Genomic DNA, 265,486 nt, shown 5'->3' with positions numbered 1-265,486 from the left:
ACAGGTATGGTCCATCATTCCCAGAAGACTTTCACCATCCCATGAGGCCAGATAGAGGGAAGACGATCCCCATGGAGCAGAGCCCAGATGTCAACCTTGAGGCATGATCTAAACCCTCCCTGGGGCAGATGTAGGGGATGCCACTCAGGCTGTGGTCACTAGGCAGGTCAGTGATGCTGCCAGTGCTGTTCATGCTCAGCACTTGCCCACTGTAGATGAAATTGAGGTTCCCCAAGTAGATGCAGTCAGTTATCTGAGTGATAACAGGTCCTGTGAAGGGGCAATGTGCAGGTTTCTGACCAGTGGACTCCTTGGGATATGGGTTTTTCTTCCAGCTCCCCCTGAGGGATTTCTTGGAGCTGGCATGTGGAAGGGGGCTGGAATCAGACTCAGAGCCCCACAGCAGTGGCAAGAGAGGGAGAAGTGACTGGAAAGCTTGGTCTTGAAGGGGAGTCTGCTGAACAAAGCAGGGGAGGAGCAGGGGTGGGATTGGATCTGTGGGCCTGCACCAGGGACCCCTCTGCTCTCAGTCTCTTCCACCTGTAAAAAAAAAATAAAGGAAAGGACTGATGATACTACGGAAACTCATCTCTCCAGCTGCACATGCAAGGAGACATGAGCTGGTAGCTGGCTTTGCCCAGAGCAGCACTTAGAGACACTAGAGGTCCTGGAGACCTTGCACATAACCAGCCATCCTCTTGCCCTGGGACAGGTACAGACATACCATAAAGGCTTGCCTGGACCTGCAGACTACTCTGCCAGCACTGGGGTGCTGGAGCAATTGTTCCCTCCTGCTGATGATGCTAAGCAGAGTGACTAGGGTATCCTGGCAAGTTGCAGGACTACAGACACCACATTGCCACCCTTCTCTCCATGCACTTCACTTTTATCATCACCAAGTTTGGACAAGGAACAGAATCACTCCATATGGACACCCATAAGTACTAACATAGGGATACTTTCAGCATAAGCACTGGCCTTGAAGAGAAACAAGGCATTTTAATGATCCCTTCCATTTCAGAGGGACACTCTTTGGTGCTGCTGGAAGTGTTTGCAACTCACTGCAAACTGGAGCCTGGAGGAAGGACAGCATTTCAAACTGAAAACACAAAGGGGGGAAGAGCAGCTTCAGGGAGAGGGCAAAAACCAGAAAATGCCTCGGGATGAAGCCCCTTCTGACCATAGTAGCACACAGGGGCTTCAGTCTCCAGCGATGGAGAGTTTGTGTTTGTAGCCAGGGTTAGGATCACTTGCATCCCAGCTCAGCCCTGGGCACACAGCTCACTCCTCTCAGAAGCTTTTCCCACTTCTGCCCAGGGCCAGAAGTTTTGGACTCTGCCACAGCGTGGCCCTTTCTCCATGACCCCAGGCTGAGTTGGCAGCTCTCTGGAAAGTGAACACGTCTGCCCAGTGCTGGTGCATGCTCAGGCTTTCAGCAGTTGATGTGTCCAGGAGGTGATCCCTGTGGAATTACCACCAAGCTTGCCCCTGGATAGCATTACCGAAGTGACCCGACACCTGATCACAATCCTTCATCTGTATGTGCATCCTCAAAGCCTGGTTAAGATTAGGACATGACCCAGAACATGTCTGGAGAACAAACTGAGACTTCTGTGTGCTCAAATGAGTATGGCTGAAACATGTCCCTGCTCTTGAAAGGTCTTTCAGGCTCTCTGTGCCAAAACAAAGCAGCAGCAAGAATATGGTATTAGTTAAAAAAAAAAAAAAAGTGGCCATAGAGCTCAAGAGAAACAGTAATAAATCACAAAGCTCTTCTCTCCCCAAGGTCAGAAATTACCCTACAAACCAGTAGCCATGCAAGGAACAATCCTCCGGAATTTATCTATTTCAACACACTGGCTTTTTGTAAATGCTGTGTGATCCCAGACACCTAATTTTTCAAAAAAGATGTCAGCTGCAAAGACCCTTGGCAGCCTCACCTACCTGGACAACACAGAGAGCCATGGGAGAAGACAGCTGCAAGAGGATGGGCCTCTGGAAGGTCTTCTGGAAGGTGCTTCTCAGTCAGGCTTGGGAAGGGAGGGGATGAGCTCAGAGTACAAGGGGGCTGAGCCAGGAAAACTCAACACCTAACCCCAATGAGCATCTTTCAAGAACACCCCTAGATGCTTAATTCAGGGGGTATCTGAGACATGAATTTTCCCCTATGCAGCCAGACCTGAGTTTAGCACATGTGCAAAAGTCAGGGGTGGTGTGGGATGAGTGCATCCAAAGCAGAGAATCCTTCAGTGGAGGCCTTTGTAGATGTGAACACACCCCTTGTCCCTTCCAGAGTAAACACCAAGGCCAAGTGTTTTAACTGGGCTGTCTTAAGTGACACCCTTCATGCCAAAATTCAGGCTTCTATGTCTAAACTGCTCTGTCTTTTATATAAGTTAAGAGGAAAATGCTCTCTATCTAGGGCCAAACCAGATGCCAGCTGGGCAGGTCTCCACCCTAGACGAACCTCTCCTTGTCTTCACAGGCAATGAGCTTCACCGGCTCTTCCAAGGGTACAATGTTTCTCTTCCTAAGGGAACGATGACTGATTCACAGCTCGAAGTGCCCATTTCCTACAGAGGGGCTTTTTGGGCTCAGACAGGGACATCTGCAATGTCTGGGTGATGTCAGGGTGATGAAACACTTGTTTGCAAACCTACCATCTTCCCAGATGCTGCTCACAGGACATAAGATATGGGTTGGGTTGTTTGCAGGCCAAGGCCTCTTTTCAAGCTCAGTTGAACTCCTCTTGCTAACATACTTCATTCTTGTTTCTGCTCAAATTGAATGGCAATAAGTGCCTGCAGGGGTTTCATCACCTCTGTGTGAAGTCAGCAGGGCTGGTCAAGAAACTCCCATCTTGTTGACATGCAACAAGTCATCACTGGTGGGTACCCACTCACCCATAATGCTGAATTTCTTTGGGGAGCACTTTTTGCCTGGCAGCATAAAAGCTATGAAATCCTTGTGCTGCTTCTCCCTGGGCTCCATCCTGCCTATGCTTGAAGTATGGAGAAATGGGAGGTCTGTTTTTACCAGGTCTGCCCATAAAGTTCAAATGGAACTTCGGGAAGCACCTCCACACATCCATTATCATTCCTGGTCCTCGGACTGGACTGTTTGGGGCAGGAAGCTTCTAACCCCATGAGGAAGACTCTCCTCCCTTCCTGCCCATGGCAGGGCAAGGTGCACTGAGATGTAAAGTGGTCCTAAAAATATCTTCATATACAGAAGTAAAACAAGCCCAACCTGGGGCAGGAACAGTCCTAGATATAACAGACCCAGAAGCAGTCAGGGCAGGGAAGAGGAGCTGGAAAAAGCAAGCAGGATAAAGGGAGAGGAAAGACTAGGAAAAAGGCAGTAAGGAAAGGGGACTAGGGATAAGGATAGGAATAGGGACAGGGCTCCTTGCATCTCTCTCAGAAACTGAGAGTAACATCCACAGCAGACTCGGATGGGGCAGAGGAGGAAGCAATCACCCAGAAAGGCAGCAGCACACCATCCCACAGCCTTCCTCCCGCTCTCCTTTCCCCCACCCTGCTCCTGGCTGCAGCACAAAGCCTCCACTCTCTCCCTCCCATGCGAGACCCTGGAGACCCCAGCACCCAGGCATGACCTCTCAATCTCCACCCCTTTGCCATCAATGCCAATCAGGGAGGGTTTCCCAGCACCCCTTCCCAGTGCCCTCTTTCCTACCACAGTTTCCCAGACACCCCTTGGCTGATGGCAGCTATCTCTCCTGCCCTGTGTTGTGCAGGACCCTTCACCGGTTTCCCCTCGCTGCTGCAGTGCTTTTCTGTAGGCAAGGGCAGGGGGCCGGGGGCCAGCAGCTGCCCCCTGACTGTACCACTGACTGTGCCAGCTGAGGGGTGCTGGCCTTCCCCCCATCCAGCTTGCAAACCTCCCCATCTCACATCACCAGCCTCCCACGGAAAACCTCGGGCTCATGGCATGGCCAGTGGCTGCCAGGGCCCCGCTCCTTTGCAAGGGCCTCAATCAAAAGCCAGCCACCCTCCCACTTCGCTTCTGGATATTGAGCTGAGAGGCTTCCTCATATATTTACACAAGCACACAAACAACCACAAACATGCTTTGAAAGAAAAAACCTGCAAACCTGCACAAGACCCCACAAATCCAGGAGCTAGAGCTTTTAAAAAATAAAACCCATGCAGGACAAAGCACCCATTTTGCCCACAAAATTGCAAGGTAGAAAGATGCTAGCTAAGGCATATTTGTAAAACAGGCATGCTTGCTCCTAGTGTGAAGAGCTTAGATACTCTCCAGCTCTAAAAACTCTAAGACTAGCCAAGAAATCTGAGGCTGGAGGACAGCCAGTCCATACCCAGGCCGAATGATGACAGCCTGTAATCATTTTTATCTCACGGCAGACGACTGGTTGCAAGCACATATGAGGCTCAGCCTTCTCCTTGTGCAGCTCTCCCATTTGATTTCTTAAAGTGCAGGGACAAATACCATAAAAATCACTGAATATGGGAATAATTCACTTTGGGAGCAACTTCTGGAGGTCAGAAGTCTTGGATCTAGATGTAAATAATTGAGATTATGAATCTTAATAGCAAACATCTCAATTTTCAGTACTTCTTGTCTCCTTTAATAGACCTCTGCTTGGCCCGAGCCCTGCTTTTCACTTTGACACCGACCTGCAAAGCTTCTAATTAAGTGCAGAGTGACAAAATCCACACCCACTACCTGGGCACCTTGCACCATGCAGACTGGCTTTGGATACCTGCTTTTGTCCCCCTTAACCCACCAGCAAAACCCTCTTTGCCCTTGAGGTGCAGGGTCAGCCAAAGGCTGGCTCCTGCCTCCTGGAAAAAGCCACTCAGACACCCCCAGCTTCCAGCCACCAGTTGGCTACCAGCTGGCTCTATGCCCGTGGTTTCTCTCTTGCTTCCTTCTCCCCTTCTTGCAAACACTCTCCATCTCCAGGAGAAGAAATCTGGGCTGGTGAGGCTCTAACAAGGGTCACAGACCAGAGACAGAGACACGCAGCTCAGAGCATGTACCTGCCCTGCCCCCTAGATGCAGACATGGGAATCCAGCACAGACACAAGCTGAGGAGGGGTTGGTTTCCCCCTCCTTTAACTTTTCTTTCTGTTGCATCTTCCACTCTCCAGGTGCACGAGCAGCATTGGTCAGGTAGAAGATAGTCAGACATCTGGCCTTGGTGAATGAGGGACAACCAGCCTTGCTGAGGCCACAGGGAGGTGAAAAGGAGACGGCTTGCAGACAAGACAGGGCTGTTTGCCTTCCTGTGAACAGGCTCCCAAGCAGGCTGTGTTCATTTTGGGTGAAATTAGCCATGAAATGAAGCCCAGATCCACCAGCCCTGCTTCAAACAGCTGCCAGCAGATACTAAGAGGATCCTGCCAGAGGATGAGAGTGCTCAAAGCCTTGCTGTAAACGCACAAGGCATATTGAGAAGGAAAAGCGATGACGGAGGGAAAAAGCAGCCTCGGCGGTGCATTAAAAACTGGAGCTAGGTGGAGAACATCCCCACATGCTCGCCTCTCCCTCCTGAACAAACAACTCAGATTGCTGAGTTTTACTGCACCAAGGCTCACTCCAGGCTGCCCGGAGCCAGTCCAGCTGGGTGCTCGCTTCCGGGTTCCCTGGCCTTCCCCCTAAAAGCACCACGGGCTTGCCTCACCAGCTCTGCTCACTCAGTTCAGGCACTGAGCAGGGCCAAAGCTGGAGAGAGAAGGGGCAGGCACTGGTACAGGGGGTAATGTTTCTCAAGGAGGTGATGTCCCTGTACATTCTTCAACTGCATCTGTTTTGGGAGTAAAATGCACATGCTTTTATGCCCAGCCCCATAAATTATGCAGTGAACCCCAAGGCTTTGACTTCAAAATAGGGGAACCAGAAAATACACACACACACATAAACACATGCACACACAAATGCCTGTTCCAAACACCTCCAAAAGCCTTTCTGGGTCCTGCATGGCTCTAAATCATCACATAGCATCACCAAAAACCAGCCTCGCAATAAATTTTGGACCCCAAACCCAATTCAGAGACGTTCCCTTCTGCACAGCCTGTTCTAGGCTGAGACTGAAGGCTGAGGCTTTAAAACATCCCTTTACAAGTCTTTCTCAGGAGACTGATTTCCTCCTCCATCTCATTAGCGGCTGCCAGCAGATGCTGTTTCCCCAGCAGAAGCCACACTTCACTTGTTAGTCATCTCAAAACCACCCTGCCATTTCTTCCCTCCTCACGGCCACAGTGAAGCCTGGAGAATATTTATCATGGAGCAGACACAGCAGGTTTTTATGGTTAAGATCAGGTCATTAATCTCTATCAAGAGTTTTCATAATCTTCTTCAGCTTCGTGTTTGTTTAACTCTTGGATAGTCGCTCCGTGGAGCTCTGGGTAATCGCAGATTAACCGCTCTTTAATATTAATGGCTTTTCATTAATGCACTGGGCTCTCTCCCCTCCACAGTCCATGCAATAGCTATTAGCACTGTGCCTGCAGCTCCCTGTGGTGAAAAGGACCTTTGTCTTTTGGGCCAAAATTCAGATCTTGTGTGTGCTGTGGCTGCTTTGTAGCAGAAGTATTTTAGAGCAAAAGCAATTCCCTCCTCCTCTAGCCCAATCCAAGGAGCTTCCTCCTGCAGATGGCTCAGAGGAGCTGCTCTTGAGCCACCCCTAACTGTAGTGTAATCAAGGGCATGTAGAGGCAAAGCTCTGATGCCCTCATCCTCCTAGGAGTGATCTTTACTTATGTAGCCCCCACCCTGCCCCCACAAAGCAGGGCAGGGCAGGAACGTGGCTACAAAAACCTTCCAGATCACACGAAACCTGCCCAGGAGTGACGCGAGGGCTGCAACCCAGACTTATTAGGGTAGTGTGATCACACTATGAAAGCAAGAGCCTCAGCCCCTCCACCCTGGCAGCACCTCCAGGTGCCAGAGGTGCAAACCTTGCTGTGCCACTACTGTAGGACTGTGTGGGGCGAATGGAGCTGACATTGTGCATCCTCATCTGTGTGGTCCATGAGGATGCTCACTGATGAGTCCCATAGCCTGACTGACATCTTAGAGTGCACAAATCATCATGGGCTGGGAATGAGCTAAGAGTGAAGCCACGTGGACAATCAGTGCGTGATTTTGCTGCCTCATTTAGCCTCTAGCCAGGACACAGAGGACGCTTAAAGCAGAGGCACTAAAGAGCTCTCTGCTGGAGACGTAGTCCTCTGTCTCCAACACCTTCCTCACCAACCTCTACTCTTTCTCTCCTCTCAAGCCTCTTAGGTGCTTCAACATCTTGGTCTTGTTTAAAAGCCTTCACAGGACACATAAAACCTTTCCAAGAACACACCTCTTGTCAAATTATTCACAACCAAAGAAATTTCCCACCCATGCCACCATAATGTTAATCCTCTGCTTTATAAATGTCAATGGACTCAGTGTTTTTGCATGAGCCTGAAGCTCTGTGTATTTTTTGCCCCCGGCCCATGAGCAGTTGAGGTGAGCTGGCTCCTGTGCCCATGCCATCTCCTCTAGCATCCTCTGCTCCATGTCCAGCATTGCCCTGGGATACCAAGCTGCCCCACCCCAGGCATTACACAGGGCATGAACTGCACCAGCAGCCAGATCATCTCTTAGCCAAAAGGAGTCCCAGTCCCCTCTTTGCTGACACTGAGCTGGGACCAAGATGTTGCCGAGCAGAAGCCCCTCTCTCCTCCACAAGCCCACCATCCTGCTCCATGGGTGGAGAAGGAGACCTCCACTATCTGGAGGCCAGGGGCAGCTTGAGGTGAGACTTCAGTCCCAGGGCTTTGTCAACCACATCGGGGGGCTGCAGGCTGTGCCACTGGGCGAGAGGCCGGCGTGGGTTGGACAGCATGTCAGACCAGTGCCGCAGCTGGTTGCCTGTGGCTCGACAGCCCAGGAAGAGTTTGCCGATGGGCTCATTCTTGGTCACTTTGTCGTGATCCCAGACGGAGATGACCACATCCACATTCTGGGGGGGACACAAAAAAGAGGGTCAGTGGGAGGGGTCTTGCTGCAGTGGGGACCTGCTCAGCCCTGGGCGCTGCAGGGAAACCCACCTGGATCTGATTGAAAGGCACCTCAAAAACAAACACCTCATTGAAGTAAGGGCTTAAGGTGTTTTTCTTCACACTTGTCTTCTTCTTCTTCCATTTCTTCCTGTTCAGGATGAGATGCACCTTGACAAAAGGATCTGAGGAGAGAGAGGACACAGCTGGCACAAGTGATAATTTTTGACTGAGGAGCTCAGCCACAAAACAGGTTCCCTGAGCCATTCCCAAGCAGAGCATGGCATCTACTTGTCACTCCTCATGGTGAGCCAGCCACCCCAGAGCTCACCTCCTCCTGCCACAAGCTTCCTGTACAATCCAGCCATAACATCTCCTGGAAGATATCTCCAGCTCTGCACAAAGCTAGAGTATCTGTGCTGGGAGGGCTGGGAGTCAGACAAAGTCTGGGTAGGGTGGTGGCAGCAGGAAGCAGGTCTTAACACCAAGAGCTTTCAAGGCTTTGCAGCTCTTGGTACCATCATTGAAGCCTGGGCAGGAGTAGGAAGATCTGAGCACAGCAGCCCCAGCTGACCTGAGAGTCCATGAGAGTCCATTCGCTTCAGCTTCCTGGCTTCCAGGATGAGCACCGTCAGCTTGCCAGTGTTGGGAACATAGCGCAGTGAGAAGCAGATCTCACCCAGCTGCTCTTCCTGATGGAGTGATGCCAGCAATTAGTAGCAGGCAGAGGACCCAGCTTGCCTGGGGTTATGACACCAGGCCCCAGGTTTCCCGAGTCTCCCCCACTCTTGTGCTTGCCCCTAAGGGCCTGCTTCTTGGGGTGGTGGCAAGTGAAGCAACAGTGCATCCCTCCTGGCAGAGTTTCCCACCCAACAGGACTGACCTCCACTTTACTGGCCGCCGCCAGTTCACTCCACTGCTCGATAACGTGCTGCAGGTTGACACTGGCCAGGGGCAGCCGGACCTCACCAATGATGTCATGCTTGGCAAAGCGGTTGAAGTCATAAATCTGCATCACCAGTGTGCATTCAGGCACCTCTGCCTGGGGTACCTACAGGGGAGGACCCAAAAGCCAGGATTTACTCCTCAGTGGCAGCCCTTCCCCATGGGATGTGGCAGTAACAATGCAATAACAGATATTTCTCTCTGACTCTTCCCCATCCTGCTTGCACAAGCATCTCCCTGCCTGGAGAGGTTTTTGCCCAGGGAGCAGTGCCTATGCAACAACACTCTTGATGGGACCCAAAAGCCATCATTGGCTGTAGTTTTCTACCTGGAAAGTAAAGCTCTCGTTGAAGACGGGGTTCAGGGTCTTGCGGTAAACCTTGGTCTCGTATCTCTTCTTCATATCAGATGTCAGGTAGACGATCACATATGGATCGGATGTGCCTCCACTGTCCATGGCCTTTAGCTCAACTGCCTGCTTCACACCGACTTTCAGCTTGAAAGGAGTGATGCACAAGGTCACCGGGTGGAGGAGGACAGGGTCAGACAATTGAGGGCTCAGTGGGAAGCGAGTGCAACAGTGAGGACGCCTTCACACCATGTGGGCATGAGAGCTGGCAGGCTGCAGCCAGGTGGAAACCTGGGCCCACCTCAGTGGACAGCAAAAAGGGATCATGCAAGAGCAAAGCTGTTTCCCTGCTGTGCCATGGCCACAAACATCCCCACCTCCTGTGTGCGGAAGTTGTACTCCAGGGAGTACTGCAGCTTTCCTCGACGCATCTGCTCCACTCCTCGCTCCAGGTCCTCCATCTCAGGCTGGACCTGTGGAAGAGAGCAACACTACCCTCAGGATGTGTTCAGCCATGTCCCCGCCATGCCGTGCTCCCACAATCCCTGGAACTGGGAAGTGCAGCAGCAAACCTCTCAGGGAGAAGGGAGGTGGGACTGAGGGGAAAGCAGGACGCACGAGGCTGGCTGTGGTTGAGTTGCTGACAGGGCACAAGCTGATTCTCTCCTTCTTCTTGGGCTTTTTCTTGCCACAGCAGCACCTGATGATGCAGATAAGGAAGAGGAGGAGGAGAATGGCCCCTGCCACAGCCACGGTGATGAGCGCCCATTTGGGTACTGGTGTGATGTTCAAGGAATGGAATTGGACAGAACAGTTAAAACCAAGCAATACATATGGAGTGCATTTAAACCCCTTCCTGATGCTTCAGCATTAAGGAGTTGTACTTTCAAAATTGCCCCTATATTCCTGGACAGTCCCCATTCAGGGAGGCTGCAGCTGGAGACCATTCCCCAAATGAGCAGCAAGGATGCCCTGCACTCCTGGAGCAGCGTGGTACCACTCTGCAGCATCCCCACCCTGAAGGACCCCACTAGGAAAAGGGATTTGGAGGGAGAGAGCCTCAGAGTCCTCAGAGCCTCATAGCCTCAGAGTCCAGGAGCCCCACCAGATAACGCTGCCTGAGAGTAGGGCAAGAGCTGCTGTACTCACATGGGATCCGGCTAAGCCAGCTGTCCAAGAAGCCTGGCCAAGCCGTGGTGGTAATGCTGGCATGTGGGGAGGTCGTAGTCCTGACTATCCTGGCTGCCACTGCCATGGCTGGTGTGACCTGGGGACACAGGCAAAATTAACAGGGTGGGGATTTCCTTTCCAGTAGCACCTGTGCTGCCCGTGGCCCAGGGCTCTAACGAGAGCAAACACAATTAAAATACAGAGCCCAGGGTAAGCGGTTAGGGCTTGGCCACATTGGCAATGAGCTGTGAAATGGAGCAGGAGGGAGCCGCGGGCAGGGAGGGCTCTGTGCCAGCCAGCCCTTCGCATACAGCCTTCTCGTTCATATCCCTGCAAGTCTGCCTTCTGAAAGGAGAGAGATCAAGGGGATGGATTAGGGAGTTTTCTGGTGTTTTTTTTGAGAAGAGGAGTCACCTGTCTGTAGGGGACAAAACCAAGACCTCTTTTGTGCTGACTCCTCCCTGGCCAGGCAGCATGAGCTGAAGGGTTTGCTCAGCTCCAGGAAAGCCTCATCACTAGCTAACACCTCTTTTTGGCTATTTTCCTCTCTCTCACAGGGCTGAGGGGCAGGATGGTTGGCTCCTGGGCTTGCAGCAGGGCTGCTGCCCTCGCTGCCAGTGGCAGTGGCACCACCATGCTGGGGTCACAGCGGTTTGGAAACTTGCTGTGATCCTGACCCATGCACATGGCAACGTTGACACGGCATAAGGAAAGGCTTCAAATTTAAAGCAGGGTGGTTTTACAGCACTGCTCTCCCCATGGCAAAGCTCTTATTCTAGCATTAGTGCTTCCTCATAGCGAAATTCCTTTTGCGTCAGCAGGAGAGATGTGCCAGGAGCCAGGCTGCCTGGTGAGAGCGTCTGCAGCCACCACGGCAAGGGTGGCACCCAGCCTCAGTGCCATGAGCAAGGCTGGCAGGTATGTGCCTGTTTGCCTTGGCAGCCCCAGCCTCCTGCCCTGTGTCCCCGTGGGTCCCTGCTCAAGCAGTCAACACCACCTCACCCTGCCTGCACTCTGCCCACGTTCTGCCCATTCCAAGGTGCTCCTTGCATGGGGTTCTCCTGGGGAGAAATCACATCTGCACTTCCCTCTGCTGAGCCTGCAAAGCCAGAAAGAGCCTTTTATTTTTCCAGCAGTGAGCTTTGCTGCATGTGGGCATAGGGTTGGAGAGACATGGGAATTGCTGTCATCCCTGTGGCATCATTGCTGGGACAATGAGGTGCAGGTTAAGTGACTTGTCCAGTACCACCTGGGACATCTGTGCCATTGGACACTTGAAGCTCTGCTCAGGTATTTAAGAGGTTTCAGCAGTTTCAGGTGCCTGCAGTTTCAGCCGAGCAGGCACCCACCCAGCTCAGAATTAGTTGTCTCAGTACTTCTTGCCTGCCACCAGACCCCCACATTAGTCTAACATTAGCCCTGTTTAAAAAAAACTCATCCCAGCCCTGCAGAATTATCTGAGCCACCATTTTGGGAATGATAGTTACAGCCTTGCTGCAGTCTGGGAGAGGCAGCATAGCTTCAGTGGGCAGTCTGCAGGGACTGTTGAGCATCCGTACTCCTGGAAAAGGGGCTGGGAGAATCCTGATTCTTGCTCCCACCCTGTCCTGACTGAGTTCCCAAATCCAGACTTACCAACAAGTGTCTTTCTCAGCTTCAGTCTCCCTTCCCTGCTGTGCAGGATCCAGGTCAAGCCACCATGCGTGGCAGGGACATGCTGTGGGGTGAGATGGGACCCCACTGGGCGTGGAGCCGAGGGTGCAGAAGGGATGGTGACTGCACTGCACAGCCAAAACAGGAAAGTCTGCTTTGCCAGCTCAGGAACCGGGTGGCCTCAGCAGCTCCGTCAGCCCCACCTCACCGCTGACCCAAGCAGTGTTCATGCAGGCGAAAAGCCAGTAGGGAACTCCCTGCTGGACCAGGAAGCAAAACCTGCCCTCCTACCTGTGAGAAGTTGATGGGCATCCTTGCCCAGCTCTGTGCACTGGGAAATTCACTTCTCCAAGTTATCCCTGCTGGGCTGGACTGTGTGGCTGCAGGCACTTAGCACAAGGGAATGGACACTTGCAATGGGATGGGTGCAGTACTGTATCCATTCCTGGTGAGCTCTGTACTTGGAGAGCCCAGCTCCCTGGCCCACAGGGCATGCACCACGTGAGGGCCTTGGAAATGTGTGCGGCAGTGGGGATGAACAGGAATGCTCTGCTCCAACACATCAGGGAGGACAGACAGGGTAAGGGAATACTGCTTGAGTGGCTTCATCCCCCAAGTGCCAACGAGTGCAGCACTAGGCACATAGCCAGGAGCAATTTCACGGGCATCCCTGTTGCATTAAATTTATGCTTGTAAAGTTCTTCCCTTGCTGCCAGTTCAGCAAAGTCTGCCCAAAACCTGCCTTATCACCACGTAAATTTGGTGTGGTGTCAGAAGCGGGAAGCAATACTGCCAGTGCCTGATGGCTGACGTAGTCGTGGGAGGAGATGTCCCGGAAACCAGACCTGTCCCAGCTCTGCCCCACAACCCTGGCTCACCGGTCCTGCCAGATTTTCACATGACCACCAAGGCATTGCCATAGCAGGTGCCTAGCCATGGGACAGGGGCTGGGGTTGCCCCTCAGCCATCCAAACCACAACCCTACTCACAAGTGCCCTGCACTCCTGCTGCTCAGAGAAGCATCACCTCCAGGAGCAGGAGATGCTGCAGGAATGATGCTGCAGCAAACGTCGGGGGGGACTTTTTGCTCTAAACTGGCAGGCCTAGAGGATGCACAGGGGAAATGCATTATGGGGATGGGGGAAAAGGGAATATGTCCAATAAAATCAGTCAGGGAAAGAGGGTCTGCATAAGCATGCTAAAAGCTGAGTATATCAGCAGTCTTTTCAACAGGCTGTTTGCTAAAGACAATTAAAAGATAAGAGATTTAGACCTTAGGAAGAAATTCTTTACTCAGAGGGTAGTGAGACACTGGAACAGGTTTTCCAGAGACCCATCCCCAGAAGAGTTCAAGGCCAGGTTGAATGAAGCCCTAAGCAACCTGATCTAGTATGTGGCATCAGTGCCCATGATGTAGGGGTTGGAACTTTAAGACTCCTTGCAACCCAAACCATTCTCTGATTCTATGATCTCAGTGAAGCCAAGTGCACAGGACCCCAGAGGCCTCCCACATTTTCAGAGGAGATTTGGTGATACTGGTGATAACCTGGTGCCATACAGGGAGACAGCTGCCTTAGTGCAGGTGGGTTTGGTCTCCTTTGGCAGGAGCCAGGCTGGGCAGGCTGCTGCACTGGGCCTTTTTCCAGCACTGGGGCAGGGACATGGCCTAGCTGGGCAAGGGAAAAGCTGCAGGATGGCAGCAGGTCATGTCAGCTCCTTTCCCCTTCTCCTTTCCACCCTGTCCCCCTACCTCCTTCTCCCCCCTCCCCATGGCCAATCACACTCTTGCAGAGAAAGGGGGTGTTGAAATAATCCAGCACCATGAGCCTCACAGGGCTGGGTACCACACAGCTACCCAGAAAAGCAAGATCCTAGCCCAAAAATCACCCCTGCTCAGGGCACTATCTGAGAGACAGCTTTCAGAAAAGAAGGGAAAAGGGATCCAAAAACATTACAGGAAAATTGTAAATATGGTAAGCTCCCTCTGCACCCTGCCACACTCTGCACAACCCTCTGCTCCCTGCATCCCTGCAACTGCTGCGAGCCACTCTGGTGCAGGTACCCCTATATTTTTGGTCAAAACTACAACCACTGTGTATTCAGAGACTGGGAAAGGAGAGGTCTAGAGGCATGCTATTAATACTCCGGCTACAGAAATAGATACCGCGGCAGCGCTTGTGGGCAGTGCGCGGCCACTGAGCACAAGCTCCGAGGGAGCTCCAGAAGCTGGAATAGGGCTGAGCCGCCTCCCCGGCTTGCCCGCGGCTGTGTCCCTGACCAGGCCCGGGTGACCACGATCCGCCCGTGCAACGCCAGCTGGGAAATGCAGTCTGGCCCGGGCACGACGCCAACCACCTGGCTGCCTACAAATCCCAGCACGCCGGGAAGCGGAGCTGCACCCCATCCTGGCTCCTGCCTGCTTCCTGCCAGCGCGGGGAGGGGGAAATATAAACAGCGGCGTCTTGGGCAGAGCTGGGATGCTGCCGCTGGACAGGCTGTGCTGCGGAGCAGAGGCAGCGCTCGGGGTGAGTTTGGGCTTTTCTCTCTGACAAAATCCTGTCTGTGTCTAGGGGGGGTAACATCTGCCCCCCGCTTCGCAGCTGCGGGGACCAGCAGCACCCGCCGGTGTGCGAACTGCACTTGTGGGCATTAGGGGCAGGGAGTGGAAAGGAGAAGTCAGGCTTGGTTTGCAGCGCTTGAAAGAACAGACATTAGAAGGTGGGTTCTCCCACCAGGAAGGGCTGCTCAGCTCCTTTGCCTCCTTGCATTAAATTTTGACTTTCAGAAAAGTACTTGGCTGAGATTCTGTCAGAGGAAAGCTTCTCCCTGCTCGTCTAGGGTGGTGGTTGCCACCCTCTGCCCTGGTCCCTGGGAGGAGACCCCTTCCCAGAATGGGGTATGGGATGGAGGAAGCAGAGAGATGCTCAATATCTCCTGGCTTTCCACGCACCCCTGGCTGGGGGAGCAGCCCTGCCGCAGGACTCTCCACCCCAGAGGCAGTCAGGGGGTGCACATGCAAGCCCGGAGCTCCCCATGGCAAGGCTCTGGCTCTCAGACAAGTGTATTGCCTACCAGCCCAGGCAACGCTTTGCAGTCCCTGAATAACAAAAATCAATTAAAGGACATTGGAACAAAAGAAAGGTCTCCCTGAAGACCCTGACTTGCACTTCACACTGCATGCTGGCTTTGGTCTATGCTTGCACAACCCCCAGCCCAGTAAGCAGGTAGGGCATGAACTGGTAAATGAAGTTTTAACCCCCTTGCCATTCCCAGCAATCCATGTAGAGCAGTCATTCTTCCTCTGCTCTCCAGAGAAACCCTGCAGTGTTTCCATCCGGAGCTACTGGATGGAAATAACCCCCATGGGATCCCCCTTGGTGGGAATGGGAACAGCTCCCATCCCACAGGCTGAATCCTAAAGGTCCACTTTTAGCACTGACTAGTGCATAGAAGTGGAGTGCACAGCATGGTGGTTACAGAAACCACAGGACCTGGGTGTACAAAAATAAATGGGATTATGATTCAGTTGCCCTCACAGGCAGACCCATGTACCTCCCCGAAGATTTTCATCTGCCAGACCTGGAGTAGCACTGAGACCTTCAGTGTACGGCCTGGCTGGCTCACAGGGCTGTGGAGGGGCAGACCAGCCCCAGTCCCAGCCTGCACTCAAGCCCTCACCACGCATCTCTACTTACTCTGGCCTTTTACAGCTGCAAATGATGTTCTCATGCAGTGAACTCATTCATTTGTAGATGCAAATTCACCATTCGAGCAAAAGTAGCAAAAAAGGCAATAAGGATGTGAACTAGAAACCTACCCATAAGATCTGATCTATTTTGTCTTTTAAAGACAGCCTTATTTTGCTGGGAAAATAGCTTCACAACAGCTTTCAGCAGTTCCACTCAAAGAAAAGTACTCTTTGAGATAAATAAAAATAAAGCAATGATCTGTGTTTGAAAAGCCACTTTTCCATCATATTTAATTGGAACTATTAGAACAGTTTTTCTGGGAGCAGAGCTGCTGCCAGCAGAAGCAAGTTCATTTGGGCTGCTCCACTTGGTGGGTAGGATGTCCCCTGTCTCCTTTCCACTCTTCCCCTTCTGTAGATTGGCTATATTATAACCTGTCAGTTTCATTTTATATTTTCTCTTAGAAGCTGAAAACTGAAGATGGCAGAGCCTGAAAGCACAGTCATAAACACCAATGTGAAACAGGTAAAAGGTTGTTCATTACAAAACACACATCCGGTATTTCTAAACCAAGTTTTGAAATGCCGCCACAGGAGAGGACACACTGCAACCCAGAGCTGTGGTGGCCTCAATTGCAACCCAGAGCTCTGGTGGCCTCAATTGCTTGTGCCTAGGTTTTATCAGAAGTGGCCTGTCTCAGGGCTGCTGAGCATCTGGTCCCAGGGAGGTCCATGTGATTTCCACATGGAAAGAAGTTGCAGGGCTGAACCTCCAGTTGTATGGAAAGGGCAGGTACCTTTGCTCACACTTAAATTTTGGAGTGGCCAGGGAGAAAGCAGCAGCTTCTGTACGTACACAGAAACTTTATTAGACTGTCCAGAACAGACACAAAGGGTAAAACCACCAGCATGTGCAGAGAAACCCAGCAGTGCCCAGCTCAGCACAAACCATGGCTGTACTGTGCCCACAAACTGCAAAATTATGAAGCAATCCCCTCTGTATGAGCTGTCCTTGGAGGATGTGGGACTTACCAGACAGGTTAGGGTTTCACAACTGCCAGCCCCATCCTTGGTGTCCTGAAGATGAAGATTGGGCTTCGTACCTCTGGCATCAGGAACTGTGACACATGGGTGGTACTTCCAACACCCAACCCCACCACTCTGGTCGGTGGAGCCCTGTTCCCCCTGCTCACCCCACCTCCATGAGTTCCTTCTTTGCTGTCCCCTGACTCCTCTTTCCTCCCTGTCCTGCAGAAAGATCCCAGCAAGGCACTGGTCATTGCTGTGACCACCAGAGCCATCTTCAACTTGGAGAAGGAGCACAAACTCTACCTGGAGAAGGGCAAGGAGGAGTACACAAGGCACCAGCAGGCCAACCAGGACAAGCCCCTCCCACCAGGCACAGCCTTTGCCTTCATCCAGGTGAGCCCCACACCTGGCTGGTGGCACATGCAGACACTTGCAGGATGGGGTGAAAGCTCAGCTTTCTCAGCTGTAAGTGTCAGCTCCCATCATCACAGGGTGCAGGCCCTGGCCTGGCCTCTTGGCCTCATGGCAGGGCATAAAGACCTGTGCTCCTCATCAGTCCATCTCTCCCATGGTGAGGTATCCTGCTCCCTGCTTCCCTAACGATGGGTTTTGCAGGATGGTTGCTCCGTCTGACTGTCCATAACATGTCAGCTTTGCCATAGCTGACACAGCACAAACCACTAAACTCAACTGCAGAAGAGCCCCCGCAAAGCCACTGCAGTCATGCCTCTCCAAAAGAGTCCCATCTCGTCCTCACAGGCAGTGCAGTATGTGAACAAGAAGATGCTGGAGAGCAACCCAGCAGAGAAGGACCTCTTTGACATCCTGGTGCTCTCCAACAACAGCCCAGAGAGCGGAGCGCGCATCATCAACAGCGCCAAGCACTACGGTAAGAGAGACCCATCCCCGGGGGTGCCTGCTTCCCCCGGGCGGCTGTGAAACAGATAAGGCACCACAGTGGATCATCAGTGGCAGATGGAGAGCCAGGGGAATCAAGGGGAAGGGGTTCTCTTGGAAACAAGCTCAATTCCTGCCAGCCCCATGCTGCTTGCCCAGGGTGCTGGAGCACACCCAGGGCGCAGGCTCCTTGGCAGAGCCCAGCTCCCTCCAGCCATATCCTTCGCACCACCAGGAGGTCTGGTAGCATTTTGCACAGCCTGGACATCCTCAGTCAGCTACTGATAAAACCCAGTTCTTTATAAAAGACCCCTAAATCCCAGAGTGCTGTCATGAGGAATGCTCATTTAAGGAGGGATGGAGGGAATATTTAACCGCACTCCACAGTTTTGTAGGAGCAATAGAACAAGAAGATGCAGCCAGAACATGGGCAGGTTCCCCACACAGCACTGGGAAATCCATTGCCCTGAGCTCCTGCAGCAAAGCATGCCAAACCCAGGGAGGGACTGGGGGGCTGTGAGGAGGATGTTGATCCATAACAGACTTTTCTCACATTCCCTGACCTGAAGGCCTGGAGATCTCCAAGTTCTGCTTTGTCAGCGATGAGGACTCCACACAGTACCTGAAGTCCCACGGGGTCAAGCTCTTCCTCTCAGCTGACAGGACAGATGTGTGCAATGCCCTCCAGAGAGGTGTGTTCTCCTCTCCATCCCACGTCCCCAAACACACCACACTTTTCCCAAGTAGCCCAATACCAAGAGGCAGCGCCAGACCCAAGGTTTCACAGGGACAAGGGGTGGATGGCATTGAATATCAGTACAGTCCTGAACATTTCAATCTCCTCTTCTGTCCTTTTACCAGTAGCCTGCAAACACACCAGGGTTGCTCAGATGCCTTCACAAGTCACTGAGTGCTTGATGCATCGTTCTTGCCATAGCTCTGCCATGGGCTGGTCATGCTCTGCCATGGGCTGGTCATACCCTGCCTGACATTTAAGCTTTTTTAACCAGAGATGCAATGCCATGGCTGCTCCCTGGATCAATGAGAGTGCATCAGTGATTTCCAGGGCTTTGTGAGGATGCCATAGAAATTTGCTGCCTTGGTACATACAGAGTTACTGTGTGCTCAGAGATAGATGAAAGCACGTTTGACCTAGATGGGAGGGAGTGCAGTCTCCCCACAGCTCTAATGGGGTTAATTGCCTTCTTATTAATTCACTTGGGTATGAGCACATCAGCTGGCCACGTTCTTCAAGGTCAGGAGCAAGACATCTGCAGCCTGGACTTTCCTTGTCTACACAGGACATTCCTGGAGCCTCCTTGAGAGCATCATTGCTCTGACAGGTGTCCCCCATCTGGAGACCTGGATCCATGGATGAGGGTGGGCAGGGTGCAGCTTGTAGGAATTAAGCCAAATTAAGCCAATTACCCCAATCAATGGAGATGCCAGTCTGTGTTATTCACAGCACAGAGCTAAATCTGAACATTAAAGCCAGGCTTGGCAGGGTGAGCGAGCATCAGGAGGAGGGCTGCTCATGCCTTGACAACCACACACCATCTCTTAGCAGAGATCCCTTGGTCTCTGATCAGCAGCACTTCCTTATCCATCCCCATGGAGGCATAACACAGCCCTGGAAAGGCTGGGCTGACTCCCACAGAAGGCTCCATGGCTTGGAGATCCTGACATGGTGGTGTGGGATGGGGCTGCAGCAGATGTGTGGGGAAGAGCTTGCCATGCACGAGCTGCCCCTGGGGGGCGTGTCCTTCCTGACCCCCACCTTGCTCTGTCTCACAGGGGTCTCAGCAGCGCTCATTTTCCAGCAAGAGGTGCAGGCCCCCAGCACCCCACTCCGCGTGGTGTTTGACGGGGATGCCGTGCTCTTCTCCGACGAGACAGACCAGATCTTCCAGGAGCACGGGCTGGAGGGGGCAGTGCGGTACGAGCAGGCGATGGAGGCCGTGCCCATGGGAGAGGTGAGCATGCCACCTCCCTTCCTTGGGCACCCACAGGCTCTGCCATCACTGCCACTTGGGCTTTGCCATGAGCAGCCAAAAAAGTGCAAATCCTTACAAATTCCCTAGGCATCCACCATTCAGTCCCTGGTGTGGGCCTGATTTGGAGTCCCCCTGGAAATGGATCTGGCCTGTTTTCTCCTATAAGTGAGCATCAGCTCCCAAATATCCAGGGTTGTGGTTATCCTCAACATCACCTTTTGTAGGATGTGACCACTTGCAGGACTCAGACCCAGAGGCACTGGTCACTGAGATGTACTTTCCTGGTCACTTTGGGATTAGGATGAGCACCACAAGGCTCACCTTCCTCCCAAGCACCCCAGTGCACCGCACCAGTCCCAGACTGCCCAGTCCTGCAGCCCACAGGCATTGCTGTGCTCTGCAGAGCCCTGAGGAACCCTGGAAGAGGAACAAGTAGCTTGTACAGGCAGAGTAGATGTCTCCTTATTTTTCACCCACTCCCAACTGTCTTGCTGTGCTTCCAGGGTCCCCTGAAGAGTTTTGCCGTGCACCTGGGGAAGATGCGCAGGAAGTTCAGCCAGGAAAAATCCCCCATCCGCACCTACCTGGTGACTGCGCGCAGCGGCCGGGACATGGGCATCCGAGCCATCAAGACGCTCCGGGAATGGGGCCTGGCCATCGATGAGGCTTTCTTCATGGATGGGGCTCCCAAGGGCCCCATCCTCGCCCAGATCCAGCCCCACATCTTCTTTGACGATGGGCTTCATAACATCCAAGGGGCTCAAAATGTCGGTGTGCCCTCTGCCTGGGTCCCCTCCTGCTACTGATGGGCTGCAGGCCTGCAGTCCTCCCCCCCAGCCACACAGGGGACTGGGTCAGTTGGAGGAAAACCTTCTGGTGGAGAAGGAGAGATTTCCTGACATGCAGCAAGTAAATCTCAGGAAAAGGGGACAAGAGCGTGGACTCCCATGCAAAACTTAATGCTCATTTCTGCTCCTGATATGAGGTCCTTTAGGTCTTAGGATAAAGCAAAAAGATGCAACTGCTCTAGGAGAGAAAGACACCTTTGCTGTGACACTGAGGACTACACCTACCTGCCCGGTAGGACCTGGGGACTTCTCTCAAAGAATTAAGTGAAGCTAATGCCACACACATGAGCTAAAGGAAGCATGAACTGAAAATGGTATCTTTGGCTGTTCTCAGACAGTCTCCAAGATGGAGCAGCACAGAAAGGACATCAGCCTGTTGAGGCGAGTCCAGAGAAGGGCCATCAAGATGAGTAGAGGGATGAAACAGCTCTCCTACGAGGAAAGGCTGAGAGAACTGGGTTTGTTCAGCCTGGAAAAGGCTTCAGGGTGACCTAACTGTGGCCTTCCGGTACCTGAAGGGGCCTACAAGAAAGATGGAGAGATTCTGTTTACAAGGGCCTGGAGGGACAGGACAAGGGGTAATGGTTTCAAACTGAGCATAGGTTTAGATTAGATATTAGGAAAAAATTCTTTACTATGTGGGCTGTGAGGCACTGGAACAGGTTGCCCAAGGAAGGTGTAGATGCCTCATCCCTGGCAGTGTTCAAGACCAGGTTGGGTGGAGCTCTGGGTCTGATCTAGTGAAAGGTGTCCCCCCCTACCCTCACAAGGGGATTTGGAACTGGATGATCTTTAAGGTCCTTTCCAACCCAGGCCATTCTATGATTCTATGGTTTATTCCCAGGTTCTCTGCCTAAAGGGAGCCCTCAAGACCCTGCCTCACAGACACACTCAGCTTGGTTTCCTGAGGACACTGATTTGCTAGCAAGTCCTTCAGGCAGCTCCATCCAAACTTAGAAGAGAAAGATTTCAAAACTGTAAAGGACCTACAAACCTTTTAGAAATGGGTGAACAGGTTGAAGAAAGAAAGCCCTTATTAAATTATTACCCCTTATAAAAGAGATTATAGCACAAGTCAGTTTTCCTTAGGCATGCAGGCTGCTCACAGAGTGCTCTTAGGAGACACAGACCTGTAGGACACTCAGCTCCAGGAGCTCCAGGACAGGGACAAGCTGCAACCCAGCACTGAGGTCCATCCAAGAGACAGAGCTGCCACATAGCTCCGATGTCCTACCAGGAGAGGGCAGTGGAGATGGGCTGCCTGCAGCACAAGCCATGCAGGAGCCAGGGCTGCAGACCAGCCACCGAAGGGGCCAGGGCAGGACTGGGTGCCGTGGCCAAGCTTAAGTGGGCCTCCAGAGCTGTGTATGGAGGGTGTGGGTGGAGGTCTCGGGAGCAACTGCTCCCTGCTGATGGGGTTCGTGGGTGTGCTCAGTTCTCTCTCTGGCATCATGGCACACCCCATGCAGGGGAGCCTCTCCTCTGGCAATTTGGACTCTGCTCCTAATTTTCCTTGGCAACAAGCAGCCCCCCAAGGTTCCGTTGCAGGTTTCTTACCCCAGGGCTGTATGTGAGTCGCCACTAGGGGCCACTGTGCTGCCTGGGGACATGGCACCTCACATCCCTGTCAGCTCTCCAGAACTGCCTCGTAAAAAAAACCAAACTGGCTGCTCAGGTGGCAGTGGGATTATGGACTGAGGAGATAAAGACAATACTGGCTTCGTTTTTTTAATCTCAGCATAATCAGTAATTTTTTTAAAGGCTTCAGAAGTGTTGCTCTCTTTTCAATGCTTTTCCCACCCAATAAATAAATAAACAAGCATCCCATTGTGAGTGCTTGTTCCTCGTGCCTGTGTTCAGCAGTGTGGGAGGAGGGGTGGGATAACTCAGTGCTCCTTAACAGACATTCAGTTATTTATTAGGTGTTACACATGTTCATCAAGATGGGTTAAATACAAAATAAACTTTCAATGGGCTTTGGATTAAGCTTCTGAATGTCGTCTTGCGTCTGTGTCCCCAGGCTCACTCCTGCTACCTTGGGCTTGGGGACTCTGCACACCTCGGCCCAGCAAAGAGTGCTGCTGGCCCCACCATGCTGCCAGCGCAGGTCCTGTCCCTACTGTTGTGGCTAAGGGAGGGCAGGGATGCCTGTGTGCAAGGTTTTAATAGGAAGCCACCTCCAAAGCAGCAAAGCCTGGCAGAGTCTTGGCACCAGGAGTCTGGCCCCCTGCCCTTTTGCTCAGTCTAGATGCTGAAATTAGATGTTTCAAGGTAGCAACATCAACAACATCAGCTACTCATCATCTGCTAATAATGCTAAGCAGCCGTCAGCTGAGCAAACATTAATTACAGGATGCTCAAAACACGACCGGTAAGCAGGTACAGATGTTCGTCCCACATTCATGCAGGTCAGACACCACCAGGCTCCATGCAGTGATCCAAGCGCCCACCTCCAGCCCCGCTCACCGTGCACAGCCGGCTGCTTCGGTGGCAACTGGTGGTGGGGGCACAGAGCCAGCGGTGGGGGTGACGGTGGTCCTCGACATCCTCCCCCACTCCAATCCATCACATTTGCCGAGGCCTGGACAGAGCCAGCAGGAGCTTGGTCAATGCCTTGGGCAAGAGGAAATCAGCTGAGTCAAGAGTGGTGGGAACAGGCCCACGTGAGCCATCGCAGTGCGTGGGATGCTGAGGCAGGGGGAAAGTGCCACATGCCTCCCTCCAGCACTGTCAGCACAGTGGGGAATGACAGGGCAAAACGTGCCCAAAATAGGAAAAAAAGGAAGGAAACTCAAGGCTTGTAGGGTTGCATCATATAGGGCCAAGTGCAGCTGCTTCAGGCCTTGGCTCAAATGTGTAGCATCAAAACTGCCCTTATTGCCCTGCTCTGAAGATGGAGCATCAGAAACACCCTCCAGAAAGGACTGATGCAGCTTCATGCCCCGCTGCACAGACAGACTTGCTGTTTCTGTCTTAGAGGTGTCTGTAATAAGTTCATTAATGCTTAGGATGCTCCTTAGGTTTTGGCTTTCTAAGGCATCTTGATCTCCCTCCTTCAAGGGGTTGCTGATGCCCAAGGGTCTCTTGCTACTGCAGCCCAAAGAGGGTTTAGGTGCTGGGGCTGGTTGTGACATATTTCTCTCATATCCATCTCATGTTTTGGCGGCTAGGGCAAGGCAGGAGCACCTGTGTCACCATCAGGTACAGGCTCCCTTTGAACCCTGCTGGGTTTCACACCTTCCCACTCCAGTAAAAGAAGTGCAAGGGAGTGAAAAGTGGACTCTGAGGACCTGGACTTGATTCTGACCATTGCTTTCCAACAAACCCCTTCAACCCCAGCCAAAGCTGCCTGGTGTCCAGGTGTACCCCTCTGGCACTGCTTGGGACACCCCCAAGACACCCTCCCAGTCCAGAGAGGTAAGCGGGCAATGTCCTCCTCTGCTCAGCCACAAGCAGACCAGCTGCCTCCTCTCCCAAGCCCAGTGCTGCCAGCGATGTCAAACAAGTGGCCCTTGTTTCGGGGTGGGGCATGTGACCCCAGGGATCAGAGACTGCAGCTGCCTGGCCCCGAGGAGTTCACAGGAGACCTTTGCCCAGGACCATGCCCTTAATCCCCCACTCACTTCACCAGTCAATTCAGAGTTGCAATGCTAAAAACAAAACAACCCAGCACTAAGGGAGAGAAAGGGTTTTATGAAATGGTGGTAGTGCAGGGAGGGAAGATTGGTGGGTATTTATCTGCTAACAGACATCTGCAGTGGCAGTGTCCGAACTGTTCAGCTTCATTGACTTCTGGCTGCAGCAGGAGAGGATGCTGGAGGCTGCAGACCTGGGCACAGCTGCAGTGTCTGTCAGGGATGTTCCCACACCTCCCTCCACCCATAACCAACAAGCATCTTTGGCCACAAGCACGGAGCAAAGCATCTTCACATTTTTGACCATAACCCTAACCCTAAGTCACCCTGGTGGCAGTGCTCCTTGGGAAACACTCAGGGGTTGTTAGCCAGAGAGGCTGAGATGCCACATCCCACACTGCAAAAAATTATTAACAGGGTGTTTTGTGTGCAGGAGGTCAGAGAGAGGGTGTGCAAAGCCACAGATTCTGTTTGCTGACGTGCTTAAACCTGGGTTCAAAATCTTAACCGCAGGCAGTCACACTGGATATAATGGCTGTGGTGGCATGTGAAGATGGAGCTTGGGAGAAAGGTGACAATCAATTAAATTCAGAGCTTATGTGGGCATATTGACCCAGCAGAAACTGCCCCAGGAGGTCCAGATTGATTCACCAAATTACCAGTGGAAGGTGATTGCTCCCAATCCAAGAAAACACATTGCAACTTTAAGCCGATCCTTGGGTTGCAATGGGGTGTTGACCCTCGTCTTCCTGAGCCCACACTCCTCCCAGGATCAGAAGTCTCAATTGCTTCAGTGTTTTGTCACTTTGAGGAGACATGATTGCACAAATGATGGCCTTCTTGAGGCAGCTTCTCCTGGAAATTAAAGAAAATAAATGACATCTAGTGCTGGCTAAGAAAATGAGATGGATGGTGTGCTTGGATGTGACTGGAGACAATTCTCTTCATCATGTGTGGAAACCCCACTAGCAAGCCAATACCCCCCCACCCCAAGCTGGGCTCACATGGGGACTGCAGCAGGGATTGCTCAAGGAGGTGACAAGGTGAGTTGGGTCCCTGTGCTCCCCATCACATCCTGGCGTGGGTGGGGATGAATCAATACCATCATTGCCACTTACCATCCCGTCAGCCGCCGGTCACGCTGCCTGCTGCCAGTGTCTACCAGGATTGTTGTTGCCTGTCTCTGGCAATTTCAGCCTGCTGCAAAATAACTCGGGTGAGGCAAACAACACGAGATCCCTGCCCCGAGGAGCAGACAGGGCTAGCAGCCAGGGAGAGGCAGGTCCCCTCCTCCCCAAGGTGGGTCCCAGGTGTGTCACCAGCCATGCAGAAGGATGGGCCAGGGGATGACGAAGGACATCTAATGCCGAGCAGGGTCAGGAGCGGGCAGGTGGTGCGGGGGTGGCAAGGATTTGGGCAGGGCCACAGAGTGCCTGGGACACAGGGACAGGCAATGCCGAGTTTGGCAGCAGCCCACTGAGGCAAGGTGGTGTGCAAGTAAACCTTAGTGAAAACACCAGGGCAGCTCACAGGCTTAAAGACCGTAAGTATTTTGCCACATAAATGCTTTCTGGTTTTTTTCAATAGCTAGATGGGAAAGGCTGGAAGAGCAGGATCTGATGGAGAAGTCCACTGGGGTGAAAGCACTTCGTGCTCAAAGGCTGCTGCAAATGGCCCTGATGGGGATGGAGCCATTCTCAGGATCCCTGCCTGTCGTGACACCCAGTTGTGTCACCCAGCCACCAGTGAGCCGTCCTCACCTGCCACCAGGACAAGGGTTTTTGCAGCATGAGAGAGACCAAGGGAACAATTACCACCCAGCCTAAGCCTTTTGCAACTCCACTTAGCATCTCCCCAAGGTCACTGCAGCCCATGCTGGCAGCCAAAACACATTTAAGCAGGCTGCTGGCCAGCTGCCTCCAAACCAGCCCTAGTCAGTCGGCACCAATGGATCGAGGATTGCCCCAACCCATGATGCCAAGGACATCTTCCCCAGCGCCTACACAGATGGGACACAACCATCAGGGCCTGCATGAGTCACTTCGTTGCGCTCAGTGCAAACCCTCCCCTGCTCCCAGGTTTCCCATCAGACGGAGCTACTACTAAACCACCTTCAGGTTTACTTTTGTGGGTGTCACCCAGAAAGAGGGTGTAATTTGGGATGTGCCAGTGCCACTGGAAAACGCACCCTCACCTTGTGAATTGTACATCAGTTTAGGAAATGGTGTTGGGAGTGGGCGAGGTCTTGGCACCGTGCCAGGAAAAAGTTACCACTAATACATTCAGAATCCCAGGGATGGTGAATCAGGCTCTGCTAATGAGCTGCATCCAGCACCTTCACACTGGCACCAGCACCTTGAGTCGGAGTCAGGCTGTTTGAAACCAGACTTGCCCAGGCTTGTGGCTCTGCTCAGCTCAGACAGAGGAGTAGTCTTCTCTTTTAGCAACAAGCTTCGAAATCAGAAATGCATTTTTTTGAACTTGAAGACATTTGTCCTCTAAACATCTCACCTGCAGCTTGGCAAAAAAAAAAAATAATCTGCATTTCTGAATGGAAGCTTCCTTGCCCTTTAGGTCACTGCAGCTCAGGGCATTGGCTACCATTACGATAAATAAATATAGAAAAAAATCATGGAGGAAAGGGTGAAGGCAAACACACAGCTATATGTAAGGACAAACAGGCCACCGTAGCATCCCTGACAAAATGTTGTCAGACTGCAAATGGAGCCCCCCAAAAATAAGGTGTTTGAAACTGAATATGAGCTGGCAGTGTGTCCAAGTGGCCAAGAAAACCAATGGCATCCTGGCCTGTATCAAAACTAGTGTGGCCAGCAGGGCTACGGCAGGGATATTCCCTCTGTACTCAGCACTGGTGAGGCCACACCTCGGGTCCTGTGTCCAGTTCTGAGCCCCTCACTGCAAGAAAGACATTGAGCTGCTGGAGCGTGTTCAGAGAAGGGCAGTGGAGCTGGTCTGGAGCACAAGTCCTACGAGGAGCAGCTGAGGGAGCTGGGGGTGTTCAGCAAAACGGAAGCTCAGGTGAGACGTCATTGCTCTTTACAACTACCTGAAAGGGGGTTGTGGGGGTTGTCCTCTTTTTCCAGGTAGCAGGTAACAGGATGAGAGGAAACAGACTCTAGATGTGGGGGGGGAGCTTTACACTGGATACTGGAAAAATTTCTGCCCTGAAAAGGTGTTCAGGTATTGGAACGGGAAGTGGTAGAACCACCATCCTTAGAGGGATTTAAAAGCAATGTAAATGTGGTGCTGAGGGTTTAGTGGTGGACTTGGCAGTGCTGGGTTAATGGTTGAACTCAATGATCTTGAGGGTCTTTTCCAGCCTAAAGGATTCTATGATTATAAACTAAGCTGCATCAGGTCCCTGCCCATGTGGCAAAGGGCAGGTGGGACACCCTGGTGTCACTTGACAAAGGAGACCCCAATCTCCCAGAGTTGGGGCTGGGGTTCTGTTCCCAGCTGGAGCCTCTGGAGCTGAGTCATTTGACCCCCCTCTCCCTGGGAATCCTCTCAAGCAGGGATCAAGGTTGCGAAAGCATGGCCAGCTCCCAGGGGCGCGTCGCCCCACACCCACAGCTGTGGCTGCAGGGGACAGTGCTCTGGTTCACCGCCTGGAGCCAGGGGGGGATGCAGGGGGCCAGGGAGACAGACGAGCAAGGAAAGGGGTTCATCCACTGTGACAAAAATAGGAGTGAGGAGGGATGGATCCCTCAGCTGTCTCTCACACATCTCTGCGTTCTTTAGACGCCTCAGCCATGGCACTCCATCTTGCTCCACGAATAAGGAAAAATGTGTAAAAAACCCTGATCCCAGGCTCGTGCCAGTTTATCTTGTTAAGATAAACTCTCACAGTCCCAGCCTATAAATACTCAGACGTGCTCCCAGCTCCTGTTTAAACATACCCACTGTACCTCTCAAGGCTTTGACATCAGGGCAAACATTCCACAGAGGTGCTGAGGGAGCCCAAATGCAGAAATCCTGACTCCTTGCTGGAGCCACCACTCCCCCAGCAAACAGGCACAGCAGTGTAAGCTCCAAAACCACTGGTGCCAAGAGCCAGAGCCAGATTAAACACTCTGGGGGATAAGCCCCCCAGTCCCTTCCCATCCTGCAAGCACCCAGGAGACAATTAGTATTGTAACACTCCCTGATACAGCCTCATCCTCACTTTTTCCCAATAAACCATTGGGAAGTGTCTGGCCTCACTGGTGCTATGGACACATAAGTCACTTGGAGCAGCCCATCTAAAAGCAGCAACCCTCTTGCACTGGTATGAGAGCAGCTCTGGATGAAGACACAAGCCCTGTTACCATGAAGCTCAAGCAAAGGCTCGTTCATAACAGCTTTGCTAACAGCAAAGCTTGCCTTTAAATCTCTTGGAATTAACAAAACAGACACAGATGGGTCCAGACTTCTTAACTCTGCTGAAAGACTTTGTTCTACAATATGTGATGGTACAGGGCATGCCATCCTCACCTGCATGCTGGAACCCAACTCCATAGCCACAGGATTCTGGCAGAGACTGGCCAAACTGGAAACCCTTGAGGAGGAGCTGCTGGAGGTGCTCCAGCCTGGGGCTCAGGCGGCGTTGCCTGGCCAGCTATGGTTTCCCAGCCACTTCAAAGAGCAGGGAGGAGGGCTCCACCATGAGCTCCACAAAAGCCTGTAAGGGGTGAAGGGGAGCCCTGGGCCTGGTGTCAGGACTATCCCTTTTGTCTGCAAAGCGCATTTGCAAAGGGGTCTAGAGCCCTTGAGGAGGGTGGATTTGTTTGGGTGGGACCACACTTGGGTTAGTTTATATCTGACCCACTCCTGCCTGCGGCCACTCAGCACAGGGCTGCCAGTACCCAGGGGGACAAGAGGAGACCCGCAAGCTGGAGCCCACAGCAGCAGCAACAATGCCTCTGCAGTCAGGCTCCAGATGCTGGGGACCCACTATGCCTTGGCCCCTTGCCCAAAAGAACCACACGGGGTTTTGCTGAGTCACACAGTGCTGTGGGGCCAAGAGGGCGCCGGGTTTTGCTGACTCATGGTCAGTGGCACTCGCCTTGACCACACGCCCGCAGGGGCAGGAGGGAAGCAGGTGCTGGCCGAAGTAACGGGACCCACCAGGTTCAACCAATGCCTTTGGCCATCATTCCAGAAAATCTCATCCCAATGGGGAACCATGTCCCCACGGGGAGGCAGCAGGATTCCTGATACCCACCAGCTTGGCTGCGGCATGGCAATTTGGAGAACTAGTGGGACAAGAGATAGCCCAGGGCAGAAATGTCCCCTCAAAACAACTGGCATGGACCTCACTTGGGGAGTGGCAGGCATGGACCCAGGGATGCAAGGATCCTTTGTGAGGCCATGGGTGGATGGAAAAAGCTCAGGGACAGCGTGTGGGAAGGAGATGGTGCAAGTGAGGTGCCGGCAACATGACCCAGCAATTTTCCAGAAGTTGCATGAACGTGAAGGTGACAGGAGAGGGACAGGGACCTCACCACGAAGCCAGGGGTCCCCCACTCCAGCAGTGCCCAGCTCATTCCACAGGCTGCTGCTCTCCTGTCCCCAAGACTGCACACAAGCAGAAGCAGAAAAAAAAAGCGCCCCTAGCCCTCAGGACTTGGAAGGAAAAATGTCTGTAAATCCGGTTTCATTTATATTGTTTTTCCGCTGGGTCTCGTGGTTCTGTAAAAGCTCGGTTGGGGCAAACTGGGCAGAGATGAGCTCTCCCAAGCCAGCACCGTGGCACCTGTAAGCCCTGCCGTGATACCCGGTGGGGGCAAAGAGCCCATCCCGGTGATCCCTGATGCTCAGCCCTGCAAATGGGGGAGGGGGGGATTGACCGCAGCGTGCTGGTGGTCAGTGCCCTCCCGGCACTGCCACAGTGCATTCTGAGGGGTGGCACATATGGCTTGCCACCCCTCCAGTGCCACCCCAAAAAAAAGCTGTGGCCAAGTTACATGCCCATCTTCCTCAGAAACCCCCAGCTTGGAGGGATGAGTCCCCCCAAACTGGAGGTGTCCTGTGGCCAGGGAGAAGCACGGGGCTTGGGGGGCTGCCACGGACCCCCGGGGTGGGAGGAGCAGAATGAAACCCCCCTGGTGAGTGACCGAGGTCCGAGAGCAGCCTAGGCCTCGCCATGCCCGGCTCGGGAGGGCCCTGCGCTCCGCGGGGCTTCGGGGGCCGCCGGCTGGGGAGTGCGTCCCCTCACACCACTCTGCGGGGGGGCGAAAAAAGGTCGGAAAACCTGGAAAGAACAAAAAACCACCCAAGAAAGGGAAGTTAAAGTCAGGGCAGAAGGAGCGCGCGGGGCCGGGCGGGCCCCTCGTGACTGATTTCATGCTGTTTATTCCCGTTTCGCGGGGGCTGAGTCACGGCCCGAGGCGCCGGGGGTCAGCCCGGGGGGGGCCGTGAGGCGGCGCCCCCGGTCCCGCTCCCCGCCCCGCCCCGGCCCGCCCTCACGTGACGCCTCCCGTTGCAATTTTAGACCGTCAGCTGACTCGAGAAATCCCTGGAGAGGGGCCACCGTGCCTACAAAAACAGGGACGGCAGCCCGGGAGCGGCGTCGCGGCCTCTCAGCGTCGGGACCCTCCAGCCTCTGACCGCCGTCACCGCCGCCGCCAGCGCCATTGCCGCCATGGGGCCCCGCGGCCTCCTCTTGCTGCTCGCCCTGGCCGGGTCCTCCGCCGCCCTCATCAGGTGAGGCATGGGCGTTCCTCGGGGGCTGCTGAGCCGCCCGGGTGGAGCGGGGGACATGAGACAGGCGCCCCCGGTGCTGCTGCAGCCTTGGCCTGCGGGCTTTTCTGGCAGCACTCCCACACGGTGCGGGGGAAGGTCTGGGACCCCCCCCCATGGGGGTTTAAGGGCTGAAGCTCTCCCTCCTCATGGAGGGGCCTCGCTCCAGCTTCCGCTACACCTGGTGACCTTTGGCAGTCACCCCCACCCCTCTCTTCTCTCTACTCCTCCTGGCTTTGGGAAAAGCACTCAGCACAGTGTGGGGGTCCAGCCCGGGATGCTGGCAGGAGCCCAAACCTCATCCACCTCGTGCTGGCCTGTCCCCTGTTTTCAGTGGAGCCCTGCTGCCCCCCCTCTACGGGCCCCCCTTCCTTTACACACACCTGTTTAACAGGTGGGTGTTTGCCTTCCCCACACAGGATCCCCCTGACCAAGTTCGCCTCCATGCGGCGGATTTTGAATGAGGTGGGCAGCGAGATCCCAGATGTGAATGCCCTCACCCAGGTCCTCAAGTTCAAGCTGGGCTTTGCCAATAAGGAGCCCACTCCAGAGATTTTGAAGAACTACATGGATGTGAGTAACAACCCCCTGCCAACCACCCCCTCACTGCAGTGGACCCCAGCACAGTGTCGGGCAGCAGCTACTTCTGGGGGTACCCATCCCAAGGGCGTGGTGGGACTTGCCAGCCTCACTGTCCCACCACAGCTGGGAAGGTAAAGGAGGGAGAGATGTTGGTCTTATAGGACAGATTCATGCACCTCCATGGCTTAGTGGGTGGGTGTCAAAAGGTGCTTCCCATCGTTACTAAACCAAAAATACTAATACTAATAATTATAATAATAATGACAACAGCAAACAACTCTCTGCCACCCAAGCAAGAGCATTTCAGTTTGTGACCTATTTCCTTTCCCCTTTGTCAGTAATTAAGGACTGTAAATAGGGGCCTGCTCACTTGCAGTCCTTCCTAGCCCATTTGGGTAATACTTTTGGCAAGACAGGGGCATAAAAATCATGCTCCACTCCTTGAGGTGTTGGGGCATAAAAGAGTGAGCACGGGGTAGAGGAAGAAGGCTCAGACTGGGAGCCAGCTTGTTACAGGACTGGGGATGCAGGACCCTTCCTCTCACTATTCTTCATATTCTGTACTGCCTTGGGAAAAGCCACCCTGCACCTCCAATTTTCTCTCAGCAACTTAGGGAGCAAGGGGACCTTCATGGTGGTGAAAAGAGAAGCGAGATAAAGGGCGTGAAGTTTGCCCTTGCCCAGCTGCCAGACACATGTGGGGTTTACTATTTCTGGGTGCCTCACTGGGTACCTTCACCACTCTTGGCAGAGTAAGATGTGAGCACTGGCTGTCAGAATAAAGCTAGCTCCAGATATCTGGGCATTAATTCAGGATATTTCCCCCTGCTTCCCTTCTCCAGGAGCTCTTGTCACCCAGTCAGCACCGTCCTGTGCTGGGAAGGGCCACCGCTGTTTCAGTTGGTGGTGTTGAAAGCCAGGGCACTAGCGGTTGTGTCACGGTGTTGTCTCTTGCAACCACAACTCAGACTGCTTTAGGGAAGGACTGTTCTCCCTTGTCATAGGGCCACCAGCACAACCTGTGGTGGGAGATAAGGAACCTTTGGGTCCCTCCCGGCCTGGCTGAAAAGGCTCCTGCCGCTGGAGGAACTCTTGGGTCAAAAGGCTCAACCTGCCCTTGACTGCCTCCTATGTTCCATGCTGGCCCTGGGACCCTTTGTGGGTCTGTGTATGTGAGGTACAGGGCCCCTGTACGGGGGGTTGATTTTCAAGCCCCAGCAATAATTACGGAAACACTGAAAAACAAGTGCTGCCTCCCCATTTTGGCTAATTGCAAAGGATTGTTAATTACTTGCAAACTAAGTGCACAGGAGGTAAACAGCTTTGATAATCCTGTTTTCTCCCTGCACCTTAATGAAGTGCATGGGGGGTTTGGAAAGGCTACTGGCTGACTTTCCTTACTAGCAGCCTTCTCTCCAGGACTCTGATCCAGCTGCTCACCAGGCATGACACAGCCCTCTGCCTGTTCGGTAGGACTGGGATAAAATAGGTCCATAAAAATAGGCCCCAAAAAGGGGACCTGCCTGTTATTCCCCGTTCATCCTGTCCTCCGCAGGTAGAGGGATGCCTTGCAAACAGCTCAGCCATTCAGGTTTTTTCCAGTCCCATCAGAGGTGCAGTCAAATACCTGTGCCAAAGGGACATCTCCCAGACTTTCACCCTGCAGGCCTAAATCCACCTCTGGTGGCGCTGTTGATGCCCTTTGCTCCCACCACTCCTCCAGTCTTGCAGGTCCCATGGCTGAGCAATTGTTTATTCCTCCCCACCCTGGGAACTCACCAGCAAGCGCCAAAAGCCCCGGCAGCTGTACCTCACCTGTGGTGGGCAGAGCTGCTGCTCGCTGCAACCCACAGCTCCTTTGTGAACCCACCAGCAAAGCTGCTTCCCAGCCAGTTTCAGCTTTTCAATAATGCAGGTGTTTTGCTTGGCTTCCTTCCATCTTTTTTCTCTTCCTTATAGTGAACTTCATGCTAGCCTGCAGACCTTCCCTCTTCTCTTCTTCCCTGTTTCCGTGTCCCAGATGCCCTCCCCCGCACACACCCATCCCAGTTGTCCCGGATTTATCCTTTTCACACCCACTGTAATGAGTTGTGAACACTGAAGGGGAGCCTCCCTTCCAAAGAACAAAGGCTGGGAGCCCATCAGTGCCAAAAACAAGAGGGGGGGAGTGTCTAGATAAGAAGCTGATCCCCTATTCAACCCTAAGAGATTTTTGGTCTTTAATCCCTGCTTTTAGCCAGCTCCCTCTGCTCATGGCTTCCTTCACCTCCTTTGCAGGCCCAGTATTTCGGCGAAATCGGCATCGGGACCCCCCCTCAGAATTTCACTGTGATCTTTGACACTGGCTCCTCCAACCTCTGGGTGCCATCTGTGCACTGTTCCATAATGGACATCGCCTGCAGTAAGTGTTTACAGGTGCCAAGAACTGCTCAACATCTTCCCTGCAAAATGCAGATCCTTGCTTTGCAAGAGGAGAAACTGAGGCAGCAACGTGAAAGGGCTTGCCAGAGGCTGATGGGCTCTTTAGGGTTAGAACTGGAAACACAATTCCAGCCTCCTGCACTCATCCTTCATTAGTCCCTTCCTGGGTTTTTTTTTCCCCTTCCAAGTCATCCACACACAGGCCAAATCTTCTCCAACAGCTTTGGCACTGCAGCAGAGGAGCAGCATCGTAGGTTGTGATGTTTCTCCCCAGATTATAGACCAATGCTGCTGTTACCCATTGCGCAAGGCTGACTTTTTTTAAGTCAGCCTCTTGCCAGATCTGATACAAACTGTCCTAGTTTCTGGTTTATTGCTGCACAGAGCATGTGCATGCATGTTTATGGAGTTATAATTAACAAGAGCCAGGTAGGCACAATGAGATGAGAACATCTTAGGGACTACAAGTTTTTTTTGCTCTGTGGCATTCCTATGCAATAAACCTCCGCAGCCGAAGGTGTCAAACCTGGCTATGGCAAAATGTCATTTAAAAGCCACCAGCTGTGCTGCTTAAGCAGAGTGGAGAAACCTGTGGAGTCAACAGATGCAACCATGAAAGGCATTCCACAGTGCTCATTGGGAGTAGGGTGGAAATTTTGACTTCTTCTATGGCCCTGTAGTGCCCAGAGAGGAGACAGATATCCTTTTTGCATGTGTGAAATGAGATTTAGGATACAGGTAGGGAGGTCCAGACCTGGTCTGTCTTGGGGGTTCCTGATGTGTAGCAGGGAGAAGGTTTCTCAAGGCAGTGGCTTGTGAGGTGCTCGGACCAAAGGGCTCATTTTATGAGTATACAAGGATTTTAACCTCCTGCCAGACTGGGAACCAAACTGGGACCCAGACAGCCTAGCCAGGGAAAGCCCCGTCTAGAATGTTGGTTTCTGTACGGCTCAGCTGGTCCTCAGCCAGCATCTGCTCTGCTCAGCAAGCAGTCATGGAGCTGCACTGGCCAACTCGTGACTTGGGAGGAGTCTGTGGAGGAGGAATCTGCCTGGCCGTAAAACCACAGACATCTTACAGCTCCCAATCCATCCAAGAGGAAAAGTAGCTTAGACTAGGGGAAAACCCTTCTCCTCTGCAAATAAAAGAATATTTTGAGCCCTCTCTCTACAAAAAAAAAAAAAAATTTCAAGTAGTCTTAGTAAAACAAACAGGTAAGTCCATGAGGAGAAAATGCTCATGCCCAGAGCAGGCTGCATTTGAAGCCACCCTAGTTCTCCAGGACATGGAGGGGTACATGTTTTGCTCTGCTAACGCACCCTGTCACACCAGCCAGATAACTGCTAGGCTTTTAATAACCAGTGGCCAAATCCGATTTAACAGCCTGAATTGGATCTGCCCACCTAATTCCCCAGACATTGGAAATGCTTTGTTAAGCAGTCTGGGCTTGGTAAATGCTGGGTTCAGGCCCACCTTCACATCACTGAGTGTCCATTTGTCCGGATAAGCTGGGTGGTGTAGGGTTAGGTATCGGGGAACTGTAGGTATCAAGGAGAACTAATGCTGTGTGTCCCCCTGTGTCCCCCTTCCTGACTGCAGTGCTGCACCACAAGTACGACTCCTCTAAATCCAGCACTTACGTGAAGAATGGCACCTCATTTTCCATCCACTATGGGACAGGGAGCCTTACTGGGTTCCTCAGCGAGGACGTAGTCACGGTGAGTTACAGCCACCCTTGCCCCGAGCTGCCCCAGACTCCGTTTGGTAGAGTACTTGAAGGTGTTTGACTTCAACAGGTCTCCCTCCTTGAGTGTCCTGCTCATATAGAGCATGCTTCAGTGCTGTGTTTCCAAGTGCTTTGAAATGATATGGTGATTATGACTGTGGAGGTGACAATGACCATGGCAGGCAGACAAGGGGGAAGGTATTAATCTGCAAGTCAGCAGGCTGGGAGCAGGGACTGCATGCATGGTGCCCTGCAAACATGGTTTCTGACCATCTCTTCAACCCTCTTCCTCATGACTGTAGAAACTTCTCAGCCCAAGCACGTGCCAGCACCACTGCACAGGCTGCTGGTGGTGCCCAGCTTGTTCCTGGACAGTATCCACACATTAGTGGATGTCCACATGGGCAGCTTCCCAAACACAGGCCAGAAGTTGTCTCTTGACTGCCCCATCCTGGTCTCGTGTCAAGAACCGGTGCTCATGTTTGCAAAGGCTGGGTAACACCCTGGGGGGAGGTTCCCCAGCTTGAATTAGCTGGGGTTTTGGTGGTTGCTTCTCAGAGTTTCCTTTTCAGTGAGCAAAGGCTGAGCTTTCTGTCTTGTGAAGGGCAGGTGCCTTTCATAGCTTTCTCCCTCCCAGGTCCAGATGCTTGTAAGAGTTTGCCAGCTGCTGAACCTCAATGGTGCATGTACTCTCAGATTACTCACTCTCCTGGCAGGGTTAAGAGCATATGTTTGCTTTGCAGGGGGGGAAAGACAAAGCAGAAGTTTTGAATTAAGTACATAAATCTAGGGATTTGGACATTTCTGTGTAGGTTCAGCTGAAAAGTATTGGCTTACCAATTTCATAAGAATCAAAAGAAAAATATCCAAGAGAAGCCTAAGGCATGTGACTCAGACAAGGTGCATTCTTTAGCTCATCCTTATTGCATGAAAATCTCAGTCTAGCCTGGAAGCACCAGCCTTTGGCTCTACAATGCATCCAAAGAGGCAACAAAGTTTGCAAACAGCAAACTATACTGTCCTTAGAAAGTGTGGGCTGATTTAGGCGCTTTCCAGCTTTAATGCAGGGGCTGAAGTGAATCAGAAGGAAAATTGCAGCATTTTATCTTTTTTTGGTTAGTAATTGTCACCCTAATGCCTGCTTGCTAATTAGCTCTCCACTTCCTGGCAGCTCAGAGTGAGGATTTTGTGCCTGAGTTTGTTTGGGAAGTGGGGATGGCTCTTGGCAAACAGCACAGCTTGTAGCACTTGGTTTCTGTCTGCGCAGAAACAAGAGAAACCTGCCGTGTGTAGCTGAGCAGTGTCAGGCTTGTAGTACGCAGGAGCAAGGGCAGCTCAGAGGGTTGGGGAACTTCAGCTTGGACACTAAGATGTGTCCTCTGATTCACAGCATGCCATAGGCAAACTCCCAGTCAGGTGCAGTCTGGCAATATAGGCATTGGAAATAGTGTTCAGTGTGACCTACTTGGCTCCAGATATCTCACCAAAAGGTGTTGATTGTCAGGTAGTCCAGAGTCCCTCAGTCCTGAATTTCTTTTTGAGAGGGTGATGAGCTCGCATGAAACGTCCTCTCTCCTTCTGTGGAGGAGCAATGCGCTGTAGCACCACACTGTCCAGAGCTGCTTGCTCTCCCAAGAGCAGCAGGTTCAGGCAGCCACCCTCTGCTGCTCAGGCATCTCATCCCTTTATTGCAGCCTGACCTTGGGATGTCCTTCAAGGACAGCAGAGGGAATTTGCTGGCCATGGGGCGTGAGGTCTCTCCCATGACTGCAGTGCAGATACACCACACAGGAGATGCCCTTCCTTGCCTCTCCCCTGTGCCTCTGCACCCTGAGCCCTGGTGCCAAGCTGTGCCACAGAGGCCCTCATCTCATAAGTCTGCCTTTGCCATCCAGCACTTGCCCACTACCTGAGGCCCCTAACAAGGAGGTCAGATGAGCTGTGGGGTGCCAACACCTGTCTGCAAAGTCCTGGAGGGCAGCCACTACACAGCCATCCACTGATCGTGATTTCCGATTGCTCTGTGTCTGGGCAAGAGCCAGGAGAGCGACAGAGACCAAGATCTGTCACCTGGCAGCAGTGCTCTGCTATAGATGGTCTTGGATTTCTGTCCTGCTGAGGACCAAGCGCAGGCAGGTCTGCTGAGACCCTGTGACTGGGCAGATACCTGCCTCTCCCTTGGGATGTGCAAACAGGGCAATACCCAAACAAATCTGGTGCTCAGTGTTATCAATCCATTGCATTTTACTTTCTTTTAAGTGGAAGCTTTATTGAACTTTCTGAGCTGCTGCAGGACCAGCCCTGCCGAGTGGTGGCTTTTGTAAACCTGCAGCAAACAACTGGAGCATTTGCCACGTGCCAGCCAGCGGATGCATTGCTGTACTCTTTCACCCCACATCCTGCCCTGTGGCTTTCAGCTTTTGTAAGGCTCGATCACCCTTTCCTAGTGCAATCCTCCAATACCATTAAAGGCAGCGCTGCCATCCCAGCCTTGCAGTGTCTAGCCCTGAGGGTATATTAGTAATTTACAGGGATCGTTATCTGCCATCAGGTAGGAGAGGCCAGCTTGTCAGTCCAGCCTGGTTCACTACAGGGCTGCCGGCTGCAGGCTGAGAGGCTGAAATTGTCCTAGCATGGATGCTAAAATTGCCTGTGGTCAGCCAGAAACTCACAAACCTCCTGAACTGCTCGAGCCAGGAGCCAGCAGATGCATTCTGCTCCTCATCAGCAGAGCTGTCCTGCTTTCTGCAATCTTCTTTCCGGGGATCTGCCCTTGCAAGTCGTTTCAGCTTTCCAGTAGGGAATGCCAGTCCTTCTCATGGCTGGCAAAAGCGGTGACCTTTGAATTCTCAGTACTCCACTTGCTATTTTTGTGCTTTGGGCTCAACCTCGCTTTCTTGGCTGGTCTTCTTCCTGCCACGGGAGGTCTCTGCAGGGTGGTGGCTCTTACAAGAGATGCAGCAATATCCTGGGGATATTTCTTATGTAGAGGAGATCATAGGGGTTATGGGCAGAGGTGAGAGGGATTTGTGCTCCCAACCGCTGATGGGTGCAGCACACCAGGAGGCAGGATACAGAGATGACTTAGAAGATGTCCAGGGTGGGGAAGAGGATTAAAGATGCAGCACAAGAGCTTTTCAGACTGGGAGGAAATGATGAAGTAGGTGATAGGGGAAGGGATGTAGGGGGGGCAAAGCGATATGGATCCCTCTGTGCAAAGAGGAGGAGCTGCAGAATGGCATGGCCAGTGCTGGGACCCAGGAAAAGGCTAAAAGGGCTGAGTGAGGTGGGCGAAGAGCAAAGGAAGGCTCCTGCCCTTAAAGGTGTGCTGAGCCTTGCAGGGACTCAGGAGGTTCTACTGTGCAGCCAGAGTTGCCTGTCTCTTCCCCTGACAAGGGTGGTACTGGGGTATCTGTTTTTGGCAGCTGCCTACAAGTGCAACAGTGAAATCAAGCAGGAGTGTGGCAGCACACTGAGGGACACACTACAGCCTGTGTTCAGTGAGATACCATTACCACCCTGGTCCCCTGTGTCAGTTTTCTTTACAGTCTGCTTTTCCCTTCCTTCCCCATCTCCCCACAGCTCGGTAACTTGAAAATCAAGCATCAGACCTTTGGGGAGGCCGTGAAGCAGCCAGGCATGACATTCATCGCTGCCAAGTTTGACGGCATCCTGGGCATGGCATTCCCAAGGATCTCTGTGGACCAGGTCGTCCCTTTCTTTGATAACATCATGAAACAGAAGCTGATCGAGAAAAATGTGTTCTCTTTCTACCTGAACAGGTAGTGTTGGATTTGGTGGATTTGGCAGTACTCCTCTTGCCCTCTCATTGTGAGGGCAAGCCAAGAGGGCTCTTCTCTGTCTCCCAATAGTACCTTTTGTCATCTGCTATTTTACACTCTGGGCAGCACTTCCTAGTTGGGTAAGCTTCAGCAAGTTCTGCTTGCAGGAGCAGTCAGGCCAAAATCTCTTCTGTTTACTGCTTTGGAGTAACAAGAAGGGAAGTAGAAATGCAGCTATTTTACTGATAAAAATCTGGGTAGATCTGCAACCAGTTTTTTTTAACAGATGAAGAGAAAAGATGATTCCAGAGGGAAGAGAAAAAAAAATAAACAGGACTGCGATCATGAAATTGCACGCTGCTTGTGCAGTCCCCTTTAGAGGGGTAAACACTGCCCCAGTCTGCTGCTAAAATCCCTAAGCCACATGGCCACCCCCCAGGCAAGTGTGCCCCCCACCAGTCTTCACTAATGATGGGGCTAATGTTCTCTCTCAGCCCCTGGGAAATAATCTGCAGCTTTTAGCACCTTCCCACCCACTGCTGCTCCCCCCAGGACACCCCATCACCCTCCTGTCACTGCAGCAGGGACTCTGAACTACTTCAGCTCAAAAAGTAGCACGTCAGGAGTGGGGAGGGCAGAGAGAGCTGCTGCTGGCTGTTCAAGCACCAGCCCTCCCCCATCACCATATTTCTTCCCATCTGCTTGGCAGTGAGCTTCTATCTGATGGTAACCTTGAGAATTCACTCCAAGGCTGCTGGTTGGCACAGCGTCAAGTGCAGATAACCTAACCCTGCATCAGCCTTGTCCAGCCCTGCACAGGCACTTTTTACAAGCAGATATTTGGGGGATCCTTGTGTCAGTGCTCAATTTCCCTTTGCCATCCGCCTTCTCTGCCACGAGTTTCATCAGGTGTCTGTGAGAAAGCACTAGGGGAAAAGCTTCAGGATGCTTTAGACCAAAATATTCCCGTTTCCCCAGCCCAGTCTATCTCACAGTATCTGTCCTTCTGTTGACATAACACAGCTCAATGTAAGTTGTCCATCTCCAGTGCTGCTAAGGCTGTGCTTCACTCCCAAGCATCCCAGCATGTATTTTGGAGTCACATTAAGGGGGCTTTTCTCACCCTACCTCTGATGTTCACAGGTTTGGGTGTTGTTTTTCAGAGACCCCAGTGCTCAGCCCGGTGGTGAGCTGCTCCTGGGAGGGACCGATCCCAAGTATTACACCGGCGAGTTCAACTGGATGAATGTCACGCGCAAGGCTTACTGGCAGATCCACATGGACTCGTAAGTTCCCCTCTCCACCAGACTACATTCGTGTGGTCACGTGTGCAGACAGCACATGCCTGGGGCGGGGCTGAGATCCCCCCAGAAGGAATCATCTCTATCCCTGCAACACATCCACACCAAAAAAAGCAGATTAAAATCCCAACCTGGGTTGTTTGTCGCTGGGAGGAGAGGCAGAAGCCATAAGGAGGTGTTCTTCAAAATCTGTTCCTTTTTTTTTATGGCTTGACCCTTAAAAACACCTACTGCGTCCCTGCAAAGTGGGGGAAAAACACCAGTGTGTCCTCCTTGCAGGCAGGGCGAACCTCATGTGTTAAACCCCAGTTTTGCTCAGCTTTTAGCAAGGCCTGAGCTGCCTGGCTCACTTGCAGACAGCTCCAGAGGAGCAGGATGAGGCCGCAGGAAGCCAGCCCTTGACTGAAGGGCACGGCGCAGCAATCAGCGCGCATTGTTGGAGGCAGAGGGGAGGAGAGCAGGCTGAGCTGCCGTCCGCCAGCCTCGCGGTCTATTCTGAGCTTTCCCACGTGATGGGAACTTAAAAGTGGCCTGTGATCAGAGTGTGTCCTTTTTGCTGGGAATCGCATCCCTCCCCAGCGCAGGGTTTTAGTTCTCGTTTTCCCCCAGCCCTGCTGCGTTGGCAGAGTGTGGCAGACCCTTGGCTGGAAGGCTTTGTTTGTCTGCACTGCTGTGAAATGTGATGCGGGTGAGGAAGCCAAGCAGCTCCTGTCATGCCTCTTCTTTGTACAGGAACCCTTCCCTTGCCCACGGTTGTTACACCACCCCTTTAACCCTTTGGTTTTTGTGGTAGCACAAGCCATACAAGTCCATAATGCATTGCCCTTAGCCCGCTCCCTTGTCCATCAGCTGCGGTGCTTGTTCTGGAGTGTGGGTAGCAGGCACGGTGCGCAGGAAGTGGTCCAGACTCTCTGCAGAAATGCAGCAACACCTCAAGGCACCTGCTCAATCATGAGGGAATGACAGGGAGCCAGGGGGTCTGTGCACTGAGTTGGTGCTGCATCAGTATTTCTGGGCATCTGTCCTTCCTGGGTGTCTGTCACAGGTCTCCCTTGTGTGCCTGTGTACTTCCTGGGCTCAGCCATCAACTCTTTGCCTGCTGCTTCCTGCAGCCTTCAGTGGAAGGCCTCTAAGGATTGTCTTCTGCCTGGGCATCTCTCCCCAGGTTGCAGGTTGGCAACGGGACAACTGTGTGCGATGGAGGCTGCGAGGCCATTGTGGACACGGGAACCTCACTCATCACTGGCCCTAAAACAGAAGTGAAGCAGATACAGAAAGCCATCGGTGCAAAACCACTCATCAAAGGCGAGGTGAGGCCAGACTGACAATGTAGGTATCTATGGCCACCATAGCATCTGCTCTTACACCCTACTTTGAACCCAGATGCTTGTTGAGATGCAAGTCTTCTGCTCCCTTTGATCTCCATTCCCAGCCTGTGCTCCTGGAAAAGTCTCTGGCACAGCAGGGACTCCTTCATCTTTTGACCCTGGGTACCATTCACCACCCTGCTCATGCTCATGGTAGAAGGCCTGGGTCCCATGAACTTTTGGAGACTTTGGGTCACCTCTGCCACCCATCTCTGGGAGGTGGAAGAGAAGGGGTCTGAGTTGCGGCCAAGGCCAAGGATTCACATTAATGTGAGTCCAGAGACGCTTTAATACAAGTATATTTACTGCAAATGACAACCCTTTGCTGCAGAGTTTTTAACCATCAGAGCTAATCTCACAAGGTTACCTCTCCTCCCTGAAATTGTGGAAGAACATGGATTATAAAGGCCCTCTAGAAAAAATGCCCTGCTCTGAAACCCCTCACAAATCACAGAGCCATGAGCACTTGGAAGGCATTTCTGCAGTGTCAGAGACCCCATGCTGCAGCAACAGCTGGCTTAGGCCTGCCATCATCCCCAGGACTTGCCAGTGTTAATGGAACTGGCTTTATCTGTTCATTACATCTTGAGTCCCTATGTATGTCTGTAGGCTGTATTGAGCCACAGCTGCCTCTCCTGTGGTAAAGACCCCCAGCTGTGCCACATCGGCTGTTGCACCCTGGGGCTCAGCAGAGCCAAAAGCTGAATCCAACATTCTTTGGCTCCATCTCTATCCATAATGTCCTCTGGCCCCTCAACTTGCAGCCCTAGGCAAGGAGCAGCCTACTTAACCCAGCTCAAGCTTCTCCTGTACCCCGAGATGAGCTGGGTTTGGGGAAAGCCACAGCAAAGATATGACTGTGCCCAAGAAAGACTGTGCCCTTTCCTGAGAGAGCGTGGGAGCTCCCATCTAAAGCCTTTATTGTTGCCATTTCAGTACCTGGTCCCCTGTGATAAAGTGCCAACACTGCCTATCATCACAATAACACTAGGAGGGAAGCCCTACGATCTCACAGGAGAGCAGTATATCCTCCAGGTATGTCCAGGCAGCTTTTGCCAGACTTATGCTTCTCCCCCAAGGCCTGACTTTTGCCTCTGCTGCTCAAACCTCAGCCATGAAATCCAAAACACAAGAGCAACCAAAGCAGTTCTGGTCCTTGGGAAAAAGTCTGAAAGATTGGTGTGTTGGGGTGGTGGCACAGATGATGGACGCAGGCAACCTCACCAAAGTCTCTCAGGGATGAGACCCCATGCATAATTCTCATGAGGGATGGTAGGATGGGAGAGGAAGGGGTGGCAGGCTGTTGCATCACCTTATACAAACATTTAGCTCTTTCCTGCTGGATTGTGGTGCCATGAGGCCAGTCTTGTCATAGCAGAAGCCCTGTTGTTTAAGCCATCAGAATCAACTTGCAAGGACCATCTTGCGGACACTTTCACCAATGTCTCTAATTCAGAGCTGTGTGGGCTGGGAGGTTTATGGTCACGTGCAGCTTTACTCGATGCTTTAGTGCTTAAGGGAGGGAGAGCTGGGTTTGGAGCCATAGGAGCCGCAGGCTGCGAGTTACTTTTGCAATCTTGGATCTCAGGCTGGGAGAGGCTGAAGCAAAGCCATCCTTGCAGGTGTTCTTGCCAAGCCTGCAAGGTTGAGGGAAGGGAACAGCCTGCTCAGATTGAAGCTCTTGCTCTTCTATCTAGGTTTCTTCAGGAGGACAGACCGTGTGCATGAGTGGCTTTTCAGGCCTGGACATCCCACCCCCTGGGGGCCCACTCTGGATCCTGGGAGATGTCTTCATTGGTCCCTACTACACTGTCTTTGACCGTGATAACAACTCTGTTGGCTTTGCCAAAAGTGCCTAAACACATGACCCCCACTGCCTCTACCACACACACACTTACACACACACACACACACACACACACACGGGAGCTGTAGAGAAAGGTTACCAGTATTAGAAACCCAGTGAGTGGAATGGGAAAAAAAAAAAAAGAAATGGAACTAGATTTAAAATTACATGGAAAATAGTCATTAGTGCCCTGCTAGCTACTTTTTCCACTCCATTGAGTAAGTGGTGCTGAGAGGTCTCTAGCTGACAACTCCAACTGGAGTAGTCCCTTGCTTTACTGCTCAGTCTTCCAGTAGTTCTTTTTCAGAATGATTCTCAGAGCTGAGTGAGGCCCTCTCACCTCTCCCAGCACTGGTGTCTTTCCTTGGGGAGGGGCAGCTGGCTGGAGCCAGCCCCTGGTACCTCTGTTCCTGCAGAGAGGCTGTGCTGCTGCTCTTGGGTTTGAGCTTCTGTGCTGGGGGAGAGGGATAGGGAAAGCTGTACAGCACATTATTTCTTGTTTTTTCACTCATGAAGTGGGGGAGTGGACGATGGGGGAGAATCTGTCTTTATGACCCCTCCCCAACAGGTTGAGGCAGTGACCAGTAGGTCATTTCTCAAGGGTTTGTGCTGGCTTGGTCCTAGGAGAGCATGTCCTGGGCTGGAGCAATGGGGGAATCATGGTAGCGTGCCCAAGAGATGAGTTTCAGAGCTCAAGAGCTCTTGTGGTGTGTTTTGTTTATGGATGGCACTAGTGAGAGAGCTGGCAGGCATGGTGTCCATGTGCCTGACCTAACGGGGCAAGGATTTGTAGGGGATCTCTAGCCAGTGGGACTTCCTGGGCAGTGTGATTATTAAGGGGGTCAAGATAGGTTTTAATAGCGGTTATTTGAATTCAGGGCCATGAATTCAGCCTTCTGCTGAGCAAAGTTATGTGACACAAGTTCTCTGAAGTTTGGTGAACTTCTCCCAGGTTCCCCAAAAAGCAATTCTTCCTAGCGTCATCCACAACCAGTGAGTTGAGAATAATGTTTCCTAAAGCAACTAAGTGACCTACAAGCTGAAATCATACTGATAAAATCTGTACCTGTTTGTCAGTCACGTAAGAACTTTTGGAAACATGATTCACAGCATTTTCAAACTGCACAAAACCCAAGAGACAGTTGGCAGAGCCAGCAAGGCTCCTGGGCAGGAGCGTGCTCTGGCAGCTGCTGGACTTGGATTTGCTTTTAACACCCTCTGTACCTGCTTTCTGCTTTACTAGTGCTGGTGAGTTCTGTTCATGTCCACCCTGTGTTGCAGATGGAGCGAGGCACAATCCTGCTTTGGAGAGGTTGTAGCTGATTTAGCTGTGCTCACAGATCCTCCCAGAGAGCTGAGACCTGCACTTATGGAGCCACTTGCTTCACTGGGCTGGCGTCAGTAGGCAAACACTGGTGAAGCTGGGAGGATGATAAAGTGAGTTCTAAGCAGTACCGGGAAGCAGAAAAGAGCCTGCCAAGAATCCCAGCCCCTGTGCTAGGAGTAAAAGGCTCTCTTCATTTTCCCAGTGTGCTGGATCAGGTCCTAAAGTTAGGGAGTGGCAGCAGGTGAGGGGCAAAGCTGAGTGTGGCAACAGGACCAGATCAGCAACAGCCATGACCCCAGACAAGGCTAAACAGACAGCAAAATCCTGACTACCCAAAATTCACTGATAATCCTGCCAGCAGTACTGGTGGGGCCAAGGAATTTTCCAAGAAAGGTCTTTGGGCAGTGAGTGAATAGATGGTTTTGCTTGGTGAAGTGCATATACATCATGCCCAGTACTGAATTCACCATGAGCATCAGAGGCACAGGTGGGGAAGAAGTCCTGAGGTGAGTGGTGGGAGCACAGAGCCTGCAGGTCCCCTGTCCCTGTGTGCTGCAGCTGATAAGTCTGGCATTATAACTGTGCCTTGCCTTGGAGGCATTTGACGTGGAGACTGGGACAGACATGGGCACACTAGGGACATTGTCTCCTGTATCCCCAGATGTGACAAATGCTGCTCCCAAAGTTTTTTTTTCTGCCTGGTCATAATCTTCATCTGGAACCCTGTGTCTGAACACCAAAGAACATCTGTTGCAGACTGGCCAGAGAACAGTAGCATGTTACCAAAAGAAAAAAAAAAAATCTTCAATAGGTACTCCAAACTCAGCAGATACTCAGCATCTCTCCAGAGATTCTCAGTTTCTCACCAGTTAACTGCCCAAAGCTTCTCCAAGTCCTGCTACATCGTTTCCCAGCCGCAGGATTTCTTCAGTGTGGCAAGATGGCCTCTCAGGTACCCGCTGATCAGACCTGATGTGAGGGGGAGGCTTGACGTGGACCTGGCAGTGGGCTTTGAATGTCTGCAGCATCAGATTTAAGCAGGACATGCAGCACAGCCCCAGACCCAGCCATTGGGCCGTGGCTGTGCTGGGTGTGTGGTGCCTTAGGCCGTCTGTATTGTACCTCTGTGGTGACTCCAGGCCGGGCTGGTGGCGGTCGGCAGGCGGGCAGGAGGCTGCTGCCTGGGGAAAGAGCGTGGTCCAGAGCTATGCCCTGAGTGACAGGATAGGCTGGAGGACCAGTTCACTGCAGTGTTTCCTGAGTGGGTCTCCTCCCCTTGTTCTTTTATTTGCATTTTTAAACCAAACTCTGTAATCGTGTGACTGGGGTTTTTTAATTAATTTGCTGTCAGAATTATTGTCTCTTCATAGAAAATTGAAAATAAAATAACAGTATTTTCCCCCTTAACTCTGAGAATGGTCTTTCATTAAGCAGTTTGAGATGCCAGTCTCTTTGTCAGTGTCCAGAGACTGTGTCTCCCCAGCCTGTTGTCCCTGGACATCTGGTCTCCCACTTGAGTGGACTCATGCATGTTTCAGAAGGGCTCCTTCCCTTCTCTCTGATAAGGGAACATGCTGGGAGCCTGTTGGATTTGTCTTGTTCAGTGGATTAAAACAACCCAGCCTTTGCAGGGTGACATAACAGTGTCACCTGCCTGACCCAGCGCCACCAGGGCAGCAGGCACTTCTAGCATCCTTGCTAGCCTATGGCCTTCTGGGGCCTCACCTCCCTAGCTGAGCATTGCCAAGGGTAGTCCACCAACAGGGAACTCAGGCTGTCCCCTGGTCTTCTGGGCCAGTTAGAACAAGCTCCTGCTTGACTTAGGATGTAGAGTGGTCCTGTAGCAGCCAAAGTAGAACTTCAGTTTCTAAGTCTGGCCTAAAAAGGTGTAAAATCTGGGGAAGTCCCAGAACCCAGTGACGAAGAACATGGTATGGGGTTTTTTTCCCAATGCAGGAAAAATCCACCCTTCTTGCCTGGCTGTGTAATTTTTAGTCCTAGCACTGCTGTATGGGAGCTGGAGACTCTGATGCAGAATAAAGGCCCCATGTGCCAGGTGGAAGATAAGAGCTAATCCCTACTTTGAAAAAAGCATCATCTACATAAGCAAGATGATGCAGCCAAGTCCCATCCCATCTTCTGAGCACAGATCTAAGCAACAGAGAGCTTAGCTGATTTCCCCACGAGCACATCCCGAGCCTCTGTTCCCCTAGGATGCCTAAATACCCAAATCATCTGTTCTCCTGCGTTAAAGAGATGGATTTAACCCAAAAGGGCTAGCTAGGTCCTGAAAACCAATCATGCAACCCACCGTTCCTCAATAGCCCAAGGGGAGAACAAGTCATCCGCTGCCAAATATTTATTGACAGGAATACAAGGGCGCTGTTTCTGGGCGCTGGGGGGATTGTGTCTAAGCCTTCAGTCATATTGTGGGTACTGAGCATTACATCTCACTGGGAACAATCACAGGCTTGATCTTGGCCAAGAGCTGGAGAAGCCAAGAGCCAGAATTGCCCACCCATGTTTTTTCAGCAGGGAGCAGAGCACACCCCACCCCAGGAGCAGCCTGCATGCAGCCCCACAGTATCTTGACCAGCAAATCCTCAGGTTTACACCAGCCCCGCCCCCGTTTACTGCACCATCTCTGCAGAACTTGGTGCACATGGCAATTTGATAACTCACTCTTTATTAAATGTCTCCACTGATGCAAAGAAGATAAAATTTTTCATTACAAATACCCTTGAGTAGCAGGATGCTTGGCCTGACCCTCAGGGCTGTCTTCATGAGCCTGATCCTTCTCCAAGCAACTCTGCTCAGGGCTTTACCAAAAGCCCACTAACACGAGAACCTTGTTTATGGAGTTGACTTGTTCATCTGGTTGGCTCAGCAATTTGTTCATTTGGGAAACTATTTTTATTCATCATGAATGACTAAACACGTTGTTTTGGGGGCTGGTGGCTTTTCCTTTTTCCGCTCTTTCTTGGATTTATTTATTTTTAGGTTTCTTTGGGAGGGAAGAGAAGCAGAGTGCAGACTGAAAGCTCAGAGAACGGGAGACAGAGATCAAGGGAGAGTGAGAAGATGAGATTTACCCCTCTGAGTCTCAGGCCACCTTACTGCTTATGGAACTTATCAACCTATTGAGGAATTTTATAGGGGTAATTCAGGAGGCTGTGGAAAAGAAACAACCAGGGTCAGGTTCTGCTAATGGTTTTCTGAAGCACTTGAGTAGGATTTGAGATGCAAGACTTTCTCACGGGTCTTACAGTGCTTGGTTATGCTACAGCCGACATGTCTGTAACACGATTACAGGAGAATTGCTTTGGGGCAGGAAACATCTTTCCGTTCTGTTTGTCCTATGCTTAGCACCAGGGAATGCCAGCCTTGATGCCATAGTAATGCAGGCAATTATTCATACTCACCTTTTATTTGAAAGAAAAGTAGTCCTAGACCATATGGTTGAGGACTTGCATGCATGACCTTTAAAGACCCCAGAAAATTGAAGGAGGGTTAATATAATACAGAATGTTGTGGGGGTTTATTCCTTGTGTCATTATTTTTTATTCCAGTTTCCTTATTTTGAAGGGTCACATGAATGGTTTTTGAACTGGTGATGCTGCCTATATGCTGTTTTGATTCACATAATAAACCTCTCACCGCTTGCAGTTGACATGGAGAAAGATGATGAATCACCCACCCAAAGACCAAAAAGTGCTCTGCAAACTGTAGGGATGACCTGGTACCCAGAGAAGAGAAAAAGCAGCCATCCAACCTCCCTGACCTTTCAGTCTTATTCATACCAGAGAATGTGTCCACCTCTGTTGATCTCACATTCCTCTACACCACCCTGCTGCCTCCTCTTGCCTGCTCCAGACCCCCTTTGACCTTTTTCTCTGCTCACCCTCCATCTCAGCCTGACATTAAGAGGAGAAGCTCTACCTACACAACTTTCCCCAGACAAATGAATAGCAGACTCCTCAGTAGCTCCCATGGAAGGCAGCATTCTGCATCCAAGGGGTTTCATTGTTCCTCCTGAGCCTGCAGGAAGGATACTCTGCACGGTTGCAGGTTGCCTGGGTTTGTCCAAGTCATCCAGAAAAGCTGACGACAGCTGCCTATGGCTCTGCCTCTCCTGCAAACCTCCTAATCCCACAGGAACATCGCTTTCACCCCAGCACTGTTTCTGTTTCTCAGCAGCTTCTTGGAGAGAGTCCTGAATCTCATCACAGGCAGTCGTAGCCCTAATAAAACCATTTTCACTTTAGCAGAACCCAATGCCATTCCAGCAGCAATAAATTCTGAACTTGTTTTAACTAATGTAGGCACCTTCAGAAGGATAAACTGGTCTTGTGGAAACTGGACCCCCTCCAGCCTCAGAGAGCTGTGGATGCACAAGAAGTTCCCCCACCTCATACCAACCCACAGGGATGAGCACGGGATGGGTGCCCCTATGCTGGTGCTAAACCTGCCTGTGAACAGCCAAATGAATTACCATCCTTATTTCTTAGCTCAGCACTTTGTGGGTAGGCTTAAGGCATTTCCAGAGGATTTCCCTTCCCCTGCAGTTTCTGCTCACACAAACTTTTATTTTACCCACCCTACTTCCAGTACCCTGGGGATTTCTCTGCTATCCTTCCCCAGCACCACAGCTGAGCTGGCTGCTGCCCCAAGGCCACCTGCGCCAGGCTGGGCTCTATCACTGTGGGGTGACACAGGGTGTCTTCATGTCCTCACCCTCCCTGTGCCACAGCTGCATCCTCCCGAATGACCTGCAAGCTGTCCCTGCGCGGCGCCGGCTGCTCTCCATCACATCCCTGGGGGGATGCTACCGCAGCACCCTAGAATTGGGATTCCAAGCAGCTCCCAGAGCGCTAGCAATGGGAGGCAGCAAGCATTTCCCTGATGCTGTGCTAAGCCTGGGCATGGCCAAATTCTCCTAGTCTTGACCATCCTTTGTGACAACCCCACCTCCCTCCCCTAAAGCAGCCGCATGCTCTGCATTTTGCTGCCCGGCTGCTCCCACCCCTGTCTGCGCTGGGATTTGCTCAGTGTTAGAAGGATTTATTGCCCCCCACTCAGGTTTTATGGTTTTATTCCCTTTCCATTCGTCTTCCCATGACCAGAGCCCTTTTTTCCCCACAGCATTGCATCGCCACCACCTCCCCTTGTTAATTCCAGTTGTCCCCACGCACTCCTGCCACACTTGCTTCAGTTTTTCACCCAGGTTCGTGGAAGTGAACCCACAAACAAGGTTGCAGCGAGTCCCCTCTGCAAAGGTTTCTGTGGGTGATGCTCGGGCCGACCATCCCCTTCTGATGCTCGGGGAAGCCGCTCGACCGAGGCCCAGGAGATGCCCCTCTCCAGCGGGGCGCTACCAGGATGCTCCAAGCAGGAGGTGACGTCCCAGTGGGGGGGACACGAGGAGAAGGGCTGAGACGCGGAGGAGCTCTCCTGCGTGAAGCATGTTCGGGGGGAGGGAGGGGGCTGCAGGTTGACCTTCCCATTCCCTAACTCCCCCTCTGCCCATCGCGAGCCCATGGGTGCCCCCCTCCGCCCCCTGCCCGCCCCTAGTCCATGGGTGCCCCCCCCCGCCCTCTCCTCCTCCCGCAACTCCAGCGCCGAGGAAGCCGAGCCGGAGGCAGTGCTGAGCCGGATATGCAGCGACTCCCCGCATCCCTCCTTGTGAGTATCCCTCGCTCCTCCTGATGCCTTCGGAGGAGACGGATGGACGGACGGACGGGCAGTCAGAGGTGGACTAGTTTCTCCTATTTGCAAAGCTAGGGTGGAGGGGAACCTCTTCCAATATCCCTTTCCCCATCCTCTGTCTAGATCTCCTCTTCCCCTCCTCCTCTCCGGCCACAATATTCTCAAAAAAAAAAAAAAGGGGGGGGAGGTAGAGGATGGGGGGGGCGGAACCTGCTGGCAGGTAGAAGGAACCGGGAAATGCAACCCCATTTGGAATCCCGCAGGGACTAGGACTCAGGGAAAAAAAAAATCCCCCCCAAAATACCCACTTTCCCCAGGAGAGACGGAGGGAGGGCGCAGGGGCGGGTTGCTCTGCCGCACCGGGAGACCCGTTCCGCCCGCAGCCGAGCCACCCGCTCCCATCCCGGCATGGGACAGAGAGGAGAAGGCCCCGACAGTCAGACCGACAGACAGACAGGCGAGCAGGGAGGGCTGCGGGTGGCTGCAGCGCAGTCGGGCTGGCAACTCCCCCGCAGCCCCCCGGCGCCTCCCAAGTGTTTCTTTCTGCTTTTATTTGTCTCCTTTTTCTGGGGAAAAAAAAAAAAATATTTCCCTACTGGTGACTCGGGCTCGGGTCACGCAGGACAGCGGGCAGCGGAGGGGGGAGGACCTGGAAGAGAGGGAGGGATGGTCCTGCCGCTGTCCGCGTCTCTGCCCTCGCCGCGGGGCCGGGGCCGGCGGCAGCTCCGCGCCGAGGCGGCGGCGTCGTGGTCCCCGGGTGTAGCGGTGCTCCCTCCTCCCCCTCCTGCCTGCCCTACTCTCCTCCCTCTCTCCTCTCTGCCCACTCCCTCACTCCTCTCCCCGCTCTCTCCTCTGTCTCCCGGTCCCTCTCTCTCTCCTGCCTTCCCCCCACGTCTGTCCTTTTCTGCTCCTTCCCCCCTTTTTCTTCTCCTTCCCCCTCACCTGGCCTTTCCATCCCCTCGCCCCCATTTTTCACGGGGGTGCTTTCGCTTTGCCAGGGCAGAGCGCGGTGACGCCGCGGCAGCCACCACGGAGAGGACACAGGACCCCCCGCTGGGCCCGCCATGCCCCTTTGAGGGGGTGGCCTGGACCCCGAGACCCCCCCAGGGTCCCCCACAGGGCTGCTTCGCCTGCATCGCCAAGCCCCCAGCTCTCCGGCAAGCTTCGCCTGTCCTGTCTCCTTCTTCTGCCGTTTATCTCATGGAGAGCAAGAGCTGCAAAGGGGACAGCCTGCGGCCGGCGGTCCCGTGCAAGCACTCGGTGGAGAAGAAGACGATGACCAACCCTACCACTGTCATCGAAATCTACCCCGACACCACCGAGGTGAACGACTACTATCTCTGGTCCATCTTCAACTTTGTATACCTCAACTTCTGCTGCCTTGGCTTCATCGCCTTGGCCTATTCATTGAAAGTGAGTACTGAGCACAAGGCACGGGGTAAGGGGTGACCGGAGAGGGGGGAAGCGTTTGGGGGTTGTGCCTGATGTGAAACACATCTTTGCTACCCAAATGAGAGGTTGCAGCCAATGGGGATGGGGATGGGAAGAGCCGAGGTGTGTTTTGGAGCCTGGGATGTTACTTCAGGTGGGTAAGAGGTGCTTTGACTTGCTCCAAGTACCCTCAGAGGCTCCTCTGTACCACAGCGGCAGCGTGACAGGCAGGCAACACGGGGTTGGCTTGGCTTGTGCTGCACCCACAGACACAGTGGCACTAGGTCATTTATTCGGGGTCCTGTCTGTTAGAGATCATCAGGATAGGACCCAGCAGCACTGGATGGTCAGGCAGAAGCAGTAAGAAGCAGCTGATCAGGATCAGCCATCTCCTGGCAAGTTGCAGGGGGGAAGCAGCTGACAAGGTCCGGGGCAATCCTGCCTGTTTCTTTCTTGCCCTCTCCCTAATTAAAACCGGAGCTGCTGGCCAGCTTTCCCCACCCCAAGCCCTGTAAATCCCAGAGCGAGCCCTGACGACCTGCCAGCATCATGGGAATGAGGAGGTGGAAGAGAGTGCAGGGGGCTTCCCACAGCATTGGGGCCGGGGCAATACAGAGCTGTGTTGTTGCAGAGCGTGATGGCGTGGAGCACAGCCCATGATGGGAATGGGACCAGGTTATTATTCCTGGTAGCTGCAGGGGAGAGCAACTTGGCAGGGATGGTGCCCAACAAACAGGCAGCCCCTTGGCAGCTGCCAGGAGTGAGGGGTTTGGGCTGCCCTCCCCTTCCCTGCCTGCCAGATGCAAAACTAACTGAATGGATGTGCAGAGAGCCCGGGGCGGCTGGGTGGCCTGGAGAGAAGCTAGCTGATTTGTTTTGGCAGGCAGCATTTAGAGGAAGGCCAGGCGCAGACGGGCTTCATCACAGAAGCAGATCAATTAACCCCATCCAGCTCCCCTGAGCTGGACTGCGAGCACCCAGCACTGCAAGGAGGCTGCTCCCAACCCTGTCAGGGTTTCCATCGGAAAGGCTTGGGGACCTGTGTCCTGGGCTCACTCAGCACCGGCACTATGGTGTCTGCCTCCGTTTCCCCTTGCCCAAAATGGGAGATGAGCACCCATCCACTGCCCATGCAGGAGGCATCACTGCTGCCTGGGTGAGGCATTTAATAACCTAAATCATGCCAGGGCGAAGCATCACCAAAAGCAGGATTGACCAAAGGGCAAATCCAGTCAGTAGCAGCCTAACACAAGCAGGTGGAGGGAGTCCCTTAACACTTCCCTCTCCTTTAGCCAGCAAGGGAACAAACTCATTTCCTCCTTATTTTTTAAGCCGTTTCTCATCCGTATTTGCCTTTAATGATGGACATCTTTCACATAGAAGAGGCTACAAATGAGCATCTGGGTAGATGTGGTCCCTTGCCGCTGCAGCAGTGGGGCAGGAGAGCTCGAGGTCAAGGCTGACCCTTCCCCAGCAGACAGGACAAAGCAGGGTCTGCCACCTGTAAAGTTTTTAGAGGCTGGACCCTTCACTGTCCCTGACATGAGGTAGAAGGAAGGTCAAAGCCCAGAAGTAACCCGAGGCCTGCAACAGAGCAGAGGCGTGGGCCCAGCATCTGTCTGCAAAGATCTAGAGGACAGAAACTCCATCATGAAAAAAAAAAGCAGTAGTGAAGGAAGGTGAAAAGGCAAATTTACTCCAAATTAGGGAAAGGAAAATAGAAGATGGCTGTCAAAAACCAGCCTTGGCTTTTGGACTGAGGGGGCAGTAGCTGGTCAGATGTAACCACGGTACCCAAAAAGAGGTAATGATGACCGGGTAGAAATAACTCTGCTCTGATCTTGGAGATCCCCAGTGGCTGTGACTCTGTGGCAAGGGGAAAATAGAAACAAAATGTTCCTCAGAGGCAGAGGACAGAGCGAGCAAGTGACTGAAGGGATGCTGAGTGCTCTCACGAGCTGCTGTTGGGATGGGCAATGAGAGGCAATGGGGATGGGTGATAAGAGGCAACAAGAATGCTGGGGCAGTAGCAGGTCTGTTGTGGGGAAGACTGATGTTCAGAAAGGCAGAATACTCACTCACAGCTACTGCAGAGACCTTCACAACATCTTAGCCTGGCTGGATGTCAGGGTTATTTCTCCTGAAGCATGTTTTCATCTCTTTTACTGTCAATAATGTTTCTCCCAGGAAGTTCAGAGAAAGTAGGAGCAAAAAATGCCCTAAGGACAGATGTCCCTTTAAACAGACTTCTCTTGTTCCTCTGCAATTAAATGTAAGGACAATTGAGCAGTAGATACTTAAGTCCCACCCTTTCTAGGATGTCTGTGCTCTGAAGAGACTGACTAATGTGCTGCAGGAGTGAGAAGAGTGGAGTGGCACCTTCCTCTTCCTGAGCCCAGCAGAGCCCTCAGCCAGTGGAGCAAAGATTTCCTGGCTGAAGGACCATCAGTGCACTGATGCCATTAAGCGGTTCCTGGGCTACACTTTTTAGATTTCCTTTAAATAACTGAAACATCTAGCAACCTCAGGAATTCTTGTTTGCATTATCAGAAATAGCATTTTCAGTTCCCTGTCATGAAGGTCATCTGCTTTTGACAGATTCATACTGTTAATAAAGCAGTACATACTTTGTATCCCAAGTCCATGAGATGTTTCAGTATATATCTGAGCACACCCTAGTATTTCCACTGGTTTCAGCAGCATAATGCCCACACTGGAAGCCAGATATATGCTTGGTACACTTGAATATTACCTTAAAGCTATCTCCTTCCCCATGCCCTATTTTATTGGTTTCAGCCACATGTGGGAAAGCAGGCTTGTCTGCCTGGCCTTTTGCATGAGAATTACAGCCTTATAGATTTCTTTCTGCAGGAAAATGCTATTTCATGATGATGACCATTTACTAAAAAATGCCAAAAACCACTACCCCAGCACCAAAGAATTTATGAAGAAAGAAACACATGAAGTCAGGTGAGGGCAGAGACTGTGACATCTAAGCCAAGTCCTCTGTGTGACAGACATCCCAGCCAAGCACTCTGAACAAGAGTATGACTGCCTGCCTCATCTTCATTTACACCAATAGCAGGCCAGATCCTCAGCAGCCACAGCTTGCTGAGCTGTAATGGTGTCACACCAACTCATGTATCCCTCTAGGGGTCATTTCTAGCACCTTAGGCTTCTCAAGGTCAGCCTCACAGAGTGCAAGCAAGGCACTCACATCTAACTGTGTGTGTGTGGGGGGGGTGGTGCTGGGGAAGAAGAGATCAACAGCAGGACCAGGGAAGTTAGAAACCCTAAAGTAACCTTAACCCCAGCTCAGCACAGATGTGATGATCACTCCAACAGCAACACTTTGGATTCAGTTGGTTTTGATCAGAAGCAAATGTCATGGCCTGATATTCAGCAGCTCCCTCCCTCCCTCCCTCCTTCCCAGCTCCAAGCAGTAATAAATGATGCATCAGTGCCTGGTGGCAGGAGATCTCACTTCAGTCATTAGAAGGTCTGTCTCTGGAGACTGCTGGGGTGAGCCAAGTCCTTCTCAGTACCCATTATGCCGTGAGGCGGTAGATCAGAGGAGCTGGGGTCTGAGATGAGCCGTGGTACAGATGCTTCTCTGTGGCTGTATAGAGATGAAGATGCCAAGACGCCCTGCTGGCTTTTTAAGGCCCACCAGCAGCCCACAATGTTGCTTGCAGAATTTTCCTGTCCCTTGAGGTCACCAAAATATGTCGAGCTCTCTTGCCGGCTTTCTGCCCAGCCCTTAGCACACAGCTCTTGGCACGACTGTTTGCCTTCCCCTCTTGCCACTTGTTGATCTTTCCTGTTTCGAGTGGAAGCAGACCAGCACAAATCCCTAGCTATTTATTTACCCTGAGAAGCAGAGAAGCTGCCGCACCCAACCTCTCAGGCAGCCTCTCATCCTGCTTTTCGGGAGGAGCAGGAGTTTATGGAGGTGGGTGAAATGCTGGGGTGACAGTCCCATGATGCCAGTGCCGGTGTGGTGGAGGTATGTGGGCTGGAGAGCTCTTGAGCAATTCACAGAGCAAATAAATCCAAGGATCCCCTCCAGAGCTCCTTATGTGTAGGGACACAGAGCTCTGCATAGAAATGGGTTTACTGACAACAAGCTGTGGACTGCCAGGCTGCCTTAAATACAGCCTCATTAGACTCATTATCAACAAACCATTGGTCTTCTTCTGCAAGCTGAGGCAGCACTTTTTACTAGAGCAGCAAGTTTCCTGCTCCTAAAAATGAGAGGGTCCAAGCCCCAGGGCAGAGAGAAGGGAGGTGACTACTGGGGAAGGGTATGTAGCAACCAAGAGCAGCACTTGGAGAGGAAGCAGAAGGCAAAACCCCAAGGAAAGAAAGGGCAGAGGGTGGTGATCAGTGTGCACTGGCACACTGGAGGTATGGGAGGATGTGGTAAAATGGAGATGCTGGAGGACAAGGTGAGCAGCAGGGAGGTGACAGTCAACCATGGATGAATGGAAAGGCCATCACCGCCTTTTTCCCGTGGGAGAGGAGAGGAGAAAGGTTTGCACATTACAGCACAAAAGCTGTATTTGTTTCATGTGAGGACAGGCATGGAAGAAGAAAGAAACTGTATAACTTGTCAACCTGTATCAGAGGCGAGCCCTGCCTTGTCCGGGGTGGGATCTCCAAAGAGGCCACCACACAGAGCTTTGGGGTGCCCAGGGAAACCCCATAGTCAGCAGAAGTAATTATCCTCACACACCAGTCATCTTAGTGCAAAGCAGGGCCAAAAATCCCCATCTAATTTTAGGCAAGATGAGGTTAAAGTGATGATAAGGGTCTGTGACTAAGGAAACACACAACCTGGGTCTGGGGTGAGGGTTCAGTCTGTGACCTTGAGGACCTGTCCCTGACCATGCCTCATCTCATTGGCTATGGAAGGAAGCAGCTTCCAGGGCTCCCAGAAGCTCGTGCACCAGCTGTCAGCACATTATGATGATGGTGGCCACAGGAGCATGAAAACAGGAAAAGCTGAGGCTAGGCTATGATAAAAACGCCAGCATCTCCTTAAGGACAAAGCAGGGAAGGAGCTGAAGCACTTGTCTGCTCTCTGGGAGAGCTCCTCCATAGCCCAGCTCAGTTACCACAGCAGGACTTTAAAGGGAGACATCTGGAAGCACCTGAGGGTGCAAGGCCATGCAAAAGGAGATGATGCTGCCCTGGAGAGATGTGGGAGGCTGAAGCTGTGAGTGGTTTGTAAGGAGAAACTCCTTTTCATCGCACTTGTGTGCCACAGGGGCCCTTGCACTTGTCTGGCAGTTAGAGGCTCTGCTGCAATATAAATTATAATGGACAATCAGGGATGATTTGCATGAGGGAGACCATTGAAGCTGTAGGCGCACAGGAAAGTACTAATGGAGGAGGGGAAGGGGACCAAGGAATCAGTGAGGATGGGGATTCCAGACAGCCAAGGCCGGAACAGCCAGAGAAGACCCAGGGTAGAGGTAGGGAAGGGAAAGAGCAGGGGGCTGCTGGAGATGGGGAATGCAGGGGGAACTGCATTCCGTGTTGGTAGGAGTGGGTAGATGGAACCATCTGGAGGTGCAGGGAGAGGAGGCCATTGGGTGCCCTTAGGTAGGAGTCAAAGGCAGCCATCCTACCATTGTTTGGGCCCAAAAAACCAAAAAGAGAAGAATTGGAAGGGACAAAAAAAGGAACTGTGAGGAAATGGTGGCATGGGGGAGAGGGCAGCCCCAGGCACCCCTCACTACAGACGCTTAGCAGCAGCAGCAAGACTGGAGCAGGGCCAAAGGGAGAGCCACAGGAAAGTCAAGAAGAGGTGCTGCTGAAGTGTGTTGTTAAAGCACTGGTCCCAAGAGTGAGCTGGTGGGAGGTGGGAGACACTACTGGGAGAGGCTGCTTGGAGCACTGGGAGAAGGCTGGGCATGGAAATTAGGGTGGCAGGGCACCCCAGGGACAGGGGGAACATGAGACAAGGAGTAGGAGAGAGCTCCTGGGGCCAAGAAGAACCGGCCCCACAAAGCTAAAACGGCTTGGCTACAGGAGGGTTGCAGAGCTCGGTGTGCCGGCCATGCCAGTCTGCTGGAGAAACCTCTGTCTGCCCGGTAAACGCTGATGGCAAACGCTGCCTCACCTGCGGCAGAGAGCAAATTCTCCCAGCAGTGGCTGGGTTACAGCGGAGGAAGGGGCAAAAGGCATTTGCTCCATGTAGGTTTTGCCTGAGGCAGCCCCATCCCTGGGAAGAAGGAAGCGTGTGAGAGCTTCAGAGAGTCTGATGGGAGCAGCAGGCAGGATTTCTGGCCTGAATCCAGCACCCCTGGGGCTCTGGTTGCAAGGACCTCTTGCTTCTCACCAGTGGATGAGAAGGTGCCAGATGCCTGGCGCTGCTGAGTCCAGGCAATTCTGGGAGGATGCTAAACTTACTGAATAATTTCAGATGTGAGTCATCCCGGACATTGAGCTGACACAAAAAGGCATGTGGGCTCCCATGCTGCCGGCTTGCTGTCTTCCCAGAGATCATCTCCACTGCTGAGAGCTCCAGCAGAGCATGCCACAGAGCCACATGCAGTTTTGTGACTGTCCTCTCTTTTGATCCCAGAAGGATGGTAAGCTGAGCACTCAGAAGTGAAATGATGGGTGGCTGGCACCAGCTCCAGCTGCAGGCTCCCAGGAGTGAGGCACATCAGAGGCCGAGGGCATGGCACCATAAGATTTAATATGAGAATGAAAACAGAGCTCTCATTCTTGCCCATGTGCCTGCCAGCACCACGTCCTGTGGGCCTCGTGCCAACGGCAGCCTCCCTGCCCACAGTCCGGGATTAATGAAGATCAGGAGTTGCCTTTGCAGAGAGGTCCTCACTGGTGCGACAGAAGAGAGGAACGTTTCTTGAGGGTCTGAGAGGTGGTTTTGGAGGCCCCGTGAACCAGCATCATTCCAGGGGAATGAGGGGTTCAGCAACCCTTTCCTATATCCAGCAGCTTGCAGAAGGCTTTCAGGACAGTCCCATGCGTAAGCACTGCAGGAATAAGAGAGAAAAAGTCTGTAAGACGTGGTCTGAATCCATCACAGAGTCTTTTCAGAAAGCTCCTGGTCGATAAAAGCCTTTTAATATTCCTTGGTATGACTGTGGTGCTGGTTTTTGAATCTTGCCACCAACATCTAGTGTCCAACTGGCAGCGCCCAGCAGGGCTTTCACTGCCGGGAGCAAGACAGGCTGTGAAGGGCACACAGCCCCCACCCAAGAACGAGCAGTGGGGCAGGCCCTGCCAGACCCTGGGCTTGGATATGGAAAAGGGATGAGGGGTCAAGTCTCCTGGTTCTTTCATCCTTGTGGCTCCAGCTGCCTGAGTCTGCTGAGTGCTGGCTGAGGGGGCAGCTTGGGGACAGGGACACATCCCTGCTAGGAAGGGATGGAGCCTGGTGCCTCATCTGCTGGGATCAAACTGCAGAGCTGCTACTGGTGGACAGTGCCATCAGCTGCCTGGCTGTGCCATCCACTGCCTCATAGTGCCATCCCTGCCTGCTGGTGGCATTGCTGCCTGGCTGTGCCATCTGCTGCCTTGCAATGCCATCGTTGCCATATAGTGCCATGCACTTCCTGGCTATGCCTTCTGCTGCCTGGCCGTGCCATGTGCTGCCTGGTAATGCCATCACTACCTGGCAGTGCCATCTGCTGCCTTGCAGTGCCATCTGCTGCCCGGCAGTGTCATCTGCTGCCTGGTAATGCCGTCGCTGTCTGCCAGTGGCATCACTGCCTGGCAGTGCCATGCACTGTCTGGCAGCCTGGAGGAGGTGGGGACAGGCCACTGACATGGACCTGTGCAGTCATTGCCATGCACTGCAGAGCTGTCCCAAGGCAAGCCCATGAAAGTCCCAGCCTGCAGGATATTGAAGGGAGCAGACCGTGCTGTCAGAATAGAGACGCTACACAAGCCGCATAAGACCTGCAAAAGGAAAGGAACTCATTAACCCAGGACTACTTAATATGCTGGAGGCTTGTGCGCCACCCTGAAGCTGCAGTAGGATGCCGTGCCAGGCTTCACCTGCTCAGCCCCTCAGTGCAGATGGAGGCACAGGGATGCACGCTGGAACAACAGCCAGTCTCCTCATTGTGGGTTGGGTGAGCCAAAGCCTGGTGCCGCAGGGCCAGGGGGTTGCAGCACAGCAGGCACTGTGCTTTAGTGCCAGTGTGCCTGGGATGCACAACGGCATCTCAGTTCCCCTGTGGACCCTCAGGCTCAAAATTATACTGACGCACTCTGGGGACCACAGGGACCTGGTTTGCCTGCTTGGCAACAGCAATGGGTCACTCTTCCAGGTCTTCTCCGCTCCCAGAAATTTCCAGCCCAGAGTACTTGGCTTCACAAGCTCAATCCATAGCAGAGGCAGAGTGCAAACCTCACCACGGTGTTTTATGGCACCCCAAGTATTCAAATACAAAGAGGCACAGCCCAGCCCTCACCTGCTGTACATATAACCATGTACAGGTGCACTGGGTTTGCATTTAGCCAACAAGTTATATCTTTCATACATAATACAATTACTTTATTTAATTATTTTTTGTCTCAGGTCCGGGATAAGAAACTCCTCAATGACTTAAATGGAGCAGTTGAAGATGCCAAGACAGCCCGGCTTTTTAACATCACCAGCTCAGCCCTTGCCACCTTCTGTATCATCCTTATCTTCATCTTCCTGCGATACCCTCTCACTGACTACTAGAGTGAGGCCAACAGCAGCGGCCGCCGCCAAAATGCCTCTATGCCAGAAGTGTCTGCAGTTGTTTCTTGTAGCAAGGACACGCAAAAAAACCCACTACACCTTGATTGCAAAAAAGAAAGAAAAAAAAGTACGTAAATAAAAGTTATATTAGTTTATCAACCGAGCATACCCTTCCTGCCCCAAAATGGTACGTGAACTGCTATAGGAAAGGGTTTCACTCTTGCACATGTACAGGGACAAAAATAGACCAAGAAATATTTATTTTATGGCCAACAAGCTGTGTGAAAAGAGTGTGGAAAGCCCAGAGCGACACACATTTAGTGGCAGACAGCTGAGCTCTGTGAGCAGGGGAATCCTGTGAAGCTGGAGACACATGCAGTGATGGACGGGGACCAAGGCAGGGTTGTCTCATAACATATCAGGTGTGTTCAGACCTCCCCACCATCCCCCAGCTTAAGGGGATTTCTTTTCCTTTTATTCTCTTGAATTTCATCCACTGGTTCAAACAACTCCCAACCCTGGAGAGCTGAGGGTGTTAGGAAATTCATACTGGGGAGCTCCAAAGCCTCTAGAGAAGCCCCGAAGTATTAAAGGGCAGGTTTCTCCTTGGGATCTCCCAGCAGTGCTGAGAAGGAGGGCACCTCCTGGAGAATTCACCTAAGCCACCTAAGTGGAGTGCTACTGTATTTCTGTGAACAGTCAATAAAGAGATACCTCTGATATGTGATGCTGATGGGTTAATTCCTTCCTTACGAGGGCTGGGCTCGTGGTCTCTATGGGCTGGCAAGAGAAAATGCTAATGTCACCAGCAGCTGCTTGGGAGAGATTTAAAGCAGGAGCGAGGGATGCTGCTGCAGGTCAGGGCCACATGCAGCCATGAAGGAGAGTGCAAATCCAGATTTGAGAGCAGACACCTTAGTCACTCCTGTGGTGGAAGATCAATGGCAAGCAGACAAAGGCAGCCAAGTGGGCAGGTCACCCCTCTCCTGCTTGGACCAACGTTGAAGAGAGAAATAAATTGCCACAGTCTGAACATGCTGCTACTGCAGCACTTCCCAGGGTCATTACCAAGAGCCAGATTCAGAGATGAAGTGCATTTGCCACTGAACGAGGCAGGAGCTCAGAGCCCTTCCTGATAGCTGCCAGAGGCTGCCTGTGGGGCTGCAAATCAACATGCCCTGATTTGAAAACACCACAAATAAATGGCTAGACCAGGACTAAAATACAGCTTTTCAGCCCCTCTGACCCTTCAAAGTCATCTCATATGCCACAGCTGCCTCATCTTTTTCCAGCTGCAAGATGACCTCATGCCAAGGGGCACCAGTCACTGCCATGGAACTGGGAAAAGGCAACGCCACCCACCTTTGCACCCACCAGGAAAGTGAAGATGAAGCAAGAGAGAGGCAGAGTAGACAGGCTGTCATGGGACACTTCATCATCTGCTGAGTGCATGGTTAAATCAGGCTGTCTCTGGGCTGTGCTCAGTGAGGGATGTGCCATAGCGAGGTGTGGGGGCAGACCATGAGGATGCTTCCCTGAAAGCCTCATGAGATGTCACCTCCTTCCCTCTCAGGTCTCCCCACCTTAATCCCAGCCTGGCCTTCATTTATGGGAGGACTTATGAGCAGAAAGACCTGCAGTCCTGCCTGTTCCACACTCGCTGGAGAGTATTTCCACACCAGAGCAGATCAAGGGGCTGTTTTGCAACAAAGTACGTGTTGCCCTGGAAGTATCTCAGCCATGAACTGCTCTATGATCATTCATCCAGAGGTCAAGACTCTTCCCAACCTCTCTTGCATGCTTCTCGCTCCCTTCCCTGAAGCAAGACCTGAGCAGTCATAGCCATCAGCATTTCCATCCTGGTATACCTAGAGGCTATATCCAGTCCTTGTCTCAGGCAGAGTAAGGAGGTGTCCTGCCATGATGGCAATGCCTCCAAAGAGGGTACAGACAAAATTACTCATGTTGCAGCCTGGGGGATAACTCAGACAGGGCGACCAAAGGCTTAGATCGCTGTGGAACCAATGTGCCTGGCACCTCTTGGAATAAGGAGTGTGTTCCTTTCTATGAGCTGGGACTCGCTGGAGCCATGTTGCAAATGCTTTTGCACTCAGAGACCCTCGCCCAACTCTGTGAAACCTTGTGGGGACAACACCACTGTTCCCATCTCCCATGCTACACAGGAGAGAGCTGCCCTGCTTGGCATGCAGGCACGAGGCTGCTCAGATTAAGGCAGAGCTGATACAAAACTGGAAGTGACCCAAAGCCAGCCTTTTCTACATTTAACAAGTGTGACAAATGAGCTACTATCATCCCTTCCCCTGATGGACCACCTTATCTGTGGGAATATGGATGCTGGTTTAATGAACCACGGGGAATACTGAACTGACTCTGCAGCATTTTTGCATGTATAAACCATAAGGGATGGAGAGGGAGGGCTAATATTATTAATCATCATATTTATTATTTGTTGCCATGTTGTAGGAGGTGAAATCACTGTGCTGTGGCAGGTTGTAGGTCCACCTGGACCTGCCTCAAACAAGAACAGAGCAGCAGAGAAGGATGCAGTAACCCTGTGGCTGGAGGAAGGGATGACTGACCCCAGGCAGATGCTCAGCTCCACCACAGCCCTCACCTCGGCTTCATCTGCAGCTCAGGGCTGGGGGGCAGCAAAGCCCCTGCACTTTGCCTTCCTCTCTCTTAGTGTCCCCCCCCCTTCATTTTAATGGACTCCTCCAAACTCACAGCAGGAGGAAAGCACCCCCAAAATGGGGAAAATGAGAGGGACACATAAATTTTTCCAAGCTTGCTTAGCAGAAAAAAAAAAAGTAATTTATTCATGCAAGAGTGTTCCAAGTGCAGCAGCATCAAGGTATTCAGCATTCATTTCATCTTGTCAGTGTCACGGAACCCCAAACTGAGACAGCAAAACTGCGTTCCCATATACTGTCAGGCAAGTACATCCCAGATTGCACCAACTGTGCTGTTAAGTGAAAGAAAGAACTTTTTTTTTTCATTTTGAGGGAACAAGGGAAAGAAAAGCAGCAGCCAAATCCGACAGGTCCTCTAATTGCTTTTCTTTTTTTTAATTTTGCAAGAAAATTCTGGAAGTTCAGGTTTTGCCAAGGCTGACACCCGCCGCAGCAGAAGGCAGGCTTTCAAGAGTTGCTTCTCTGCCTTTTCACTTCTGCCACTCACAACGTCGCACCACACTCTCCAAATCGCACCTTTTTTTGGCTGTGAAGCCGCAGCCTCTGTTGCATTCAGCGGCGGGAAGGAAAACTGAGAGGAGGGGGTGGAAGAGCGGAACAGCCGAACGCAGCTTGAGAAGCATCTTTTCATATGGGAAAGAACTGACGGTCACGTTGCCATATAGAGATTCAATTGTATTCCTGCGGGAAACTGAGCCTGACAGCTTGATGAGGATTGCTTTTTGCTTTTTCTTTAGCTCGAGGGGAGGTATGGGGAAGGAGGGGAGCCATTGTTCCCTTTTAGGTGACATTGTACAGTTCTGCCTAAAACACTACCGCTGTTTTTTGCCCCTGGTAGCTGAAAAGCGTTTGGAATGAGACTGGAGAAAGGTCACCGAGTCTGGTGAGGGGCACCCTCGTCTGGGGAGGAAATGCTGGGGGACGGGGCTCGTTCAGGCTGGCGATGAAATGGCTTCGCGGGTACCCTGATGGCAGGCCCAGCACCTAGGAGGAGGTCACGGAGGTAGAGAGGGGGACGTCTCCTCTCCAAGCTGGAGCTGCCCTGCTGCGGGAGGCAGGCAGAGGGCCCCCTCACACCGCTCCACCGCAGCCGGCAGCGCACCGCCCATCTCCGCGGCCACGGGGCGGGCCTGGAGGCTCCGGGCCCTCGCCCCTTGGAGGGAGCAGAGGTCCATCCACGCTCCTCGGGGACTCCCCGCCCCGAGCCTCACCCCCGGAGAGTTGCGAGTCCCTACACAGGGCAAGCGCTGGCTTGTGCAAGGAGCAGTTGTGGGGTGAGGGTGGCTCCTGAGCCCTAAAACCAGCCAGGAGCGGGTCCCCAGCCTCCCGCAGGGATGTGCCCCTTCGTGCCAGCCGGGGCGCGTGCGTCAGGCGAGGTCCCGGGCGCTGTTACACATTCACCCTCCACGCTGGCAGGGGAAGGTGGCTGCGGGCCAAGCAGCGCGTGTGAGCAAAGCCCGCGGCGCTTACGCAAGGCTCAGAGCTCACCCGCGCCTCTGCCCCGGCTGCCACGCACGGCTCAGTGATGACGCTCCTGCGCAAATGCCACCGAACCAGTTTGCAGACAAGAGCACCTCGAATCCCGGCTGGGGAGAACTGGTTTGGGTTTTGTTGGTAAACGCGACCCCACAGCTCCCCTTTATCTACGGGCTGGCAGTAATAAACATGGTGAGATAGAGCTAATTCAGGTAAGGACCTCCTGGCCTCCTGGCATCTGCGAGTTCCCTTGTCAGGGGTGAGCTGCCAGGCATGAAGGCAAAGCATGGTGAGTCAGGGCCAGAGCAGCCTTCAGCCTGGATACCCAAATTAACAGAGAGAGAGAGATGCAAATGGCAACCCCTATTCTTCTGCACGGTGTGTAAGCCACCAGCAAAAGCTGACACCGAGCTGTAGCATCATAACCCTGCTGCCCAGGCATTTCATGGGCCGGGAGGCAGAGTCACATGTCCAGCAAGTAGCAGCTCTCACCTCCCTTTCCAGCCACGTGCTGCTGTACTGCGTGACCTTACCAAAGCCCTCTCATCTCTGTTTTCCCCTCCAGCACTGTCTCATGGCTTGATATCTTCTCAGAGGAGGAACTGCAGCCTTGCTTAGCGCCACCAGGTTCTGGGACCTTGGCACTGTGGGCATCCTGTGACTGGTGCAATTGCAGCAGTCAGGTATGGTTGGCAGATACAGGGGAAGAGCAGGGCGCTGATGGAGCTGCCCCTTCCCTCCTCTCCATCCCCAGATACGCGCGGCAGGTTGGACAGTGAGGAGTGCCTGGCTCTGCAGGCAGACCGCGGCCCTGACGGTGGGAGGAGGGGGAGGCACAGATGGCAGCAGATGCTCTCATCAGTGAAAATGATTGAAGCAAAACAAAAAAAACCTAGCAACTGGTGAGCAGCCTAACAAAAACCAGCACAAGGGTAGAGAAAAAGGGTCTGGACCTGACAGACCCATTCACAGAGCCTAGCTCTGTGCTGCCTGCTGGCCCAGGGTAATGTTTTTCTCATCCCCAATTCACATACAGAGAAGAAAGCACTTGTCTGGGAGCACTGGGCAGAGATTATTTTTTAAGACTTGAATATACTAAAACAAAACCATTTGGTGTCTCTCCTCATTCCCTTTCCCTGTCCTCTCTCTTATCCCTCTCCCACTGCCTCCAGAGAAGAGAATATGACCCTGGACAGCTTCTAGGCACACCTAAGCCACTCGCCTACCATCACTGCCCAGAGCAAACCCAAGTGTGTGCCAACACAGCACGCCGTTTCAGCACTGGGGGCGAAGGAGCAGGTACACTTCCTGCACCTGAGCACAGTTACTGTAACACCTCCGTGCAGCTCAGCTGACGCTGCCAGCATGGGCTCCTCTGTCAGGATAGATTCGTGCCAGTGCAAAGGTCTTGCTCCTCCACCCCTCCCATCCCCTGACTTTGACCCATTGTGCCAGCACTCAGCAACCTTGCCCCACATTTGGCACATCTCCACGCTACAGCCCAGCTTTTCTGCAACATGTCCAGGGCAGAGGGAATCAGAGGGAATTTATTCAATGCATGATGGGTTATTTTTCCTTTTTCCCTCTGGCAGGAGCGCCTGGCGGCGCAGTGAGAGCCACAGAATGAATGTTTCTGCAGCATGCGTGGAGCTGAATGGCACAGCACGCAGCCCTCCAGCCTGCTACTGCTGCGATTAACTGTGCTGTGGCTGCTTTTGCGAGGTGCACGCGCGGTTCAGCACCCTTCGAGTGCTGAGCCACTTCTACTGGGAAACGGGAGATGGATCCGGGGAAGCCCCCGTGTGAGAAACACACCTGCCTGGTGATGCTGCAAGTGCCTTCTGCCTGCTCAAGCACGTCAGCTTTCTTCACTGAGTGACACCATTTTGAGCTTGGCAGGAGGAAGGTGGCGTGCTGGGATCCACTAGGGATCTGTGCTGGGCTGCATCCCGGCCATGAAGGGAGAAAGCTGGGGAGAACATGGGCAGGTGTGAAAGAGGGGAGCAATGCCCTTCCTAAGGTGGATTGAGAGTTCACCACAGCCAATACCTTTCTTTACAAAACAGGACAATACAAAGCCTAGTGAGCCCCTTCCTCCAGCATCATGTTGCGCCCCACTCTGGAACACTGCAGTGAAGGTGAGAGGCACTCACATGGCAGAACCAACCACATGTGGTAGAAGCAGAGCCATGTCAGCCCAAAGGTTGACTCTGGTCTCAGCTATCAGCACAGTTTTGAGGTGCCGATGCCCCCTAAAGGGGGGAACAGTGTCCTGTGCCACAGCCAGCCCTGCTGGATGGAGGGTGACTGGAGCCTGGCTCAGCTGGTGCTTTGAGGAACTGCATCTGAACACCAGAATAGGTTAAAAAAAGACTATTCACTCATTTAAAGAAATTGCAGGTTGACAAAACATCTCTCCTTTTTGATGGATAAGAAAGTTGGTTTGGCAGTGATTCCTTTTTCCTAGTTTTAGTTTCCTTCATGATCAGGTTATGATTTTAATCCCTGCAGGATACAGGAGAATCTGCTGCGCTTTTCTGCACTTGGCCTGCCATGGCAGTTTGGAGGCCTGGAAAACATTTTAGCAAGAACCACTACGTGTACAAGTGTAACTTGCATTTGAAACACATAGATGGGAGCAACCCATCTTTGGATGCACCTGAAATCTGGGAAAGAGGAAAAACCTGAGTGGGGCAAATTATTTTTTAAGGGATTTACCTGAAATTAAGCACTTTCCTTTAGCAATAAGCAACTTGCTGCATAATTTTTGCTCAGCTCATGATGGTTGGTGGGGAGGGGGGTGTGATGGCCCTGGGGCTGAGACAATAGATTCACATCTGGTAGATGGAGCTTAGAGACGAGGCTGCTTTGTTCTGTCTGCCTGACCATTACAGCATTACCCTGGCTCTCCCAGCTTGATTTCCCCTGGGGAAAATAGGGATAATAGGGATGGCTGAGCCACCCAGAGCTGACCAGGTGTGCTCACAGCACTGTCCTCGCTCAGGCTGGCTGCCCACTTCAACATAGCAGTGGGTCTGCACCTGAATGCCAGAATGTCAGGCTGAGTGGGATTGGAATCTAAATAGTGTTAGCTCCCAGCTTTGGGGAGGCAGGTGAGGTTTTGCAAGCCTCAGCCACCGCCTGCTCCTGGTCCCTGTGATCCCGGGAGCAGTTTAACGGCAGTGAATCATTTGTTTTGGTTTCTCCCCACCAGGCGCTTGGCTGCAGCGCCTCGCACAGAAGCAGTGGGCGTGGGAGAGATGCAAGCTCCTGGGCTGGAGCCTCTCCCGCTGGTCGTGAGAATCGGTGTCCCTCTGGTACCCAGCCCCGCTGAAGCAGCTCCTCCTATTTGCTGGCAATAGGGATTTTGTGTGGGTCAAATCTGTGTTCTCATCACTCAGGGATGCAGCAGGGGGTCCATGGGGTGGCTGAGGAGAGGTTGCCAGGGATGAAGGCTCAAGAGGGAGCTCAGCTTGGTCTGTTGTTGGAATGAACAGTCCAAGGCAGGTGCCTGGCAGTCCCTCAGGACATTCCATCCTGTCTCTTTCTCACCATCTCCCCATCCCTTGCCTACTGCAAGCCTGAATCCTTCTCCTATCTCCTTTCCCACACTCCTCCCTTGCACCGTGCCAGGGAGCAATCTACCTGACAGCTGATCTGGGATGCTCATCTGGCAGTGATGTGCCAGGTCTAGGGTTGGAAACATTGATTTTAACTGGGGTCTGGAAAGAAACTGTTTAAATCCTCTTCCTTTAGCAGGCTTTGTGAGCTCATGGCTCTCTGCCTAGATAACAGCTTTTACAACGAAGCTTTGGGATTTTCACACTCATTCCTTTCCCCCTCTTTTTTTCTATTTTACCCTTGAAAAGGAGTGTTGGGCAGGGGAGGAAACAGTCTGAAGCTGAAGCAAGAGATACCTTTCTCAGATTTTCCCCATCTAGGGTGTTTTGCATGGCTGCAAGGAGGGAGCTGGGCAGGAAAACCAGCAGGAAAGGCTTCCTTCCAGCCATGTCAGGTATGCTCCAGCTCCCACCAGGACCAAGTGCTATAGAGCTGCTAGAGAAGTGAGTGCCCATCCTACCCCAGTATCTTGCCATCAGTTATGGTAACTGGGCTGAAATCCATGCATTTAGCTAGAGTAGCTCTGGTTTTGTAAAAGTTTCCCTGCTGACAGCTTTGGGTGAGCTGATTTCCTGAGGTAGGAGAAGGGCATGAACTCAACATTGCTTATGCAATGGGGAGAGTAAGACTTTTTAGCATCCAAGGGTTTTATACCTCTGGTGCTTTATGAGAAATGACATTTCTGGGAAAGATTTTGCCGACAGTTACTGTGGGAGCTTGACATTCTTCTTGAACAAGCTGCCGGCCGCACGTCTGGAGAGATGAGAGTTAATTTTAAAACATCCGGCATCTGTATCAGCAGGGAGGAAGGTTCCCTTCATTTCCTAAGCACCAGCAAAACGTAAGCTTCTAAATCCTAATCCCTCTCTAAGCTGGAGCTGCCAGGCCAGGGCCAAGGACAGAGAAAACCCCCTGCTGTGTAGCCAGGACAGTTGCCCAGCTCTTTGGTGAAATCGCAGCCGGATGGGGGTGAGCCCATTCCATCCATCCAGGAGCCGACCTGTGGGTCAGGCTCCTCCTGAACGCACAGCTTTTGGGTCACTCTTTGCCATGCCGTTCCCCGAGACCGCGCTGCCTTTACGTCTGTTCTTCTCCAGCTTGGGCGCTCCAGAGCGAGCGAGCCCCGTGGGGCGCCCCGGCGGCCCGCCGCTGCCCCACGCTCAGCACCGCGTATTCGGGGTGCGCAGCGCCGGCGGGCGGGCGAGCCGCGGGCAAGGTGCTGGCAGCCGACAGGGGCAGCTCCATCTGCGGGAGAGCTCCTGGCTCAACCGTACCCGCGCCTGGCAGCCCGGGAAACATCCATGACCCAAAAACACACGGCAGTGCGTCTTTTGTCGGGAGCAGCCGCGGCTCTGGGGGTACCCCCCGGGGACCTCAGTGGCCGGGAGGGTCACCCCCAGAAAGCGCTGCGGTGCCCAGGCCGCTCTCTACGCGGGGTATCCCGTCTCCCAGACCCTCCGCTTCGCTCCGCGCCCGCGGGGCTGACGTCACCCTGCCCTGCGCCGCCCGCGCTGATTGGCTGCGGGTGACGTCAACGCTGTCTTCCCCCCCCTTATTTTTTTATTTTTTTTTTTTTCCCTTTTCCCCCCCGGCCCCCCCCCGCTCCCAAGGCATGACCTCATCGCCGGCGCATTCCCGGCGGCGCGCGGAGCGGCGCGGAGCAGCGCGGAGCAGCGCGGAGCGGGCCCCCCCCCCGCCCGCCGGGGCATGCGGGCCCTGCGGCGCCGGCAGCGGCCGCGCCGGCGGAACGGCCGCGGAGCGGAGCGGGGCGGCCCCGCGCCCGCCGCGCCGGGTCAGTGCGGCCCCTCCCCGCGGGGAGCCCGAGCGGGACGGACGGGTCCGTGCGCCCCGGGGTTGGGGTGAAGGGCGGGCGGGAGGAGCGCGGAGGGGGGCGGTGCGGTGCGGTGCGGTGCGGTGCGGTGCGGTGCTCCCCGCGTGTGCGGAGCGGAGCCGGCATCGCGCCCTGCGGCGGTGGGACAGCATGTACCGGTCTATGTACGCGCCTGTGTGTATGCCGAGATCCAGGGCTTCGCGTTTGCAGTGGGGGGCTGGAATTATTCCGGTGCGAGGGAAAGTGATGCGTGTGAAGTGCTGGGGCTAGGGAGGGAGCAGCCCCACCGCGGGGAGTGGGGAAGGGGGGGAGCTGGCGATCCGCGGCCGCGCATATCGGGGGCGCTGCGCTTGTTTTCGGAGCGGGGGGGTGGTGGAAATCCCACCCTGCCTTCGCGGTGCGCGCTTGCCGGGCGGCGGTGGTGCAGGTGAGGAGTGGGCTCGGGAAGCGCCGGGGAATACCCGCTGTCCTGCCGCGCCGGGGGTCGCGGATGGAGGGGTTTTCTGGCGGGGCTGAGGGCTGGTGTTTGAGGAGCCGGTGTTAACAGCGCTGTGGTTTTTCTGATGATGAAAGAGGTTGGAGTGTCGCCCTGTGTCCTTGGCGTTTAAACGAAGCCGGCATGTGTTCAGCAGCGGGGGTTTTAATGCAACACTTCACTGCTGCGGCTCCAAAGGCGCTGCTCGCGATTAATGAGTTAAGCTGCCCGTTTAAAATAATCCCTTCCACCTCCCCTAATGTGCCTGGACGATTTATCACCCCCCACCCACCCCCAATTATTACATAGTGATAAATGTTGGTTTATGTGCTGAGTGTTGTTTGTTTTTAGAGATTCCTGGTTATTTCCCTTATTGATAAATAAGTTCCTTCTCCTTCCTGCTCCCCCCTCCCTTTTCTCCTCCCCCAGAATTAAATTCCTGAGCAACAGCAAAAGCTGATGTCAGTGCTTCAGCTTGCATTGGGGGAGCTCTGTGCACAGGTCAGTAATTTGCGGTTTCGTTAGAAGGAAGAACGCGGTGCAGTGCTGTTCTGTTAGGGATATTTGGATTTTTCTAGGCATGGATGCGTTTATCCTTCATATTGCGGTAGTTATCGACAGCTCCCTGGTGAGAGCTGGGCACTGCATAAGCATATGTGGAAGAGACCATCCCTATCCCAAGCAGCTAGCGATGACGAACACATTGGGAATTGTTGCCGGAGGTTCCATTTCCCTCTAATTTGGGGTGATAAGGTAGACCCCCTTCCCCCAGGAGACGGGTGGGATATCCAAGAAGCCTGAACAGGTAGTGCTGAGGATTGTGCCTGTTGGTGCAGGAGCCATGATAACCTTGAAAGCAGCTTGCCCGTGGAGCGGTGTTTAACGCTTGCTTGCATTGTCTCATCCTCCTGCGCTAAGGTGAAGGGCTCAGGGCACGGCTGCCTAAGCGCCCAAACGTGGCTGTGGGAGAGCTTTGTTTTTGGAAGGACTTAGTGCATGGGAATTGGTCTTTATAGGTTTGGCCTTGACTCTGTGTGCCCCTGCGCTCATGCTGTCGGAGGGCATCCATGTCGGGAGGTCTCCCTCTGCGGAAGAGGTTTGTTGGGGGTTTGGGTCTGGATGGGGATTCCTGCGCTTGATTTGGTTTTGCTTGTAACAGTTCCCAAAACAAAATAAGCTGTAGCCCCAAGAAAACCCTTCTGGCCGTAGTGCATTTGGGATTTTATAGAGCCCGCAAGCACCTTGCAGGTGTCTTGTCCCCAGTTTTTCCTGACACAGCCACGGTGGCAGAGCCTGGATGTGTAGGACTACCTGAATGGCTGGGACCAGAGTGGACAGGCAGGTGTGTAAGCAGCATAAGGATGCCCAAATGCCTCTTTGCAGTGGCAGTAGGCAGAAATTCCTGCCCTCAGCTCATTGGCAACACAACTGAGAAGTGCAAACCTGAGACCGGAAGGTTTCCAAGCTGAGATGACAGCAGCTCATACCAAAGTCTTTTAACCCGACAGATTTGCCTCCTGTGGCTTTCAGTTGTCCCTGCCTAGACACAAGGTAAGGAGTAGGGAAGGAAAACCTGGATCTAGCATTGCTGTTTGAAATTTAGCCTCAGCTAAGTTTGGGAGAGCTGAGCAAAATGGCCAGTCCTTAGGAGCGTTGTCTTGGGGCACTGCATGGAGTTTATTCTTGCAAATACTGCACCATGTTTGTCTGCAGACTGTGTTTTTGCTGGGTGCCAGGTACCTCACAGAGAAAGCCACTGAGGAGCCTGCCTTTGGAGAGCTTAAATTCACCTAATATTAAATGCAACATCACTATTACTACCAAAACACCCTTGAGGGCTGGGTAGGACTAAGCAGTGGTGCCTGTCCCATGTTGCCAAATTGGATCTTGGGACATGAGAGAAAACCAGCTTCTCTCCTGTGCAGCCCTATCCTCCCCCCAAAAAACTCCCCAAAGGTTGGAAACCCATTGTGTCTCTGGATTTCTGAAATGACTTCTCTTAGCATGAATATGAGCAAGTCCCCACTCTGTCCCTACTACCCCTTACCTCTGCACCAGCTGCTTTAAGGAATAGGGGGTGTGTTATAGTTGGTTTTCCTCTTTGGATTTGCTTCCTTGCCTTTAATCAAGGCTGTTCCTAGCAATCAGAGGTTAGTTTCTCTGGTGCACAGCTTGGCTCCTGAAGCCCTGGGCACAGGCAGGTGCAGAGCATGTTAACGCTGTCAGGAATGGAAGAAGGAAAAGGAGGTGCTCCAGCACTTGGCAGCCTTGATTTATGATGCAGGCTCATAGGACGCTGCCATCATACTGAAACAGTTCCAGCAAACCGAATCTAGTAGAGAAGGAGGTGATAAATAGAAGGAGCTTGTGGATGCTGACCGCTCTCTCCCAGAGGTTGCGCTGGGAGAGTTTGCAGGCCTTTCTCCCCTCCACCATGTGTTCAGTGGCAGTTTTAAGGGGGGAGATGGTTGCAGGCATGCCCGGGTGCTCACACTCCCCTAAGCGCAGCCCCTGGGTCTCGCCGCACTCTTTCCCTTGCTGCTATGCAGAGAAGCTCCTGCAGCCAGAGCGGCAATGCAGTCATCCTGTGGGGAAAGCTTCAATGCTCCTCTGCATCCCCATGCCCTCTGGGTTTTAAAACCTGTTTTTCAAGCTTTGCATTTCTTCTCTGAAGATACACCTGTCCCGCCTGATGCCAGTGGGAAGGAGGCACCTGACGTAATTACAGCAGGCTTGGGGAAGGGAGGTGAGTGGCCTGGGAGCATTCATCAGATAAGAAGCTAAACAAGCTCTCTGCTCAAGATTTTCTCAAGCTTACTCAGGAGATCTGGGTGTACTTTGTGTGCAGGATTATAACACAGACAGGAGAATGTGAGAGGGGGTAAAAACTGACCGTGCCAAGATGCTCTGCACTAATGGCATGAGGGGCTGCCGTCAAAGCCAGACAGTTTGTGGTGTGTTTAGTGGTAGTGCAGGTTTCCTCAGGGACAGTGGGTGGTGTAGTGCACCCTGGCAATGCGTTTGCCTGCTCACCTGATGGCGGGGGAGACCATGGCGTGTATCTCATGCCCACGGGAGAGTTGCTTTGCCCGAAGTGGGCCAGCAGCTGAGACTGTGGGGGAACATGCCAAGCTCTGGCCATGGCAGGTGCCTTGGTCACCTTGTCTCCCTTTTAGCTTGAGGTCACGGAAAGGAAAACAGGGTCTTCTTACCTCTTCCTCTTCCAAGAGATGTTTGTAGACCTTCTGCTCCAAGCCTTTGGTTTCATGCAGAGCAAGCTCATTTGGCTGTAGGATGACTTGCTCTGTCTCTCTGCTGTTTGGCTCTTTCTCTAAGGTTTTCTAGACCCAGCTGGACAGAATAATCTAGCTTGGTGTGCAGGGTGTTTCTTCCTTTGCTTTGCCCAGAGCTTCTGTAGCATTGATTTTGCTGCTCTGGACTTCCAGTTTGCCAGGGTGACAGGTGGTGCTTGTTTGCATGGTACCTTGGAAGGATCAGTGTTTCAAAAGACAGGTGCAATGGTAGCCCAGGCTGGGTTTGGAGGAGAATCTGGAGGTGCTCTCTGGAAACTGGTCCAGTACACAGAGTATCTTGGTGCAAATGGGGAGCAATAACAGGACAGAAATACAGGGACTGTGTTACATCAAGCTGAAATAAGTGTTGCATTTTGCACTGACTTAAAATAAGGGAATCCCAGCAACCTATCTGGGGCTGGAAATCCTTCTTTGATTCCCTATTTTCTTCCCACTCCTCTTATGCCTTTTTCCCTGTTGTTTCTGTGTGCAGAAAGGTTTATATCATGGTTTCCTGAGGTGTGCATTCATGACTTGTCTCCCTTGATTGTACTTTTTTTAAACTAAGCCCTCTCTTGGGGCAGAGACCTTGTATTCTTCAGGAATTTCTCCAGAGCCCTTCAGGGTCCTCTAGCAATTTGCAGAAGTGGCTCTCTATATAGCATTTCTGCATCCTGAGTTATGGGGAGCATTATTTTTGAGTCCACTGATGACTGGGAACAAGTCATTTGGTGACCAGAAGGGCAAGACAACCTGTTCTGGTGTTGATGTTACTTCTCCTTTAAGGGAGAGAGGGGTTGGACCAGATGAACTGAGATCCCTTTACACCTACATTATTGCATGACTAGTCCATAAGTACCCACTGTCTTGCTTCTCACAGGCTTTTGTAGAATACCTGTTATTAGGAAATGATGGTGAGGGGATGTGAATGAGGTGGACCACTGCTTTGATCCTGTATGGAGATTCCAGTGACAGCATGACCCTGGCATCCTCCTCTCCACCTCCTCCAGCCCTGCTAATGATGCAGTGCGTCTTTCCGGTTCGTCTCTGTCAACCCACATTACTCATCCGGCATTTGGATGCGCGGTGTGCCCGCATCCCCGGCTTTTCATCTCGCCTCTTTTCGTCTTTTTAATAGGGGATTTAGTTCTTTGAGGAGTGCTGCTGTCTAAAGCTAACACATGGTAATTCAGCTGATGCAGCAGAAGCTCTGAGAGAAATTTCAGTCTGTTAGGTGATTGCAGGTTTTTTGCATCAAGCAAGTCAAGACCTTCCCACACGTTAAATCTGTGCCTGCATAAATCACATATCTGTTGAAGTCCAGACCCTCCTGGGTAACACCAGGTGATCTTTGCTCCAGATAAAGAGGGCCCATCCATCTCTGGGGTGCACTGTTGAAAAGAAGCAACCAAGAAGTATCTACATCATCTGATTGTTTTTTCATTGCCTCTCACAACCCTCAAGCTCGCGATAGCAGCCTGGTCCTCCTTGAGCTGTAGCTTGAGTGGAGTTATTCATGCCATCTTCATCTGCCTTGGCTGGCAGCCCTGCCTGGGGAGCGGACGGACACAGCCTGAGTCTTGCTTGGCACTTGAAGCTGTTGAGTGGAGGGCTGGTGCAGAGAGGGTGCCAGCACTGCTGACTTGAGCTAGCCCATGAAAAACCATGTTAACTGCTTTGCTGCTGTCGGTGGACCTTGCAGAGATGTCCCTGGCAGCTGTACTAGCTCAGCAGGGCTGAGACCCAGAAGCCAAGCAAGCCAGGAGCTGTCCTTTACGCCTTACCTGTGACTTACCTCATGTTCAGCTCTTCTGGTGGAAAGTCAGAAGGATGCAGCAGGGCAGGAAGGTGACCCAAAGGAATGAGCCTCCAGCCAAAACTGAGCCAGGGCCCTCTGAATTGCTATGTGGGGTGGTGAAGAGACAAAATGCCTCCTGCACACTGACTACTGCAAAAAAACCCCAATGCAAATCTCTGACTGGGCAGAATCTCCCCAGACACATCCTTTTGTAAAGCGCTCTCATTGTACCATTAAAAATAGATCTCCGCGTTCTCCGCTTGCTTGCTGAATGCTGATGCCTGTTAATTCTGTGTCATCCTCGCAATCCCTTCTGCTTTGAGCTTGGCTGCCTCTTTGTCTGGCACCTGAGCAAGGTTCATTCAGCAGTACCTGATACAAAGATAAGAGTGAGCTCTGTTGGAGTCCAGCAGGACAGGTGGGAAGGTGAGGATGACTGACCTACTCTTAGCTGGGGGTCAACCAGCTAAAGGGGCAAGGCTTACTTGGTGTGATCACTCGTGCTTTCACTTACATGGTCAGAAGCAGGGCTGAGTGAGACCTGCTGTGTAGCAATGAGTTGGAGGATGCTTAAGCTCTGGGTGGATGTCATGATATATCTCGAGAGGGATTTTTGCAACTGGGATTAAAATACATATATATCATGCTTCAACATCTGCCTGGAGTTCGTGAGGGGAATATTGCTGGTTGTTTCCTCCAGCAAATGAGTTCATCTAGTTTGCCACCCACGATAGCAGTGATAATATGGATTAAGAGAGAAGACCCGTGTTACGAAATGCTGCAATACCCAGCTCTGTCAGGGGGCTAGGCGGTGGGCTTTCATACACAAACAGCTGTGGCATATGACCAGCAAGCCATGGCTCAGCGTGGTCAATGGGCATGTGCTGATCTGCCTGTCCAGGGTGGTAAGGATAGAGGAAGACCTTTAAAACACTTTGTTTGACCCCTGTGTCACCTCGGATTAGCAGAACAAAACCAGCTGGTAATGAATCACAGCGCCCAAGGGAAAAGGAGAGAGTGGGGCAGGAACATCAGCTTGGGCTTTGCCTGTCTTGTGTGTTTTTTCTAGATAAAGGTAATCCTCTGAAACTCTGAGCTGGTGCCTCCTCCTTGGGGTTGTGGTAAGAGGTGGATCCTGAGCTGACACATTCTAATTCATCCCAAACCTGTGAGCAATTTGGCTATTGTGTGTATATAGGAAATTCAGAAAGCCTTGAACCAGGCCAGAAAAGTCTTGTAAAATGTGTTTACTACCCTGAGGAATGCCTCATCCCATGGAATACCAGTGTAGCCCCTTGCATTTGTGTTGAATTCTGGATCTTCTAAGGAGAGTCGGAGTTTTGTGGGCATGGGGTGGCATAACTGTGGATATTGGTTTCTGCTGACTGGAAACCTGTGCTGGGAACTGCACCTGCACCTCAGTTTGCACTGGTTATCATCAGAAACTGCGGGAAAGCTGACAGAGGGCAACAACCTTTTACCATTTAAATATGGGGGCCTAATGGCACTGCACTGGGCAGGTGCAGTGACTGCCTCTGTGCTTGCTTCACCAGCCTCAACCTCACCTGTGACTGTCTCTGGCGCTCTGCTGAGATGGACAAGCTCATGTCAGTGGGGACTGTGCTTAAGAAGTGAAATGCTGGCCTATTTATCTGCAGCCTTGAAGAACCACAGCTTAATCCTGTTCTTTCTTTCACTTGGTGTGTAGGTGTAGCAGGAAAATAGCATGGAGGTCCTGGAGACCCTTTCTCCAAGAGACTGCAAATGCACCCAGCAGGTATTTATGGTGTTTGGTGTCCTAGGACAAGAGAGCCAGACCAGCCCTGCGGAAGTATCTGAGTGCATACCTTTCTGGGCTGGCTGCCTCTGTCTGCTCTTGTTGCAAAAGGGCAAACAAGCACCTTATCCCCAGGATAAGCCTTCTGGGCTCATGGAGTCATGCAGCAAATGATGGGGATACCAAGTGGTGGACAATGAGGGCCCTTGAAGCATCAGTAGGACTAGATTTCCCTTCTCTAACATGATATGACATGTCCTCTGTGATATGTGCCAAGCTGCTCAAAGCAGAAGGTGCATTTAGCTCTGGGATGAGAGGGTGGCCAGCTCTCAGCTTGGCAGCGTGAAAATGGAAATGGGATAGCTTTGGTATTAGAAAGCAGCATGCTTGGGAGCTCTCTCCTCAGCATGGGCAAAGGCAGTGATTAAATGACTGGCTGGTCATGGATAACCTTTGGTCTCGGCTTTTGTAGGCTTTAAAATGAAAGCTTGTGTTTATACTGAAGGGGAAAAACATATAAATCATGTTAAAAGCACAAGCCTAAGAGGAGGAGATACTGCTCTTGTCATCTAGACTCCAGCTAAATTCCTTTCCCTCCTGTCCCCGTTGGCTCTTCCTGACCAGATCTTCAGACTGACCACCATGACTGCAGTCAGAAATTTTTCTGGGAGTGGCCAGTCTGTAAATCCTTAACTGCACACAGGTTGCTTTGGTGAAAGCTGACTAGGAGGCAGTTGGATTTGCAGTCATAACCTGTCCAAAACTGCTGGCACGAGATCAGATGGTAGGAGAGGATGAGGGACCCCTTCGCTTGGGTTTAACTGCAACCAGAAGAGCCAGCCTGCCTTGTGGGGTGAGGGGTGCGTGGGAAAGACTCCCTTGCAGCTTGGTATGACTTGTCCCCTTTCCTTTCATCCCTGTGTTCCTGTCTGTGGTTCAAGTGTGAGCAGCCCCATACCGCCAGCCGCATACCCGAGGCTGACCACCCCCATGCCAGCACTGCCACGTGCCTCCTTGCCACATCCCTCCTCTGGTGTGAATGCAACATCTGGCACTTTGCTGAAGGACGTCCTGGCCCTACAGCCACGTCCTCTGGTGGGAAACACTTTCTGGACCATGGCATGCAGGTGCAGAGGGCAATGGGAGATGCAGGGAGACAAGTGGGTGCTGTTTGGGTGCATGCAGCTCCTTGCAGGGCTCCCTCACATGCTGCTTCCAGCCTACGGGAATTGAAGGGAGACTGCGGCATAGAAAGGAGGAGCAGAAAGAAAAAGAATTAAAAAAATAATGAGATCAGCAAGCCTGAAACCCTGGCAAAGGTGCAGTGGCTGCCTCACAGTGATGTGCTGTGGGACAATGGGAAGGCTGCCCTTTCCCCCCTTCCCAAAATGCTCCCTCCACGGAGGGGCAAGCACAGGGGCTCTTGTCCCAGAGGGAGGATGCCTGCCTTGTGCAGGGAGCCGAGATGGGGTTGTAAGATCAGTGTGGATGAGGCTGTGGGGCAGTCCTCTGTCTACCTGGTGAGTGTCAGGGGTTCAGGCAGGGCAGCAGACCTTAACTTTGCTTAACTGCAACCAGAAAAGCCACTGCCATCTCCCCTACATCTTAATACTGCTGGGTCTCAGGGGATGTCGTTCCTCCCCATCCTTGAGATTCACCAGGAAAAGGTGAACAAGCAAGCTTTGTGTCGGAGTTAGCGTATGTGGTTAGCGGTGTTTCCCAGCCTTATTTTAAGGAGCAAAGGAAAAAGCCCCACTCCATTTTTCCATCGTCAAGCAGAGAAATCTTTTGTGCTGCCTCTTAAAGGGACCTTGAATAGCTGCTAAGGAATCGTCAGCAGTTACATCACCTCCAAAGCAGCTACTGCAGGCACCTGACAATTTCGTCCCACTGTTACTCTGGGGCATCATTAGTGCTCCAAATCCCTCCCCCTTGGAGAAAGCCTGCATGGCTCACTGAGAGGGAGAAGCCACTGTGCAGTTTATGATGCTGTGAGTGGCAGAAGACGATCAGGAAGATGGGCTGAGGCTCCCTGAAGATGAGGTAGAGCAGGGGACACATCGTGGTTTCCTAACCCCATCCCGTTGGCGACGCTGGGTTCACCAGCCCGTGCCGAACCCGAGCATCTTTCTGGGAGAGAGCTGAAGGCACTGCAGTAGCATCGCCTCGGGCCGGAGAGCTGCCGTTGCCTGGCAGCTGCAGGTTTCCAGGGAAACCAGAGGTGCTAACTTGTTAATGAGCCCCACGTCCCTGATTGCTGCTGCAAAATAATAATAATTAGTAATGGGCCTGTGATTTAGGAATCCCTCAAACAGTGTGAGCCTGCCAAGGGGAGTTTGCGAAGTACCAAAGCACTTGAAAGAAATGAGGGGATAGGGAAGAAAGAAGGGTGTGGGGATTGGAAAAAGTGACATGTTTTACATCTTAGTAAGTGTCTGGAGAGCTGGGGTTGGGTGGGGTCCTGCCAGTGTCCCAGCAGTAAGCCTGGGGCTGGTGGCAGACCTGACCTGGATGCATGAAGAAGCCCTGGCCAGGCAGCATCTCACTGCAGGGCTCAGAAGGCACAAATATTTCCCCAGATGGACTGCAGGGGGAAAAGCCAGATCACTTAGCTCACTGCCACTGGGTCCTGGTGGAGATGGCAGTTCTTCGGGAATCACTGTTTTTAGATTACTGGGGACAAATGAGCAGGTGTTTCCTGAGGTGCTTATCCCTTGGTAAACTCAAGATGGAGGTACCACCAGAAGAGTGTGCTCCTGGAATGACCATCACAGAGAGTGTGCTGTAGATCCAGTCTCACATGATGGAAATGTGTTTGTGCAGTCAGAGCTGCTTCCCACAGCAGAGCTGTCCTGCCTGGGACAGTGAGGGGAGCATCTCCTCAGCTGGACTGCATGGGGAGGGTAGAGATCTCCAGGGCACAACTGCTAGCTTGGTGCAAGAAATGGGCATGCTGGTTAGTGAGGTTTGTGGTTGATGCAGAGACCTGCTGCTCTTCCAACTGATGTCTCCAGTAAAACAGAAACCAAATCTGTGCCCTTCCCTTCTCAGCTGGGGGCCTTGTGCAAGACGAGAAATTGAGGAAAGTCACCTCCACTTGGTGATCTGTGTTGGGCCGACACAGGGAAGAGTTCCTGTGGCCTGGCGTGCCACATGGATAGACTCAGGCTGAGGTGTGTTTCAGGTTTTCTTGCTCTCTTGCCTGGCCTGCCCAGAAGATGGTCACAGCCAGGTTGAACGTTTGCCCTTGGCCTGGCTTGCTGTGTGTATCTCTGTCACACTCATGACTCGTGCCCAGCACCCCTCACCTGACATGCACATTTGTGGAGGGGACACCAGGGACAGAGTCCCTGTGAGTGGGCAGTTGGCCCACTTGTGCTAAGCTCTGCAGGTCTTTCTGTCCCTCGGCTGCAGTGTGGCCTCTCCTGCTGGCTGTCCCCATTCAGCTAAGCTGTGTGCCCATCTCCTCATTACAGGCACTCCGGGAGAGGTGGGATTAAAGGATTAAGGGAGTGTTCTTCAGGAACACTCAAAAAGATTAAGATGGCTTTAATAAACTGATAAGTGAGGACACACAGCTATGTTTTTGAAACCCTAATTTAGGTTCCAGGTTAACCTTTTCCCCTGGTCTCCTCTCACTATGGTGAGAAGATCTCTTACTTTAGCAGTGCTCCATGTAGTACCTCTTCCTTCAGTTTTCCTTCTGAGCCATCTGAGCAGAAGCATAAAGAGATCTTTCCTCCTTCTCTGGTAGTCTTCCCAGGCAGGGCAATGTTACAGCTCATCTGAGAGACCATCTCACATACAGCCTGCAAGGTACTGTGAAGGTCTCAAAGCCTCTGCTGGTACCTGGAGTACCTCTTAGCTGGGAATGAACTCACCACCCCTCAGTCTGGCTTCAAAATGTCCCATGGTTGCTGCCAGAGAAGTTGCTTGTCTGCCTTTGACCTGGCTGAACATACACAGAGAAGTCTTGGTTCTAACGCCAAGGTTACAGCTCCCTATGACTGCACTCAGTTGGCCAACTCTGTCCTCTGTAAAGGCTCCTGAAAGGAGAGGCAGAACGGACTATCCTTGCCCTTCCTTCCCCCCTCTCTCTTGGATGGAGCTGGGAGTGGAACCTGTTTGACGTGTCACACATGTCTGCCACTAGATCCACCTGGGCATGCTGGAGTGGTTGTTCTGTACGAGAGGGGCTATTGGCTGACCTGGGAAACCTTGTCTGTCTTCTCCAATCTCTTCCACCCGGGCTTCTGGTCATCTGCCAGAACTTCATGCAGGCCTTTTCTGCTTGGACTTCTCTCAGAGTGGTAAAGCAATCAGGATCTGTTCTCTTTCCCAGACCCCTCTGTTTGCATCTGAGACCCCCAAAGTTTACCCATTTCTCATTGTCTGGAGATCGGATATCGTGTTATCTCCAGAGGAACTGTGCAATGTTGGCTCACTCCTTCTTCCCACTTGAGTCCTTCACTCTCATCCCTCTGCCACAGTATTATCGCAGTCTTTTTTGTCAGTCGACTCTTTCTATTCCCTTTTTATTTCTTGGATGTAATTGTAAGAGCCAAAAGGAATTCACAGCCTGGTGTCCTGATTGGGAAGGGAGGCAGAAAGTGATTTGGAGAGTGGGGTGTGAAAGGAAGACGAAGGGGAAAAGCTGGCTAATTTGCATCCTTTCTGAGTGCCCTGGCTCTATAGCCAAGGTACAGCAGGGGGTCTTCTGGCAAGGCGGTAGCGACGTAATGAGGTGTGTCATATCCCAGCAGGAGCCAGCCTCGCTCCCCCTCAGACCCCCTAATTAGAACTGTTTCAATTTTTAAGCCCCCTGAGGAGTTCTGGGGGGAGCAGGGTTCTTGCCGTGGGGGGACTGCCCGGCGCCCACTGAGGGGGCAGCTCTAATTGGAGTCGCCACGAGGAGCCGCAGAACGATACGTGGGGCCAGTGACAGCAATGCCATAGTGCTGCAGGGTTGCCAAAATGCTTTGTGCCAGGAGGGGCCATCACTAATGCAGCTTTTAGGGGATTTTTTCCCTCCCATAATTTGTATTAACACATTGGCAGAGGCAGCAGGGGTGTGAGACAAAGGGCAGAAAAGCATTGCACGTCCTAGCGTGGCTTTGTACTGGGAGCTTGGATCCTTAGGCTGAAGCCTGGGACATCTACTGCTACTTTGGGAGGCAGACCTGGTAGCGCAGGGAAGTTTGGGCTTTTAATGCTGTCATGAGCCAGAGCAAATGCTGAAATCTGCATCCTCATGTTCTGTGGCTTTCCATCCTTTTTCTACAAGCTGGCTATGTCCTCCAGGTTTGGTGACTGGTAACTGAGGTCCCTGTCATGTCACCCAGTAGTGTGTCCAACTCAAGCATCTGGTTTGTGTCTTGAGCTACCATTGCAGTAGGTGCCTACACTACAGAGGCTTCAGCTGTAGGAGCTAACTTCTGGCTTACTTGGATCAGGGTGACTCATAAGCCTCCTCTAGTCTATGGACCAAATCCTGATCTTGCAGAAGTCAATGAAAGTCTTTACGCTGGCCTTTTCAGGCACGTTATTCATAGTCCTCCTAATTCAGATGCATTAAAGCTTCCACGAAACAGCTTGTGGGTTCTCTCTAAAACACCGTCTGGCAGGAACAAGAGGAGCCTGGTAGTAACCCAGGCTTATTTTCTGAATGACTGCAGCGGCATTAAAACCTAATACCATTAAAACATGCCTGCAATGACGTGTTCCATTAAAATCTAAGAAGACACTTTGAGCTGAATGCTCCCCAGCGTGCCTATTGCTCTTGCAGACCCCGTGGGGTCCTTCCCCATGGAGGAAGCTTGTTCTTCTGATAGCAGTTCAGAGAGCACCAGACTCGACCCCCTCTCAGCTCCTAAGATGGAAACACAGTGTATTTGTATACAGGATCCCCCCATATATGAACCCCCTTTCTAAGTCTGCACAAGTTAGATGCTGCAAAGCAGTAGGCTCTTTGGGGCCATCTCAGTCTGAGTATAGCTTCCCAGGCCCTCTGTCCTAATGCCTCGGCTGTTCCTTGAAGACGGGAGTAAAGGTCAACTTGACTTCTTGTCTTCCAAGAGAGGTCATCTTCTCTTGACTTGCCAGGAGGCAAGCTGGCAAAGATACCCATGAGCAGGCTCTGATAAACAGGCAGGTGAAATCCAGTGTGAAGTGATGGACATGAGTGAGCAAACCTGATTTGGTGATGTGTCTGATGGGCCCTGAACTGGCTTTTATCATGCAGCAGCAGAACCTTAGAGCTGAGCTAAGCTGCTTCTGTGAAACCATTAGCTCTGTGCTTGGCAGAGGTCAGAAAAAGCAAATTGAGTGCAAGGAGCCATTGGGCTGGGAACAGGGAAAGGAGGTGACATCTTACCCCGTGCAGGTCCCTAGTGTGCCTGCCTCTCAAACATGGCATGGGGTGGCTGGCCAGGGTGGCAAAGGATATCTGTGCAAGAGGCAGCTCTGTAGATGCTTTGACCTGCAAGGCTCCTAAATGAGGTCTAGATGTGGTAAGAACTGTGGGGAAGGTGATTAGGAAGCAGGCATATGTGGCCTTTTCTGGTGCAAGTAGTAAGGGTCACCCAGAGGAGCCATCAGTTAGCAGATTTAGAGCAAACCAGGGGAAGGACTTCTTCAGTGTAGCTGACAAACTATTCTACTCCCTGCCCCTGGCCACTGTGCCTGTTAAATTAAAAGCCGACATGGCCTCAAAAAGCAATTAGACAAATTCATGGAAGAAAGTTCCACTGAGGGCTATTAAATACAAAGAGAAAACCTTTGGTTTGGGCAGCTCTGGAGCCACAGATGCCCTCAGGCTGGGAGAACATATTTAGAAAGTGTGGATTGTTACACTCTTAGGCTCTTCTGAAGACATCTTCAGAAGGCCAAGCCCTTGGGGACTTGGCCCAAGGTAAATGTCATCCTGCCCAGCTGACCAGTTGTCATCTCCTTCTTCTCTTTCCAGGTTCAGCACAATGAGTTGGCACTCTGCGTGTTAACAGTGTGGGGACACTAGGACAGGAGCTGCCCTGCTCATCCTTTACCCCTTGCTCATTCCCCTTTGGGGAGACGGGTGCTGGCGTCCCTGCCCTGCCCTCCCACCCCTTGCCCCCCACTTGCCATAGAGGGGACAGGCCCGTTATGGCTGGGGACAGGCTCCCACGCAAGGTGATGGACCCCAAGAAGCTGGCCAGCCTCCTGAGGAACGGAGCGGAGGGCACCCTGGTCATCGACAGCCGCTCCTTCGTGGAGTACAACTCCTGGCACGTCCTCAGCTCCGTCAACATCTGCTGCTCCAAGCTCGTTAAGAGGAGGCTCCAGCAGGACAAGGTCTCCATCACGGAGCTCATCCAGCCTGCCTCCAAGATGAAGGTAAAGGATCTGACCCTCACCTTTCCTAGTGGATGCTCACATCCTCTTCCATGGTGGCCTTCAGGCTGGCCTAAGGGCCACCTGATACATGCATCCTCCTCCTCCTCCATCCCTTGACCCCAGTATCTGCCACCATCTCTGTGACACCCTTTGGAGAGCTGGAGCATGAGCTCATGTGGCCACAGGGCTGTCCTCAGGGACCTGTTGGTTGCCTCTGCCCCACTGACGTGGCTCCCTGCTCCAGGACAAGCAAGTCTAACAGGTATATCGGCCTTAGGACTTGTCTTATGCCAGCAAACAACCCCCTAAAGCCTTCCCAGAGCTGTAAGCTTAATCCCCTGCTAAAAACTCTTCCCCTCCCCTCTGTCATCTCTAACTCCATTCAGGGACATGTAATCCTCCTCCCCTGTGACGCCAGAAGCTCTTATCCAGTGTCATGGCATATTATCTCTCCCAGGCTCCTCTCTCTATCGCTCCTGGCTAAATAATAGAGGTGGCTCTAAGCCACGGAGCTGGGCTGGAGTCCCGACCAGAACAGTGCCGGGTCCCCCTAGGGTGCCATGGGCTGGGCCCTGCTCTGCACTGAGGTGCTGCCGGAGGGCTGCGCCGCTGGGTGCCGAGATGCTGCTGGAGAGCTGCGGCGGTGGGTACCGCGCTGGCTGCGGGACGAGCTGGAGGGTGGTTCACCATCCAAAGGGTGGTTTACCATCGCAGCCCGCCCTCCTGCCGGTTCGCTCTTACCGTTCCCCCCCTCCTGCCTTGTAATTTTATGGCAAAGCGAGGGTAATTCAGGCGATTAATCAAATGCCCGGCCCAGCTGGAGCCATCTGCGTCGTGTCCCCCCCCCCGCCACCCCGAGAAGCCACCGCTGCCCGCATTGGCTGCCGGTGACATCACCCCTTCGGGATCAAGGGGACTGGCAGCGCGGGGGGGCCAGCCTCGCGCCAATCTGCTTCGGTGATGCTCTGGGCTGGGCGATTTGGAGGGGATTGCAGAGACTGATTCCTGAACGGCTTTAGCTGCTCTTAAATCCCCGGGAGAATAAAGCAGAATAATCAGTTTTTCGCCAGCTCTGAGGAGAGCGGTGCGGCCGCCCTCCTCCCGGCGAGGGTCACCTCTGCAGTGGCCGCCGTCACGTGGAGCGGCAGCAGCAGCGGCAGCAAAAGCGATGCGCAAGGGGGAGGAAGAAGAGGAGGAGGATGATAGGGAAGGGGGAAGCATGGAAGAGTTAACATCAACTGATGCCATCCGCAGCTTTCCAGCTGCAGAGGAGCAGTGGCTCCCAAAGGAGCTGGCTGGTCCTTCCTGGCATTCCCTGCTCTGTCCCCATGGAAGGAGCATGGAAGGATCACCTCCTTCTGCTCCTGGATCATAATGGTTCACGTACTGGCTCGGGACATGATTATAATCAGGGATGACAGGGAGACAGAGGAGAGGCGATGCCACCGTTTTCAATTCATGGGTTTTTCCTTTTTTCCTTTCTTTTCGATACGGCTTAAATCCCTCCTGGCACATCCACGGGAGGAGGCAGAGTGTGCCACTCTGCACAGCCCCTGCCATGCTCACCGCTTGCATGTTGGCTCTCCCAGCACACGCAGCACAGGAATTAATTAAGCTTCAGGACACCCTTGAGAGGTTAAGCCACTTGTCCTGGGAAGCTGGAGAGGAGAACCACGGTGGGAGGGGATCATTTTGTATTCTCATCTGGCATAAAGCAGGAGTGGTAGCTGTGACTCGGGGTATCCAAGCCTTTATGTGCATGCATTTGTGTGTTTGCATGAACTTCTCTTCCCATTTCAGCCACTGGGGTCATGGTTTTGGGACCCACAGAAATCAATATGGTCTGCTGCTTCGACGTGCACAGACCCTCCTCAGAAGGGGCCGCTGAAAGCTGGTTTAGACCTCCAATACCTTGTGTCATTTCCCTGCCTCCACTGCCATCGCTGGCCAACACCCCCCAGCCCTGCTCTGCCCCGGGCTCCGCGCACCGGGGCTAGTGGGGGCAGTGGGCCGAAGCGGGGGGGCCGACGGGGGCGGGCGGGGGGCACAGCCTGCGTTGGGAGCAGATGGCAGGAAGGGTGACATCAGTGGCGCGATTGTCCGGCCCCATTATTCCTCCTGACGGGCCTCCCGCCCTCCTCCTGTTTCCTGCTCCCGGCCGGCCGGGGCTGCCGAGACAAAGGCGGCTGGCAGCGACGCGGAGCTGCCCGGGCAGCCAAAGGGCAGCCCCGAGCCCTAGCCTTGTCCCACTCCTCCTCTCCTGCCCTGGGCAAAGAGAGTTGAACCTGCACATCCTGCCTCGGTGTTTCTCAGGGTGGTGATGACCTTTTAGGGAAGGAGGCAGGGGCAAAGCATTTGGGCAAACCCCACTGCCAACTCAGCTGCTCCCGCCTGCGTGCTGGCAGGGGGGATGAGAGCATTTGTCTAATCTGCTTTTCCCAGGACTTACTCTCCTCTTTTCTTTATTGCTGCTAAGGAAGGGTACCATTAACAATGCTTCTGGGGGCTGCAGTTTGGGGTGATGCTGTGGGATAACAGCAGCTCCTGGCTTTTTTGGTGCAAGGAAAGGAAAGGACCATTTGGGAGGAAAGAAGAAATGGAGACATTAAAAAGCCCTTTCTTTATTTTAATTAAATGTGCCTGTGATACTACAATTAAGGCAGCTATAGCTGCCATAGCTGAGCTACTGCTCCTCGAGCTCCTGGTGTGGACCATCTTCCCATGGTGCTTGAGCTGGCAAATACTGCAGCAGCAATTCATCTCCCAGTTAGCAGTAGTTTCCCTCCACACAAAAATGGTACCAACATACTGCTCTGGTTGTTTTTTAACCCTTCTCCCAATACTGACAATAATAAACTCTCACAATAATAAATTCCAATAACAACTGGAATCATTCGACTCCTCGGTGCAGTTTGGAGAGTGGAGGTTATAGAAAAATTCCCACTTGGGGTTTTCACTAGCATTTCTGTAGGGAAATGTTGAAAATTTTCCTTCTTCAAGATCCCCCTGGAAAGTCCACTTCTAGACGGTTTCTCACTTCCTGAAATGGAGCTATCTCCAGAGCAGCTATAGCCTCAGTTTGAGGCAAGACGTGGGTCTCTTCGGGCGATGGGAATATTGATTTATTTGCATTAGGAGCATGGCTCTGCAAGCAGCTGTTTTGCTTGAGGGAAAGCCGGGGCTTATTTTCGAGCTGTGTGCCTGGCTGCTCTTTATGTTGATGGAAGCCCTGTTATTTCAGTGGGGTGATTCACTGTGTTTTGAAACAATATGTGGCTGAGATGTCAGTAGTAATTGGGATAATAATAATAGCTGGCTCTTATCTTAACCTGGATCACCTGTAGAGCATCATTATCCCTGCTTGGCAGCCAGGGAGAGGCGAAGCAGGGACCTGGGCTGTGTTGAAGCACCCAGTGCCGGGGACTAATGTCCATAGGGAAGTTACCTTTGGACAGAGCTGGAGAGGGTAATGGGGAGCACAAAGACAATGAATGGATGATCTCAGCCGGGGTTTGGTTGGAGTTGTTGGCTGGGTGGTCCCTGCTCCAGGCTGGCCATGTGCCTCTGGCTGAGATGTTAGCAGGGAGGAGGTTTGTCCCTGGGGAGCTGCTCTGGGGCACCTCCAGCAGTGGAGTGGGCCAGCAACTTTTCAAAGGCAGGCATGAGTTTGCAAGTCCCACTCAATATCTACTTGGAGCCAAAAGACTTGCTGCATCTTGGCCCCACTGTCCCTTGCTGGCTGGATGTGGGGACCTTGCCTGGAGGGTGATGCCTGAGGTTGGGTTACTTCAGCAGTCTTGGGATTACGGCAACCCCTTGGGAGAGCTCCCACCATGGAGGTGCTGCTCCTCAGAAGGATGCTCTGTTGTCAGCTTTGCCCCTGCCCTATGTCAACACCTGGCAGAGGCAGGAATCTAGCACAGAGTATCTCTTCAGCTCCTCTTCTGGCCCTGTTAGTTTTTAACCTCCCTACATTTAAGACCAGAGATGGGGTATATCAGGAGAGCATGAGACTAATAGAAGACCCATGGACCTGATTAAACATCTTTGTCCATTTCTCTTTGTGATGAGGAGCCAGGATACCAGTGCAGGCTCCTTGTGTGCTCGTCAGGACCATCCTACTGACATCCTTGTCCCAGCAAGCCACATATTTATTTTGCAGCCAGGCCATGCGAGGCCAGCACTTGTTTGGCATTTACATTGAGTGAAACCTTATAACTTTAATAAGATGTAAACCGTGTCACACATCTCTGCCGTCGCTCAGCAACCCTGTAGTAATGGCCCAAACAAAGCCTCCCCGTGTGGAGGGAACACTAAATCCTATTGTGGAATAACTCTGCTCGGCCAGAGCTGGTATCTCTCCTGTAGCCGCCTCAGCCTGGACTGTGCAGCCAGGATAAGCCCCTGCCCCACCACAGATCAGTCCCTGCCTCACCATGCTTTTCAGGAAGATGTTTGTGCTGGCATGGGGCTTCAGGCTGGGAACTGCGTCTTTGGGATGCATTAGGAGGACTTGAAGAGATAGCGGCCCTCTTAAGGATTGATGGGCTCCCAGCTCCAAACAGGCTTGTCAATCACCATGTGTTCCTCCAGCTGTGCTTGAGATGACCTCCCACAAAAGTGCTGATTCAGGGATGGCTAAGGAAAAGATGCTGGAGTACATCCTCATCTGACTTATCCCGGGTGGCTTCAGTCACTTTTCAGTGTCTTATTTTAAAATTCCTGTGTCTTTTTCTCTTTCCTCTCATCCTGCCTTTTGATCCCTCCTGTCATCCTGCTGGGGACAGTTTTTCTCTCCAGTGCCTGGTGCCAGGCTGGGGACAGGTGGGTCCTTTGAGCCCCCTCCCTTCCCAGTGCTGAGCAGAGCGTGGTGCCCCGATGGGGATTTCTGTTGGTGCGGGGCAGTCCTTCTGCTGCGGTGCAGAGATGTGATGAGCTCAGCTAAATCAGTGCGCCCTGCAGGTTTATTTGGATGGTGCTCACGTTGCCGAGCAGGGAAGCACCTGCAGGAGGGTGTGAAAGCAGCATTAATAGCAACAGCAACCCTGAGTGAATCTGCTCTGGTGGTAAGATAGGGCTAGGCAGTGAGGGCTAGGCAGTGAGACAGCAAAAGGAGACAGGCGTATGTGAGTGGTAGCTTGTTCAAGAGGTCTTTTGAAGAGATTTTGGAGAGGGCTGGGCAGGGGGTGGGCAATGGGCAGCTCCAACACTAGCTGGAGAAGAGAGCAGCTTGCAGGCACATTCCTTCCTTCCCTGCCTGCCACTGCCTACCCCTCCTCCCAAGACGTGATGAATGTGTCTTACCCCGCCGGCTGGGAGGGCAGGTGCTCTCAAGCCAGGCGCATGCCATGCACCCAGCTACTCAGCAGATGTGCTGAGCCGTGCCTCTGTGAGGACTTTTATCTTCTTTTAATGCTCCCTGAACATTCACCAAATGAAAGAAGATATTTGCCCTCTTTCAGCCCTTAGGGGTGATCTGCAGGTTTGGAGTGAGCTTCCAGAGTGGTAATGCCTACAGAGGTGTTACTGTGCTGGGCATGGTGTCTCCAGCCTGAGTCCTGAGGAGCTGTTGTTCCAGTTGTACTGATTCCAGCCGCAGCACAAGGGCTGCGCTGGGAGCACCCCTGCCTGCAGAACCACTCCCCTCTGACACCAGCCAGGCTGCAGAGGAGTATCTGAGGGCAAAGGTTGGCTGGGGAGGAGGTGGTGAAAGAAGTTGCATCAATTTCTAGGATGCAGTAAGTAACAGCTAACTGAGGGTGGGCAATGGGGAGGAGTGACCCTATTTTGGGTAAGATGCTCAAAAGTGCTTGCAGTTGGTGGGGCTGCTCCAATGGACATCTGTGCTGACACACTCCTTTGTAGCTGTGGATTAGAGTCCCAGGCTGGCTGGTGAGCAAATGGAGATGGTGTGGAGCTGGAGTTTTCTGCTTGTGCAACCACTAAATTTATCATCGCTTCCCATGGTGGTGTGGACAGCACCATCCTCAGTGCTCAGCCTGTTTCTCTGATCCCTGTTTTTCACTGCTCCCCTGCAGGTGGAGGCAGAAGAGCACCAGGACGTGGTGGTCTATGACCAGAGCACGCGGGACGTGACCGGCTTGGCCGCCGACAGCTTCCTCTCCATCCTCCTGGGCAAGTTGGACAGCTGTTTCCACAGTGTCTCCATCCTCACAGGTAGGAGCCCTGGATTACGGCTTCATCTGACACTCGTGCCCTTAGCCTGGAGCTACAGAGCTGTGGCTGTTCACGTCAATGTACACCTGCTTTCCTGGCCACCAGCTGCTGTGGTGGAGGAAGGCAGCCCTGTGTGCAGACTGAGGAGGCTCGACACACGTTGGCATCACTGGGTCCTCCCCATGCCTTCGTTCCTTGCACTGTCCATCTCCCCTCCACTGCACCCACCGGCCAGGGTGAATGAAAGAGGAGGGTATGGTGGAGTTGTGGTGGCATGGATCCAGCCATCCGAAAGCTGCCCTTTGTTCTCCCATCCCTGGGTTGCTTCATCCCTGGTAAATGTTCCAAGGACCCGACCCCATTCAAGCACTTTGTTCCCTCTTGTTGCTGTCAAAAGGAGGGCAGGAGGAGAAATCCATGTGTGTGTGGTGGGAAGAAGGGGAAGGAGGAGAGGGGCAGAGGGTCATCACTGAGTGAGTCAGGGTCTGCTGAAGATGATGCTCTCCAGGCACAAGTGTGCAGGCAGGAGGAGGCACGTGCTGCCCTAATTACAGCCCTTCTGCAGTGCAAAATGTGAGGCAGGCGACTGATGAATGAAAAGGTCTGACCCATCAGAGAGGAGGAGAGAGAGGCAGCAAACTGCCTAAGGGAGAGCTAAAGCTGTCTTTAATTCCCCATGTCTGGGACAGTTGGATGTCTGCCTGGTTGGCTGCCTACCTCTGAGCTTTCTACCCATGGAGGGGTGGGCAGGCACTGCCCCTTGCAGCCCCTCAGTCCCACTGAGCTCAACCAGGTTCCTAAACAATAGCAAAAACACAGAGATGGGAATCATCTCTGTCCCTTAAGCCTGTCCTCGTCCTGTGGCAACTGGGTACTGCTTTGGGACTCACAGTCCAGCAGGGTAACAGACCCTGGGAAGGGGTAGTTGTGATGGGGAAGGTAGCACAAACAACGGGCATTCAGGGAGCCTTGCCCATGCAAGGCAGGGGTAAGTGCTGATGAATTAGAGTAGCTGCATTGTGATGGGGAGAACAGAGCAGAGAAACAGCGGGAATAAACCCACTGGTTCAAGGCTTTCAAAAGAAGGCAGGGACTACATGAAATCACATTAAAGCTAATTAATGTGGCCTGGGTTGCAGGAGCTCAGCTGAGGTCAGTGCTGGAGGATGCTGCCATGAGCTTGCTATGGCAGCCTGGCAGCCCCTGGCCTGCCCCAGCAGCCGTGCCTGTGGTTTCAAGGTCATTGTGGCATAAACAAGGGCACAGCTTGGTGCATGGTGCAGGAGAAGGAAAAGGTCGATTTGGTTGCGTCTGGGAAGGAACATGCTTAGTCATGGGGATGGGTCAGGGAACGGCTTTGGCGGCATGACCTTGGCACCCGTAACCCACTGCCATCTTCCCAGGGCTGGGCAGCGGGCCATGCTGTACGGTGGCTGCAAACCCCCACCCCAAGTCCTCCTGGAGCCAGAACAGGGATGGGTGAGGTGGCCCTGAAAGCCCCAGAGACTGTTTCTGCCTGGTGGGACCTTTGAAGTACCAGTGCACCCCAGCCACATGCCCAGCATACCCTGTGCTGGGTGAGCACTGGCAGCATGCCACCCCCTCGGCCATCAGCATCACCACCACCAAACTCCCTGCTAGCAAACTGCTGCTCCCTGCTTGGGAACACGCATCCTCCATCCTCAGGGTGGCCACTTCCATTGCGCTGGGCTGCAGGAGCCCAGACCCCCAAGCAGGAGTGTGGCTGTGCTAGGCACCAAGCAAAGCTCAAACCTCCCAAATTAAAAGCGCCGCAGGGCCACCACCTCATGTGGAACGCGGGCCACCAGCAGGTGGAAAAAACTGGAACTGAAATGTAGAACACTGGGTCATGGCGGTGGTGCTTTACATGGAAATCCTGACTAGAAGTGGCTGCGCAGAGCTCCGGGGGAGGCTGGGCGCACTTGCCGACAGGCACAGCTTCCTCCTGCCTGCAGTGTGGGCAGCAACGGGCTGTTTTAGAGGCAGCTCTGGAGGGCTTGGGAAGTCTGGGGCAGGATGTGTGTGGGGGTGCCTGGTTCTGCCCCTTTGCCCTGGTGAGGTTTAACCCCTTGGTCTGTCCACTCTGGGCTCAAGCACCTTGTCCTGCCCCAACCCATTCCATGCCTCTAGCTGGGGGTGGCTTGTGACCCCAGCAGGTTGGCAAGAGCTGCTGAAATCTCAGCCTGTCCCTCAGTGGATGCCATCACCTCAGGGAACCCTGTCCTGAGGGTCCCCAATTCAGCATGGCAGCCCTGCACAGCCCCTCTGTGCTCCCCAACTCTCAGCCCCAGCAGATGCCAGAGTCCATCCAGCCTCCATGTCCCCACCTCATGTAAACACCACCCTTGGCCTTTCTTGCTCACCTCTAGACCAGCGACCTTCTGACCCTTGAAGCAGCTGATGGAGGATGATGGGTGAGGACAGGGGAGCTGGGGGTGGCAGGACTGGTGCCAGGGACTCCTTAAGGGTTAACAGCCCAGAGCAGTGATTCCAGCGGCTGGGAAGGAAGAATCTGAGTCAATTATTCCCAGTCTTGGAAATCATCAGCTTCTCTTCTTTTTTCCCTTTTTTTTTTTTTAATTGTGTAAGTATAAATAGTGCTGCTTGCTGCCCTCCATCCGTGGGAGCAGAAAGACTGTTGATTTATATGGTTTTCCTGACATCACATGAAGTGGTGGAAAACTGAATGGAGCCAACATTTTTCCTGCATTACGTAATGCCCCCTCCCTCCCAGCCCAGCTCTGCTATTCCTGCAGGAGCCTGACTGTTCTTTAACCTTTGTTTACTTCAGCACAAACCCTTGCTTTTTTTGCCTTTTTTTTTTTGCTATTTTTTCTTTTTTTTTTTTTTTCCTTTTTTTTTAACTTTGCTTTTTTCCTCCCCCCTTTCTTCTTCCCCTTTGCAATCTCCTGCTTGGTTTTTATTAACAGCCATTATCTGCTTATGAAGCAGCAGCAGCAGTCTGGCTCCATTGCTCCCTGATAGCTCCCGCATGCCGGCTCTTGTATGGGAGCCTGGCCAGATCCGTGCAGTGGTGCTGAGCTGCTGGGTGCTGAGCTTCACCAGCTCCTCTCCATTTGTCCAGCTGCAGTGGGCACTGTGGAGATTTTCTTTTACTCCTGTTCTGTGCCTAAAAGCAACAGCTGAGGGCTTGGGATGCTCATCCAGATGATGCTCAGGCACCCATCCTGTCCCTACTTCTGGTCCTTCGGCTGAGCGCTGGGCTCTGCTCTCCTGCATTTGAAGCCATGTTCCACATCGATTAGAAACCAGGGTGGAAGTGTGACCAGTGGCAGTGGTCCCCACAGCCTAGGCTGCTGGGGTTGGGACCCCCCTTGCACGACAGAGACTCTTTTCACTGTGGTTCCGTGTGCTGGGGGAGCTTTACCATTGCAATATCGTGCTCCGACCTGAAACAGGCCCCTCAATTGCTTTCTGAACTCGAGTCATGAGCTTTTCATCTGGCTCGGGAGTGTGTGTGAGATCATCTTCAGTGCCCCCCTCCCCCCGCTTTTGTACCAATTCTTCAAGGAATGTTTAAATTTTCCAGTCCTGTTCTTTCTAAATTTGGAGCGTCTGTTTACTCCCAGGATTCGGAAAGAATGTAACAATATCATCAGCGACAAATCCCTCCCAGCCCTCCGCTCGCCATCCTCCTCCTCAGCGAGCGGGCTGGCCTCGGCAGCGCTGGCCATGACCCAGGTCCTTTCTAGCCCAGCGGTGCCATGGCCATCAGGCATGGCTGGAGAGAATTGTAGTTGCATGGCAGCAGTGATCTGGAGGGGGCTGAAATTTGGGAGATTTTGGGGGAATCGACGTAAGACAGGTGACTTCAGTGAAATTTGGGGGATTTTGGGGGAATCTACCTAAGACAGGTGACTTCAGAGCAGGCAAAATGAAGTAGTGAAAAAGAAAAGGGGATTTCCATTGCAGGAGCTGACTTGGGCTGCCCAGGCATGAGTGGGTTCAGCACTGAAGCACTGGCTGGAATTATTTTAGAAACAGGGACTCAGGGACAGATGATTTTAATTTAAAAAAAAAAAAAAAGATGAATGAAAAAAGTCAAGCTCGGCAGGTGTGAAAGCAGCACATAGGTAGTGCAGAAAAGAGGGGGCTTGCCTTCAGTCTGAGTCTCAGGGCCTGGAGGCAGCATGTACATCTGAAAGGCAGGAAAAATACAAATGAATCTGCAAAGCTTGTCATGGCAGAAGCTGAAGCTAAAAGCTTGGTAAGATCCAGAATCAGAACTGAGGTGTCTTTACAAACCCATTGCAAGGAAAAAAAATAACCTAAAACCTAAGAAAGAAAATACCCCAAACTGACACTCAGGTTGACAGTCACAAGCTCTCTGGTGGGAGTGGGGAAGCAGGACCCAGCTGCACAGGCTATTTGATGGTCACCGTCCTCATTGCCACTCTGGAAAGCATCACAGTTTCATCTCTTGACTTTGGTGTGTGAGTGTGTCTACTGGGGACACAGCACGTGCAGAATGCACTAGCTGGTGGATTTTGTCCTCTGACTCCAGCAGAACCTCTGCTCAGTATATGGGCCTGAAGATGCACATGTATGTCAAGCATTAAGGCTATTTCAGGTACCCTCAGGCTGTAATATCCAAGAGCACTGGTGGACTTGGCATGAATCCATCAGATATACCTGCAAGGTTTTCCTTTAAAGTCTAATTACTGTCTCTGAACCTCCAGCAAGCACTTCTGTCCACCTGTGGACGCCTCCATCCCATACCATACTGTGATGAACCAAAAGAAGCAGATCTTCAGCTGGCAGGAGTATGGATATGAATGAGGTGGGCACAGGGGTGGGATGAGACAGGAAAAAGTGCTCATGTGGGACTCTCAATTTCTTGCTTCTCCCAGATTTGGGAGTTTTGAAGAACGAGCTTTGCAAATAATGTGACTGGAGCTTCTGGTTGTTCTTCATCTACAAACTGCCCACATGATAGTCGGGAATGGAAAAAGAGTAAGAAGGGGTGTGGAGGGGGTTACCCCCAGCTTTTCTTCAGGCTGTAGGTGGTGGAGTGCAGGGGGATTACCTGTGGTGATGTTTTCCTTTTGACTGTCCAGAGGACTGGAGGTAGGACACTGGTACCAGCCTAGTGGGAGAGGTGTTTTTTAAAAAAACAAATGATAACACAAAGGTTTGTGATTTTTACAATCCTGGAGCTTTAGGTAACTCTCCAAACCTCCCTCCCTCTCATGCAAAACATCCCTGGAGGAGTTGCTTTCTTTCCTACGGCAAAGCCATCTGGGACCACTTTAGCCTGGGCAGCAGTGTGTTTTCTTGCCCTCTAGCCCCCCTCTAGTGGGTGCTGGCATCCAACTTCAGACACCCAGCCCAGCAGGTGCCCTAGGGAGTGCTCCTAGTCTCCACAGTCCAAAGCATGGAGGCGGAGTAAGGTGCCCCCTTCTCACCCTCAACCACAACCAGGAGATGCCTGGGAGGCTTTCAGCCCCGGAGGGACCAGTGACTGCATCTCTGGGAAGGGTTAAGCCAGGTCATGTATGTGCAAGGCTGATTGTATTCCAGACCTATGCTCTAAACCTCCCTGTTTAGCAACTGCTGTCGTCAGACAACTTGTTTTCCCGATTCTATAATTACCCTGAGGAGCTTCCCCTCCCCCTCTGGCTGCGTTTTTAACCATTGGACCCAGAAAAGGCAAGCAAAAGGGTCAAAGGCAGCGGGGGACAGAGGAGAAGGGGCTTAGGGAAGAGCAGCTCTCTGGATGCTATGACTTACAATACTGCCATGTAATTTCATTTCTCATTTCTGGAAAGTCGACAGAAGGAAGGCAACTTCCCCGGTAAGAGATCCTGATGGGCAGGAGTCACTGCCCAGTTACAGTTTCCTTCCTTTTGAGAAACTTGCCTCCCCTCATCCACCTCCCCCTTTCCCTGGGCCTGCGCTGCATGCTTACAAAAGGTCATCACTGGCAATTATTATAAGGTCCCAGTGCTGGGTGGGGAGAGGAATCGCTGGCCGCTGCCCAGCTGGGCTCGTGACAGGCTATAGGTGCTGTCATGACAGGGTGTGTAGGTGCTGAACAGGGACTCATTCTGCTCTGTGCCCTTGCAGGCGGGTTACATGAGTCTCTCCAAGCCATTGCAGCAGATGTTTTTCAGGGGGTGCTGTGGCAATGAGAGTGAAGTGGGGCCCACCAGACTGGGCATCTCTCCCTGGGTGATTTAGTAGACCTCTGTCTACTAAATAGGGGCTGGAGGCAGGATGGGTGACAGCCTGGCCAGGAGGAGCACCTGTGAAAAGGGGCAAAGGGGCAGCAGCTGATATGTGCAACGTACTCCTGCACTATGGACATTGCCTTTCATCTCTTTATGTGCCAGATGCCCCCTGCCCTAGAACTAGGTGCCAACCCCTATCCTGGCCCTGGCAAAGGGGTGAAGAAAATGGAGAAAGAGCAGGGAGGAGGATGCTGCCTGGGGAATGGCAGCTGCAGGTGGCATCTCCATGTGGCTGGACTTCTCACTGGTGGAGGAAGAGGGTTGCTGACTACTTGTGCTCACTTGTCTTTTGCTGAGGATCAGAGGGATGTGGGACACTGGTGAACCTTCTTCATTGAAGTCTACTTTGTGGTGTCATGCCCAGCTTCCTACCTGGGGCTACCAGTAGCCCTGAACTGAAAACTCAGTCCAAACACATCCTGAAGGAACCTGGCATTACCAAAATAATTTGTGCCCAGGGCTCTTGCAAGCCTGAGGAAGCTGGGCAACCAGAGGGCAGCAAGGGGAGGCAAATGCAGAATTTTGCACTTCTGGGTCAGGGGCAGGTTGAGAATTCCACCCCCTAATTCACCACATGCTTCATGCAGCATCCCCCTCTTCTGGCACAGTGTGTCCAGCCAGCCACTGCCCCTGCACGACCTAGTGACTCCAATAGAGTCGTTAGGTCCACCCCAGTAGACCCCCAACCACAGCCACTGGAGCGAGTCACAGCTGAATCACCCACCAGCACAGGTAGAGCACTGCTGGCACAGTGGTGGTGGGATGTGGAGGCACCTCCATTGCTGAAAGACACTGGTCACCAGCATTATGTGCCCTCCCTTGTAGTGACAGGGGTGGCAAATGTGGGGGACCACAGATACCCTGGAGACCTGCTGTGGTAACCACTTCCTGAGCATGGCTCATGGGGGAAGGCTGCTCCACTCTCTTCCAGCCTAGTTGGAGCACGCTTTGAATTTTATCCAACCTCTGACCCACATCTGATAATAATCAAACCATATTTGTTACAACAACAAGGCTCGTTAGGAGGCTGGCTCCGCTCGGGATGGGGGGGAGGAGACAGCACTTAGTTAATGCCAATGACCTCATCTCATGTGATGTCATTCAAAGGAAAAACACTGAAGTCACTCACATATGGCTCAGCCTGGGGTTTTTCAGCCCATAAAGCTTCAGATTTTCAAAGGCACAATACATGCACCCCTCCCCTCCCTCCTCCACTTACTATAATCATGAATGATTTTCTGGAGGCCTGAGCTCAGACCAATAAACTCGTAAGGAGCTGTGTGGAGATGTATTAAGGAGTCATGTGCTTTGGAAGCAGAGGGACAAGTAATTTTCTCGCCCAGGACAAATGCAAAGAAGAAAACACATCAACCTCACGCACTTCAGAAGCCACTACTGATGGATAGACCCCAGTAGGACTAGGAAAGCCCATTCCTACATGTCCCCTCTTGCTGGAGTTTTGCATGTGAGAAGGCTTTCAGAGAGGGTACATCTCCTCCAGACCAGGTCCTGCTTCACTGGGAACAGGCAGATAACTCCATCTGACACAGCCATGCACAGGTGTGAGCAGCCCAGTGCCAGCCTCTTTTCCTGCCAGCTGTTGAGACCCATTCATCTCCAGCTGTTTGAAACCACTCCAGGATGAGCATCCCTCCTGGGTGATGCTCTCAGTGGAGACATTAAGGGGAAAGATGAGCTGGTGGTTAGAGACCTGCTGTCTGGTCCCCAGCTCTGCCCTGCAGCAGAGAACCCCGAAGAAGTTATTTAATCTTTTGTGGCTGTTTCCCTGTTGAGGCATTGCCCTTCTTGACGCTGGGGTTCAGAGTTAAACATCACCCAAGGGATGCCCGTTGTCCCGCCAGGAGCAGCCGTGGGGTGCCCTCACCGGACAAGGGGACAGCAGGGAGCAGGGATGGAGAGCGGTGCTGCATCCCCCCCCCCGTCATCGCGGGGGTTTCATCATGCACCGCCCTGGCAGGTGCTAAAACGAGGTGTGGGCACGAGCTTCCTCCCACCACATTCCTGTTCCCGTATTAACTGCGCGAGGCCAAACCCCGGCGTGGTGCAGCGATCCATCTCCTGCCGCGGCTGCTCGCTGCGGGGGGCTTTGGGCGGGCGAGAAAATCGCGGTTGCTCCTTTAAGCAGGGAGCGAAGCATATGTCAGCCCGGCGTTGTGCTGCGTGTCTGTGTGCTGAGTAAGGAATGCGGCCGCATGCCTGACCCGTTAGCTATGAGCGCGGTACGGGCGCGCAGCGAGCGCGGCGGCGGATGGGGCGGCTGCTCCCGGGCTGAGCTCACTCGTGCTGGAGCAGGCGGCGAAGAGGGGGGCGGACGGGGAGAGGGGGCTACGCCGGGTCCCCCTACCCCGCACGGGTTTTTTTTAATGCTTTTTATTTTTTCAGCCTGAAGGCTGAAGCCGGGGGGAGGCTGGCGTTGCTCTGCCGCAGGGGCGCTTTTTTGGTTTTTTTAGTATTTTGTTTGCCCGCCAGCTGTTGTTTGGCGACGGTGAGAGGTGTCCCCGCGAGCCGCAGCCCAGCTGCCTGGATGCCCGTGGATGTAATGATTGCTCCCTCCGAGGACCAGTTCTGGACAGACATGCGCGAGGGGCAGATGAAGCTGAAAATAAGGGTGCGGAGGATGAAGGAGAGCAGGGACAAGAGAGGTTTGTCAGCCGGCCTGGCGCCTTTCCTTCCGATGGGGACGGAGCGGGAAGAGAGGGCTGCGCCGCCGGAGCCCTGCTTTGCCCGGGGGCCGGAGATCGCCTTTGCCGAGCGGCCAGCGGGGAGCGGAGCGCGGTGCTGGCGGTACAAAGAGCGCGGGCGGCTGGCGAGCGGGGAGATGGACGCGAACGGGGAGCGTGCGGAGGGGCGCGGAGCGGACCGGTGGCCGGTCGCCAGCCAGGGGCGATGGGTGCAGCGCTGGCGGAGGCGGCCGGGCTGGCACAGGAGCTGCACAGAAGAAGGCAGCTCCTTCAGGCAGGTGAGAGGCTGCCTGCAGCGGGCAGGAGCATCTGCAGCGGGCCCAGCGTTAGGCAGCTTTCCCACCAGGTGCGGGAGCCGATGAGACTGCCTGGCCAGGGGGGACCGCTCCCTGAACCCTTCGCCGTGCAGGCAAGCTTGAGGAGAGCGTGGATGGAGCGGAGAAGGGAAGGAGGAAAGCTGAGGGAGCCAGGGTAGGATCTGCCGCCAGCATCTCTGCTCCTTCGGGCGCCGGGTTGCGGGGGGGGAAGGGCACCGCGCCCCGGGCAGAGGGCAGTGCGCGGGGAAAGGACGGGCGAGGACGGCGGGGAGAAGAAGGAGCCATCGGCTCAGGGCGCTGCGCTGCTGCCCGCACCCAGGCAGCTGCCCGCCGGAGCCATTTCGCTCCACTAGCGCTGCGCTGCCTGCCCATCTTCGAGTGGTTTCTTGTAGAAAGGGAGTTTGCAGTGTTTCCACTCCCCAGTGCCAGGGCGAAGGGCAAGTGGAGGAAGGGGATATTAACTGGTGCATCCTAAAAACATGCCGAGCCTGGGATGACCTAGATTACCGAAGGGTTGAATCAAGAAACTTCCCCTCCATCACCACTTAAAATGGGAGGCTGCTAAAAGTGCTTGACAGGTTTTTGTGGCATGAAGCACATAACCCAGTGATGGTGTCATTAGTAATAAGTCACTCCTGGAAATGACACATTTTTCTTTACTTAGAACCAGTGAGGCTGGTCCAAAGCAGGCACAGTCACCAGAGGAAAATCAAGCCCGACTCGAGGAGTGTATTCATGGTTGTGTGGGCGGAGGGCTTCCTTTCTACTGCTTTTTCTTTTTTTTAAGGATATTTTCCGCTCCTTTGGGAGAATAGGAGCGGGGTCTGGGACCAGCCTGCAAAGCATGGGGGGGCTGGCGCAGGTTGGGAGGCAGCAGTGCGGTGTAGTAGCAGATGGGCAGAGGCTGTTTGGGGTGACCGTTGGGGAAACAGGGAATGCATATGAATCCATAATAGGGCTGATTCATCGGCTTTCTCATCCCTACTGCCTGGAGAGAAAAAAAAAAAAAAAAAAAGAAAAAAACGGAGCCAGCAGTGGGGTGATGAAATTTGGTGCCAAGTGAGGGGATGGTGAAACCTGGGCAGGGGAGTGGGGGGGAGAATAAGGGACTAGCTGAACACTGCACATGTCTCTCCAATGCACTGAGATGGATGGAAGTATAAGAGCATCAGCCAGGAGAGGGCAAGTTGGCCAGGCTACAGAGCACCAGGATTTCACCAGGCATGTGGGAAGGATGACATGCAAGCAAATGGGCTGTGTCTGTATCAGGCATCACTGGCAGGGATAGGGAAAATCAAAGAGGACTACAGTGTTGAGAGGGAAACAGTGAGGATGGAGGCAGGGGGAATATTCAGAAACGTCCTAGGCAGCAGGAAATGCTGACAAAGCCCCAGAACTTCCTGCAGCACAGTGAGTAAGGATGGCAGTAATCGGTGTTTCATCACGCCACCCAGCTTAGCTACCGGCACCAACAGGGTCCCACCCAGCACAAGAGCCAGGGAAATAGCGTTTTTAAAAGAAGGATTATCCCAGCAGCTCTGGAGGTTGGCGTGCAGCGTGCCTGGCCCCTCCAATTTCTGTCCATCAACCTGCCACAGAGATGCTCAATCAAACACTCAGGCTCATTGCCATAAGAAGGCTGAGCATGATACAAATGAGGGCTGGGGTTTTGCAGGTCCCCCCGGCTCTTGTCATTTTTTTCTGTACCTCCATCCAGCAAGGTGGTTTAACACTTGGGGATGGATGTGTCAGGGTGCTGAGAGCAGCATGTCCCCTGGAGGCTGGGGTGATAAAGAGGGGGCATCCAGGCAGCATTTCGGCCACAAAGACAGCACAGCAGTGAGGGAGCCATGCTGGCGTGGCGGCTGCTCCAGCAGCAAGCCGAGGCGCGTGCTCACTTGCATGCCCCACTGCTCCTTGCCACGTGCCGCCCTGGCAGCAGCTCTCAGCCACCACAGGCATTTTAATGAGAGCTGGGCAGAGCCTGGCCTCTCTCAGCCCCCTCAGCCACCAGGAGCTTTAGCGGGGCAGAGGGTCTCCAGCACGCGCACAGGCGCAAAACCCGGTGGTGGAGCTGCGGTCTGCCACAGAAGCTCCAGCAGCTGCACAGGGAACCGGTCTCTGAACAGCTCTGGCTGCTGCTCTTTAACACTCATTATAGGAGCAATGAGGGTGGGCTGTAAACCACCTCTTTAATACCCCTGTCGGTCTCCTGCCAGTTCCCGGTGTGAGAGCTGGGAGTGAGGAGTGGGGTGCGGCAGCTGCTGGCCCAGAAAGGGTTTGCAGCTCTGACTGTGCCTGTTCCCCTCCTCCTTGCTGCCACAAACTGATGGCACAGCAGAGTGACATGTCACCTCTTCTTCCCTGTTTCTTGATGAGGAGCCTTTGAGCCCATGATGCACATGGGAGGCTGGCAAACAGGACATGCCCCTGCTGCTTGGTGTGTCTCTTGGGGGATATTTAGGAGACTTATGGGGTTGGGGGTGTTCAAGAGACACGTGACTCTCCTGAAGAGCAGTTTTGGGGTGAGGCAGGTGCCCTGGGCAGCCCTTTTGCAGCCTCTTGCCATCAGAGGGGCACAGTGTCAAGGCCAGAGCTGTTGGGTTGTTTCACAGGACTCTGAAGGAGGTGGTGAGTCCATGGAGCTGGAGATGAACGGGCAGTCTACAGCCATCAGAGCAAGATGAGAGGGTTTTCAAACCCCATCTCCACTTTACACCTCCAGCCTAGAAAGACAGCCTTGGTGCAGGGAGGGACATAGGGAGCAGCAGGGAGCTGGGATATCCTTGCTTCATGTGTCCCACACCTTCCTTTTATCGCCAGCAACATCTTCCCTAACATCTCATGCAGCTTAATGGATTGCAAATCCCTAAAGCTGGGGCTTACCACCAGAAGGAAAACAATGCCACACCACATCCCTGTCTCTAGCCAGGACTTTGTCACCTTCCTTGCATCATCACTGCTGCCCAGCCTTGGCAGAGAAGGGAACAGCTCAACTTGCAAGTGATAGATTTTGCCTGAGATATTGTCAGTGACCCAACCATGAATTAGATGTCCTCAGAGACCACCTGAAGGTGACAGCCAGAGCAGTGGAGGGGGGTCCCCAGGTGCATCAAGGTCCCAGCTCAGCAGTCCAACATCTCCGTCCTTCAGCCTTCTGATCTCCTTCCGTGTCCGTCAGCCCAGTGCCAGCGCCGGGGCTTTTTGTTCATTTTGATTACGGCCATCTCAGGGCCGTACACACACAGTGGTGCAAAGAGAGACTGGCAAAGGGCATCCCCACTGTGCTGTTTGCTGCTCAGGGGGAGAAGTCACAGGGCTTCCCAACAGTTGCAGCAGTGCTGGTACCACAGGAACCTCTTCAAAGATGCTACTGGCATCTTCCTCCTGGGCTAATGAATGGGCTCAGGAAGGATTCCCAGGCAGTCTGCCTTCCCTCTGCAGCATCTGTTCTCCCAGTAAATCCAGTTTCACTGGGAGATTATCATAGATGTTCAGCTGGAAAATGTGCAGAGGTGAGAGCCTGGTAAAGATGGGGATGGGGGAGAAGTTGTGCAGTTTTTCCACCATGAGCTTGACATCACTCAAGGTTTTTGTCTCTGGGGGCATGGCTGAATGAACTCCTCAGAACCTGGAGGATGATTTTCACCTCGTAGCCCTCACAGAACGTGCCTGATGCTGGTTCTTGGGTCTTCCTTCCTCCATCTTAAGCAGGAGCAATGAAGGCATCCCCACTTCTGTTCTGGTTTCCTTCTCTTCTGGTTCCTACTTCTCCTCCTGGGCACCCCTTTCTGCCTCCGGTAATTGGAGTGGGCAGGAAGACACTGTTTTTTCTAGGGAATGGTTTTGAGAGCCCTCAGGAGTGCTGGAGTCATGAGTGGTTCACTGGGATGTGCTGCACGAGGACTAGCTCCTCCCCAGCAAGCCCTCACCAGGCTAGAGGGGAGCATCAAGAAGAAACCAGAGATCCCCAAACACCCACTCCATGACAGATACAAATCCTTCCTGTAATTCCACACATGCCAAGAGAAAGGACACTCCTGGCACCAGCACTGTGAATAAAAAAGGAAAGGCTAGAAAGATCCAGTGCTACCCTGGCTCCTCACCTCACTGGGCTCTGCTGCTCTCTCCCAGCAAAATCTGGGATCCATGGCCTGCGACATAGAGTGGGGAAAGCCCAGGTATCAGCTGGAGCCCAACCAGGGACAAATGCTGCCTTTGGGATTGTTTTGAAGAGCTGCTTTGCTTTCTGAAAATGAAAGGCATGCTGGAGCAGCCAATGCAGGGTGGGGTGATGTTGGGATGGTGTCGGGTACCCGGCTCCATCTCTAGGGTTTCCCCCAAGCCCAGGCTGCCCTCAGCAGCTGCAAGTATGGGGGAAATGAGGACAGGCAGGCTGGGAGCACGCCCGGGCTCCCGGACTCAGGGTTGAGGCTTTGCTTAGGAGAAGCGAGGTGAACTGTGGGCATCATTTCAGGTGCTGGCATCCTGCGGTTGTGGCAGTCTGCCTGGGTAGGCACTGCAGCCGGGAGTGCTGCTGCCACCCTCTTGCAAACATCCCTACCTGCTTCACAACCCCCTCAACTCCTGCCTGGACTTCCCCAGGCAGGGCTGGCAGAGGATCTGCAGCTGGGTGAGTGCTGGCAGAGGTGGGCAAGGGGGAGAGAGCAGCATGCCCCGACCTGCTTGAACTGTGAGATCACCTTAGAGTCATACAAACCCATACACTGCCCTGGGCAGCTCTCGATGAATGCAAGTGAGCACAGAGGCTGGAGACCTGTGGATCCCTGGGGCTGCACTTGTGTGCACTGTGCTCCCCAAAAATGTTCGTTAAGAAAAATTCCCATGCTGTTTTGCGCAAGCCCAGGGGTCAGATCTGTGCCCCACACAAATCCAAGTGCTGCAGGCTTCCCGGGACGGCAACTGAAGCAAACACTTCCCCAAGGCATCAGTAGTGTGTGCTCAAGCACAGGGCAAAGCAGGGAGGTCGCACGTGTCCACACAGAGCTCTGGCTAGTGATTGATGTGTCTTGGCAATGGGGACACAGCACAGGGATGAGCAGTAACCAGAGCTATGCTGCACCTGTGCTGGGCCTCCTGCTTTTTCTCTGATTTAATGTCCCAGTTGAGAGGTGATGTCATTTCAGAGAGAGCCAGAGAAAAGGAAGTGCTGAAAAAGATAAGGTACTTTAACTCTACTCATGCTGGTTTGACTGGGTTTTGAAGCCAGGAGCTGTGTTAGCTGCCAGCCAGGAAAGCATAAGAGAGGGGAGGAGAGAGATTTGTCGAAGGACACTTTTCTCTTGGGCCACTGGGAGCTGACACCTGGAGGTGCTGAGATAGAGGATGGTGGAGGACCTTGGATGTTCCCAGGTTGTGTGAGCATGATTTTGTGCACTGCTCTGGCTTCTCCATCACCTTCATCTCACACACATGTCAGATGGGTTTTCTGCAGCACCAGTCATACCTCACCAGAGCCTGGGTGCCACAGCAGTAGGCAGAAAGGTGCTCCAGGAAGATCAGCAGAAATGCTGCCAAGATGCTGGAGAAGGTAAATGGAGAATATGCCAAGGCTGCCCTGCTTTTAAAGGGGACAGAGACTGTCTCATTAAAAGGTCTTGTCTAGCAGTGGAGATGGGACACGGCTTCCCATGGTGCTGAGTCCAGAGGCTTGGATTTTCAAAAGGATCTTGTGGGGGCATCCTGGTCCTTCTGACAGTCAAAGGCGGTCAAGCCCCAAAGTCCTCTCTGCCCTTTGGGTGATGTCAGGCTGCATCTGCTCATTCACATGACTGGGAAAACCTCAAGGGAGGCTTGAGGCAGATATGACTCAAAGTCCCCTCCGTTGCATGAAGCTGCCACCCAGATGTCCTCAGCTGGAAGGGAGTGAGGTTAGGCCACTGCTAGCCAGACCTGGCTCTGCCCTGGAGTACGGGATCAGTGAATGAGAGCAAATCAGGATCACCACTGGTCTTATGCAACCGTGCAGGACATGTGACAGCACTGGGGGTTTTCCAGCTCCCCAAGCTGCCCACCATGCAGGCTTGCTGCCCTGCTTAAGTGCTCTTTCCTCTTGAGCTGGCGGCTGGCTTTCAGGCTTTTGACCATACCAGACACCATAACAGTAGCTCTGGCTGCCACATGCCACCTACTGGAACCTCAGCTGGGGGTTTTCTCTCAGCACTGGGCTTCAAGATGCTCAAGCTGGATGCGACTGCCCAGCAGCTTGGTGCAGTAAACTGGGTGCTGCTTGCTGTCACATTAAGTAAGGTCAGAGCATGAAAAACAGCAATGGCCTGCAGGTACTGTGATGCCTGTGGTTCAACATGGTAGAAATCATGGGCTCAGCAGGGCAGGGCAGAGAGGGCATCTCTCAGAAACCACAATGTGTAAGTGTAGCTAATGGAGCAAGGTTTGGGCTGACCTCCCCAACCCAGGGAGCTTTGCACCTTGGTGGGCTTGCTTGTCATCACCCTGCCCTGATGGATTTTGCTATTAAAAAGTGACCCTGGCTGTCCTCAGAATAATAGGCAGACAAGAAAAGGACTTTCTCTTCTTGTTATTTGTCTGAATGGAGTTGCAAAGAGCCAACTTCATTGGAGAGGGTGAGGGATGCTATGTGCAGGAAAAATCAAAGCTGGATCTCCATTCCTTTTTCCATGTGTATGTCACAGTCATCACAATGTATCTGCACTGATTAGCAGTGGCTGCTGGCTTTTTGCTCCTCGAGGCTCTGTTCTCAGTGCAGCGGGGTTATCACCACTTTGTGTCCAGCCTGGGTCTTGGGGTGCCGGGTACTGATGGTCTCAGCCTTGCTGTAATGAGCTCAGTGTCCCCATTTTCTCCACAGGAGGTTTTGCCACCTTCTCGTCCTGCTTCCCGGGGCTCTGCGAAGGGAAACCAGCTGCCATTCTGCCGATGAGCATCTCCCAGCCATGCTTGCCTGTGGCCAACGTCGGCCCCACGCGTATCCTGCCACATCTCTACCTGGGCTCCCAGAAGGACGTCCTAAACAAGGTACAGCTCTGTCAAAGGGACACGTCTGCCCTGTCCCATCTGGGACCTCAGCCATGCAGAGGGGTGAAGGTATTAAAGACTCCTCTCCTGCCCAGTGGGAAGCCCATGTGTGGTCAGTTGGAGCCTACCGTGAGGCTGAAGGAAGGGAGTGCAGAGCATGGCAGAACTGAGGAGGGTGGTCACAGGAAGAGTTGTCTTACACTGATGAGCTCTGGGGTGATCAAACTCTTCCCAAGTGCCTGTAGCAAACTCAGAGGCAGGAGGAGCATGTCCTCCAGGAAAAAATGTGGGCTTGGAGGGGGAGTTACCGCAGCTGGAGGGAGATGTGGGACAGGAGCCAGCTTTGCACCCACCTGCCTTACCAGCCAGGCTGCCAGATAACACCAATTTCAGCAATCCTGTGATTCCCTTGGGAGCCAGAGGGAGTAGGAGCAAGCTGGGGTATTCAGCCAAAGCAGCATGGGGATGGGCGTCTCTGGCCAGGGACAGGGGCTTATTCAGGAGGCCCAAAAATGAGCAAAGCTTTGCTGTGATGAGAGAGGAGAAAAGAGGAACAATGCCCTTTTAAAGGTGTCGGAAGGGCTGTGTTATGATGTCATGCTAGGGAAGGAATTTTGTTTAAAGGAAAAATAATGATGAGAAGAAAGAAAGACTAATTGCTGTTAAATTGCTTCCAGGCATCTGCCTACCATGGGCATGAGGGAGCCAGCCAGGCGTCCTCATCCAGGGCAGGCAAGTAGGAAGAGGGACCACAACACCAGAGGGGTGTTGGAGACAGAAAGGAGGGAGAGAGAAATTATATACAGGGAGTAGAAGAAAATGAAAGAGAAAAATGCCAAGAATGTAAGCCTGGAAGCTCGGCTGGCTCCATCGAGCCTGCTGGGGCGGGCAGGAACCAGCCGATGGAGAGCCAGGGCCAAAATCCTGGTGCTGAAATCCTGAGGAGCCAATGCCAGGCAGGGATATTGATGTTTTCCTTCCCTCCCCACCTATTTGGAGGGTTTTGTTTATCTTTTGGAACTATGTTTTCTGCCATCCCCACAATGTGGCCACGTGCTGGAGAAGAGAGAAGCATTGCCCATGCGTGGTCTCTGCACCCGACCTTGCTCTGTTACCTGTGGATAGAGCATCTTCTGGCCACTTTGGCTAACGTAGGGTGCTACCAATGATTAACTCCACTCTGTTGGTGGAATGTCTTCTCTCTCCCTCAGCTGATACTTTCACAGCCTTCAGCCAGAGATTTTGCTAATTTCCATTCTTGTATCTTCCTATTCCTCTCATACTGGGGTTCTTGGTTTTTCCCCTCTGAAACCCCCTTCCAGGTGTATTTGCTTACTTTTACTTGGACCAAAATAAAGATCTGCTGAGGTTCAAACCTGTGTCATCTAGATAGACACAACCTTCTCAGCTGGTGTCTGCTGTATTATCATCAACTAGGCCAAGGCAGCAGTAGGAGACCCACAGGAGAAAATATTGGGATGGGAAAAGGCAGGGAGTGTGCATGGCAAGACAGATCTTCAGCACTTGGTGCTGGCTGAACTCAGCTGATCACTTGATGGCTTGTTTCCCACCAGGATTTGATGACGCAGAACGGGATAAGCTATGTCCTAAACGCCAGCAACTCCTGTCCCAAGCCAGACTTCATCTGTGATAGTCACTTCATGCGCATTCCTGTCAATGACAACTACTGTGAGAAGCTGCTTCCCTGGCTGGACAAGTCCATTGAATTCATTGGTGAGCTTTTCTTACAAGGGTTGCAGACCCTCTGGTTCTCAGCCTTCACAACCTGAACTGTTATCCTGTCCTCCATGGTCTTCCTCCCAGCAACCGTTGTCCTTTCATACAAAGGAGCTGAGGGTTGGGGAGGGAGGATAGAGTCACTTTGCTCACCGTCTCTGTTCTCTGTTTCCTCTACTGTACTCCAGACAAAGCCAAGGTGTCCAGCTGCCAGGTGATTGTGCACTGCTTGGCTGGGATCTCCCGGTCAGCCACCATCGCCATTGCCTACATCATGAAGACCATGGGTATGTCATCAGACGATGCTTACAGGTGAGTTTTCCCCTGAGGGCAGGGGCGGTTATGCCGGTATGCTTCACTCCAGGGAAGGAAAGCAGGCTGAGCCCAGAAGGACAGGGTCAGGGCTCCTTCAACCTCCATCTTGCCTTGGCTGAGTCCCAGTAAAAACCAAACCAAACCTCCTCTCATAAAGTGCACATAACAAGGAATGGTGGGGAGCGGTAGAAGGGGGTGGGGAGGCAGTCCCAGCTCTGATCCTGGGGCATCCCGAGGCCCCATGGTTCCCCAAGACCTCTTTCTTTGGAGGGTCTGGTCAGAAGGTTCTGGACAGTGCCTTTTCTCCCCAAAGAGGCTGAGAGAGTAGGGGTGACCTACTGAATGACCAAGCACCAACTGGGGCTGTCTGTGTTTCTCGGCAGGTTTGTTAAGGACCGTCGCCCGTCCATCTCGCCCAACTTCAACTTCCTGGGCCAGCTCCTGGAGTATGAAAGGAGCCTGAAGCTCCTGAAGGCCCTAAAGACAAAGGGAGACCGGGGCGAGGGGGATGCCCAGCAGGACCCAGCAGAGGTGGCTGAGGGCAGCCGGCATCCCCTAACACCTACCTCAGAGAAGGCCGAGGACATGCCGAGAAGCACCAGCTCGGTGTCCCCCCACAGTGACCCCGAGTCGCAGGGTGGGACTCCAAAGGTCCTGTCGCCCACCACCCTGCAGCAGGGGCTCAATGGCTTGCACCTCTCCTCCGAGCGCATCCAGGACACCAACCGCCTGAAACGCTCCTTCTCCCTGGACATCAAGTCTGCCTACTCTCCCAGCCTGCGGCAGGACCCCCCTGGACCCCCTGGACCCGGGGAAGCCCCCAAACTCTGCAAGCTGGACAGCCCCTCGGGCCCTGGCAGTCTCAGCCCCTTCTCCCCAGGGGCAGAGAGCCCTGACCGGCCAGCGGGGCCTGAGCTCCTGCTGGAGGCCAAGGTGAGGCAGCGGCGGAAGCACCGGCACCCGGCGGGCTCGCCAGCCCACGGGCTCAGCCTCAACGTTGGCGGGACCTGCGCCACACGCAAGAGCCCCGGCGCTGAGGACGGGCTGCCACCACGGCTCGGCCAGCCGCCCACCACACCCGGCACCACCACCGCCACTGCTGCCTGGAGTGGGGTGCACCTGGAGTCCCCCAGCACTCCCTCCGGCGAGGCTGGCTGGTACTTTGGCAAGGACTCTGGTGGTGCCGGCGGCAGCGGCGGGAGCCTGTTTCCCAGCACTGGCCCGTATCCGCCGCCGTTCGGCTGCGGCGGGGTGGCGGGCGGCTGTGAGATCAGACTGAGGGACAAGGCACGGGCCGAGCCGCGGGACGGGCGGCACAGCTGGCATGAGGAGGCCGGCGCTGAGAAGCAATTCAAGCGGAGGAGCTGCCAGATGGAATTCGAGGAGACCATGTCTGAGGGCAGGGCTCGTGAAGAGCTGGGCAAAATCAGCAAACAGTCCAGCTTTTCAGGCAGCATGGAGATCATCGAGGTGTCCTGACACTCACCTGGGGCACCTGGAGAGATGGGTTGGGGACAGGGCGGGGGGATATTTAAGCTGGGGGGACAGGGGAGGGGGGTGGTGGGGTGGGGGGTGTATTTATACTTGCGCGTGCATTTTCGGGAGCGCAAGCGCTGAAACCGAAGCAAAGGTGGATGAGTCTTTCCAAAGTCGGGAAACATAATGGCGGATGCTTAGCGTCCCTCCCTTCTGCACTCACCTCGGTCCTTCCCTCCCATCCGCAGGGGGTCCCAGCCCTCAGAGACCTGCACTCAAAGTTTGGGCATAAAACTCAAGTGGGAAGAGACAGGGGTGGCAATTTTGGCTGTGGGGATGGGGCACAGCATTTGGAGGGGGGACCACAACTGCCCCTTCCTGGCGACCTGGTGCACTAAGCATGCTCCCTTGTGTTTCTCTGGCTAAGTATCCTAAAAATGCTGCACTGAAGCAGCCCTATACATATATAAATATATATTATATATAATATAAAGAAAAAAAAACCCGAAAACACACACACGAAAGAAAAGGTAAATGGTTTTACTGCGATTTTTATTGATACGTAAATAATATTTCAATTTTTTTGTTTTGTTTTTAATTTATTGAAGCTGTTCATTCTGGCAATGATTTGCAGACAATGTGGGGCGGTACTTTCAGCTCTATTTTTACTGTGTATGGTATTTAAATCTGAAATACGAGTTTCTAAGCAATATCCGAGGCCTGTGGCTCCTTCTGTAGTTCATATCCAAGACATAGATTTCCCCCCTTCCCTCTGGGCACACCAACAAGGGGACAGGAGACTCTTTTGGACACTTTTTCTAGAAATGAACAAGTAAACAAGCAGACCATACAACCTTCTTACAACACAAACTGAGCCAGAAAACTCTTCTGGAAGCTGCTGCCTCTTCTTCAGACCTTGGTCTCTGTTTGCTTCTCCTCATCTCCATCTATTACTGCCATCCTAGGCATCATCCCATCCCATACATTGTCCCCATCCTGGTCGTCACTCCATCCCAGCCATGCCTCGCTCCCCTCCCCTCCCTTGGGCTGCCCATCCTCACTGGAGTGGGCGAGGAGGGAGTCACCTGAAATGGATAGAAGGCTGCAAGGTGTCATTTCCAGCTGCCTGGGGAAGGCATTGGAAGGTGCCACAGTGGAGGCAGGGAGGCTAGTGGTAGTTGGGATTTCTTGTTGGGAGGTGTGTTGCCTGCGTGCTCCAGCCCCTCAGCTCCCCCTCACCTCAGCCACCTTGCTTGGGAGCCACGGGCACTGCTTTCCCTTTGGAAGCACTGGTTTTTCAGGCTTTCCTGCATCCTTTGTTTCACATCTGAGAAACTCAAGGGGGGTGTGTTTACAGGCGCTGGGGCTCCCCTGGTCCTGTTCCCCTCCACGCTGGCTCCCCTCTTTCCAGCAGATGATATGCTGTCCAGACACAAAGCTCTGCAAGCACATGGCAGGGCACAACTGACTTATTTTCAGAGGTGGTTGGCTGCTTCCTCCCATCTGGTGGGAAGCCAGGCTCCTGCCCCCAAACCCCAATGTCAGGATTGCTGAGAAGCTGCTTTCTGAAGCTGGAGGCACTGAGCTGCCTCCACTGCAAAGCACATCTTTCCCTGTGGCTGTCTTTGCTTTCTCCCTTCTCGCACTAGTTTGCAAAGCTAATACCTCAGGGGTCTGTGTTTGTGCATGTCTGTGTCCTGTGTCATCCTTGGAGTGTTGGTTTGTTTTCTTTTCTGGGTCCACATGGTTTCTCTCCCTTTCCCTTGTTCCTCCTCGTGTCATTCGTTTCTATCTTTAAATCAAACTACCCGTGACAAAACCAAATGATCTCAGGTTTAAAACTGAACACAAAGCAGAGGCGTGAGAAGCTGCAATCATGCAAGGAGGGGCTGCTCACTTCAGCTCATTGCTTCCTCAACCACCTCTGTGTTTGCAGTTGAGGCAAGTCTCCCTGGAGACTCCTCACTCTCTTCGGGCTGGCTTTGGTTTTTCTGGTTTTCCATGGAGCTGTTTGGTGAGATGCTGGGGACCCCCACATGCTCCTGCCTGGTTCCCTGAGGTGTGGTGGGGAGGGATGGGGGTGGCTGGAGAGCCAAGGACCACCTGCCTCTCTCCCCACATCACTTTTGATGAGGGTGAGAGATCTCAGTCAGTCCTCAAAAGCCTACCACCACCCATCTTTGCCTCCAACAACCACCTCAAACCTGCTCAGTGTTGCCAACCTGAACATTGCTCCCTTCTGATTATGAAAGGGTGATGACACTATTTTCTAGGCTCCCTTTTTATATTTCAAAAGGCATTTGGGTCCATCCCATGAGTCAGGCAGCTATTTCAGGAGCTCCTCTTGCAGCAGGGTCTCCTAAGTAGGCATTGATGTCAAGTCCAAGGAGGGAGGGTTAAAAGGCTTCATCCTCCTGGTAGCCCACCCACCGGGCATAGTGTTAGTGTCACCTGCCTCCTGGTCCCTCTTCCCCTTCTGCTGCCTCAGTGACAACATCTCTTCCCCAGCATGCCAGTGGTCATTGTCTGCTGATCTCTGCTCCATAGGACTCAGTTCCTGCCCATTCTGTAGCCCTCCAGGGTTGGTGCCAGCATGGACTAACTGAGCTCAGGTCAGGCAAGTTGCTGGCAGGAGCTGGCTAGGTGTAGCTTTGAGCAATGCAGAGGGGGCTAAATGTCTTCCCAAGGGATTTAATAGAAAGAGGACAGCAGGTCAGCACAGCCAGGTGGGGACATGAGACAAGCTCTCTGGTGATTCATCCTGTTAGCTGACACTGTGTTACAAGCTCAAAAAAGCAGATGGAGCAAGTCAGGAAGGAGAGGGTGCATGTTGTAAATGATACCCTGAATATCTGCAAGGAGGCAGATATGTGGTTTGCTTTTTGTCATCTCCACTCTGCCATCACCTGGATGCTCCTCAGACATGCTTGAGGTGTTAGGCACTATAGACTCCTCTCTCCTCTGAAACCAGAACAAAGATAAGTATATTTTAAGATTAGTAGATCATGAATGCCAATAGACATTAATGATCCACCTCTGTAGCTTTATTTTGATGTACTTTGCATTTATCCCTCTCCTTTACATTGGGCATGTGCACTAGAAGCCCTCACATATACAATATTTGAAATCTATATCCAGAAAATAAGCCTTGCTGGAGCAGCCCTGCCTGAGTGTCTCCTGCCAGTGCTGACCCAAAGCCATCAGGGTCACTGAGTGGCTTGCAATTAACTTAAATTATTTTTTTAGATCAAACTCTGTCTTAGACCACTTTGTCCATGAATCAGAGAGCTGTGAGTTGTCATGAGGATGGATGTGCTGGCTGGTAATCCTCCCCATCATCTGTCAGCCAAGTCTTTTTATAGGCTCTCACAGCCAGATGACCCAACCCAAAGCCTCGGTGGAACCAAACATCACCTTTCCATGCTGGTCTGATAAGAGTGCATTCATTTGTAGGGATCTACAGTGGCAAAGTGCGAGCAGGGGAGAGGAAAGGTCGCTGCTTTCAAGGGAGGAACCAACAAAGCTGTTGAGTGTCCAACAGCAGAGGCAATGAGTGGATGAGCTTTCCATGACATGAAGGATTGAGCAAACTACAGCTCTCCTTAGGACTAGAAAGGACATTGCACCTTTCCTTCCAGCCTATCCCCAGGGCTAAGCATCCCAGACACCTTCCCGGCTGCCTTTTGCAGGGGCTGAGAGAAGCTGGCAGGAGGGCAGTGATTAGGTTGGCAACACTGAGCCAGAGGCTTGGGTCAGAGCAGGCTCGTCCCTGGCCTCAGCAGCAGCAGCATCCCCAGCCCCCGCTGCTTTCCCAGCCCTTCTATTTGTCTGCTTGTTTCTTTGGACATCCATCCCCTTTACATCTGCCCCTTAGGAGACAATGCCCCCCAGAATCCCCTTTTGCTGTCCCCTTTACCCTCCCATCCTTAATACTAATGATAATAAGCTATCAGTGTTGTCATTGCAATCTATGAATGATAGATTTGAGTATTTATGATTATTATTATTATGATGATTATTATGGTTATGATTCTGTACCTTTTTGCTTCTTACTCTTTGTATGTTGCTCTTTGTTTCTCTGTTGTGAATAAAAGCAAGGCCCCATCACACCTTCTCTCTGCTCCCCACAGCCCAGCTGTGGCTGCACTCTGCACAGCTCCTGACTGCCCCAAGCCTCAAAAGGCAAACCCTTGTCAGAGGAGCTGGAGGAAGGTGCTTCCTAAGGATATTAAGGCACCCAAACCTGGAGCAGATCTGTTCTCTTAACTCTTCCCTTCCCTTCCTGCAGCTCCTCTCCCCCATACAGGTGCCTGCTCGTTGATGCAAGAGGCGGGAACCTACTGGCATAAACCACGGAAAATTAAATAGCAAAAGCTTAAAGCTTTTGTAATAGCTTTAAGGGGCATTGTCCAGGCATCCAGATCATGGAGTCAGCTCCCTCCAGGTTGTGGGTCATCTCACCTTCTTCAGCTGGCTGCACCTACAGGCTGCACTTTCACCCACAGGGGCTTCTTGCTCTGGTATCACAGGTGACCTGCAAAGCTGCCCTGCTCAGCTGAGCCTGGGCACGCTGCTTTAGCCGAGTGTCCTGGGCTTTCTTGGCTTGAGTGTCCTCCTCGTGCCAGTCAGCTCCCCTGCCCAGGGACAGTACAGCCTGGGGAGGACATGTGGCCAGTGCTAGAGCAAGCTCAGTGGCAGAGCAGCAGGGAGACATGTGAGTGGCCTCTGGTACCTGGAGGGATTTAGAAAAGGGATGGCTCCCAACGTGGGACTTGATACGGCTTTTATCCAACGCTGATAAATTGGGGTGTTGTAAGCAGACAGAGTCTGCAAAATGGTTTTTTGCACCCATTGCCTGTGCTCCTTGTACAACCCAGAGGTTTCCAGGTGACTGTAAGGTGGAGGAGGAGACACCAGGGGAAGGGAAGAGGAACCCTGTCTGCACTGTGGTACGAAACACTCTCTGTACTCCACCAGCCCCATGAAGAGTCATTTAAATTTGTGGGGTTTAACTCTGGCCTTCTCCAAGTGGCCCAGGCACAGTTTCTTGTCTCTGTCATGACTTTGCTTTGTCATGGGTTGGGGTCCTTCTCATCACGCTGTGCTGAACACATTTCCAAGGTTGCTCTGAGACCACAATGGAGAGGAGAGAGCTCAGGTCTCACCCCTCTCTCAGGGGACCCTGGTAGACCCCTCTTGGGGTCCTGGTCCAGCATCACCCTTCCTACCTCACCTGCCTTTGGGGCAGCCGTGGACAGGGAGGGAGCAGGCAGGTTCAGACCGTGCTGGAACTGAGCCTCCTCTCCCACCTTCATCCCTGCAGGATCAGACCCTTCTTCAGCAAGCACAACACAGAGAGGGGTCTGCATGCACCCTGGTGTACCAGGGTGTACTTGGGGACTCCCAAGCAGGGAAGAGAGGGTCTGGCCATCAGCCCCACCACGCTCCCTTCCTCGCTGTCCATTCGGCCAGCACCGGCATCGGACCCGGGGAGACACCCTGCCCCTGCCTCGTCTTTATTTATTTATTACCAGAGGCTGTAAACAGCAGTGCTTTTCTACCCTCTACTTTCTTTTCCTTTCTTTTGTATTTTGGAACAACGTGTTGTAATAAATACCCAAATAGGTGTTTTAACAGCTGGTGTCAGCCTTGGTTTATGAGGGTCAGACTTTCTCAGGATGGGGCTGGAGAATCCTCTTTGGGGGTCTGGGGAGGGAGATGGACCTTTGGCTGCACTGATGAGGGCCAGAGCTGGTGGAGAGCTGGACACAGAGCCAGGCCTGGACACAGCCAGACCTGTATCTATGTATAGGGCCCGGCAGCTGAAAGCTGCAGCTGGGCTAATTCAAAGCAGGAGTAAGACTCATGGCTGAGAGAGTAGGGGCATAAAAATTAATTGGGGCATTCATGGGCTCTCAGACTGCAAACGGCCACTCTAGGGACTTCTGAGGGTCCATTGTGTCTCTGAAGCTGTAGAGCATCCCCATTCTAGTGGAAAGGGCTGGCCAAGTCCTGCTCTGGATGGGTATACATGAGTGTAGGGAATGGTACAGAATCAGGGAATGCTGAGCTAAAGAGCACAAAGGCATGGAGTGTTTGCATTGACATTATTCTTGTTATTACTACTATTACCATTATTGTTATTATTTTTCTTCCCAGCTATGTTCTGTTCCCCCCTTCCTCCTGACACGATGGCAGCGTGTAGCTGCATGTTTGCTGCGCACTGCAGCTAAACCGTGTAAACATTCCCCAACCCCCCATGGCCAAGTGAGCCATCCTGGCCAACCAGCAGCCCCATTTTGGCTGTCCTCAAGTGGAAGCTGGTGGAGGCACTTCCCCGCTCCCCCCTGCAGCAGGTTTTCTTTGGAGGGAGGAGAAGGTGTGAGCAGGCTCCCTGCAGTTCTGGCTCCAGAAAGCCTCAGCACTTATTGACTTAGACGCAGAAGGGACATCCATCCCCACAGCTGCTTTCCACAGGCTGGGCTAAATCCCCTGGTCTTTTATAAATCCACTCCCCTCATCCAGCTGCAATTGCTGAGTCTTTTGTAAAACCTCTTGAAACTACTGCCATCAGCTGCTGCTGGAGTAGAAATGACACTGCCCAGCGTGAAGCTTCAGCCTCCTGTGCGACTGACACCATCGGCAGCTTCATAGAGGCTGTTTGCATGTCCTCCTCTCTCAACTACTTGTTGCCATGCATGACATGGGAAGGGACAATTATTTATTACAGAAACATTAGCACTGCTCCCATCTCCCTCCCCATTTACGTGCTCCTGGCTTAGTTTTTCCAAACCTGCTGCCCCGGAGAAGATGCTGCGGCTGAGTCCCCAGAGCTGACATCTTGGGCAGCTACTTCCACAGGCACAACTCAATCCCCTTGTGTTCTAGAGAGAAATGCCCTCTGGGCCAGGAGACTGGCAGTAGCACCCACGTGGGAGGGAACCCAGTTAAAGCTGCAGGGTGCCTGCTTTTAGCTGGGGCTGGGGCTACAAGTATGCAGAGGCTCTGTCCCCTGGCAGAGTCATCCCTGGGTGTGCAGCTGGCACGGCCTCCTCCCCCTGCCCCAGTGCTGAGGCTGCCTCTCCTCTTGCTCCTTGTGGTTTGCACAGCAGAAACCATTACTGCAACAAGAAACCCAGAATCGTCCTTTTTCCAGCTCTCTGGCTTTTATTGACTCAGAATGGCTGCCAAGCCTATAAATAAATGTTCCTTGAGCTAAATATAGCAGCCACTGAAATAGGCTGCTGGCTATTTATTTAGCTTGTGGCCTCTTTGAAAACTTGCCAGTCTATATTGCCTTTACCTTCATGCTGTCCCACCCCAGGCTACGGCCACCCACCGTGGGGGCATGGCTGAGTCAGCACGGGGAGAAGGGGTCACAAAAAGTCAGCCCCGTCTCCTCAGGGTGGAGAGGCAGGGTGACAGGGTCTGGCAGCTGGATGAGCTTCGGCATCCTGCACCCCTGCCCAGAGAGCTGGGGGTCCCCAGGAGGGACATTTGCTGGAGCAGTCGGACAGGGGCTGAGCCAGTCATAAGCCAGTTTCCTCTCCTGAGAAGACATGGGATCTTTTTCCAGCACCAGAGCCTAGAAAAGAGAATCTATCATCTCCCACAGGCTTTGAGGCATTAGATGATGTACATTGCTTTTCCACACTTTGCAGGAGAATAAACACGCCTGGTGCACAGAGTTGCTGTGTGTTAGGACCCTGAAGGCGCTCAGGGGCATGAATTGACCCCCATCCATGTGCCCCTACTAGAGCCAGGACACTCAAACCTGTACCCTGAGCCGTGCTGGGGCTGTGACCTTGTCTCTGGCCCCAGCTGCTGGGTGGTTTTCAGGTAATGCTGCAGGCATGGCCCCTCCCAGCTTGACCCCACTTCATTGCATGTCTAGGAGATGAGTCCTTACTAAGGCACCACACTCAGGGACTCTCCATGGGATGCATGTTCCTCCAGAGACCTGTTGGTTGTGCATTAATGCAAGAAGGGGTCAGCTTCACCTCTCCAACGCTGATGGAAAACAAGGTGAGGACTGCTTGTGCTGCAGACACTCCTCTACACTCTGAGCCTAACAGAAATAGGATTCTGCTTACCTTGGGCTGTGATGAATTCACTGCAGCTTCGTGCCAGTGAAGGGAAAAACCCCGTCACTCCCTGGAAAGCCACATTCACTCCTGGAGCAATCCAAAACCATTAATAATGTTTAGCACTTACAGAGAGTTTTGCTAAATATGAGCTAATCCTTACAACACCCATGGGAGGGAGAAAAGTAATTATTGTTATTGGGCTTGACTTTTCCTTTTCCATGTACCCTTGCAAATGGGGATCAGCTCTAGTCAAGTCCAGAGAGCTCTGGAAATCAGAGGATAATCCCTCTTGTCCCACTTTGTACAAATAGGAAACCTGGAGCAAAGATGGCAGGTTATTTGCCAAAGGCCACCCAGGAAAGCAGAGTTGGAGCTGAACAAGTGTGTTTGAGAGAAATCCTACCCCCTAAACCTTCTCCTATGCCACCAGACTATAATTCCACAACTGACAGGGTAATTTTGATCCTCTTGCAGGTCCTCACCTGCAGAATGCCAGAGAGATGCGGATGCTTTGTATCACAGCTTACCTTCCCCTGCACAATGTCACTTCAAAAGGTGGTGAGATCATAGAATTATAGAATATGCTGAGTTGAAAGGGACTCATCAGGATCATCAAGTCCAACTCCTGGCCCTATGCAGGACACCCTAAGAATCACACCATGTACCTGAGAGCATTGTCCAAACACTGTCCATGGCATTAGGTGCTGACAAGGCTTATGAGCGTATTGGTTTGGTGTGCTCATGCAGTGAGTCACAAAATTCCCACACACGACCCCCTCTTCTGGAAATCCAGCCCCAAGCCTGCAGTCATGTAGATCTCACCATCCTTCAGCCACTGGGAGAGCAGCCCCCACAGCTGTGGCCAGAGCACCACTGGAAGCATGGCAGAAAGATGATGGGATGGTCCCTGGGCTTGTCTCAGCCATGTGGCATTGGAGAAAGGCTGGCTTAGAGAGCTGAAATTCTGCTGGGGTCCCTCCTGGGGTGCAGAGGGTCTAGTTTAGGATGTCCTGGGTGAGAACAGAGACCAAAATGTGGGTGAACTGCCTGCCTGGGTCCTTTGCAGGAAGAAAGGGCAGTTTTAGGGGGTTCCATAACACCTTCAGTTCTCCCTAGTCACACTCCTCAGCTGAAACCCAGGCACTCTGTGTCTGAGTGGAAATACCGTCTGTCAGCGGTACCCAGATGATGTCATTTAGTTTTCCAGGCTTCTGGGCTGAGCCAGCAGCTTGAGCCAGTATGACTGGAGATGCTTTATTTAGAAGGAGCCAAAGTACAACTGAGTCCAGGCCTTTGCAACACCCTCTGCCACCTCCCTTCCCTGCTGATGCAACCCCATCTGCAGCAGGGATGTCAGGCTGCCTCAGAGGAGGTGGTTCTTGGAAGCTCAAAATGGTATCCTGCTGGGCAGGTGGAAAGGGGGGATGCATTAGGGGACAGGTGAGGGTGATGCTTAGTCTGTGCTGTCCAGTGTCCCCAGGACTGGGAACCTCCAGGTACCTCTGGGCAATGTGCACAGCAGAGGAGCGCTTGTCTCCCCAGCTGTGTCTTTTACCTTCCTTAACTCTCTGAGAACCTTGGCCTGAGTTCCCTGCACAGCAGTGGTCACCCTCCTCATCCTCACACTTGCTGTCTCCAGTCTGGGTTACTGCAACCAAGCCTCAGGCTGGCTTTGGGGTCTTTATAGGTGGAAAACAAATGTTTTCACCCACTGACACCCCCTAACCTTCCTCCTCTCCCTCAGCAGCATCTCCTGACAGGAAAGCAGCTAAGAATAGCCCTGCTGCTGGCTCCAGGCTGGTGCTGTTTGCTCAGTGACTCAGAGCTGGCCAGGCAGGCACTTACTCAAAGGGCCCCATTACTCATCTGTCTGCACTGCCCCAAGGATGGGGTTTGTGTCTCTTCTTTAAAGATGTTTTATTTATTTCTTTTTAATAAAGCCACCATCCACAAAGAGAGGTAGTTACCCTGCTGTGGATTTACCACTTAATATGTGTGCCCTGACCCAAAATGTTGCAACCCCTATAGATCACACTGGCAGCCCCTCATATTGCTCCTACTCACTGCCTTGAGCTACATCAGCAGGATCAGGGTAAAAAAACAATATCTCCTAAAATCGCATTTCATGGCACCAGGGTAAGCATGCAAACAAAAATTCTCTCCTCCAGAAACCATGTGTGTTGATTCTGTGCCCAAATCCAGCTGGCCCCTCAGATGCCCACGGCATGACCCAGCTGCTCCTTTCTTGTCCCCAGCCCACGTTAATTGCAGCTCTCCTTCCTCTCTGCAGTGTCTCACTGTCCAGTGTGTGCTGCAGTGTCTGCAAAGCGCCTTGGCAAATTAAAACAGGCTTCCATGTAAAAAAGAGGCTTCATTTCCAAACAACAAAAAGGCAGCATCTTCCTCATCTGGTTTGCTCCCTTGAGGCATTCTCTGAGTCACAGCCAGTCATGCTGGGAACAGAGCTGCATCCTGACCAGGGCACATCTGTGTCTGCAAGGCACTGCCATGACAGCGCTGCCACTGCTGGGAGAGGACACAGCTCCTCCCCTGCCTTGCCACAGAGGGGATGGTTGCTTGGGATATGGCAAGCGTGGCGCTGGCAGCAAAGTTGAAGGACGTGTCAGAATGGCATTTTATTCTCCTACTGCTACTTCAGCCCCAAAGTCTCCCGCTTTTGCTGTTCTTTGGGCTTCTCTTCCAGCTTTTCCAACCTGCTGCTTCGTAGCATCACTCTTCAACCCTGCTGTCATCAGGGAGCCCAGTACTCCACTCCAAGATGTTTCATTAAGCTTCAGCAGCACCAGGAGGGCTACCTGAGAGAAGCCTCTGTGCACACTTGGGGTATCCCAAGCCAAGTCTGATTTGCGTCTTGCACAATTGCATGTTGGGTGTAGATAGATCCACTCTGCATGGAAGCGAGCAGCTGGTCTGGATTTGGGCTGTGCCTGTGGCACTTCTCACCACCCTGCCCTGGGTCTTCACATAACAGATGCTGAGGGTCTGATCCTGCACTGCTAATCCCAGGGGGGCCTTTCCATCCATCCTGGATGAGTGGGCTCCCAGTGCCTTGCCACAAAGCCCTGCAAAGCGGACCAAGGGGCTCATGCCTCAGAAGAGATGGTGTCCCCAGCTCTGCTGTATTAAGCTCAGTTAAGGCTGACAGTAGCCAGGGGTGCAGGACAGAAGCAAGAGCCTGGACATTGGCCTGTGGGCTGGAAATGAAAGCCCTGCATGCCCTGGTAAACACGTATTTGTGTGCTTCCTCCTGACCTCCTTTCAATAACGACCCCTGGGGCCATCGGGCTGGGCATCATGATGTAGGAGAGCAGGACCAACCTGCCTCATTTGGTCCTGTCTCACAGACCCCACTGCCACCCCACAACATCCATCACACAGCCAAAGGCTGCCAAGCAGTGGGTGGCAACCTTGGCAGTTGGGGACACAGCAAAGCCAGTCCATGCTGGAGGAGGCAACGGGGGCATCAGTGGCTCAAACCAGAGCTTTGTGGGATGCGTTTCCCTGTCACCTGCCGCAGAGATGGGCTCTGAGCCGGACTGGAGGGAAGTCCCTGACATGTGCCATCAGGAAGTGCAGTGAGCTGGCTGGCCCTGCAGAGCCCCGCAGCCCCGGCCCGCATCGAGGCGAGAGAGCAGCCTCTACTGGCAGCTCCCGGCGCCTCGGGAGCCTAAAACCCATGGCAGTTCTGTCTGCGCAACATCAGGACATAGGAAAGGAAGTTTACCCTCGTTTCTTATCCTTCAGGAGAGCTCGAGATGATACTCGATGCTGGATAAACCCCTTTCTGCAAGCTTGCAGAAACACCGCTGCAGGTGTTTGGTACACAGAGAAGGAGGAGGAGAAGAAGGAGGAGGAGGAAAGAGGAATAAAGGCAAACGGCTTCTAACATCCTGGACTGATGCAGGATAGAAGTCCGGAGGGCAAGGCAACAGCCCACAGAGGGCCAGGAGTCCCCAGCCTGGCTTTGGCCCCATCAGGCTGTGTGACTTGAGGACAGGCAGGTGCCCACTCTGTGCTTCAGCTTTGAAATCCTTTGCACCCTATAGGTACAAACTACTGCATTAAAGCAAGGCAATGGTGGTTCAGTGTCTCTGCAAGCAACATGTCCTTCTGCAGCCTGGCTGGGAAGGACATATCAGCTCTGGTGTTCACAGTGTCCAGCTCCATCTCATTTCCAGGCCACACATGGTACTGAGAAGGGAAGGGCTCCGTGTGCTCCTAAGTGCCACGTGTCCTGCTTGAACCACGTGCCACCTGAACCATGTGGTTCGAGTCTGAACCCACTGAGGACCATTTGACTTGGAGCACTGGCAAACTCAAGCCACCAAGTGTTAGGCTGTGGGCAGGTGGCTGTAAAAGATGCTACAGTCCACTTCTAGGAGATCCTGCTCTGCACACCAAAACTTCTTCACACCCCAGCCTGTCTTATTCATCAGCAAGAGAGGTCAGTGACAAGTGGCCTTACAGATTCCATGTGCCATCTGTGACACACATGTACAGTCCTCAACATCAGGAGCTCCGAGACACTCAGCAGCAATCCTCTCTGGCTCAGCCCATCGTTTTGGGGTGAGCAGGAACGCTGCTCCCTTCAGCCTGTCTTCAAGGCTTGGCTTTGGCTTTGCCCTGGCATCCCCTGTGCACAGTGCTGTGACGATGCACTTGGGCTGCAGGAGCCTCCATCCAGCCACCATCCAGCAGACTTGGTGGTGCTCTGAGCAAGGGCCAGACTGCCTCATCTACAGCCCAGCAGCGTTAACCTTCCCCCACCAGAGACATTCCTCAGATCTTGCTGATGCCAAGCAAAAGTACATCATAAAGTCAAAGTGCTGCCAGAGCTGCCTCTCTCTGCTCTGCTTTCCCTGTTAATTGCTGCCCAGGCCATCCATTAGGGACAACAGCCAAGATGTGGAGGAGATGCTCCCCACAAGTACCTGGCATGGCTGACTCTCACTTGCTACAAAACTCTGGGACAGACTAGCAGAGATTACCAGGATATTTTGTTCATGCAGCCCCTGAGAAAACACTCAGGCACCAGGGTCTTTGTGGTGTTTATCCCTGCTGCAGGGTAAGCCCACACAGTTGTGGGTTCAGCCCTCAGCACCATGCTGAGAGCAGGGCATGGAGGGTACAAACAAGTCATAGATGGAAGAAATGCGATTTCCACCAAGGTGAAGGCACTGGTTGACTAAGTGGTGCCTGTGAGGGCTGTAGCTGAGGCTGTAATGTCACTGAGCCAGCACAGTGGGATGCATTTGGATGACTGAACTTTCTGCCCTCACCTCTTCCCCTTTGGCCCCATAATTAGTCCTCTGGGTCACTCAGAGCTCCTGACATGCTTTCAGCCCTGATGAGTTTGTTTATCTGGAATCCTAGGGGGGGAAAAAGGAAAATTTGGTATTCCTCTGAAAATCCTATTAAGCACATTCCCCTGGTTCTCCATACTGCAGCACTGGGTTCAAGGCTTGCGTGGGGGAGGCAAACTCTGCCAGGCAAAGCAGGAACAGTCAGTGAAGAGGAAAAGCTGAGGCTTAGGTGCCTTCTGCACCCGGCCCTGGCCATGGACTCCAAACGGCTATTGGTTTCACGCCAGCCCCACAGGCATGTCCCTTTCACCACTTCAAAGCCAGGTAATCAGATGCCTGGCAGAGCAGCAGAGGGAGTATGGAGATCTCTTAGGAAGAGAAATAACCTTCTTGTGCAGGGGAATCATCCTTCCTTGGGGTATTTTTATATCAGAGTGGATTAAAGGGGTTACAGTCAGCAAGATAACCCAGATCACAGCAGGGAGTCATTTAGCTCTGATAACCTCTGCAGTTTCACCAGCTCTACTGTGCATTTGATAGCACCAGCCAAAGACCAAGCCTTGATATCCCTCCTCACCAAAAAAAGGGTCCATGCACAGAGAAGTAATGAAAAAGAATCCTCCTGCTTCTCCTGCACCAGGCAGTGCTGCTGACAGAGCCACAGGGACAGAATCAAAGCTTTCTTAGAAGCAGAGGGGTTGCCCTTGGCTCTCACACCCACCAAAGCTATTAGCAATGAGCTCAGCCTGCTATTATCACTGATCCAGGGAGTCTGGAGGCTCTCAGAAGTGCAGCTATTGATCCATGCCTCTTACACATCCACCTAAGGCCTTTGGTTTCAGGAAACCTCTTTGCCTCTCCTCTCCTTGTTTCTTCTCTGCAACCTCCAGGAATGCTTTTCTGAGGGACCTTGAAACTGGGAGTTAAGGGAAAAGAAGCCAGGACTGCAGTGAGAGGACCAGGGATTTGTCCAGGCCAGAACCACCTGTTTGCTTTGGTTGACTGTGTGCTTTATTCATCCTCTGAGTCTTCCTCAGCGGAGGAAGGGGAGGACATTTTCCTCAAGGTTAGGATTACAGGTTAAGGGAGGGGAAGCTTGGTGCCTTGCATGGGAACCCACCCTACGTGGTCTTTGCTCATCATTGGCATGGACTTTTTGAAGGGGCTGTGTCCATGGAAGTGTCCTCTCCATCCTTTCCCATGTTTCAGAGCTGCCAGCATGACTTGCATCAGCTGGTTAACAGGTGACTGCACCCTGATGGCACAAGCAGGTAAGTCTTACTCTTACTCAGGGTAATGATCAACTCGGCAGCATCCTGCTACCCCTGAAGGACAATCCTGCACCCCTCAGGCCGCTTTTCCCACCTGCTTAGGTTCACCTTGCCCAAGCAACCACTTGGCATGGTGAGGATTCACATTGAGCAGCTGGGGCATCGAACAAGACTGGTGGAGCTACAGCCAGAAATCACATCATCTGCTCTGGGCTTCTTTCCTAGGTATGAAGCAAACAACTTGCTGCCCAGCCCCTTATGAGTTCCCTCACTCTCCCCACATCCCCAGGAAGACTTTCAGGTGCCTGGGTGCACTCCATAAATGACTAATGAGCGATTGCAAACATTAGCACTAGTGCTGGCTGCCAGAAGCAGATTGAGATCAAGCCCTCCCTTGCATCTATCAGCTCCACCCTTTGAGCCGGATTAAAAAATGGGCAGACCAACAACCACCCAGTGCCCTGGCCAGGCGAGCTGAGGCTGGCAGTGTGTGGGAAGGAGTGACCACTTGCAGATGGAGGAAAACTCACACCTTGCTACAGCCCCCATCACAGACCTGGGAGGGATTTGGTAGTGGCTGTGGTTTTCCCTGGAGACGGATTAGGACAAGCAGAGAGAAGTCCCTCATTTTTGGGTGTGTTTTCTGGACAATAGAGCCTTGGAGCCTGTGGATGCTCTGAGGAAACCTCCACTCAGCAAAATCCCCACTGTGCCCAGCACAGAGGTTTTCATCTCTTCCTTTAAAACTGCTCATGCAGCCCCAGTTTTGCAGATAGGATGCTCAGCTTGGAGTACAGGCCTGATCCCATGAAAAGACTAGTGGGTGTACTTCTGTATTCTCACGAAGACAAACTCCAAGGAGTTGTTTCAGCTGGCTCCATGTACACAAATCATGGTCCTGAGGTAACAAACGGTGGTATCTGTTTTAAGTGATGACTCATTCATAGCACCATTGTATCCCAACAAATCTGAGGAAATTGCCCTGGGTGAAGGTTTCCTACCCATCACTCTATCCTCCTGGATTTCACATAATAGCAGGTTACGGGGGGGGGGGGGGGGGGGGCAAAATTTAGCTAACTCCTTGTACTTACTTCCCTTGCAGTTGTCAGAGTCAGAGGAGAAAGAGGACAGGTCACCTTCCATTGCTAATACTGCAAAGTAGACATGGAATAAACCCGACCTTCATTTACAGCCTTTGCTGGAGAAATCAACACTTCCTATACATAGAAAAATCAATAGAATGCACTTACCAAACAAATCCTCATTGGTCTGAACCACCTGCACTAACAGGGCCATCTATGCACCCCAAATCCTCCCCGTCAGCTCCAGCAAAAGCTCAGCCTTGCCTTGTCCGGGCTGCTTTGGCACGGGTATTATTTTGTTTCTACCAGCACACCAATTCTGGCACACTGCACTCTGCTCTGAGCTGGTTTTGCGGAGCCTCAGCAGTGAGCTTACATTTTTGTGATTGTGCCCTGCAAATTGGCTGTCACACCCATTTTCCACATACCTACTCTGAAGTGCTGCTGCTTCTCCTGTGTCAGCACTGGAGGAGCCAAGCGAGGAAGAGGGTAGCTTTCTCCCCACGCAGGCCAAACCATGTCACCTCTCAACACTCCTGAATCCCTCCCAAAGCCTCCTTGAAAGACCACTAATCTATCTGCACCTAGAAACCCTGTTACTGATTGGGAATAGCTTTGAATGAATGAATATTCACGAATATGAATATTTCCCCTCAGCCATCAGATGGTGCCATTGAGTCTTCTTAGGATGTGGAGGACAGCAGGCTGGCACCAGGGATCGCACTGGCTTCTTGCTTCACCTCACAGACAGGGAATAGAGCCTTATTGCTCAGTTACAAATACTGATACACAAATACTGATATACTATATATTCAGCTGTTCCCAAATACATTAACAAGCATCTCTGTTTCTTCTGGAGGTTTTTTTGCACAAGTCTGTCTTCTTGGAGCTGGACTCCAGTGATATCAGCGTAGGAACAAGGATAGCAGTATAGGAACACTTCAGCTTCAATTTCTGCACCCCAAAAAAGATGTGTTTACTGATGGAAAGTTTTGGAGAAGATGAACTGTATTCATGCATCAGGGCTGGAAACGAAAGATAACAGCAATGTTAGCAAAAGCTCCCTTTCCCTCCGCAACAGTGATGTGGAACACAGGACAGTTAGACATCAGGCAGCAGGTTGTCCAATGCTTGGGAGTGACCATCTCACTTCCACCTCTCCCTGCCTCTTCCCCCTTCCCCTTTTCTCTTCTAGCACAGAGTGCACTGTAAAGAGAACAGGCTTGTGCATCAAGGCACATTGCCTGCAATATGTTCATCACATTTGACATCTCCCCTCCAGATGTGGGGCCAGGACTTCCAGGGCTTTGATTCTAATAATTCTCTTTGTGGATTTTTGCTCTGACCAGAGCCTGGCACGGACAGCCCTGCTGTCCAGCTGAGGCCTCTACCTGGCATTGCAAATATGCATGAATAATAACTGATCAGTACTCTTCCTGGGTTGGTTTTCAGATTTAATTGTGCAAGATGAAAGAGGAGAAAAATGCTAGCAACGTGAGGAAGGAGGGAGAGGAGAAATAATTACAAGTACATTTAGTCAGCGATAAGAATGGCTGCTGAACCGGGCTGGGTGGTTTCCAAGCACAGTGGGAGCCAGCTTCAATTTCACAGCATAATATTTCCTGCACCCTTAAAATAACTTGTCCCTGCACCCAGGGTGTCACAGGAGCTGAAGAGCAATGTGTGCCCCCTCCCTGAGCAGCCCCACGCTGCTGGGTGCTCAGTTATCATCCGGGGGCTGTTTTGAGAGCTGTCACATCACACATGTCGCACCGAGGCACCGAGATCCAGCCAAGACGGCTGAAGCAGAAAAGAGGGGATGCGTTGCTGACCCAGACCTGTGGTCTCCCAGGGAAGGCGGGGTAGATCTAGCTGTTTGAGCCGCTCTCGGTGCCCGGTGAAGAGCAGGTTCCCCGAACGGTTAGGCAGAGACGGGACCTCTTTATTGTCGGGGCTAATTGCTCATGTGAGATGTATTTACAGAAGCGACTGTTTGCGCAGAGCACAGCAGACAAACAGACTCCTGTTCTGCCAGGCACCCTTTGTAATCGGTGGGGGCTGGGAACACTTTAATGCAGCCATTGGAGGCCTCATTTGTACTGCAGGCACCAACCCCGCACGGGGCTGGACAATGCCTACGAGATGCTGAGCCCCCGTCCTGATGTCCACCTCAGCGGGAGAGGGGTCACAGGGCGGCCGGGCGGACCCTGCCCACCGCTCCCTCGCAACCACCTTACCTAAGCAGGTCGAGGGCTCACAAGTCGCTCCGAGCTGGGCGTGCAGGACCCGCAAAGCAACCCCCTGGGGGCGATCCCGCCACGAGTCTGACCATCATCCCGTGACTTACAAATCCAGGGCTGCTTCCATGTGGGCATTTGGCTATGGGGGCAAACTCTCACCTTCCATGAGAAGCGTGTGCAGGTGGGGTGCCCATCTCCTTGCTCTGCAGGAGAGGTGACACAGGCTCTCAGGGCACTTTGGAGGTTATGTGGTGAACTGCTGCACGTGTGTAGTTGTACCAGAGGACAAGACATGCCAGATAGTTGTTCCTTGCCTTTGCAAATAATGTCAAGGAGTGGTTAAAAGCACCTAGGACTCTAAAAAAGTCTTGCAGGCTCTTTGCAGCCTGCTGGGTTTTTTAGAGGTGGAGGCCCAGGGGGAGTTTTGCCATCTAGAAGAGAGATGCAGCATTAGGAAAATAATGCAAAGAATTTCTGGCACTTTCTCCATTTTCCTGCAAAACCAGTGGGGATGGACAAGCCCTGGCTTTCAGTTACATGCAACATCTTTTGCTTATAGGTAGCCTACCACCCAACCACACAGTGGACATCCCTCTCTAAGCTTAAAAATACTTTTCACCCTGTGCCCTTTTCTCCACTCCAACACAGGCAGTGAGTTAAGATACACTCAGGGAAGAGCTTACCAGTAAAGAAAAGCAGCACCAACTACAACACAGCTGGTGTGTTGGAAGTTCCTACTTCCCCTTTCCAAGGGGCCATTCAAATTGGCTGGTATTGGTCAGGCAACATGGGAGTGTCAGTTTGGTTACAGCTTGTCTACAATGACAAGGTGTTGCCAGCACAGGGGCAAAAGGAAACCCACACTCATCTGCCTTACAGATCTCTGACACATGCAAGTCAGCCCAGGCATACCGACCCCATGAGTGTCCATCTGCATTTCCTAAGCTTCCCAGCTGAAACTAAGACTCTCTTGGCTACTGTTCAATTCACTTTACCATAATTTTTGTATGCCCCACTTGGAGGAACAGGGAAATCTACCTAATTGTTAGCACTCCTAAGCAATCAGCATTTACACATCATTTCCCACAAGACTTAATGCAGAGGGAAGTGGGTTTTTTCATTTTCCAGATGTGGAAACTGAGGTTTAAGGCAGGCATTGCTCAGTAATACCTAATTAGTGGGGGGAAAAATAAAACCAAGTCACCACCAGTCTTGTGTTTTAACAACCACTCACAAGTTGTCTAAAAGAGGAAATGCCTAATACTTCTGTTTTGTGACTGGGAGAGAGAGATTGAACTTTTGTCAGCATCTCTGGAAACACAGACCACCAAGGATAGATTTTTCAGCCCTCCTCCCTGAAGCTTCAGCCCTCTCTCAGACATCTGAAAAAAAGCCATATTTCCCAGCTAGTTCAGGACCCAAAATGCCATTTATTTTTTCCAGTCTGGTCCTCAGCAGGATTGATTGTCTTTTTGGAAGACTATATCTAAAACATCTTACTATTACTGGCAGAAATCAATATTTATAACCACTCACAGTGTTTATTTATAAAAAAATCAAATGTTCCAACCAAGAAGAGATGTTGTTATTAATATCCAGCATGATTAATAATCACATTCAGGGTTGCAGGCAGGCCCACGCTGTCAGACTCATGCACTTTGCTTTTTCTAATGACTCTGCAGGAATTTGAACCATAATATATTTCATGCACAGGGACAAAGACGTTTTGTCTCAGAGAAGGAGTATGTGGATGTTTTTGACTTAAAGAGCCAGTCCCACATTCAGAGCTTCACAAATAGAACCATTTTGATCCCAAGCCCATCAGTCTGCCACATCTCCTGGAGATACCCTGCATAGGGTGTATCTCCTCCTGTTGCTGAAGCACCAGATCAGAGCAGCAGATTTGCAGCTTGCTGAAAAATGTCACACCCCCTCTGTGTCAGGGCAGCCATCACCTGCTCTGCTTCTCTGTCACCCACTGGAAATGCCTCAGGTCGGCAAAGGAGTTCACATCTCTGCCTGCTGAGGCCTCTCAGCTGCCCAGGGTAAGATGAGTTCCATGGGAATGACACTGCCTCAAATCAAGAGATGGAAAACTCATACAGCCCTGAGCAATGCTTTCTTTCCTCCGTTCCTTCAGCACTACCACAAGGAGAGAAGAGGAAACATGCAGAGCTGATGTCAAGTTATCAGATATGAGCTGCCTGGCCCCACACCAATATTCGGTGGTGAGGGAGGGACAGGTGCTTCTGAGGCGATAAAGCCAATAAGGGAGCAAAGTTCACTCACACTCCTTAGTGCTTGGCCATGCAAGGCAGTGTTTGCCCACCTGTGTACTGCACTTTTGCCACTGCAGGAGGTAATGACAATTAAATCTGAAGCAGTAAAGGGACAGAGCAGCAGAGAGACTGGTGCCTTGACTACTTCCTCATAGCTGCTTGCCCTCTGCGGCACTGCTTTATCATGAGACAGGCAAAGCAAGCCGACTAAAGCCGAGATGAAAATCAGGTATATATGGCAGACATCGTCTGTGCAGCTATCAGATGTCCTGTTTTGCACAGATCTAGTCATGAGAACCGTGGGAGAAAAATAAGGAAGTAAATGTTCACACTTGCAATTCCAAGGCAATCCTCAGCCAGTGCTGAGCCAGTCTGGGGACTGCAGTGTCTTTCTTCAGGGCTTATGGGACATAACAGAGCCCTCTGATAGATGAGGACAGCCCTCAGGTCCATGCTGTCTTGTACCTTGGCTTTTACAATGAGCTCTGCAGAACTTTACATGGCTACCAAATCCTCATGTGAGAATGTTTGTCTGTCCCAGCTCCTGTGGTCTGGTCTGCGTGGATCCCCTCCAGCCTCCCATTAGTTTCTAAAGAGCTCTGGTGCTGTTAAGGAACACCTGGCAACAAAGCCACCCTATACCTGGAGGCCAGGAGGAGCAGGGCATGCACTTTTTTGGCTCCTCTTGTGCTAGCCAGGGTAGGGGATATGGGTGGCAGAACGAGGAGGAGAGGAGCGAGTGAATGCACCGCAGGCCAAAAGCCCTACAGTCCAGATCCTGCAAGCCCTCAGGGTGCACCTTCTGCCTAGACTGTCAATAGTCTTGCATTTTAAATCCTGTCAGACACAAGTAAGCTGTGGGACAGTAATCCAGGGAAGAGTTGATGCAAAACCCTCCAACGTCGGGCATCATAAACCTCCCCTATCCTCTGCACTTCCTAACACATCTGTATGCCAAGGACTATCTCTTGTTAAGCACCTTATATTCATGTCCTACAGGGTCTCAAAAGCCTGTTGCCCTGAACAAGGAGCAGCCTTTCTTTGTGCATGTGCATAGGGCTTAGCACGAAAGAGCCCCACAGCCTGCCAGGCTTGCTATTATCAAATGAATAATCGCTGTGATGCACTTTATAGAGGGTGTAGACACAGAAGTGAAGTTGCACTGGAGACTGCTCTGGGACTGGCACATCCTTTGCTCTTCAGAGCTGCTCACAGAGGGACCTGACTGAACCAGGATGAATGTGAAATGCTTGGTCTGCCAGACAGACTTCTGCGGTATCCAGTGGCTGAGGGGAGAAGAAGAAAAAAAAGTAAGTGTAACGTCAGTGGAAAAAAAAATTACAAAATAATCACCTTAGGTGAGATATAGATAAATGCCTTGTGCCACTGGAAAGTGTGATACAAAAGATTAATGAAATAGATGTTCCTTGTCCGAGTTTTCTTTTGCACCAGTAATTCTCCTAGTGCCAGTTGCCGTATATTTTCCTCGATACAACCAGTAGGAAAACAGCTAGTCTGACATGACAAACTCATTGTATCAGAAGTCATCCCTCCTTTAAACATGTGTCATGTGACTAAACACCCTACTCCTGGTACAGTGTATCACACAATAAATTTGGACGGAGCTCATCCTCTAACGCCCTGCTAAAAATACTCCTAACAACAGGCAACAAGAAAACATAATTCAGATGAGGGACATCTGTTCTCAAATGTTTGCAGACAATGACTGGATCAAGTGTCTGCATAAAGGATAGTTATTTTCTGCAGGTGGTTTGATCTGGTATTTTAAACATTGCAAAATATCCTTGTCCCAGTCACTCAGTAAAGATGTGCAGTTTTGCTGCAAGACCTCTTTCCTTTCCTCTGCTACATTTTCTAAATGCAAAGATAAGTCAAAGTATAAACGATTCAAAGATAAAATGCAGGTGTTAAAGATAAATGCTCCATTTGAACACAGACAACATACATTTTCCAGTTATGGCCTTCCATTTCTTATATTACACTGCCGTATACCCAGAAAATTCTCAGGCTGAAGTCTAGTTGTAGGAGAATGGCAAAATAAAGCAGTTACATATTGTGCAAAGGGATCCCCAGCAGATTACAGAGGAAGGTCTGTTCCAAAAACTACAGCGCAATACGTTTTTAATACAAAATAACTCTAGGGCCTTTCCTCAAGACAGAGAGATACAAAACAACCACGATCAAGACACATTATTATTAATTCAGACCCTAACACCCCCTTGCAGTGCAGTAGTAGCCCCAGGATAACACTGCTTTGTTGGAACTATCATCAGAGTCAGCGTGGTGGACTGACTCACCCTCCCTGAACAAGTATGGCCACAAGTGGGTGCCTGTGGGATGAGGGGCCCTGGGGACACTCACATGCAGAGGACCACAGGGCTGGGGAGATGTTTGGAGCCCCCAGCATGGCAGGGTGGAGGAAGCAGGGCAGAGGAGGAAGGTGATGGCTCAAACAGTCTTTGAAAGAAGGTCCTTCCCTCAGAAAGCTGGTGACTGCAGGGAGTCCAATGAAGTAACCATTACTCTCCCATAACACATAATTAATACAGTGCCCAAAGTATGCAATCACCCCAGCTCTGCCTCTGCAAACATCTCCACCTGAGCAGGTGCTACTGATCTGGGAAGTCGGTCAGGAGGACATCGGTTTCACAGAGCCTCTGGAAATGCTGCACCTCAATGATCTGCATGGATAGGATTTACCTTTAAAACAATTAGAGTTGTTTAAATCTCAAAGAGCTGCGGTGTTGGGCTGCCTGGGAATAAGTATTGTCCCTCTGGTAGCTGTCTGGTCATTTTTGCAACTAGAGGAACAGAGAGTGGAAGGATTTTGAGTCAAAGAGGACATTCTGTAGCAAAAAGTGCAACCTTCAACAGACAGCTAGAGACAGGACAAGACGACATAGTCTCAAGCTGCACCGGGGAAGGTTTAGATTGCACATTAGGAGGAATCTCTTCACAGAAAGGACGATTAGACATTGGAATGGGCTGCCCAGGGAGGTGGTGGAGTCACCATCCCTGAAGGTGTTTAAGGAAAGACTGGACGTGGCACTGAGTGCCGTGGTCTGGTTGACAGGGTGGTGTTTGGTCACAGGTTGGACTCGATGATCTCGGAGGTATTTTCCATCTTAATTGCTTCTGTGCTTCTGTAGCATAAGGGACAAGGCTGCTGACGGAGGTGTCCAGCCTGTGTCCCACTCCTACGGCTCTGGGACAACCTCGGGTTGCCGAAGACACTAGAGGACAGCGGCCTCCGCGCACGACGGCCGTGGGTCAGTGCCTGCGGGCCTGTGGGAGCACCAGGTAGGCTCTCACCACCTTCTCCAATTAACACGTTCTGCCTAGAGGTGTGATCTCGTCGGGGCTGCCCTCAGGGAAACTGAGCCGCTGAGGCGCGGACAGTGAAACCTCCGCGGAGGGGGACGAGTGACACTGGGAGTCCCCATCCCGGAGAGCCCTCGAAAATCCCACTCCCCTCGGTCCCCTCAGCGCCGCCAGGCGCGCCCGGAATACAACTCCCGGCGTGCCCCGCGCAGGGGGCGGGGCGTCGAGGGGCCGCTTCCGGGTTGCGCCGCGCGGTGTGTTTACTTCCGGCCGCGGCGGTGCGCGAGTGTCCGCCCGGGGGGGGCACCCGGGGCTGCCCCGCCCGCGCCCGGGGAGGGACCGACGGACCGACCGACCGACGGACCGGCCGGGAGGGGGACCCGCGGACACACCGAGCGCGGGAGGAGCCCGCGGCGGCCCCGGCCCACATGAGCGGGCGGTGAGCAGCGAGTCGGCGGCCGCGGGAGCTTCCCGGCGCGGCGGGACCCAGCCATGGACTGGCTCATGGGGTGAGTGGGGCCCCCCCGTCGCTCCCTCCGGAGCTCTCCGGGCCGTGGCGGCCCCGCTCCCGGGCGGCCCGAGCCCCGCGGGCGGCGCAAATGACTAATCAGTTCGTGCTGGCGGGGACGGGAGGGCGGCTGGAGCTCGGAGCCGGGCGTCTCCGGGTGCAGCCGCCTGCGCCCGGGGGCAGGAAGGGCTGCACGGGAGCCCTCGCCTTGTCCCGAGCGATGGCTCTCTGGAAAAGTAACTTTTCGTTCCTTTTCTGCGGGTATGGGCAGGCCAGGTGTGGCAGCTCGCTGTGCTCCCCACCCGTGCAGTGTGGGGCTAATCCCTCTGCGACAGAACATCACTTTAAACCGAACGGCGTGCCAAGGTTTAAATGGCTTTCTGTGGGGAGGAAGAAGAGACCTCGGCAGAGATTAACGCCAAATCAGAGCCACGCCAGGGGGCTCGGATAGCCTGGGATTAATAGTGCTAATTACACACAGACAGAAGGTAGAAAGCGCTTTGCTGCTGGTTTTAGGTCTGGAAACCACAGTGCAGGAGAGGGAGATGCAGTTGATGGGAGTGACCTGATGTGCTACCAGTATTCCAAGCAAGATATTCTCTGTTACTTCTTGCATGAATTGTGCTGGCGACCTGCACTCAGGTGAACTGTGAATAATTATGCTTCCAAATCGCATGAGCAGTAGGTTTATGCTTCAGCAAAGTAGTGTTGCAGTGATAACTTGCTGCCCTTAGTTTCCTCTTTACAGCAGTTCGGTCCGGCTCCTGAACGTGATTTTTACCATCTAGGTTACCTCCTTTTCTAATGCTGACGTGCCTGGAATACAATGTGAACTATTTTGTCGCAGTTGCTGGATGTGGTGTATTTAGAAGGATCACTCGTGTGTGTGTTGCCCTTTGTCTGCAGCTGGTCTGTTTGCTGGTGGAAGTGCAGCACTTGTTACTTACCTTCACACTGGATGTCTGACTCTTGAGCCAGTTGTCAATCCGAGTTATGTTTTCTTGTGAGTCTTGACCCTTCACTCGCTCTGACTGAGGGAATGCTGAGTATCTGGGGGGTAGATACCGATGGCTGGGTTTTCCTCCAGCAGGCTGAGCAGCGGAAGTGCAGTATTTGTGGCATGTGAAGAGGTCTATGTGCCATGTACTGCAAGCCTTGTGTCTTGTAAGTCAGAGGGCTGCACTCTATTATTAGAAGGTCTCTGTGAAAATAGAAATGCTGAGCTTATTTTGATTTGTTTCAGAGCAACTTTAAAGTGCAGGTAGTCACTTATGGTGATTTTGTAAAAGTAAACGCCGGAGTGTCAAAAAGTGCCACTGTAATTACAAAAAGACATCAAACACAGGACTTAGACAAGACTCAAAGTGCCTCACTACAACAGCTGTACTTATTTTGTGTGAATTATGTTGTAAAGCAGAGAAGAATCAAGGTTTACTTTAGCCAAACTCTCAGTATGTTGTGATGGTTTTCTTGTGAAAAGTATTTTGGGCTTTTTGAAGTTGCTACAAAAAAATTGGCATTTGTTCTATACTTTTTTTCCCAGGGTGGGTGGGTCCCTCCATATGTGGAAAAAGACTTGCCTGGTTTCCCTGTTGTAATGGCAGTGGATCCTGAATCATTTGTGCATTACTCGCCCATTCTCAGCTATTTCCTGGTATGTTCCTTGCCTGACCAAACCCAGTATTGTCCCACTGATGCTCTTAATGTTTTCTCCTTTAAAACCTTGGGAGTTCTACAGGGGCCGGTGTTTGTGTGTGATTATGGCAGGAAGGGTGAAGGTTGGTATTTTGAAGGGGGAAAGGCTAGAAGGCCCAAGAGACCCTTTCTTATTCTGTCCAAGTTAGAGCTGCTGTTAGCAACTAGGTTGTGGATGCAAACATCCTTCTTGCTGTTTGAGACAGAAACTGAGGACATTTGTCTGCCCAGGCAGAAGTTTGGGTAATGTCACTTGTTCAGCCTTTCTCGCAGTGGAAACTTCAGCTGTTTGGGTCTCTGGTGTGAGAAGGGCAGGGCTGAAGAAAAACCTGCAGAAAATGGGAGAACAGGTCTCTCCCAGTAACACACCGGTTTCTGTCAACGCCTCTGGCAGATGAATTGTGTTGATCTGTTTCTTAGTGGTGTTACTCTTTCCAGAATGTCACCACTAATAAAACCACTGTGATCTTCTTCCTGATTCCTAAACTGCTTTGCTAACGTGCTGGTCTGCAGTTTCAGCTTTTCATGCACTTTCCATACTCACCTTGTATGTCTCATGTTATCCATTGTGCTGCCTTTACCTTTGGTGTGAGAAACACCCTCTGTGTTTTAACTTTGTATTACTGAGAAATTATCCTTCAAGTGCAAGTGTGTTATATTAGGCAGCAGTAACAGTTGCTTCTGTCCTAGATCTCCACCCTTCGAGCTCGTGTTGCATTTATCTGATAGGCGATTTAGAGTGAGGTCTGCTTTATTCCTCCGCTTGTGGCCCCTTGGAAAGGCGGGGGGAAGGGTAAATTCTAGCCATAGGACGTAGAGCAGCAGCCCAAGTGTCTCTGATCGCCTCAGAGAGCTTAATATACAAAAAAACCGGAGGCTGAGTCTTACAAACAATAGTGAATTTATTACGGATTAACAAACAGCTACAGGCTTACGTGGTCACACAGCAAAATTTCTCTGGGTGCTGCCTTCTGTTCAGTCAAGTGCTTCAAAATCCAGTCAAGTCTGAAGGAAGAAAGCTGAAAAGAATGAGCTGCTGGCCTGTTACAGTGCTTAGTTTAGCGCCAAAGTCTTTTCTGTGATTGATTAATATCTTTTACCCTTCCACTGAATGTGGTATTAATACCAATATTGGTGAAAGACTATGGTTTCTTCAGTATGTTCTCTCCATTAAATTTTTTTTTTAATTTTAATTTTTAAATTCTTTTTTAAATTTAATTTTTTTGAGCTTTTTTGTTTTGCATAGGATACATTTTCAGTGCAATTTTGACTAGAGATCAGAGTTGCTTAATTGCCAGAGATCTATATTACCCTCTTTGGAAGTGATTCCAAACTTTTGTGTTACAAATAGCATTGATCTGCTCTTGAAGTTCAAAGTAGTAACAAAGACAGGCATTGTTCCTTCAGTTATGAAACTTGCTTTTTTAACTTGTTTTAAAATTCATAGTTGAAAAGGAGTAAAACATTAATGATGCTAGTAAACCTGACATGGTGTCAGTTATTTTTAGTCTTTAACAGTGATGTCTGATGCTGTAATGCCTTTTTTCATAATAGAGGAGGGCCGAGTACTGTAGTGTTTTTTGTGAACTGTTATGTAAAAAGGGAAGAGAGAAACAAAATATTTTACCTACAACTACCTGTTAAATGCAATGATTATTTGGACTACATCTGTACTATAAACTTTGTGGTTTAGTAGGTCAATAGACTGTGCTGTTTGAAACTGAGAGAGATGCTTACACTGATCCTGGAATAACACAGACCTCTAATGCAGAGAGAATACTGGTATACATTCCACAGAAAATAGTCCTCATTGAAGAGTTTAAAGGTAACATTTCACTTCTTGAGGGGGCAGAGTTTTTCTTGTGCTCGGAGGCGTTCAAGTGAGAGGTGAGAAGAAATGCCCTTAGCTTACGGAAAGGGAAGCTTTCTCACAAATAAAAAACCCCGTTTGTTAGCTGCAGTGTCCACTCCTTTCTCAGAGCCTTCTATACCTTTCAGGGACTTAAATTACAGCTGGCAGTTTTTTCACTTGTTTTGGATATAGGATTTAACCACATTATCCCTGGGGTAATTTTGAATGCTAGAAGAAAAGTAACACATACTGCTGTTTTGTTGTCTTCCATTCTGCATTTATGGAAGGATTTTTAAGGAATTTCCTCATAGGGCCTTAAGACACTGTCCAGTTCAAGATAGGCTATGGTGAAATATGAGTAATACTGTTAGGCAGAGAAGTCCTAACCTTGAGCTAGAACAGCTAAGGACTAGGTGTGGAAAAAGCACACCAGTGTTCTAGTTCTGAGTCAGTAAAAATCCAGTATGCTAATTGTCACCTGTTAGACTAAACTTTTGTTACTTTTGAATGGGGTGCATTATCATAGAATATCTCAAGCTGAAAGGGACCCATAGAGATCATCAAGTCCATTAATTGTAAGGAGTGCATCTTGTAGTGGGAACAGTGAGCAATCATGCAGCATACTTATCTGTCAGCTTGGCTGGTGCATAATACAGTTGAACCTGTCTTTGCCTAGCAGACCTTTATAGAAGAAGTAGCTAATGATTTTTATTCTGGGTACCATTCAAAACTTCCTAATTATAGCAAATATTTCTATTGAAAGAAAGAAAGGAGTAACACTGGAATTTCTTCAGCTCCATAAGGAATGCTTTCCCCTTTCTTCTCTTTAGTTATCTCCAGTGAAGAAAGTCTCCTGCCTTTATAAGGCTGTCTTCCCTTTAGAAACTGCTGCAACCTCTCACCTTTCACAGCTTGCATGGTGGGTATATTTGTTCTGTTTTTTATCTGACCTCACAACAGGTGTTTCCCTTGCGTTACATTCCCTGCAGATTCTTGGCTTCACATGCCGTTTTCCCCACTTTGAGGTAGCTGAAAATAACTTGGAACTGGTAAACCAGACATGTACAGTCCCATTGGGCAGGAAATATTCATATGCTCCTTACTTGCTTCTATTTATAGGTGTAACATTACCTGTGGGGTCCCAGGTTGCCCTCCCCAGATAAATCCAGGTCTGTCTGTGAGCCACTTGCACTCTGTTGTGATGAGACTTCAATATTACCTCATACCCTTAGCACACATGAGCAGTACCTCTGCTGAACCAGAAGTTAACTGTGAAAACAACTAGTATAACATTGTCTGCAGGTAAAAGAATATCTCCGTTAAATATTAACTTGTAATATTCATTAGTGTAGTTGTGGAAAGGTGATGTTAGTTTGAAATGTGTGTTTCAAGAGCTATTAGAGTTGTAGAAAAGGAGTCTACTGTACAAGATGGTATGGGAGCAATTGAAATTTTTCAGTTGCGTTGTTCCCTTATGTCTGCCTGGCTTAGAAAGTGCTCTGTTGTATTACTGAGATGGTCACTGCTAAAGCTCTTCTGCTTTAATGCAAAACAAATTAAAAAATTACTGCAGAGCCTTGCTCCCTGAAGTGTCCTGGTGTAGTTAATTATTGATTTCTCGGAGAAAATGCCAAACAAATTCTGCATTTTGAAACTGTGTTACTTTAGCAAGCCACAGAATTTGTATCAGTCAGTTGCTTTCCTGTGGTGAGTACAATAGTCCTGAATACTGGTTTGTTCTTAGTAGTAGTGTTCTTTTTCCAACAAGAATTTTACTGAGGGGCAAGAAGAGTAGATCAATCTTAAGGTCTCAAAAGTAAAATGAACTATTACTTTGCTTTTAGAAAAAGAGTTGAACATTCTAAAAGTGTAGTAGTACTCTTTTCTCGCATGTCTCTGCATGTTACCCTCTGCTGCTTTGCAGTAGCATCAGGATTCAGGAAGGCTGCTAGGTTAAGATGCTCATCTGAATGAAAACAAATCCTTTTTTTTTCTTCTGCCTTGTTTCCTCTCCTCAGGTTGTTTTCAGCTAAATGAGTTCCTGCAGCCTGTTTGTGTAGCTACATGAATAACGTTAATAGCCCTGTGGTGTTGGTGAGAGCATAAAGCTTAGGGAATGCTCATTTTGGTGGCAGCAAGGACTAAAATCAATTTAATCTAATCATGTAGTAATGTGATTATTAGTGCTAATTACTCTGCAAATAATTAGCGATCTATCTTGTGATGATATATCCTTCTGCTTGAACGTTGGGAAGAGCTGCAGAATATGTGAAAGCAGGAGATGCCATGACTGGGCTGCTGTTCTAGGGCAGGGAGTGGCGTCAGAGCATTGCCACAGTTGCTGTCCCACCGTGTTGTTACATTCAGTTTATGGCTAAACTATAAATATAGTCATCATGAACTGGATATTTATGAATAGCTCAGACTTTATAATTTGCTGTAAATCATGTTTCATCTACCTGAGAAAAGTGCTGGCTCTGTCATGGCATGAATGTGAAGGTTGATGGTGTTTTGGGTGCCTGGTTGAATCCAGCAGTCTGATTCAAGAGAGCTTTCGGGAAACCTGGTCGGCCTACATAACTTCACCATATTGTACTGGCAGTTTCCATCTGTTACATCTGCTGGATGTGGGCCCAGAGAAAGCATACTTGAAAGAGTAAAATTAATAAGAGACTGCAATTTTTAGATAGCTGCGTATACAAGTTTGAACTCAGTGTTGTCAGATCTGCATATCCTGCGATCACTGCTAACCTGTTAAACAACTCTAATGTGGGTTTCTGCTAGAGGAATACTACTGAAGTAATACATTATTGTCCATTATTTTTAACCTGTGTTTAGCCTTTTACAATTGGTGATAAGGTTGTGAAATTTGCTTGCTAGGTTCAATTTATTAAAAGTCCTTCCTATCAGGCTTTCCACTCATCTTGTACTGCAATTACAAAAAAAAATAATTAAACTGTGTCCTTCACTGGACATGAAATTAATAAATCTGATTATTTAAATTTATTTTGCAACTGTGGTGTTTATAATAGTACTGTAGACTGTTACATCAGTGAGACTACTTAAGGAAGAACTGTTGCTTCATGGCTTTGTTCTGACACTTCTAACAGTTGGGGTCTAGGAGCCTCCCTGCTCCTGAGACAGTGTGCAATAATTTCAAATAATTTAATTTTGCACCTGGAATGATAAGTATAACTAAATAGCTGAAGAGCAGTCCTAGAATTTTAGCATTTGGAGCGGGGGAAAAATGGCAGTTTTCTCAAAAGTTAGTTTCCTTTTATTCTGCCAGCCAAGAGAAACTGGTCGGGGTGTGTTTCACACAATCCACCAACCTCTGTTCCTGATTGTGGAAAAAGAGCATTGAACATGCACGTACACGCACACAAAAAACCCCCCAGAAACCCACAACCAGAGTAGAGATACAATTTTCTGAAAAACATCAGAAATCAAACTGGAATCACGACAGGAATGACTGTCATAGATCAAATTCCTTCTTACTCTGAGCACTGAAAGAGTAAAACCACTAAACCAGAATCTAAGCATGCAGAAAACTACCTTTAAATGATCCAGGTCTGGTAAGTCGAGCTCTTCGGAATATATCTGCATGCTTTTGTAATTTTTTCCCCCTCCCTTTCTTCACTCCTCAGGTTACAAAGGTGTTCCTTGAATATTTTTACAGTCAGTGTTCAGTGACTGGATCACTGCTGTCCCTTTTCTACACTGCAATGTGTAAATGCTTGGGACTTTTACCTGAGAACTCTTCTAGTATTTATACATTAAGTACAGAATTTGTGTGAAACAGGTTGCATAGACTTGAGCCTGATTTTTTTTTTTTTTTTTAACTGCTTCCTTTTGCAAACTTCAATCTAGAATTTCTTAATTTAGAGAACTTGTTCTTTTGCATGGTTCTTCATAAACCAGCATGGAGTTGTTTCTTCTGAACAGGTTATGCAAAACTGGATAGAGATGTTTTTTTACGAGGAGGTGTCTACTTTGTGGATGGGCTCAGATTGCAGAATTAATTCTCTGGTTTCAAGTTTGTGTCAGGTGTAATAAATGATAAATAGCTTTTTTAGTCAGTCTTCTCTCTGATGATATCCAGGTGTTGCTGGAACTCCTGTCTGTAATCTTCATGGTTGTCATGTCTAATAAAGTGTCAGTGTGTGACTGCTTTCCATCAGATATAAGAAGAGTCAAGTTTGTAGTGAGGGCTAATAACTTCTATTAGACCAACAGATATACTTGGGAAAGAAAGGAAAAGCTTCTGGGCATCCTTGTATCTCTTGTTTATGTTAATAGACAGTCTTGAACAAAAGCCATGTTAAGTACTACAGCTCCAGGTCAGCCGGATAAATCTTGCCTGCAGGTTTAACAGGGGACTGATATCTTTTTTTCAGGAGCTGACCAGCCTGCATTCAAAAAAGCCATATTTGGGCACTGGTCTTGCTATTTAAGGTTATCTGAAGCTCTTCTAGGAAAGGAAAGAGATTAGAAATGGGAGCATTTGCTGGTTCTGGTCAGGGTATCCAGATCCTCAGATATCCCTAATCTCTTCCAAAGTTGTCTTACTTTTTTCCATGAGCCAGCCTTTTTGTTTCACTTGTAATTTCTGATTGGGGTGTCTGTGCTAACCTGCAGTTTGGATCTTGTCTGTGTCTCCTTTTTGTTGTAGCCAGATAGTGCCATTTTTTTTGAAGTAGCTGACTTTTGAGGTTTGAGAGAAGTCTGACTGGTAAGAGGTGAACAGAAGAAATAGTGAAGGGGATGCTTCAGCCTAATGACTGTAGCTGTTTTTTTTATTCAATTCTAGCCTTAATCTTGTAAGGCCAAGGGTCTCTCTGTTGGATACCCTTCTGCTGCCTGACTTGTTGGACATTAAGGAGTGCTGTTTTCTCAGTATTCCTAGATGGGCATCTAACAGCAGTTGTTTTTCTTGTGTCCCTTCTTCACTTGATTATTGTGGTGTCGTTGTGATGAGCAATTGTTGAAGGCTACTGTGAAATTTCAGGGGGTTTTGGATGTATTTATGAATGTTTCTTATTAGGCATATGATAGGCTTTTACCATGTGGTCTGGTGTAGCATAAGTTTTAGCTTTGATGCTATTCAAAATGCTGACTTTGGTGATTTGCATTCTTATAACCCCAGAGTGTCTGTACACTGAGGTTGTCTCCCTTGCCCCACCCTGATGAATATGAAGGTACTGGCCTGACTCACTTGAGCTTGTTGAGGCTTGAGCAGGTGGAGTAAAGTGCTATGAAAACTCATCCAAGAAAGGGGAGATGGCGGGTTAATGGTTGTAGTGCACAAGCATTTAGGCATTTAGCTGCAAGTTTTGATAGGCAATGTGGTTAGTTTGCCTTTTAAAGGGGAGGGCTTTCTGTTTTCACACTCTACTGTAATAAGGTGGTGTTTTTTGTTTTGTTTTTTTAAGTGCTTATAAGTGGTTTTCCATGTTTGTTTCAGGCAGAATGTGCCCAGTCATCCACTGAAATGTAGGCAGCTGTTGCTATATGTGGTATAACTTTTCAAATGGGCAAGATATTATTTACATGTTCACAGACTTGCATTTTCTCATTGTTAGTAGAATCAATGTTTCTGTTTAAGTCAAATTTTGGGTACTTGAGAACTTACTAATTTTCACTGTTTGACTGGCTGAGAATACTGGAAATTAGTCTTGTTAATGAAGAAGTATTTTCTGCAGTTCATGAAACACATAGTATAATCCACTATCTTGCTGGATAAAATCACTTGTTGCGTTGTTTTTTTGTTGGTTTGTTGTTGTTTTTTTTTTCCAGTAGAAATGAATGTAATCCTTTTTGTAATTAAATAAAATTATAAATACTCTTGCCTAATAAATCTATTAAATTTCCATGTTTAAACACTTTATTCTGAAACATGGGCTCTTTTTTATTATAGAATAAAGTTGTTAAGAATTTCTTGAGAAAGACATAACTTTATTGTAAAGACAGACAAATTTCAGCACATTGGTTCTACTTGTTTAGGTGTGTCTATCCACAGTATTTCTGAGCCAAGCCAAAAATGTAAAATAAAAGGGTGTTAAATATTTGTGGGCATCACGAATTGAGCTAACGTGGAGGTTGCTTAACTTCTGAATGACAACTTCCATGAAGGTTTTAATGTGTTTTAACAGATACAATTCAAATTCACTCCTTTAACTGTATTTGACCTCCTGTGTGTAAAAGCACTCTTGCTATGACAAACAGTTTAAAAAAAAAAAAAAGGAAAGAAGAAAATATTTTGGAAAACAAACCTGAGAGTACATGAGAGAGATCACCAGGCTGATGGTCCCCAGTGTCAAGAACAGCCTTGTTGTTTGAATAAGCAGAATTTGAACAAAGAGAAAGGAAATATAGGAATAAGGATGGTGTTTATACATGTAATAAAACTTTGCTAGCACATACATCATCATTTCCTCTCTGGATTTAATAAAGGAATTATAATTATTTTCCATTATTACTAAGACCTTGATATTTTTATAAAATACTGCACACAATAGTATCTTATGTACAATCACTGTTGGTAATTGAGCTGTAGCTGTCAAAACAAATGCCTGAAGAACTTGGATCTGGGGGAATTCCAGTACATGCCTGACCTAAAGGAGTAATTTATTGTTCATCCAGATAAATGTCTGTGGCCTGGTGCGTCACACATTCCCATTTAGCAAGCAGAGGCCTGCAGAGCACTAACCAGGTATCACAGTGCACTGTGTTGATGTCTGTGGGGACTTCTCAGCTGCCTGTGGCTGCAAACATTATTGCTGCCCTCTGATCCCTTTGCTGATTGTTCTTGTCCCATGGTTTGTATGTAATATTTTCTTCTACCTGCGGACATGGCACATATTTATAATAAGGGGTGCGTGGGGTTTGTTTGGGTCTGTGACTTTACAGACAAAGGTTCTAGTCCTAGTTATGCCAAAAATCAGTGTGTGCAATTTGATGGTATCACAAGTTAGGCCAACAGAGAGTGCTGACCAATCTCAAGGGCTAACACAGAGAAACACTGATGTCTTCTGCATGATGTAACTACCAGATCAGTGCACCCTTTGTGGACTACACAGAACCTGAGTGGGAAAGAACCTTTGCTTCCTGGAGGCCTTGATTTGATAGTGTGATGGAAAATGAAATATGGTTGGGCTGAAATGTGCAGCTCTGTGCAAAGTTGTGTCCTCTGCTGTTACCTTTGAAACCCAAGTTTAGTAACTGCTCCATGTTTGCTGTTCTTACTGTGTCGATCAAGTGCTCCAGAAGTCAAGCTAGATATCTGTCAGGTTCATCTGAACTATAAAACAGTACCTGAGGCTTGGAGAAGGTCAAAGGCTGTTGTAATGGGGGAGCCAGACTCTGTGTGCAAACCAAATCTACCCAGAGCTTCTTGTTCTTAGCAAAGTGAAATGGGAAGATGCACCTATATTTTCCCTATTCCACTGAATTCTGCAATCCACTATCCTTAATCTTATGCTTTTTAAAAATGGCACACAGAGTTCCAGTAGCTAGATGGAGAGAAAGTTAATTTCACCTGTTTGATATTGCTGACCAAACAATGCAGTAGATTTGGTCAGTATTAACTAAAATAAGAGGGATGGAGCATCCTAGCTTTGGGATGTTTGGGATGAAAAATACCATATAATTACTAAGAGATGTTGCAAATATAAAGTTTCTCTAAGAATCTAAGTAAAATCAACTGTCCCCTAATGCTTTTGCTGGTATATGACCAAGTGTAAGGACTTCTTACATGCAAAAAAAAAGGAGAGAGACAGGACCAAACAACTGTGGGAATAACTAATCCAAATTGTATCCATGTTCCCAGTGAAAGTAATAACGTTCTTGCTTACATGAACTCTCCCCATTGCTTGTTTCCCTAAGATCCCTGGAGACTAGTGATGTGGGTGGAGTGCACAGGACATGAAGTAAAAATACTGTGAGATAAACCTGTCCAAAAAGGAGTCTAATCTCCTAAGGAGACAATGGTTATCATATAGCCATGGGCTACTCATTAACTCATGGTTCCTAAAACAAATATTATTTTAGAGTGACAGTGAGCTACTAACTACTTTTTAATCTCATTTTGGATTTGCTTTTCTTGCACCATTTTTTTGGAGTTTAGTTGTAAAATGACAATATGGGTATCACAGCAGACACTGTCTCAGACCTTGAAAGAATGAATTCTCCAATGTGCTTTTGTTACAAAATCAAATCCAGAAAAACTTCAGATTAACTAGGTTTCAATAAATACTTTTTCTGCTTCATCATATGGAAAAATAACATCAAGTTCAAAAATGAGGGGAGTATAAGGCAAAAGTGGGTTGAAAGACACTTGACTTGCCAGCATATTTGACGATAAAGCACAATTTTGGTGTATTGCATAACAATAGAAGGTTGGAATACTAATAAATGGGAAGAATTTTTGTATACAGCCCATAGTTGAGCTGAGGATTTAAATTGCATGATTCACTAAGGTCAGTAATATGGTTCTGTAAAGATTAACCACTTTAGCAAGGGTACCAGCTAGGATAATATTGGTTTTCAGTCCATTCATCAAAGCTGAACAGTCAGAGTCGGGAAGGAATTCCTCTTGGGATATGGTGTTGGGCAATTAGTTGCATTTTCAGAGATTTATGGAGTCTTCTGAATCATTTCAGTGTTGGCCATTATCAGAAATGGAATATTGGTCTTGGTAGGCTTTTGTTTCACATTATGATAGTCCTGTGATGCAGAGGTAGATATCCAGAAGGTATTTGCTTAACAGCACAGTAAAGCTTAATCTTTTGTTTGCAAATACCTCCCCTTTCAATGTACAGGAAGTTGAAAGACTTCACAAAAATCTGATTGTTACAGTTGGACAAAAATATAACTCCCTCCTAAAATACCTCTTGTAGCACTCATTTCCGATATCTGTTTCTTCTTGCGAAAGTAGCGAATGTTTTAGCTGGTGATTCAGTTCTGAGTTTGGAAAACTTTAGGAATGGAAGTTAATGGAGTGCTTTTCCTCGTAATTTTTTGTCCATTTGAGCTGTTTGTGCATTTTTGCCTCCAAGATGTGTCTTACAGAAAGATTAAGAAATTGATATATCTTTTTTCATTGTTTTAAATTAATACTTTTTTGAGGAAGGTGATTTTTTTCAGATTTATTATTCATGAAATCACCTGTCTTCTTAGCATGTTTCATTCTTCCATTTGTTTAGAAGCCCTGAACGGTGGTATGTGGTTCTGAAGGATGACAGAAGTCACTCTCTTTCTGGTATTTACTGTTCCCTATTGTTGAAATGTCACCTTTGGGACTGTGACTGTCATTAGATATATGTTAATCCTTCTAGTAACTTTTAATGATCTTGATAATGCAATGATAATGAGGGGAAAAGATGGAATTGGTTGCTGGGGAGAAGATTTGAAATTCTGTGGACTTTAAAGTATCCCAGGATATTGATACTGAATCATGGTGGTGCTCTTTCTTTTATTTCCAGTTTTCTAGAGGTGAAAATACACCACCTTTTTTCTTTCTTCCCCAGAAAAAGGTAGGAATTAAGGGGGAGTCTGTTTTAACATCGTAAAGAATAGAATGTAAATTTGGAAACAAGACCACTTGGCTCTATATATGAGTTGTATTATTGATCTCCTGTTGTTTCTCTAATCTATACTTGCTTTTTCTTTTTTTTATGATAGGTTTTTCTCAAAAAGTCTGCTTGAATTGGGGATGTGTTTTCAGAGATGCCACATCGTACATTGGCCTTGGTCTTCTTGAATCTGTAGTGCTTCCTGAACAGTTTAAATGCTTGAAACTTGCTTATTCCTCTTAGCTATTCTGAGCTTAAGTTTTTTAAGTTTATGTAAACTTTTGTCACAATCTGAAGAGTTGTTTTCAGTCTGGTAGTTTTGTTGTGACTAAAACAAAATAGTGCAATATAATAACGTTAAGTCACAGTTTGCTAATTATAGTCAGTAATTCAGTAGGAATTACTATAGTGTCTGGAAATAGGAAACAAAAAGATCATGAATTGAAGGTGCTTTCCCTAAATGTAGTTGCCATTTAAAATTATGTAAATGCTGAATTGAAATTTCTTCTGACAGAATGCTTGGGGTGAGGATTTGTGATAGAATAATTTCTTTTTCTCCTTAGGTGAGTACTTTCGTTGTTGGTGGGCTTTTTTGGTGTTTGTGTGTGCACAAGAGAGATCTCAGTATGTGTTCTAAATACATTTTGCATTTCTAAAGTTCTATGGTTAGTAGACACTGGCTTAATAATCCTAGATTTATTTATGTAGTATAAATAGAGGAGAAAAGTCTTGATCAGGAGACATGCAAATGCTAAGTATGTAGAAGAAGAAGATATGATTCTGATGGGTACTGCAAGGAGTAATATTTAACCAAGCCAGTAAAAACAGCTGATCAGTTGAATACTACCTCTGATTTGTTGGTATCATGCTGAGAATAAATCAGGTTTGTGTAGTGACTGGAAATGACCCTTTTATATTCCTTGGAACTGTTTACACTTTAGGCTTTTGAAAACCCACTGCTCTTCCCTGGCTTCCTTTAGTAGGTTTTAAATCAAATTGTTACAAAAATATTGTGTACAGGTTATTGTCCATGTATATTTCATGAGAATTAGCATTGGTTTAGCTAACTCAGTTCAAAAGATAAATAAAGTACGTTTGACAGTGTCCAACATTTGAGTCTTGTAACTCAGTGCTTCCTGGTGAGATTCCATTTCCTTTAAGATACAGTAGAACTTGACTCATTCAGGTATTGCATTCTCCAAAATATGTTGGAGAAGATTAAGTCCTGTATCATCAAAAGGATGACCTCATCCCATGCCAAGGGAGCAAATGAGGCTATAGCAGCTCTTGTGAGCCTTTATTATGAAAAAGTGGGCAGATTTTATCAGTACTGTCTCCTTTGCCCTTTTTCCTCTAGAAGATATAGCTTTTACCAAAACAAGTCGGTGAAGAAGTTGCTGATAAATACTTTAGATAATTTTGAAAATAGTTCACATCTGGGAGTGGAAGGGAAACAAAGGAAAGTTTAACATGCAGTGCCTGCTCCCTCAGATGCACTGTGGCAGCAACATGTTTGTAACCACCCTGGTAGACTTCAGTATGTTACAGCCTGTCCAAAGAAAAGCTATCTGAATTTTTAACATGGCTGTGTAAAAGCAGGAGGTTCCCTTTTTGTAGGGCAGAACCACTTCTTTCTATTGCTCCAGTTTCTCCCTCCAGCATGTTTACAGAAGACAGCATTCCTCTTGCTACACCTTGCAGTAATAATAAACAGAGCTGACATATGCATGAACTATGAATGTTTCTGAAGACTGATTGTCTTAAAAAAACCCCAACAAGTAATGACTTTGATACTTTATGTTGATCCATGTTAGACTGCAGGTGTGACTATTCTCAGTGTTTTGGATGCTGCTGTCAATAAATCCATGTTCAAAAATGGAAATGATTGTCTGTATGCCACAGTAGCCTCTACTTGCTTTAATTCTCAATACTGTGCCTTTGAGGGAGATATTTTTACCAGTATCTGACAAGTGAATACAAATTTCTTCTGTGTCATTGTCATAACTTCTTTGTCATTGCTTGATATTATGAGAACAAAAGAAAGCTGGGGACCTTAGTGAGAATGTTAGAGAGGGATTAACAGAGCCTTGTAGCTATGGAGTTAAGCTGGGCTTCTGTTTTCACTGCCAATGACATCTTGATTTATGCATACTGGGGATGTTTTTAAACGTAGAAGCAATAGGAAATAAGACAGTTTGCTTCTAGCCTGTTATAAGTAAAATCGGCACTAGGCTCAAATATCGTAGTAAAAAGTTTTATTATAGATTTATATAAAAATCAAATAAGCAAAACAGCGCTGGGTGTCTTAGTGAGCTTTCCTTGCTCATCTAAGGCACACTTCAATAATTTTCAGTCTGCCTTTTATAGGTTTGGAGCTGCTTATCTCCTTTAAAATCCCCTCCTTTGTTCATCAGGTTTATCTGCGCAGGCTCTGTTCTTGTTGCCAAGAGGCTTTACGCATGCGTATCTTGTTGCTAGGAGACAAGCTCGGCTCTGTTCACTTCATCCTTTTGATGTAGTCAGCTTTTTCTGCGCATGTGCTGTCTTGCCACTGGAAGAGAGTTCTGTTCTCTTTTTCAGTTCTTTTTCTTCTTACATAACATAACAAAATATCACTAATTATGGTAACATAACATTATGGTTTGTGTGATATATATAAATAATTGTGATTCGTGAAGCAAATGGGTGACTACATTAAAAACAGACTAAATAGATTCTAAAACTTAACTACACCCCCACAATGAAACAAAACAGACCCTCTCAAGGTCAAAAGGCCTAAACCTTCTCACTATCCTAAGGATGAAATATAGTACAACTTTAAGTCTTTAGGCGCCTACTCGTCCAAGAGTACATGAATTAGGACTGGCTGCAGAGATAGCTCTTTTAACCTTAGCTGTAAATATAATGGAACTTTAAATCTTTAGGCGCCTGTTCATCTAAGAATACATGAACTATGACTAGTTGTAGAGATAACTCTCAGCTTCAGTTATGAGAAAACTTCTCATTAAACATTTTGCCAAAAACTCACAGAATATACAGGTATATGATACAATCAATATGCATGAGGTAGTCAAGACAAACACCAAATGAAATTATTATTTGGAACTTATAGAAACTTGGGACTTTGTTTATCGCAACTCGTAATTACAATGTTGCAAATATAATTTGATAAGCAAATTATCTCTCCTTTGGTCTTTATTGGCTATTACAATTTCCCCCTCTTCTATTTATCATTAATTTGCTTATCAAACCTTATTACAGCTTCTCGGGCTGCACTCAAGGTAGGAAATGGTTCAGCTTTAGATGTTTCTTCGCTCGATTCGGAATATGGCTGTCTCATTACCATAAGTTGTACTGTTTCAATCCTACCTTTAACAAAAGTTACAAATTTATTCAAAATACAAGGACCAAATGTCAAAGTAATTAACAACATTATTAGGGGGCCTATTAGGGTAGAAATTAAAGTAGTTAACCAGGGTGATTTGTGAAACCATGATTCAAACCAGTTTTGTTGAGTCTCTCTTTCTCTTTTCCTTTGAAGAATTCCTTCACGTAATTTAGTCATAGATTCACGAACTACCCCTGAATGATCTGCATAAAAGCAACATTCTTCTCCTAATGCAACACATAGCCCCCCTTGTTGTAAGAATAATAAGTCTAATCCTCTCCTATTCTGTAGGACTACTTCAGAAAGTGAAGTAAGAGACTTCTCTAAGTATGATATTGATTTTTCGATTCTCACTAAGTCTTCATCAACTGCTGCTCTTAGAGATGTAATCCCTTTATTTTGTTCAATGAGGGATGCAATTCCTGTTGCCGTTCCCGCCGCTCCCAGCCCAAGGAGCATGGCGATAGTTATGGCAGTAAATGGTTCCCTCTTTTGTATCCTGTGTTTATTATCATCCCATTGGTCAAGAACCAATTCCTTCGAATGATAAAGAATTCGGGGTATTATTGTTATTTGAACACAAAAGTCTTTATTTTCATTAAATATTCGTAAAGACAAGCAGGGAGTGACCCCCGTCTTGGAGCATATCCACCATCCTTCTTTGCTAGGTATAACCCATTTCTTGGTTTTATCAAGTTTCTTGAGGGTATAGCTGCATAAGTTTCTTTTCGTTGGAGGTACATTTCCTATGCACACTCCTTGTCCTCTCACCTGCTGGAGAGTGATTCCTATTTGTTTTTCCCCCAATTACATTGCGTAGGGTTGCCCTGATTGGATATCGTAACTGAGGTGTTCAGAGCTATCCCCTCATAGAATGGAGGTTTGATGTCATAACACAACCAACAGGAGTTAGTTAAGTTAGAGTCGGTGTGGTTAAGTGTGTTATAGGCCGCTTGCATCAATTTTAACAACGGTTCTGTTTTCTCATGTACCTTAGTGTAGGTTGAGATTCTACTAGAGTCATTAAAACTTACAGTCGGGGCAGTTGAAACTGTGGAGGTGTGTCTTTTTCTACTCTCTTTCTGATTCAAATTATCCTCTTTTCTCTTTATTACTTTATTGGGTCCTACTGCCAGAGGGCGGTGGGTGATTTCTTGTTTTTTTATGAATATTAGCCCTCCCCTGTCTGTGCCAGCTTCCCAGTATCTGATTCCCCAAGTTCTTCCTATCAACCATCCTGGGTCTTCTGGTTGCAGTACCTGGATGGTAATATACTTACAATCGCTATACCTCTTCGATCCTCTAGACAAAACAAATTGTGAAGGTTTACAGCCAGGTGGTCCCCATGTTGTCGTTAGATATTTATCTTGAGAATTAGGGGTCCAGGCGGAAGCAATAGTGGCACAGTCCCAGTGTGCACAATAATATTGATCAGGGTAGTTACAATATCCTTTCCCTGGATTAGATGCAGGACAGAGATAATAAGGTTTCAAATTTGAACAATGTGGTACAGGAGCTATTTGACACAGTGTAGCAGAGAAACTGGGAGATCCTACAGTAAGATTAGTCCTAACTGTTTTTAGATCACTCCATCTGTTCAGAGTCCACTTGTACGGCCGATGTGGGCTTTCCCTGCTTGGGGAAAGCTGCCACAAAAATACTACAATCCATATATAATTTCCCATATCTGTTCTCCACTGTATTATTGCTCTGCCTCCTCCGTCTACTCCTTTGCTGGGAGCAACGGGGTTCTATATCTTCTCGGCAGCAGTCAATATTCTTCAGGAGAATATGGGCTCTTGATAGGTTCTTGTGACCTTTTCCTTTATTTCTCTAGATCCATATGTTTTCTAAAAGTTGGTTGGTTGTGAACTCTGTTTTCTAGGCAATTTTAACGGCACACTGTTCTAGAGTTTTGTACCAAAATTAGAAAATATTTTATCATGGACTTCCCAGTTCTCTGGTACCAACTACTCCTATCTACAGAATAACTTATCAATTTCTAAACATTCAGTTTCTCATCAGAAGCAACAAAGAACTCTCGGCAATTCGTACGATGGGTGTCCTGCCTACTGCTGTACAATATCACTCTATACCATATAATGTACATTTACAACTGACCCAGCTCCGGGGTCTTGAAACTGGGTGTTTTATACAGGGTATCTTCTGTGCAGGTCTTTCTGGCAAAGTAATTTCAGTCTCAAGATCACAACAATGAGGAAAAGTTTTACCTTTTTCAGCAATTTGGTATATCCACTTTCCCCAGCCTGGTAGAGGATTAGCCCACTTATCAATGTCTATACCGAACCCTTATTAAGGTTAGGTCTCGAGGTACTTCAGACCAGGAGTATAGGCTGGGCTGGGTCCCAGTCTCGTTCAGGGTTATTCATTTACCAGTCCAGTTTTTCTGAACGTCATTCGGAGATTCCCAGGCTGAGGAGTTACAGTCCATTCAGGAGTGTTGACTGGCCCCTTAACCCGAGATGCGTGAGTCCATCCTCTTTCAGCGGTACGAATGGCTGTATCTGTGGTAAGAAGAACAACAAAGGGTCCTTCCCAACGAGGCGTTAATGAAGACTCTTTCCATGTTTTAATTAATACCCTGTCTCCAGGTTGAATTCTGTGTATTGCCATATCCAACGGGGGTCTCTGAGTTACTAATCCTTTTTTCCTCAATTCCTGTCTCCTTTTCATTAACTCAATTATATATTCCCTCAAGAGGGTATCTTCCACCTTGGGATTTTCAATCGGGATTCCAAAATCATATGGCATCCCATACAGCATTTCAAATGGTGAGATTCCTGTGTCGGTACGTGGTTGGGTCCGTATATATAATAAGGCCAATGGCAAACACTTTACCCAATTCATTTTAGTTTCTATCATTAATTTAGTCAATTGCTTCTTTATTTCTCCATTCATTCTTTCTACTTTACCAGAGCTCTGTGGATGCCAAGGAGTATGGTACTCCCATTTGGTTCCAAAAAGTTCTGTTGTTTCTTTAATTATTTTAGAAGTAAAGTGTGGTCCCCTGTCCGAATCTACTATTGCCACAGCACCATACCTTGGAATAATTTCTTCTAATAAAATCTTAATCACTGTTTTGGCTGTACATCGGGCTACCGGAAAGGCTTCTACAAAGTGGGTGAGATGGTCCACTAACACCAGTAGGTGGCGATACCTGCCTACTTTAGGTAATTCAGTAAAATCTGTCTGTACTTTCTCAAAAGGTCTCTTAGCTATTTCTCGTCCCCCTTGTACTCGTTCTCTCAATTGCCTTTTGTTTACCCTCTGACAGGTTAAACACCCTTCTAAAATTTTCTTTGCTATTCCATAAACTCCCACACAGGCAAACTTGTTTTCAAACTGATCCACTAATGCCTGTATTCCCCAGTGGGTTGTCTCATGTAATTTCTTCATTATTCTCTGAGCAAGCCCTTTTGGAAGTACTTCTCGACCATCTGCTAATAACCATTTATTATTTTCTTCTTTCGCTCCAGATTGCTGCAGTTTCTTTTTCTCTTGATCACTAAAACTTTTCAGGACATTTCTATCTTCTGGTTCTGAACTTGCCATTACTAATAAAGCTGCTTTCTTTGCTTCCTCATCTGCTAAATTGTTGCCCCTAACAGTAGCTTTTAACCCTTTCTGATGCCCTTTAATATGTACTATTGCAATCTGCTTTGGCTTTCTCAAAGCTTTTAAGATTTCTCGTATTAGAGTTTCATGAACAAGTCCTTTACCCTGGGTATTAATCAATCCTCTCTCTTCCCATATCTTGCCGAAGGTGTGAACTACTCCAAATGCATACTTAGAGTCTGTGAAGATAGTGCCTGCTTTTCCATCTAATAATTGTAACGCTCTCAACAGTGCATATAACTCACAAGCTTGGGCTGACCATGTCTTATCTAAGGGTCCAGATTCTCTGACCTGAAAATTTTCTCCATCTATCACTGCATATCCTGACTTTCGATTCCCATTAACCACCCTAGAAGAACCATCGATGTATATTTTCTCTCCCGAACTCAGTTCTTCTTCTTCTAAATCCTCCCTAATCTTTGTTTGAAGATTTATTACCTGTAAACAGTCATGTCCTAGATCTTCTTTAGGTTCTCCATATAAAAATTGAGCTGGATTTTGCACATGTGTCATCTCTAACTCCAGATCCGGGGAGTGCAATAGGATACTTTCATATTTTAATAGTCGACTATCAGTCAACCATTTCTCAGCCCTCTGTTGTAATACTCCTCTTATATTATGGGGAGTAAATACTTTTAATTTTCCTCCAAAAGTCACCTTTATAGCTTCTTCAACTAACAGAGCTGTAGCAACTACACATTGCAAACAGGTGGGCCAACCTCTACTTACTGGATCCAGCAATTTTGAATAGTACCCTACCGGTTTCCTCTGTCCGGCCCAGGTCTGGGTTAGGACTCCATATGCTGTACCATTTTCTGTATTTACAAATAGATAAAAAGGTTTCCGATTGTCTGGCAGACTTAACACAGGTGCATTTACTAAATCCTCCTTCAATTTTTCTAAGTGCTGTTCATCCTCATCACTCCACTTTACTAGCCCCTCCTTGGTTAATTTTTCATACAAAAATTTGACTTTACTACTGTAATTTTCAATCCATTGCCTACAATACCCAAATAGGCCCAGAAGTTGTCTAACCTGTCTTTTGCTCCTGGGTACAGATAGTGACAGAATTCCATTTACTCGATCAGGATCTAATTTCTTATGTCCCTTGCTCAACCAATGTCCTAAATACTTAACTTCTTCCTCTGTAAATTGCAATTTGGACTTTGACACTTTCAAACCTTTTAAACTTAAGAAATTCAGAAGTCTAATGCTTTCATCTCTGACATCTTCTAACTTTTCTCCGGCAACTAACAAATCATCAACATATTGAATCAAAACCGTACCCCGGCGAGGTTCAAAAGACTCTAATAATTGTCCTAAGGCTTGTCCAAACAAATTAGGGGATTCTGTAAATCCCTGAGGTAGAACAGTCCATCTAAGTTGTTGTTTCCTATGTGAGTCAGGATCTTCCCATTCAAAAGCAAAATAGTCTCTACTCTCTTCTTTCAGAGGACAAGTCCAAAATGCATCTTTCAGGTCGATCACACTATACCACTTATGGTCAGGTGAGAGTTGGTTTAGTAAAGTATAAGGATTAGCGACTACAGGGTACCGGGTAATTGTCCGTTTGTTTACTTCCCTTAAATCCTGCACCAGACGATATGATCCGTCAGATTTCCTTACCGGCAAAATGGGAGTATTATGAGGTGACTTACATGGTTCTAATAATCCTTGTGTTAAAAGTCTTTCTATGGTCGGTTTAAGTCCAACTCTTCCTTTATATGGGATGGGATATTGTTTCACTCTTATTGGTTCTTCTGGATTTCGAATTGAGACCTCAAATGGTTTTATATCTAGCTTTCCCACAGAATCAGGAGTAAACCACACCTCAGGATTTATTTTTTTTTCGTCCTCCGCCGTAAGGGCATATATTTGGACTTGTAATTTTTGATCTTTCACTTCTAAATTTATTCCCAATTCTATTATTAAATCTCTCCCTAACAGATTATACTCAGCCTCAGGAACTAATAGAAATGTTCCTAATGCATATTTATTCTGGGCTTCTATTTCCACATCTTTTATGAGGGGCACCTTAAATGGTTCTCCCTTGGCCCCTACAACTTGGATTGTGTCTGAGGAAGTCGTGCAACCCCAAGGTAACTTTTGAACTGTCGATCTTTCTGCCCCTGAATCCACTAGGAACTCAAGTTCTTGTTGCTGGGGACCTATTTTAAGTTTTATCAAGGGCTCTGTATTCTTCTGGGTCCCCAGCAAATAGAGCCCCTGACTCCCCTATTCCTCTTGGTAAATCTGTTCATCTTGCAATCTCTTCCTGCAATTTCTTTTTATGTGTCCTTTCTGCCCACAGTAGTAACACTCTATTTCACTTAAGTCTAACTGCACACGTTCTCTAAAGGGTTCACGTTTATTAGGTCCACAAGGGGTCTTCCGTCTCCGTTCTCTATCCCCTCTTTGTCCTCCTTTTATAGCTGCCACTAAAATTCTTGTCTGCTTCCTCTGCATTTCTTCTTGTCTTTTCTGCCTTTCTTCCTCTCTCTTCTGTAATTTTTCCTGTCTCTCCTCTCGTTCCTTTTGACTCTCTTCCTCCCTCCGCACATATACTTTCTGCGCAATCCTCAACAATTCATCCATTTCCTTACACTGCCAATCATCTATGTCTTCCAGCTTCTTTTTAATATCTGCCCATGCTCCACTCACAAACCGCATCTTAAGCACTTGCTGTCCCATTCCATCACCTGGATCCATACCAGAATAAAGCTGGAAAGTCCTTCTAAGTCTCTCTAACCATTCAGTTGGGCTTTCCTCTTTCCTTTGATATTCACTGAAAGCCTTTGTAACATTCTGCCCTCTAGGGACAGATTCCTTTATCCCCTCGACAATTATTTCTCTCAGATCATTCATATTTCTTCTATGATTTGGCTCATTATGGTTCCAATTAGGGTTTTCTAAAGGCCATTTAACATCTGCAGCTGGACCCTGCCGGTGCCTTTGATCCCAACCTTTCATTCCCGCTTTTCTAATCATTCCCCGTTCTTCCACAGTAAATAATATTCCTAAAATTGACTGTATTTCCTCCCAAGTATATATATTAGGACCTAAAAACTGGTCAAACCTCTCAGCCACTCCCAAAGGATCCTCTAAGAGATTTCCCATCTCTTTCTTAAATGCTCTAACATCTCCTGAATTCAAGGGAACTGATATAAACCCTATCCTATCCCCTTGATTTCTTCCTCCCCCCATTGTAGTCTCTCTTAAGGGGTACAACTGTGACGTGTTCGTGGATAAAGAGACTATTCCTGAAGAACAATGCTCTGTTTGCATGGACTGTGGAGTCATTGGGGATATTATGTTAGGACTCTGTGTTTCAGGAGCTGCTGACTGCTGCGCTTCCTGAGGGGGGGGTGGATAGGGTGTTTGCTGATTTCTCACTCCAGCAGCCACTGACAGGGTGGCTCCCTCAGTTTCAATAGGGGAGAGGGATGATTTTGCTGGAGCTGTGGGAGTGAATACACTCTTGTGATCATTCTGAATTACAGCACCATACGGAGGTGACCCCCTGGGCATAGGCCAAGGCAGGACATATGGGGGGGGTATTTTTTGAAACTCTTTTAGGTCATAAGCCGTCTTCTGTCCTTTCTCTTCACTTAACGGGGAGAGAGAGATTCTAGTATCCACTTCTATCCATAGGCTAGCATACTCACATTCCTCTGCACAAAATGGTCTTTTGCCATTCACATACAAATTCAAAGCCTGACATATCCAATCTTCAAATGAACCATACACCGGCCAAAACAAATAATCCTGTCTGATTTGCTTTCCTCCCCATACTTCCATACAATAATGCACCATCTTCTCCCTCGATTTTCCTTCTCTAGAGGGATAATCATTCCAATACTTGATCATAACTCCTAAAGGACTATCCGGGGGTATAGTTGGTAACCCCACCACAAACTCATTCTCTAGTTTTTTCTTCTCCTGTGGGGTATCTTGCAGCTTCTCCTTATGATCCCCCATTTCACCCCTCCCTTTGGGTTTTTCTTCACTCTTAGGGCTGTCCTGCACTAATTCACAGCCACCCATGGGAGTAGAAGATTTACTTTTCTTCTGTCCCATCTTCCAGAATGCTTTCACACACAAATTCACCTCAGTCGCTTCCCTCCTTTCGTGATTTGTCTCTTCTGGAAATACCAGAACTGCACTACCGGGAGGTCTCAATCACTTGTCCTGCTGGACTTCTCAATCCCTCGCACTCCGGGATTCCCTCCCCACCGAGAGGGGTACGCAAATACTTACCTCTCCTGGATAAGTCTTCATCCAACTCCTCGCTGGACGGTCCCTTCCCAAACCGAGCGGCACCTGGTACTTTTACTCTCTCTTGGAGTAAAACACTTACTCCCCCCGGAGTAAGTCTCCGTTGAACTCTTGTCGAACGGTCCCTCCCGACTGAAGAGGTTTCACTACTCACTTTTTCCTGGAGTTAGTCTTCGCCCGGGCTTATGCATAAGAATTACAGGGAACTGCAGTAATTTTATTTGCTTATTTGCTTTTTCTAAATCTTCTCGGTCGGAATTTCAGAGTCTGTGCTGCGGAACCTCTCCCCAGGACCGTCCAAAAAACAAGGACGGGGGTACCCGTCCCGGGTAGCAGTTCCGCCGCCCAGGAACCCTGATCCGAGTCACGGCACCAAAATTGTTATAAGTAAAATCGGCACTAGGCTCAAATATCGTAGTAAAAAGTTTTATTATAGATTTATATAAAAATCAAATAAGCAAAACAGCGCTGGGTGTCTTAGTGAGCTTTCCTTGCTCATCTAAGGCACACTTCAATAATTTTCAGTCTGCCTTTTATAGGTTTGGAGCTGCTTATCTCCTTTAAAATCCCCTCCTTTGTTCATCAGGTTTATCTGCGCAGGCTCTGTTCTTGTTGCCAAGAGGCTTTACGCATGCGTATCTTGTTGCTAGGAGACAAGCTCGGCTCTGTTCACTTCATCCTTTTGATGTAGTCAGCTTTTTCTGCGCATGTGCTGTCTTGCCACTGGAAGAGAGTTCTGTTCTCTTTTTCAGTTCTTTTTCTTCTTACATAACATAACAAAATATCACTAATTATGGTAACATAACATTATGGTTTGTGTGATATATATAAATAATTGTGATTCGTGAAGCAAATGGGTGACTACATTAAAAACAGACTAAATAGATTCTAAAACTTAACTACACCCCCACAATGAAACAAAACAGACCCTCTCAAGGTCAAAAGGCCTAAACCTTCTCACTATCCTAAGGATGAAATATAGTACAACTTTAAGTCTTTAGGCGCCTACTCGTCCAAGAGTACATGAATTAGGACTGGCTGCAGAGATAGCTCTTTTAACCTTAGCTGTAAATATAATGGAACTTTAAATCTTTAGGCGCCTGTTCATCTAAGAATACATGAACTATGACTAGTTGTAGAGATAACTCTCAGCTTCAGTTATGAGAAAACTTCTCATTAAACATTTTGCCAAAAACTCACAGAATATACAGGTATATGATACAATCAATATGCATGAGGTAGTCAAGACAAACACCAAATGAAATTATTATTTGGAACTTATAGAAACTTGGGACTTTGTTTATCGCAACTCGTAATTACAATGTTGCAAATATAATTTGATAAGCAAATTATCTCTCCTTTGGTCTTTATTGGCTATTACATAGCCTGTGTTTCCTGCAGGGCTTCTTGGCTTTGCCTTCCGGTTAGACAAGAGTATTCGGAGCATAATCTTGTTCTGTCCTCTTATTGCTGTTTATTTGTTTACTGGTTAAATAAAGCCCTGGGCTTGAGTCTGTTCTCCCCTTGCCCAAATATTCTTTGCAGATGTAGGTTGGGAATGTGCACGCAGAAAAACCTCTTATGCACATCCTGTTTTCGAATTGTGTTATTTCCTTTAGCGTTGCGCTCCTGCGGAGAATGTGGTTCCAAGGATCTCCTGTGTGTCTGACCAAGATGGTGACTGCTAAGGGTAGAAGTGCACAAATGGTATAAGAGTTTTAACAAGGGTGTTCAGCTGGCAAGGTTGTTTTAAGTAACGGATGGACTTGTAGTTTTCTGCATAGTATTTTATATACTGAAGATATCTAAGTAGTGTAAATTGTGGTTCAGGGTTTGGTTGGTTTTGTTGTTGTTGTTGTTGTTGTTGGTTTTTTGTTTGTTTGTTTTTTCTTAGGGTACATATTAAGAAAAAGGTAATCTGGTAGCAGTTTTGAATGTTCACGCTGTCATTATGGAATAGTGTAGCCACCGATGAACTTGCACAAATACCGAAAGCAGCAGCCTGAGACAGGAATATAAACTTCTCCCTTCCTACTGCTTTATTTATTTCAAATGTGCAGATTGCTGAGGTAAGCAAGCCTACAAAGTTGAGATGGATTAGCCGTAAAGTAAGCGTTAACTACTGTGAAAACAAGCCGCCTTCTATTGCCAAGCACTTCTGAGTGCCCTGTTGCTGGTCACTTGCTGAAAGGTGACATAATTTGCAATTCTAATAGTGTAACAGCTTTTCCCTGTCATGCTGAAATACTTTTGAGGGTATGCTCACTGGAAATACATTCATATGATTTTGCTTATGGGTTTAATATAAAAGCAGAATGGTAGATGGAATTCTACTTTTATTACCAAAGCAGGAGCTTTTAGAATGGATCAAAGGAGTTTTACTAGGAAGATGATGGATTTTAACCTCTAGCTCTCTATCAGTGGTCTTTGGTATTAAATTGCTAATACAAGGTACTGATTAGGATCTTCCCATTCAGTGAAATCATACTGCTTTGTCTTCTTTTGTAAGCTTCTGGGAAACAACCTCTTCAGCTAATGTAGATAAAAAGTAAAATATGCCTTCATCTTTGTAAAAGACTGTATGAGCACAGAAGCTTTCCCCGTCCTTTAAGTGCTGTAAAACAATAAGAATAATTTTTGCTACAGGTACAGAGAATTTAACCATAATACTGCAGTGGGTTTCACATTACATCCATAACACATACAACATCCAACAAACGCATACATGGTGTTTGTAACTAATTTCTAATACCTAGAAATTGCGTACCACACAGAAACCATGATATCTCCTGGTTTTTTGAGGTATGCAAAAATATGCATAGTAATTTTTTATTTTAGCAGTGTTTGAGGCTGAACATAAGGAAATGGCAAATTTATAGCATGTAGGTTTTTGTTTCATTTTATTAATTGATTGTCGTATTAGAATTCTTCCCCAATTCTCCTATTGTGAGAATATTTTGCATCATTATACAGAAGAAATGGTTCTAATGTTTGTTTTGTCATATAACGAATAAATGTTGGTTTGGAAAATTCCTCTCCCTAATTCCTGTCTTTAAAGTCTTTGTTATGATTCTAATTAGTAGGTATTAGCATATGTATCAAAATGCAGAATGTGCAAGTACTACTTGGAAAGCTAAATGCTAGGTTTAGCTCATTTTATATCATTGAGATTTATTTTGAACAAAACATTAGCACACTGAAGTATGAAAAGTATAAAATTATGGCATAAAATCAACATCAATAAAAATATGTCTTGTGTACAGGGCTTTTCCCTCTCCTAGTATCCATGCAGCTGGGTAGAAGAAGAGCAGTCTAACAAATGTGTTGCTGCTCCTCATGACTGAGACTGGAGGAGGTAAACGTGGAATTCTCAAATGTGGAGTTGAAAATGTAAAACCATTAAATTGCTTTTATAGCATTGAGAAGCAGGAAATGGGGTGGATCACTTTGAGGAGGAGGAGAATTTTCCCCTTCGGACAAAACAAGCATATATTTGTTTTGTCAGTTGCAATAATGTGCCATCCAGCAATGTTGGTACCACTAGGTCTGTGATAGCCACAGCCACGGGCTGGAAGAGCCTCAGCCCATGATCTCTGGCTACACCAGGAGTTGTGCCCAGTCACTTCTACTGTGATTCTTCCTCTGTTTTGAAAACCGTCTCTTCTGTAAAAGGTGAGAAAAGAGATGAGAAGAGCTGTAGAACTTCCTAATTTTTTTTAGACTTGGCATAAGTATCTCATTTGGTACCCTGTTCTGCTCACTACACCTTGCATTATTTCCTAATACATATACTTTACTTTCCCTCCAGAAGAGAGAAAAAACCTGAAACAACTGAAATTGAAGCAATGACTGAAGAATGTGTAAAGGCAACCTTGAGGATTTTCCGTGTAAAAAACTTTAAATATACTTTTACAAGGAGGAACAGGTCTTTATAAAAGCACTACAGTATCCTGTAACAAAAAACTTATCACACAAAGACTATGTATTTTATGCCATTTTGGGCCAATGGGACTGCTGTGAGAAGTGCCCTCTTCTCACTGCTTGAGTTGTTTATTCCCTTCTCTTTGCCAACTCAAGTGCTTGAGTGCTTAGGAATTGGATCCCGCTAGTGATGCAGGCTAAAGCTAATGGAAAGAAAACAGCATTTAGGTTCAGCTGGGATCAGTTCCTTATCCAATTCACTGTACTGCTGCACAAGTACCTCTGCACAGGGAGAGGCACAGAGGGAAGACTGAGAGACCAGAGTGATGGAGAGGGAACCGTGATCAACTCCAGTGGTGGTAGTGACAGTTTGCTGGCTTGATGTATTTGTGGAACTGGTTATGTACTAGTTTTGAAACTAGTTATGTACTAGACAAGATGAAACTTTTTTCCTATAAAACAGGCTAAAATAATCCACTTTCATTTAAGGAATATGTCCTCTGAAAAATAAATAATTGTTCAAATGTCTATGAAGTTGTTGTTCTCATTTGCTACAAGTGTGAATCCAGAAATGTCACTATGACAGAATATGCTTCTGTTTGGTGGGGGAAAAGTAACTTCAAATCTGATATCAAAGTTAGGGTGGCAAAGTCAAGCTGCCTTGGTAAGCAGAGGAATAGAGGAGCCAGGGCAACTGCAGAAACAAGCTGCATGTAGGCTTGCTGGGTATGCTGTTTAACTGCTGCAGATCTCATGAGGGTTTGTGGTGGTGGTTTATAAAGACTGTTTGATTTTATGGGAGGTTATGCTAATTTGGTTGATATGCTTCAACAGATGCTTTAGCACGCTTTCCGTGGTAGTCTTTACCTGAGGTTTACCCTTTCTAATGTGATTACCATTATTTGAAGAATAGTTTGTACATCAGCTTATTTTCTGCTAAAATTAGACTGTCTGTCTTTTATATGCAAGTTGCTTTGCTTCAGCAAGTGAAAGCAAATTGGACTCACAGTCTGTATCGTTTCTTTTGTGTTCTGTCACCCTCTATGGTAATAGCCAGTTAAAAGCTCAAATTTAAGGACTGACTTAGATAAAACATGTTGCCCATTGCTGGATGCAGCTGTTAGGTCTGAAATCCTGTTTATTGAACAGGTGATTATAGAAGAATAATGATAAATGTCCTCCCTCTCTTAGTGTCACAGATGGCCAACTTGTGCTGGCCAGGGGACCAAAGGAAGTTAGGAAGTGGGATATGCATCACATACTGTCTATTGCCACATGCTCCCAGCCAGATGTTTTGTTATGTAAAAATCTAACGTGTACTTACAAATCAAAAAATATGTCTTTAATATGAAATGACATGAAGTTCTTGACTAAAATCAATTACAACAGAATGCTCTTAATTTGATATCTTTGCAAATTGTACTTTGTTTTGTGTGACTCACTGAAGATGACTAATTTTGTTCACCCTAAAGTTACCTAGCTGTTCAGAGTACATTCCTTGTGACTCAGTTCACGCTTAAAATTTCTGATTTTGTGCACTTTTCCACAGTAATATTTGTGCTTCCAGGATGTAAGAGGCCATGTGTTAATACACTTGTTACAGGACCAAGCATGCTGTGCTCAGGCACAGTGCTTTAGAGGTCTCCAGAGTATTGTGAAATGCAGCCATGTAGGTTTATCAGGAGCAGCTGGTTTTGTTCTGTGGATGGATCCATTTGGGGGGAGGGGGGAGTGTGCTGGTGGCTTTTAGAGATTAGCTGGTGACAGTTTTGCTTGGGAAGTGTACCAAGTTTTAGCAGAGCTACTGTAAGAGAGATAGGAGCTGGAAAGGGACAGTGAAAAAACACAAGCTCTACTAATCTTTTTGTGTCAGAAGAAGCCTTCAGGATTTGGTTATCTGCATGTGGGTCTAATTGCAGCCTTGATTAGAGGAGTGTGTAATACTTCCTACTGAAATAAAGATCTGGCTGAGCTGTTGGACACACAAGGCCTAGATGAGGCATCAGAGCAGCTGTGTCCTTGTGCAGGCGAGAGGGAGGCTGTCCGGTTTATTGGATCTTGTCAGATCATGGCAGTGCATGCTTCTTAAATCCCTCGGGGTAGGGAGGGAGTGTCGAAGCAGGGGTGGCTTATTTTAGGTAAACAGATTTAGACAGCGTTCCATTTTCTTGTTCCTTTCCCACTGAGAAATGCGGGAACATCTCATGGAAGGGTAACCTTTGGTCTTCAAAATGTTCTTGTCCAGCCTTGTGGTGTTTTGTGGGCAGGAGCTGCGTGGCAGGTACGAGCTGGGCAGGGGGCCTGCAGCAGCTCAGTTAGTTTTGGTGCCTTTTGTTTAACTTCAGAAAGTGGTGGATGAGTGTTTGCTTTTAATGCTATTCCTACTCTCCTGCTTCTCCTCTCATTCCTTTTCCTAAGCTTATATTGATTCAGCATTGACAGTAAGCATTTGCTGAACTTACTACTTCCTTTTGTATTAAAGTGTAACCGTGATTTTTTCATAGTGAAAGAGCAGTGGAAGATTTTTGTGATTAATTCTTGGCTGTTGGAACTTCATGTATTTGGAGGAACTGAGAGGGGTTTTGTAGCATCTTCAGCATTCTTGTAGTCTGTAATAAAGTTATTGCCATGCTCAGGTCTTCTACCTATTTTTAATATATGAAGCAAATGCTTACTTAGCTCTCCAACTGAACAGAAGGGACTTGAGAATAATGCCTTTCAAACAAGTACCATATTCTGATTGATTATCCTTATCTTGGGCGGGACAGCCTTGCTCCTGCATGTCAGAGTGTAGTTCTGTACCATCTCTTGCTGTGCTTAGAGAACTTCTGGGTATTACACCGGAATGGATTCTTCTTTCTTGGAGAAGAAGGTCCCTTGTCTTTTGCAGCTTAGGACCAGCAGATATAGTACCAACTGATTTGAGAAGTGGGAGAATGATAGATATATTTTGGAATTGTAAATTAGACATAAGAGACAAGTCAGTAAATAAAATCTCTTCAAAGGAAAACATGCAACATTTGAATTGCAGAGGAGGCATAGAACAGCTGTGCTGTACATGAGTAAGAAGTTGTTCCGTGTATGTGAGTGCATGTGAGAGTATGGCTGTGAGTCAACTTGGTGTCCAGAGTTATACAACTGGAGGTCTTAATCTTGTATTGTAAGCTTTTAAGTAGCATTTTTCACTCCCTCAGAGCAGAGTCATATGAAAAGGCTGATTTAGGCTGTGGTGCCACTGAGGAAAAGGAGGATGGGATTTTCCTGAATCAGTTCTGCCACTACCAGAATATTGCTACTTGGTTAGTTTGTCATCTTTAGGAGACTGAGAGATGCTGCACCAACAATTTGTGTCTGCACTCAGTGAGTGGGGGACAAGAACTCTGTGAGATGAGGAAGAGAGTTAATGGGGCCAGAAAGATACAAACATACCTTTTCATGTTGATAATAACAAACTGATTGTAATTTTAGAAAACAGTAAGGAATATGGTACATATGGCCGAATAGTCCCAGATCTAAACACAAAACTTAGAAGTTTTGGAAGTAGAAGATCACTAAATGAAGAGGCTGATAGCACTTGGGTGATTCTTTAACAAAAAACTTCATTGAAAAATTTGAAAGAAATATTTTGAACAAGTGATGTGTGTGGATTGAGCACTTAGGAGAGAGATGCTACATCCAGCTCTCACCTGTTTTCTAAAATCAAGGCTTATAAAGTCCTGTAGTTTCATTGTAAACTCGAAATTTTTTTTTCCCCTCTTCACTGTAGCGCTTTAGTCAGTGTAATTGGGAACATTTTACAATAGTAATGAACTTGGCAAGAGACGAGCCCTTTGCCTGCTGCCAGAGTAAAGCAAATAAACAAATAAGGAAAACAAAAGAAGATCCCTCCCTGTCCCCTCTGCGGGTTGCAGGAGCGGCTGGCACCGCTGGCTATGCTGGCGGAAGGGTGGAATGTCCTGCCGTGCATTCCACGCAGATGGCCTGGACCCCAGCCACCCCAGCAGAGCAGAAAATACCATGCTTTCAGCCTTGCCACTTGTGATTTAATTGGAACTGAAGCAAACTTTAAAAAATAGTACATCGTCAATTAGAACTGTTTTTCTGTGCTTCCAAAAATTACACAAGACTTCGCTCAGGAGAAGCTGAATTCTTCCATCATACAAACATTACTAGGATCTTCATCTTAAGGATAATATCTTTTCTTTTTGGGGTACCTTGCCACTAAGAAAGTCCCAGTATCTCCATCTGAACAGTCATCACCTGAAGACAGTAATTTTTCTGTATTCCCCGCTTCTGGTTCTCAGCAAAATATTGGCCTTCTGCTTTCAAAAATGGTGACATAATGCTTCCCGTGTTGCAAATACTACTACTGTTGTTCAGGAACATTTGAGACTGCTGGTTGTATATATATATATATATATATAGTTGTGATGATCAATACTGACTCCTGATAAAACAAAAGCAAATACACCTTGTAGTACTCTTGCAGAAACTTGTGCTCTCAGGCTCTGAACTGGGTTCTGAGTATTTTATATATTAAGACTGACTGCAAAAGAAATGTGCTGGTTCTTGCAAGACCAGGTACTCATCTGAGCTTATCTTGCAGTTTGTCTGTAGCACTGGCTACCATAACAGCTTACCACTAATCACATCTGCAGGTAGCATGAGAGAGGAATGGTGCTCTTTTCCTGTAGCTTACCTATTGTTTGGTCAGTCACCATTAAGGAAGCAAAAGACTATAACCTTAACTAAAGGATGCAATAATGATGCTTTGTAGTTATTTATCAGGCAAAATCTGACACCATTAGGGAAGTAGAACACCCTATTCTTAATTGAAGGATGTGATAACGAAGCTTTGTAACTGTTTAGTAGGCAAAATCTGTGATTAGTGTCACGTATTGTTTTAGAATGCGGAGAAGGAATAGCTAATGTTTGTGGGATGAAATAATTTTAGAACATGGAAAACTATTTTACTTAATTCTACAGTGAAGTCTTTGCACTGTGGAGCACAGGCTGGGTGGTTCAGTGCTTCCTGATGTTTGGTAAGAAATCGTTCGTCACAACTGATAGAAGTAAAAAAGCTGGAGTATGGTTTCCACTAAGCATTTAATGATGGGGAGGACAGTGCTGTTTAGAAAACTTAAGTCCAAGTGGTCTGTTTACACAAAATATTTCAAGAATGCTATGCAAATCCGTATATTAGAATAACAAAGCAGAGATCAGATTGTCTCCTTGAGGCCAATGGCAGTTGAAGGCCAGTGCCACCTCACAGCCATCGACAGCCTTGTGAAACCCGGAAGCACCCAGTGTGCAGGTACCTGCCATCTGCATGTCCCCACCACAGGAGTGCAGAGGGAAGGGCGAAACTCCAGTATTCTTGGGCTTGCAAGTTTGCACTGTGGCCTGCTGTGTGAATTCATGGGGATTATGCAGCTGTGAAAGAACACAACTGCTAACTGGAGGTATTTCCTTGTGATGAGAACAGCCAGCAGCTGTTGGATGAGTGTCTTTTGTTGGCCTACCAGAGTTTGAGCCAAGTTTGAGTATTGCAAGATGGACTTTTTCAAAAAGTTTGTGTTGCACCGGAGCATTTTTATGTGCAGGTGAGTGCATGGCAGTTACCTCTGCATTATTTTCACGCTGAAGATGAAAATGCAGCAAAGAACTCCAAAACCAGCAGTGCATTGTAAGATTTGGTGTATTGCTTTTTCAGGGTTTATACTTCAACCTACAGCTCTTAAATTCCTGCTTATAGCGTTTTACAGACCTTCACAAGATGGTTGTACAGATCAGTTTGCTTCACTTTTCCACGAACATGGTTTAATGGTACACATTCCATGCTAATGTTGGCATTTCTAATTTACTATGAAATGTTTTTCCCTCAGTTTAACATTGCTTTCAAATACAAACAAGAGGACAAATTACTTGCAGTACCAGATAAACATGTACTTGGCTGTCTGATGAAAAACTGTCTTTCATTTTTTTTAATCTGTGTATATTTCATAATGTCTGTTGTTCTAAAATGTCCAAAAACAATTACCAAAAACAAATCAATGCTGGATGATAATTATAAAAGAAATGTACTGCCCGGAGCCGCTTATTCGAATATCGCCTTCCTGCTAACTACAATTAGAGAGAAAGGATTACATTAGCCACTCCAAAAGGACAGCAATCCCTGTTGTAACAAGCCATGTAGCTTTTCCCACTGTTCTCAGCATCCCTTGGCCTGCTGAGTCAAGCTCGAGAGAGAAACTTGAGAGTACACTGTACGTTGTGTTGTGAATTGCTATTTCTTTGTTAGCCAGAGTTCTTCACCAGGATTTATAATTGTGATGCTGTGGATTCTGTTAACTAATTAATTTTAGGTTCTGTTTAGTTTAGCAGTTCTTCTCGATGATGAAACAGTTTTCCTTGCCTGAGTTACTTGGAGGAACATCTGTGCACCTACTCTACCAAGGCCTTCCAGGAGGAGATATTCTCTGAGCTCCCTTTTTTGGGCAGGACGGGATGGTTGTGGACACAGTAGCAGACAGCTCCAAGTGGGGGTGGCACCCACTGAGCAGGTGAAGCTGCTGCTGCCACTTGTGCAAGCTTCATCCAGCAGGCCATGGAAGACCAGTGCCAGGGGTGCTGTCTGATTACTTAAGGGTTATCCTCAAGGAATAGAGGTTTTTCAGCTCTTTGTGTGTCAATTTAGCAATGTATTTCTCAGCACTGGAAAATCCCTGAACTTTCCTTTTAAGGGTAAAATAAATAGAGCAACGTACTATCCATAAACACGAATGTACCAACATGCAGTGCTGCAGTTACTACGAAAGAAGAGCAAATGTATGAGGGCACATGATATCCCATTTAGTTAAGGACTGGGAAGTGTTTGTGCACAAGTACCACATGTATTTGAGACAACTTAGGCTGATCCAAAATATGCCCCAGTTTTAAAAAATGTCTTGCATAATAAAGTTTACTAGTTCTTTTTTTTTTTGCAAACTGATGGTCTAAGTTCTTGAAATAACTTGTTCATGTGAATAAATGAAAGAGGGAGTATTTCACAACAGCATTTCCATCAGGGCTTTCTTATAAGTGTAAAATGAGAAGTAACAAAATAACCTCAAATATGAAAGTGCAGGTTGCCTCTTTAAACCCTGTTCTTAAATAACTGAGAATAGAAAAAAAAGGAAATAGTTCATATTCAAAACATATGCAGTCTCCACAGTAATTTCTGAAGCTGCTAAATCCTCAGATCAAGAAATGAGAAGGTGAGATGTAGAGTAATATTGCTAAAAGAGAAGGATTCCGTGCTTTTCACTGCTGCTAATGTATGCTCTTCCAGCCCCCCCATCCCCAGTGACTCCTTGGTTGCCTTTAGGTATTGTAATGCACCAGGACCAGTACTATGAAAGAGAAATGGAGAACACTGTTGGTGCCAGAGCACTCTCTGACTGCAAGTGACTGGGGATTTGCAGAGTAGGAAACGATGCGGACCAGAACCCCAGCAATCTGTTGTTGTGGAAATACTGACTAAGAAAAAGTAATAAAGTATTTTATAGACTATTGGATGGTATATAACTACTTTGTTCAGCATAACAAAAAAACCCAAACAAACAAAAAAACAACAAACACCTGGTAGTTGTTGAATTCATGGTTATAGAGCCTGAATCAGGTGTAAAGCAGGCATCGCATAGGTGGCAGAAAATACAGTCTGCATTTGGTTATGATGAACTTGTTCCATAACCTATCACACAGACATGAAGGTGAAAAGTTATGTAGCTCTCCACCTTCACTGAGTTCTCGAAGAACCATTTCTGATGAGGATGATAAAATATCTCTAAACTTGCTCCTTGCAATTAAGTCCCCTTGTATTTCCAGATTGGGTAAGGGAGAGAATTCTGCTGTGTCCGTATTGTTATAAATATTTGCTAGGAGAATTTACTAAGAAATGCTGGTGAACATGGAATGAAATACTTTTCTTAGAAATTAAGCTACTCTTGATGTGACTAACTGTATTTCAAGTTTTCTTGCTATCATTACAGAGGGCTTGTTTAGGACTCTAACATAGCTGGATTTTTATTTTTAATTTGGCCATTAGCATGCCAGGTGACTTCAGATACATCTCTCCAGCTCCTTTGTCTTTCACTTTCCATTTTTAAAATGGTAACTTTCAGATAACTCACAGAAATCTGCTGATAAAATTAATTTTTGAAAACTCACATATGGTTATATCCTTGAGATATTTAGTCTGCGTCTTATTAAGCTGGTAAGAAGACTGGAACATTGGTAAATATGATAAATATCTAGATAGGCTGAGGGACAAATGTAATTTTTTGTTTATTTTTTTCTTCAGGATGACTTTTGTATCAACAGAGGCTTTGGTACCAGAAGATGCAGCACACCTTGAATGTTAGGGAAGTGTTGCTACTGGTAGCTGCAGACTGTAGTTGAATTTCAGTGTGTCTTCCCTCCCCAGTGCAAGATTGGACTACATTGGTTGCAGTTTGTTTTCAGTTGGTCAGTATGGACAATAGTTATCTACATGAGCTTTGCTCTCACTTGTTGATTTTGGAGGAACTTTGTGGGTGTTGGTTCTACAGAGATTATTAGCACAGCACCTAAGGGATGGCTGATAACCTGCATTTACTGTTGTAGCAGCACTGCCCCAGGCCTGAAGAAGGAGCAGTAGTCAGGAAAATAACTTAGTTTTCATCTGCTAGAAAGAATCTTGCAAACCACATGAAAAATATGTTTAAAATATTTTTTTTTAATTCTGTGTACATTTCACACTCTTCAGTCTAACAGAGAATTTTTTGCTTGGGTAATAACCTAATTTGCAGGAACAGCATTGTGCAGAGTGGTGACGAATCCTGGAACTCTAGATTCTAGCTAAATGAAAAAATTAACAGCAAACCATTTGAAGAAACAAGCTTGACATTTCTGTACCATACAGATGTATTTATGTGGGTTTCTGAAGAATTGTATTTTATAAATGGAATATTTTCCCTGAAATAGCAAAAATTACTTCTTCTTTTTCCTAAACAACACTGTCAAAAATGCTTATATTTTGATTAACTGGATAATAAGAAATAACTGTACTATTGTAGCCCATAAAATAAGTGATAGTGAGGATGGTGTTTTGAAACATAATGATTTCAATTCAATTGGCTTGTTTATATATTTTAAAAAGTAAACAAGAGTTGGCAATAAAGCTACTGTTGTATTTTGTTTCTAAGTTATCTGTGAAACGCTATCAGGAATTTAAGATACAGCTGGCATTACAATAAGCAGAATGAGTTCTGGCAGCATTTACAGTTGAGAACTCTAAACAGTATTTTGAGTACTTGACTTTTCAGGGTTGATAAATCTCCTTGCACTACATTTTCAAGGGAGCCTCTGAAAAAGGCAGTGATGCAGCAGGTTTGTCAGAGAGGCATCCTGGTACATCCTGAGTTTTTTTTGCTTAGGGTATCTCCAGACCTGAGTCAGAGGGAAGGAAATGTGACACTCAGGTCCTGTGGCTTCAGCTTAGATTTCCATCTACTTTGTTGCTCAGGTTTTGAGTTTCTTATTGTTGCTTTACTGTGGTAACATGATAACAAATGGACACATTTTTCACTAATAATTTTTCCATAGTGGTTGAGATGGCTTGTCTGAGAAGACAAGAAACTATTTAAAATTAGTTTGGCACTTGTGTTTAGTTGTGGTCGGAAAACATAGTACCCTGATTTTCATTAAAAACCTTCTTACCTTCACTCTCAACTTTTAAATCTGCAATGCATTTGCCTGTTAGATAATACATGATTTAAATGTGTTGTTCATGACTGAGCATTTTCAAGGATGATTTCCCTCTGCTGTGGACTACTGCATCTTCACAAACAGTTTTTGCAGTCTCCAAGAAGATAATTATTTGAAAAATTCCAGTATTTAAAGAAGTGATTTGGGACTGAACATTATTTAAGAGGAAGGCCACCACTAATATTAAGGATCTGAAATATTAATTCATCTCTTCCTGACCTGTTGATGAACTAGGCTTCAGTTTTTTTATTTAAAACCGTCTTTCTGCTGTCAAGTAAGAATACCACTTGATGTACAGGGTGCTTCTCATCAGACTGTGAGATTCACATTCTGTTGGAGAACCAAGACCTCTGTGAAGGGGAAACTCTTCTCTCGCTGCTGTGCTGTGTTTAAGCTGCTGCCCTAAACTGACAGCAGTGCAGGGAGCTTCTTAAGCTTAGCAAGTTATAAATGGTATTCATAACGACCTTGGGAGGTGGGTATTGTGTGTCCCAGGCATACACAGAGGAGAGATGGAGGGTGTTGTGCTTTGGGTCTCTTACTGGCATATTTCCCAAGGAATGTTGTGCCTCAAGCAAATCAAGAAGATACATGTTTACATGAGGGATGATGCTGCTTGTATCGCAAGTATAATTCTGGAAGTGTAATGAGAATGAGAGGAAGTGGAGGACTTCCTGCATTAGTTTTTGTGGCTGTGTGAAGGGGCTGACTAAATTGCAGCTCTGTTGCACAACTGAAAAAAGTTACGTTAGGCTCAGATAAGTCTCTTGAGATGTGAACTAATATACCTCTTTGTGCTGCGTGAATCATGGTCAGATTTTTATTAACCTGGAAGTCAGAACAACAGTGATAATGACTGAATATGCTACTTGTCTCTGTATTTTACCTCAAGTCAATTACTTTCCCACGAAATGCATTAGTGCTAGAATATGTCTTTAAAATACAATTCACGCCATTGGGAAAAACTTCCACAGTAAACTAAGTATTTAGCATGTAAGTAAAGGGGCTCTGTAAGTTGGGAGAAAGAAAACAGTCATGGGGGACCTTTAACATAGTGGTGATATATCCCTGTTATAGGTCTCTAGGCAAGAGAGGGAGAAAACCTAAATGTGAAGGGGTTAGTTTTATTGGGGAAAAAGCTCAGGATGTATGTGGTGTGCTGGAGGGAAGATGGTTTCTTAAATTCCTTTCTGAAACTTCCAGACTAATTTTAACTAATTACTAGATTTTGGGTTGTGCTTAATGATGTGCCAAGTAAGACTCCATGATAAATGATTGTATTTGACTCCTGCACTATGGATTTACAAAGCAAATTGATGAAATGTTACTGAATGTATTTTATATATTGTCATTTTGACGGTGGCTATTAAAATGTTAATCATGTTTATTTGTTCAATATTTGTTTTATAATATCTTTACAATGGCTTTAGTGAGTGTTTTTTCTATTTATTCAATGTTAGTTTCTTTTTCAACTTTTAATTTTGCATGTATGATATTTTTTTTTTAAACTAACATCTAGGACCTTGATGAACTTTACTGTAGGGTTGAAGGGTGATTTTGAGGCCAGTATGTGAGACATTTAGTTAAGGTGCAAGGAGAAGTGAAGACAATTTCTCTTCTGCCTTTGACCTCTGTGCTTTTGTGGGGGTGTGGCTTTGTACACTGTACATGATACATAGGAGAAGTGCTTTGGAAAGTACCTGTTTTGAAAAGTGCTTTTTTCATATCTGTGGATGAGAAGGATTAGTGTGCTGGTCAGCTGGTCAGTGAGAGAGCTTTCCGAAAAGAGTACGGCGTGCCAGATTTAATTAGCTCAACCTTGCTGGCTGACACTGGGGTTTTTTGGGTGGTTGTAACGATCACTCAAATAATTTCCAGAATGAAATATACTTTAGCCATGCGGGGAAGCGGGGGGAACCATAGGTGAAAATAGCTTGTTGTATCTGGGTATTTTTTATCAGAGAAAAGAACACTTTCTGAAAATCAACTTGATTTTCCTGTCATTGTGCTCTACTGCAGGTGTGTATATCCTGTATTAAACCAGGCAAACTAGAACAGTCCTGGTTCCCAGCAACCCAAAGGGTGTGTGTTTGCCTTTGATAACTGCAGTATGTTTAAAATCACATATTTGAAGGTAACTGAGGAGTCCTGTATTTTCAGTGCAGAATAAGATGGATTACGTCATCTGTTAAGGATATAATGCTGACGTTGCCAATTAGCTCGACACAAAAGGTTTTATGATGAGATACTGATCTTGTGGTTCAGGTTACTGTAGAAAAAACAGAACTCTCTAAAGCAGAGACTAAAGACAAGAATGGCACTCACAGTATAAAAGCTGGTCCATTATGTAACATTAGGATGAAAAGCAGCAAGGAGAAGCTGAATTTCCAGAGTGCAGGTGCTTCCCTGTGTGCAATGCTGTACATAATGCAGGAAATAATATAAATGTGCATTTAGAAGAGAGACTGAACATTGTTTTTCATATTCATTGCAGACCACATGTTTACCTTTTTTGTGTGTGTTGATGTCTTTCTCAACAGTTTTACTCAGAGAATAAAAACATGGTTTTACTTTTCTTTAAAAGGAAACTAAGTTTGCTGTCAGCTCTTCTTTGTCTGCCTTTAGTTATTTTATCAATATAGGTGTGAAAGTACAAAACATGAACTAGTCTGCCTGTTCAACTGCATGTGCTATAAATCTTCTCTAGCATCGGACAAGGACAACATTCCAGAGTATGTTGGTCTCCTCAAGCTTTATAAAAAAGATCTCAAAGGTCAGAGCGAGCATGCTAATTAAAAACAAAAATGTTTTCTTTATGTATGTTCTTATATCATAAATTAAGAAATACCCTTCGTTACTTTTATTATAATTTCTGTGTATTGCATGATTATTACTTTCCCAGGAAGTGACTGAAACTCCCAGTTAGTATTTTGTCCAGATCCTTTTATTTAGGAAGCTTGTTCCGATTGACTATTTTAAATTGTAGTCATCAAGTGTTGTCACAGTATTACAAACAAGGGGTCAGGTTTTTTAACTGCTTACCCTCCTTTGCTGGAATGGCACGGTCTTCCTCCTTTTTTTGTAGTTGAGAGCTGCAGACACCATAAGCATAACTGTAGCTGGCATGAAACCTCAGGCCAGGAATATCAGTCAGGTACTGGCAACAGAATTATTTGAAGTCTTTGGTTACTAAAGATATAAAAATAATGTAACGCATAGAAATACTTGTCAATAAGTCTTATGTAATCTGTCCTTGCAGACCACACTTCTAAGTTGACTTCCTTTCAAATGTGCAGAACAGGCCTACATGGATTAAAGGTCATGGTACGTGCATTGCTGTCAGAGGGCATCATGATGGCAAATTGATGCATTTTGTTCCATGCCCTCACCCTTTATGGGTTGTAATTTCTGCGAAAGGTGGAGATGAATAAACTTGTCTCATTTTATTATTGTGAGGTGAAACAGGCGTGAATTTCTCATGGTTCTGAGCTTTCTGCGCAGTTCTTGTACTCTGGGTGAATTATCTGCCTAGAACACTCTTCCTGTAATCACACCATTTGCATGTAGTTCTCTAACACAGCTGGGCAGTCTGAGTCCAGGCTTATTTTTTATGAAGTTTTGCTGTTTTAACTATTCACAATGGAGAGGATGTGCTGAAAAGTGCATTTGGAATATGCTTCTGTGGACAGACAGGTCTGTCCTGTGGTTCATTGAAGGGATCTTTGGAATGTAATGAATTTTTACTCTGTAGGATGATAAATTTAACTGAAGTTGTGGATTAAAAAAAAATTATATGTGAGTTCCTGCTAGCCCTTTGATGCGATGGATGCTTTTCTCATGCTTGCAGACTTGAGTGGTTCAGCAGGCACAGTATCTCCCCACCAAAGAAACTAAGCCTGTGGCAGGTGAAGTAAGAGAATGATAAAGCACAGTGGTCTGCCAAGCAGAAATGGCAAAGTGATGTGGCAGCACTGGGGCTTTCAGAGAGATAATCGAGCTGTGACACTTTTGATTTCTGTGGAAGAAATTGCTAGAAACATGATATAGTTTTATCTCAACAAGACTGACTTGGACTAGGCTAGGTGTGTTGTTGCTTCTACTGTTGAGGAAGAATTTGGCTGCATCTCTTTTTTTGAAGTGTATATATAGCCTTTCCTCAAAAAACCCCAAACCTACAACCAGTTTACAAAAGGTGCATCTTTTCTCAGCTTCAGTGTGTTCCTTCAGTTGTGTGGTGATGAGGTTACATAAGTTAAACTGGTTCTGTCTACTCCTGAATGCAGTGACTAGTGCTCCAAGTAAACTAATCCAAACCACTGCGTCCGAGATGTGTGCAGAAGTGTAGCTGAAGCACTGTAGGGGGCAAAGGAGATTATTCAGTAAAAAATGATAGTTTGAGTAACCTTTTTAATAGGTTCATATGGGGACCAGAGTGAGAACAGTGGCTTTGAAACTTTTATGTAGGTGTCAATTTTAGATTAAGCTTTGATTTCATGAAAAGTAATAGCCAAAGTATAATTTACACAAAGGATTTTCACATGCCAGTGACAACAGGTACTTTTTCTTTGAAATGCCATTTTTTTAAGGTCTCCAACATTGTTAATACACAAACAGGTTTTTAGCCTTCTGTCCTTTTATTATTAGCAATTTTGGTTCTACTCCATGAACTAAAAAGTTCAAATACACTTCTGCATTTTGGAATAAAGACTGTGTGAGTGAATTCTTTGTTTGTTTTTTTACATAAAGACTTGATAGTTTTATCTAAAAGACTACAGTGGGTAAAGGTGAAGTAAATTGTTTCAGGTTATGTGCTCGAGTATATTTAAGCTCTTCTGTTGGTTTTAAAATCTATTAATAAATTAAATGTTTTGTTCTGCTGTATCTGTGCTCTTTTTCTGGTAACAACCATCAACAGTGAAAATTACAGAGGACTTCATGGAGGCTGTGAACATTTTTCATGCTGTAAAAGGCTGCTTTTTTTTTTTTTTTTAACTAAAGGAGGCAACCAGGATATTATCTGAACAACCTAGGGTGTGTTATTTTATTTAAAAGAGAGAGCCTATTCTCCACAGAAGCTTTGTGTAAAGTGACAGGTCATTCAGAGTTGGAGCTCAGAGAACAGGAAGAGTAAAATATTGAGTGTAATTTAAAACAAGCACCTCTTTTTAACATACAGATTCGAAGGGTACCATGCGGCAACAGGTCAGACAATCTTCCCCTTGTCAGCTGAGTAATCGCTTTTTATTTTTTTCCGATATGATCATTGCTGAGAAATGAAACTGAGACCGGCCTGTGGGTTGCGGTGAGTGACATGACGGTCCTGCCTTTCCGGGGCAGGGGACTGAGCAGGCAGCGGGCTCCCTCTGCAGCTCTGGGGAGGTGCTCTGTGCTGAGCTCGGGTGTTCTGCATGATTTAGAGAGGATGGAGTCAGCCTCCAGCTATGGGCACTTGTTTAAGTGCTTACAATGTCCTCACAGTGACTTTGAAAATCTTCTGGCAACAGCTGCCAGCGGGGGATGCGGGGCTGAGATCTGACTGGTCCAGCTCGTGCGTGTCAGAAAGGTGATTGTGCTTCTGAAGTGATGCACTTTCCTCTGTTTTGAGTGGCACGTTTACATTTTTTTTCTACATGTTCAGGTACCGTGCATTCAACCAGTTTAAACTTTGTGCTCCTTAGTGTTCCAAGCAAATGTATCGTTCAGCCAAATTTTGTCTGTGTTGCTAAAAGCACTGCACTTTCAGATTGGGTACAGTATTTCAGTCAGTATTCAGACTTTCAGAGTGTTATGAATGTCTAAGTCTCAGTGAAGCAATTGACTGAAAATAGAAATATTGCAAGGTTAAATCAGAGAAAGTGAGGTGATTACTGTTAGTAATCAGTTATTAATTATGATAGTTTTATGAATTCCAAGTATCGAATGGACATGGATATGTGTTCTTTAAGTATCTTGGGTTTACTGTAGAAAAGAACATCTCACGACACTGTCGTATGACTGCTGTACTGTAGGGGTTTTTTTTAAATTTTTTTTTAATCTATTTCTTCTTACATTGCTAAAAACATGAGCTGTGTCTGTAGTGCTTTAGTGCAGCAGCGTTTTGGTTTCTGGAGTCTATATGTGCTGGCATGGTGTTACATGTTCCAAGTATATAAACTTGGAAACATCTTTGTAGCCCTCGTGGGGAAGAAGCAACACAAAAAAACCACGGTAAGACCAAACCCTGGATATCGTAAAGGCTTAAAGGGAAGCAGGAAAAACGAGGTACGTATGTGATGCAGAAGTTGCTGTTTTTCCCGTGCAGGCTCTTTCAGCAGAGGGCAGTACTGGCTCAGTTGGCTTTAATGTCCCCAGGCTGCACAGTCATAGACAGCAGTGTGTGGGGGCCAAGCTGATCTCAGTGCAAGCTTTTAGGAATGGCTGAATGTGGACATTCAGTTGAGTGAGTTTGTAATAAGTGGCTGGAGGAGGATTGTGACTAGCTTTTGGAATACCTGTGTGAAATTACAGTCAATCTGGTATCACAAGATGAAGTTCTGTTAGTCACTTATCCATTCTTGATGGTAGAGTTGCTGTATTCCTTGGTTGTCTGCTCCTCATCCAGATGAATCTGTCTGTGATTCCCTGTTTTCCTGCTTACAAAGAGAGTAAGCCTAGTGCACAGGAACCACCAAATGAGATGAAAGCAATGTCTCCTCTGGACTACTGCATTTGCTATCAGCTGATTCAATGCAGAATAATTATTCCATTACCACAAAATAAAACAACTTTTCATAGAATCATTCAGGTCTGAAAAGACTTCCAAGATCAATGAATACAACCTTTGTCTGATGACCATCTTGTCAACTAAACCGCAGCACTTAATGCCACATCCAATCATTCCTTGAACACCTCCAGGGATGGTGACTCCACTTCCCTGGGCAGCCCATTCCAATGCCTAACAGCCCTTTCCATGAAGAAATTCTTCCTAATGTCTCACCAGAACCCCTCCTTGTGCAGCTTGAGGCTGTTCTCTCATCCTGTCACCTGCTACCTGGGAGGCCAACTCCCACCTGGCTGCAACCTTCTTTCAGGTGGTCTTAGAGAGCAGCAAGGTCACTCCTGAGCCTCCTTTTCTCCAGGCTAAACATCCCCATATCCCTCATCCACTCCTCATAAGACTTAGCTCTCTAGCCCTTCACCAGTTTTGTTGCCCTTCCCTCCAACACCTCAATGTCTTTTTTGAAGTGAGGGGCCCAGAACTGGACACAGGACTCAAGGTGTGGCCATTTATTTTCATTTTATTGGTAATCTCCCACTACTTGTTTTTCTGCTGGGGTAGAATGCATTTAAGAGGTTATCTTAGTGTGACTGATGACAAAGTGTCAATATCAAACATATCAATATCAAACATTGTAAGCTCGGTTTGAAGTCCTTTGCCCCTGGAACCTATTGGAATATTCTAGGCATCTTCCACAAGGTGGAGCTTTAAGGCTCTGCTGCTGGGAATTTTTCCCTCTTGACTAATAAGCAGAAGGATGAATGGAGTTTATGAAATCTCAGGAGTTTATGCAATCTCATAAAACAGGTATAAAATGACTGTTTCAATGCTTTTCAAGAAAGCAAGTAAGTTTCAGAAAAAGCAGCAGACTCGAGAGATATTTTGGACTCTTTAATATGTCTGAGTCACTGGAATTAATGTTGTGAAAGAGAAAAGGAAGGATTGGAAAAAATAGTTCTCATTACTTATTTATTATTTTGGTATTACTGTTTCTTTGCTTCCAAACTGACTTGAAAGGTAGGCAGAACTAGATAGAGAAAAGCATTATCAAAATACTTGCTAAGTCTTCATTTATTGGGAGGAGATTTTTTTTTTTTTACTTTAAGCAGTCCTACCCTAAGAGAAGAGGAGGAAACTTTAGATAACAGCTATTGTGATAGATTTTAAAAAAGGCAGAAAGCCTATTTCTTTCTTTTGTGCAGCTGTCTTTTCAAGTATGAGCTTTGTATGCCCTTTCTCTAGAGGAGTACCTTTTTCTGTTTTGCACTCTGCCTGCCAGAAGTTGCATCTTGCTGAATTCTGGAAAAGCTCTACTGGTGTTTCAGGCTGTGTTTCAGTAATCAGTTATCTTGGGCTTCCCATGTTTCTTTGAGCATCTGAACTGTGTTTTACTCCATTGCCATCTTGTCGGAAATCCCCTGCTGGTAATTTTGTTGGAATGGAATTCATCATCTGCTCACTGCGCTGCTGCTGGTAAGACAATTTTATACATTAACTAGCACAGACATGTGTGGACATGAGCTGGTACTGTGCATACAGAAGCTGGGAAAGAGTTTAGCTGGAGAAGGGGAAGGAGAAGTGGATGGGGGGGTAACAGCAGAGAGGGAGAAACCAAAACCTCGAGTGTCTTTCTTTTCCAGCTTTCCTGCCTTGAACTAACCTTTTCTGGTAACAAATGTTAGTTATCTATTTTTGCCACATGTCTTTGTATGAAACAAACCTTAAGGACAAGCAGTTTACTGAACACTTGTTACAAGTGCTCTTTCCCTCTTACCTGTCTTCTGTAAACTATGTTACTCTCAATGTATTTAGACCAAGAGACTTTATTAGTACTTTCTACAGGGTCTGTCTTGTCACTCTGTGCTTGACTTGAGTTGCAGTTGAAGTTGTGAAACATTTTTTCACAGTAAATTCTGTTGTTTATTTAATTCTTTGCAGGTGGTGTGTTAGTATGCAAGAGATGAGAAATTGGTTATGATTTTTCATTCTGTAGTTCAGAAGTCTCCCTAGGTTAAGAACTGAGACCCTTAAGAACTTGAAACAGAAACTGCATGTCAGGAATCTACTTTCTCCCTTTCTAATGCTGTTAGAGCTCTATCTGATGGTCCTTTCCAGTTTTAGACGCAGAAAATAGCATATGGCAAATGCAATAAAAACCAGATGTACTTTATGCCTAATTACAGTGAGTTAAGAGCCTCTATGGACAGAGTGACTGGAACTGATTTCTAGACTTTGTGTAGGCCAGTGGCTGAACTATTCTGTAACTCTTTTGCATCTTGCTGGATCTTGCTGCAGACCCAAGTTTAAGCTTCAGTTTTCTGCAGATGCTGTCGCAGTCTTGACATGTTAAGAACTGTCTAATTATTTTTTTCTCTTGGTTCCACTTCTTTTTTTTAGGTGTCCTTGTCATTTAGTATGTTCATTTGACACTGACTGAGCAGATATATTTGTTCATATGGAGGATGTGAGGGGCCATTTGGACAATTTGAAGAAGAGCCCTACTTTGTAATATAATGTTGGGTTTGATTTCTGAGCCGCAACCTCAGAACAGACATTTGACTTGTGAAAAAATTAATTAACATGAGTAGGGTGATGGAGTGAGCTTGAAATCGTGACATTTTGGTTTTTTTTCCCCAGGTATTACTTGACGTGTGGTTGTTTATGGGCAGGAATTCTTGCCCTTCTTTCCCACCGCTTCTCCCAGTGTAAATGTCCAGTTTCCAAGGATTCTAAGTATTCCACCCCTTCTCTTTCTTAGCAATAGCAGAAAATACCTTTCTTTTCTGAGAAGAGCAGCAGTATTAATCGCTTAAAAATATTGTAGATGCAAGCTTTTGCATAATCCATAGTTTTGTAACAGCGAGTGGTTCTATAGCAATCAGTTCTACACTCCAATGGCTGTCTGTGGAGTTGGATAAAGAATTACTCATTTTCTATTCATAGAAACAGTGATTTTGACAGGGTGTTTCAGGGTGAGTAGAGGTAATAAAGCCAAGGATGTTGAGGGTATATTTACTAGGGGTAAATACTCACTTTTTTATATTACATGAGCCAATGCCCTATTGACAAAAACATCCCAAGGAGACAGTTTAGAGACATTCCTCTGGTAATAGAATACAGTCAACTCAGAGAAAAGATTTTCTTATCACTTATTAGCCAAAAGCTTGTAGTTGCTTTATTTAAACAAACTTTGGTATGAAGATGTCAAAATAGCAGCCTAAACCAGATGCTTCCAGAGAATACACAAGGAAAAGGGGCTAAATGTGGCTTAACCATCCTTAGAGAATGGTATAGGCAGTTGGTGACTATTTAGTTGGATTCCCTTATGGTCCCTTTTCACTGTAAGTCCTATTTTCAGAATAGAATGGGAAAGAAATCCAGTGGAGCCATTTATTTAGTGTCAAATTAGTGTGAAAAATCCCTGTGCAGCTTACAAAGAGAGAAGGGAGATAAAATGAGTTTTTAGGATGATAGTGGAAAATGTCATTACTGGGAGGATGGATGCTATAATATAGTTGCCTGTGGCTTCAGCATCTGTTTTTTTCAACTTTACTAGTCCATAGGGTTGGTGTCCTATCTTCTGTATGATTATCTTGCATTATTTTCATGTTCCTGGTGGACCTAGATGCTCACAAAACTGAGAGATTAGCAATATGAACTTTATCCTTTTGTTCCTGCTCTTCTTGCACTCTTGTCCTGGGCTGTGATACAGTTGCTATTAGAGTTTTTTCTGCTGAGTTCCAAGATGCTGAGATTAAAGGAGAATGGTCATTGCACATTAAATGCTAGACTGATTGTAGCTTTAAAACCAGAATTGAAAACAGGTACGTGGAAGTAATGCTTAGATTCCAATACAGCAAACTCTTTTATTTCCTCCTATCTTGCCAAAAATAGTCAGTGCAAAATTATTTGTCTATTTACTTGCCCCTAAGGCTATTACAGCTTAGCTGTAACTATTGGACCAGGCATGTGCACTTCCCATCCTACTTTAAAAGCAACAACATCTAGAAATTCACAACTAAAGCAGTCATCATCTCCATTAATCATAATATGTGTTCATTCATATTTGTTATTTTGCTCCATGGGTGTATCCTGATAGATGATTGTCTTCCCAGGTGTCAGGGCAGTCACTGTTTTCTCTACTTTCCCTCAGCTACCTGGGCCTTCTTTGGGTATTTAAATTCTGGGGGTTTTTTTCTAGGTTTTCTTCAGAGCATGACTAGTTGTATGAGTTTTAAAAGGATTATACTTTTTTTTTTCATTTCACACTCTTACTCCTGTAAAGTTTTTCAGGCAGCTGCTGGCCAGGGAGTCAACAAGGGAAAGGTTGGTATGAAAGCTTAGGCCAAGGGTGTAATCTGATGACATGGCTTCAGATGAGAGGCCAGATGTGTCATACCACACTTGCTGGATTTTGGTCTACTATCTGTAAACCATCCTCACAATTCTCTGGCTTTCGTCTCAGTGTCTAGTTAATAAACCATTGACTTAAGAGAAACTGTCTTTCCAGAGGCAAGGGGTGAGAGTTTTGGATCATTATGGGGATAGTTTACTGTGTCCTCTTATGTTGCATTGACTCTGTAGCTGATGGACTTAATTTTCTGTGATTTTAGTACCTGGTTCACTCCAGCTATGTCTGATGTAGCTCATATTAGGTAAGGTTTGTGGGACTATAACTGATTTCAGTTTTAAATATAATTTCTAGGTCAGATTTTAAGTTGATGTAGGTCATGTTCTAGTGGTAGCCAAACAATGATTATGGATGTATATATTGAATTTAAATAATTTCTGATGAAGCTGCACCTTTTTTCATCTGCTGAGAAACTAAAGAAGGGAAGAGAGAAAACAGGAAATTAAAACCAGTTCATCAGCTACAGCTATTACAGAGTAAATGACTGTAAATCACACAGTGGATATTTCATAAGAGCAGATAAATCTCAATTAGACAATCCTAAATGTCTGTGGGAGGTGCTATGGATATCATCATGTACTTAGTATATTATCCTAACAAGCAAATCACACCTCTTAAATGAAAGGAGTTACTGAAAAGGATTTGAACAATTTTGAGGTTAGTTAGGAGTTTTTATGCATATCTCTAAAAAGGGTTGTTTTCTAATAATGTACAAATGCTAAGGAAGATAAAAACATACATGATAGAAATCTGGTCAGGCTATATCATGCAGCTTATTTATAACATTTAGTTTTCAAACTTTCCTAGAAAGGAGTGGTGATTTTTTTTCTTCAAGATAGTTCTTGTATGATTCTTTTTGTTTTTGTCAAAGTGAAACTAAAGAAATCACCTCACAGGCAGTATTATGACATGTAAATGATGAAAGCAACAGAAGGACATGGTGAACTTCCTTCTAAAATGAGTGGTAAACCTAAAAAACAAGAACTTGACTGAAAAAAAATGCCATCACCAGTGTGATAATGGCACTGCAGTGCTTCTAGATTGTGTTGCTTTTCCCACTGTCCTGGTTTTGACTGGGGAGAGAGTTAACTTTCTTCACAGTGGCTGGTATGGGGCTGTGGTTTTGGATTTGTGCTGAACACTGGGCTGATAATATAGAGATGTTTCTGTTATTGCTGAGCAGGACTTACACAGAGCCAAGGCTGCTTCTTCATTTCGTATTGCCACACTGGCAAGGAAGTTGGGGGTACACAAGACATTGGGAGGAGACACAGCTGAGCCAGGGGGCCCAAACTGACCAAAGGGATATCCCACACTGTGTGACATGCTCAGGATGTAAAGCTGGGGGGGGAGAAGGAGAAAGGGGGGGACGTTTGGAGTTAAGGTGTTTGTCTTCCCAAGTCACCATTAGGCGTGATGAGGCCCTGCTGTCCTGGAGATGGCTGAACACCTGTCTGCCCATGGGAAGCAGTGAAGGAATTCCTTGTTTTTCTTTGCTTGTGTGCGCAGCTTTTGCTTTCGCTAATAAACTGTTGTTATCTCAACCCCTGAGTTTTCCGGCTTTTACCCTTCCAGTTCTCTCCCCAGTCCCACTGGTGGGGGAGTGAGCGAGTGGCTGTGTGATGCTTGGTTGCTGGCTGGGGTTAAACCACAACACCCACCAAGGAAGATGCTTTTTTTTTTTTAATTTACCTTCAAAAAGACAAAGATGCATTTTGCCTGATTTTCCCCACCACTTTCCTGATCGTTTCCTTTCAGGGGCTGAATTTTTAAGATCCTTTCTGAAATTGGGAAATTTTCTGTGCTGCTGTAGCTTCTCTGTAACTTCTCCCTTTCTACTCTAGTTGAGTTTCGCTGAAGTTCTGCAATTTGTTCTTTCCCTTGCAGTTCATTTCCTAAAGTAATCGTTCTAGCCAAGAGCTGCATTACAGTCTTCCTGATAGCCCCAGTCTTTAAATGGGGAATTGGCTTTGCTTACTGCATTTGATTTTAGAATAGTTTATGCCTAAATACATTATACTCTGAAGCATGCAGCTTTATTTCAGTTTTAAACCCTCTTGGCTCTTGGAAGTATTATTTCATTATATATATAATAAATCAAGTAATGTCATTGCCTTTGATATTAATAGAGTTAAAGGAATCCTGAACAGATCTTACTAAACTTATGAAACTGTTCAGTGAAGCTTCAGTTGGAAACAAAGAGAAAAATTTAAATTTTTCTTTTTATTTTTATTTTGGTGAAATTTTTACTTTCTCAAATAAAAGATGTCAGTCATTCCCTCAAGCTTGTACATGAATGTATAGTGTTGGTGATGAAACTGTATTGGTCTTTGTGATTACAGAATAATCTGGTTCTGTTGTCTCAGAGATAAGGACTAGTGATCTGGGAGAGTCATAGTTTGAAAATAGTTCATTGTAGGGTGATGGTCCTTAGTGAAATCAAGTACATAAACTTGTGTTTGTCACATTTCAGAACATCTCCTGAAGATGACAGGGATCAACAGGACTCAAACCTATCACCTACCTTTTTATTTTGCATCTACTTGTCAAAGTAGCATCTGCTTTGTTTGTAGTAAAACCTGAGGCTCTGGTTGTCTGTTAGAGCATTGCTTAAGATCCCTTTCCTTTGCCCTTTTATTGGCTTTCTGTAGGGAGTAGATTGTATAAAGCATGCCCCTGGAAAGCAGAGGCCGTTAAAAGGTTTAAGACAAATTTGTCTGAAGACAAAGAGGGCATTGAGGAAAACTGTGGAGAGGGATTGAAGGGCTTTCCCAGTGCAACAGAGCCTTGTCTGTGCAGGACTCAGCCTGCCTCTAAGTTCCAGCGGGCTGCTGAGAAGCAGGCCAAGAAAAGACTCTCCAAGACCCTGTTCCCTTCATCTGTAGTCTGCCATCTGGACAGAGGATGGCTAGAGGGTTCCTGGAACGTATAGAAAGGAATCTTGAGGGCTGAAAATAAATGCCACTGGAGACAGGAAGCGTCTGAGACTAGGAGGGTTGGAGGAGGGGAGCTGCTCTGTGGGTCACAGTGCTGGTAAGGGTGAGGGGCAGATAAGGGGAGCTGCTGTGCTGTATTGGAAGGTGAACAGCCTTTCCTTAGAAGCCTAAGCACCCCTCCATTTACTGCTTGGCATATGTGAGGGCATCTTAGTTGTCTGTTACGGGAGTTCACCTGAGTGATTTGGATCTTTTTCCCTTGTACAAAGGGTCACTTAAATTTGTGGCTCTTGGCATATTAGAGATTTTGAAATCAGAAGGGTTTGTAGAAAGATAAAATTGTGCCAGCCAGTCTTAAATTTTATCTTGGTTGTTGTCATGAAGCTGTGAGTTACTTCAGTGTGGTGTTTGGTGGGGTCTGTTGCAGTCAGGTGAGATGATGATATGACTGGGCTATGTTCCCCTGAATTATTTTTCTCATGTACTAAAGCCACTGAGCTAAGATATTTTATTCCTTTAGTGTGCTTTAATAAGTGTTGTAATAGAGAATAATATTCTGCCTTTCTGAGGATGGCACAGTCTTTCTATTCTTCTCAGAATGGAAATGTCAGCTAATCATATCACCCATCTTTTCTTCCTATGAGAGCCTGTTAAACCTCCAGAGAAACCTTAGAGTGAGAATTCTTTGCATCACCTATTGCGCATTTTAATGGTAACCAGCCAGATAACTGAAAATGGTTTTGCTTTGTGTGCTGGCCTGTGAGTATTAAGTTGAAACGAGGTAAATTTTCATTTCTCAAGATGTTTCAAAGAATGTGGTCGTGAAGCAGCTCCTTCCTATTACTGTGCTTTTCAATGCACACAATAAACATCTCTTCACAGATTTCAGGGCCATTATCCTCTAAAGGATGCTCTCAGAAGGCTCAGACTTTCTGGGGAAAGTTACATGCTATGCATAACTGAATTATTTTCCTTCACTTAAGACTTCTGAAAAATAAAAAATGAAAATATCCTCAAATGTTTATTGTATATCCCATGTGAAAGTGGTGATGTGTTTCTTATTACTGACCTTGGCAGTGGAATGTGCATTGTGTCAACACTCCCTGGCCTACTAGAGCCGAGCTGTAGCTAAAAGTCTTTTCTGGGTAAGAGAGGAGATTCCCAAAGCAGTTATTTTATCAGCTAAGTGTGTTGGCAGCTTTCTTGGTGAAATCACTGCAGGTAGTTTATTATTTGATTGAAAATTAATGGGGCAATTAGAGCATGAGACCTAAGAGTAGAATATGCAAGTTTGGAATGAAGATCATGTCAGTGAATTAACAGAAGTTTTCAAGTTCCTCACTGTACTTGTTCAGCAAATAAGCCTGTTAACCTGATGTTTTAACACACTTTGCTGGTAGGATTATGTAGCTGAAAGACCAACAGAAATCTTAGTCTAGAAATTCCAATTTACATATTGATTAATAACTCCAAATTTGAAAACCAGATGAATATTATAAACTTCTTGTAATGGAAAAAGTAGGTCCTTCCACAGCAACATCCTTACTGCTATAAGGCTTGTCTTATTTTTGTTTCTCTCTAAATTACTCAGTATATCATCACTTACAGTGTATCAGTAAGAACTGTAATTATTCTAGAGGCTCCACACACAGTTACCATTTGAATCTGTAATTAGGGAGGTGCAGGGTATCTGTGCTCAGGTTATGTGTTTCTCCAGCTGCAGTATGTATTTCCAACTCCATAGCACAGAGTACAGCTGCATAGTGTTGCAAAGTGAAATACCAATTTATAGGTTTAAATGCATCTTTTTCTTGAGGGGAAAAAAATTAATAATGGATAATATGATCCATGTGCCAGCTCATTAATTTTCATATGATTGTTTAAAATAAAAAAAAAGATAAATCCAAAATCCTTATATGTTTTAGGATTGAATACTGGTAAACTGGATACTTTGCTAAGTTTGAATGTGGCATGTTCTTTGCATTTGCAGACTTTCCCCCCTATGTCCATAGTCCTTCCTTAGAGCAGCAGCTTGCCAGAAAAGGAATTTCAGTAGCTCGCCAGTGTTTACATGAGTCGTTGCTGATTCTTTGCTGAAAGTATTTTATGTTGTGCATATCTTGTGTTGTAAATGCCATGATTTTAGGTTTCTGTGGGACACTTCCGCAGCAGTAACTTCAGGTATTTCTTGGATTCTGGCATATGTAATTGTAGCATAGTGCAGTATAGCAACATGGATAGGGCAGATCTTTCTTTAGGTGTGAGGAAAGAGCAGACAAGTGATTTAGTGTAATTTTTTTGGAGCCAGGCTCAAAAGAAAAAAAATTTAAAAAACCTGTCTTCTTCAGAAGCTTGTTGAGTTCATGGCAGGTTTTTTTACACCTTTCTGTCACAAAAAAAAAAAAAAAAAAAAAGAAGACCATTTAAATTGACTCTTTGTCTATAGAGAAGGACAAAACATAGCTTAAAGATTGACAAATAATTGTTTCTAATATGCTTAGTCAAAACTTACTTCAGTCATTTTTCCTCTTAAAGCACTTGCTGTTGCACTTGGGTGGGGTTTGTCAAATTTGTCATAGAATTTTTGGAGAGCACGATGATGGAATTTCGTTAAAATTCCTGCAGGTGAAAGGTGGGATTTTATGTAAAAAGATTCATGCAAACACACACACATATTCAGTACAGCACATTATTGCTTTACGGTGACCCATAGTATGAACTGTCTTTTGGTTGTCATGGAACCTCTGCAGTAACAAGGTTACTGCAGAAGGGAGCCAACTGGGTTTTGCCTGAGTACACCAAAACGTGTGCAGTGGGAGTGAAAGCGAAGGAAAAGATGGCCTTGGCAGTAAGATTGATTCTGTGTGTGTGGACTTGAAATTATTTTGGTTAATAAAAATTGGTGACCTGTATTAGCAAGTGTTCAAGTGTTGCAGTGATGTTCCTTAGGCTGGGTCACGAGACTAAAATATCAACTGCTCTTTAGGGGATGGGGGAACTGGAAGGGGCAGAGACAATAAAGGGGTGAGACAAAGTCACTGGCACATAGTGTTTTGGAGGGGCTTGCATGGTCATTTATTTGGCACTTGCGTCTTCAGAGGTAGAGATAAGGCATCTCACTTGGTGATCCTAATTATTTGATGTGTATATTTTTACAGAAGTGAGTAAAAAAATGTTGGGGGAAAAAAAAAGAGAAATAAAATACAAACAACCTGCAACAAAGCTTTATAAGAACGGTTATGTCTGGTATAGGACCAAAACTGACTTGTGCCCTGGTAATGCTTCATACAAAACTGAAGAGCCTCAGGTTTTTTACCACTTATGAAGAATGAAGCTTTCTGTCACCTAAACTTCAAATAGATATGTTTTTAAAGGTTAACAGCAGAAGGATTATAACATCCCTTTCTAGCTTCCACTGCTCTGAGTTGACCTTTGTTTTACTTTCTATCAGTGTAGTGAGGGTTTTTTTGTTTCTAAACAAGCAAATAACCTAATATTATACTAGGATATGGAGAGTCTGATCATATATATCAATGGGCCATAATTATTAATTGAATTAGTTGTCAGAAGGAATAATAGGAGTGACTTTCTGAATGACGATCTCTCTCAGGTTCTAAAATAAGAAATGGGGTTAGTGTGCAAGTTGACTTGTAAGTGGTGTGTGGAGTTAAAGCATGATGAAGATTTTTGTTGAGATTTGGAGTATCTGGAAAAAAGATTGAAAAGGTTGAAGTGAAAGGCAGGTCAAAGCTGGAGAAACCATGCATGGTTAAGTTTGCTTTGTACTATTTTTTCATAGGCCCTTCCAGTTGTCATATGAGCACCTGAAAAACTGAAGGTTGCTGTGCTGGTGCAGGAGCTTGATGTGAAAGCGAGTATGATATAAAGGTTAAATACAGTCATGGAGTGAGTATGGCTGCAAATTACGAATAAGGAGAAAGCTGGATGGGTAGGGGAAGAACTGCCAGCTCCGCTGGAGGCAGAAAGATTTCCGGTTACTAGGGGTTTCCTTCTGTCCTGCCCTGGAGCTGAACCCAGCAGTGTCTTTGCCTCGCTTGCTTGTCTAGGCTGGGCAAGTGCCATTGTAAAGGTGCCTGCGTGTATCCTCCTGAAACTGCACCTTTACAATCCGCGTGTGCAGCAAGGCCCCAGTCTGGAACTGACTGATGTGTTTGGAAACTTGACTTGCTTGACATTGAGCGCCCAAAATCACTTTAATGGACATATTTTTGAATATGTACCACGCAGTACATATCTAAAATCCAGAGGGGAAAACCCATGCTTATTTTATTACCCCGGTGATATCCCTGAAAAGTTGCTCTGACGATATACTTTTTAAAGGTTTGGTTATTGAACTAGAAACAGTTTTAGGACAACCTGTACTGTGTCTTGTGTTTTATTTGTTTGTTTTATTTTGCTTCTAGACAGGGTGGTTACAGGTGCTGATTGTTCTTTATGCTTTTACTTTTAAATTATGTGACTGTGGACATACAGCCAGGCATTTTTTTGCTAATTGGTCCTTTGTTTTTTGTTAAGGTAAAGAAATTAGATTTACTCACAGTGCAAGTGGATGTTAACATTGCTTGGAAGATATGCTTGCCCTATCTCTTTAAGCATCTGACAGAAGATGGTGTCAGAGGGACAAGGGCATAGTGTGAAAATGGCCCATTATGAGCTACTCAAGCTACTGGAGTTTAAACTCTTACTCATCAACACACTGTACTATTTGACCCTAAGCAATTTAATCCATTTTTGTCCCATTCCACTGTCTAAAACCGGAGAATATTCCACATTGCTGAGATGTAAATGGCTTGGCTAATGATGTGGTAATTGACCTTTGAAAATTGCATTCTAATTAGTGTAGTTTTTGCTTGAGTCCTGTTCAGAGCATTGCAGACAAGACTGCTTTGATTACTGTAGCTTTGTGACTTTAAGCAAAATTACATGAACTTGCACTAAAAATCCAAGCACAATAAAAAAGTAAATAACAACAGCAACAATAACAAAACATTAGATAAATAGTAGATATTCCAGAACAACATGTAAGGAGAATTGCCCTTCTTAATTTTCTATACGGGCTTTCTTTTGCCTATCTGTTGGGAATAAATATTATCTTAAGTTTTTAAAATTGAAATTGAATCACGTCTTGATTATTCAGTTTTCAACCAAAAACTGGTTCTCATCTAACCTGGGTCCTCACAGCAAGTTTACTCGTTCTCCTTACATTGTCCTTCTTCTACATAATGGCACACTAAAAGGATAAGAATTCCAGGGGAAGTTTGGAAATTCTGCTTTTAAGGTTGAATTAATGTTTTATTCTCAAAATAGGATTATTTGCTATGTTCTCCCAGATCATCTGTTGCTACTGAAGAAGTATACTCTCATATCGCTGAAGGCATTTAAGATCAGTTTTCTAGGCTGAACACTTCGATTGCATAAGACTGCATACAGGGATGCAATACAATGTAAAAGTAAGGAGTTAGGAATTGCCTTGGATTGCAGGTTTTCCCATTGCATAAGCTTGAGGGACTACTTCTCAGTGGAAGTCTGTAAAACCAGAAATGGGACCAAGCAGTAGTTGGACAAAGCTTGGATGAAATTTAGTGGCAGGTATACAATTTTTTTATTGTAGTTTTTTGACTTGAGAATGGTAGCATATAAAGTAAGAAGCCAGTCTTTGTCTACCATATTGCCTTGAGAGCTGAGCTCCGTGTTCAACAAAAATCTTTAGAGAAGGTATGTGTGTGTGCTCACAGATGACAGAATGAAGACCAGTTATTCAGGAGTGAAATGCAGCTTCTCTCATGTAAGAAGTGTTTGGAAAGGCAGGAGGCCTAAGCAGTGAGGTTTGAATTGAGAGCTGAGGATTTCTGAATTATGTTATTCTTTCATTTGATTCTTGGCCTTTTATGAGTCACTTCATCCCATTAAACCCTAGACTTTGCATCATCTTAGATCCTGACTGTCCAAGTGCTTCCTGAAGTGTTGTTATTGCTATTTTACACTTTGGGAAAAGAGATGCCGAAGTGGAAGACATAAGCTAGCTGATAGATGTAGCAGATCCTTCATTCCTGGCCTTAAACTGCTTTAAGAATCAGGGAGTATTTTATAAGTACCAGGGATCTGATATTGAAAGTCCAGTATTCTAGCATTATTAGTTTTAATTCACATTTGCTGCTCTGCCTTAGAAAGTGAAAACAACCAGTGCAGATGGTGCCCTGTGTGTCTTATCCTCAGTAATGGGGAAAGACAGAAACAGCACTGACTTTTTGATTCTGTTTCCAAGTGGTTTCCTTTTATCTGCTCCACTTTATAACCATTTCCTCCTGGGTTTTTCCACTGTAATGACTGTAACAATCACCGACACAGGTTGCAGGGATTGAGGTTTTTTTTTCCAAAGCTCTATTAAAATTTCCAAAAGTGCTATGTAAATGCTAGTTAATGTTCTGATATTCTCAAATGTGAGGTCCAGACTCTGACTGGGGCGAAGTATTCTTGCCATTCTTTGAAGGATGGATGACAAGGCTTTATGTCTGGGATTTGTCTACAAAGACTTTTTGTTGAACATTTAGGATCTTGGAAAAATGTGAATAACAGCAACTGAAGTCAAATTTGGCAAGGGCTTTGCTAGGATCACCTTAAAAATCCTATGTTCAAATGATTTATGTTGCTGCCTTTGCCACTGACATGCACAGTATTTTTCACTTTGCACTTCATTTCAGAGAAGCTGTTTCATTATGTGCATTAATTTAGAAGAACAGAATAATCTGCCAAAATAATACTGTATTTATTTGTTTTGAGATAGTGAATTTGCTTCTTTCTGAAGGTAAGGCAAAAAGCATGTCTGATAAGTGACTCTACAAATGCAGGATGATAATTTGTATGAGCCTTTTAAAAGTATTTAAAGAATTTTCCTTTTCTTTGTTAAGGGTTCTTTATAACAAGTTTTACTTGTAGGATACCAGGTTTCTGTATTGGAATCAGGGTACTGTTTCATTATTAACAAAATCAATGTAGTTTTAAACTTTTTTGTAAGTTGAAAAATTGCTTATAGCTTTTAGCACCTTAGGGTGAGACCACTTGGCTAAATTAAAAAAAAAAAAAAAGGAAAAGAGAAAAGAAGCCACTTGTGCAGTAGAAAACTTAACTACTTTTTTGTTTTGTAGGCTTCAGGGATTTGTATGTGCCCAATAGTGTTTAATTTTAGCTGAAGTCTTTCTCAGAAATTTCTCTCCTGTTCTCCCTCTGTGGTACTACCAGAGTTCTCCTGGGTTGTATCATTAGCTAAATTTTGCAGCAGAGACTTTTATACCGGCTGGGACTTGTTGGGTGGAGCATGTTGGTAATTCATACAGTTGTTTCCTGTTCTTGGGCTGAAGGGGCAGTGCCTGCTCTAAATTACCTGCTTGATACTCTTGCCAAGAACATCAATATTCTCTTACTATTTTTTATGTTACTTTATGAGCCTTCCTTTGAGATGGAGAGAGTTTTGGGGCCTGATCTGAATAGGGATCTTCAAGCTCTACAGCTGTTTGCCACAGTTACATAAATACCTGTTGTCCACGTAGCTGGTCTTAGTGCCCATCTGTGGGAAGCAGGGCAACTTTCACTTCCCACTGAAACGTTAATTTTGCCACAGTACTTTTGTTAACCCTGTGTAAGGACCTCTCTTTAACGCCAAAATTAATTATTAATTTCTGCCTAGCTGCTTCTCTTTCTAAAACCTAAAAATCATTTAAAATAAGTCGAAAAGAATGCACTTGAGCGCTGTGAGGTCCAATACTGAACTACATTACATTAACTCTTTTGGACAGCCCTTCCAAAGAGGGATCTGTTCATTCGCTCCAAGCCTACCTCCAGGAAACTGCCCCAAGTAGGGGTTCGCAGCAGGCAGAGTGCCAGAGGTCTCAGACAGTTTGGCACATACTGAAAGCTTGGTCTTTCCTGTATTGAGCCATGGGCAGATGTCCATTAAGAATGATTAGGCAAAATTTATATAAAAGCCTTGTAAAATGGTGTGTGTATTTTTTTCCTTTCTTTTTTTTCCCCTTCTCCCCTATCCTCTTACTTGAGAAGTTTTATGTGGGTGTGTATTTTTTCTAAATTTATAAACCCTGGCTTTTGCCCTGGTCCGGTAGAAACTGCTCACCCACCCTTTTCCGTTTCCAGGCGGATTGCTGTTCTGTTATTTCAGTTCTGTAACTTTCTCCAACACTGTCCTGTTTTGCTTATTATAAAGTGCTTGCAATAACCCTTTCAGTGCCACTGTCATCTTTGCCTTAAATCAGGATTGGCTGTTGTATTCATTATTAAAAAAAAAAAAAGCAAATCAATCCTCTAAAAAGCAAATTAAAGACTTCTCCCCTGTTAAGGCTTTCTGTTTGACTGTAGGAAATGTGTTATGGCTTTCTTTTGTATGTTGACCATTGTGTCCCCACACAGGGTTTTTTCTTTATTTTCGATACTAAGCCAAAACCCTCACTGAAATGGGATTTCTTTACAGCTCTGGCAGAGAAATCCCTTCAACTCTGAGCTGAGGCAGCGCTGTCTTCATGCGCCAAATGAATTAGCAGAATTTGGGGAAAACATTTACATCCAGCTGTGTCTTAGAGTCAGTTTTCCTGTTCTCCTTCACCTCTTTTGCTTCTTCATTCCTTATAGAGCAACAATTGATATTGACCTGTAAGGTCTTTGTTCCTCTACTTATCAGTGTTTAAGCCTGGATTAGCTAAGTAGTTAGGTAGAAGTGAACCTGACTGACCCACTGTTTGGGTCAGACCAGGAAAGTAGCCTCAAATTTGTTTCTTGCAACAACTCAGTCTTTCATTGATTATCTTGGGGATTAACTTGGCCAGCCCATAAGGGCAAGTTATGATGCAAGACAGTAGAAAACAAGGTTAAGCCTTAGGTTAGTGGGTATTTTCCAAAAGAAAGAGTGAATTGTTCTCTTCGGTAGTCAAATAGACAAACTCAAGTAGATTTTTCAAAAACATTGGAGGGAATGGGTCAAGGATACATGTATAAAGTAACACTAAATGCTGTAGAAGTAACTTTTTAACACTTGTGAAAACCCTGGCTCTGGAAAATAGGGTACATATGGGCACTCTGTCTCCTCTCTTTCCTGGCCAGATGTGGAGAACTGAAGTTGCTAGTGAGTGTTTCTTTTTAGATGTAGAAAGATGTTTCATTCATATGCAAAGCTCCTCCTGGATGAATAATTAGGCTGTGAGTGTACTGTAAGTTTTTCCAAGTAGTAGAGGACTGGCTATTCTCTGCTGTACCCAGCTTTTTACTTAAAATGTAAGTTTCCTTATTAAAAGGGATTTTTTAAATAGTAATTGAAATAGATCTTTTAATGCTGTTTTCAAAGCATAGAGTATCTGGGAGATGGTTGAAAATGGTAAATCATCCATACTAATTTCTGTTATCTAAAGAACTGCTCTTTGAGCTAAAGTCCAGAATAACTGGGCCAAATGGTCCTGTTGAAATTTCCTTTGGAAGCAGAGCAGTAATTGGATGAATGTTTAGCCTGGGAACAAATAATCCATGCTGAAGTTTATGGATTCTGCTTGGGAAAGGGAATAAAAGAAAAGTGGACTGTAAGAATGCTTTATTTGTCAGAAGGGATCTTAAGGAGACATAAAGATGTTTTTCCTCCTCCCATGTGTCTTTACCACAGTGAGGATGATTCAGCTTGTGTGTGCTCTCTGGAATGCCTACGTGTAGGGAGAGTGGGGAGAAAAGAATTTCTTTAGGTGCAGTTGACTGAAAATACTGTAGAAGATAATGTGTATAGCACATTGCCTCACTGTAGAGTTGCCTGCTTCAGCGAGTTTATCATCTTTATTTTCATGTTGACTAAAAGTAAGGGGCTTTTTATCTTTGTTAACAAAACACGTTTCTCCAGAAGACCTCTCTGAAGCAGGAATTCATTGTTTCTGAAGCAGTTGTGTTGGCAAGTAGGCTTTAGCTGTGTTTCTGTGGTAAGTTCTTTTGTCCATGATAGCATTTTGGGATCCCAGCATCAATGTGGCTGACTCTGGCTCTGATTGGACAGTTTATATTTAGTTGCTGGTTTCCTATAATAGTTTTCAGATGGAGATGTTAAAGAACACATACCCTTGTGCTGCTGTAATCCTAAAAGAGCATGGGGGAGTGAAAAAGAAAAAAAGCATCGATGTCTTTCTGCAGAAGTAGTGTTTGGAAAAAACCAGCAGCTGCCTACAGCCGCAGAATGCTGAAATTAATTTTTAAAAAATTAGGTAGCCATCAAAACCAAAGAGCTCAGAAAATCCATGGGAACATCACTTAAATTTTGTAGCCAGAAAGGAGCTTTAAAAAGCTGTGGGAAGGGCTGCTTTTTTTAAAATTACAAAAATTGTGATTCTCTAGTTTAGAATAGTAGTCAATTGATATTAACTAACAGCCATCAAACAGCACCTCATGACAGCTCCTGTGTCCCATATTGCTGGTGTGTTTCCAATGCAAATTAGTAGATGCCCAAAAAAGCCATGTCACATATGATTCAATTATACTGTCAGAGGCATCTTTTATTTCAAGTAAAACTAAAAACACACCAGATTTACTCTGAGCCTGGGTTTAAGATGACCTCTCCAGAAATCTTGGCCTCTGAGAAGAAAACTGAGTTCAAGTTTTCATTTGAGATGGGTTTGCAGAGCATTTAGAAATTATCTTTACCTAACATTTTTTATTTATTAGCTTATTTTTTATTCCCTAAATTATTAACCAAATAAATCATCCTAGTTTTCTTTGATGAGCTTCCAGGAATGTGTTTGCTCTTTATCCAGTGCTTGTAAGTAGCTGCCTGCAGGGACCTAACTTCTAGCTCTTCTATGACCGTAATGAATCTTTACCAGCTCCTGAGGGACAGCAGGGCCTGACCATAGCACCTGGAAGAATTAGGCCCTGGTGCCAGCCAGTACATCGGTAGATCTTTGTAAAGTTGATGGTTGAGAAGAACACGAGGTATGATTCTTTCCCATGATGTATATGATAAAACCAGAGCGATGCTACCACTGTCCTTGTAATGGATTGGACCTATGTGGAGTCTTGGCCAGTATAACTTATTCTGAGGAGGAAATTCTAAAGCATGCTGTAGCCTGGTGACTTGAGCTAGTTTGTCTCATGTGGTTACATGGCGCAGTTTTCATTTTTTTCTGCCAGCTAGTACTGGGAGCAAATCATAGAAAGGTAGGGGTGAGAGACACCTAGTTGGTCTCCAGATCCTGGAGCAAGATCATCTCAAGGGCCTGCAGTAACAGGGACTCTGGAGTCTCTTCCTGTACTTAAGAACCAAACGCATGCCCCTCCACAAGCAAGACAATACTAACCTGGTTTGATTCTTGTTTAATTTAAGTCCCTTTGTGATGGACAGAGAAGGAAGAATATTTTGTTTCCTTTCTCTTTACAGCAGTGTTCTAAATTCTTGGAAGTGTTATCTTGTTTTCTTCCCTCAGCTTTTGCATCTGTGAGATGAAAAATATTCTTGGTGCTCTCTGGGCTCCAGCTAATTCTACATCTGTCTTCAACTAGGGTGCCACGGATTGGGCATGGTGCTTCAGATGAGGCCTGATAGATGCTGAGAATTGCTCTCTGTCTTGTAGATGCAGCATATTTCTACAGCTCAGTCTCACTGCCTTTTATCAATAGTATGATGTTGATTTCTTCAGCCTGTAATTAATTGTAACTTTTTCCTTTCAACATTTATGATCTATTCAGTCCCTATATAGGTATGCTTGATTACACCTAAATGTATAATCTTGGGCACCTGGAAAGAAATTAAACCATTCTCCCATTTTTTAGGCTGTTTTTCTATAATTGTTAAATTATTTCTATAACTGCTAAAATGAAAATTCAGCTTGACAAACATATAGTCTTTAGACATTTTAACCATTCAAATAAGAATAATGTACTCAGGCCAGAGTTCCATAGGACCCTACCAATTGCTTCTGTCTTTTTAGGTAGTGAATATTTAATCTTTATATTTGTCTAGTGTGCAGTTTTCCCATTATCCTAAAATAGTTTCACCTAGGCCACAAGTGACAGTCATTTCAACATCCATTGATAAAAACGCTTTTCATGTGATTTATTACTCAAGTCAGTGTCGATTTGCTCACAGACAGTAAATGATCAACAGTTATCTGGAGTAATTTTTGCTTTGTGTGGTAGATTCACCCCTCTAGTCCAGACATTAAGCTGTGCAGCTGTTTGGTTCACAGCTATCAGGGAACGGGAGGGTGAACAGAAAAGGGAGGAAAACAGTCTTCTCGGAGGCAGTCCAATGCTGTGATTTATGCAGGGCAGCCTGCCCAGGACTGGACTGCTAGAGGATATTTTTCTCTGCAGCATTCAAGCGTGACTTGTTTGCCTGTTTTTAACCTACTACAAGGAAAATAAACCTTTTAACCACTAATTGTGTGTCCCTTTCCACATGTGTAATTTTTAACTTGATATTGGGGGGAGGAAAAAAAACCCAAAACAGTCTGAGTATTTGTTATTTAGGGCTTCTTGTTTAGTTGCCTTGTGCTGAGGGTAGTGCTAAATACTTAAGTGATAGTCGCAGCAGGGCTGGTGAGAAGGAGGGAATAGATCTGAAGCTGCTTTCTGGCTATTTAGAAGAGCAGCTCACCGATAAAGTACAGCTTTCTACAAGATTTATTCTTGCACGTGCAGGGAGAAGTTCAGGTATTTTATAGAACCTCCTCTGTGAGTTTTTGCTGCTTTTCCTTAGTGGGCTCCAAGATTTTGTCAAAGATTCGTTGGGGAGATATTACACCTCCAGACTCTTGTTTGGCTGCAGGCAGTTTCCTCTGGGCTTCCTGCTAAGTGACTTTGGTGGCGGTTTCACATTGTTCCTCACTGATGACTCAGGGAAACAGGAAAGAGATCCCCTGGTGAACAAAAAGCGCAACCACCAAACAGGTGCCTGTATTCTGGGGTGGCAGAGGACAAACCACCTCATTCTGGACTTTTTCCTAAGATTCTTATCAGCAAGTATGAGACTCAAGAGGAATGGTTCATACACGCTGAATGGGTAAGAAAGAGCCTGCATCCTCTTTTGAATCTTCATCATTAAAACCACGTGAAAACAGAAGCCTTTATTTTCCTTTCTAGTAACAGGGTACATGAAATAATGGCCATGTCTTTTGTCTCAAAAACAGCAGAGGATCACAGTGTATGAAATACGCAGCTTATTTAGCTTGTTTTCTTCTGCATTTTGCTAGATTTGCTTTTATAGTATGTGCGTTTGGTGGGGGCCGGTTAGAGTTGTCTGTATGTTAAAATGAGGTGGATCTACTCAGTAAAATCTTGAAACATTAGGAACTGTGTAATTCCCAAAGAGGTGCCTGTGGTAATGATTTTAAACATTTGCCAGCTTTTGGTACAAACAAGAGCTAAACTCATTTAATGTGATGCTCCCCGACATGGAATACAATTTACTGTAAATTTAGTCAGTATGAAAAATTAGCTTAAGTAGTTTCAAGTAGTAAAATCTAGTCCGAGTTACTTTACTAGCTTTGTGGTTTTAAAAATATTGATTTTCTTTCTCTCTGCTGTTGAATCTTCTCTGCCACAGAGAATATATCATTAGTGGAAAGAAGATAACTGCCTAGATATTCCTTGTTTAAGGAATCTTGTTGTAATAATTGAAAATAGAAAATTTTCAGGTGAAGTTTTTTTTTTTAATAATTGCATTTGATTTTTACTAAAGCAGATTCTTGTGTGTTTTCATACGATGTAAGTTTTATTTCTTAGCACAGCATACCTGATCTGAAGAGGATTTGTACTTTCACAGCTCGGTCCTAACTGTTTATTTGAGCTTGGCTGGTAACTTGACAACTGAAGACAGTTGTTAGTCTTAGGGTGTCCCTTTACTTTGGTGCTGCTTTTAACCTTCTGTAATGAGTAAGCACTGTGCTAAGTGCCTCATGGGGCAGTTGCCTTTAGTGCTCTGTTCCTGAAAAGCCCAGGTGTATTTCAGATTATAGCTGCAGACTCACCCCCCAGTGCCTAGGTGCTTTAACTGTGCCATGGACCATGGGTTTGACTGGCAATCTCTGCACAGGAGAGGCAGAGAGCAGTGCAAGGGGATCAGGTTGGGAATACTTGGCAGTGTTATTCGGCTGGACTGTGCTGGTCTGCACAATGCTGCTTAGAAGGGTCCTTTGCTTTGCCAACACATGTTTAAAACTGATTTTTTTTTAAAATTCTAAAATTTTATTTGGATTAGGTTTTCTTAATGTCAGAGTAGACAGGTGCTAACATCTTCCTGGCATATCCTTAATGTTTTTTTTTAATAACTGTAATGAAAATTCCACTAGCTGACTGGATACAAGATCAAACATAATGGGAAGTTACTATCTTAGAGTATCTGATTTTAAGCTTTGAGATGAATTTGTCCCTCAATGGGATTGAGTTTGTAGTAGATAGAGGCTAAGAATATATTATCATTAACTTGGCTTTTTTTGCAGAGGTTTTTGACCCTTTGAGAGATTATATTAGAGAGTTAATTAAGAAATGGTGCTGAAAAGCAAAAGGTAATGGATATTGCTTGTGTTAAAGGAATTTAGATTTTAGTTACAAGAAGCACAATCTTTAATTGATTTGAGGTTTATTAAAAATGAATGGATGGTATAGAACTTCAGGGAAATACATTGTACAAGATCACCCTGTACATCTGTTCTGCCTTGTTCTAACTTGCAAGATGCTGCATAATCATTTTAAGGAATTTCACTTGTTGTGGCCCTGTGCATACCTGGCATTACATTTTACAGCAAGCATTTAACTGGAAGTGTTGTATTACAGTGAGCAAAACCAGTGGCACCCAAATGCTTGCATGAAAAAGGAGCTTCAGCTGTGAGTTTGTGGGAGACTCAAATATTATCTGATTCTAACATGCTGATGTGCTTTGCTTTATTAAACAACAGATGCTGAGGAGTGAATTTATCTAATTAAAGAAATTCCTTTTATGTTTATCTCTTGCCTAGATGGTTTAATAATGCAAGGTAATGGAAAAAGAGCTTCAAGTATGTTTTCCTGTTTAGCCTAAACTTCTGCCATGTCAGCAGAAAGGCTCGTTTTGATCTTTAGGGGTTTTTGTTTGGGACATGGTGTTCCACTTGTCAGGTGGAGCAGCAACCTGTTGTGTAGGTCACTTGAGGAGAGGGGAGCTCATTGGGGTGGAATGTTGTAGGGCAAATACTGCATCAGGTACCTGCATATGGAGGGGACATAGCATGGGATTCCCCCTTACAGTATAGTGCATGAAAGCTTTGAGCTTCTCTGATGTAAAATAACAAAAAAAACCCCAAACAAACAAACCCACACAAAAACAATGAAGAAAACAGCAGAACTCTAGGGTACAGGCTTTATGTGAAGTCCCTTACATGTTTATACAAAAGATGCTCACTTTTCAATAGTTCTGTCTTTGACACCTTGCAGTACTCCCCAAAACTTCAGATCCAATTTTCAGGAAAATCTTGATTCTTCCTTTTGGTTTTGCTTGTAAAGACAGCACTGTAGCAAAAGTCATCACAATAATTAGTTTTTTCTCTGTGTATGTTTTGGTCAGGCCCTAATTGCACTTTTAAACTCATGAAGGAGGAGGAAGAATACAAAGGGAGCTAAGATGCTTGAAAATAGTTTCAAAACTAATACCAGCAAAAAGCTCCCCCTCCCTTGCCTTTCTGCTGTTCTATCGCACCTCAGTTGACACTCACATAAGAACTGAACAAACATAAACTGGAAACACAACTGAAATCCAGAGTTTCACTTAGAAACAGTGATTTATGGCTATTCTTTGAGCAGGTCACACTGGACATGGGCATGTTCACTCTTGCTTTTTGAAGTGGGTATTGGTTACACGTCTGTGGAGACAGAGGGATATGGTGCTGAGATTCGTCAGAGGACACTGAGTTAGAAGAAGCACCTTATCTTCCTGAGACAAGGAGCAGAAATCTTACCTGCCAGCATCTCTTTGACGGTGTCGTTAAGTCTGCTTTGCTGTTGTGTGCTAACCTGCAGTGTGCTGATTATATTTCTTTGCATTGCAAAGTTTCTTTTTATAAACGATTTCTTTTGAAGATCATCCTAGCTTGGGAGATATTCCTTTATTTGCATGGTGCTGTGTTGTGACACAGTGGCAGTGAAAAATGCACTGGCACTGTAATCATTTCAGCATAATTTTTTTCTCTTTGCAGTTGCTGTTTTTTCTTTCCTTTTGTCCATTTACCATTTGGAATTAGTGATAGTAGAAGTCTTTGCATGCTGGTAGGGTGTCAAATAACAAATATTGTTTATTACACATCTATTTCCTCTTTTTCTCCTAATGACTTAAGTTTAAGGAAGGGTGTAAATCCAAGCATGCATTTCGCAAGATATGACCTCAATGCACCCGAAACAAATATGCAACTTGAGCTTCAGTGATGTGATCTAAGCTTCCTGTGCCTTTTGGAATCATAATGTATGGGCCTATGCATTCCTAAAACCTTTGTAGTGATGCAGACAGAACCATGCTCTTCTGGTGTACCTTCACAGTGACCATGCCCTCTGCAGGAAAGCTTTGCTGCAGTGGTAAGTAGGTTATGAATTGCAGAAGTGAAGACCTCCACTGGACAGCTGGGAACTTGCTGACCTTCCTTCAAATATCGTAGGATATACTGACAGTGTACTAGGTAAAATTGCACCTAAATTGGGCTTTCCAAAGGCCCTAGTCAGAGAAACACATGATTCTCTTCTGCTTGTTGTGGCAATTTTGACAAGGCCATGCAACCTACACTTGGTCTGCAATGTTTTCCAAACCAGTGCAGGTTAAAAACTTGACAGCTGTCTGAAGACAGCTGTTTAAGCAATAATCTCTGCAACTCCTGCATAGTGGCTATCCCAAACCCCCATCGTGATGGAACAAATATGTAGCACAAACTACAATGTTTAAGTGTTAATTAAAGAATTTTTATCTTCTTGTCATGGCCCTACTTGACTGCACTGCTGAACAACTGCTGTGTGGCATGTTTTCCTGGGACATTTGTAAGTGCCAGAGGAATGTAGCTAGATTGTGCATTCAGAAATCTGGCAGGGGTGAAAGCTTTGAAAATGCAGTGTTTGCAGCTCAGCATCTCAGTGCCTGTGCTGCTGAGGAGCACTTGCTCAATTTTCTTGAAAAGTTTGTGTTTGACTTGTGACATTGGTGTTTCACCTTAGAGTTGGAATAGTTTGACATTTTCCTTCTGCTCAGTGCAGCCCTGGGCCCTTCTGCAAATGCTCTTTGAGTTCTGCTGCATTAATCTTGGTTCTGTGTGTACATGAAGGTGATTATATATAATCACAGTCAGAACTAACTCATGCCTTGAAACAAATTCAAGTTGGACAGGGACAAAATACTTAGGAATATCTTAATGATTAATGGATGCTCAACTGACTCTGATAAAATATTGTTGGCCCCAAGATGTTTCCTCTTCTCCAAGCCACTGCTTTAAACTAATGACTTTTGATTTTGAGCCAAGCACTGAAATTGAAAAAGAATTTATTTTTCTTGTGTGCTTCCGTCTTGTGCTGACGCAAAGCAAGCCGAGGAGAAAAAGTAGTATCTTATGTTTGTTTTGCCCAAAAAAGTAGAAATAGGAAAGAGCATAGTAAGCCTGCTTCAGAAGGCTTTTTTATTAAGTCTCATTGCAACTGCAGGAAAAATGGCTTTGAAGGATGTGACAAACGGTTCATGAAAGCCTGTTGAAATAGCTCATCTGGCAGACAGAGGTAGTATGAGCACCCAAATATCTTATCTGAGGAGAAGCAGCTGTTTGAACTGCTTTACAGTCCTCCCAAATTACCATACTTTCTGTCATGAAAAAAGGGGAAATCTAAGGGTAGCAATACAGACAGTTATCCTTGGAAAGCACAGCGCAGATTTGTCAGATTAGGGCCAAAAATGTAGATTATCCACTTCAGTTTTTGTTGGATTGGGGATCCAGTTTTGGAGAGTCATCTTTAGATGCTTTATGGTATCAGAAAATGTAAGCTAAGATGCAAAATACCAGCACTGCTGGCTGACCTCTGCCTCACTGGAGGTATCTTAGTACTTTCTTGTCAGCTGTAGCCAGCCCTCTGCTCATTTGTAACTTAGTTACAGGTTCACTCTTCCACTTCCTGAAACTGACAGTGATTTTCATTCACGTACTTCAGTTACAAAGTGAGGTGGCTTCTCACATGTCATTAAAATGGCCTTATTTTGTTCTTTTTTTGGAAGAGGAGGGTTACTGCAGTGTATGCAGGGATGATGTTTCAGTAGTGTTTGGATGAAGACTGAGATCTGAGGCTGCTCTAACTGCTGGATGTGTACAGAGGGAGAACAGTGCCCAAGGACAAGCAAAATGTGGCAAATGCTCTCATTCTATACACAGCAGAAGTTTCCTTTATAAAATACTTTCTCCAGGTCTCTCACTCCACTCCCCTGCATCCCGTATTTACCATCCCATTACTGCACAGTGACATGGCCGAATGGTTGGGACAGGATTTCAGTCCAGCACCATTTCTCACACGCAGAAAGGGCTGCTGGCTGTTTCTGACCACTGCTGCTCCTCTCTGCTGGGGATGTTCTTTACTGCAGGTTCTGGCTGCTGTACTCTTCCCTGTGCTCTGCCTGAAAAGAGTCTTTACTGTCGGCTCTCCTGTAGGAACTATGGAGAGATGTATGGACCCATCAGAAGTTGGAGGAGAGTGACAGTGAACACAAGGCTCTATCTCCACCTTCAGGAATGTTGTTTCTTTTATAGTGAGTTGCGGGTATTGGTTCTTTTTAAACTATTTAAAGTACTCAGGCTGAGGAAGTTGGGTCTGTTTAGCCTGGAGAAGGTTGTGTGGAGACTTCATAGCAAACTTCCAGTATCTGAAGGGAGCCTACAGGGAAGCTGGAAAGGGACTCTTCATCAGGAACTGTAATGATAGGAAAAGGAGTAATAGGTTCAAACTGAAAGAGGGAAATTTAGGTTAGATATTAGGAAGAAATTTAAGTTAGATATTAGGAAGAAATTCTGTACTGTAAGGCACTGGAACAGGTTGCACAGAGAAGTTGTGGATGACCCATCCCTGGAAGTGTTCACGGTCAGGTTGGATGGAGCTCTAAGTAACCTGGTCTCGTGAAAGGTGTCCCAGCCCATGGCAGGGGGATGGAACTAGGTGATCTTTAAGGTCCTTTCCAAGCCAAACCGTTCTATGATTCTCTTGCCCTTTATATTCAGCGTAGCTGTTCACATAGCATTTTTCCTACAACACAAGATTTATGATCTCACATGTGTTTTCTTTGAAACTTTTTTTGCACGTGTGAGCATTCAAAAGTACTTTAGACATTTTTATATTCATTAACAATGTATGTGTAAAGGCTTAAACTGTAAACCTTATATGGGGAAAGTATTATAAATGTAATGCTTCTAAATAGAAGATTTCATTAGAACTTGCACTGTGAGTCATCGTTGTTATATTAATAGAGCTATTCCCAAATATGGATTTGGAACTGGGCCTTCTTCATGGTGAATGCTGCAGATGACTTACAGAAAATAAGTATTCACATTAAATATCAAATTTTTTGGGGGGGTAACCTCTTGGTCAACCAGTTACACATATCAGTGGAGCACGTAGTATAGAATAATTTTGTAATGTAATTCTGAAACTGCAGTAGTTTCTGTCAGATGATATTTTAGTCAGAAAAGTCTTTTTTTTCTTTTTTTTAATGTGAAAAAGTAATTAAGAAGTAAGACTCAGGCTGTGACACAGAATTATGCGCATTTTAATACATACTCTTAAAACTGGCCTGATCAGTTAGTCTCCCACCCTTTGGAAATACCTAAATCAAAGAACAACCCATAAGACTATATCTTCACAGATATTTTATTAGTCTCTACCAGAAGCAGAGATTTAATTCAGAACTCCAGGCTGTGCTGTTGCAGGTCTTGTGTGTGCGTATTCTTCTCTCTCTCTTTTTTTTTTTTCTAATCTTTTTTTCTTCCCACCATAGCCTATATCCTTACTTAGTGGAAATGTCTCGCCTCTTGATACAAAACAATGTTGTGACACAAATTCGAGAAAACTGTCATCCTTACTCTTACACAGAACCTTGGGTGGTGATAAGTGCTCATATTAAGATTTGACTATTACAAAGATGTTGTTTCATGAACGATCTGGGGCCAGAAAAGGGAACAACAAAACATTTCAGAGGTTTAACTGTTTTGGAGGGGTTTTTTGGCACCTTTTCTGCCAACTCCCTCCTTCCCTCTCTCTCCCTCCCTCCCTCCTAGTAGATTGCTTTGTGGAGTGGGCAGTGTGGTCAGGGATTATAATGAAGGTTGTATATGCACAGGGTGAGAAGTGCCCACTAAAAGTAGCCATATAATTTATTTGTTTTACAACTGAACTATTAACAGGCCAATTTATAGCTCATTAATCATAACTAGGGGGCAGTAAATTAACTGTGAACTTTTACACTAGTTACTCAGTAGCTTGATATGCAATGGACAGTTTATTTCTGCTTCTTCCCCCTAAGATGTTCTGAGGACTAGAGCTTTTTAATGAATTCTTACTGTGAAAGCATACTGAATAAATGCATTAAACGTAGCCATTTAAATAGCATTTTTTCAGTGAAAATAGGCTTTCCACTGAAATAAAATGGGAGCATGTTTTCTTCCTGTGCCCACTGTCAAACTATACCTACAATAATGATGATGTAAATTGAAGTTTCCTTCCTCACAGCTGTCTTGAGAGAACTCTTGACTATGGTCCACTCTAAAGCTAAGAAAGGAAAAAGCAAGACCTGTTAACGATTTTGAAAAATCTCTAATTCCCAAATCTCTGTCCTGCCAACAATGCAGCATAAACCATCACTTTATTTAGTGCTACTGGCTTAGCTAGAAGAAAATGTGAGTTCTTCGATTTACTCTGTGTGGGAGAGAACAGCACTGATGCCCATGGATGTTAAAGGTGAGGAAGCATCATGTGTTGGCAGGGAAGATGCTCATGCTGAATGTGAGGTAGCTGGTGGCACCACGCTGACTCTGCGTGCCTGGTTTATTGGCTTGGGAGCTTTATTCCATGGCAGTCATGCAGCTACATTACTCAAAGGTGTTCAACGTATTACTTTTGAAGACAAGTCTTTGCTTTCCCAGTCAGTTTTAATTATGGGTGTATTCTAGGTACGGTAACAAGGCAGTTTTCTGAGGGGAATTTAATCATTTTTTCATTATAATTTGATTTCATGGAGCTTGTTTAGAGCATTTTTGTAATGAGTGATTGCTCACAGAACACTCTGAAGAGCAATTACATTGACTACATATTTAAATATTTTTATGGCGTTAAATGCCTTTTTTTAAATATGCTTAAGACACTGCACTTAAGATTATTAAAAAAATCTTTTTTTTCCCAAGCTCTAAAAGACTGTTCAGTATGACCTCGACAAGCACAAGCTAAGGTTGCTATGCAGGAACTGAAAGCAATCAGATTTTTTGCAGGTTCATTTCATTTTTTCACTAAAAAAATTCATTTCACAGTCGTTGGAATGTGACTTTTGAAGAGAGATTGCTTCCCATCCAGATTAGTGCTCTAATACAAAGCAGTCTGGATGTTAGGTGCTTTCTGTGAAGGTGGATAACATATCTAACTTCATGTGTGATGCAATCAAGCTATTTTAGGATTTTTTTTTTTTGGGGTAGCTCATAACAAGTAGTGTCAAAACAGCATCTCAGGATTCTTTTCAGTGAAGAACCTTCCTGCTGTTCATGCTAATTCTCTTCCTGTTACTAGTTTTTAGTACGTGCTCCTGGAATATGTAGGATCAACAGTATCTGTCCTTTCACACATACAAGTTAGTTATCAAGTGGCTGACCTTCCTAGAAAGCCCACATACGTTTCTCTCCTAATGAATTTTTTTTCCCCCTGAGGTAAAGACAATAATGGTACTAGCTTTTGGTTTCTGAAGTGGAGGTGTAGAACTTTTCCTGTGCTCTGGGGAGCTATATTCTGCACTTGAAACAGTATAGTCTCATTTATAAAACATGGATAAAAATGTCTAGTCACTTTATAAGGCGCTTAAGAATGGATTGACTTGTACAGATATTGAAAAAGACGTATTTATTTGCACTAGTTACATTTCTGTAAAGGTAAATAAAGTCTGTGCGAGGGTCTAACCACCTGAAAACTCAGGTAAAAATAACTGATTTTTACATTTATGAGTAAGTCTGCATGAAATATAAATACGTTTGAAAACAGCAGCATCAGGGTGAGTAAACATTAGTAAGCCCAGCCATCCTGTCGCTTACCTTAGAATAATTACTGGTCTGCATTTGAAGAACAAATCTTAATGTTGCCAAACTCCACCTTTTTCCTGCCCAGTCTGTATGTGGGAGAGTCTTTATAAGAATCTGTTTCCTGTTTCCCAGACAAGGGAGGGGAAAAATGTGTTTTCTCCTTGTTCTGAAAAACAAAAGACAGGCAGTGACTGTGTGCCCGCACCAGCTGCCAGCCGGAGCGAGAGCCTGTGGAGAGCTCCAGCCTCCAGTGAGGTCCTTGGCTCAGCCCTGGTGAAACAGCCTCGTGTTGCACAGCTGGGCCCATTGGGATTTACCTGTAGAACTGTGGCAGAGAGAGAAACTGGCCGTTATCTTCTCCCTTTCCTTGCAGGATTTCTTCCCAAATCCCGGTTTTTGTTGTTTGTTTGTTTGTTTGTTTGTTTTTTGGTTTGTTTTTTTGTTTTTTTGTTTTTTTTTTTGGTTTTATGGATTAGTTTTTGTCCCTGACTACTAAGCTTTGAAGAGTGAGTTTTGCAAGAAAGAGAGGATACAGTGGCAGGGAGGGAACATGTAGCTTAAACCACTTAGAAAGTAATTGTAGCCCTTTCTGAGTGCAATCCTAATAAATTCGTAGCACCAGAAAAAGTGTACAGGGTAGCAACAAGTGATTTTTCTTTTGGCTTGGAGGGATGTCTGTGTAAGTGTGGCAGTCATGTTGCTCCAATACTCAGTCTATTAGTTTAGATTTTTACAGCTATTCCAATTCCATTCCATGATTATATGAACAGTAGCCCCTTTGGCCTCTTCCTGTCTAAAATTTTGAACATTATTCATATTTGAACATCCTGATTTAAAATAGTACAAATTGGGACCACATTGCTTTAAAGTCAACTCCACTGCTACAGATTACAAAAATAAATTTTACTTTCATAGAGGCGACTTGACCAAGTCAGAGTTCATGTCTCCTCTTTATGCTCTCCTTTTAAGGAAAAAAACTGTACCTTTGCTCTTTGTTTGAGAACTTTGTAGTCAATAACATAGTATGTGATCAATAGTGGAATTACAGGGCAAAGTAGTAGTGTATTAGAGAAGTCCTATGAATAACTAACAGCTCTCCTAAAAACGGTTCAGAACTAAAAGTAAGGTTCTGGGGTTTTCAGAACACAGTTTAGAATTATCAGTTCCCTTTTCTCTGTTATACTCTGAAAAGGAGTTAACATTGTGTGTAAGTTTGCTGCTTTTGCTCTGTCCATCAGTGCATACTCCAACTACAGGAATTCTGAAGAACATATGGTGGGAGGGACAGTTTCTCTTACTGTTTTGGAGAAATGTAGTGGACTAAATAAATAAATTGAGCTTTTGATATTTTCACAAGTATTGAAAATCTAGATAGCTTAATAAGTTCTCAACTTGGCTACCATGGCACTCTCAATAAGAAATAAAAAGTGTGAATTTCCACTTCTGTATGCACAGAATAGTTTATCAATAGTAAATCTGATAGTAAATATGATAAATATAAATAGTAAATCTGCTCTATAACATAAGTAACTATGGTAATGATGAGGCAGTTTCTGTGTTACAAACTATTTTGCAATACAGGTTAAATATTTTCATTGTCATGTTCTTGAAAAATAGTTGTAATTTGTCTTCTCCCCCATAAGTAAATATTGGAATATGGCAATGCAATTTCAAAACAGACAAGTCTCTGAGGATTAAAAAAATATTTATAAACAAAGTGTTTAAGAGCATACTTCATCTCCTACTTAGGAATGTAATTCCCTATTTGTCCCAAATACATACTTCAAGCTTCATATGCTTCAAGATTCAGACATGATGCTCAGGCTTGATTTTCTTTATTGTTACTATGTAGAATCATCCTTCAAAGGGTGGCAAGAAAACTGCATATCTGTGAGGAGACTGTCTTTTGATAGTCTTCAGCCATGGTGAGCTGTTTTCTCAGACAGCTGTCTGACATGCGAATGTGCGCTGAACAGCTCCACTTGGGTTGTACCTCTCCAGTTTTAAGTCTGAGTCTCCTGTCCCTCCAAGTGTTTTCCTGTGTTCTGGAGCATGTCTGACTTCCTCTTACAGCAGTACTTAGCACCACGTCCTGGCAGCATGGGACAATGGAACAAGTAGCTATGTGTTATTTTGCTCTGTTTATAGTCTTATCACTCTCATTTATGGGAACAAACATAGTTTCCCATGTCGGGTGCTGTTCTTTGCACGTGCATGTGTGAAGCTCTCAGTGTAAACATGCTGCTGTTCAACAGTGCAGCCAAGTCACTGCAGTGGCAAACCTCCCTTGAAAGGGACTTCCTTTCCCTAGCTGGGTTCTGCTGTTTCTCTTGCATATCCAGTGACTTTGAAATTGCCTCATGGTGAGCTGCATCACAGGGTTAAACTGGCAGAAAAGGCAAATGCACCATTTCCAGTTGGCTTGGTCGGGGAGCATTGAAAGGGAATAATCCTCTCTGAAGAAGCTACCTGATAGAGTGGCTTAGCTGTGTCACTAAAAGATGCTCTCAAAGGGCTTCAAAAGATCCTAGTGGTGTTTTGCATTGGTAGACTAGTGAAGACCATTGTTAATAGACCTTTATTTGTTGACTGCTTAAGAACTATTTAAATATTAGTTTATTCTAAATCGGTTTTTAGAAATTAAAGAATTTCGCCCAGAAGTTCTAGAGTATGAAAATATCAATGTGGCTTTGTTTCTTTCTATCCATTCAGCCTATTTTTGAACAGCATTGCAGCTTTTGGTTTATTTAATATTTGTATGTGCACAGAGCAGATGTTTGTTGCCTTCATGGAAATGGAAGGCTGTTTGTGAAGGGTTACACAAGTAGAACAAATGCCAAGCTGCTGAGCTGTTTCTCATTGCCAGTCTGTTTCTCTTAAGCAACAATCTGCTAATAGAAGTTGTGGTACAAAAGCAGATGTCTAAGTACAGGAGGACAATCTGACTTCCTTTGTTGCATGGTAAGAGTGCATGGGCTTTCAAGTTTTGTTGGAAGCTGATTATCTGGAATTAGAAATAAGGCAGTAAATGAAGCCCCAAAGAAGGTAAACTTCAGCTTTCACTTCTAGTAGAGATGTAACATGTTGAAGTTGGGAAATGTCTTCAAGTTCTGACTTGCATAATGGCAATCTGTTAAGCCCTGGGATTCTCATCCATCAAGCAACCCAATGATCCTTGAGTATATGGAGTGCGTTAATGGAGAGGGTGAGGGTGGGTCATGTTTTTCAGCAAGCTCAGTTCTGAGTTCTGTACATTAAAAGTAGCATTGTTAAAGTGAGATGAAGGACAGTATTGAAGGAATCGGAGGGCACAACTTATTTTGGAGTCTTTCATTGCTGCTCTCTTAGTACGTTCCTTGTAAAGGATGGAAGAAGGCATTTGCCCTTTCTGAGTATAAGAGGGGAGAATAAGGAAGGCATTGGAGACAGCGGGCATAAAGTAGAACTGAGTGGCTTTCCACACTAATAGTCATATTAGCAGATGATAAGATGTACTCATTCAAGTTTTAGGCTGTATCATGTTCCCTGTTCCTTTCCACATGGTCCCTTGGGTCAGATAATTTGGCTCGAATCGATAACTGCTCTTTGCTCAAGGGTATTCAAGGATTACAGTGGAAGCAACACAATGATAAGGAGCTAATTTTATGTGGAAGAGGACATAACGTTTTTGCCACGTGGTCTCCATTTGCTTCCTACAACCTAATTTTGAATGGCTGTGCTGTGGCTTCCCTCCCCATGGTTGTGGGTGAGAAAGTGAAAAAGAATGGATTACAAGAAAAACAAGCTTCGTCTTTTTTTTTCTCCTTGAGGTTTTTAATCAAAGGTAGCACAATCCATGTGGGATGAAATGATCCTAGTTGTTACTAAGCTGATTAAATATTTATATCACAAGGGTTATATTATATTTATATCTCTTCTGTCTGGATAATATAAGTAAATTAATGATTTAATAGATTTTTCTTTCCTTGCTGAAATAATGAGAACTAGCATTCTTTCTGTTGACTTGGGATGCAAATATTATCTGAATTTCTAAATGTTAGAAACTCAAATGTTCTAACCTTGCAACAGGTCTTTTAATTTGTTGGGAAATGGAGATCCAGATGGAGTTCTGTATGCTTGTTCATCCCTATAAAGATTTTAGGACAGCTTCAGATCTTCTGAGCAGTCGTGCTTGCACTGTCTTGAGTAGGCACTTGGGTACCTTCTAAATTAGGAAGATAGAAAAGACCTGCAGTATTTAAAGACCGGAAAAAATTTCTAGTAATTAGGCATAAAGAGATTTTTTTTTTAGTTATTCATGAGGTCAAGAGATGGATATCATCATGGCTGGGCTTCACAAATGAAGATTTGGGAAGGGCTCTACCCACATTTGTTAGAGATGTGCTGGTGGCTAAAAAGACCAATACGAGATAGACACGTCCGATTGCAAAAGGCACGGCAGAAAGACTCCTTAGGTGGTAAATTCTGCAAGACACGATTCTTTCTGCGTTGTCTTTTCTCCTCGAGAGTGATCCTGTGTGCGTTCTCAAAGGAAACAGCAGTGTTATAGATGGTGTGTCTCCAGGCCTCCCGATTGGAGGCCAGAGTAGACCAGTTCTGTTGATCAATATGGCCAAGGCTGAGATGTTGTTTCAGGGAGTCCTTGTATCTCCTCTTCGGGGCTCCTCTCTTGCGGCAGCCGGTGGCAAGTTCACCATAGAGCAAGATCTTAGGGAGGCGGTGGTTGGTCCTTCATCCTGGAGACGTGCCCTGCCCAGCGCAGCTGTGTTCTCATCAACATGGCCTCAATGCTTGTGACTGCTGCCTGTTCTAGAACAGATGTATTGGTCACATAATCTGACCATTGGATGTTTAGGATTGTACGGAGGCAGCGTTGATGGAAGTGTTCTAGGAGTCGCAGGTGGTGACAGTAGATGACCCATGATTCAGATCCATATAAGAGAGTAGACAGCACTATGGCTCTGTAAACACTGATCTTTGTACTTTTCTTCAAGTGTTTATTACGCCAAACTCTTTTATGAAGCTTTCCGAAAGCACTGTATGCCTTTGCTAACCTGCAGTCAATCTCTCCGTCAATCTCACCGTCCAAGGAGATGATGCTTCCCAGGTAATTAAACTGCTGGACTGATTTGAGCTCTGATTCGCCAATGGTGATATGGGGATGATGGAAGACTTCCCGAGGTGCAGGTTGATAGAGAACTTCAGTCTTCTTTAAGCAGACTTTCAGCCCAAAAAGATCAGCAACTTCTGCAAAGCAGGATGTTAAATACTGCAGAGCTACTTCTGTGTGGGCGACAAGGGCGGCATCATCAGCATAAAGCAGCTCCCGGACAAGATGGTTTAAGGTCTTGGTGTGGGCCTTCAGTCGCCTTAGGTTGAATAGGCTTCCATCATCAAGAGATGAATATAATAGCTAACTAATGAAGTTTAAAGAAAAGGGGAAGAAGGAAGCTATAATCTAGCAGAGAAAGGATGACAATCATAATTGGAAACATAAATGGATGTTAAAATTAGGAGATTTGAAATATTCAAAGGATGTGCGCTTTAACAATGGATGTGATCTGCCATTGAAACAAATCTGTTATTTTGCTCTGTAATTTTTCTTCCTTGTCAGATACATGAGTTGAAACCAGATGCCTTTCTGGAAAGTGTGCTTTGGGCTGATTAAACTTTGGGTTCGCTACAGCAGTAACTAGATGAAAGGCAGACAAGAGCTGAAGGCTGGTTCTGACCCCAGAGCCTGCCGCTCTGGTTGCTGTGTGTACTGGCATATAGTGTTTCTAAGCATCTGGGTCTGGTAGCTCATTCTGTGGTTGGCACCTAATTGCCCCTGCTTCCCCAAGGGCCCCTGGAAAGGAGCTCTGGACAAGGGCAGCCACCCTACTTTGGCTGCTTTCTTCTGCGGGCTCCTGAGCAGGAGGTAGGTGGCTGCATCATTCCCTGCACGTGCAGTGCCTTTGATTTGTGCAATCCCAGTAAATCAGGCTTTTCAGGGAAGCGTTGGGTAGGTTCTGTGGTGTATGAGCCTGGCATGCCACTGGAGGAAACGTATGAATCATTGGGTGGAAAAGTTGGGTGTTACCCGTGTACATCTTGTCTCTGCTCCAAATGTCTTCTGGCATTGTTGGTTGGGGTATGAAGAAGGTTTTTGAGAGTACACCTGCACTGGAAGAAAGTCAAGTGTAATTATTGACAAAATGTGTTTATTTTACCAGTATAGCTTGTTTTACTTGGGCAGCTCGGAGGCATGGGTGAGGGGTGACTTCTAAAATGTTTGTGCAAAGCACAGGTTTCCTCGGAAGTGCTGTGTCTGCAGTGGCAGCCGCTCTTTGCTGCGTGCTGTACTTGTGTAGGCAAAATATCTTGGCTCAAAAAAGCACATGTTTTTATTGTGAAATAATGAGGATATGTAAGCTATAAAAACCATAGTGGGGACACAACTATTTGTTTTATTTACAAGGTTAAAACAGATGAACTCAACCCCGAGAAGGGGTGTGCAACATTGACTGTACCTACCTGGCAGATCTGTGAATTTTATACTGTGTTAAGTCTTGCATATTTTGTCTTGTCTTTAAAACTACTGTCCCTCAACAAACCACTATTGGTGAAGACAAAGCAATAGTCATATGAGGTGAAAGATAAGAGGAACTGTACATAACCTGTTGCTAACATCTGATTACATGCAAAGTCATTCCTTCTCCAACTGGCTGTTTAAAAGGTAAAGTTTTATCTGATGAGGCTTGTTTCTTGAAGGACTTTCTGAATCCTTGAACACTGAAGCATAATTTCTTGTCTCTTTTCTTTTGGTGTAGGAAGCAAACATCTTTGTTTAGTGCCCCTGCCCTCCCTCCTCCTTTAGGGACAACCAAAAGATCTGATGGGCTGCAGTGCTTGGGGCTGGTGAGAGGCCTGGGGTTACAGGGCAGTGTCTGTCACTGCTCGGCAGACTGATTAGCAGGGTGTCAGTCCTCAGTGGTATTATTTTTATCTGTTGAACATTTTGATATGCACCCAAATTGTGATGGATATGGATATTGACTTCAGTGAGGTGGATTTTTACCAGTTTCTTTATATATTTAGTCACAGCAAAAAAACAGGCAAAAAGGTACTTCATGCAGGAATTGGTAGTCAGCAGGTGTAAAAGCACTATCGCTGTGATTAGGTTCCAAATATGCATGAACACTTGCATATGCAAACAAAGCAAAGCCTAATTTGTGGAATAAAATATTTTATTGCTTTCAGAAACAGCCACAGCAATGAGTTTTGAACATTGTATCATTAAAAGCAACAAGTGTATTATTTTATGATAAAAAAATTATTTTTAGAATTTGCATTTACTTGGCCATTTGTTCATTGTACAAATGTGGAGCAGGTATTGGGAAGAAAATTAAGGTTTTCTTCTACTCTGTAGAGTTAAAATATCATGCCCTCATCTTCTCCCCTTCCTGGTCCCCTAAGAAAGCTTTGTCATATTGATGATGATTCTCAAGGAGATTAAGATCCAACCTTTTAATGTTCACACAGTTACATAAATTCTTCTGAGTGATCACTTTTATATACAAAAAACTGTTTGGATTGGGAAGACCGGCACTTGATCCTTAATGGCATTTGTACATTTTTTTGCTTTAGTACTGAACATGTAGGAGAGCAACTGGGAGCAGAATCTGTATTCTGTATTTTAGTACCCTCCAGCCCAAGAAAAAAAACCCTGAATTCTGAGGTAAAATCAGATACTTGAATATGGAGTGCAAATAAATATACCAAGGTTAGCTTTTTGAGTGTTTAATTCTTAGCTTTTAGGTGTCTTGTTGTAATGTGACTTGCTAAAATGTGGTTACCCGGAGTTGACTGACTCTTGACAGAGATATGTCTAGGATTAAAATTCTATAAGGCTGCATCTGTTCAGAGGAATTCTGCATGGTTCATACTTCTGGCCAACATATGGAAGAGTTTGTAAAGTTTTGATGGTATTTTCAATTATCTACTAGGTTTTGTTTCTGGTGCTTCTGGTTAATATGTGTGAATTAGAAATACATCCTGTTTCTCCTTTTGTGAGATGTGCCCCTATTCATTTTATAGAAATAGGAGAAAGTCCTTGACACTCTTTTCTGTTCAATGCACATTTAGAAGTGAATTCTTTTTCTGAAGTTTAAGGATATTTTCTGTTCCAATGTTTTAAGGATTTTTTTTTTTAATCAGCATGTCAGTACAGAAAGTTGAGGCAACAGTGGTGAAAACAAGGGCAAAAAAATACTAAATTTTCTCCTTCAGCTTTCTTCACTACCTGTTTCATAATGCTAATAAAAATAAAGCTACTGAAATAAAAAATAACTGTTCCTTTACTAAAGTAAAAACACTTAAAAGATTGATGGTGCAGCCCGAGTGTGGGTGTGGACATGTTTATGTAATATGGGAAAAATTTTCTAACAAACTAAGAATAGTGGTTAAATGTTTGTCCTCTCAGTAGTATCCTAGTCATGATGCAATTCTCAGCAAAGTGCACTATAATTAAACAGGGGAGTTGCTATTTGCATAGTGGAACGCAATGTATTTTCCCCCGTTTCAAACAATTTTTAGAGCAGAACATTGAAAAGGAAAGGTTCACGTACTGTGTATTGGAGCACATTTCCTTGATGCACATAATGTACCTTCAAAGTGTAGAAGTAGCTCAAGATGCAGGGTGAATACATATTCTAGTATTCACTTTCACCTCTCCAGTGAGAAGCGTAGAAAAATGTGAAAACAATTCAGGCATTGTGTTATCACTGAATTTAGACAAAATTTTGAGATATAAATTTTGATTATGTGTGTGTGTGTGTATATATGTGTGTGTATATATATAATCTTGATGTAGAGAGGGGCTCAATTTCATTTGCATCTCAGAGGAAGTAGTGGCAGAGTGGGACTCCTGAGAAGTCTGGAGTTGTCCTTCTCCTCTCCTGTTACCACATAGCATTTTCAGTCCTCTGGCCCTCGCCTGCCTGTGCATCCTTGCAGTAACTCTGCAGCTTCAGTGCCTCTTCCCAGCCATGAAGCAATTTTCATCAAGCATTTGAAAAAGATGTCTTTGCCACGTTCGTGGTAATGGTATTTCTCAGTAGCTAAGTAGGAATTATGATAGTTTGGCATCATTACCCATTGATCCTAGTCTCAGGACGTATTGATACAGACAGAGTCCTGAAAGCAAGTAGTTCAGGAAAAGTATGCTAAACGAGGCATGCAAAATGTAGATTATAGTAATTTCTTTGGGTTTGGCTGTGGAATTGGGGTAGAGACTTATTTAGCAAAGTTCATGCAGAACAGTCTTCATAGACATTTCGTAGACACTGTAGTGACCTTTCCTCAGTTTCTGTCCAGGACCTTAACTGTGACTTTTTTTGTACCAGAGAGCAGGCAAGGCTAATTTTCTTACTGCATTGCTAAAACATGACAAATGACAATCTTGTCTAACCAGAACAGCAAAGCTCTTCTGTCAGCCAGTGCTTTCGTTTCCTAGTAGATAAACATGCATTCAGGAGTTGTAATGGACTCTGGGAAAAAAGGTGTAAATGTAGCCATAGAACAAATTCTAGGCAAAATGAAGGTTTTAAGCAAGACAGCATCAGAAAAGCTTTATATACAGCAGTGTTGCTCAGTGACAGATGTGTGCTTCACGGTGTTATTTTTAAACCCATGTCTTTCTCCATGATTGACTTAAACTCAGGGCTTTTCCATTGTACATGCTAACTTTTCCCTTGATCAGATGAGATTTGGGTTAATTTCCTACATTTTATGGTGTTTCTTCCTGCAGATGTAATCTGTGACTGCCTCTTAATCAGAGTTTACAGAGCGTGAGCATGTCACAGTAATAAAAGTACTTGTGTCCTGTAAAGTGATAATCTAGCCACAATTTGGAAGGCACTTCTGTTATAAGTAGACCTTCTCATGACCTGCGTAGGCTTCCAGGAGGGACTTTTTAAAAAAACTGCCTTCAGATATTGTGAGCCTAAAAAGGAAAATTCTGATAGTTTGAGATAATTCAAGTACGTGTGGTTTGTATAAAGAAGTGATGTTTTCCATGAATTTTTCTTTTTTGGGTGTTTTTTGTTGTTTTTTTACTACTATCATCATTTCCCTCAGTGACTTAACTTGCTTTTGAAAAAATGTTATTTAGAAACAGTGAATGTGATACAAACCCAACAATCCTGTGTACACAAGCTTTTTTTAATCCACCAGTTCCTTATTAAACTAGGCCAGTGCACTTCCAGAATATATTACTGCAGAGCCCTGAAAAGAAGCATATGGTAGTCTTAACCTTAAATTGTATTATCCTGCCACTCTTGTCCAGATGTGTCCCGAATTTGTAGGATAGGGTTGATCTCAACATCATATGATCATATTGGGTTATGTAAGATGCTGGAAGTTTTTTATGCCATCCAAGTATTCAAATCAAAAGGGTGAGTGAATGTACTGAATCCATTTATTTCATCAGAAAATCAGAGCATGAAAACTGGCTGTATTTTTGTAAGAAGTTCTGGGAAAATGACAGGCAGGTTACTCATGCTCTGCAGTCCTGTGTGGCTGTGCCTACATAAGTGGGTATATCCCACATGCAACAGGGCTCTCACTCAGGCAAGACTGGCAGACACAGCAAAGACCCAAGAGAGCTCTCTTGGGTGCTGTGAGAGTATTGTAGGTTCTTGTGTGCAAGATTTTGGATATATCCAAGTGTCAAAAATTGTCCTAAGAAACTTCCAAAAAACATTTTTTTTCAGTAGGTTTGCAAATCTCTCATTTAATATCCTGAATAAGAAATGTTAATTTTTTTCGAAAGGCTTGAAATCCCTAATCAGCAGTACGTCAGGTTTGAGGTTCCTCAAAGGCAAGTCCTTCATGCTTTTACTTCCACGACTGTTTTGAAATCCAGCAGTGTAACTTCAGCAGAGGTGAGCCCCGGTGCTAGTCACCTTGGTAGTGTCTGTCTGAAGCCCAGTGTCCATGTGCAGCACACGCCTTCGCACGCACACTGACCAAACAGGTTTTACTGCAGAGCTGGGAAGTGCCCCTCCTCTGGGCTGAGCTGCCCCAATGCAAACACTACTCATACTTACTCATTTGCTGAACGCCTGCTGGAAAGTTTTTCATCTGTGTAATAAATTTGAACTATTTCAGGTTATAAGTTAGGTACTTCATGGCATTGTTTACATGGCGAAATCTGTGTTGGCCTCCTGTTGCTCTGATCTGTACTGGGCCTGGGTGGTATTAAGAAATCAAATTAGCTTGGATGCAGCATCTGTGTGCTGGGTTGTATGTGGAATGCAAATGTGCGCTCGTCTGGGTGTGAATCAAGTTAATTTTGTGACTTCTGGATTTTGTGGTCCTGCTCCTCAGAAGTAGTAGCTAAGGAGTTACTCTGTAAGTGCCAGGAATTACAACGAATAGTTTCTCATTACATAATGTAAGCTCTGTGTGTTATATTTTGTAATGCATGCCTGGAGAAAAATCTCATAGAATAAATTTCATGCTTATTTCGTTAATTGTTTCTCCCTGGTGCTGTCATCTAAATTTGACATTACCAGCTAAAATCATTTGCTATACTGAAATGAAGCCATTCTTAGCACCAAAAAGGAGGGAAACTTGTATTTCCTTAGTGTTTCTCCATCTGTCTGGGAAAACTCTGCAAGTTCACTCCCAGCATCTCCCCTTTTTTCTTCTATCCTTTCCCACCCAAGCGTAGATAGTCCTGACCAATGACAGTGCTGACACAGATACCCTCCTTTCCTGTGCTGATTACGCCTTTGACTCCTTAGCCTAGGGTTTTGTTCCAATTTGCAATCAGGGTTTTATTTTCCATGCCATATTTAACTAAGTCTGTGAAAACAGTAGTCATGTTGTAAAACTTACAGGGAGAGTTCTGTATATATGTAGCAAGTAGCTCTGAATATATTAAACAATCCCTGGGGAGAACTTCTTAGCCAAGTTTTACCTCTTTATATGAAGCTTGAGGTCCAGTGTATTTGGGAGAGGGAAGGAAAATAACAGGAGCCTTTCATTTTAGCTTTTCTGTATCAAGTACATAGTGCACTAATGCTTCCCTGGAGTGTAGCCTAGTTAAACTTTAAAATTAGGGCAAGAAAAAAAGAGGAATGGTAAAATGTGAGATGGAATTGTCACTTGTGTTATCTCTGGGAAGGAACTAACAGCAGCTGCAATGGTATAAATTCAGTATCTCAGTCTTTACAGTGTGCTGTATGCACCCCGTGCAGCCTATCAGCAGGCACTCTGCTTAATAAGAATTCTTCCTTTGACGTACTTGGTGAAATACAGGTGTTGAAAGACATCTTTTTGGGCACTCAGAATGATAAATGCTTAGCTTCACTGGCAAACCTTCACTTGCTGCTGTTTTCTTCTCCCCCTTTTCCCCACTGGAAGAAAAAAAGGGATTTTATCTTCTTTGAGATGGATATTGCATGTCACTTGAGCTCCAGTGTCACCTGGAGCTATTACCAGGCTTTTACTCAGCAAACTTTGTATTTATGGAAGACACTTTTATGAGGATGTTAGATTTGAGTTGTTTATTTTCAAATATTTTCGAATTTATTGTTCCATTATGTTGTAGTGCCAAGCATATTGTTTTGCAATCTAGAAAGAGGAAAACCCTCTGCCTCCTGAGACTGTGTCATTGCAGTGTTTTACTGTTGTGGAATGAAAGGTATCATGTAGAACTGCTTCATCCTCACTGAAAGAAGGTGCTATATAATGCTATGCAACACCTTAGTACAGAAAGTAAATAACCTTTTTGGTGGAAACAGGGGAGGCTTGAAGCAGAATGCAGTAGTATTGGAACTTGCCTAGGATACTGAATAATAACTTTTAATTATAGAAATTATTTTTATAACAGTGGTAAGTTTTTAGGAGTCCTCCAAACTAAGGTCTGAATCTGATGCTTCTCTCCAACTCCGTGGCGATTCTTTGACTCAGAATTTTACTTGCCACAAACTCACCTGGAACAGCTGCTCAGGAAGCAAGTGTCCTTCCAGTGTATGTTTTGCAGAGAGCTTTTGTCATTTGAAGTGGGCTGACTCAGGAGGACTGACTGAAATGCAGGTGATAGAAATGAACTCTGTTCTTTATTTCAAATCACTTTTCCGTGTAGAGACTGAGTGTGCCCATCTCATCCTTTATTAATGGAGCTCGGGTCCTAGTTCAGTGCTGGTAGAGTTGAGCTGCTGCTGTTGCTGCTTCCTTCAACACATTCATGTTCTTCAGCTTTGATCCATACACACTTGGTGAACCTGGTTTAACTTGACATTTGGGATTTCAGAACAATAGATGCACCAACACATATCAGAAATACAGTGCCTTTGAGATCACGATTTCTGTTTGGTACATATGGTAGCATTCACTCTTCTCTTCCTTTGTTTTCATTTTTTTAAGTGATATTTGATGAACCCTTCATTCTTCTCATTTTGTTCATCCTTTCCGAAAAACCTTAATATAAATATAACTTTTTTGAGTTCCTAGTGGAGCTTTACTGATATTTTGAGCTAATTTGCTGTTCTTGTTGCTATTGATTGTTTCTCATGTTATGGATGAAGTGATAATATCATTTATCATTTTTTGCTCTCTGCCTGTTGTAGAAAAAAACACCTCATAGTTATTGATGAAGCCAAAGGCGGTTACAGGGTAGACACTGACTTGTCACTGTTACCAGTTTTCAATAAAGTAGCAAATGTAGGCACCTTGTGACTTACAAGTGTGCTGCTCTTAAACTCAGTCTTTTATAAACAAACTTTCTGCAGTGTGTGTGACCACTTTGCTCAGGCTTGTGTCACAACACCGTTTGTGGCCAGGAAGACCTATTTCTCCTGCTATAATCTCAACTGTGGAGCTGAACACATACCTTTGAAATCTTCTATTTCCCTCTTCGCTATGACCACCTCCAAACTGCTTTTTGAGATTGAGACAACTTGTCTTCAGCCTGTCTTCTGTCCAAAATCCATGCCTTTACTGTTGACACAAAGCAGATCTGCTCATGCCATCTGCTGCTGTGTGAGGATGACAAAATGGAGAGCAAATGTAATCTCAGTATAAATACAGTTTAGAGTCAAGCTAAAGGATAAAATGTTCTCGTTGCTGGTTTTCAGTGGTTCCAGAGACCTGGGGGTACCTGTGAGGTAACTGGAAAGGGTACTTGGCTAGGTGGCAGCAGGACCCTAAAGTCAAACAAAAGGGCTAATGAGCTTGCAAAATTGAAATGTTATATGTCAGGCAGGGACACACAATAAACTTTAGCTTAATTTAAAACAGAACTTTACAGTGTGATGCAAGACTTCATATCTATACATATAAATGCTGAATTGTACCTTAATCAAAATAATGGTTATGATTTTTTTTCTTTTCTCTGGCATTGTTTGCTTGTCTGGGTTGAATACAACTTGCTTTCTTTGCCAAACCTCTGGGTACTAATATATATTCCTGTGGTGGCTGCTTTACACTTTTTATGGAACAGTAGAAGGAGCAAATAAGTATATAATTGTTAACTGCTGCTTATAACAGCATTATAAATACAAAACATTATTCATAAAATTTATAAATATCACTCCTTGGCTTGGTGGTTGGGATCAATGTAGAAAGCTTTCCATGAGTGTACTGTAAGCATATATAGTCATATGTAAGTGGGTGCTCTTCCCAGTGCACTGTTGTGCCCTTCCTCTGTGCCACTGGTGATGCTACTGTTTTGCATATCTGTGGGTCTAGTACACATCATAAAGCTGTTGGTAGGTCCATTCACAGATATTTCTGTTAATGTTTCAGTGGTGATTTCAATACACAACTCCGATCCTTCAAGGCTGTCTGGAGGGTAAGGTATATGCCAGAAGCAGTTTGCCGCTGCTGAAGCAACTTGGACCAAGATTGGATCCAACAGTTGGTAAATCAGGCGATGTTGAGAAAGCAAGTGAAAAAAAAGCTTCCAGTGGTTGTAAATAAGCAGGATTTCACATGGCTGTAAGACACACCCTTAAGGAAGTGCAGATATGCATCCTTCAGAATATGCATAGGTGGAGATCAGACCAGCAGCCATGTTCAAATAAACACATTGGTTGTAGATGGAGTACTGCTCTTTCTGGATGAAGCAGCTCTCAAGTAAACCCATTTATGTCTGCAGATTTGCTGTAAATCGTGTTGAAGTGTGAGAATCTGTACTGCACGTGTGTTTTAAATTATTTGTGTTGATGCCACATAAATAAAGTGTGTGTGCTTAAGTTGTGCTTCCTATAATCACCCGTTTGATTTTTATTATTATGAAGCATTTAAAATTGACTTTGAGATGCTGGGTTTTCACACAACTTGCATAAAATCCCCTACTACAGGTGAACTGTAGCATGCAGTTGACCCAAAAAGGGGATACTGCTTGAGTAGAGGAAAACCGATAGATGGAGGAAAGGCTGGAAATGGTGCCACAGAGACATACGGTTGAGGAAAGCAAAAGATAAAGCATTGATTTGATGTGGAAGCTAGCAGAATAGAGAAACAGGCCATTTATATGCATCAAAGTAAAAAGATACCAGGTTTGAAAATTGTATTTCAGTTGATCTATCAGTTTTAACAGCAGAGCATCAGTTCCTAAACTGTATGAGATCACAGAACCTCTCTCTCTGAAGAGTGACTGTTTAGCAGTCAGATTCATGGAGAGGCCAGCTTCCCTAGTACAACTGTAATACCACAGAGCTGTATTTATTTTGGTTTCACCCCTGGATTTTCCTTTAATTTACTTTGAATAGACAGACTTTTATTAAAACTTAAGCTGCTTTATATCACAGGCTTGTTGTTTTTAAGGTGGTTCTTCAACAAACAGCATTCCCTCTGTGTGGATTTCCCTGGTGAATGAAGCAAGGGCAGCTGCCCTCTTGGCAGGTGCCTTTCCTCCATTTGCCAGGATTCTTGCTTTTTAGTGTTACTGTCACAAGTCGCTGTTACCGGGGGAAAAGGTTGAGTGAGCATCAGATTTTTCACGGATTGGATAATCTTCTGTATGAAGTGCCGAGATGCAGCACGGAAAGCTGAGCTGTGTTCAGCTGCAGGCTTCCTGTGTGCTATCAGTGAAGTCATTACAACCCCTGTCTTAAGTGGATTGCTTGGAGAGTGGGAATAAAAATACCTCCTACTTCACAAGGGTGTGGAGGCCTAACTTGGACATGCAACTAAAAGTGCATAGCTGACAAACACCACTGTCCCAAGCAGGGACTGAGTAGTGACACATTATTCCTCCAAGTTGCATCACGTGGCTGTGGTTTCTTGGGTTTGTGCAAACAGCAGCCACATTCCCAACTGCTTTGACCAAGTGATGCTGGGTTGGTGACGGCAGCAATGTCATTGTTTGTGCTAAGTTTAATTCAACGAGCCTGTTGGCCTTCTGTTTACAGGGAAAGATGCCTGTCCAGTAAATGAACTGGAACGCTTGGCTATACCTGTCTGGGGAAGGGCCCCTTCTGACTGCAGCCTGCATTGGAGGTGTATGTAAAATAGCAAACCCCCTGTTTTCTCTGAGATGTCGTGGGTTGGGTTTTAGCCTTTCAGAATAAGTGATGTCCTCAGGGCTTTGTGTTCTAGGTCACATTATGCCACACCTGTCACATTTTTTGTTGTGATTTGGCTCTAAATGCTACATCAGCAAGCTGTGGGCACAGCTGCCTGTCCAAAAGGGGCGTGAAGTGGTGGTTTTGTGCTGTGGCTAAGGAGCTGGACATATAGTGCTTTTCTAAGGTCTGCTAGGAAAATTCATGGCAAAGTGGTTTCTCTGGGTAAAACTGCTGGTGTGTGACAATGGGCCTTGTGTTTGTGGATGCTGCTTAATCCCTTGTCCTCTGAGAACCATTACCAAAGTGCCTACTTGTAACTCTGGTCACAATGGCAAGACAGCTCTGGTTTTATTCTTTTTTCTGCTGATTTTATTCTTCTTCATCCTTCAGCTGTGTTTAAGCCTCTCTGATAAAAGTCTTGATGTCATTTCTGGGCTGACCTGCACTATGTAAAACTGCTCCTGGCAGACCGTCTGTAGCTCTGTTCTTGGGTTAGCCCATGCCCTTGCATGTCGCAGAGTCCTGAGGGCAGCGCAAAGCCTTGCTCACAAAAGGCATCATTATTCCCGTTTCTCACTGGGAGTCCAGCCTGGCCCCATTACGGACGGGGCCCGTACTGCAGACAGGAACAGCGGCGCGCCTGCCCCATGTCCTGCTCAGTCAGGCACCGTCCTACTTTGCCTCGCTCTCTCTCCGGCTGCCAAGAGAAGGGGCAGAGGACTGACTGGTGATGGTGTTGCTGCTTGTGCCGCGCAGCCGGGCCCGGGGCGCTGCCTCCCCCTGTCCCAGCCCCAGGCAGGGTTGTGTAACGCGGCCGGGCCCCGCAGCCCGGCGGAGCGGGGGCCCCTGTCCGGGCCGGTTCGGGGCAGCGCCGGCCGGGGCGGGGCGGGGCGGAGGAGCGGCGGCACCGCCCGCCCCCAGCGCCATTGGCGGCTCCCGGCGGGGCCGGGCGGGGGCGGGAGCTGCCCGGGGACAGCGGCGGGGAGTGCGGGCCGAGCTGTGTCCCCCCTCCGCTCCGCTCCGCTCGGCTCCGCTCGGCTCGGCTCGGCCGTACCATGGTCGGGGATCACTGCAGCCTCCCCGGTGAACGGCCCGTGCTCGCCCAGAGTCCCAAACCCGGACTAAGCTGCAAGATGGTCCTGCAGGCGGTGGGCAAAGTGCTGCGGTAAGGACGGCGGCGGGCAGGGCAGGGCGGCTGCCCACGGGGCATCCCGGGAGAGCAGGGAGATGGAGCTCCAGTGAAAACTCCGTCCCGGGCGCCGGGCGCTGCTCAGTCCCGCTCGTGTGTGGAGGAGGGAGGCTGCTTTCGGGAGGGTGGAAGTTGGAACGGTAGTAGTTGCTTGGGGAGAAACATTTGTTCACCCTTAGCACTGCAGTCAAGTTTTGTTTGTGCTTTCATGAGAAATGAATTTCCAGGACGTAAGCAGGCAGTGAAGGTCCTGGCTTGCCTGAATAAGGAGTCCGACCAACATGCTGCATATGCTTTGGCAAGTTTTCTACAGAAATGTTGTAAGATGAGGGGAAAAAATGGCTCATGTAGCTCAAAAGGACTTGTGTGAGCACTGAGACGTGCATGACTACTGAGACCAAAACCAGACTCTTTGGCAAAGGATGTGCAGTAATATGATTCGGAGGAGTTCTGACCCGTTCTGGTTGGCAGGGAAAAACGTCACCACAAATATTAGGTTTAGCAGCCTTGTTCTTCAACAACTGCAGCTTTTTATTTTGGTTAAGTATGTACAGATATTTTTCTGGGATCTGTGAGGAATGGCAGTGCTGCTTCAAAAAGGAGCCTTGTTCCTTCAGCGTTGTCCCCGTTTTCTACTGTCTGTTGCCAACTGTTTAATGTTTGTCAACAGAAACATTATCCCTCTCTTCCTCCCTTGACTCATGTCTCTCCCCGAGCGACTTTAGGGGAGCAATTTATTAAAGCAGAATGTTCTGCTCACGAAGCGGCTGAGCTCTGACTGGGACTTCAGCTAGAGTTCAATGGGCTTGAAGCAGGCTTGGTGAGAACAGCTGCTCAGAGTTGCTCTTAAAGAAGTCGTGTATTGCAGTACTTTTTTTTGTCCGTGTTAAAAATATTTTCCTGTAGAAAACATTAGTTTAAGGAATTCAGGTCTCTCTTTCAGCTTTTTAACAAGTTTAATGTCCCTTCTTTGCATTTTTGGGGGGTGTTGTGTCTATAATTCAATATGGTGTTACACAGCTGGTCATATCATAAAATCCTTTGGCCAGCGGCTTGCTATTCATGCTGTGAACCTTTTGAAGTTTTTGGTAGCTGTTCTACTGGCAGCACTCCCAGATGTAAATAGATGGGTGTCTCTGTAGAGAAGAATTGCCAAACCTCCAAACCTTTTGTTCAGCATCTATGGCAGTTTATTTTAAAGAATAGGTAAGTTCCTGTGACTTAGCAGTAAAACATATATTTTTGGTTTATGCAGTGCACACGTTTGAAAAAATGTAGCTTAACCTCATCCTTTCTTCTCTTACTGGAGTATGTGCAGAAATTGTGCTTAATTTTATTTACCTTTTTTTTTTCTTCTGATATTTATTTTCTACATGTACTATAAACCTTTTGTGAAAGCAGGAAAAAGCTGTTGTCACACATGAAATGTTTTGGGCTGGGGAATTAATAGGATAACTTTATTTTGCTAAGCTGTTACTAGATGGGGGTGATTACTATTTTGTAGTACAGTGGGGTTTTTTTTATGTGTCTCTTTTCATACTGGGTTATCTCCTTTTGCTCAGAGTTAGAGAGAAATGTGAAGTCACAAAAAATTTCTTTAGATGCCAGACTGTTTCTCTTGTTTCTCTTCTTGAATCTGCTTCAGATGCCTTATCTGACCTTTTGTGTGTTACTTCATCTTACTTTGTTCTGTGAAACATGAGCTCATCCTAGTCTGCAAAGAGCTCAGGCAGTGTAAGAGCACAGGTAGCTGTGCTATCTCTCTAGCTAGGAGCCCAGGTAAATCCCAAGTCCAATCAAAGTTTTCTTATTGCAGAAATTGGGTATTAGTACTTAAGGAAGTGTAAGCCCAGTCAGTGATGGTGAAAGAAGGAACCACATGGGACCTCATTTAGGCCAAAAATGGTGTCTGGTTGGTGACAGCTGTGGTGGGATTTCTGTGAACAGAGGCATCTGCAGCTGAGCTTCGTCCACCTTATTGTTGATAGATAAGAAAAGAGACCTTAGAGGCATGGTTGAATGCAGAGGTGCAATGCCACCCCAATACAGAGTGACCCTTGATAATACTACATTGTAGTCATAAGAAGTTAAATGAGATTGTATAAACCATTACTATAATGGTTTGCCATCTCAGAGTAAGAGTAGGACAAAGGGTTATCAAATACCACTTTTAAGCTTGGCCTCCTGAAACTCTGCTGATTGAGTTTTCTCCAGTCTGTACAGAGGATGAATCCATGCTAAACTCTGCATGCAGTAATTTTTCTTCTGTTGATCAGGCCATCACCAGTGCCTTCGTGATGAGATCAGAGAATATCTTGCTTGTGCGTAGCTTGGTGTTACGAACAGCTCACTGCATTTTAGGCTCTTTTCTTGGGCCTGACTGGGAACTGTCATCATCACAGTTCCCTTCCAGCCCTCCATAGGCTGCCAAGGAATTGTAGAAATTCACAATGGACAAGGGATATAGTGCCTGTCTTCACTCCAGATTGCCTCCATTCTTGTCTCTCTCCTGGTTGTGAATTTTAAAGCTCAGTTATTCGTATACAGTACTTAATCAGTTTGATTCCCTGCGTAGCAGATTTGTTGTATATTATTTACGTGAGTTGTGTGTAGTTACAACCGACTCACTTGAAGTTTTTAACACGCAAGTTGTTTTCATTAGTTAGTAGGTCTAAGGCCTCCTGGCTGCCAGATAGTATGTGTTTCACACACTAGTAATAACAGCTGCCAAAGGAGGAATCAGTATGTGGAAGAAACAAGGAGGGAAGTGTGAGGAAGCAGAAAGACTTCACGAGAAGCAGTAGCAGCCCTGAGAACCTGAGAAGAGTTTAAAAGAGCATAAGGAAAGACAACTGAACTAGAAAGGGGGAAAAATTGTAACAAAAGCAACAGATGTGTTCTCAGTCTTTCTAATTAATGTTTTATGAATGCTACTGTTAGGTTTATTGCTCTTTTAAATTATTAGTGATTCAGCTATGAAGAACTCTGGAGATGCTTGTATCTTTCATCATATTGGTTAGTAAACTGTGTCTAACACTTCAGGGATAGGATCAAGGCTACTCACTTGTAACGATTAAAAAAATTATAACACCATTAGAAGAGTGTCATCTCCCCTTTAAATTAATCATAGCATAGCTGAAAAGAAGTTGTGTGTATTCTTTAGCACAGTGTTTAATTAGGGCTTTCATTTCACTTATGTTTTTGAAATATGTTAATGTCATTTTTTCTCTCTCGTGTAATGAATTGTGCAATTATGTAGCCCATGGTTAGAGAGGAAATAAAACTAAAATGGGTGCAGTTTTTCTGCATTTTGTTATTTTGATTTCTATGAGTTGGTGGTTCTGGAGAGGTAGAAGGAGAAAGGGAAAAGAGTATCATGTCAAAACTTGGAATATTATTCTCTTTTATAGCATTATTTCATTAATTGTTCAAGTTTTTTGTGGCACCACAGATTCCCATTAGCTTCCTTGCAGAGATGTGTGTTTTAGTGGCCTCAAGCAGTACAAATGCAAGGAAGACTTGGGTTCCTGAGAACTGTCCCCTCTTTGGTTCCAGCGGATAACAGAACCAGCCATAAGCATTTTTTGGAGCTGCCTGCTGATGATTTTAGGACACAGTGTTCACTGCCTATGCCAGCACTTCAGTCCTGGTTCAGGTGCTCAGCGCCTTTGCTATGCCCTGGCACTTTGGGTCCTGTGCTGGCAATTTTCGGAGACTGTTCCTCATGCAGCTTCATACTCAGTGCGTTTCCTTTTAAGTCTTCAGTGAAACCAAGTCCCTCTGGGATAGTTGACTAATAATCAGTGATACGGTGGCAGGAAAGAGGAATGGTGCAGGCTACAGAGTTGTGATGTCATTGTGTAATGTCTTTTGATAAATTACAGTATGGTTTATATGTACACACAGTCCCGGATGAGTGTGGGAATAGATAAGTTAAACCTCCCCTTTCTCAGAAGAGCTCCCTTTTTACAGCAGTGTGCAGGGATTGATTTGGATACCAACCAAAACAACCAACCCAACCCCACTCTTTTTGGGTAGGTGTGCCATTTGGCATTACTAATAAAGTGGAATTTTTAGACGTGCTTTTCCAGAGTGTAGTAATTTGTCTTCAGTGATAGTGTGATAATGATTGCTTCAGTCAGATAAATTAGCAAGTTTCAGTTGGCATTCTGGATGTTGCTATGTATTTTTATATCTAGCACTTAAAATTTTTTGAAAAGTTAAATTCCTTCTCTATTCCTCAAATAATTCATAGCAAGATCAGAAAGAAAACAGGTTAATTTTGATATTGTATTCTGCTTTTTTTTTATCATGCAGAGTTGTCTTAAATGTGTTTATGAACCAGGACATAGGTGGGTAGGAGCAGAGGGTGTTTGATGTAGCTGCCTCCTCTGTGCTGCCTTGACTCTTATGGCTGAAGAAAACTGTTGTCCATGATGCTTGTATGTATTGACAGGATCAAAGCAAATATTTAAAAAATCGATCCTGTTTTATTCTAATTTAGGTAGAAACATTTTTCAGTAATTTAGTCCGGTTCACCATATTAGAAAGTAATTAGAAGAGCCTTGTTTAGCTAATCTGATTAATGGGGAAGGCTGGGGACAGGCAGAAGAGAAGGGAGGGAGGACAGTGTGCAGGGAAAGGGGCTTATAGGCAAAATGCTCTTCAGAGCCATGTTGGCTATTTTTATCCTGTTCTTTTTCTTTCTCCCTCCCACAACTTTCCATTGTACCGAAATAGTTCAAAATGTTTATGGTTCAGGGCAACTGACATCACTGGTTGTCGTGCTGTGTCTTGCTGAGTATTTCTGTGACAGGAGCTGATTCCTCATTCAGTGATGGCTTTTTGGGACACTCAGCTGCTCAGAAAGGACTGATGACAACTATGGGGCAGTGACATCTTGTGCTTTGGCAAGGTGTGACCGTGCAGGAGGGACTCTGTGGTAGCTCTTTAATCTGTATGTGAGATTGATCTTTGACATGTGTCCTTTCCTCAGGACAGAGCAGGGTACTGAAGGCAGGCCTGGGTGGCATTGCCAGCCTGGTGGACTCATTGGGTTGGGATGTGCCTGTTGGAGAGGTGGCTCTCCCTGCTTGTGCAGGCAGATGTTCTCCAGCATATGCAGGTAGCAAAGTCTATTCTGGTTGTAGCTACAAAAGTTGTAGTGCTCTGCTTGAAGTTCAGCCCCACTGGGAGCTGTTGGATACCTCTGACAAAGCCCAACTGGGGCCCTTGCTGGAGCTCAGGACTTGGAGCTGTGCTCTGGAAAGACGCTTTGTCTCTCTGGCAGTCCAGTGAGCCATGCACTCCTCCATTGCTTTGGGGTAGTTGTCAGTCTGCTCACTCTTATTTGCTCTGGGAGTGTCATGACCCTGGTGCATTTATGAAAGTTAGTGAACCATGTACAGTGTATTAACTTAATGAAGAAGTTGGTGTCTTTCTTCAGAGGTATTTACAACACTGAGTTGTATTTTGGTTACATGTTCTACATCCTGTGAGGTGATAGCCAGAGGGAGAGGACTGCTTAAATTCTTCTTTGTGTTGAAATAACCCTCTAAGGTGTCTCCAGAGGTAGTACAGGAAAGGCCCCTGCCCAAGGTTTAATAGCATTTTCCTCTGGTTTAGGGGCAAAAATATGCTTCTTTTTTTTCCTGAAGATGCCTCCTGGACACTTTACAAAGAATAGAGTTGATTATAATCTCGAACTTCTGAAATTATTCACCCTTCTTTTATCTTGCTTCCTTGGTATGCATCTGTTTCGTTATAGGATTTGTTCCAGATTTTAGCTGCTTGTTTCAGCCTGGAAGATTATTTCAGTTTATATATGAGCAAAGTATGAGCATGCAACATTCATCCTTCTGGGAGTTGCCTACAATTTCTGGTTTGTCTCTTTGTTTCCTGTGTTGCAATAGCCCATGTTTCTGCTGCTGCTCTTTATGGAGAAAGTATCTATTTCACACAATTTCTATCCACTGTTCTCTGGTATCTCAAACCATCTGTGCACCCCAAGGCTTTTACCAGGTAGGTTTGTAGGAGAAAAGTATTCCTCTTGTAGAAGAGCTTTTTTCTCTCGCCTTTCTTGATGATCTTTTTTGAAGAGGTGGGGTGTAGGAATGCGATCTCCCACCAGTTGTTGTCCTGTCAATAAAATGGCTAAGACAAAATGTATCCATTCCTCTATCATACATCTTTCTCTGTGACTACACCAAAATCGAGTGTGTTAAAGCATTCTCTTGTTGAGGGGGATTTTCTAATCCTTTTCTTCATCCCTGGTGCTGTGTGGCTCTACAGAATTTTAACTAAGACTGCAGCAGATTGCTGTCAGAGAAGAGATGTTGCATTTCTTTTAAGAGCTGCCAGCACCTAGTCTCTGGAAAGAGAAGGGGATAGGATGTATGGATTAACCCTTTCTTCTAGCTTTCTGAAGAAAAACACCCCACTTCTTGGAGGGAATGGAGTCCATTAACATCAAAGTCAGGTTGTTTGAGCTTGTCAGAAAATGCTGCTCTGTTAATTTTCCAAGTTCTTTTCTGTCTGGTACTAAAATAAGTTTACAAATGCTCTTGCTCAGACAGCAGGGACTGGTGGTAGCAGATGCTCCGGAGGTGAAAGGAACATTGTGGATGTCTGTGTGATTCCTTTTATTTTTGAAAAAGGAAGAATCAGCAGTGAATGCACCTGTCCTCAGAAAGGCAGATAGTGACAAAATATTAAAATTCTTAGCTTAATATCTGGCAAAAAAAATGTAGTCCTGGCACACCATACAAAGTGGGTTTCTTCACTGGTGATTTTATGTAACTTCACACAGAGGTGAGATAACATTAGGGACACCTTGGTACCTCCACTCACACTCAAGACACTCAGATCTGCTATTCAGTCCAACGTGTCCATGCATCCCAGACTCAGAACACCAAAACCTTACAGGGATAAATGCTAACCATCAGCAGGATGCATTTGTCATGACAGGGAAAAGGAAAATTGGGATCAAAGAGGCTTCGTTGATTCTTCGTTATACAAAATCTTCACTTTTGAAGCAACTGCCATATTTCTTCAGAACAAACCTATGCAGAAAAGGATAAAACCTGGAGTCTTGAGACCACCATCTGTGTGGAACAGAGAGCAAACTGTTTTCTGTCTCAGTTGAAGTACTTATTTTTCTGTTGTTTTGCAGCATACAAAGATTTTTTCCGTGTCTAGGTGTGTCATTCAAGTCCTTAAATTTTTAAATCCACACATTTTATTAACAGTTGAGCTCACTGTTGTTAAGTGATTTCAGTTGCAAGCCTTATGAGAGGAATTCCTACTGATTTTTGAAGTAGAAACTTAAGTATTTAGAATTAAGTGCATCGGCCAACAACAGTAGTAAACTCCTCTGAGAGAGACTTCTTCACAGGTTGGGTACTATCTTTCATTTCTTCATAGTGAAGCTGCTAAGCACACAAGCAGTATGGCTACATCTCTGCAAAACCAGCAGGAACTGCTGGATAATGCCAGGAGCTGAAATGAGGCTTCTCTGGTGAGCAGTGCGGGCTGGGTTTGAAGAGAGTCAGCTGGTCAGGACCATTCCTTGCTTTGAGGTGTGACATTGCCTTTGCACTGTGTTTTGGGGAATGTGTTCGTCCAGGCTTGTATGAACTTTATCAATTGCAAATCCACATGAGCAGCTAAAAGAGCCTGCTTGTCATTTGCACATGCAGCCAAGGGAATGAAATAAATTCGGCACACAACTGTGTGCACCTAATTTTAATATTTATTTTTGTAAATTACTAGTGTTTCTTAACCAATTTCTTGGCTGTGCTTTCAGCATTTAATTAAAAGAATGAATTTGTATTTCAGCAAGCCCTTGGAGGTAACACTGTGAGGTTTTAATATATCTGTGGGGGTTTTTTTCCTGGTTGCTAGTGGATCAGTGAGTGTCTGTAAAGGTGCTCTTACTTGCTTTTCAGTTTCCTGTGACGTATCTGGAAAAGTAATAAATTAGGGTTGGGAATCACTGCTGTCTCACAAGCTAATTAACAGTGATCTAACTGTACCAGTAATTAAACTATTATCCACCCTACCATTTTTTTCAATCAGTCATTCAAATGTTCTTTACTTTGGCCCATGAATCCATAGCATTTTTATTTTAAATAGATTTTTTTTCTTCCTCTGTTATACGGAAAGCAAAACTTCAATGTGCAGTTTTGTAAGAAATTCTGAAACCGCTGTGTGTTATTGATGACAAAACTGAACAGAGCATTGCATCATTCTGTCACAAAATTTTAAAAATTAACTACATGGTTACATTAGGGAATGTTTTGTACACATAATTTGTTAATGAAAGGTACCTAATTAAGATAATGCTTTGATTATCCTGTGAGGAGGAGACACACAATTTATACTTTCCAGCTATTGGTTTCAATTTTTAAGTTTAACAAGACAGTTCATACTAAGACTGAAAAACACTGTTTCTCATCATGGGATCTGATCTAAGGCATGCCAGGAGAGGTGGGACTTCCCTGAACTAACTTTGGTTTAAATTAAAGCTAAAATATTAACAAAAGGGAAAAAGGAATCCATTTTTGATCTCTAAAGCTGCCATTGAGAACTGACCTTGACCAAAGGTCATTTCTAGTAAATAAATATCCTTCCTAATCGCAATACTGTAGTTAATTTAAAGTGTAAGAGATGAGTTTGTGAAGCTTGGTACAGAGGATGAAAATTTCAGGTGGGGTTGCTTCCTCACAATTAGTATTTCATTGCCCAACCTGTTCAATAACTGATGGCTGGCTAGGTAATTGAATTCCCCATAGCTGTGTCTCAGTGCAACAAGATGCACGTGTGTGTTGGTACACAGGCTTTAAAAGTGAGCTGACAGGTGCAGGCATGCGAAATTGCTGATGAATAGTGAAAACAAGTTGAATTTTTTCCCATATTATATATCTAATTGAGTCTATGTTCTGTACTGAAGCTCCTGCAAAGAAGGCCAGGGTGTTTGAAGTAGCCATGTTGTTAACCATGTTTCCATGTACGCTCTCAGTTGTGGTGTGCCCCAGCACTTTTCTGTCCTATTAAACCACATTTTTTTAGACGTAAAGCAAACAATGTTTTATGCGAAGGATTCAGCTGTTGAAGTCTTGCCTGCTGTGTGATTACATATAGATGTCATTTTCCAAGGTAGAACTGTAGTAGGAAGGCAGGTGATGAACTTACTTTTACTCTCTTCCCAACATAAATAACTAACTTATCTTTCCAATGCAAGATACTTTTTGTGCCTAAATAGTTGTAATTTGCCCACTCCTGTCAGAAGTAAAGATGATGGTCCTTTACTGTTCCTTGCCTCTGGGGAGCTGAGGAGAGAGACAACTGTGACTGAGCTCAGCTGCAAGCTGACATGTTGCACCATGTTGAGAAATATTTGTCTATTGAGAGTACAGACTCTGGGTGAGTATTCCCATTAGCTGTTTGGGAATGTCATGCAGTCCATATTGCCTTCTTTTCCAGACTGTACAGTGTAACTGTGAAATACATCCTTAAACATTTTTGTAGACTTGTAAAAGTTGAGAATTTTAAAATTCTGTACATTAAACATTTTATGTACCCATCTTCCTAAACGAAGTGTGTAGGTAAGGTTCTGAACTTGGCCTGCATATCTAATGTATTTTCTTTGTTGCATGTTTTCTTTAGGCTACAGTCCTTAATACTAGTTAGTGTTGTCAGATAATTTTTTGTTGTTGTTGTACGAAGAGAGCTTGCAAGGCAAAAAGGCAGTGAGGAAAACTAAAACACTTTTTACAAAGACAAACCTGTCTGCACCCTGGTACTCTCTGAACAGAGCAGACTGTCTGCGTTTGTCTATCTTGGGCTGTATAGCAAGAAGTGTGATTGCTGAAGCCAGGTTGCCATGGTGAAATAATTCCCAGCAATTAAAGCACAGTTCTATCCTGAAAAGCAACTCTGTGCAAGCTATGTTGTGAAATCCCACATTTACAAGGCCATGAGGTTTCCAAATCAAACTTGCTTGGTTTAGAAATAAAAAGATAGCTTTGCAGTCTGCCAGCTCTACAGACTTCATCAGGGTTGGAAGATAACAGTGTCTGCAGTGATTTATGTGCTCTGTTGGTGAACTCCCTCCCCACAAAGGTGGACCACAGTGTACTGCATGTGCTCTTCTAGAGAGATAACGGGGCTGCATCAGAATAGCCAGGAGGAGCAGTTGCTGCCAAAACTTGAATGTAATGACGTAGAAGTCAAAATAACTCTGGTGTTCAAATAGGAGAATAGAGGAGATTAGATAAATCCCTGCTTAAATTAGTAAATGTGTCTGAAAAGACATAGGGAATGGATATGTTAATTGAGAATTTTCAGTGTTTTTATAGTACATTCACATTTTCTTTCCATTTGCAGAGTCTGAAAGCCTTAAAAGAGAGACAAAAACTTCTTTTGTCAATTTAAGTTTTTCCTTGTTCTGTGCAAGCAGTGTTTCTGGCCTCCAGAATTTCTAATTGTCTGTTGAAAAAACACTGCTCTGAATATAATAATAAACCTGACAGATCTCTATTTATCTTCCCCAGAGTGAAAAGGGTGTTAAAAGCTGCCCCAAAACTTAGTTGCTTTCAAATCTTGGTGCAGATCACTTGTTCTCAAGGCTCTGCATTGTGGGTGACCTCCCCACTGCACTGTATGTTAGGGAACCAGGCTTTCTGTCTCTGCCATTGTCTGCTCTCAGTTGAGAGCAAATTTTCTCCTTTCTCTGTATGTTTTAATTAAAGAAATTTAAGATATGCTACAGATCTCTGCCTTGGACAGAAATGTTTTCCATTATAGACAAAAACCTCTCTCTGCTAACTTCAAAAGGTCCTTGGAGAACTAGCTGAGATGTAAACATTTACATATGGAGATATCTGTGGCCAGGTGAAATGAATTCTGGTCCTACTGCGTAGCTGCAGTATGGGAATATATTTAGCAGTGGAGGATGATGAGGAAGCACTTGTGTTGCTAGAATACTAATGGCATTTTTCCTTTGAGGGAGACAAGGATACAGGAGCATCCTTATCTTGGTACTGTGTATGGGCCTAATGGGTTTGGAGTGTTTACCTGGGGACTAAAATGAGCTGCATGTTAACAAGACAAATCCTAGAACACAGAACTCCAGCCTGTATTTTCAGCTGATGAATGGCTGGGCAGAGATGCCCTAGAGAGTCAGCATGGGATGGCCTCTCCTGTCCCTCAGTGCCCCACACGAGGGTCTGCTCTGAGCGCCGTTCTTGGGAAGGAGGAGTTGCAGTCCAGGGAGCATATACTGTGCTTCTAAAGCAGAGATTTGCCTTCCTTCTGCTCAGTTTTGGCTTCCTTTGTCAGACAGTTTGCTAACTGGAGACTTAAAACGAACAAAAACAAAGCCAAGAACCACCACTCCATATCTGTCACAGGCTCAGGATTGGGCACCTCTGATGCAGGGTTCTGCTTTGTGGTTTGTTCTAAGCATTGGATAAATTAGTTGTTGCAACACTTAATCTGTGACCTACTGAATCTCTGTTACCACAGACCTTATTTGGCTCCATGCAGAGCTTTTGAAAATAAACTTTAGGAGAGATTTCTCCTATTTTACAAATTACCAGAAATCTTGACTGCAGTAAGTTGCTTAGGAAAAGAATCTTGTTGAGGCTTGATGTTGGCACCTCCAGGTTTGGGTTTGTGCGGGCTTTTTGGCACCAAGGTAGAAGAGAACATTTCAAAATGAAGAACAACTGCATATTTGCTTGGGTGATTTTGTTTCTTCTATTGAATCGTTTCTTTTAAATTACGTCACTGGCTCCTAGAAATAAATGATCCATTTGTTTCCCATTGGACATCACTTCCTTGGTGTCCCACACAGCCCCTCTCCCAGGTGTGTTGTCTGGAGGGGAACCGGGAGAGTGCCAGGACTTTACAGTCAGAAGACCCTTCCCAGAGGCAGCCATAGAGGCTGGATACCTCCTTTCTGCCTGGGGGAGGAGTTCTGGCAGGTACGCCCAGAGAAGAAAGGAAACTCTGGTCCAGCGTGTTTTACCACAAGAATGCGCTGTGCACATTTTTGTAGCATTAATTGAGCTGTTGCATGCCTGGCCTTGCCTCCGCAGCCATTCTTCCCAGAGCTGCATTGAGGAGAAGATGGGGGATCCTGAGTAGCCTTACCTGGGAGTTTCAGCAGTGTAGTTAATGTGCCTCTGACACACCATTATGGGCAACCACTGAGCTTATGCTGTGAGGTGATGTGCAAGGGAGGAGGGAAGGAGGGAGAGGTGTGGAATTGTAGAATTGTTTAAGTTCGAAAAGACCCCTGAGATCGTCAAATCCAACCATAAACACAGAGCATGGTTGAGTCCACCACTAAACCACATCCACACATCATAAATGCCTCCAGGGATAGTGACTTCAGTGCTTGATAACTCCTTTGGTGAAGAAATTTTTCCTAATATCTAATCTAAACACTGAGGCCATTTCTTCTTGTCCTATCAGTTGTTACCTGGGAAAAGAGACTAACCCCTTCTTGCTACAACCTCCTTTTAAGTAGTTGTAGAGAGTGATAAGGTGCCCTGAGGCTTCTTTTTTCTTGACCAAACAACCCCAGCTCCCTCAGCTGTTCCTTGTAAGACTTGTGTTCCAGATCATTCTCCAGTAGGTGGGTGGGAGTCCTACAAAAGGGAACAGAAAGGCCTGATGTACCAGAGACGTGGCATGTGCAGGTGCCCCATGTTCTCCTTGCTTTGCCAGCAGCACCAGCTGGAACTCAGTTTGGCCCTACAGAACGTTTTGGGCTTTCTGTTGGGAAGCAGCACTACGAAATAATGTTATGGCACTTGTCATCCTTAACATGCCTGCCATGCCTTGGCACCGACTGTTTACAGCAGAGCATCCGGAGGCCAAGCAAAGATTCCCTTTTAAGGCCAAGAGCCACTATGAGAATTCAGAAGAAAAAGTTTCCCTGGCATGTAGGGTACATTCTTCTTTCCTCCTCCTCTTGAATAAACTATTAGTAACTTTTAAAAACAGAACAAGAATGAAGAAGCAGGGCCAAAAATGCTGCCAAAGACATTTTATGCTGCGCAGCCCCCTTAGACCTGCACAGCAACCAAGCCCTGGAGCTAACCCAGGGCGGGAGAGGGGAAGGATGAAGCTGAGATCAGAGGAGTCTGTCAGAGACCTGGGGCAAGAGGAGATCAGAATGGAGACTGTCTTAAGAAGTTTAGTCTCCTTCCCTTCCCCAGACCAGGAGAAATGGACTGTCCGCAGCACTTTTTGAACAATTGTACTGTATGATGCACCAGGATTTGGACTTGCTTTCCAATACCTTGCACAGCTTCCCTTCCCGTGCTGATGTTCTTTCCTTCCCCAGTCCTGCATGTGGATGTGTACATCCAGGATTTGTGTTCTGGGTGTGCTGTCACATGGCACTTTCAGCTGAAGACTTAGCAGTGATCTGGGTTAAAACAGGACATGGGATTGCAGAAAAATCTCCGCAGAGGTGCTAATTTTGAACTGTTTTAAAGAAAGAGGGGAAATACAAATATAATCTCTAGCTTTTTCCTCAAAGGAAGGGCAGCTCTACTGATGTTCAGATGAAGCTGTTATTCCCCTTTTCTTGCATGCTATACAAATAAATAAAGACACTGAATTACCAAGAAGGGATTTTAAGCTGCCTAGCACTTCTAAGTTTCCAGTTCTTGCTCTTAACTGAGGAGAAAAGACTGTGAGCTGCTGAGGTAGGAAACTGGACAGCCTTCAAGACTTTGTTCTTGACCTGTAAAAACTGGCGTAACCTGCTTCTTCATTGTTCTTGTCACTAGGACTCGTAAATTTTAGCTCATAAAACTGTTTCCTTCCTGCTATGAATGGGTTCAGGACTCCCATACTTACGCAGAACATTTCTAACCAGAAACTAACCGATAATTTCTTTCCAGTAAAGGGCCACAGAAAAAAACATAAAGGTAAAAAGTAAATCTGTGAGCAGCTGACCCGATTTTCCTTACAAAGCCGTAGCCTTCTGTGGATGGCTGAAATCATTGCATTTTTCCTTTCTGCAAAGGGAGTAGATCAGAGGGGGAGAGCTTGCATGTTAGAATTTTTTTACCTTAATGTGTTGTATTTTGTTCCACTCACATCGCCTTTGACTCCTTACCCAAAGAAGGGAAGAGGAGAGAAGCTAAAATGCAAATGTCCAGTATACCTTTAATTTTAAATTATAAAAACCCTTATTCACTGGAAAAATTGAAACAAAGTGTTCATAAAGACTGTGTTGTGTCAACAACAAAGCTTCTAAAAGACACTATTAAATTGTTGGCCTACTGCCTCTCTAATTTTGTCTTTTAAGAAGCCAACCCTTATCCTCAAATTACCAAGAAAGTGGCTTTTGGCAGGAGTAATGATTCACTTTATAACACTTCATCAGTGGAGGATATTTTAAAACACAACACTTCAAAAAGAAAGAAGAAATTACAGGCTGAAAAATTGAACGCCCAGATAGTTTGATATATCTGGTAGTTCAGTGTGTAGAGGTATACCTGGAATATGGTGTTGCTGTTGGAGACTGTAATCCACATAAAAGTTTTTAGTTGGAAATGTGTCATTTAAACCCCAAACTTTTCCAGATTGTGAACTATACAAATTGTAAAGTGCAAACCATGTTACTTGAAAATAACCCCCAAACCTTCAGGTGATTTTTTTAAAATATAATTTAGTGACACATCTGTGGGCATCTGTGTTTTTGATCTTCCTTAAAACAGATTTTTTTATTTTTATGCCACTTCTGCATGCATTGCTGTGAACTGGGGGGGTTGTGCTCTCCTCTGACCGACACTAATGGAATATGTCACAGCAGGATTGTCAGCAGTTGAGACCTGCTTTCTCCTGATTTGCTGGGGATTGCTAAGATTATAGCAGTTAACCTTGTGTAAGGAATACAGTTGCTAAATAACCCCCACAAAACCACATGACAATAATCACAAAATATGCATCTTTGTCCTTTAAGTTTCGTGATCCGTGGTGGTTTTCATCCTCACAGACCTGAGATGACTTTTTAGTTTTAACGTTTGCAAACAGGGAGACAGATTTGCCATGTTAGGCTTGTCAGACCTGGTCTGTCAATTTTCAAATAGAAATCAGTGTGTTTAAGACTTTACTGGAACCTAAAACCAGTGCATGATCCCGAGGCACAGTGTGGTCAGAATTTTGCCTGGAGCTCTCGTCATCATCACTATAGGGGCTTTTTTAAAATAAACTTTTTTACTTTCTGCAGTTACTCTTATTTCTGGTACTAAACCCACTTTGATATGTCACAGTGAAAAGAAAAAACTCACTGATTACATGTATTTAAAAAATAAAAAATAAACAGCCACTCATCCCAAGGACAGTTAGTTATATGTGAAGGAGAGGAGAGGAGGATCAAAGTATTGTAATTTGTTTTTCAAAAGATTTCAATTTCAGATGCAGTGTAAGAAACCACACAACTTGCTCGAGACAGCAAGAAATTATTATAGCTGTGCTGGTTTCCTCTGGAAAAAAACCCAAATCCTGAATTGGTAGAGATAATTTAAAATTGCATGATCAGTTTAGGGAACTTTGGCATTTAAAATACCGCTAGTATTCCCTCTGTGTGATCAGCCTGGCAATAAAACAGATGTGCAGGACCAGAACCATGGATGCCTGGTACAATTCCAAAGTTATACATCAGGTTATCAAGCATGTCCACGTAGTGGTCATTGTGTCTCTGATACTTCTTCAGCTAAACCAGATTGCTCCATGTGTGCTTCTTTTCAAACAAACCATGTTGGTTTACACTGAAGCACATCTTTAGCATTTGTACTATGAATAAACTTTGAATCTTACAGCCAGTTTCTGCTGTGAAATGGGAGTAATACTTCCCTCAAAATGGTTTTGAAACTAAACACTTGGATGGTGCTTTAAAGATGCTCCACAGTGCAAAGTTCTTTAAACTAAGAAACTGCTGAGCATCTGATCAAGAAGGAAATGAGAGATTAGAGGAGGAGGATCTTTATTAACTGAGATGGGATAAGAAAAAAAACTGGGAAATTGGCAGTTTTACTTGATCTTAACAAAGCAGTTAGACTAGGGAAAAAAATCATCACAGACCACTGGGCCTGTCACTTGATATGGAGTGTCTTACACATCTCTTTGTCCAGGCAAGCTTCCAGCTGCTGTGTTTTCTAGCTGAACACAAGGCTGAGTATGGAAGCCCTGCTAAGAGCATTAGTGACTGTACTGTCTTGGACTGGAACCAGTTTGCTGAACCTTCTTCTAAGACTTTACATGAGTGATCTCTCTTCTGCCATTTCCCATCACTTTTCCCTCTCTGAAACGTATTCGTGGGTGTGACTTGGCCTATGGCATCATATTCAATCGAGTGCCTAAAACCAAAGACAGACCTATCCCAGGAGTTGTCTGAGGAATTAGTTTGTACTCTGGTTTGCCTGTCAATAAAAACTGCAGAGTGCTGTCTCCTTGGATTCCTTAAAGATGTTTGTTTCCTTGGTAGTTAAGCACTGATAGACAGGATTTGGTCTGTCCTCTTGACACACCACGAAACAGCTGCATAACAGCTATTCCTCCAACTGCTTTGGTGATACGATTGATCTGACATGGACATGTTAAGACAAATTACCAGAATTCACTTATTTTTGAAGAAAGACACTTGTAAACATGAATCAGGACTTGGGGTGCCTATAGCTGTGTTTTGAAAGGTACTGCTCTTTTTGTGGTCTTAAATCACATTTAGTTATGTTTTCCCATAAACAAGCATCTACAGGTGATGGATTTTGGTGTTTCCTGAACAGAACAGTCGTTCTGGACACTTCAACATTTTTCATATTTGTGTACTTTAAACATAAAATGAAAAATTAAGGAAGGCATCTTGAATGCTCACAACAAAGGAAATAAGGGATGCTTCACTTTGTGCCTTTGGAGTTGATTCCAGCTGGTGTTTTCTTACAAATCTTTGAAAAAACAGCGAACTTAGAGGTTGGGGTGAGTAGAGGGAAAGGAAGCTAACTCCTAAACTTTACACTATTTGGTAATTCTGGTAACTGTGAATGTATGACCTTTGATTCATCTAGAACATGGAACTATTAATTCTTAATCATGTATAATTGTGTTTCTAAACCAGGTTTTTTTGTACTGCTGTACGCTTCAGCTTTGTAAGTTTGTAAAAGAAGTGCTTTAAGTGTGGGCCGGTATTGATAGTTTCGAAACTGAACCCACAGCTTTACAGCCTAGAGTGAATATGACTCAACTAATTTGAGTAAATCAATATGAACTAAGTTCTGCTTAATTGAGGGGGTGTGCATGATCCAGTTCAAAATGATGTTTTTAAGGCTGGAGGAGTTTTTTTAGTTTTTACTTACAGTATTTGTGCCATGTCGTGTCCCAGCTGCACTGCATGGACAACACAAAAATCCGCTGGTGTAAACAATTTCTGTGGTCTTGCTTTAGCTCTCAGCAGCTGCAAAAGGTTAACAAGTTTGTGCTGCACATGGTGATGTGATATGCAGGTTTCTGTGGTGTGAATAAACTCTTTGATAGCAGTGATTATGGGCATTTTGCAGGTTCAGTGATGATACCCATGGGTCAGGTTGTTTTAAACCAAACCAAAGCTTTGGAAAGGGGCAGAGCATGGGATTCTTTAGGAAGCTTCTGTTTAAAGTACTCCAGTTCCAGTACAAGGCAATTGTGGAAAGACTTACACAATTTTATTGAAAAGACATGAAGTGGCTGCATGTACTAATCTAACAGAGAATTAACATTTGTGTGGAAATGCGAGAGGTTCTGGTTTTTGTAAAGGAATAATGTACGGTTGTTTGCAGTAGCAAACTTGTGAACATATTTAGTGTTGAATTTTTATTCTCATGAAATGGGGAGAAGATGTTGAAGTGAGGGTGAGGCACACACCACTCATTCCTATGTGATGGAAGACTTGTCTCAGCCTCCAGTGTCTTGCTTCCTTCTGTGGTTTCCCTTCCAAGCCTGGCTATGACAGACTGTCTTTGACCTCTTTGTCTCTCTCTTCCCTCCTCCACCTCCTCTCAGAAGACTGTTCTTAGCTGATGTGGCACAGCCCTAACCTGGGGCCCTTGGTTTAATTATCCTGAACTACAGCAAAGACAGAAACTCTATCCAAACTACTTCTCACTGATAACTTTTTTCCCTGAGTGTGGTTAATGTGGTTTGTCAAACCAGTCTCTGAAGTTGAAGGTATTTTCTGCATGACTGTTACTGGAGCTATAATTTTCTTTAAAATGAAATTATCCTTGAATGCCTGAATCCCATCCCCCCAAACCAAACCCGAAAACCACTAAATGTAGCAAATGCAAGTGTTTGAAGATGGGAATAGTTAGCTGACAATCAGGAACTGTTATCTAACTGAGCATCCCTTCTGTGTTAAGAGCTTTGTGCTGAGGAACAACTGACTTCACATGTCTTAAAACATCCCTTTGTAGAGCAGTTGTGAGAATTAGTCCAGGTTGCTTCACTCGATAAATGTAAGCGACAAATCTTGCAGGCTCCACTTGAATTGGAATGCACTACTGTGGAAAAAGGAGATGTGCAGGAGGAGTTGAGCACTGAATTTCTCTTCACCAATACTGGATTTAGTTTATTTTCATCCTGAATTTGTATTCTTTAAAAAGATGTTTTATGCCATAGGCATCTTCTCTCTAACCATGAAACCCACGTTTGTCATTAACATAGGGAAAGAAAGTGTGACCATCTGTTCCCTGACAGAGACCTGCGGTGCTTTCTGAACATCTGTGTAAATGTATCGTGACGGTGTAACTGTATATTGTGCTGCTGTCACCAAGCTTTCCGTAGTTTTTCCTTGATGATGGCCTTTCCAAAATCCAGAAGTCCCTCTACTCTTAATTTACTGGTTGGAGACAAGTATGTCACGACTCAATACAAGTTCAAGACAGTAAACAGTGGCAGTGCTGGTGATCCAAGTTATGGCACTGCTTTCCCGTGAAAGGCACATCTCCGTCTCTCCCTTCTGTGGTGTGAATGATGTGGACGATGGGTTTAATTAACAGATCAGATCAGCAAAAGTCAAGCCTGCGTGTACCTCAGACAGGAACACACAGTTGGAAGATTATTTAAAGTGTGTTAAGACCCAGAATGTGAGGTTGGTTTCCTTTGGATAGGATCTAGATGAGTTTTGACAGCAAACTTAATGCAGTTGTCTCAAAAGGTGGGCTTGTCTTGGCTTTACCAGTCCTTAAAAAACACTTTAACCGAAAAAGCCTGATGTTAACCATGTCCTGGCATCTCCTCCTTGTATTCACGTGATAGTGCACAGCCAGTATTGCCTTACACTTGTCCCTCACCATTAAATAGATCTTTTGTCTCTGCTTAGGGATTTTTTAACTGTAGAAACACATGGGTGTTTGACCACATAGCCTAGAAGACCAGAGTGCTTGACCCGCTCTTCTTCCTCTGAGGTCCTGCTGGTCCAGGACTGAGGTCCAGGTCCATTCTTTGGTCCAGGAATGTGGGTTGGGTTGAGACTCTAACTTGAAGATGTTAAAAACAGAGTGAGAGAAGACTCCAGTTATTACAGCAAACACTTTACAAATGGGAGATGAAAAATCTCAATATGCCCTGGAGATAAATGCATTTTATGGAATTATTGTTTGTCTACTTTTATAAATCCAAATGGAAGGTCATTTCATAATGCATTGGATTTTAAAGGATTTTCAGAAAAACACGAACTTGGTTCTTTCTGTCTCAGGTCTCCCAGGAGTTGAGAAAACAGGTGTTTTTGTGGTTATCACTGCTTCTAGCTGAAGTGTCAGATGCTCACTTCAAGAAGGCTTCTGGTATCTCAGAGAACATAGGGCTGGAGAGCAAGGAATACTGTAGCTTTGAATGAGCTGCATCAGGTTTTCCAGCTCAGAGCTATCTTTCAGCAACCTGCTTTTGCTGTCTCTCAGACTCCTGTTTTGCAGGTGACTGCTAACTGTAGGGCACAGCAGGTTGGTAGTCACGTTAGAGTAGCTCCTTCAGAACAGTAGTTCTGCTGTCTGTGCACAGGCATAAAGAGAGGCCGTTGCTCTCCCAGTGGTTTGCAACCTAAACTGGCAAAAGGGCAATGGAGAATGGAGCAGCTCAGTCTCAAGTTTCTTGACGCCTTTAAAACTTTCACTGTACTTGAAAAAAGGGTCTGAGCTCAAATACACTTTTAAAGAAATTATCTCTTATTTTGATTTGAAAAAGAAAGAGCTAAGGGGAGGGAATGCAGGAGGAACGGTGTAAAAACAAACACAAGAGTTTGGATAACTGCTGCTTTCAGGTTTCTGTAGCTGTTCAACAGTAAAGGTAACCTTGCTGCTCTCTTTTTTAATCTTTTGCAGGAAGTCCAAGGGAAAGCCAAATGGTAAAAAGCCAGCACCAGAAGAGAAGAAACTTTACCTAGAGCCAGAATACACAAAATCCAGAATTACTGACTTCGAATTTAAGGAGCTAGTGATGTTACCACGAGAAATAGACCTCAACGAGTGGCTTGCCAGCAACAGTGAGTATTGCATTCATACAGCTCTGAGCTTGCTGTCTATGCTCGAGAAGGCATTCATTCACCCTTTTTACTGTTTTCAGTGCTTAGAGAGACTCTCAATGACTATTTATGGTTACTGTGTAATGCATGTCATTATACCCTGAATAGTAATTAAGTTGTCTCAGGTACAACGCAGCTGTGCTCAGCAGCATGGAAGCCTTGATCGTTTCCTCTTTCCACCTCCCTCACTGTGGCACTGAGGGCATTAAAGTTTTGGATGTTCTTTGGATGCTAAACTGGCTGCTTCTGCATGTTTCTAACTCAAGCTACTGGCCTTCCAGAAGCATTGTAAACATGGTAGTTTCTAAACACTTGTACGTAAAGCAAGTCTTTTGGTTGGATTTCTCCCCACTCCTTTCAAGCTTTGGTGGAACTACTGTGGATTTAAACAGTAGACAGGCTGAAACTTAGACACACGACTGACTACTGTGACTGAACGCTGTATCTGTGCATCTCAGTCCTGATTTACTGTACTTCCCAGTGCTTCCTCTGCCAGTCCTCATCTGCAGCTATGGCCCACTCTTGTTTATGTTTTCAACAGTAGGTGGTAGTAGCAAGAAACTACTTTAAACTGCATGTTAGGAAAGTTGATAGAGACTCGTTAAGAAAAAGTGAGGTGCCCTGTGAGAAGTACTAAGATGTTAAATTATCTCAGGAGATTTTTAAGAAGTAGATGTGTACTAGTTTTCATGCTGGTTCTTTTTACAAGGGGATGTATTGTGAGAACTATTAATGCTTTTTCTAGCCACTATATACTGAGTCTGACTTCAAAAGAACATAGCAATTTGTTTGCCTTCAGCTTGTAGTAGAGTATTCTACTGTAAAGGTGAGGCCGATGATGGAGACACTTTCCAGTCTTACTGCTTTGTGAGTAATGAGAGCTGATGCATCATGGTGCTTTCATCTTAAATACAAACAAGACCTTTCATTCTATATACCTCTTTGTTTTGCAGTTCATCATTAGGCTCATTTAGCTAAATCATGTTTGAATTCATATGCAAGCTCAAGACTGAGGTCACTTCACTTGCTCTGTTTAAATAATTGTCTGAAGGATAACCAGTGTTTGAAAGTATTTTACTTCTGAATTTATTTCCTTTGTTTATTTTTCAGCAACAACTTTCTTTCATCACATCAACTTACAGTATAGTACAATCTCAGAATTCTGTACAGGAGAGTCATGTCAGACCATGGCAGTGTGCAATACGTAAGTCAATATTTACAATTACAAGGTTTCCATGTCTTCAGAGTTGCCTGGGGGAGGATATTGGTATTGAATGGCATTGGGCAAGTGTTTTACAGCAGGTCTGTACTTGGTGAGAATGTGTCAGCTGTGCGTCGTCTTCTCTCCCCTCAGCAGTGAAGTGCGGTGGAAATCTGTTTTTGTGGAGGACTAGAAGGATGAGAATCTTTGAGTGCTCTGAGCTGGTTTTATAAGGTCAGATCAGAGAGGCAAATTACCATGTGTGTGCTTGAGGGAGAGGGGAACAAGGATGTTAAGGAAGCTTCCAGGTCCACCCATCCAGGAGCCGCTCTGGCAGTCATACTTACACCACCTGAGCTGGAACTGAGGCCCCTACACTGAGGCAGCTACACACCCCACACTCACACTGTCAGACCAGGTTTCCTTACCGGCTCGATCCCAGGTTTCTCATAGCAGAGTCTGAGACGTCCTGATCCTTAAAACAATTAAATCTTGGTGCAGTAGCTAAATAACAAAATAACAGCCCGAGTTGCTGCCTCCGAGAAGGGACCTGGAACAAAGGAAACCCTGGGTTTTTATACCCTCACAGTCTATGCACGATAAAATCTGGAGTTTTTAGCAGAGTCATCAGCTCCTGCTGTGTCTCTGAGTGTCCAGTCCCCTGGCTGGGCCACAGGTCCCCGTGCCCTTTATAATGCAAAGGGTCGGCAATTCACAGCCCCTTGCCTGGGGCTCCCACCACCCAGAGCTCAATCTGCAGCTGCACCCCATCTACCTGCACTGAATGTATTCCTCAACAAGGGCAAGGCAGAACTGTCTGTACTGGTAACAGAGCTGGGATTCCATAGGAGGCTGGGGAGGATAAGCGAATTGTGAAAACCTCAGAGGGTGCTTTTGATAGCTGGAATGCTGACAGAGCACCAGGCTGCTGACAGATAATCTCTAGCCTGACTGTAAGCCACCGTCTTTCTGCCCGAGCCCCTGGGCACAGAGAACACAAGTGGCAGCTTTGCAAAGAGTAAGGAAAACGTTTTTCGTTGGCACTTTTCCACCTGTAGAATTTAGCAGACTTTTTAAACATTGACTAGCTATCTGTTATGAAAGAAAGCTTTATAGTTTTACTGTACAATGTGAATATAAGAAAAAGTTAGCATGAACTCCTGCTCTTGATGAGCACAGTCCAACATGATGGAATATGAGATCCAGTCGAGTATGAATAAGCCTGTTGTGTTGTGGGGTTTTTTTCCTCCAACACGTGTTGATAGTCCTTTTCTTCCCTCCTCTTGCATTTCCTGGGGTTAATTTAATTGAGATGGATTTTAAAGCAGAAGACTGAGCAGTTAATGTTATAGTACATCAATCAAATATCTCAGGGAATGCAGGCAACAGAACCAGAACTCTATATTGTATCTCTGACAATCATTACATAGTTCTTAGAAAGAAATCCTTGCTTAATTCACTGGGCTATCTTGTACACTTGAAATTAATATCAGAGGCTTTCTTTGAGAGCACTCTGAAGAATGCAAAGTGTACTGTGGATATTTTTGCATGTAAAAGTTGGAACGATAACTGTCAGTAGAGAATTAAAGGCCATGCTAGGGACTTTGAAAGCAAGCTGGAACAGAAAGTAATAAATCTCTGCTGGACCCAGATTTTATCAAAAGGAGACAGAATGTCTCTAAATAAGAAATGGTGATCAGTAAGATGAGTGTTTAGTTAACTCTTGCTCCCAAGCTTTCTCATGTTTAAATTCCTGTTGTAGCACTGGCTGTTCAAAGAATGAATTTAACTGTTTATCCACTTGGCTGGTGGGAAATAGTGGTTAAAAGGAGGTGGTGATAGGGAACCTACCTTAGTTTCGCTCCATTCTGCTCTTAAACGGTTCTCTGTAAGCAGTTTGTGCTGCAGAATAAAGAGAGGAAGTGCCTGTAGGCGGCTCCAGCTGTAGTCTGTATTTTTAATGGTGAGGAATGGTAGCAGAATGTTCCTGTCCTTTGTTTTGGAAAACTGAAAAATTGTGGGAATAACAGGAAGCATGTCTGCATTTGGGCAAAGCACTTGAAACGGTTTGTGTGTAGCTAAATCATAACAATTTCAGTATCTTCCTGTGCTTGGGGCAGGTGGCTGATTCATGTTTGCAAGCTGTAGGCTGCATATTGCTTTATTCTCTCAGGTGTGTGGGTCTATGAAAAAAACCACCAAGGTGAGATCACCAAGCTACACACCTCAGTACAGTTCAGCTTTGAGGGCCCTGTTCATAATTGTGTTCTCCAAATCCTCATCTTTATGTTCTGCCTTTCCTAGCTCTTCCCTTTTGGAAGAGCTTTGCCTAAATGGAACGTGGAGAACTGCCTCATAGATGTTCATATCCAGTTACGAGTATGACAGTGCTTCCCCACCCCTTTATTTTTTTTTAATTAAAAATCTTAACCTAACGCAGTAAGGTAAGGATGTGCTTGTTCTGTGGTAGAAACACGAGTAGCTCTGGTTCATTGTGCCTCTGACCTGTCTCCAGTATGTAAAGAGTGCCACCTAAACGTCAGTGTCTGTTACTGGTTAACCCAAGGGACACTCCAGACTTAAACCTTCTGTGGCCATGATCTGTTTGTTCAGGTCCCTTGGAATAAAATGGCATCTAGCTATGTAAGATGGCCACAGAATTACAGTACCTTGGAATGAGGGTGCAGTTTGCCATTTTTTTCCTGTGCTGATTTTGTAGGTAGTTCTGTATGAAGGCCTGCATTCTGTTCCACTTTTATGTTTTCCCTGTCCAGTTCCTGAAGACGTGTTTTGGATCACACCATTCTGGTCACACTTAAGGAAGGCTTTTTGTATTTAAGGTTGAGAAGTAACTATTGAGAACAGGTTGGTTGTCAAGTTACTTTACATTCAAATGCACTGCAAATACCCAGTCCTACATTTAAAGTATTTGCTGGCACTAGAAACACTGGTTGCAGCTAAATATTTGAGGTAAGGATTTAATATCTCAGAGAAGCTCCAGCCAACTGACAAACTGCAGACAGATGCAGCTTTCAGCCCTCTGTCAGATATGTGAGATAGCACAGCCATCTGCACACAGTGAGGAGGAGAATTTCTGCTTACGGTCACTAAGAGACATCTGACCAAAACTTAGTCTCAGTATAGAACAGATGGAAGCCTTTACTGGCAAGGTGGGATAATGCCAAGAGAAACACCACAGTGCCCAGTTATCCTCAAAATTTGATGAGGTTGGCATGAATGTAACTTTGGGAATTACTTAATTTTGCTTATTAATATGATTATCACTTGTAAAGCAGGTACTGTATTTTTAACACAGTATTTACTATTTAGATTTATTATGCTTTATAGCTTATTATTACACAAAGCAGCTTTTAAGCAACATGAGCTGTAAACTGGTTTTGTAGCTGACATTGGGGCAAAACTTGTTCAGGTGCTGCACTGAGTGTACCAAACTAAGAGCCAATATAAGTGCTGTTCATAAGGCCAAGACTACAAAACTCCTAAGGCATCAAGGATGGATGCAAACTTCTAGCAGCCCTCCTTTCAAGGTGTCATTTTGGTCCACTGAAATCCCTTAATTGATAACTTTTTTTCTAATCTTAGGCTCCTTTCTCATTGCTACCTTGCCCTTAGTATCTGCATATGGAGGGTAGTTCCTTTTAGAAATCTTAAACTTCAAGTTTTGCTTTGTCTTATATTTGAATTTCCCCAGCTGTATGGTTTTACATGATGGCTCCTTTCTCTTTTCCCCCATCCAAAATGTTCTTTAGCCCCTATCAAACCATCAAAGCTGTTCCAGCTGCTGACAAGCACTATATTCCTGCCCTCGGCTTTCTACGTAGCCCTTTTTTTGGTATTTCTACCAGGACTGTCTCTTCTTCCTTTCCAGGCAACCTAATCTCCACAGTATTTGCTTTTCCCTCCTTCCAGAAGCTTTTCTTCTTATATACCAATGTAACTTCTATTCTGCCTTGGTTTCTATGTTATCAACACAAGCACAGAATGTTTTAGAGGAAAAGGGATAAAATATATACATATATTAAGATGCAGCATTGTTAATTCATATGTGTTATACTTTATTATTTGCATCATAGGCTTTTCTCTGTTAAACCCATAGTCATTTTCCCCTGGAATTTAGAACGGAGCTGCAAATTCCTTGTGCTCTCCATACTGGGGAAGTTTAAATCTGCCAGAAATTATATGGGAAACAAAATAATCAAAATCTGCATCATGTGAGCACTTCTTGAAAAAAGTGCCTTTAAGTCTCATCCTCTTGTCCTTTCTGCTTCCCATCCATTCCCTAATATGGGACTGTGCTGTCACAGTGCCAGTATTGGAATGCAATTAGGCTTCTGTGCCCAGTTGAGCCCTTCCTCGCCCCCGCCTGCTTCCTATCTTGTTAATGGAGATAACTCCAGCGTACCAGGTGCGAGATGTTCAGGGCATGTCAGGGGCTCCTCTCTTCCCCTAAGGCCTGTGAAGTCTGTTCACAGCACCAGAAACATGAGGAAGACACATGATTCTAGTCAACAGGACAATCCTTGTAGTTATCTCCTTAGTTTTAATGATTCTTCTTTTAAATTCCTATTTTGCATAATCAGCCTAATTTTCAAGGAAAGGCAAAAAGGATATTCAGTGGGATGTTAGAGCAGATTTATTCACTTATATTTTCATGTAAGTGAACTTGTACAGTTGCCAAACTGTTTCTTTTGACTAAGATCCAATTATCAAGACTCATTTTTGTGCCTAAGGGCAACTCTAAACTATGCTTTCTGTCTTGCAGTTGAGGGTTTCTGCAGTGTGAGAGAATTGCTGAGGTACAGACAGTCCAGCCTGCTTCTGCTCTTGGCAACAAGCACCGTCTTAAGACCCAAAATAAGGCTGAGTTGCCTAGGACTGTCTCACTTCAACTTATTGCAAGACTAGACAAATGAGGTGGCTTGTGTGTTGGTGCACTACATTGTGTAATTCCTTATATGTGGATTGTTACAAAGGAAGTAAGCAGTGATGAAAAACAAACACAGTCTATGCCTAAGGGCTCAAATGCCAGTTTTGATGCCTGACATAGCTCTAAAAAGAGCTTTTGACTCCTGCTGTTTTCACCCACTTTCTCACCTTTTTATGCAATTTTGCAGTCAATCCTTGCTCTTTCTAGTAAATGACAGTGACCAAGCACCACATAGTGAAAATGAGCTGAAAAATTCTAAAATTTAAGTGTCTGCAGAAGCAGTTTTCAGTTGCTTTTCCTCTCTTAACTTGAACTATCTACTTATTTCTGCAGCTTCCTCTTATTTTAATATGGCTTTTGGCATGAGCAGCATTATTACTGTCTTCACCTCACCACCCTCAGGTCCCTGAAGAATCTTTTAGGGCAATGAAAACACATTCTAAATGAAAACTTTTTAGTTGCCATTAACATTTTTCTTTAGTTGCCTCAGGACAGTTCTGCTGGTCAGTACACATAAAACTTCACTTCCCAGGTGGCACATATAGATCCTTCAAGTTCATTGCAGCCTAGTCCTGTTAGGCCTAAGGTGGCTAAACGTCACCCTGAAGTAATATTTTGTCTAGGGTTATAAAGAGCCTTATTCAGTGATTTGTGTGAGAAATGTTAGATCACAGATCATTAGCCAACAGCAGCAGAGCTGGAGCTGAACAGACAGGCAAAAAGTAGTGCCCTGGCTTTATAGGCTCGTGTTGGGTGTGATGTCTTTCTAGCCAAGTTCTTTCTCATGCTCAAACCACTTCCATTCTTGCTTGCAGTCAGCAAACTCCACTCATGCTGTGTTCTGAGAAGACCAATGCAATGGATTTCTTATCAGCCCTATAATGATACAGGACTGTGCCTGGAGCTTAGGCTGTTTGAAGAAAGAGTTCATAAACTGGGACTCAAGACACATCTAGTGTGACATAGGCAAGAAAATACCAATTAAAAAGTGTTTTGCTAAATTCCTTATCTGTAAAACATTTCTCACTGTCTGCCTAATCCAGTCGATATCTGCTCCTGGTAACAGTTAGAGGTACTTTAATTAACTATGACTTTATAAAAAAGGGAACAAACCTTCAGTTATTTCATAGCCTTCAGATTCTCCATCAGGTGAGGGATGGCTGCAGTTAATCAAGATGATTATGGCTAACTGATTGAATTATGATTCCTTTTGAAAGTCCAGGCAATATGCTAATGTCTCCTGTAATATCCAACAGGAATATTCACTGGTGACAGAATCAAATGTATATTCATGTGTTTGGTGTAACTGTAAGGAAAGGAGCAGAGTTCAAGGGCATGCTGTCAGGGATGTGCAGAAGAGTCCTGAAAACTTTCCCCAAATTGGATCTTGGAACAGGAATTGAAGCACTTAAAATCGCTGCTGGTCCTTGGGAGCACCAGGCTGGAAAAGCCGGTGTTTTGGAGCCACCATCTGACCGTTTAATAATACTGCACTGCAAGACTAATTTATGTTCCGTGATGCTAAGCATCAGAAGTTCACCAGTTTATCACTGTGCAATGTTCTTGCCCTTTTAAAAATACTTATATAATGCTTTCCTGTACAGTTATACTGGCTGTATCTAAGCCCTCAGCCTGTCATGGATAGTGAATTATTGCTGCCTCAGCAAAGCTCCTCTCCTTGGAGACTTGTCAGCAGACTTTCTGTGCTTGGTACTGCCACCTGCACTCTGGCCTAAACCCATAGGGAGAAACAAAATTGCCCAACAGAAATTCAAGGTCTTTGATCTAGAAAAGAAGTGAATCTGTTCTGCAGCAGCTGTGATGTGTTTTGGTAATGTTGCAGCTGTTGTTTTACGTTATTTAGACACTGACCTCTTAGAGGAGTGGAGCCGAGGAGCCAGAGTGTGATGCGGTAACACTGTCCATTCTCTCCGCAGACAGTACTACTGGTATGATGAGCGGGGAAAGAAGATCAAGTGCACTGCTCCTCAGTACGTTGACTTCGTCATGAGTTCGGTGCAGAAACTAGTGACAGACGAGGACGTCTTTCCAACAAAATACGGTATGTCCGCTTCCTGGGGCTCTCTGTGGAGGCCGTAAGGAAAGCAAAAGTTGGCTTTCAGCATGTGTATTACAACAAGAGGGCTTTCTCACTTGTTTGTTTGATGGTTTTGTTGTTGTTTTCTTTGTGGGTTTCTTTTGGTTTCTTTAAGGGAGATTTTAAGTTTGGTTCATTCTTGCAGTAAAAAAAGACTTGTGCTGTTGGTGCATGAACTGGGGTGAAAGTCTCACACACCCGTCTCCTTGGCTTCTGTTTCATCATCAGTACATCTTTCCCTTCAAGCATGTTGAGATCTTCTAGCCTGTGTTCAGAGAGGATAAAATTCTGAAAACAGTCAGCAGGTGTGTGTTCAATACAGCCTGCTGACAGCAAACTAGAACTCTGTTTCCATTAGAGCCTCAATACATTAAGGGGGAAATAAATTGGATTGCCAGGAGTGTGGCTTGCCTTCTTTGCCGAAAGTTCTAAGGCCTTGTCTCTCAGAGAGTTTGCAGTCTCCATTCCCTTACAAAGATTAAATAACAATGTGATTTTTAAGAGCTGAAAAGCAATAGGAAAGTAATTTTAACTCAAATTTGTATCCGATCAAGATTGCTACATGCAATGCCTTTGTTTAAGGGGAAGAAAATAGAAACCTGAAGTTATTTTTGGTTGGCCTAATCAGGACTAAAAGCAGGTGGCTTCTTGAGCCACTTCAGCAGGTAATTGGGAAACTAAGACATTACAATATAGAAAATACTAAGCTAGCAGCCTTTGCTTACAAGCAGCCTGATCTGGAAAAAGGCAGTGTCTAGTGAGACTGTGCCTAGTAAGCCAGCTGCAGTTGTCTTCTGTTTTTTTAATATTCCCAAGGTCAGCAAGGGCACTTCATGCAAGTGATTGTCTGTGAGGTCAAAGGGGCACTTTAGACCAGTAATAGACTTTGCACTGCGCATCACAGGATGGCAGGTGTTGCTTTTTTGTTTGCCTCAGTTTCACTTTCAGTGTTACTAAAGTAGTTACCGTGCAGGTACAGTACTCCAGCACTTGCTCTAGGCAAGCACAGTTTCAGCTGCCTAGATAGAGATGCCTGATAGAAGGCACCCAGTATTTCCTTCCATTTCTTTCCCATTCAATAGAGTTTCAGCAATGAAATGAGGGAAGTCGTTATGTAAAATCAGCCAAACAGCTGCACACTACCAAGGCCCGTGTACCTTGGCTTCCATTTCAGGATCTGTGAATTGGTTTCCTGGAGAAGAATTTGCCACTCCTGGACAAACTAGATAAGGACCTAGAAGAATCATTATTTTTACAGCCAGTAACAAAAAATGTAGTGGTTTTAGAGAAAAATTATACTTGCTTTGTGATCTTTGAACCCTTAGGGTTTAAAATTTAACTTCAAATGAAAATGCTTAATACCTCCTTAGATTCTTCCCCTGAATTCCTGTAAAGAAAGATGATAGGATGATAGAGGACCCTCTAGTTGTCTGCTGTATATGGTGGGCTAGTTGCTGTTACCCACAGGTCAGCCCACCCAAATGCTGCTGAGGAGCTGATGGTAAGCAGCTGGTGCTATCATGGTGTTTCTCCATCTTCCTTTCAGGCAAGGAATTCCCAAACTCATTCGAGTCCCTAGTGAAGAAGATCTGCAAGTACCTGTTCCATGTGCTGGCCCATATCTACTCCTCACACTTTAAGGAGACTTTGGCACTGGAGCTGCACGGACATTTAAACACACTCTACACACACTTTATCCTATTCATCAGGGAGTTCAACCTCGTGGACCCTAAAGAGACCACCATCATGGATGACCTCACAGAGGTCCTCTGCAGCAGCAGCGGGAGCAGCAGTAATGGGAGCGGCAATGGGAGCAGCAACAGCGCAGGAGCACAGAACCACGTGAAAGAGAGATGAGCCCTCCTACAGGATCAAAACTAACATTAAAAACAATATTATCTATTCTGTGTGTATGTGTATGTATATGTTCAGATATACATACAGACATATACAGCGATGAAAGCTGAAAGCAATGATGCTGCCACCACAGGACGCGCAGTCGTACAGGACTGTACGGAGCTTTGGGTTAATGCGCCAACTGGCGAGAAGTTGCACCAATTTTATTTTATTTTCTCTCCACTCCTCCTTTTACCTATTCAGATGGAAGATGAGTGCTGTTTTTAGAGAAGAGCCAAGCTTGAGAGTGGGGCCACTCTTGAATTTTTTGGTTGGGTTTTTTTTTGTTTGGTTGGTTGGTTGGTTTTTTGTTTTTCTTTCTTTGGTCTTGAGTGCAAGCCCTTTGGTCTTTCTAGGCTGGTGGTCCTGCCATTTAAAAATATCTATTATACTATAAGAAATAACTTTTACTTGGAAGTGGCTTAAAATGCAGGTTTGTTTGGGGTTTTTTTGGGGGGGTGGGGGTGGTTTCTTGGTTTGGTTTTACATAGACTGCCTCTTAACCCTGCCAAAAGCTCCCCCATTGAGTGCATCTTGCCCTTTGTTAGCTTGGAATGGGAAGAAACTCCTGGCTTGACTAGAGTAGCAACTAGGGGCTTGCTACGTGTTGACAGCGGGCATAATTCTCCAGTTGGCCCATCTATATGGTCAGAACGTGCAAGAGGATCCACAAGCCTTTCTGCTTATTGCTCCTACAGTATATATACTCTTTCTTCTGCTCCCCTGCCTCTTCTTTTCCCAGGCACACCTCTACAGGTAACAGGAGTAAGATCACTGCAGTCCAAAACCCGTGTGCCAGAGCCACCACCTTTTGCTTTCCATTGAACAGAGGCCCGGGGAGGGGGGGAGAAGGGTGCATTGAGTCAGTCACCGCCTGTGCTAGAAAGATGGCTGTTGGCATAAAATTATATTGTTGGCTTATTTTAGTTCATCTGTTCTATAATAATAAAAATGAATCTATCAGCCACAAGCTTTGTTTTTGTGTTTGCAGCGTCAAAACTCAGCAGACTCCACCCCTGCAGCCTCCCTCTCACCACTGAATGCTGTTGGCTCTGCTCTCAGCCAGCTTTATAAATAATGGGTTGCCTTCCACCCTGTAATCTTACATTTATAATCAATTCCTTGCTGTTTCCGGTAGCCGTGGGAACCACCTCCCCAGATAATCTGAAGATAAACAACACTTGGAGAGAAACAAGTTTCCTGTTAGTACATATATCCATTCTGCAAGTGCTGTGGGTTCCTGCATATCTTAGAGCAAATACTGTATCACAGCATCTCTGGATACGGTATTATATCGGTATTGTAGCTGGACAGTGATACCACTCTCTTTCCTTCACATTTCCACTGAATTCTTGCAGTCAGCATTGGGAAAAAGCCAAATGTTGTTCGAATTGTTCCTCTATCAGATCTGTGGCAGCCTCTGAGAACTGTTTGTTACTGGTTTTGGTCATTATCCTGGGATATATGCAGGATTATTATAACTGACCTGGCATGAATCCTAGAAGATTTTCCTGAGTGAGGTCTGTAGCTGTAGTAAAAGTCAGTAGAGAGAAGGAAAGGAGAACAAGTGCAAAGAAAAAAGTGAAAGAAAAGCACAACCAAGGGGTGAAATTTAAAAAAAAAAAAAAAAGAGGCATGAGCAGGAAAGGAGGAATAAAAAAAAGCATAATCAAGAAAAGAGCTTGTGAAATGTGCAAGAGCAACAACACATAACAAGTGTGCAAGTGAGAAAAAGAGCAATAAGTCATAAAAGTGAGCAAAAAGGCACAGGAGAAGGAAATAGAGGAGGGAAGAGAGGGAGTGAAAATAACCTCAAACTTTGTGATCTCAGGCTTGTCCTGTGTTTTTTGTCTCTGGATTGTGGGTAGCTTGCAAACGTGCCAAAATCCCGCTGGGTGCTGCTAACACAGGCTGCTCAAGAGCACTCCTTCCCCACCATGTCCTCTTGCTACAGCCTCCATATCCAGACAAATATTTCCATTCAGTCTCCAGTCATGCTGAGGTGAGCCTTTAAATTAAAATTCCCTACACCGCTGTCTGAAGGGAAAACCAGAGGTCAGCAGCAGCAGTCAGAGCAGTGCCATTTGTAAGGCCCCTCTGCTACTTGCCCTGAGAGCACACAGTAGCATTCAAGGTAAGAAACCAATAGCAAGAACAACAACTCAAACCCAAGTAATATCTGGTAATTTATGATCTACCTGTAAAAATGCATTTGCAGTTGTCTTGTCTTAAAGACCATTTAGAAGTGACATGCATTCAAGAAAGGCTTGACTTGAACAAGAGGCAGTTCAACCCTGGAAAGACTGACCTCACTACAACTCTTAATTTCCAGTCACAACACAGTGATGTCTGTATCAAAAGCAAGGGTGACTATACCTTAGCTTCCCATAGGAGAGCTGGCAGAACCTCACAGGAAGTCTGGGAACACAAGTGTTGGTGCAAAGCAGCAAACCATTAATTCATCTACCAGAGAACAGTGAAGTACCACGTTACCTCTGGAAGAGCCTGCTGTTGTTCGTGGCAGCTGTCCCGAGTTTACTCTGCAGGCATTTGATATTCCTGAAAGCACAGACACTTCATCTAGCAGGGTAATCGCTTTATATTTTACAAGCGGTTAACAAGAACACAAATAATGAATCCTATTTTAGTGTAGCCTATCTTGTTGGGTTTAGCAGTGGGAATAAGGAAAACACTGAAACAGTGCCAACACCCGTGTTCTTCTTGTCAGGAGTAAATGTTACTGTAAAGCTCAGCCTCAAGGCGTTGAGCATATTTCAGAGGTTACTGAATTACACTGTAGTAACATTAGATACAGAAGTGCCACTGAGCCTTCAAAGCTTGTCAGTGGCTTCTTGTGCTTGCGTCACTCACGACCCACACTGTAAGCACTGAGCCTGAACTCCCCTGTATCTAAAAGACAGGCTTAGGTCTTCTAACACTGAGGAAATCTTCATATTGCTGCTTTAAATGTGTTTTGTAAATTGTTCAAAGTGCTGTCAGAACAACAGAGACACCTTCAAGATGCCCCCCCACCCCCAAAGATCATGACATACCATACCATTGTTTAAGAGTTGCTAAATAAATAAGATACCCCAGAGAAATAGTTAAAAAATGTGTCTTCTAGTATTGTTTGGCTATCTACATGCACACACCCCCACTCTGCCAAACATGCCTTTTACAAGCCTTGTCTTGTCAAACTCTCAGCTTTACACCTGCAATTTCAGAATCCTTAACCAATTTTTGAGTCTAAACCTACGGCAGTGAGCACAAGCCATCACAGGGCTAAAGTCTTTCACTTAAACTCAACAATAGTCATATGTATGTTTTGTTGGATCACGTTCCTGACGTTTGGTGCTCTACACACACGACTGATGTGCTGAAGAGCTGAGGTTGCATAAATTTATAGCAAGAGTGAAATGTTATATCAAGCTGAAATTCCCCCCCTCCCCCATTTTGTCACTATCCATAAGTCTTTGAGGCTGCAGCATCCTTAGGAAATCCAAGCATAAATGCCTGTAAATACAAGTAGGAAGAACAGAATTTCTTCATACGTGCCATCTGGAATAAATACCAGCAGCAGGTAAGCAAGCACCAAGGTCAGAAGCCTGTGTCTGTTACATGGGCTGCCTCTGGCCATTCAGGGAATGGGACATTGGAACGGTGCTACCAAGTCTTCTGCACAGAGAAACAGCCACCTGTAGTTTTAACCTCAAGGCACGGAAGCTGTGTAGAGATCAGTAGACCAGCTTCACCCTAACCCTAAGGAAGGTCCTGTGTTAGCAAGCTCTAAATTGAGTAAGGCATCTTCTATTTCAGCCCAGCAAAATCAGAGCTATGCCCTTCTTCCTTGCCTGAGAATTGCAGAAAGTTACCAAGTCTGAGATCCCATAGAACACACTCATTTTATATATGAGTAACAACATTTTGACCAAAAAAGTTAAGAAACTCAACCAGAAAAGAACACATTGCTGACAAGAAGATCTGAGGAGAGAGAAAGATGTGTTCTGGCTCTGAGGTACCACCAGTTCTGGCCAATCATGTGCATACCAGGATGCTCCTGGAAGTGATCAGGAGCTAAAGGTGGATGCTGCCAGGTAACAACTGGCTCCTGCACATTAGCAGAAGACTGAAGGACTGCCACAGAAACAAGCAATCCCATAAAAGAACAAGCCAGCTTTATGAAGCTTACTAAGCACGCTGATCTCATCAAAGCCACGCTTCATCAAACAAGCCTTTGCTCACATTCACTGTGCAACTTGTCCCAGCCAATCCTTAGCTCACCATTTCAGCTGTTCACAGAAAGACTCAAACTCAGAAATACTCTTCCATTATCTAAACTGCAGACAGAGGAATAGGTTGTTGTTTTATTCTGTTCAAACCAACTGAAAAAATGAAACCAACATTTGTGTATGTAGCACAAATGGCAACACCAGGCATTTTATATCTTGCTCTACTGCCCAGTTGCTGGCAGTAGTCACAGCACAGGTTCAGTAGGGCAAAGTTATCCATGCTGCTGGCCAATACCAGTGTCTGAATATAAGCCCAATACCTGAAAGATTTCAAGGCAGATGTGGTATCTTTACATGATATAGCTGTATGCAGTATAGACAATTCCCAATATTCCCAATGCAACCAATGATACAAAGTGAGAAAAACACCAAACAGCTGGCAAAAAACCTCTCAGTGTGCTAATTCTTCTCATGGACAGAACTGTTTTGGTTGTGACAGCTGATGTGAACAATAAGACTTTTCAAAGCTAGGTTAGCATGTGACTCGGAGAAAACAGAAATTGTTGTGGCCAAGCACTCGGATGAGAGAACACTCAGAGAGCTTTGTCTGGCCAAGGGAAAAAAAAAGAAAAAAAAAGAAAAGAAAAAGGACTAGCTACACTTCTTTTTGTGTTGTCCTCTGCTAATTCTTTTCATTATATCTAAAAAGGAGGCATTAAAATACAGATGCTTTCCCATACACCAGTGCCAATAGTTAATATTCTTTCACAAAGTGGTTCAGGGTCCCTCACATAAACCTCCTCCTCCTTTTAATGGTCTTTAGGATAAATCAAAAGAAAGAGAAAGTAAAAAAAGCCTGGGCTAGACAGGCTTCGCACTCAGTGGAGACCAACCCACTGCAACATCAGTGCAGATACAGAAAGGGCAAATGCCACCTCACAGAGGATCTCAGCTTCTGTGGAAACACTGCTTCAACTTGACATCAGTAAGGCTTAGAAGACACCTGCCCCGAAGCAAGTACTGCCCTCAAGGACTGCAAAAGGAAACCTAAACAAGGAAAACAAACTGGTTCTGGACACCAGACACTAATTTAACTACCACACTAAACTTGTGGAGTAGTCCAGGGCTCCCCCAGAAGGGCTTTAATGCCAGTGCACAAGGAGTTGCAGGTGAACCCTCAGTCTGATAAAGAAAAGAAAGGCTGTGCAGCTCTCCAGCACCACATACTCATCCAGCCCTCTAAGGGCCACACAGCAGTCACAGAGTCCTGCTTCTGCTGCTTTCTGCATGGACTGAATTCCTTTAGGTAAGACTTTTACTTGAAAGCTCTAATTTCAAGCAGGAAATTTCCTTTTTTGCACTCTCTTAATTGCACTTGACAAAGTATCAAACACAAAAACCTGATTTCCATATCATTCATTCCCAAAATCATCTCAAGGAATATTTTTTCTGTTCCTAAGCTTCAAAGCTTAGGTAGAAGAGCTGCCTCTCTCACGTAAAGTCTGGTAGACAATGAAATAGCTATTAATACAGAAATTCATCCCACTTCTCTGTCTTGGCCAGCCTGAGTTTTTAATTTAGTTTTATTACATGATAATGCTGGAGCTTTTACTGTTTTTGTCGTGACAGTATGTCTGATTTTGGATGACTAAATGCAAGGGATAATTTTACTCGGCAAGGTGGAAATACACTAAAGTGCTCTGTAACAAATTTGGGGACACTGGTATTGCATACAGCCAGAATATCTACATCTGGCTAGTTATTTATTTTTATGAATAAGGAGAACCCTGTGCTTGGCTCCACTTAAAAAAGATAATCTAGAATAGGAAAGTGACATTAAATAACCCAATATTTTTACCTGAAATCTATATAAAACCTGTAACAGAAAGAACTCTGTGTTCTTTTTAGCCAGGTTTACTGACACTTAAGGTGTTAAGAAGGTTGATTTCAATCCCTGTGATTATAAAACCTGTCTTAACAGGAGTAAATACGAGAAGCAGAGGACAAGTTGTGCCTGCAGACCAGCTGTACCCACTACAGCAGAAATATGAAAACTTCAGCTACCTTGAGAACATTTTCAAGACATGCATTTGAATAATCTTACCAGTTTAAAACTGATTTAAACTGGCTTATATAAAATCTACAGAACAGATGCTGTGCTATGATCAGTGTCACAGTCTCAGCACGTGAGGAAGACTGCAGCATGGATGGCTAGTTCCTAGCAAATCTTAAAACAAGATGGGCATCAAGACCTCAATATCATCATTATTCATTTATTGTTATACAGTGACAGTCACTGTCTGCAGAAGAGCAAAGAACCAGTATTTCCTTGAATTGCATCTATTGACCCAATAAGGTTTGTGCAGGGAGTCCCTCCTTTCACCTCCCAGAGGATGACATTAGAAAGTAGACAGCAGGAAGGTAGTCAAGCACTGCAAACCAACACTTGTCAGCATCCTACTGCCAAACAGAAATCATAATTTGAAGCCAAGACACTTGGGAAGAATCATGAAATCTGTAGAGTGAAAGAAAGCAGACACACAATTCCTGGACAGGTAAGGCTCCTTCCACGTGA

The 265,486-nt window shown here is 46.5% G+C and overlaps 6 protein-coding genes across 22 annotated transcripts; 5 read left to right on the top strand and 1 right to left on the bottom strand.

Annotated features, from left to right (window-relative positions):
* Window positions 1-7,621: 7,621 nt before the first annotated feature.
* SYT8 (synaptotagmin 8) lies at window positions 7,622-12,321 on the bottom strand. Its single transcript, XM_051804079.1, has 9 exons — window positions 12,127-12,321; window positions 10,471-10,588; window positions 9,940-10,097; window positions 9,699-9,794; window positions 9,301-9,468; window positions 8,911-9,078; window positions 8,602-8,719; window positions 8,079-8,212; window positions 7,622-7,990 (listed from the first exon to the last, which is right to left on the bottom strand). Exons 2-9 carry the CDS (start codon window positions 10,574-10,576, stop codon window positions 7,757-7,759), a joined length of 1,182 nt encoding a protein of 393 aa, XP_051660039.1. The 5' UTR covers window positions 10,577-10,588; window positions 12,127-12,321; the 3' UTR covers window positions 7,622-7,756.
* A 1,245-nt stretch (window positions 12,322-13,566) lies between these two features.
* Window positions 13,567-22,591, top strand: LOC127478438 (cytosolic 5'-nucleotidase 1A-like). Of its 6 annotated transcripts, XM_051804085.1 has the most exons (9): window positions 13,568-13,726; window positions 14,042-14,117; window positions 14,521-14,669; window positions 16,298-16,358; window positions 17,087-17,254; window positions 17,621-17,750; window positions 18,328-18,450; window positions 19,553-19,731; window positions 20,256-22,590. In XM_051804085.1, the coding sequence occupies exons 4-9, from the start codon at window positions 16,314-16,316 to the stop codon at window positions 20,556-20,558; spliced, it is 948 nt and encodes a 315-aa protein (XP_051660045.1). In that variant the 5' UTR covers window positions 13,568-13,726; window positions 14,042-14,117; window positions 14,521-14,669; window positions 16,298-16,313; the 3' UTR covers window positions 20,559-22,590. The 6 variants fall into 6 exon arrangements, with proteins under 6 accessions (XP_051660048.1, XP_051660045.1, XP_051660047.1 ...); XM_051804087.1 differs by lacking the exon at window positions 14,042-14,117; XM_051804083.1 differs by lacking the exon at window positions 14,042-14,117 and having other exon boundaries at window positions 14,461-14,669.
* A 7,995-nt stretch (window positions 22,592-30,586) lies between these two features.
* Window positions 30,587-46,735, top strand: CTSD (cathepsin D). Its single transcript, XM_051804078.1, has 9 exons — window positions 30,587-30,940; window positions 31,396-31,549; window positions 33,836-33,959; window positions 35,579-35,697; window positions 39,288-39,487; window positions 40,651-40,773; window positions 41,954-42,098; window positions 43,092-43,190; window positions 43,853-46,735. Exons 1-9 carry the CDS (start codon window positions 30,879-30,881, stop codon window positions 44,012-44,014), a joined length of 1,188 nt encoding a protein of 395 aa, XP_051660038.1. The 5' UTR covers window positions 30,587-30,878; the 3' UTR covers window positions 44,015-46,735.
* Window positions 46,736-50,745: 4,010 nt separating this feature from the next.
* IFITM10 (interferon induced transmembrane protein 10) lies at window positions 50,746-61,905 on the top strand. 2 transcript variants are annotated; one of them, XM_051804099.1, is made up of 3 exons: window positions 50,746-51,010; window positions 52,033-52,447; window positions 61,029-61,905. In XM_051804099.1, exons 1-3 carry the CDS (start codon window positions 50,865-50,867, stop codon window positions 61,176-61,178), a joined length of 711 nt encoding a protein of 236 aa, XP_051660059.1. In that variant the 5' UTR covers window positions 50,746-50,864; the 3' UTR covers window positions 61,179-61,905. The 2 variants fall into 2 exon arrangements, with proteins under 2 accessions (XP_051660059.1, XP_051660060.1); XM_051804100.1 differs by having other exon boundaries at window positions 50,985-51,078.
* Window positions 61,906-70,644: 8,739 nt separating this feature from the next.
* Window positions 70,645-117,180, top strand: DUSP8 (dual specificity phosphatase 8). 6 transcript variants are annotated; one of them, XM_051804070.1, is made up of 7 exons: window positions 70,645-70,778; window positions 85,125-85,531; window positions 91,570-91,708; window positions 107,850-108,016; window positions 109,591-109,750; window positions 109,942-110,065; window positions 110,452-117,180. In XM_051804070.1, the coding sequence occupies exons 2-7, from the start codon at window positions 85,301-85,303 to the stop codon at window positions 111,545-111,547; spliced, it is 1,917 nt and encodes a 638-aa protein (XP_051660030.1). In that variant the 5' UTR covers window positions 70,645-70,778; window positions 85,125-85,300; the 3' UTR covers window positions 111,548-117,180. The 6 variants fall into 6 exon arrangements, with proteins under 6 accessions (XP_051660030.1, XP_051660031.1, XP_051660032.1 ...); XM_051804071.1 differs by having other exon boundaries at window positions 70,730-70,823; XM_051804072.1 differs by lacking the exon at window positions 70,645-70,778 and adding an exon at window positions 70,913-71,048.
* Window positions 117,181-135,513: 18,333 nt separating this feature from the next.
* Window positions 135,514-259,652, top strand: MOB2 (MOB kinase activator 2). Of its 6 annotated transcripts, none has more exons than XM_051804097.1 (5): window positions 135,514-135,678; window positions 248,340-248,500; window positions 249,650-249,743; window positions 256,626-256,750; window positions 258,333-259,652. In XM_051804097.1, the coding sequence occupies exons 1-5, from the start codon at window positions 135,662-135,664 to the stop codon at window positions 258,641-258,643; spliced, it is 708 nt and encodes a 235-aa protein (XP_051660057.1). In that variant the 5' UTR covers window positions 135,514-135,661; the 3' UTR covers window positions 258,644-259,652. The 6 variants fall into 6 exon arrangements, with proteins under 6 accessions (XP_051660057.1, XP_051660055.1, XP_051660054.1 ...); XM_051804095.1 differs by lacking the exon at window positions 135,514-135,678 and adding an exon at window positions 166,233-166,297; XM_051804094.1 differs by lacking the exon at window positions 135,514-135,678 and adding an exon at window positions 169,192-169,619.
* The last annotated feature ends 5,834 nt before the right edge of the window (window positions 259,653-265,486 follow it).

Source organism: Manacus candei, unplaced genomic scaffold (assembly GCF_025592945.1).
Source record: "Manacus candei isolate 608988 ecotype Guabito, Panama unplaced genomic scaffold, ASM2559294v1 h1tg000060l, whole genome shotgun sequence".
Taxonomy (NCBI): domain Eukaryota; kingdom Metazoa; phylum Chordata; class Aves; order Passeriformes; family Pipridae; genus Manacus; species Manacus candei.
The sequence above is the reverse complement of the archived record's forward strand: the minus strand, read 5'-3'. Positions and strand labels throughout refer to the sequence as shown.

Excerpts from the sequence above, each read along its gene's own strand:
- MOB2 (XM_051804093.1), top strand. The coding sequence starts at position 227,831 with ATGGTCGGGGATCACTGCAGCCTCCCCGGTGAACGGCCCGTGCTCGCC. Across the intron at positions 227,941-248,339 it reads GCGGTGGGCAAAGTGCTGCG|GAAGTCCAAGGGAAAGCCAA; the intron begins GTAAGGACGGCG and ends AATCTTTTGCAG. Across the intron at positions 256,751-258,332 it reads CGTCTTTCCAACAAAATACG|GCAAGGAATTCCCAAACTCA; the intron begins GTATGTCCGCTT and ends TCTTCCTTTCAG.
- LOC127478438 (XM_051804084.1), top strand. The coding sequence starts at position 16,314 with ATGGCAGAGCCTGAAAGCACAGTCATAAACACCAATGTGAAACAG. Across the intron at positions 17,255-17,620 it reads CAGCCTTTGCCTTCATCCAG|GCAGTGCAGTATGTGAACAA; the intron begins GTGAGCCCCACA and ends TCGTCCTCACAG. Across the intron at positions 17,751-18,327 it reads CAACAGCGCCAAGCACTACG|GCCTGGAGATCTCCAAGTTC; the intron begins GTAAGAGAGACC and ends CCTGACCTGAAG.
- DUSP8 (XM_051804070.1), top strand. The coding sequence starts at position 85,301 with ATGGCTGGGGACAGGCTCCCACGCAAGGTGATGGACCCCAAGAAGCTG. Across the intron at positions 108,017-109,590 it reads AGAAGGACGTCCTAAACAAG|GATTTGATGACGCAGAACGG; the intron begins GTACAGCTCTGT and ends GTTTCCCACCAG. Across the intron at positions 109,751-109,941 it reads CAAGTCCATTGAATTCATTG|ACAAAGCCAAGGTGTCCAGC; the intron begins GTGAGCTTTTCT and ends ACTGTACTCCAG.
- CTSD (XM_051804078.1), top strand. The coding sequence starts at position 30,879 with ATGGGGCCCCGCGGCCTCCTCTTGCTGCTCGCCCTGGCCGGGTCCTCC. Across the intron at positions 39,488-40,650 it reads TTCTCTTTCTACCTGAACAG|AGACCCCAGTGCTCAGCCCG; the intron begins GTAGTGTTGGAT and ends GTTGTTTTTCAG. Across the intron at positions 42,099-43,091 it reads AACCACTCATCAAAGGCGAG|TACCTGGTCCCCTGTGATAA; the intron begins GTGAGGCCAGAC and ends TTGCCATTTCAG.
- IFITM10 (XM_051804099.1), top strand. The coding sequence starts at position 50,865 with ATGGGTGCCCCCCTCCGCCCCCTGCCCGCCCCTAGTCCATGGGTGCCC. Across the intron at positions 51,011-52,032 it reads GACTCCCCGCATCCCTCCTT|GGCAGAGCGCGGTGACGCCG; the intron begins GTGAGTATCCCT and ends TCGCTTTGCCAG. Across the intron at positions 52,448-61,028 it reads CCTTGGCCTATTCATTGAAA|GTCCGGGATAAGAAACTCCT; the intron begins GTGAGTACTGAG and ends TTTTTGTCTCAG.
- SYT8 (XM_051804079.1), bottom strand. The coding sequence starts at position 10,576 with ATGGCAGTGGCAGCCAGGATAGTCAGGACTACGACCTCCCCACATGCC. Across the intron at positions 8,720-8,910 it reads CGGCGGCCAGTAAAGTGGAG|GAAGAGCAGCTGGGTGAGAT; the intron begins GTCAGTCCTGTT and ends TCACTCCATCAG. Across the intron at positions 8,213-8,601 it reads GGACTCTCATGGACTCTCAG|ATCCTTTTGTCAAGGTGCAT; the intron begins GTCAGCTGGGGC and ends CTCTCTCCTCAG.